This window comes from Sinohyriopsis cumingii, unplaced genomic scaffold (genome assembly GCF_028554795.1).
Source record: "Sinohyriopsis cumingii isolate HCF-2022 unplaced genomic scaffold, ASM2855479v2 utg000069l, whole genome shotgun sequence".
Lineage (NCBI taxonomy): Eukaryota > Metazoa > Mollusca > Bivalvia > Unionida > Unionidae > Sinohyriopsis > Sinohyriopsis cumingii.
The window spans coordinates 3504513-3787955 of NW_028315867.1; the positions used below are offsets into that span (position 1 = coordinate 3504513).

General features: G+C 37.7%; 1 protein-coding gene and 1 long non-coding RNA gene across 2 annotated transcripts; one reads left to right on the forward strand and one right to left on the reverse strand.

Annotated features, from left to right (window-relative positions):
* The first annotated feature begins 48442 nt into the window (after positions 1-48442).
* LOC149774894 (uncharacterized) lies at positions 48443-242578 on the forward strand. The gene is made up of 8 exons (XM_089944630.1): positions 48443-48569; positions 61179-61457; positions 103176-103454; positions 156125-156442; positions 164670-164798; positions 194803-194943; positions 215616-215755; positions 242366-242578. Exons 1-8 carry the CDS (start codon positions 48443-48445, stop codon positions 242576-242578), a joined length of 1626 nt encoding a protein of 541 aa, XP_089800756.1.
* Positions 203824-205306, reverse strand: LOC149774895 (uncharacterized). Its single transcript, XR_016416686.1, has 2 exons — positions 205097-205306; positions 203824-204294 (listed from the first exon to the last, which is right to left on the reverse strand). It is a non-coding gene; the product is annotated as an uncharacterized LOC149774895 (long non-coding RNA).
* Positions 242579-283443: the final 40865 nt, after the last annotated feature.

Consider the following 283443-nt stretch of genomic DNA (forward strand, 5'->3'; position numbering starts at 1 on the left):
ATTATTCTGCTGCTGCTTCAGTGTTATGATAAATTCGGCATCAATATCAAAATCTCGATTATTTTTTTTTGTCACTTTGTTTTTAACTGGCTAATTTTTTTCTTATTATATCGTTGTAACCTCGACGTTTATCGAGGTCATCATTGATCACTGACTTGTCCAAGACAATTCTTCGCAGCTGAGATATTCTTCTGACTCTGGACACTGCGAGTAAAACCAGGTTTGGCCATTCAATACTATCATCAATGATCCAAACAACCGTATCGGTAATAGTTAATCCTTGAGATGAGTGAATCGTTATCACGTATCCTAGCGTCCACGGGATTTATCAGCAAGTAGCGCATCCTCAACAACACTGACATCAACTGCAGTAATATCATTTAATGCGAGATTTTGTTTCTCTGTCTGTCCTGGTATATCAACATCAGTATTTTGCCATTGCGTATCAGCTGGTCTATAACACAGCGGCACTGGCAACGTTGGAAATTTTTCTTTATGTAACTGAAACAACTGTTGTTGAAGTGTGTCTCTGACTATTTTCTTACTTGCCACTATCAATTCATTTGGTCACCATGTATCCCAAAAGTCGTTCAAGTGAGTTTCTGGAATTATTTTACACGCTTTTTCACACTGAATTTTGTTTGGTTGTAACATAGTCTACAAAATTCTTCAACCAATCGTGTGGAGATGGTCCAACAAATGGTGGTGGTTGACCATGATCGCCGCACATTATCACAGCTGTATTTTTCAATAACAACCAATCAAGAAATGTTTTTAATATTAACAACGACACTGTGCACACTACATCCCAAATGATGATCTTTGGAATATATTTCTCTCCCATTCGGTCGGGAGTCCATGTGCTGATCTTGGTGGTTGTACGTGTGCTGAATATTCTAACATTGTTTCGCTGGGGCGCCCCCTAAATAAACAGTAGCATGGATGCATAACTAATTGAGGTGTTTCAGTTACAAATTCCAGACACCACCAGTAAGATGTTGCGGTTATTTTCTTATCAGCTGCTTCCAGTATAAATGTTTCTTCGGTTCCGCTTTTTAATATGATAGTCACAACCCCGGAAAACCATGGATATGTTGTAAATATCTCTAATTTTGCAGCACTGAACACAGACAGCCTATAAACACCAGTAACTGTTGCAGTATGTTTGATAATATTATTTTGTTAGACCATGTTGCGAATCCAGATGATACTGTGTATACGATGTTAGTAATATGCCCAGGAGTAACTCCGGGTGGGATATTAATCAGACTAATTTTGTTAACGATCTCAGGAATTCCACTTACGACATCTTTGAGTGTTGTCTTGATCAGTTAATGTTAGTTTTGATATCAGAGAGTTTTGCGTCAGCAGTGAGTGGAGTACCAAAGAATTCCTCTGTGGTTTCATTAATTTTTCTAAAGTTTCTATGGAGATTTGTAAACATACTGACATGAACGTCATACTCATTGCGGCTTCTTCATCAGATGTTGGATCTCTTAACACCACTATTTTAGTTCTGTTCATGCTGAGTTCACCTGTCATTATGTCACCGGTAATTTTTGAATGATCCGCTACAACTTTTTTCATCTTGTAACAGATTTGTAATTGATATACTTGAATCTTTGATTCTACCTTCATCGATAAACACAGGGATGTTATCCGAGGTAGTTCCAAGAACCCTGCGAACTATGTCATTGTATTTAATGTTACTGGCTATTAGCTTGCCATGTTGGTCCTGAAAAATAACAACCTCATCTGGGTCTATCCCGGACAACGTTAAAAGATTGTTGACGTCATCTTTGGTCGCATATTTTGATAAATCAACATCGTCGTTTTTTTACTTTTACTCTTGCTGAGAGATCTTCCATAAATATCAACCATTGTTCTTTAGGGATTGTTTAAAATGTTCAGAGACGCCAAGTTTGTCAAATACCATCGGATTTCTTTCTTGATTGTTTAATCATGTAGCATCTTGGAAAGCAACAAAGATATGTCTTGACGCAGAAACTTCTTGCTGTGACGATATATGCCAAGTAAATGAACCGTCTACAGGATTTTTATTACTATCGGTAGTTGTTGTTAACCACGATAATATTGATTTACTGCCTTAATCCATAAAAGAAAGTAGCTGCTGTTCTTCAGCGAGTGATGGAGTCATTACCGGCATCCACAATGAGAGTTTAAATAATATTACTTTACCATCAGCAGCGCCATTTTCTCGCCAGATTGCATCATTATCTTCTTTTCAATGAAGAACAATTGTATGTTTGGCTCCAAAAGTGACCTTTCTGACTTTTCTGCAAAATCCAAAGATGTGGGACAGTGGAATTGCACATGAAAATCGTCTACGATCTTCTACGATCACATTTTAACATTAATTGACGTGTTCTAAATCCTAAGTTGTAATTTGGATTGCTATGAACCACAGGTCATACATCAGCATCAGTGTTGTCGGCAAAGTTTCTTGGTCATCTTAAAATATCAGGTCACCCATCGGGATGTTCAGAATTATCTTTGGCGAATATCATAGTCGGACCAGCTGATCTAGTATAACCATCTGAATATCTTGCTAGACCCATAATCGTTGTAGCAACGTCAACATTATCTTGGATTGTCTCAATTTCTTTTCCATCAATCATATATATAGCACTTGAATAACGCCATGATGCCATTATTAACAAAGCCAGCTCTGACATTAGCTCTGTATGGTGTATTAGCGACAACATTTGTTACAAGTTCACCTGTGACTTCAGTAAATGCTTCAGCGGGCAAGAAATACCTACTTTTGTATCCTGAACTCGTATTTCAATTCATCCACGTTGATTTGGCGATACTGCTTCATAAGAATAATATTGATAATACTCATCCTTGAGTACTGGTGCATCCATTGCAAATGCTGGGTTAGATATATGTTTAAGCATTTTGTTATAATTTGTTATCTTCTAAAACGAAGACCACTTCCTGATATTAGACTTGTATTTATTTGTTCAGCTCCTTGCTTTATCAACGCTGCTAGTTTTTGATTTGCAGCTTGATTTATTACTTTACTGACATTTGCAGGCATCACTTCAGTGCTTGGCAATTTCACTGGTTGGACCACTTTTGGTGAACCCCATTAAGGTTTACGTATTAATCGTTCTAGTCCTTGATTGCCAAGAACGCTTTACTGGCAACGTTATCAATAACACCCTGAGCTTTATCACGAACAACGTCAATAGCTTTCATTGATAATTGTTTTGCAATTGGTATTGCTTTGGGAGCTATCCTTCTGAATAAACCCTGAACAACATCACTGAGTCCATCTCCGTAAGTTGCTTTATAAGTTGGTAATCACGAGTTTATCACCCTAACCGCTACGGGCCCATGATGAGCATTATATATAATCATCTTATTTATTATTTATTTATCTAATCGCGATAACAACTAGTCACTGTGATAGTCATCAACAATTTCATCAATGAGCCCCTGATAAACATTAATGTCCATGATACCGCCTTGAAATAATCGTGACAGATATCAGCTGCTTCATTAATTATTTCCAGAGAATTATTTCCAGCTTGTTTACCCCCTATGAGAACTTCTAACCATTGCACTTCATCGAGAATATTATTAGGACAGGCAATAAGACCACTTCCCAAACCACTACCAGTTGGTGCATCGTAAAACTCTTCTTCTGGAGACTGTAGTTGCTTCGCTTTGTTTACATCTCATTTAAATTTTATGTACTGGGGATCTTTTGTATTGATCTGTGATTTTTGGGAGGCAAAATATAATACAGGAAGCCAAAGTTTAGGTTCTACTTCTTCAACATATCCAGATTTCAGATAATTTTCTCTTGAATTATAATGATGCGCATTATAATGATAATAAAGCCCTATTCAACTTCATATTTCCAAAAAACAATTTAAGAAACTAAATAGCCACCAAGTGAGTGCATCAATTATTTCTTGAATAAACTGAAAGTTATTTCATAAAAGGTATGTGGTCATACAATGTGAATATCAACAAACTATAAAATACTTGAACAAAACAAATTTAATTACATATATTTAAAATACAAAATTCACAAATTGTGAAATCTGGTGTGGCACCCATCCCTGCACAGATGCACACCACATATTGAGCATCCATACAGTTTCTTGCCTTACTTGTAAGTGCTTCAAGTGATAGCGAAAGCGTCTTTTAGGTCCAGAGATGCGTACATTAATGTGACCCATGATGTTTTCAACTTCTACCAGCCCGGGACGATCAGTTTCCAACCCAGACCTTTTACGCTTGCTGTACCCACCTATCAAATCCCTCACTAGCTCTAATCTGAAGTCAAGATTGGAGTAGCGCTTTTTGGTTTGGCGGTTGGAGGCACAGCAATACAAGATGAAGACATTTACAATGGCACTATTCAGTAAAAACCAAAAGAGGTATTTCCACCATCTCTTTGAGTTTCTACCCACATCATACTTCATCTGGAGCTGATCATGAAGGTCTACCCCTCCCATGTATTTGTTATAGTTGTAAACTGCGTGTGGTTGAGAGACATCCAAAATGTTGGGGCCAACACACCTTTGAGCCTGCATTTGTAATGTTGGGTCACTCAGGGTGGAGAGATGGTAAACAATTTTCTTGTCTCTCCAGACTGATGCAGTTAAATTTGTCCTGTCCTTCTGCAAGATTTTACCATCCCCCCTTTTCTTAATTGCCTCTGATTTCTTAAAAGATTTAGGAAAACCTTTACAGTTTAACCTGACTGTCCCACATGCATACAAGCCATTTGCTTGTAGATCTTCCAACAAATTGATGCTTGTAAAAAATTATCAAAATATACATGATGGTTATGGCCATGCAGTTTGTCTGTCAGCTTAGTTACTACATTGTAAGCAAGGCCATGTTCAGGGTTGTTCTTGTTACCTTGCTTACCAAGATAAACATCAAAGCGTGACATATAGGCAGTATTAGCATCACAGAGCATAAAAATTTTGATTCCCCTATTTATGGGTTTTGCAGGCATGTATTGGTGAAAAGAGAGATGTCCAGAGAACTTTACCATAGCTTTAGCCACAGATACCTCTCATTATAAATTGTAATACTGACAGAATTTTTCGCTAACTTGTTGTATGATTGGCCGTACTTTGTATATCCGGTCAAAGTTTGGGTCATCTCTAGCGGGATCATTTTCTCTAGCAGACACATGAAAATACTGGCTCAACTTTTGAAACCGGTTGCATGTTAAAACATTCTGAATTCCTACATTGCCAATTAAATTGTCTGAGGACCAATACATAGATGTATCCGGCAAGTAATTAATTCCATTAAGACACACCTCATAACAAAATCTTTATTAAAGTAACAATGAAACTTATTTGCCATAGCCTACAACAAATAAATGATAGTATTTGCACACTTTACAATTTGTTTGTAGTCCCTTATCAATTTTAAAAATTAAAAGCTTCACGAAAAGAAGTCATAAATAAGTGCAGTACATCATTTTCAATCGGCAATGAGAGGGCAGTCGACCATTCAGTGTACTGCAGTTGCATATTAAGCAAGTTTGATCATGGCCATACAAGTTGTGCAAAAAGGGAGAGGTGTCTTCTTTTGTAAACTGATTAGTTAATTGTAAGCAACTAGGTTAGCCCCTGTGCCCTTTCCTGGTTTCCAGGATGAATGATGCATGGCTGTCAGAATTGTGTCATCTGCATCCAGTACTTACAATGTACAGTTTTAATATTTTAAGAAATAATGGACAAATAAAAATATAACTCCAAAATATATGGAATTAGTGAAATTATCAAACACAGTGAATGATCAAATCTGTTGCCTGAAAACAGGGACTTGATCATGCAGATATGGAGACCATGTTACTAAAGAAACTCCTATTTGATTCAAAATGCAAATAAATTGACTTTGTTTGAAGGGGGTACTAAGCAAATGCATATGTTTGCACTGGGGAGGGGATAGAAAAGTACACCCTACAACTGGGGTGATACAAAAAATTACTTTTCATATGTTCTAAATGGACATCCCCTTATCCTCACCTGGAATAATAACTCTTATTAGGCCAGCAGTGATGATGAGACAAAATTGTTATAGTCATTTTTGTATTTTTATTAATGTTAAGATTGGAATGGCTTTGTGAAATTTTAATCTTTTTTTTACAAAATTATTATACTGTTGATTTTATTTTAGATATTACAGAATGTTACTGTCAGAAACTGAATAGGTATTTTGCACCATTTTCAACCATAGAAATTTGGTAAGGGGTAATCCCTTGCAGTATTTATTTAATCAATGGACATGTCCTTGCACCAAGCTGTTATATCTCCGGCATACACACACACACACTCACACAGACATACACATACTTGAGCTTAAAAGTACTTTACCCCCTCCCCCAATCAATGCCAACATTGACAAGGCACTTTATTACAATGCCCTGGTGCTAAATCATTAAATAACCAAATCAATGCCAACATGGGCAAGACACTTTATTCCAGTTCCCTGGTGCTAAATCACTAAATAACCAAATCGGTGCCAACATTGACAAGGCACTTTATTCCAATGCCCTGGTGCTAAATCACTAAATAACCAAATCAATGCCAACATGGGCAAGGCACTTTATTCCAGTGCCCTGGTGTTAAATCACTAAATAACCAAATCAATGTCAACATGGGCAAGGCACTTTATTCCAGTGCCCTGTTGCTAAATGAGTAAATAACCAAATAGTTTCAGCACTCATCAGTGAAATAGAAGAAATGGTTTTATCTTAGATTCCTAGAAATTTGTATTGGTCATTAGAGTGTGTTTCCCTTTGAAAGACCTTTTTATAAAGTTTCAAGATATAGCTGTCCCTTCTGTCATAGCCTAGATTATATTTTATTGCTTTTTTCAGACAAATACTAGAAAGTGTCAGTATTGTTATATCAAGCAACATTGTGGTGGACCAATTGGTGACTTTACTCAAACTAACTTCTATTCATGTTGACAAACAAGATACAAAAGCTGAAAAGAGGAAGAAATTGCCATCAATGATGCAAGCACTGCTCTTAAACAGAAGGCCACCAGATAAGAGTTCAGTACTTGATGCAGAATGGAGTAATCCAGAAAGTAGCCAACAGGTACAATGTCAAACAATAGTTGTTTTATTTAGGTGATGTTACTAAATTGTACAAAATATATTAAAAAATCTTTTGAAGGATTTCCTGTTAAAAACCTTACAATAAAAATTGTTATGTGTATGCATCACAACAACAGACTATGGTATTACTCTGATTGCACTACCAGTCCAATTAGTGAGATAATTCATGTTTAAAACGCAAAGGTGTTGATAAAGTTTCTTTCAGCAGCAGGTAGTTTTACAAGCCATTCACATTTTGGTATCACAACATGAAACATAGTTACAACACTGGTAACCATTACAGAGCACCAACCGATTATGTTCAGGATTTAAGAATGTATGTGTTAAGGGTTATCTCATATAGTTCCAATTTTTATTAGTGCTTATCAGTTCTTTTCTTTTTTTACAGGCATCAACCTCTATGAGCCCAAGGCATTAAGATGTATGAAAGGGATTTCCTGAAAAAATTTGCATTTTAAAAAGATATTACCTTTAATTTAGAAATGATGAATCTCTTAAAATTGTCAAGATAAAAAATGTCGAAAGAAAACAGATTTACTGGTTCTGTTATTTCTGTTATCTTTGTTTCATTAGTTAATTTTACCAGAGTACATGTTCAGAGATGAAATTATGCCATTTATAGATGCTGGTTATTGATGTTTATAGAATTTCAGATTGAGAATTTGTCATTGATGTACATATTAATGTCAAACATGTAACTGTAGCACCAACATGTCAACTATCCAGAGAATTCACTTTTTGAAATCACATTTGATACCATGAGCATGCTGCTATGATCTAGGTACATGTACTTGTATTTGTGATCTGTAAGATGGCAATTGTGTTATTTAGATACAAGGATTAGGGTCAACACTGCTTGTGTTAGTTTTGTTTCAGATGGAGTTGTCATGAACAAAATCTTTTGTTCAAAGTTTGTTGTTTGACTTTATAATTTCTCAAATTGCAAGTGGTCATTCATATTCTTGACAAACTTGAATTTCTTAAGTGAAGTTTGAACAATTTATTGTCTTTATCCTGTTGAAGATTGGAACACAACATTTTAACAATGATGTAGGAAATCATTTTGGTAATATATTTTGAAAATGTTAAATCGAATGCTGTTTTAAGTATTGTTTAGACCACTTCCCAGTTATAAAAAATAATAAGGCATACAGAACCATGCATACTTTAGTAGAATAGATCAGTATATGGTGACCTTGTCTATCACATTTTTCATCTCCTACAAACAGGAATACAGAGTGGTTGTTACGAGTCTATGCTTTTAAAATAAGTAACAGAAAAGAGTGAAGCTTTGTAAAATTTAACAAATAATTTATTTCCCTAGACTAAAAAGTGAAAAATGAGAAAAAAGAACATTAGCAATTGCGAATTAAATCCAAAAAGAATCCAAGAATGAAAAAACACAAGTCCTATCCATGAAAGTTCTAAGTGAATCACAGTGCAAATCCCATCGAAAATACAAGATGGAAGGCAGTAATGTCTGTAATAGTCAGCATTATACTGATGTGTCAACAGTCTCTTGTTGAATCACATAAACATTATTCCAGCTTTTTGAATTTCATATAAATTCCAATAAATGTCTTTGTGCAAGAATTATTAGAGCACTTTTATATTTCCAGGGAAAATAATCACATGAAATTCAATAAGTTGAAGAAAATAAAAACTCAACCCAAACTGGACACAACATAAAACAGCTCGATGTCTCAAGTGTTAAGGCACAACTGCTAGAATTCTTATCATACCATTAGTTATAAGACTGACTAAAATGCAAAACAGGTTCCCGGATGGGGGTCAAGAGTTCATCCTTCCAGAAGGAATAAAAGTTGGTTACATGATAATTATCACATCATCCAGGTATGACCCTGGCCCAACTTAACAATTCTTACTCTGAGAAAGAATTAAAAATAAAGTTTACTAAAACTGTCAATACCATAGTAACAAGGTCAGGAACTAGGTACAGTGTTTATATTATTATGTCAAAAATAAACAAAATGAGTCAGAACTGAACTCTATTCTAAACCATATCAAATGCAGTAAAAAATATTACATTAACAGCATGTAATGGAATAATTTTTTTAAAAAGTAAACAATTATATTAAATATATATAACACTTCCTCCATAAAAGAATTTTTTTATATATACTAAAGCTTTCTTTTTATGATTGGTCAGTTCTGCATGTGGTTTATATTTTAAAAATAACATAAATCTTAAGAATGAAACAAAATATACATGAAATAATAGATTTCTATGCACAGGAATGGCATCTGCTATTAAATTATCTTTTCCCTTGATGTGCCTGATGTCAATATTTTTTTCCTGTTACAACAAACACCATCTTAGTAGCCTTTGATTTTTGTATTTCGTTTTGCTTATGAAAGTAAGGGGGTTGTGATCAGTAAACACAATAATCAGAGAAGGAGCTGAACTAATGTAAACTTCAAATTGTTGTAATGCCAGTATCAAAGCCAAACATTCCTTCTTGATTGTAGAATAATTTCTCAGGTGCTTATTTAATTTCTTATAAAAAAAGGCACACAGGATGATCAGCACCATTTTTATCTTCATGAATCGATATTGCTCCAACCCCAACATCACTTGCAACAACAGACAGTTGAAACAATTGGACTAAATTTGGAGCTGTAAGAACTGGTGCACTCTTAAGTATGGCCTTTAACTTATCATAAGCCACCTGACATTTTTCAGTCGAATGAAACTTGGTTTTTTTGCTCAATAAATTTGTCAGGGGTTCAGTAATTATGGAAAAATTGGAACAAAATTTTCAATAGTATCCAGCCATACCCAACAATGACATCAGCTGCTTTTTACTGATAGGCACAGGGAATTCAGAGATAGCCTTGACCTTAGAAACTATAGGTTTAACTTGTCCATATCCAACGATATGTCCTAGTAATGTTATACGAGCATGACAAAACTCACTTTTGGATAAATTAATTGTCAAACTTGCATCAATGAGTCTGTCAAAGAATTTCTGAATTGTAGCTAAATGTTCTTTTCAGGTGCAGTTGTAGATGATGACATCATCAATGTAAGCATCACAATTATCGAGACCAGAGGTAATCATGTTCATTAACTGTTGAAAAGTACTTGGTGAACCCTTCATCCCAAAAGGCATCACTTTATATTTATAAGATCCATCTGGAGTCATGAATGCCAAAATTTCCTTTGCCCATTCTTTCAGTGGAATTTGCCAAAATCCTTTGAGACTGTCAAATTTGGTGACATACTTTGCATTTCCAGTTTATCAATGCAGTCATCAAGTCTTGGTAATGGAAGTGAATCTGTTTTAGTCATACTGTTCACCTTTCTATAATCAGTACACATGGGGAAAGTTTTGTCTGGTTTTGGAACAAGTATACATGGTCCAGTCACTTTTACTTGGTTCTGTGAAATCATTCTCCAGCAAATACTGAATTTCCTTTTTCAAGTATTCCTGTTTGAGTGGGTTTATCCTGTATGGGTATTGTTTTACAGGTGTGGAATTTACAATTTCAGCGTCATTGTAAATTGTGTTTGCTCTTGTAGGAACATCTGGAAATAAGTGCTCATATTCAATTAATAACTGTTTAAGATCATTCCTTTCTTGCAGTTGCAAATGTGAATGTTTCTGGTCCAGATTATTCATAATTTCTGAATTCCAATGATTTATTACTCCAAAATCAGTAGAGTCAGACGGTATTCCTTCACTTAATTCCTACCAGTGGGACAGGTACAACCAAAATAATTGCATGTTTAACCTGGCTGTCTCTCAACATACTGGTACTCCTTTCATTTATTTACATCCCAGGAGTAATATTGTTATAATGTATTCATTCATTTTTTTTTTCTTAACTTTTTAAGGGCTGTAATACCTAAACTGTAGAAAATTCTGAAGAATGAGCAGGAGAGACAGAATTCTATTACCAGACTCAAAAGTTATCTTTGTTGAAGTTCTCTCAAACCATAGTTTCACTTTTGAATTGCTGAATGCCAAATTCAAGCATAATAGGCTGGAAAGTTCCAGACCTAAAATTTGACCCCTAACCAGATTGGACAGATTTGGGAAGGCCAAATTGAGTAAAAGACTTTATGAAAGCTTTTACTATTGTTTTAGTTTTAATATTCCTCAAAGGAATTGCCTGTGGGAATGTGTTGATGCACACATTATGGTCAACAAATACTGGTTACTTAACTTGGTCTTAGGTAAGGGATCAACACAGTATACCATTATTCTGCTAAATGGTTTGTCAAATGAAGGAATAGGTTGCAGATGAGCCTTAGGTATCTTCTGATTGAGTTTTCCTGCCATTTTACAAGTATGACAAGATCTGCAGTATTTACAAGCATCACTTTTAATTTTGGCCAATAGAAGGAATTCAGGATCTTGTGATAAGTCTTATTAATCCCTAAATGACCAGCCAAAGAGCTTCATGGGCCAGACTAAGAATTTCCTGTCTGTAAGATTTTCCAACTACAATTTAGTTTGTAGTTCACTGATCACTTGTCACCAGCAGGTACCTCGGGAGGTGTCCATTTTCTCATAAGAATCCCATTTTTAATGAAATAATAAACAGGTGCTTCATTGGCTTCATTTTCACTAATGGCCCTTTGAAACAAACAGGAGATCTCGGGATCTTTTTCCTTTTTGACAACAAGTGATTGTTGTTTATCACCCTGTTTGGAATAAAGAGAAAGAGTAGTTAAAAGAGAATCACTGTGATCAATACATTTTGATTGATGCAAACAAGGAGTAAAAGTGACCTCGTCAAGAGCCTGAATAATACAAGTAGCTAATCAGCATAATTCTCAAGAGCTTTCTTTGCCATAGCTCTAGTAATTGCACAAGCTGGGTATAAATCAGGGAATTCTTTTTCAGTAGAATTGACTTTCTGATCCAAACAAGGCTTGTCAGTTACAAGTGGATTAACCACAACCTTGTCTCCAGCTAGGTCATTGCCTAGTAGTAAATAATTGCCCTTAACTGGTAAAGCAGACACTGTTCCAACTGTCACGGGTCCTGAGACTAAGTCTGATGACAAATTTACATAATGGAGAGGAACATTAACAAAGCCGCACTCTGAATAAGAACACTCTCGTTAGACAAAGACTTCTCAGAAAAAGGCAAAGTACCTGATTATAAAACGCTCTGAGAAACTCCAGTGTCCCTTAAAATTTTAATAGGGATTGAATTGGCTAAATCACCCAAGGGTGATATAGAACCCTTCAACATGAATGGTGCTTAAATCTCCATAAGAAAATCAGACTGGGGTTTATTAGACCCAACAAATGTATTGCTTTCAATACATGATCGTGACCTTGGACCTCTTAGAAATAAGAGCATTTGGACTAGGTCTGTCTTGATTCTGATGCTTATTTTTCAGTTTGTAGCAGTCAGAAATAACGTGTCCTTTCTTCTTGCAATAGGTACACGTAGTAAGAGATAAGGCTTTCTGATCAGTCTTATCAGAAACTTGATTTCTGAAAGTTGTGCCAGATTGAAAGTTGGAAGGCTAGTATTAGGCTGAACTACTTTTCTACCAGAAGACTGCTGAGTGGAAGTCTTATTTACAAAAGACATGTATGTGTATAAAAATTATCATATTCATATGAATTTTAACTGGTAGGACTAAGATTACAGTATGACCAAAGGGATTCCAAGTAGTGTACATATGACAACAGGGATTTTGGTGTGGGAGAAAGAAATATATATAGCATTACCAATATCATGTTTCTAACTAGTAATATGTGTGAATATAGGAATTTCAGAGACAGATATGAGGGAAGCAATGATAAATCAGGGTAACTAGGTTGGTATCATAGAAACTAATGTAAGTTGGGTGTGAGAACACATCAATAGCAAGTCAAGTTTTTGGGTTTCAGGAAGGCTTTGACAAATCTGGGTAAACGGGTCAGTATCATAACATATCTGAATAAATGGGTCATATTCCTGCTGTTTCAGCACCATTTAGTTATGGTATGATCTGGGGGAAGGGAGCTGTCATTCATCTAGCAATGGTTAGCCAATCATATTCTGAATGTTGGGAAAGGGTGTGGGATTACAATATGTGTATATAGTGTGGGGTAGAAAGTATAATGCAGAAGGACATGAAGCAGAAAGAAAAGCAGAAAGAGGGCAGATAAAGAAAAATGGACAGTAGAGAAAAGATGTAGATGGAAATAAGAAGCAGACAGAGATATACAAGATTGGGAGTTAAGAGAAACGATACCGAATAGACATAATGGAGCAATAGATATTCTGAGTGGACAAACATAGTGAGAAACAATGCAGATAAACATTAGTGTAGCATTTTGAGAGGTATAATATATGATATAAACAATAGATTACAATGTGACTTAGTGTTTTAACCTGTCATACATAATTTCTCTCCATTTTAAAGTGGAATTCCCACTTTTCTCCTGACTAGAATCCATTTTTTATCATCTCCAATTCATTTTTTTTAAAAATGGTCTGTTTGGTCCCATTCTGCAATGACCCATGTAATGTATTCATTCCTTATATTAGTTAGCCCACAACTCTTGTAAAGAGTATTCTGATTGGTCATAAGTTTTAATTCATCATGTAATGGAAACTGATGGTAATGGAAAGAAGCTTGCAAAAAATGGCATTCCGAGTTGTTGAGAGAGACCATGAAATGAGAAGTTTAGATAAAGGCTTTAAAATGTATGGAAATGGGAATGGTTAGATTGAAATGTCGACGGAAATTTAATTGGTCAATTTATAAGAGAACTGAATGCTAAAGGACTGGCATTTTGTGACCTGTGCTTTATGGTATTCATGGTTGGAAGAGTTTGGAACAGCACCTATTAAAGAGGCTGCATACAGAAAACTTGAAGCTCAGAAGGCATCCGGAAAAAGTGCAATTAATTACTATAAGAAAGGTTTCTTGCACGAGAACAGATGTAGCTCTCTGTTAGAATATGCATACTGCCTGTCGCCAATACCAGCACCAGCTTGAAAGGAAAAAGGCTCTCATTGAGAAGGAAAAAAAAGATTGCACATTGAGCCAGAAATGTCAGTCAAAAAAGAAGGCTAAAAACATCTTTGCCAAAGCCGCAAAAAGAGCTTGACTCTCATATCAACAGGTTGTATCCATTGGAGTAAAAGACAAGTAAATGTATGGGATTATTTGCTTATAGTTGATGTACTTGGGTGTTTATTTTACAGAATAGTTATGAAAAGAGAGAAGTATAATATATTTGCTACAAAAATTGAGAAATTATTGTGACTTAATTGCGATGAGAACACTAACATGCAAACAAAATAACTTATGCACCAATAGTATTGGAGAACAAATTCATGTGACAATGAATATTGTGAAATTATTCAAGTCAAGTTGAACATTTTCGGTAAGCTTATTAGTTTTTCAAATGATTATTTTGGTATATATTATGATCGTAAGTTGCACCAGGAGCAGTTTGTTATGATTGTAAAATGCAATTTTGGCTGGACCCCCAGATCGGGGGCACTGCCTCTCGAGACCCCATTGGAGGAGGACCCCCAAACCCTACTTTCAAATTAACAGCTTTATTTTGTGGAATAACAAAATCATATCTGAAATAGTATACCCCTGGTCCCCGCCTCACCCTGAAGTCAACAGAAAGACCCAATAGGTCAGACAGACCGCATCTAATGGGTCAGACATTGCTACATTAACATCTCCTTGAATGTGTCTTTAATAGCTGTGTTTTGTAATTTGAGAGGAAGTTATTCATTGGAATTATAAAGTGCTAATTTACTTTAGGACTAAATTATTGTATTATTACTGTGAATTTAAAGATATTGTGGATTGCCAGACAGTATGTTTATGAAACAAAGGCATCTTAAAGCAAGAAAGGAAAAATATTTTGCTTCAGTACATATTGGTAAAGATGTTTTTGGATAAAAGTGCTTTGGGTTTAATTACTAAGTTTGTATCTGGCTGGGAAAGGAGAATACAAGAATTGTAGTTTAAAACAAATTGATCGAAGTAGAGTTAATATAGCTTCAACTTAAGAAAGAAATGATGGAAATCCAGAACAGAATCAAAAAGTAGAGAGAGAGAGAGGAGAGAGAAAGAGTAGATGCAAAAAGAAAAAGAAAAGAGAAATATGAAGGCAGTGAAAAAGAAAAGAGAAATGCAAATACAAAGAGAAGAGAGGAGACAAGAAACAAATGTAAATGCAAAATGTAAATGAATAAAATAAAATGTTATTCAGATTAAGTGAATTGGTAAGCAGAAAACATTCTACTCTTGTACACACAGGTTCAGGCTTTGATGTTACCAGAAATAGTAGGTTAGTATCCCCTTCTAATGAAAATGAAGTAGATAATTTCCTCATTTTGAGAAAGTTGCTGAACATCTGAAATGACCAAGAGAGCACTGGACATTTTAATACAAAGTGTACTTATCGGCATAGCTCGTGAAATGTAAATATCACGAGCTTTGTTGGTGAGTACATTTTTTATTAACAGGGTGCTGATTGTGATGTGTTTAAGGAATATATCTTGATGGCTGATGAGTTGCTACCTGAGGTATTCAACACAGGTTTAAGAATTGCAGATAAGAAACTTGTGTCCAATTTGTATTTGAGAAACAATAATAATAATGATAATAATAATAATGACTTTATTTAAAGAGGGTAACACAATTAGCTAAAAACTAATCTACCTTGAGGCCCTCGTACAAAGGAATTTATTTATTTAAGCTGCATTTCTGAAGCCACTGGATATATTGGGTTTGGAAGAAGGAAACAGAGTGGGCATTTCTAATCTCAACTGGAATACTATTCCAGAGCAGAGTTCCAGAGTATTGGAAACTTTTCTTAAACAATCACAATTTGATGGGAGTTACTCAGCTGAAATGGTTGATCAAGATTACTATGACCTCAGACACCTCATGTTAGTTGAAGAGTTTATGAATTGCATTCATAATGATGTTGAGACTTGATGAGCAAAAGGTAGAAATTTTGGAAAAGGCTGTTTACACAGGTGATTATTCCATGGCTTGCAAAGTTTTATTTGTTTATAAGTCTTCCTCTCAGCAGTTTTTTAGTAAAATAAATCATCTCAGTCGCGTACAAATGATTCAAAAGCTGACACAACTGTTAGGAATCAAACTTCTGATGAGACTGATCAAAATCATTAACTTTTCCTACATGCACTTACTGTAAGAAGAAAGGGCATGTTAGTGTTGTTTGCCACAGGTTGAAAAATAAGCAACATTATAAAGATAAAGCTATTTCAAATGCTCTTATTTCTAAAAGGTAAAGCTGAATCATGTATTGAAAACAAAACATGTTTGGTCAAACAAACCCCAATCTGATTTTATTATAGAGAATTATGAACCATTCATGTTGAAACGTTCTATTTCACCTATTGGTGATTCTGTCAAGCCTATCAATATTGAAATATTAAGGGACACGGGAGTTTCGCAGAATCTTTTATTACCAGTACTTTGCCTTTGTCTGATAAATCTTCTGGTGAAAGTGTTTTTATTCCAACAGTAGGTTTTAGATTGGTTAATGGTCCTCTGCATTGTGTAAACTTGTCATCAGACTTTGTTTTAGGACCCATATATATATATAAGTGATGGTTTCTGACCATGATGATGAGGTTGCAGAATATGCTGGGTCTTGTAGGCAGAGTTGATCAGATAATTTCATTATGTGAACATTAACAAATTTGTATCTCTTCATAACTTCAGATTGTGACACAATCTCAATGCAATCTGTATTTGATGGTTATAACAATACTAATAATAATACTAATAATAAAAATAACAATAATAATGCTTTATTTATAGAGGGTGACTCATTAGTCAAGGACTATTATATGAAGATATCAATAATTGCAGTTTATTTTAACATATTTAGTATTAAAATACTAAATTCCACTATCTATTAGAAGCACATACATGCTCATGATATCTCTTCTTAAATACTATAATATTTTCAGCAGATTTTACAATTAGTGGAAGTTTATTCCACAGAACTGTACCAAAGTATTGGAAACTCTTTTTGAATCACTCTTTTCTTGGTTTTGGTGCTAGAAGGTTTCCATGTGATATTGTTGAAAAAGGCCTGAATAAGTCCTGAAGATACTCTGGTGCAGTTCCATGTAGACATTTATATAAAAGAACTGCCTTGTGAAAACCTGTCCTGTCATATATTGTGAACCATTTTAGTTCAGTGAATAATGCTTTTGAGGGATGATCAATAGATGCATCTAAAATTACATGTGCTGCTTGTTTCTGAAGTTTATAAATCCTGTCAAGCTCAGATTTAGTAGTTTCCCCATACCTTTCAATAATAACCCATTGTTGGAAGAATGTATGACTTGTAGTATAGATTGCGAGTTTCCATAGGTAAATATTTCTTGATTCTGCTGAGTAGGGAAATTTTGGATGACAGTGTTTTACAAAGCTTATCATTATGGTCATTCCATAATAAATTATTATCTATGGTCACGCCTAGAAGCTTTTCATTTTTGACATTTTCTGATGGATGATTATTTATTGCAAGAGATAGTTCTGGGTTCCCTGACTTGTGTAGCTTTTATGATGTCCCCCAAATCATACATTTTGTTTTACCTTCATTAATTACCATCCTATTTTGTTGTGCCCAGCGTGGACTCTAATAAGGTCTGAGTTTAATCTTGTTTGGATAACTTCAGTATCAGAACTAGATGTACACAAGGTTGCATCATCTGCAAACAAATCTGTAATTGTGGATTCATTATTTAAAGATAGGTCATTGATCTAGATAAGGAAGAGGAGAGGGCCCAAAACTGAGCCTTGAGGGACCCCTGAATGAATTGTGTGAGTTTGAGAGCTAATATTGCCAATGCTTACTTGATGAAACCTTTGATGTAAACCAGATTAAAGAAGGATTGTCTAACCTGTAACTGTTCAACTTTTGCAGCAGAATTTCATGATCATCAAGATCAAAGGTTTTCTTGAAGTCAAGGAAAACAATCCCAGTGATAATGTCCATTATCCATTTCCTTCAGCCAAAGACCAATTAATTTGGTATGGTCTGTTTGGCACGAGTGGTAGTTTCTAAATCCTGATTCCGCTTTATGAAATAGAGAGTATGCTTCAAAAAATGTATACACCTGAATGGCTATTTATAGCTCTTCATGTCTTTATTCTTGTGGAAAATATTTGTTAGGTGCCTAGCCTCACTGATCACAGGGGTGATCCAGTTGGGCGTTTTTTTGGTGTTTAACCCTTTTTATTATAATTGGGGCATGTTTGTCTAAAGCTGCATTGAATGTCTGATACCATTTGTCTAAGGCAGTGTTGACATCAGTTATATTGCAGACTGATTGGAAGGATTTGCAAACTAAATTATTTAAGAACATTTCCTCATCAAACTGTTTAAAGTCCCTGTATTGTATTTCAGTGTGTTGACCAATTTTAGATGATTTAGGAAAGCTATTGAGGATAAAGCAATTGGTATGGCTGAATTAACACCATATTGTCAGAAATGGAAAATGAAATGTGATTCTGAGACAGATACAAAACTGTAGCATTAATGACCCAGATTTACAGGCAGCAAAACTTTAGTAAATGTTTGCCAGTCAGCTAGCATGCTTGCCATTGCCTAGAAATTGCAGTACAATGGCACTTAATGAGAACTTCACTTGTGGAACTACACTCCTATGGTTTTGGAATTGGAACCATAATCATCATTTATATCGTTTCATGATCAAAGAAGTTTGATTGTTTTGTTACTGATCTGGGTTAAAGTTTTCTACCCAACATGACGATCATCTGGCATCATGACATCTTTGTTTGGCATACTCAAACATGGGCTTGCATGCACTGGTCTGTGTTGTGAGGGCAAAGTCATTGGGTTGGGGTGGGGGTAGAAGGATTTGACCTGCATCAGTAAGAAATTATAAAACTGCTTTAACCATACAACTTCAGTACACACATAGCCAGAACAACTATTTGTTTCAAACTTTTGCTCTTTAAGAAGTTTATTTAACTGAAGCTTAAATTAAAGTTTGCAAGATCGACTTTTCCTGACACACATCACATGTAAGTTGAGTTGAGCTTGTGATCTTGTTACATATACATGATGACTGAATCAGAAACAATGGGACATATCATCAGCCTTCTGTATAATTTATTGTTCATGATCTATATCTTATTTCATTTGAACAAGTTGGCTATAATAAATATGAAGTTACAGCATTCACTATGAATTTATTTTTTCACATTTACAATATTTCAGAATCAAGACATTGCAAATGGTGTCCAGACATCGACATCAGATGGTTGCACATCACAAGAAAAGATCTATACCAGCACCCTGTTTTTTCAAAGAAACAGCACATTGAGTGACAATAGCGATAAGACAGTTATCTTCTCCTGTAGGACTGACTATCCTAATCCCTCTATAAACTTCAGAGCAAATGCAACAAAGACTGTCAGGTTTGCTGGTAAGGATAGAAATTCAGTATATCATAGTTTAGTGCTTTGCATAAACTTGTTTCAAGTCCTCTTTGTTACAGTACATGCATCGTGGATTACATATTGCCAACTCAATCTGGTGGATGTTAACAATCAGGCAAGGGATTAATTGCCCACTATAAATAGTGGCTGTCTGCATAGTTTGATGGATTTCTCTCAAGCCTGGTGGAAATCAACTCAATCTAGTATTGAGTCCATTACAGATTTTATTTACATTTGCTGTGGGTTTCATGGAACCTCTCACTGGTTCTCTTGTGTTTGTTCTGCAAGTCAATCCACTAAGCAAACAGTTTGTAGAAACCCAAATGCCACAAACCCAATCATGTCATTTGTCAGTTTTATACCTTTACCTGTACGATTTGATTTAGTGGTATTATTTCCTTTGGTATTCGTCAGTTGCCTGGTTATGGATACATAAAGATGAATGTGCATAATGTAGAAAATATAGGAGGCTTTTGAATTTCTCGGATATCTTTCCATCTGTATCCTAAAAGAGCATGCTTCAGAAATATTGCCTGGCTACAATATACATCTCCAATAATTGATTCCATAAGTATATATCATTTAGGATATACAGAAACAGAAATTTGTAAACCATTTTGCATCAAGTGGTATTTTGATTTTCTTTCTCAATAAATTATTTTTTGTAAATGTGCTGTTTGTCATAGTAATTAATTTGTAATTTTATTTCCGTTTTGTTTTCATGCTATGTTCAAGACTCACTTTTAAGAAACTTTTGAAAGCAGTTATGGAAATACAGCACCAGTATGTCTGAGCTGGACAGCTTCAGCATGATTAACAGAGTTCCCATTTTGCTGAGAAAGCTGGAAAAAGTCTGGAGAAATTATATATTTTTTCCATGCCATGAAAAGTCCATGAATTTTGAAAATATTGCTGAAAGTTGGGGAAACTCGGGGAATTTTTCACCATTACTTGAAAACAGAAACAGTTACATAATTGAGTGTAAAAGAACTAATTGTGAGTTAAATTTATTAGATTTTGACCTGAATGTTCAGACAGCAGCAGAGGGGGCGAATCGGACATTTTGTCCAATCGTTATTTTGCTTAATTATTACTTTCTGCACTCAACGATCTAGTGTCGTCAGCGCCTGGTAAAAAAAAAACGACGACGTCGTTGGGGGATCGTCGCGTCGTCATTTGGTTTAATTAACACCTTCTGCGCGCCGATCCCCAGCGTCGTCAGCGTCCGGTAAGCACATCGACGACCGCGTCGATGTCATCGCCCCCTCTGCTGCTATGATCTTACAAACAGAGTGATCACTAACTCCTCCTCTTGCAGATCAATTAGGTTATTTGACTGATCGGTAATTTTAAAATTAATTCTCGTTAAAAACCGATCATGGCATCGCATATAGACCGGATTAATCGGACTCTCAACGATTAAAAATCCCGGAGGGGCTGTTGGTGAAAACGAATAAAGGATATACCCCTGTTGAGCTTGATTTGATTGCTTGGTATCCACCTGATAACTCCCTTCGATAACATCACACACTAGATTGATCGCTATCACCGATGCAATATTTACGTTGTATGGAGCAATATGCCTACCACCATCTCCGTTATCGTGTCTGAGGATAGTTGATGGGGGGGTGTCCGCGGGTGGATTCTCAGGCCATCCTAGTATGGTTCTTATTGAACTGTTATAAATATCAACCATATACCCCGGTGTGCTTATTTCAATCGTCGACGATAACGTCGGTTCATGAACCGTAATAGCGATTTTTGATTCCTTTCCTGTGATCGATTTTATCCTGCGTTGAAATTCTTTATTGATTTGCTCTATTTGGTATGACCCAGTTGGTATTGTAACCTCCTCCCAGTCTGGGGTCCCATCGGGTTTATTTGTCCGTGCAAAAACCAGCGAGTTATTAGGTTGTTGTCCGTTAAATGCGTCCGCTCGGATATTAGGCCAACTGTGATATACTCGCAATTTTGCCAGCGCTATTTCCTTTACTGGAACCGGTGATGGAAAGTTTACACTGAATTCGGGTTTCGTTGATGTTATCGATATCATATTTGTTTGTACCGGAGTGGTATTCTCCGCGATCCGCTGAAGTAATTGAGACCCTTCGGGGTTCAGCGACATTATTATTATTCGTTGTTTTTAGTGTCTAATTTTAACAACCAGGTGGTTTCGGCTTCCAGTTGAAAATCCTCGATTTTTGACATCGCGGAGCTATATAACTGGACCATCGTGGAGAATTCAACATCGGATACGAACAAATTATCAATCGATAACGAGATCAACCCGGATAATTTCGAGTATGCGTCGGATACTATTTGATGTTTTACTGTATACTCGTTGAGTTTTTTCTGAAAACACGATGATATCTTCCTAGTGATTGCGTTGGCAACTCCAGCAATTGTTGTCATCGCGGAGACGGCGATTGGAACAGCGATCGGGGCTATCGTGGTCACCGTGGATAAAATAACACCGGCGCCAGCTACTATACCCGACACCGAGTACACGACCGCGTCGATGGCGGTTATTTTTCGGCGGTATTTTTTTATTTTTGCACGGTATTGTTCGGAAAGCGTTTTCAAGTTCGCGGAAAATTCTTTTGCGGTATCGAATCGATATTGATGTGACGTCGGTGATACCTCTGATTCAACTTCCTTGGTGGTCATTTTTATTTTAAAAGAGCTAGTGTTTTTAATTACTTAGATTCGCTGCAAATTCCACATACCATGTAATGTTTGCCCGGGCTAGATTTCTATCAACGGCATAAATTGTAAACTGTTCAGTTGCGTTCTTGTCTATAATTGTTGATATTGTATTGTTAAACCCGGATGAACTCGACGATAATATATTAAACTGCATCATTGAAACCAGTGTCAATCGATAAATGCCCTTAACAGTTGCGGTGATATTTACTGTATTCTGTGTAGGAGTCCAATCGAATGATCCATGCCGAATTGTGTATACTGTGTTGATGATGTTCTCATGAGGGATTTTTATTTTTTCGAATTGCTCTGCTACTCTCGGTAGTCCGTCTTTAATCGCTTCAACATCAGTTTTAATCGTTCCTATTTCCTGTATATGCGTGTCCACATCTTTTTTGTTCGCTGCAACCCTAGTAATGAGTGTATTTATTTCCTGTATATGCGTGTCTATACTTTTTTTGTTCGCTATAACATTAATTTTGAGTACTTCTATTTCCCCTTCATGCACGTCTATACTTTTTTTGCTCGCTATAGCATTAATGTTAATTGTTTCTATTCTCTGTCCATGCGCGTCTACATTATTTATGATCGTTACAACATTAGTTTTGATTGTTTCTATTTCCCGTGTATTCTCGGTTATACTTTTTTTGTTCGCCGCAACATCAAGTTTGATTGTTTCTATTTCATATGTATGCACGTCTATACCTTTTTTGTTCGCTGCAACATCAGTTTTGATTAATCCTATTCCCCGCCAATACGCGTCTACATTTTTTTTGTTCGCTTCAACATCAGTTTTGATTGTTCCTATTTCCTGTGTATGCGCGTCCACACTCTTTTTGCTCGCTTCAATATCAGTTTTGATTGTTCCTATTTCTTGTGTATGCGTGTCCATATTATTTATGATCGTTGTAACATCAGTTTTGATTGTTTCTATTTTCCGTCCATGCGAGTCTACATTATTTATGATCGTTGCAACATTAGCGCCGATTGTTTCTAATTCCCGTTCATGCGAGTCTACACTCTTTTTGTTCGTTGCAACATTAGTTTTGATTGTTTCTATTTCCTGTCTATACGCAGTGATATCATTTATAGTTATTGTGATCTCATCCGGCTTGGTATTTTTTTTACCAAAGAATTTATCAAAGTTGTCATCGATCCTGTTAACATTTTTTCGTAACGAGGTAAATTGGCCCGACAGCGTCATAAGATCCGAAATAGCATTTTTTATCATTACATAATTCGGTTCGGTTGCCGTCGGGGGTCCCCGAAAAAAACTATCGACGATGTGTCGCACATCGTCGAAATGCGTTAGCGTCAACACGATCCGTTCTTCATATAATTTAATTTCACTACGTAAACCCTTTAACGAATTTGACATGGTTATATAATTGTCGCCAAGTGTACTTATTTTTCCATTTATCGTCAAGATGGATTCACCCGGTTTGAGTCGTCCGTCGCTGGTATACAGCGCGATAGTGTCCTCGGCGGCATCACGCTGTCGTATTAAAACGTCATTCAGTGACACATTACCGGATTTCAATTTACCCTGGCGGTCTTGAAATACAACTATTTCGCCCGGGTCAACACTTGTTAGATTCAACATATCAGCGATTTCATCCTCAATTAGTTTTTTTTATGTCGGCGGCGGTCGTTTCCGCGGATTGTTTCAGCGCCGAAACCGGTCGCCCCCAGATATCAATCATTATTATTGTAAATGTTATTCTCTAAAATCCGTTGAGCTTCTACAACCCCACTAGTGTATTCGTTTACAACCACATGAGGTGGTTTTCGCGATGATGAAATCGCCGCAAGTACGTTCAATACCTCACGGCCACATATCGGTGGGTCACTTAATTGCTGTGTTGGCAGCGTGGAATAAAAAACCCGGGCTGAACACGCCCGGGCTGAACACGCCCGGATATACCGCATGAACTCTTTCGGCGGGGCTAACCCGTATGAATCAAAATAGACGATCGCACGCGGATCAATCGCGTATGCAACCCAATGAGTTCCCGCTCCGGAGGACCCATCGAGGTTAATTATGCCGGTTTCAATATTCCTTGGTGCCGCCGGTAATTGATCCCTCATAAAAACACCTCTGAAGTTTTTTATCGCTAACGCGTTTGCGGCGTCTATTAAATCAAAATTAGACATGGGAGTCATTGACTCCCGAGTTAATAAACGGTTCCCGGTAGTCTTAGACCCTTTCCCGAGTACCATGAATACGGGGTTCCCGGTAGTCTTAGACCCTTTCCGGCCACGGGTCGTTTTTTTTTGTAGCCTTTCCCGGTTGCCTTCTTCAATGCCATCCCCGCCGCGGTACCAACGGCCCCCAACGCAGCCGCCTTAGCCACTGCTGGGGCCGCCGCGGCAATCAATGCCGGAATCGCAGCTAACAGAGGAAATATCCCACCGGTCTTTTCCATGTTTTTAATTGCTGCGGCCGAGAAATCTATTTGAACACCCTTTTTATTCTTCATCGCATCATTGAAATGTTTTATTTGACGCGCCGTCAACGATATCTTATGATTACCGCCCGCCATCTGCGACGGCTTCAGCGTTATTGTGGTCCCGCATTGTTTAGCCGACTTTGATCGTAATTTCTTGACTTGACCATCAGTCAACTCTACACTGACGACACTATACGACATTTATTGTAAACGCGTTTTGTGCTTTCAATTACATGTTTTCCACTGGCGCATCAACGATTCTCATTCGTCCACCAACGCCTTCTAGCAGCATTGATTTATCGCTGAGAATGACAGCAACCGCTCTATAATTAACACCACCCGGGGCTATACGAGCTCGGAAGTGTATATCAACGACGGATTGTCTCGTTAAATCAAGATGTTCCAGCGAAAAATAATAAATCGGATACAGGTTTTTAAAATCAAGTTGTGATATTTGCAAACCAGTGTCGACGTTTTGATCACGACCCATATACGACAGCAATCGATGATACACACGTGCGATATGGTTGTCGCCGTAATTAAGCTGTATATCCTCGGATGGTTCCTGTTGTCCGTTTATTCTCAGCGAAACATCCCTGACTCCTAATTGATCAAATATCATATGGCTGCGTTCTTGATTACCCAATCGTTCCCTATTCTGTAGCGCTATGAATATATGACGCGGGGCTGAAACACCCTGTTTTGACGCCAAGTGCCATGTAAACGTATCGGCGACGTTATCCTCTTTAGCATCAGTTGTTACCGCTAGCCAACTCAACAACGATTTCCCTCCCTGTTCCATAAATGCTAACAATCGTGCTTCCGTGGTAACTGATGGAGTCAGCACCGGCATCCACAATGCCATTTTAGTTAAAATGACTTTACCGGCAGCGACGCCAGCAGCACGCCATATTGCATTGTTATCATCGCCCCTTCGCGTCAGGGCAATTGTATGCTTAGCCCCATAGATAACTTTTCTAACATTTCTGCAGAATCCAAATATGTGATGGAGTGGAATCGCGCATGAAAACTTTCGGCGTGGTCCTTGCAACATTCCTACTCGTGTTGCGAATCCTAGATTGAAATCATTGTTGGTGCTTTTTATAATATTGAAATTAGCGCCTGGTCTTGCTCTGCGGTCTGGATTGGCTGCTTCAGCCTGTGGGTCAGTTGCGGTATCTCTTTCCACCAGCACGTTGATGTACTGAAGATGGTCAGCGTTATTAGTGGTGTCCTTTGCAAACATCATAGATGGGCCCGCCGATCTTGTATAATCATCCGAGTATCTCGCCAACCCAATTATCGTTGTTGCAACATCAACCTCGCGTTCTATTGATTCAATTTCTCGCCCGTCAATAAGATATCTGGCGCTCTCAAATAACGCCATGATACCGTTGTTGACGAAACCAACTCGAACACGATGGTCATCTGCGTATGGTGCATTATCGGCGGCATTTGTCACGAGTTCTCCCTCGATTTCGATAAACGCTTCACACGGCAGAAAGTATTTACTGGTATCTTGGACTTGAAGTTCAATTCGCGATCGTAGGTTAGGTTGCGCTGCATAATAAGAATAATATTGATAATCACGGACAGAATCATCCCTGCGCACTGGGGCGTCCATATCAAACGCGGGATCAGCGGTACGCGCAAACATTCTATTATTTATCATGTTGATGTTTTCAATTGCGATTTTTTCGTCGTAAATTCTTTGAATTTAAACCACTCCCCGCTATCGCGTTCATGAGCGCGTTGGTTGCCGCATCGGTGGATGGCTCAGCCATTGATGGCTTCGTCGCCAACGACTGAGTCGTCGCCAACGACTCTAGTTTTTCTTCCACGGCGTTATTTATTACTTTACTGACATTTGCAGGCATCACTGTCGTTGATGGCATTACCGGTGGTTTCTGTTTTTTTCTCCTGGATTTCACCAACGACATTAGTTTGTCTCGTGCGGCAGAAAACACCCTTCCGGCAACATCTCCAATGGCACTAATTCCCTTATCACGAATAACATCAATAGCCTTCATTCCTAATTGTTTGGCTAACGGCGCTACTTTTGGAGCCATTCTTGTAAATAACCCCGCAATGGTGCTACCGAGACCGTCTCCATAGTACGCGCGGTAAACAGGCAATCGCGAGTTTACCACGTAGACGAGTACTGGTTTATCGTGGTTGTAGTGTATGATCATCTTTATTATAAAAACACCAGTTTTCCAATTAATCATCCACGAGCTCGTCTATGAGCGTTCGATATGCATTAATGTCCATAATACCGCCTGCAAATAACCGCTTGCAAATATCAGCGGCTTCATTGATTATTTCCGGAGAGTTATTTCCGGCTCGTTTTCCTCCAATTAGTACCTCTAGCCGTGATATATCACTGAGAACACTACCAGGACAGGTAACGCCGTAGGATTCTTTACCAACAGAGTATCCTTTTCCTTTTTTTGGTGTTATACTCTTAACTTCCTTGTGGAATTCATCGTAATCGGGATCACCACGATGTGGTAATGCTTCTTTATGTTTACTCGCTAAATACACTATTCTTGCCCAGTCCTTTAACGATTTTATATTTTTCTCGTAACCGCTATTGATATGCTTCTTATCTCGTATGCTCTTAGCAAAATTGTTGGCAGCAAAATTAATTAATTCTTCCCTGTTGCTGAAGCCTCTAATTTGATCTATTGTGCTCTTCTTGAGTACAATACGGGGTATATTCCCCTCTTTTTCTTCCGGTATTTCTTCTTCTGGTGTTTCTTCGGGTATTTCTTCTTCTGGTTCTCTTGCGGTGGCGCCTAGTTCTTCTTCATCGGCCATTGTAACATAAGGTTCTTGTGGTTCGGTTATAGCGAGTGGTGGTGGCCTCCGTGTTGTAGCAGCCGCTATTTTTGCAGGAAGTGTTTCTAAAGACCTTTTTGTTTGTTCGGTCTGAGCCGCTATCTTTTCAAGCGCATCGAGGACGGGCACAGTTGCCGCCGTAACATCTTTGGTCGCTTTAGTTACCGGGGCAAAGAGCTGTTCGCTTCCAAGAGCAAAATCAGTTTGCATTTGCTGCCGCGTTTGAAGTTGTTCTCGGACCCTGTCTCGTAACGGTATGAACTTTCTAAGCGCTGCTAGCCGCTCTCTGGCTAGCCGAGTAGTAAGTGATTCACCTACCATTATTGTAAATTGATCCGCAATTTTCTAATTTTCCGCCGAGTGTACCATCGGGGGCTCCACGGAGTTTTCGTCTATAATCCTTCTAATGTTTTTGATCTTGCTAGAAATCTCCCGGCGTCGTTCATAAACACGTCCGAGTTTTTTTCGTATTATTTCAACGGCAGTGAATAGTCCAATGAATGCATTTGCGTCATTGTGGTACAAGTTTTCATTAATCGTATGTTGTAATCGTTTTATAAAAAAATACTCGCGGGCCAGGGTAAAACGCCCCCGTTTCGACTGTTCGTTAATAATCTCATAATCGGATAATATTTTTTCATTGTCGAGACCATCAGATAATTCAATTCCTTGATTTTTTAATTTTGAAATCTCGGCTAATATATTATTGATGTCTTCGATATTCATTATTCTTATAAAACATCTTGTTTTTAAATAAAAAAAAATGAAAACCCCGTGTATCAATTCCGAGGTGTTCATACTTTGTTTTCTTCCGGAGCAGACAATAACGTTTCACACTGTCATGGTGGCCTTGTCACGGTGACTTCGTCACTCGCTAATTTCTGTTATATATGAAAATCGAATTCTATGCCCGGTCTTTTTTGAGATCGCTGTTTGATATACTCGTTCTGCAACAAATTGTATTGAGGCTCTACAAATATCGAAATATTTTCCTGCCTCATTCATCGACTGAAATATTTTTTCCTCGTGAGTTGTTGTATCAAATGATTTTACGCTTTTTGCTTTTTTCGAGCATTTACCAGTTTGGCCTTTTTTACTATTTTCACTCTGAGAGATAGCTTGCAAGTTTATAAGAGAATTATCAGTCTTATTATTATTAATATGATCAATAACAAGCCCATTCTCGATTAATCCGTTAAATGCTTCAAATACCACCCTATGAACATAATACTTCTTCTTTCCGGCACCAAACATCAAGTATCCGTGATTATTTTTCCATCCAACCGGCTTCTTCAGTCTGCGGTTTCTAACAATACCGTCGCGAGATGCCTCGTAATTGACGAGCAAGGGGTGGGGTCTGAACTCTTGGTCCATTTGTATAATAATACTACTTGTCTAATTCATTATTTGGTTTAATTATAAACCTTTCAATGTAGTCTTGGGGGGTTTTGATGACGAAGTCGGCGGTGGGGTCAATGACGGCGTTTTTAATTCGCTTGTCATAATAGCGTTTTAGTTCCCTGTATCGCTTTCCGCCACAATTGATACACAACTGCGATTTTCCTCTTACACCGACGTGACAAACCAAGCACGGGAGGGGGCCAAGAGAACCATTACGAACGCTTTGTAAATGATATCCGCAGAATTCACCTCTACATGATTTATTACACGGGGTTGTCGACCCAATCATCAACCATTTGCAGTGATTCATTATACTATATTCTTTCATTTAAATACTTGTTTTAATTATATGGATGAGTTCGAGAGATTAGCAGCAATTAAGCCCCGGAAAAATATTAAATTCAATCTCGATAGAGTCCTCAAGGACACACCAAAAGCGTTAATAAACGATAAAACCCTGTTGAGTAAAATACGCGATTGTATTAATGAATTCAAGCGTGATGGCGCATCTCACAGTTGGTCAACATTTCGAATTGATGGCATTGTTGATGCTACCATGAACGACAACCGCGCAGCAATGATAATATCACAACTTGACGGTAAAAGATATTTCTTCAGAGTAAAATTTATTGTCCGGGTGGAATCAGGCGATTGGATCATACGTGATAAATTTGAACCAGTTCTCAGCGACATGAAAACAGTCACTGTCAGCCGCGACTCCAAGCCGGGGCTGTTAACCGGAGTTGACAGACCATACTATGAACGAGCGTATCCTGAAACAGCAGTTGTTTATGGAATATACCCGTTAAATAAGAAACCTGATATCGGAAAACTGAAACCGATGAAACAGTCAACTGGGATAAATTGTGTAGCAGAACGAATAATAGAGCATTTTACAAATGCGTGTCGAGGAAACAAATTGACTGATTTACGACGTAGCAAAATCAACCAGTGGGAACTAACCGTAAAAGAGCGTGGAGCAACCATCAGCGACATAGCGAGATTAGAAACGTCGTTGAGATTTCCAATAACCGTTACAACGATAACCGGTGAAGTATTATACGAATCGAAGTATAAATCGAAGGGAGCCCCAATCAAAATTATCGATCATAACGAACACGCATGGACGCCCGTGATCACAATATTTCCACGGGATAGAACAGTAAAGTATATACCCGAAGAATTTTTAGGAGAAGAATTCTCCAAGGACGGTTTTCTCGCGGAGAGGAAACTATTTGATGCTATTGCCTACTTGTGTAAAAACGACCCTGTATCAGTGTGGTTACTTCGCAGCGCTGAAAACGATGCGGATACCTTTGATCAGTTTGTAAGACCAAACGGCGAATTATATCGCACTGAAGCATTTCACAACAGGATGAAAAAAACCGCCATAGAATTTGAGGAGCATGATGAACAACTGCTAACAAATTGTTTTACGATTCCATCGGTTGTAGCTCATGTTGCAGCAAGGAAAAATGCGTGGAGACCAACGCGCAAGGAATTTCTGCCGGATGTACAATCCAGTTGTTTGGAATACTATCACGGTGGACTATGGAACACTGAATACAACCGCGACGCTATGATCTCGGTTGATATAGTTGCCTGTTATCCAGCGAGTTTTCTCGGGTATGGATCCGCCGCTGAGTACTTTAGACGATTTGGACACCCCAGACATGAAATGACTCGTGTTGCTATTAATGGACCACTGCCTGATTTTGATTTAACCGGATTCGCTCGCATAGTATCATTTGAATTCGCGGCAGGACTTCATCGCTGTTGCTATATTTGGATCGGTAGACACATGGCTGAAAAGAAGTGGCTGCCAATAGCGCTGCTACGGTATATGATTGATTGTAAAATGCTAGCTTCGTTGATTGTCAGTGACGCGATTATATCATATCGGGCGCAGACTGAAGTCTGGTTACCAAAACCGGAGCGTCTAGATAGCATAATTGACGAGTCCAGAAAGCACATTGATGCCGACGAGGAATATATCATCGAATGGTCCAGGAGGGTATTCAACCAACGAAACCACGAGGCAAAAGATCTCGGTAGAAGAATAATTGGTAAGTTTACACAAGGTGGAAAAAACTGCGATTACAAACGATATTGCTCACGGCTGATTATAGATGACGCAGAATATGATTTCGTAATCAAGGACGCAGTGGCAAAAAATAGATACGTGAACTGCAAAACAGCTTTCTTGTCCAATGGAACAAGGTTGGGTACAGTTGTTACCTACAGCGATGGAGACAGCCCGGCATACCCGCATTTGAGGGCGTCTATGCTGGGTTATGCCGCTATTAATTTATTCTCGATGATAAATAGATTTCCTGACACCGCGGTTAGAGTAGCCGTTGATTCATTTTATATAGACGTAAAGTACAAGAAAAACATAGCCGAGTTTACTAGTCCGGACGAGAGTTGGGGTACATGGAGAATTAAAAATGAAATACGACGCGATTATTCCCCGTCAGCAGATGTCACCGTTGAGAACGACTACTTACGCGGTGATAAATTATCAGAATGGTCTAATGCACCACCGTGTTCTGATCCAATTTGTAGACACAAGACGGTTTATTTAAGCGGCTGTGGCGGGTCAGGAAAGACGACTCGGGCAATTGAATTATTTCGAACGCGGGCAAGTATAATCGTGCTTACACCGACTCATAGACTAGCGCGAGAGATAAAACAACGAAATGTTGACGCCGTTACTTATCACAGCTTTTTTCGATACAGCGGCGGTGAGTGGACTCCTGATCGAATGGGTGAAAAATTTATTCCCGACATTATCATCTGGGATGAGATATGTACTGTTTCGTTAGATACTTTACAAATGTTTCTTGAGTGGTTGCTGCGCGCGAATACAGCGGTAATCATGTGTGGGGACCATGGCCAACCACCACCATTTGTCGGCGAGGGTCCACATGATTGGTTAAGGGGTTTTGTGGACTATTATGAAGAAACCGATACTGATTACCGAGCACTTGATGAACAACTGCGCGAGGTTAAAAAACTAATCAGATTACAGCCGGATAGAGTTCAGTGTGAAATAATCCGCGAGGTAATTCCGGAAACGCCGTTGAATGAATTCTGGGAAACATGGAGACCAAACGATTTGATTGTAGCGAGTAGAAAGATAGTCAGAGACACACTTCAGCGGAAATTGTTTGCGTTGCATAAGGAAAAGTTTCCAACGCGTCCAGTGCCGTTGTGTTATAGACCCGCGGACACACGGCGGCAGAACATTGAAATTGAAATTCCAGCCCCGACAGCGTCGGGGACAAAAAAACAAATTCTCGTGCTGAATGATATCGTGCTCGTTGATATCGGTGTCGTCGAGGACGCGCTACGTGCTGATAAATCCCCGTGGACGCTAGGATACGCAACAACAATACATTCCTCGCAGGGACTAACCATCACGGACACAATTGTTTGGATAGTTGATAATCGCATCGAATGGTCGAATCTGGTCTATCTTGCAGTGTCCAGAGTACGAAGGATAAATCAGCTTCGAAGAATTGTTATTGACGGAGCCGGTGACGGAGTCACTGACGAAGCCGGCGACAAAGTCACCATCGATGCAAGCGTCATTGATAGAAAACTCTCGGGTTACCGCCAACAGGATAAAAAAAAACAGCGGCGTTTTGATATTGATGCCGAATTAATAATCTCGCTACGACAACAACAGAATAATCACTGCGCGAGTTGCAATTGTATAATGAGTTGGCGTTATTCGGATAAAGACACTCGCCAATTTACCGTGGATAGGATCGATAACAGTCTCGGTCATGTCAAAAACAATGTGAGGTTGACCTGTCTTGAGTGCAATAGACGCAACGGCGCTAGTTAAGACCACGTGGGGGTAATTGAGTATCGTTAGGTATCACTTGTAGTTGCTCGCGTGTAAATCCGCGCTGAGGAGCAGTTGAATCCAGTCTGTAGATCGGTGGTCTACCAGTTGATCGTGTTATCGTTGATATGTTATGTGTGGTAACACTCCAAATAGGATCGGTAGCCCTTTTTTTACCGCCTTCAAGCTCTCCTGGTTCATATAGATATCTAACAGTGACATCGCCGAGAATCGGCTTGGAAACGCTATTTATTTTTGATCTTCCGGGTATATACTCGTATTTAATCGCGTCGCTGGGCTTCATGTTGATTGCTCGGGTAATCTCGTTATTTAACGCTGCAATTACGCCTGGCAACCTTTTAACCCATTCACGAGATCGTTTTTCTTGGATGAATTCCTTCGCGTATTGATATCCAAATAACCGTTCAGCAAGAGTCCGATTGAATCGTTCAACAATTGCCTGATCACGATGTAGCGCAGTATGACCTCGTCGTATCGCGACGCTATGATGTTTCAGCGTTGATAAAACAGCGCCGCGAAATTCACTACCGGGATCAACTTGTAATAGATTTGGCCAGCGCAGAGGGCCTCTTCGATAAATTCTTTCAAACGCAGCGGCTACTTCAGTTGCCGACTTTGTTTTTAACGGCTCCGCTTGTTTGTATCGACTCGCAACATCAACTACGGTTAGCGCGTATTTGTAACCGTTGTCATGCGGCAAAAATAGTATATCAGCCTGATGAACTTCATTAGGTACGCTGACATCAAAGCGCGAGAAGTTGATTTGTTTAGGCGGTGGTAGATAGATTTGCCATATAGCCTGTTTGGATAACCAATTAGCCGCAGTGGTCTTTGTTACCTTTGCAGCGCTTGCAAGCTTACCAATTGCGGCCTTCCCCTTCCAGTATCCTCTCGGAGAATAATAGATGGATTCCATGTTGTTATTATAAACGCTATCGTTTTCAATTACCAGCGCCAGAAGCTCCGCTTCCAATCATTAATTTACCTTTCATAGCCGATTTTACCAACCATGAGGCCAATTTTTCTTTGACGGATTTATCAGGAATAGCATTTAGCGCGTGAATTAATTTTACATCCGCGATATGACGCTGTTGCAGATCGCTACTTTTGTAAGCAACATCATGAGCATGACACGCTTTATCGATAGCGTTTATTGGATACTCACCGGGTTTGGGCTGATTTTGATCATCGAGTCTGATATCTAATCGTGTTCCGGGGCCACAGTAGTTATATCCTGGGAGGTGTTTTTCTCCTGGATACTTTGCCCACGGTGTTCCGGGGAGTTTTGCCAATTTGGCTGCGATGTCACCTCCTCGCTTTTTTTTAAAACATCTCCGGGTCTAATAGAAATAAATCTAAATTTCTTTGTACCGCATTGTACACACTTGCCAGTAAGCGCCGATCTGTTATTTCTTGTCGTAACGGTTGTCATATCATTTGTGCCAGTACGCACTCTACACTTCACACAATATAGATCCATAATTTATGTATAGAGATATGAATATAATTGATTTTTCGGCGACTAAAACAAGAGAACCAGTTAAGCATGTTGCAGCGTTACCAAACTCGATCCGGATGATTATCATCGGACCATCTGGATCCGGCAAGACGCAATTGTTACTCAATTTAATAATGAGATGGATGAAGTGGGATAAGTTGTATTTGGTTGCTCCTAGCGTAGATGATCAACGATGCTACGAGGTGTTGAAAGATTTCAACGAGAATGCATCAGCGATCGCTAAAAAGAATGTTATTGAGTTTATTACGGATATCAATGATGCACCGGGTATTGATGATATTGATGGCGACGTTAACAATCTAATCGTGTACGATGATGTTATGTTAGACAATCAAAAAAACCCAGCTAGGATATTTTCCAGAGGCAGGCATAAAAACACTGACGTGATATATGTCACTCAACGATACACTCAGATTCCAAAAGTAATTAGAGACAACTGTAATATTCTTGCTGTGTTCAACGGCGTTGATACACACACGCTACGAAATATTTGGCAGACATGGTGCGGCGGTGACATGGACTTTAATGTTTTTCGAAACTTTTTTAGTCATGCTCAGTCGACCCCACATGGATTTGTAACGATAAATTTACATGATCCTCGGACACGATATCGTATCGGACTTGACCAAATATTCGGTTAGTTGTAAATAATTTTCATTGTAAATAACCACTTAGCAGCAGAGGGGGCAATGACATCGACGCGGTCGTCGCTGTGCTTACCGGACGCTGACGACGCTGGGGATCGACGCGCAGAAGGTGTTAATTAAACCAAATGACGTTTGGACGATCCCCCAACGACGTCGTCGTTTTTTTTTTACCAGGCGCTGACGACACTAGATCGTTGAGTGCAGAAAGTAATAATTAAGCAAAATAACGATTGGACAAAATGTCCGATTCGCCCCCTCTGCTGCTCAGACTCAGCAGTATAGATCATTTGGGTACTTCCTGTAAACATATTTGTATAGTCGGTCTCATCACTATGTTGAGAATTATATGTCCTTTCATTCTTTGCAAACACTATGTGCATTTCGTTTAATATTTTGCAATTATTGCACAAAAAGATTGGGAAGGTTTTTTTCATTGATATCATGTGACTACTGGAATACTGGTGTCATGAACATATAGGTTTTGAAATTTGTGTAGTCGTGTGACTAGCAATGCAGATGGCGAGTACCAGGTTGAATTTCATCTATGCTGTAATATTGCCTTGTCTGTCAGCAGATTAAATATGTAACAATTATAATACTTGCAATTTCTCAGAAAATAAAGCATTTTTCTATCAATTTCACGCAGGTGTGACTCAGTGTAATGTCACATCAGTTTGCTAGGCCAGCTGGTAAGTGGCTACCCTATGCTGCCACTGTGATGGTGAATTCCAGCTTTTTGATAGGTAATTGACCCTGACCCCACACACCAACATTGATGCCCACATGTAAAAAATGGGGTTGGACGGATCAGAGGAAACTTGGATTAGATAACGGGCTGTCATTCCTTATAGATAGATTAGTAAGTCAAATTCTATTTAGTCTAAAATGTTTAATCTCAGCTCAGAACATTGGTGCTAAATAATTACGGTAACATGTAACTTGAAATATCAGTGTCCATTCTTAAATAAGTTGCAGGAGAAATGAGAGAAGGTTGATCTATTATATTATATATTTGCTGTAGATAAATTTTAAGAAATGATACAAGCCTCTGTGAATATTAATACAATTTTTTGACTGGCTTGTTTAATTAGAAACAGACAGAAGTGGATTTTACTTCTTTGGTAATGTATTATTCTTTTTGTCAAAATTGAAATTGAACCATTTGTAATTAAGTTTTAAAAAGTGGTGGATTTATACCAAATCGTTGTAAGGAGTCAAAGTTGTTTGAAAAATGTTGTTTTTATGGTTTGCATTTGTTGTTTTCTTTATTTTTTAAAACTGTGATACTTTTACTTTGTTTACTTTGTATATGATGAATGTAAATTACAAGTGGTACATTTTACCATATCCTGGTATATGCAGAGATGCCCATCATGTGGCATGAATGTCCAGAGTTGCTGAGCTTGTTCGCGAATCTTATCGTTGTATACAAAAGATCACAGTTTTATATATAAAAAAAAACTGAAAGAAAACTTTGGTGGAATATGAAGCCATATTTGAGTATTTTCAGTCCTTTCAAGTCTTTTCTGGTAATTTGTAACATATCATCAGTTTCCGGCATACAGCTTGAATGTTTTTGGTCCTTTCCTGACTTTATGGTAATTTGTGACACAAAACCAGTTTCCAGCATATAACGTGCCACTATAATTAGAAGCTTGTTTTATTCATTCTCAGTCTTTTCCAGTAATTCTTATCATATGATCAATTTTGCGCCATTATTCAGAATACTTCATTTCGATTGATTGTGTTTTCTTCATGATGTTCTGTGTTGTTTGTTTTTTTGTTTTTTTCAAATTAAATTTCAGCAACATTTGTGTTTACTTGTGAACTACAATCAGCATTGTTTCTATAAACCTTTCGTGTGTGCCTTGATTTTAAAATGCAGACCTGCCAACCCTTATGATTTTGCTGTAAGTCTTATGGAAATTACCCTTAAAATACAGATTTACAGAATAAAAGTAAAACCTGAGGAAAACTGACTGTTGCTGAAAAATCTTGATAATAGGTTCATCTGTGTTTGATTTGCATCCAGGTTCCATATTAAAATTAATAGAGTTAGTCAGAGAACCAGACTAACTTTAAAACAGTACCTCAGATGCTTTACCGCTCCGGTGGCCTAGTGGTTAGAGCATCCGCCTCGGATGTGGGAGGTCGTGGGTTTGATCCCCAGCCGAGTCATAACAAAGGCTTACAAAAATGGTACTAACAGCTGCCTCGCTTGGCGCTCAGCATTAAGAGGTTAGTGTTAGGACTGGTCGGCCCGGTGTCAGGATAATGTGACTGGGTGGGACATCATGCTACATGTCTGCGGCATGATGCCTCAGTGCTAGACATCACTATAAACTGCCACATTGCAGACATCGTAGCGATATGACTGAAACATTGTTAAAGCTACGTTAAAAATCAAAATCATATCACATCACCTCAGATGCTTTGAAGTGCACATATTTATTCATGGAAACTGTCTGCATGATCAAATAGGTGATTGTAGAATGTTTTTGAAAATGGTGTCCAGCAAGTGATGAATGTTGATAGGACTCATGGTACTAATTCTGTTCCCATAGTGAACCTGTGCAAACACCATGACATTACAAATTCAATAACTTTAAATTTCTGACTGCTCATGATCAAACCTATATTTATCAGTATAGATGAAACCTGAATGACATCTTCTTTGTAGAGAAAATGATATAAGCCATTGCATTTTCTGGACCTGCATCTGTTTGAAACAAGTGCTTTCAATTCTGCACCAAAAGTTGGCTGCTAATTTGTGTAATGAGTGATTTAAACTCAAGACTGTTCAAGGAAATTCCATCAAGAAAACAATTTTTTTTTCTTCAGTTACAACTATGATAAGCTCTCTAAAGATTCTTTTTCATACAAAATAACTTTCATTATCAACTGATCCTGGTGACAGAGACACATATATAATCTATTTTATATTCACCCATTTCCAGGCTGGTTCCCATTTTTCCATACAGTTAGTACAGTGTGTCATTGAAGACAAAAGGGAAAATAAGCCATAAAATAGTGTTAATTAGTAATAAGCACAGAATAAAAATATTCAGATTCTTATGAATGAAAGCAGGAATGGGCAGATCTACATTTTTGGACATCACATGTCAATTTGAGTATGTCTCGTGGTGGGTGATATGATTGCTGTCTTTATATGAAATAGAAACAAAAATTCAAGAATTACGATAAGTTGAGAGATAGCAACCAGCCGATGAGCTGCAAAGGGTTTGGAACTGAAATTTGTGCAACTGTACTAGTGGCAAATAAGGTTTATGTGTACTTTACAAACGTTTCAGTTGAGCATAATGTTTACCATCTCTGCATGTTTCTAATACGGAACTTTTAAATAGGTTTTCCAGCTGTACAGTAACAGTTTATGATTTTTTGTTACACCTTACTGAAAAGTAGACAAACTTACCCAAAAAAAATCAACTTCCTTACTGACACAGCTTAGTCAGGGTTGGCGGGTCTGAAAAATGTTGAACAGTTAAAGCCTGACCTGAAGGCTATTTGGAATCAAATTAATTGAATTCATCATTTCAAAGAAACAAAATATGTCCTTTGTATTTTGAAGGTACAATTTTTTTTTTAAAATGGGAGAGCTAAGAATGGAGCCATGTGCATGGTGTGATAAACAGGGATATGACCTTTGCTGTGTGGAAAAGGATCTTTCACAAAGCTGAAAAGAGCCAGTAGAAGTTTGGAGGACAATTAAAAGAATACACAAAGCTGTGTAATGTAAATAGTGTTATATAACTGAACATATACATGTTTTGCAATGTTTGAAAATGACTTTATCAGTCTTCTGGCTTCCAAATGGATTTTTTATTTGCTGTGGCAAGTGTCAATTGTTTTCTCAATGAAGTCAAAAAATTTCACTCTTTTATTCCGTTTTTCCCTGGTTGGCAATGGGCATCTCTGTATATCGTTTTAAATTTGCTGACACTAATAACATTGTTTTCCATAATTAAATACAATGTTAGTCAATAGATATTCTACTTGAGACATTGATTTCCAACTGATTATTCTGATTTCTTTAGATTTAAAAGCTTGAATGGAAAAGAAAATAAACTAATTTCAGCTTTTCTTTCTCGGTTTGTTTCCTTATACCACCATAATACAGTTCAGCAAAATAAATATTTTTATTTGTTAAATTGAAATGACTTAACATGCCAATTTAATATGAATTTTCTTTAGTCAAAATTGTTTTTTATGGTGCATTTTGTGATTTCTTACATAGTCACATGTCTGATTCAATGTTATGGAAGAGTCACAAAATAGATACTTTGATTTGAAAATGCATGTTTTCTAAAGCTAATATGTTCTTTGATTTGATTTTTTTTTTGGTCATATGTGAACCTTGATAATATGAATTTCATAGTATAAAAAGAAACTGGCAAAATTTTGATAAAAATGATTGGGATCTATGAAGTAAAGGGACTAAAGTCTCTTAACAACCCTTCAGCAATTTGTCATTGATGTGAACACAGCTGACTACATCGATGGGAAAAATAATTTATTGCCAGCACTGCCGTTAATTAAGAAAAAAATTGCTCTGTGTTTAAAAATGTCTATTTTTTATTTTATTTTTTACCCCTCCCCCACACCCAACTGACTTAGACCGCTTGCGGTCCACAACGACATTTATTCTGGAACATTATATCTTTCATTTTCGACAAGCTGTTTCATCTCCCCAGCCTGTTGTTTGGTGGTATGATGTTGCTTATGTTGCTTTTCCAGTGCGACCTGGACCTCCTCAGTGAGACATGCCAGTGGTAGTAATTATGTCACATTTATGTTGGACTTATATTTGGGTTATAATATATAAGGCACACTTTCTTGAAGTGCTTTTTTTTGTTAAGTTTTATCCATGACATAATTATATTTCAGCTTGGGGGATAGGAGACAAAAACATTTGTCTTGACTTTTTACCTCATCAAGAATCAAGCATTCATGTTTGGGAGATTTACGTTTTAAATGAAATTAACAGAGGGTTATAGTAAAGCCCAGATAGCTTTTTCCAATGGTACTCCTTGAGATTATAGACATATGGCCATCTTAAGCTGTGCATATAATTATTTTTATTGTCAACCGACATGTACTGATCAATGTTAATTATGTGCTGTGAAGCAGCCCCAATGACCTCCTAGGGTGTCAAATTATATTTTAGAAGGCTTAGAGCTGTCCTCATACCTAAAACCAACTTTCTGAAGGAATTATATGTCTAAGATGGATAATTAACACCAATCAGTATATTCATCAAGTTGCCCTCAGTTTATATATTCAACTTGTCTAAATTTGACTTTCCCGAAGTAATAAGGAAAGTTACTTTTTTCCCCAAGCATGGGTTGAATATGTAATGTCTCTCCGCATAACAGAAACGTAACTGATTAGCCCATGGATGTACATTACATACAGGTAACTTAAAACTAATATTTAACATTAACCACGTTGCAGAAAAATGCATCCTAGTCCACACTCCTACAGTCAATATAAAATTAAACCCATTATTTTGTTGAGCATGCTCACCCCTCTTGATAGATGGGTTTAATTTTATATTTGCAGTGTGCTAGCACACCATGCTGGACTGAGTCTGTCCAAGGACAGTTCAATCTAGTAACATAAATTCCTCCTTGAGATTATAGATACAGAGAATCGATGAGCTGCAAACAACGCATATATACTGAATCTGAGTGAGTGACATAGTTGTCTTGTGCAGTAGGATTGATTTCATTTTGAGGCAGGTACTTACACTCGATGATCATGAAGGTACCTCCGTGATGATATAATCCTCAGACACTAGAATTTCTATGTTGTTTTACTTTGATATTGTATCGCAGCATCTATGTTGTGTTTTACTTTGATATTGTATCACAGCACCACTTTGTCACGCATATCATTGGCCTCAATGGACTCTCCATACCCCATGATTATTTTATGTGTTATGACAGGTTTGTGAGCACCTAAAACATGCTGCTGATGCTTCCCATGAACTTACATGAGCAAGAACTATATAATTAAGTATACTAAGACCATGATAAATATATAGCCCATAGCAATCAATCAAAAAATGCATTGTGCCTATGAAATGGGCTTGTTTTTGACTGAGTCAGTAAACGTATCATACATGGTCTGCATCATTGGCAAGTTTTTCATTCTTTTTGTTTGTATCATCGATAAAAGCAAGAATACATGTGTCAATGTTCATTGATATGTGATAGAGGTATTATATATAGTAGTTGTTACTTCTAATAGGATTTATCCCTGGACACTTGGACAGTTAGATGATTCATGCCAGGAGTTTCTATCATAATTTATGACTATAGCAATTAGTCTTCCCTGTGCATTGACTCTTTCCAATCATTTGTATTAATTTGTATTAATTTCAACGTGATGGAGGGGTTGGTCCTGCCTCAGTGTTTTATTTCACTGTTTGAGTGGGGGAGGGTGTTTCATTAAAAAATATTATTTCAAGGTCATGGTATAATTTATGTATACCTGGATGTATAGTAACCATTAACAGCTTACCTTAGGATAATTTTTTTTTGGAGGATCTGTCCTTTTGTAAATTGGACGGTAAAATATCATTTTTTAGGCAGGCCACCCAGCTGTTGCTGCTTATTTTACTAAAGTTAAAGGACCTGGCTACTGGGCAGTAGCCTGACTTATATTGATATTTGAAATGCGTAGTATACCATTTTTCCGCAGAAATTTTTCCAGCAGTACATATAACGATATTTTTCATTGTACCAGTACTCAGTAGTTGTTTCCATCAATAGGGAATGTATGGAAATTCCCAAATAATCTTGTTATGATTTTAATGCTGTTAACAGCATGTTTTTATTTTACATGACAAAATAAAGAAAACATAAATTATTTTTCAGAAGAGATATATTTGCCATAGATTAATTTTGAATAGTACAGTTACAGTTATATTGAAGATCCATTGATGGCATGTTTGGTTTGACACGTCATGTTTGCCAACTTGGTGGCCAGATGGGATGGTACAAAAGATATTTGGTTCAAATCAAAAGTTTTGGAACAATTTTTGGATAAAAAAATGATATTTTTTATTTATGTTCAAGCATATGTTAAGTAAAGCTGTTCACTGGTGTTAGATGAAATATTTTTCTAAAATCTGAATACGCCTCACCCTTCAACACACCTTTGAAAAGCTTTATGTTCTTCGTTTCTAGAAACACAAGTGAGTAATGTTGCTATGTTGTTTGCATTATTGTTAGGAAAAGGAGGGAGGGAAGTGAATTTAAGTTTCTATGTAGAAAAAGAGAAACTTCCCACATGCTGAACTGTCACAGGTGAGAAAAAAATTATGAACAATTATTTTAAGAATTTTCAGCATACAGTAGAAATATTGAAACATATAATTGCTTCATGTGAAGCTGCTTTTGTTGTTTACAAATTTGCATTGTAAGGTCATTTGATTTACAAACTAAGGAGAAAATAGAAAACAAAAATATTGATGTATTATCACTTTCTTCTTCATTATATAGATACTTTTGTGAATTGTGGTCATTATGCAATGTCTTGAGCATCCAATGTCTGCTTGCCATAAGGATCTATAGTCTTGGTAACTATGACGATTAAGATTTGAAAATCTAGCATATTTCTGAGAAGGCAACTTGGAAAGTATCAAGGCAGGATAGCAGACCTGCATGTCAGTGTTAAAATGTCATTAACATCATAGCTCTCAGGTGTGTTCCAGAGGCCATCTTGGACATGCACAACACAGGATGTTTGAGTGTCAAACATGCTGGCCAAAATGAGCTTCAAACTTTTATTCATTGACTGCTACTGAGGTTACATTATTCTCACTAAAAACCTTTTAAGCCCTTCACATGATTTGTGTTGGATTGTCATTGGCCAGAACAGCCTTTAGTTTTCTATTATAGCTTTTCCTGAGTGCAGAAAGTGCAAACATTCACAAGCACAAACTTAATAGTTAGCTGTTTGTCATGGTTCCCTAGCAACAAAACAACATTTGGAATCCAGTGTGGTGTTTTAAGTGGCTTCTCTGATATCACCCTTGTAGATGCTGATGTGCTTACCAGCCAGAATTTGGAGGTCCTTAGACCAGGCATGACCTGTTTGAACAGTGAACTCAATCATTTTGTTTGTGATCTTGGGGTCCTTGATACTTGCTACTGTTGCAGATATCATTACTCATTTTGTTTATGTTGTGGACAGATTGGTTTAAGTGTTTAGACACTGGGGTGGATATTTATTATGGATATCCATGAGATGTTCTTTTATTCTCACTTGGAATTCCTTTTTATTCTCACCTGCATATTGTTTGCCACAGAGATGGCTGGTGAGTAGGTAAATACCATTTATTGTACAGTACCCTCTTATCTTTGAAATCTATCTGAGGTTGGTAAATGTGCATCTAAATGTCTTAGATTTGTCCGTTTTCATACAAAAGCTGCAGGTAAAAGTCTTGCATTCTAGTACTTTGTTTGTGGGTGTTTACTTGAAAATTTAGCTCTTGTCAATTGATTGCTTGATTTACAACCCATTCTCTCAGTAAAGATCAGTTCAGTTTGAAATATCCCCTTAAGAGTCAAGTTGACATTTGGCCAGAGAGCTCTTATTGCACATTGGAGAAATAATTTATCACATGACAGTAAGGCTAGCTGGCATTTCACCGTGTTTTATGAGTTGCACAATGTTATGGAACTTAACTCTAGTCAAGACAGTTTTACTCAATTCAGCCTGTACCTTGCTAGGTTTGTTGGTTACTCCTGTTGATAATCTCATAATCCCAACAGGACTGGTATTATAGAAACAATATGATACCTGGATGGACATAAAACTAATCCTCATACCTACATAATACCCACATCTTAGCATATTTCTGTTTGTATGATTAAGCTGAATTCCAGCTGCATGACAGTTATGTCATCAGAAACCCAGATACATCATTGTAGGCCAGAAATAAGTATACCAGCAGCAACAATAGGTCTTGACAATATAAATAATTTTCACATGACCAAACATGCAGCTGCACTGGTGGCTAATGGGTATATAAACTTCTAACCATCAAGGCACTCTAATCAGTTGAAAAAGGAATGAACAAGACCAATTTCCTCTGAGGAATTACAAGAATAATGAAATGGGTAAGGGACCAGTGGTGACTAGACAACCCCAGCAGATGGGAGAGAATCCCTCTACATCCTATGAGGCAGTGCCTTCATTGTCAGAGTGCCAAATACATGCTGAGCCACACAGTTTTCAGTTAGTGGGGTTAAATTGGTCTTTGAGATGATACAGGTTGTAGAAAATTGCTGTGACTAGATAGGCATTATTGTAGGAGTGCCAGTCAGTACCAGCAAGCTTGCAAGGATGTAAAGTTACAAAATGGCAATTATTATCCTGCATAGGATCAAACTTGTCCTCTGCAAATATTCAATTTCACTGCACTTGCAGAAAAAGTATCTGAATCAGGTATTCCTTCTTGATGCAGAAGGTGGTGAGGATGCTGGGGAGAATATCAACATTGATGTGACCCAGATAGTCAAGCTTGTCAGCAATTACTGTTCATGTGTTTGATTTTATTCGCCACAAAAAGTTAAACTTGCTGAGTGCTTGAGTCCTCACATTGGGGGGGTCTTTGGTCCATTTTTTTTTAAAAAATTGCTCATGTGCTATACATGCTTATATATATATATATATATATATATATATATATATATATATATATATATAAAAGTTTAAGGTGTTACAAAATTCAGTGATATTTTAGTACTTGGAACTTTTTTGGCTTAAACACATGTGGTCAGTGCAGAATTTGATAATTTGTACTGCAAAACAACTGAATGGCTTGAATATCTCCCCACTGATGTCTTGAACTAAATGTCCAGTCCTTTGATTTATTTTGTAATCAGTATGATTCATTTCTCTTGCCTGAAATTGATTATAGTTATATTACAGTGAAAATGTATTGGGCTTTGAGGAAGATTTATCAAAACCATTCATATCCAAGACGGAATGAACTGATGCGTTGTACTTATTTATAAGTTGCATGCATTAGAACCTGAATTATGAATTTTTTATATGTAATACATTTACATTGGGCCCGATTATTACAGCAATCAGCTAAATTGGGTTTTTTATTATATCATTATGTATGCTACTATAAACACAATTATATGAACAGAGCAACATAGTTTAAGCATCACATTTTGTACACTCCAATTGTATTATTTTCTGAAAGCAATATGAAAGTTGTTGTTAGTAAATTACATCATTTCTGTGTATAGCAGCAAGGTGCATTCATGTCTTGCCCTCTTAATTGAAGCTTCTGCAGTTTCTTAAAATTTGATCTGACTGTTCACCTGTCAGGGCACTTCAAATTTGTATATCATAATCACAAGGGTGCCTAATTTCATGTTTCATTATAAATTACTGTTATTATTATTATCATTGGTTGGCATGCATCTGTCTTCGAGAGATGATGGTGTAGCTTCCAGTTTTGGTGTCCTATCTGCACCTTCATGAGTGGCTGAAGAGTCTGACCCTAGGAACAGTTTATGTTGCACTTGCTGCAGGTGAACATTAATGCTTGTTGAGGCTGTTGTTGTTTTGCCTTCTGCCTGGCTCTCTTTGCAGCGATGTTTGTGTTTCTCGCTTTCTCTGCTTTCTGAACACCATGTCTGACAGCAAGACGCCAGGCGGAGTGGTCATCAGCACATCCATTGTCATTGACATTGATGTTGGCCATCTTCATGTCCTTCTTGCAGACATCTTTGTAATGCAGACATGGCCATCCAGTCAGTCGTGTGCCTTTTGCTAGCTCGCTATATAGCGAGTCCTTGGGAATGTGCCATGGGTCCATTCTCCTGACATGGCCAAGCAGGGAAGGTGCCTCTTGCTGAGAATGGAGAACATGCTGTTCATGTTGGCACATTCTGAAACATCTGTGATGGGTACTTCATCCTGCCACTGGATGCCAGAATGTGCCGCAGGCATCTCAGTTGGAAACTGCTGAGCTTCCTCTTGTGACTCACATAGGTGATCCATGCTTTGCTGCTGTAGAAGAGTGTGCTGAGCTCACAGGTCTGGTAGACATGCAGTTTGGTTTTCTCAAGTGAGGTTGGGGTTATTCCAGATCCACTGGTTCAGTCTGGCCATAACTCCTGCTGCCTTCACAATCCTGCTGTTAACCTCAGCATCAGTGGAGAGCGAGCTGGAGATGGTGGACCCAAACTTGTAAGGTTTAAAATTCCCATGTTTCTTAGATTTGCAGAGAACAACCTTGATATGATCTTTTTCAGTATTGATATTTTTCATCTTTATACATATCTGGCAGTAATAAATTGAAAGGAAATCATATGTATGATTAGTTACATGTTCAAATTTACAACTATCTCACTAATAGTAATAATAATAATTGCTGTGAATATACCGTATTTACCGTATCTTTTCGGACTGCAACAAATAATTACTTTTTTTGTTGTCCAAATACATATAAAATTCTTTAATTAGGTGTCTGAAAACATACAGTTGAAGACAGATTTATTCCCCCCCATGTCTGTAATGAAGTTACCGTTAGCTCACATGACGACGTGCTGCCATGAAGTAAAACAAGTATTTTGTTGAGCACCATGGAAAGGATAATGACTGAAAACAGGCATTACTTGCCTATTTAGTCTATGTGATACATGTCCATCCACCAGAAAACACAGCCATACTTGTATAAGAGCCATGATTGTGTGCATATTTTCCAAAAGAACTTTCATATTACTATATAATTTTGCAATCCACAGTTTAACCCTCTGCTAATCGGTGACCATTAAAATCTACATTACCAACGTGTGCAAGCTTAATTTCTGTGTAATTAAGATATTAATGCAAACTAAATAAAAAGATTTTGACATTAACATTTTAGTATCGAGAGTAAAAATACCGGTACATGCATGATGGCTAATCTTAGAGCACCAAGGGTGAGAGGCTCCATATGGGGTGAGTGTTGTATGCACGCATAGGAAGGGTAAAAATAACAAGCAAGTTGCAATATACGAGTCGGCATGATTAATATGTTGGTATTTTAAAAAAAAATTAAGGTGGTCTATTTGTTGTGGTTCTCTCTTTTTTTTTTCTCTCCACCTAGCTGAGGGTAGCTTCAAAATGAGTAGAGTTTGCTGACTCGAAACAATCGACTGCTCAAAGATTGTTTTGATGTACCAGTATGTCGGAGATTCCAGGGTGACTAGGTGATAATTGTTAATAACAAAACTTGTGGGATTTCTTTGACGTGTGTTTGTAATAAAATGCAGCCATCTGGATTTCATTAAAAGAGTACACGATGTACCAAACATTTAGCACCCACAATCAGTATTTATCATCTACAAAGAGGTTTACTGCCAACAGAACAATAACTGTGTTTAAACCTTGGTATATAATGCATCAGGGATAAGGGGTTTGTTTTGTTGCACAATGCCAATGAATTTTACTAATCCATACTGACTCTCCGATGTATTGTTTAATGATATAAAGCAGGGGTCATGGTTTCTGATCAAAGCCATAACTGTCACACCAGTTTGAAGTGGTTTCATGTGTAACAATGTCTACACTGACAACCAATCATATTTTTGTTATCTAATCAAGCTATTAAAATATAAAGTATAAATAAAATGCCCACCACTATCAAAAGTTTATATATTGGATAGCTGTCGTCGTGAAACATAATATTGTTAGTACTGTAATAATTTTGATGGATAAGTTTATCATACATTATGCAACAAGCGAGGAGGCACTGCCTAGTTCGTGGAGGGACTCTCCCTTGCGAAATCATCTCCAAAGAAGCCAGTAGGCCATCAACAGAAGCGACCTCGAATTAATGATTCTGAGGATGCATCACAGAAAGAACCACCTACGAAGAAAGCTGCTCTAGATGACGAGTCTGATTATCTTGAACCCGAGAGTGCTCCACCTGGTTCTGTACGTGGTCACTATAAACATTATACATTAAATCAAAAGCAGAATATCGTTAACAATGCAGAATGTCTGGGAATTAGACCTACTGCAGAAAAATTCAAGATTCCAAAATCCACGGTGAGTACCTGGATGAAAATTGACTTTTCTGCTGATCTGAACTTGAACGGTCATTTGCCTAAGTGTGGACGACCCATTTCATATGGACAAGCTATGGATGATAAGATAGCTCAACGGGTGCTCACTCAGCATGACTTACAAATTCCAGTCAGTGTTGAGGGAATATGTATATATGCCAAGGAGCTTGTCTCAACAGAATTTCCGGAGAGCAAATTCCATGTCAGTCATTCATGGGGAGAGAGTTTCATGAAAAGACATGACTTTGTGCTCAGAAGCAGGACCTCTCTTGCCTAACGTTTACCAAAGGATTTGGAAGAAAAGATTGCTTGAATGGATAGACGTGAGGAGGATGAGTTTGACAATAAGTTTGTTATTAACATGGACGAGACACCGATGTACTTTGATCTTGTGCCAGGGAAAACGGTGGACAAAGAAGGAACGAAAACCGTTCTGATTCGTACAACTGGCACAGGGAACAGACATGTTACTGTCGTTTTAGCTGTTGCAGGATCTGCGACATATTACCTCCAATGATTATTTTCAAGGGAAAGAGACAGCTAGATCTGAAGGCACCAAAAGGTTGGATTATCGCAGTTCAAGAGAAAGCATGGATGGACAAAATGCTAATGCTGCGATGGATTGAAGAAATTTATTTCCCATTCACCAGAAGAGAGCGATCACTATTAGTTATGGACTCGTTCCGGGTTCACATCACTGAGGACATGAAGAAACAGTTGCAGCGCGGAAACATTGCCAGCAATAATACCTGGAGGCTGCACATCCAAATTTTAACCTCTTGATGTGAGCATCAATTAACCTGTCAAGAGCTACCTCAGCCGTAGCTGGATGGAATACATGCTACGAATGCATTAATATCATCTAATGAAAGCAGCAACAGATGGATCAAGACAGCCAGCAAACAGACTGTATTGGACTGGGATGTAAATGCCATGGACACATTGAAGGAAAAGCGCACAATGAAAACGCGCTGATCAGAAATGACAAACAGTTAAACAAATATGGATGATTATAGTGATACAGAATTTGAGGGCTTTTTGCCCGAGGACCTACAAAAGGCTATGGACAAGCTACTCGATATTGAATAATATATTTAAATATATTACAGCATTAAATCATATTTCTTTTCATTCTTTGATATTGCTACTTATTGTGTATGGCTTAATATAACAATGTTTATCTATCTATCTATCTGCATCCATACATGGGGCCCCGAGTGGCCGAGTGGTCTAAAGCGCTCTCCGTTACGGATCACTGCCATCTCACCTCTGTCTGCGTGGGTTCGAGTCTCGGATTCGGCCAGTGTGGGTATGTGAGAGAGCTTGCCAGTAGCTTCTCGAGGGTCGGTGGTTCTTTCCGGGGATTTTCCGGGTTCTTCCTCCACCATTAATACTGGCCGCCATGTATAGCCTATCGTGTGCTGAAAAATGGTGTTAAACCCTACAACAACAAAAGCATCCATACATACATACATAAATATATACATACGATTAAAAAAATTAGATTATATTAGTTCATATGTCGACGGTGCCGATATTATGGCTTTCTTTTATAAATTGGGGGGCCCAGCAAAGGCCCTTCATGTACATATCCTTCTCCATGTTAAATTGTGGGGTGACGTTTTATCACCCCAGGATTTAATTCCCGGGGGTGGTATGTACATGAAAACACAGACAGCCTTCTGAATACTCTAACATTTCGCCTCGCTTTCGCTTAGAGAATTCGCTGGCAGTATGTTTGTGAATACGCCCCCCCAAAATAAACAGTTGCCTTGGATGCAGAAAGCTCTACTTTCATGGGTCCCACAAAAACAAAACATTCAGAAAGAATGTGGCTAAAAAGAAACAGTCACGAAGAATGCTGAGAATCGACAAGAAACGATCTGTAAGACAAAAGTCTCCGAAGATAAAATCTTGGGACTTAAAGTCTGAAAGAATCTTCGTGGAGACACACAGGCCAGTGCAAGACCCATGATTTGATAACCGCTCATCAAGACAACTGTTTATTTTTTGTTTTAAAGATATAATTATATAAATATGAACTATGAAATATCAACCAAGTAATTGTTGCTATTAAAAAATTACAAGAAAACAAAATTAATATATCTGATGAATTAAATCCTGAAAAAATCATGTCTGATTTTTAAGCACTATATGAGGCTAAATTAGAAGGTCGGTATATTTTACCCGCTCAGTATAAATTTATAAAGAGAATGCAGGCAGAGTTGTATAAATCACTAGCTACAATACAAGAACAGCAACTATATGAATTTGCCCCCCTCTCCCTTGCAATCAAAAAAATCAGGTTAGCGTTGTCGGGAGAATATGAAGCCAGAAATGTAATTAGTACGCGTGAAATATAGCTGAGAAAAATTATATCAGATTGTGAGTTAGGTCCCCTTGATGAAATTACTGGGAAATGAAGTTAAGTACGTGGAAATGAAATCGAAAGTAGAAGTCTTGTACTGACAAAAAAAAAAAAATATTTTACCCACATTTGTTTTTTACCCATATCATTCTGACCTGCATCAGTCTGATAAGTTATTTTCACTTGTATCATCTACATCTGGATCTGCATCTGGATCTGCAGGGTTAAATAATATTTCCTTAAGTTGACTAAGTGTAATGCAAGAGTGCGCGTAATTTTAAATCTGATCTCTGTCACATGTGATCACGCAAATACGTTTTTGCTGCAGTTCATCTAACTGTTCCTGCGTTAATAAAAAGTCTTCATTACCGAATACATCAATAACTAAATCAACTGTGCTGACGGGGGACTGCATAAACACCTCCCTGATATATTTTTCAAGTGCTTGCTTGTCGTGAATAAAAACTTTCACATGCTGGTACATATATGATACTCATTTGATTTAATTAGAAATGAGGGTCTGTCAGGAATAAAATTCTTCACAGGTATATTTTTTTTACTGAATTTGTGCAGAATTAACAAATATGATGATTTTTATGATTCTGAAAGCATATTAACCCTGCAGAATTAAGAAATTTGACAGTTTTTCAGTAAAAAATCCGTCAGATAATCAATATTTTTGTTATTAAGGGGATTTTTATTGCTGGGAAAATGCTGATTTTTCGTTGATTTTTCAGGTATATTACCGTGTTTTTGCAACAAAATCGGACAATTTTCGTTGATTTCAGGAGGGTAAAGTACCCTCTTTTTGCAATAAAATCAGACAATTTTCATGATTCTGTCAGGCATATTACCCTGCGGAATTGAGAAATTTGACAGTTTTTCAATACAAAATAAATTTCTTATAATTCTGAGCACCCCGACTGTTTGAAGATTGGAAATCCTCAGGATGGAAATCTCTAGGATTTCACAAGCAGATTAATATGTAGAGTTTCGTGTCTTAAATCAAGAAGGTGATTAGATTGGTCTGTTAGTTTGAAATATATTCTTGATAACAGTGGATTATAACACTGCAGATAAACCTGATTGATCGGCTCTTGCACAATCAGATATCCAGGTGGGTCTTTTGGGGTGAATGAATAAAGAACAAATCCTTGCTGGGCTTGATTTGATACTGTTGTGTCTGTGCTGTAGCTGCCGTCGACGATATCACACACAAGATTGACCGCGACCACTTTGGTTATATTTACGATGCTCGGGGATGCATGTCTGCCTATCCCTTCCGAGTCATTGTTGTGCCGGAGAATAGTTGCTGGTGGTAGTGTTTTTCTCCATGCAGCGAGTGTGTCAGGAAAATATTCATCAATGACATCATTGACCGATTTTTTTTTGTTCGGCTGCATTATACCTGGGAAATTTAAAATTTGGCAGATCTGCTTCTGTTGTTCCATACATAGCTAAAAATTGTTGTTTGGAATTATTTTTATTGATGTCAACATGATCAATTATCGCCTGAATTAATCGCTGGTTAAAATATTCCACATCGAATATAATCTGATTTAATATCTCAATTTGTTTAATGATTTTGCTGCGTGAACCAGTTATATCAAAAAGATGTTCTTGGAAATACTGCAGTAGTCGCCGCCATTGAGTTTGATGATCCTGATCAGCAACCATAAAGTATCGATCGATCACATTCAGGTTAATATTGGTATGTTTTCTTCCCCCCGATCGTGTTCATAAGCAAAGGACCATTGGAAACCAGAACCGCGAAGTTCAAATATACTACCTAATGTTCCCAGTTGTAAATCATATAAAAACCCCTCATATAATGGTTGAAATCCGTGATATGACTTATTATCCGTGACATAATCAGATTTTTTCGGTTCTGGTGGTATCGGTGGTGCCAGTGGTGGTATTTCAGGCCATCCTAACACTGTTCTGATCGAACTCTGATATACATCCACAGCATAGTCTGGGGTGCTTATTTCAATCGTAGAAGACAGGGTTGGTTCATGAACATTTATTGCTATCTTGGATTCTTTTCCTGTGATATTTTTTATTCGACGTTGTAATTCCTCATTGATTTCTTCAATTTGATAAGACCCAGTTGGCAACCAAATGACATTCCAGTTCGGGAGTACCATCGGGTTTATTTTTATGTGCAAACATGAACGAATTATTACCTGGTAATCCACCAGATGATTTTGATCTGATATTGGGCCAACTGTGATATACTCGTAATTGTGCTAGTGCGATTTCTTTTACGGGAATTGCAGTTGGAAACTTAATACTAAATTCAGGGTTAATCGAACTTACCATTATCATTGAAATTCTTCTTGGGGTTGTATTTTCGATTATGTCGAGCAGATCTCAATAAAGTAATTCTGTCATTATTGTTCTTGGTTGTTTTTAAATGGCGAGTGTAGTCATCGTATATCTTAACCATTAACGTGAATTCGGAATCTGATAACATTGTATCATCAATGCTTGATGATATCAGCGATGATAATTTTGAGTATGCAGCTGTGGCTGTGTTTAGTTGCATGACATAATCGTGGTATTTTGTGCTCGTGCACGAGGATATTTTTTTTGTGATTATTTTAAAAACCCCTGCGATGGCAGTTGATGAAGAGATGATTGTGACTACGATTGTTACTGGTGTTAGTGCTGATAATACTACTCCGGTGGATGCAACTAACGCGGATACCGAGTACACTAGCGCATCCAGGATGACCGCTTGTCGTTTATATTTTTTTACTTTTAGGTTGTATTTGTTGATGAGAGTTTTTAACTCAGATTGCCATTTGGGCACTTGATTGTATCTATACTGTTGCGCATCCAATGTTGTCATTGATGCTGTATAGGATGTCATTTATTATCTTACGCAGTAAACAATTGAGGTGTTTCAGCTACGAATTCCAAACACCACCAGTAAGATGTTGCATTTAATGTCTTATCGACTGCTTCCAGTATAAATTCCTCTTTGGTTCCGCTATTTATTATTACAGTCACAACCCAGGAAAACTTGTCGGTGGAATGTCGCCAGGGATAATTTGTGAAAATCTCAAATCGCGCAGCACTGAACACAGAAAACCTGTACACGCCAGTAACTGTTGCGGTGTGTTTGATAGTATTATTTTGTTTAGACCATGTTGCAAATCCAGATAATAACGTGTATACTATGTTGGTAAAATGCCCAGGTGTAACTCCAGGTGGGAATTTAATCAAACTGGTTTTATTAACGATATCAGGAATCCCACTTACGATATCATCCTGTTTTTGTTTAATCGTGTCAATGTTGGTTTTGATATCCTGCTGTGTTTGTTTGATCGTGTCAATGTTGGTTTTGATATCAGAAAGATTTATGTCAACGGTGAGCGGAATACCGAAGAATCCTTCTGTGATTTCATTAATTTTTTTAAAGTTTCTACGACGTCTTGAAAACGCGCTTATGTGAACATTGTGTTCAGCCCGCAACGTGGATAATTTATTATCTACAGTGCCATAGTTAGCATCAACATACTTTTTTGTTGCAGCATCTTCGTCGAATGTTGGATCTCTTAAAACAACTATTTTGTTTCCATTCATGCTGAGTTAACCTGTCATTGTGTCACCGGTATTTTTTAGGCGATTAGCAATGCTTGCTGCGATTTGATCTCTGATGGTTGTAAACGATATACTTGAGTCTCTGATTTTTCCGCTGTCAGTAACACAGGTATGTTATCCATAACAGCTTCAAGAACCCTGCGAACTATGTCATTCCATTTGATATTGCTGGGTTTTAGTTTTCCGTATCGGTGCTGAAAAATAACAACCTCATCTGGGTCTATCCCTGTCAGGCTTAAAAGATTATTGATTTCATCTTTGGTCGCATATTTTGATAAATCTATATCGGTGCGCTTCACTTTTCTGTTGAGAAGAGATCTTCCGTAAATATCAACCATTATTTGATAGGAAACTGTTTAAATTGACCCGCGGTATGCTCATGCATGACTTTATGAGGCGGTTTGGTTGATTTTGATATCGCGGTGAGAACATTTAATACCTCACGACCACATATCGGAGGATCGGTCAGTGTTTGTTTTGGCAACGTTGAATACCAAACTTTCAATGGGATATCTTTTGTATATTTTGAGAAATTCAACTGGCGGTGCTAACCCATACAAATCGAAATAGATAATTCCACGTGGATCGATCGTGTAAGCAACCCAGTGAGTTCCTAGACCGTTACTGTTATTGAGATTAATAATTCCAGTTTCTGGATTATTCGGTTGTTGTGGTAATTGATCTTGCATAAAAACACCTTTGAAATTTTTTATATTTGATTGTTTAGCAGCATCGAGCAAATCAAAATTTGACATTGGTGAAAACACTTTGTGTTTTATCAGAACCGTTTTGGGTACCATGAAGGCAGAGTTCCTGGAAGCCTGAGACCTCGTCCTTTGTTTTTGTATCCTTTTCCAGTTGCTTTCTTTAATGCCATTCCGGCAGCTGTTCCAACAGCTCCCAACGCGGCTGCTTTAGTGACTGCAGGAGCAGCAGCAGCTATCAGCGCTGGTATTGCTGCGAGAAGTGGAAATATACCACCGGTTTTAACCATATCCTTGATAGCTTTTGGAGCGAAATCAAGTTGAACTCCAGTTTTTGCCTGTTTTGCTTTATTGAAACGTTTCTGTTGGGTTTTAGTCAGCGATAACTTGTTTGGACCACCATTAACAATTTGATCATTTTTTAGTGTCATCGCTGCCCCACATACTTTTGCGTTTTTCGATTGTAACTTCTTTATCTGACCAGAAGTCAAAGTGACATTAATGTGACTATATGACATTTTATAATAAATGCGATTGATCTAATTGTCTACATTTTTTCCACTGGTGCATCAATGATTCTCATTCGGCCACTAATACCTTCAAGTAACATTGCCTTATCACAAAGTATAACAGCAGTTGCTCTGTAAGGACCATAAGCAATTGGCGGACCAGCTGCAATTTCTGGTAGGACACCTACGTGAGCTTGGAAGTGGATATCAACAACAGACTGCTTGGATAAATCAAGATGCTCCAGCGAAAAGTAATAAATCGGATACAAATTTGTAAAATCAAACTGTGATATTTGTGTCCCAGTATCTATATTTATGTTACGTGCCAAGAATGTCTGCCAGCGATGATATGCGCGCGCTACATGATTATTGTTGAAATTTAATAATATATCCTCAGACGGTTCTTGTTGCCCGTTTATTCTCAATAAAACCTTGGTAACATCAAGTTTGTCAAATATCATATAAGACCATTCCTGATTATTCACCCGACGCATATCTTGTAACGCAGTAAAAATATGTCATGGTGCAGAAACACCCTGCTATATGCCAAGTAAATTTATCTCTGACGGAACTTTGGATGGCGTCTGTGGTTACTGTAAACCACGACAGCAATAATTTACCACCTTGATTCATAAAAGAAAGTAATCGTGGTTCTTCTGTGATCGATGGAGTTAATACCGGCATCCACAATGAAAGTTTTGTTATTTCTACTTTGCCGACATGGCCACCTCTTCGCCAAATCGCATCATTGTCATCTTTTTTCTGTGAAGCACAACTGTGTGCATAGCTCCAAAAATGACCTTTCTAACATCCCTGCAAAATCCGAAGATGTGAGAGAGTGGAATCACGCATGAAAAACTTCTATCATCTCCTGACAACATTAATCGACGTGTTGCAGATCCGAAGTTGTAAGTCGGGCTAGCATCTTTTATAATATCAAAATCAGCACCTCGTCTAGCTTCATGTTCAAAATCAACTGGTTGTGGATTGCTTGCAGTATTTTGTGGTGTTCGCAACTTAATATACTGAATATGATCATCGTTGTTGGTAATATCCTTAGCAAACATCATCGATGGACCAGCTGATTTTATAAAGTCGTCAGAGTATCTTGCTAGACCAATTATTGTTGTAGCAACATCGACATCATTCTGAATCGATTAGATATTTTTTCCATCAATCATGTAGGTGGCGCTATTAAACAGTGCCATGATCCCGTTGTTGACAAAACCAACTCGGTCATTGACACCGTAGTTATTATTATCCACTCTTACAAGTTTACCTTCTACTTCAATAAACGCCTCACAAGGCAGAAAATATCTACTTGTATCATGAACTTGAAGTTTGATACACCCTCGTTGATTTGGGGTTTATGCATCATAGTAATAGAATTGATAATCATGCACTGATTTATCTTTAGGGACCGCCTCATCTATATTAAATGCTGTGTCGGATATACGCTTCAACATTTTATACTATTGTGTGTATTTCCAAATGGTGATTATCTTCATCGAACACGAAGTCCACTTCCTGCTATCAAATTCGCTGTTATATTTTTTTGTGCATCAGATTCTAACGCTGCTAGTCTCTGATTTGCAGCTTCATTTATCACCTTGCTGACTTCCACGGGCATAATTTCAGTACTTGGTAATTTCACCGGTGCTGATTTTCGTCTTATTAACCGTGCTAGTCTTTCTTTGATTGCCAAGAGCGCCTTACCAACAGCGCTAACAATTGCACCAGGAGCTTTTTCACTAACAACATTAATGGCTTTCATTGATAATTGTTTTGCAAGAGGACCCAATTTTGGTGCTAACCCTGCAAATAATCATTGAGTTGCATCACCAAGTCCATCTCCGTAAGTTGCTCTGTAGATCGGTAGTCGTGAGTTTACTGCTCTGATCTGCACAGGTGTATGTCTGTTATATATATGACCATGTTATGCTATTTGCTATTGTTTAATCGCTGTAATCATCAACGAGTTCGTCAACAAGTTCTTGGTAAATACCAGCATCCATAACACCACCTTGAAACAATCGCCGACAAATATCAACTGCTTCATTCATTATTTCTGGTGAGTTGTTTCCAGCTCATTTTCCTCCTATGAGAACTTCTAACCACGAAACATCATTAAAGATACTATCAGGGCAGGGAATTAAACCACTTTTCCAAACCACTGCCAGTAGTACTGGTGTTAGACCTACCTTTTTTTTCTTCGACCTTTGCATAAATAATAAGTAATCGGGATCGGTTAGGTCAACAGGTAATTTTTTAGCAGTAAAATACACCTCAGCAGGCCAGTGCTCAGGTGTTACTTTTTCAACATACTGAGACTTCAAATATTTTTTTTTTAAATATTCCGAAGCAGCAATATCGATTAAAACGTCAGGTGATACAGAGGTAACATATCCTTGATGAACTTTCTTAAACATCTCCATAGGATCTAATGGTAATTCGGATTCTGTTTGCTGCGGAGATGAAGAAGATATAAAGGAGGATCATCTTGATCTTCTTCTTCTTCTTCAGGTGGGAAATGCTCACTATCCAGAATATCGGCACAAAACTCTTTTTTCCCCCCTCCTTTTTCTCCTTTGTTCTTGTGCTTCTTGTTTTTCATGTCTTTTTCTCTGTTGTTCTAGTCTTTTCTCTCCCTCTTGTCGTTTGTTTTGTTCCTGTATTATTCTATCATATTTGTCCACTCCTGATAAATATGTCTGATAATACAAATTTTTTGTGTCTAATCGAACATCACCTTGTTTTATTTTATAACCCAATCCCTCCATTTATTATGACCTACATTTTTAACGTATTCGGGTTTTAAAAAATTATTTCTTGAATTATAACCAGCAGCAGCAAACATACTCAATTAGTTCATCATGACTTTCAGCTGCGTATTTTTTGTGCTGCTATACCCGATTCAGTAAATTTATCCCTAAAATCAACTCCCCTTCTTACCCTTTCAGGTTCTCCAACAGCACCTTTAGGTTGAGGCTGGACCGCAGCCATTTTTTCAGCAGTTTCTTTTAATACCTGATTAAGACTTTCTTGTTTCTCACCTGGTTCCTTTTTAGGTCCCCTAATAGCAGTTAAAACATCTCCAGTAACCGCGGTAATAGGTTTAAACAACTGTTCCGTTTCCGCTGCGTACTCAACTTGTGCTTCCTGTTGTGACTGCCCATATTTTTTAAGCGCTTGTTCTCGCTCTCTGGCTAGTCTAGCTGTGTAGGATTCCGAGTGTACCATTATTTGGTATAGCAATTTTTAATTCAGAGCAGCAGGGGAGGGCGACGACAACGAATTGGTTCATTTTTTTTAATCGAAGCGCCATTAATGAGTTTTTCAATCAGAAACCATATTTAGACTAACTCAGGAGGACCTCCTGGGAGGTTTCTCCCTCCAAAGGTTCCTCTTGAAACGTAGTAAACGGTTTATTTCCGGTTGAAACCCTTTTTTTTTTGAGGGTTTATTTCGACATTTGGAACCTTATAGAAGTTGTAGGATTCAACCCCCCTGCTGCTCATGCAGTGTACCTGAATGCAACTTTTATAATGTTTTCAATGGCTACTGTGAAACTTAGGAAATATTATGATGATCATCTGATGAACCAAATCTTGTTCCATAACTGCAGGCTTTCTTAATTTGGAAAAACAAAGTCATCAGCTGCCTGTGCAATGTTGAAGATATATGGAGCAGACTAATGAACATTGTAAGGTGCATGGTTCTAATATGGATGCATGTGCACGTAAAAATTAATATCGGTACATCTATATTGCATACAACATGCAAGATACATACCACTATCCCCACAAAAATTATGTGCTTATTTCAAGACACTAAACCTGGAGCACTGGGTGGTCAAGTGTACTAAAGCGATTGCCTTTACTGATCACTGCCATCTCATCTTTGTGTTAGTTTGAGTCTTGTGTATGGTCAGTGTGGGTATTTGAGAAAACTGCCAGTAACTTAACTTGGGTCAGTTGTTCTTACTGGTGTTTTCCCCAGTTCTTCCTCCATCAGTTATACTAGCCACCAAGTATAGCCTATATGGTGCTAAAAATGGCGTTAAACCACAAAACAACAGTGACAACAACAAGACAGTAACAAAGCTATGCTGAATCTTCACATACATGAGCCAATGGCTGTGATGCTTGAATTGAAATTTGTAAGGTTTTAAGGGACTAATTCTCAGGTAGATTGTAATTCTACCAAGTAAATACTTTCAAAGATAGGAGTTGGGGTATGATTCATAATGAAAAGGAGGCAGACTATAGCAATGTCAAGTTGATGATCAGATTTCTGCCTGTACTATTAATTTTTTAATTTTTTGCATATTTTCATGTTAAAGCTCTCATTTAAATGGATGGTGATATTTCTTAACGAGCACCATATTCATATGTGAAATGGCCATAAAGCGCTTAAAATTCATGTTCGAAAAAACTATTGACATCATCTTTATCCTATTATCATCAAATGAATGGTTTTAAATTAAATCATCTGTAGCTGTTGATGGTGATTTTTTGGCACTTCTTTTGGGGATAAGACTAGAAGCCCTTTAAACTGTGCTTGAAAATTGCAGTTTTCAAATTTATTTTATTTGTGATAAATAAATAATTAGCAATATTATCTCCGTCATGTTCGATGTAAATGCCTCTTCAGTAACCATTTACCTTTCTTACTAAAGCTATATATACATGGCCAGTTGGCTCATAAACTCTTTTGAGACCTGTGAGCTACTTTGGCATATGATACGTCTATATTTTACAATGATAATTATTTGCCATCAGATATGGCTGTCTTCACATGACAAAAATAACAATAGACTTTTGAGACAACCTTTTATACAAAAAATAATAAACATTGGACAGAATTCATGCAAATGAGACAAAACATCAGAGCTGCCATAGACTAAAGGTCTTCAAAATAGAGTAAAACCTGTCTTGAAGGATCACTGTTATTAGAGACCACCTATTTCGAGAGACCATGACTTTTTGCCAGAAAAGTAGTGGTTTTTCATGGCATATGAGGATCATTGGTCCAAGAGTACAGTACTTAGCTGCTTTATTGCATGTGGCTTTTAGGATGGTGCAAAGCTGGGCTTTGATGCAATAGCATTGATTACTAGCATTCTCAAGTTGATGGTCAGCTTGCTACTAGTTGTGCATAATTTCTTAACTTTCCTCACTAAGACTGTCAATTAAAAGTATTATGTGAGGTATACCTTGATGAGCATACTATTGTTCATATGTGACATGCCCATAAAGCTGCAGAAATTAACATTTGATATAAAAAAACACAAATGACATCACTTTCAGCTATTTCCATCACTGTTGGTGTTTACTATGCATAATTTTCATGCACTTCTGTTGGTGTTTGATTAGTTTATTTCTGAGATTTCTGCTACTGCACATCAATAGACAGTATTGCATTCTACTTTGTAATCAGTAAAGGCTGAAAATTTGCAGTATTTCTTAATTTTATTCATTATATTTGAGTTATGGAAAAAGATTTTAATAAAAGAAAGGAATTCATCACATACACAGTCATATAAAATGTTTAATTTTTAGGGCGAAAATGTTCACATAAATGATTAATGAGAGTCATCAACTACAAAATAGTGTGAAATAATGGAACCATTCCCTAAGATTAGTTAAACAGGAAAACATTGATATCATAGTACTAAGAGAAAAGGTTAAACTATTTGAGAGTTACAAAGGAGTTGAGCAAATATGAAAGTTAACACTGAGTCCACTCTCCAATTTTAGAAAGGCCTAATATGATGTGAAGCATGTGCCAGTTGAATTTAATTGTCATGCATCATAATTTTCTTAAAGTGGTTTATTAATGCCAATTTTTACTTTTCAGTGAGAGTTACAGAAGCAGTGTTACAACAGAATAACCGGAACATCACAGAAACAATTATAGTGACTTCAGCAGAACCAGTGACCTTGACCTGTGTGACAGGAACCAGTAGACCTGCTCCCACTATAGACTGGTATATAGGATCTCAAACAAGAGGCAGTGGATCCAGTTTTACAGTTACTCCTAGTAATATGGACCACAATGAGACAATCTACTGCCAGGCATACAACACTGATTCAAATAGTCCAGCTTCTTCAAAAAAACCAAGACTTTATGTAAAGGGTAAAATAAATATCTTTACTTGTTGATGACCAGAAGAGCATATGTGATGATGGTCCTGCATCTTTTGTCCATCCACAATCAGTTAGCAATTGTTTATCATCACTGCTTCTCCAAAACTGTTTAGAGGACAGCATGGTTTCCTTTTAACCTCTAGCTGCTCTTAAATTAAATTGGTGCCACATGGACATTTGCGGGCCCTGAGTGGCCAAGTGGTCTAAAGCACTCACCATTACAGATCACTACCATCAGTTTTGATGATCCAGGCTGGATGCGCTTTTCCGCCTAATTTTGCTCTCACCAAATCATTTCCTTCATATTCTTCATAATTGCTTCTCTGCACTTTTACTTACTTAAAAATAATATATTGAAAATAATCTGTCCATTCCATGGGAGTCCATGTTTTTTTTTCGAGGTTTTTATTTGTTGCAGAACTGTTTGCATGCTTTTCATTTGTGGGGGAAAGGAGGCTCAGATGCTGAAATCTTGTGTCTATATTAACCAATCATATCATGTCTTCTTTCACACTCATCCAGTCAGGGTAATCGTTGTTTACATATTTAAGTTTTTACAGCAAATTAGCAACCAGTGACTTAAGTCGATAGAATATGCAGTTTATGATAGTAATGGACAAAAACATTAGAACAAAGTCATTGAAAGCTTTTTAAAGCAAATACATTTTGTTCATGCTGGCCAGGAAATTGTTTCCCCATATTAATCCAGTACTACTCAGATTAATTACACAAGTATTGAATACAAGACCTGTATGAACATTTATACAGTATCATATATCATATCATTTAAAAAAAGAAAAATATTCACCTTTATTTATATTTCACTAATAGTGTGAGAAGCTTGTATGATGAATTTTCATGAACATTTTATGAATATAATGATAGAGAAATTTCATATACATCGTTAAGGAATATCTTGATGGTGCATCAAAGTACTTGAATTGTTCACGAACCAAGTGTAACAAGGTAACCGGGTGAAAATTCGGATTCACAACAGAACGCTTTTGATGATGATATAAATACAGTGTTTAATAATGGATGACTTGAATGAGCAACTAATTACGAAAATGGGTAAATATATAATCCAAACATTGGATTTGATTAACATAAGAATGCACAGGCTTAATGATGAAAAATACAAATAAATTAATTTAGCAAATATAAAGACACGGGGTGAATGGTTCATGATGATTTGATAATGAAATGATGGATATAGTTTACTCAGGTAGTAAACGATGTAAGATTTTACTCATGTATTAAAATGCATTCATTCAGGTAGCAAAATAATGGTGATAGAAAAGGGACAGATATACAACTTATCTTTACAGTCCCGAAAAATACACTGGGTTTTATGAACCCCAAAATCAGCCCATGGCTAATAAATTACATGTACGGAGATACACCGTCATCAGTACACTGTTTCAGCTCCATGGTTGCTACAATTCAGCTTCACAGCTGCTACAGACTCCAAACACTCTGAACACTTCGAAACACTTGGAACACTCCAGACATTAGACACTCTGGTCACTTCAGACACAGACACTCTGGTCACAGACACCTGAAAATATATCCAATACCGTGTACTATACATGACATGGGCATTATAATGTAATGACATTATACACTGTAAGTTATATAGATAACATTATCAGCACAATAATTACAAAATGACAGGTTTCAAAAAGAAACCTAATCCTGCTCAAAAAGAATCCTACTAAACTAAACAGTTCTTAAAAAAAATGTTGCTTTACATTACTGATATAAATCTCGTGCTAAGTCTAAAACAATAGATATATGTGCATTATACTATGTAAACCAAAGCTACATAGCAAATGTACAAAAATAAACGTGGTAATACAGTAGTTATAACTTATAGACGTAGAAATTAATAAGCTTACATACCTCTACAGCTGAAGATGTGCAAGTCCTTGAAGCAGACTGCCATCTGACAAGACTATTTCGTATTGTAAAAAAATGTACATACAGTGAGGTATTTATACACAGATAGTCTGTGCAATGTTGGCATTCAGTTCGTCCCATCGAGAGCACTTCGCACGTGCGGCATGGGATGAACCGAACTTACTATTTCGAAATCCGACACAATATACATAAATCGCCCTTGGATATCGTTGTATACGAAAAACGAAACCTGAGTACATGTTGTTCTTGTTGTTGTTGGGTTTAATGCCAGTTTTCAGCACACGATAATCTATGCATGGCGGTGAGTATTAATGGCGGAGGAAAACCTCTGGAAGAACCACCAATCCACGAGAAGCTACTGGCAAGCTTTCTCCTCAGTACATATATTCAATAAATAAAATAGTTTAATTCTGTGACACCAAGTCCATGACATTACAGGAACTTCAAAGATTATAATAGTTCATAGGTGTGTTCATGAACTTCAAGAACATGATTCATCAAAATTCTTGAAGTGTTCATGAACAGGGTTGAGGAACTTTCATGAATACTTGTTCATGAACTCAAATGATGAACTGATCTTGAATATTTCAAGAACATTCATGAACAGTTCATGATTGTTCATGAAGTCATGAATTTGTTTTCGTAGTGGTTGGACATCTAGTACGCCTACCACAATGGCCGTCTTGAAAATTGTGTTATAGCTACTGAATGGATGGTCATATCAGTATAGGGTTTTTACATAAAGACTTATTATTGGTCCTAAATAAAAATGGGAGTTATTTGATGCCCAGTATGGCTTCCATAATCGCCATATTTAAAATCGTGTTATTGATACTTCTGAATGAAGAGTAATTACAATGGGATTTAGATCAGAAGACTTTTTTATTATGTCTGGTTGGCCCTAAATGAAAAAGCTGCTGCTTGCACATCCAATATAAAAATCTTTTGTGATACATCTGAATGGATGGCAGTATCAGCATTAGGTTTTTCTAATGACTTCTTATGATGTTTATTTGGTTATAAACAAAGATGCTGCTGGGACATCCAGTATTGCTGCCACAGTGGCCCACTGGAAAATATTGATATCACTACTCCTGAATAAATGGTCATATCAGCAGGGAATTTTCACTGAAAGACATTTTATGATCTTTAGTTGTTCATGAATGAAAATGGTGCTGATATAATTTCTAATATGGCTGTCACAATGGCCATCTTGAAAATCTTGTTGTTCTTACTTCTCTTAGATGGCTGATCATATCAGTACTGTGCATGCATCAAGAGATTTCTTATTACATTTAGTCTATCATAAATGAAAATGGTGCCAATCTGATAATCAGTATGACCAACATGGCAGCTATCTTGACACTTTTTATTATTGTTACTCCTCCAATACAGAAAGTTATAAAAGCATGGGGTTTCCATAAGAAGACTTTGGTGATGTCTTGTTGGTCCAACATGTGAATGTGCTAATTTGAAATATAATGTCAACTACAGTAGCATGGTTGCCAAAACATGGCTACCTGTTCAGAGAGTACTTCTTTCCTTATGTCTGTTCTAGAATTGGAAACAAAATTATTTAAAAAAAGACCTCAACTGGTTACCTTGTTGAGCAGCAGGGAGGGCGAACCCTACAACTTTTTAGAAGGTTCCAAATGCCGAAATAAGCCCTTTATAAAACCGCGATGACGCTTTATGTAAACGCAATTGTCGCCGTCGTTGCTGCCCTTTGTTGTCGTTGCCCTCCCTGCTGCTTTCTGCATCCCTTTTCGAAAATCAAGGCCTTTATCGATGTACAAAAAAAAAACATTTGCGCGTCTGTTGTAAATTAAAAATTTAAGTTAACAGTAATGGCCAACATTGGAGAGGTACATTCCGCTAGATTAGCTCGAGAGCAACTAGAGCAATAAAGAAATATCTTCCCGTGAGAGATTCTGTAAGACAAAAATTACAAGCGCGGCAACAAGCACAAGTTGAATATGCAACAGACGTAGAACAATTATTTAAACCCATTACAACAGCTACTGAAAAAGCTGCAGCGGTCACTGAAAGAGCTTTATTGGGAGATCCTAAGGACGAAACAAAGAAAGGTATTCTTCCAATATTAAAACAGACCACTGAGCAGACTGAAAAAATAGCAGTGAGAACTAAAAAAACAAAAAAAAACTTTTATGAGACCTTCCAACTGACATAGCTACAGCTCAACCTCCCCCCGTCGGTGAAAAAGTACTTGAAGGTATTGAATAAATTTGTACTGAACTCATATCTAAACCAGTAAAGGAAAATATTGGACTGATTGCAAAATTTAGGGAGGATTTTATCGAAGATATTAGAAATATTAAAGTAGAAAAATTGCCTGAAAAAATATTAATTAGTATATTTAATAAATCTAGTATCTTAAAACTCGGTTTTAAAAAAGTAACTGATGATAGTCTTATTAAATGGATATATCGCATATATAAAAACAAAAAACAAGCCAGAGATAATGATTTAGAATACAGAAATCTTGATGAAGAAGTAAAGAGACTTTATAAAGAAATGCTGAAACAGCTAGAACAACAACAACTCTCCCAGCAGGAACCTTCATATCAACCTCCTCCACCTCTGCAACAGATAGAACAACAACAGTCTTCTTCACCACAGCAAAAGTTGATGTTGGAACTTAAAAGGTCCGAAAAAGCAAAAGGAGAAAGATCACCCTTAAGACTATTTAAGTAAACAACAGAAGAAGGAGCAAATGGCAGTGGTTTGGGAAGTGGTCTTACTTGTCCTAACAATATCATCAATGACGTATCACGGTTAGAAGTTCTCATAGGAGGAAAGTGAGCTGGGAATAACTCACCAGAAATAATTAATGAAGCAGCTGATATCTGTCAGTGATTATTTCAAGGTGGTATCATGGATGCTAGTATATACCGAGAACTTATTGATGAACTTGCAGACGGTGTCAGTGGCTACTACAGCGATTAATTAAATAAATAACTAATTAAATAAAATGATTGTACACAATTCTCATCGCAGACCAGTCATGGTCAGAGTTGTAAATTCACGAGTACCCATATAGAGGATGACTTATGGAAATGGATTCGGTGATGTTGTTCGGGGTTTATTCGCGAGGATGGCTCCTAAAGCAATACCAATCGTAAAATAATTATCGATGAAAGCTATTGACGTTATTAAAGATAAAGCTACTGGTACTACTGGTAGTGCTGCCAGTAAAGCATTCTTGGCAATTAAGGATAGACTAGCACGATTAATACGCAAACCTCAAAGAGGTTCTCCTCCACCGGTAAAATTACCAGCCACCGCAGACATGCCTGCAAATGTTAGTAAAGTAATAAATGAAGCCGCAAATCAAAAACTAGCAGCGCTGGTAAATGAAGGGCTGAAAAAATAAACACAAGTCTGGTGGCAAGAAATGGTCTTCGTTTTAGACGATAACTTTTATAATAAAATGTTTAAACGGGAATCCGACCCAGCATTCGACATAGATGAACCAGTTCTTAAAAATGAATCAGTGCGTGATTATCAGTATTATTCTTATGATGCACGAGAACCAAATAAACAAAAACGAATTGAATTACAGGTTCAGGATACAAGTAGATATTTTTTACCCACTGAAGCATTTATTGAAGTAGAAGGTGAAATTATAAAAACAGATGATACAGTATACGGACCTGAGGTTAAAATCGGTTTTGTCAATAACGGAATTATGGCCTTGTTTAGTAGCGCCATATATATGAGTAGTATAAGGGGTGAGATTAGCGACAATGGGAATTAGCATTAAAAACACCCCCTGGGTAAGATTAGCGACAATGGAAATTTAACATTAACCACCCGGGGTAAGATTAGCGACAATGGAATTTAACATTGGAGAAAGGAAAAAAAAGGAAATATTGAGATTAGCGACAAAGGCATTCGAACAATGGAAAAAAAAATATTGATTCTAGGGACAAAGGCAATTGAACATGGGGAATAGAGTTTGGGTCTGTCTAGGGACAAGGGGAATTAGCATTACATGGGAATAAAGTGTGGGTCTGTCTAGGGACAAGGGGAATTGAATATGGGATTTTTCTTTTTTTTAAATTTTTTTAAAATTTAAATTTAAATTTAAAAAAGGGGTAGGCAATTGAAAGGTCATTCTCTTTTCGAGAAATATGGGTGGCCCTGAAAAGGGCCTTTGGTTTTTCTTCTTCTTCTTCTGCTTCTAATTTCTTCTTTTTCTCCACCAACTTCTTATTTTCTCTCCTACACTCTTTTTCTTCTTTTTTTTCTCCTCCTCTTCTTTCTTCTTCTCTTCCTCCTCTTCTTTCTTCCTCTTCTCATTTTCTTCTTCTTTTTCAATTTTTTCATTCCATTTTCGTATTCTTATCCTTTCCTCTTCATCCTCCTTCTCCTCCTTTATCTCTTTCATGACACCACTTATTATGTCCTTTACTTTTCTTAAGTTATTAATTTCCATCTTTAGTCGATGGGGACTATAGGAATAGTGGTCTTCATTGAGTCTCACTAACATCTGCTCCATTATTCCTAAATTGTCTAAAACGTCTTGTAATTTTTGCATTTTGTCAAGGTGGTTCGAAGCCATCTTCTTTGTAGAATGGTTTGAACGACGAATACTGTGGGTTCTTATATGAAAAGCGCAGACGTGAAGGAAAACATCCCCCTAAGACATAAAATTGATCTTACCTAGATCATGACCAAACAATGCGCGAACGTAAAGGAAAACATCCCCTACTTTTCCCATTTCATATAATATACTATCCACATAAGTGAAGCCACAATAAACAAACCCCAAATCTACTATTTACACACGCAAATCATTAAAACAAAATCCGTAATCTACTATCCACACAATCGTACGTGAGCGGTTACAAAACCCAAACTATACTCTCCACATACGCTAAGAAACAATAAACAAAATCCATAATCTACTATCCACACAATCGTACGTGAGCGGTTACAAAACCCAAACTATACTCTCCACATACGCTAAGAAACAATAAACAAAATCCATAATCTACTATCCACACAATCGTACGTGAGCAGTTACAAAACCCAAACTATACTCTCCACATACGCTAAGAAACAATAAACAAAATCCATAATCTACTATCCACACAATCGTACGTGAGCAGTTACAAAACCCAAACTATACTCTCCACATACGCTAAGAAACAATAAACAAAGTCCATAATCTACTACCCACACAATCGTACGTGAGCGGTTACAAAACCCATACTATACTCTTCACATACGCTAAGAAACAATAAAGAAACCCATAATCTACCATTCACACAAACTTACGTGAGCAGTTACAAACACAAACACACAAACACATACACTCGCACTATGAAAAAAGAGTTAGTGTTTATATTCACACTACTCTACCTACACACACACACACACACACATTGGCAAATTGATGGCTATTTCTTTTCTAGAGTATTGGGTAGCCTTGAAAAGGGCTGTTTTTTTTTGAACTTCATGGACACCTGGTTAATGGTGGCACCTTCCAGGCCTGGCGCCACATACACATCTTGTTCCCCAGTTGCTTTTTACTTTTTTGGGGGAGAGAGCAGAGGCAGGATATGTGGCTTTAGAATCCCAATTTTCGGTTTCTGGGATTCTGAAATTTCTTCTTCTTTTCTCCTTTTCCTCCTCCTCTTCTTTGTATCTTCTCTCCTCCTCTTCTTTGTATCTTCTCTCCTCTTCTTTGTATCTTCTCTCCTCCTCCTCTTTATTTCTTCTTTCCTCCTCCTCTCTCATCCTTCCTTCTTCCACAATGGCCTCCGCGGCCAGTTCGTTCAACAGGCGCCTGGCATATTCCAGATGCACATGAAGTTCCAACAGTTTCGCCAGTCTCGTGTTCATTCTGGTGTTGATCAATCAACAAGGGTAGCTGGACTGCCGAACGAGTTTCAATTTATACTAAAACTGCGGACGTGAAGGAAAACATCCCCCTAAAAAAACATAAAATTGATCTTACCTAGATCATGACCAAAAAACAACGCGCGGACCTAAAAGAAACACTCACTCACTTTTTTATACTACCCATTCCTATTCTAAAAAATTTTTTCATTAATCACTCCAATATACTATTCACATACGCAAAGCAATCCAATCAACACCCCCCCCCAATCTACTCTCCCCACACCTCAAACAGCCAAAAAAAACATGATCTTAATCTACTATCCACACCAACGTACGTGAGATGTTACAAACACAAACACACACACAAACACATACCCTCACACTATAAAAAAGAGTTAGTGTTTATATTCACACTACTCTACCTACACACATTGGCAAATTGATTGTTATTTCTTTTCTAGAGTATTGGGGTAGCCCTGAAAAGGGCTGTTTTTTTTTTGTTTTTTTTTTTGTTTGCTATGGCAATCTTTTAGTTTCTAAGAATGCGATGTCCTCTGAGGATAGACTTTCTGGCGATAGGTCTGCTTCTTCGGAAAGAGAAGAAGAACTCTTTGGTGTCGATACGACAATCGACAAAGCCTCTCTCAGGTTCAGGTTCCTGCTGCTGTTGCTGCTGCTGTTGTTGTTGTTGTTGCTGCTGTCTCTGAAGTCTGTACTTCTCTGTCCATTCTTCTTTCTTCCTGTTCACTTCTTCTCTGAAGAGTTCTTCTATCAAGTCTTCAGTGACTTTTAGCATTCTCACATTCTCTATCTCTTCTGGCTTCGGTATCAGACTGTGTCTGACCCTATGCAAATTCACGTAGGCTTCGTTTAGCTTAGCTAGTTTGGAGCACATCTTCGTAGGAGGATGAGTCGACAATGGATGGTTAGACTGGAAACAACCCGGTTCTTAAAGTCAAAGCGCGGACGTGAAGGAAAACATCCCTCCACGGTTTTCGAGCCGCAATGTTCAATGAGTGTCATGAGAGGGATAGTAAGAAGTCAAAGAGCATGAATCAAACGTTCTTATAGCCAAACAAATCACAAAGGCATTTTTTTCAAAACATATCATTTTTTATTCAAAAATCACTTAACACTAACCAACAACTCTAACATTTTTTAACAATAATCGAACAATATAACATCAAACATTTTTTTCAATTTACACTCTACTGTAAACAGGGTTGGCAACGTTGTGAATGAAATTGTGATTTCCACTGTTGCAAGTCATTGAGTCATGGATGGACACTACATTTCCTAGCTGAAGACAACAAAATAAGCATACTAGTCACAAAATCAACGATTTACTTTCTCATCGTTTCTAGAAAAATCACGATCAAAATAAGTCACTAAATGTTCTTTTGCTGATAATAAGTGATCAATTTTGATCTCGACTTTCTCTTTGAATTTGTCAAAGAGGGTTTTGATGTAATGGATGTCTCGAGTCGTTAATGGAGGACAGAAATGTTCACGTAAGTCTTTATACCACCAACGTAACACGTCTTTTTTAAACAGACTCCAAGCTTTGTCCAGATATTCGTTGAATTTTTCTTCTTGACTGATGTTTTGACATCCATAGTAATCATGCTTCATCCATGTCGTAATTGTGTCTGCCAGGTATGTAGCACAGTAGGAGACCAATTGCTGTTCTTGTTCTGGACATCTCGACTTGATCACGATGTCCTTTTCGTCTTTGTGTTGGGATTCTCCTTCCACGGTCTCCTCACATTCCATCTTCAAAGCTTCTCCACTAGGTAAAGAGGGATAACAGTCTTCCATAGCTTCTAGTAATCTAGAATGACTTCTCTCAAACTGTTGATTTCTGTGGTATAATCGAATTCTGCATACAGGATGACGTTCACTGTCTCGTCCAGTGGCTTTGCAAACTGAAGTTCCACACGAATCTGGCCAGATTTTATAGGGTAGAAATGTCCCTCGTCGCTGCCTTGGTCTGGAGTGAAATCGAAAGCCCACAAAGCGTAGCCTCCTGCATAATCCTCGTACGTAATGCCGTGACTGGTGTTGGTTCCTAACTGTCCCGTGGCTTCGTACAGCAACAAGTACGACCTCAAGTAATTCTTCTTGTCAAAGTTAGGTTCGAAAGGTCGGGTACACAAGGTCTTGCCATCGCGACTGACTTCGATCTTGGACACGTCAAAGTGTTGAAAGTAGAAAGGATTTTTAGCGATAGCTCCGTTGAAGGCTGTATTCTCGACCATACCAACAATCAAACGTTTGGGTAACTGTCCTTGGAACAGATGATCTTCAATCATGGATCGCTGTCCCCTAGGAATGGTGAAGGTTTTCACTTCTACGCGTCGGATCGGATACTTGGCGGTCGTTCTGCTCAACGTCTGACTGATGTCGTTTCCCACTTTAGGTAACACTTCCACACGGCGTACGTAGAGTCTGGCTTCTTGGATTTTGGTTTTGTAATTATCGTCACTATCAGCTATTAAATGGAAAGCGGCACTGCTGCGATTCAGTCTCAGGCAGACATCCACCCCGTTCAGCAAATATTTTTCTTGCAACCACATGTCCAAATGCAAACGATCCATCAGTTCTAAACTGTGTCCGTCTTTGATTGTGTCTCTTCGTTCTACAAATCCCGCATTGTGGTCTTTGGCTGTATCAGTTTTGAATGTTTCAAATTCGCCTGCATCGTCAGCTTCCCATACCACACAGGCATTGAGATGAGTGTTCTTGACGTCTATTCCGTACGTCAAGAGATTTTCCAGGTACGCTCGATAAGGGTAAGTATCCATGCTGCTACTGACTAGTTTGTTATTCAAGTACAAGTCCACTCCGCTAAACAAGGAATGCATGAAATTGTTGACGGGAGCTACTGGCTCAGTGTCTATAGCATTTCCATCCTTATCTTGAACTTTGACTTTCAGGTACAAGTAACTGCTATTCAAATCGATGTAATCTTCGGGCTGTCCTTTGATTTCAAACTCGATGGGAGCGGAATCGGTCAATGAGGAGACGGGATGAAATTCCACTCATTGGGATTCTTGCATGGTCATCATGGTGGGTGGCATGGCAAACAGATCCAGTTCTGTCTTGGAACAGGCGCAAGACTCTCAGTGCATCATTTTTTTTTTGTTGCTCTGTCTCAATAATCGAAAACATCTAAGTCTCGAATGGTTCTTCTTTTCTTTGCCTTTCTAGCTTGAAGTCTGGTGAAAGGGTGTTTTCTTTGTCGTCTCTTTCTGCCTTGTCCTTGCTGAATGCCTGACTCAGTAGCGTGCAGGGCATTTATAGGTGTTTCGCGTCGGCCCAAAAGGTCTTTGCCTGTTTGCAGCAAGACATTTTTGCCTGCCCTCATGAAGGCTTCTTTAGGGTTTTGTTTGTCGATGATGACATTTTGGAGAAATTCTTTGCCTTGCGTCAGTGCCGCATCTTTCAAGGCGTGCAATCCGCGTGTCACCATCGGTTTCAACACTGGGGCCATCGAACGAAAGGCCGATTTTAACATATCTCCTAAACCGTGTCCTCGCTGTCGAGCAACCCCTCGATACACTGGATACATGACTTACGAGTCGTGAGAGAACCGTTTTCGAAAATGGAGTTTCACCGTGACTTTTCCTTTGGTGAATGGAATATTTTGTCCCAAATCTCCTTTTATAGCAATGTTGACCGTGTCCAAATACGACTTGCTGACAGGCAAATAATGAGGATGTACAAATTCCCAGTGGACGTGGTAAGTGTTTCCACCTTCCTGGTCACTGGTTGTGGTACTATCCACTTTGAAAGGAATGACATGCAGTAACGGCACAGAGGTGTGTCCCACCACGTTATACTCCACCACATCGGAGTACACGAACATCAAATTCACTCCTTGGTTCAGTTCTACAGGGAATCGAAAAAACTTGTAAAATTCCGTATTGCTGTTGATCTTCGGTTTAAAATTTGGAGCCATTTTTGTGTCTCCACCTAAAATATCAAACAAGTCACGATTAAAACTGATGGACAACGTTTGGGTATCCTGAAATTTCATCAGTAAGCGACAAGCCACTTTATGGTACTCCAGGGTGACACTTTTTTTGACTCTGTTCAGGGCTTTGCCAAAGGCTAACTCGAACCTGGAAGTAATGGTGTCCACCAAATGTTGACCACTAAAATAAAACCCTGCCGGAATTTTCAAGGTGTAGATATTGAAGGGTGAATTGTTGGATGGTCTTGTGTCCCCTGAAAACCCGATGTCATTCATGACTTCTTGTAATTGTTGGTTCAGGATTTCGACCTCAAAAGTGTTTTGCTTTTCGGTGATGTTTTGGATTTGTGTAGGGTGAATCATTTCTACCAAAGCCACTTCCCAATGGGCAGCGTGATCTAACTGGATGGCTTGAGGTAATTTGGCCGTGTAACAGCACAACGTGTTGTTGGGGAACACCTCCATGGAACTGTCACTGGGTAAGGTCAAGTAAAATTGGTTTTGGTGACTCATAATTCCAGAGTTCTGTGGCTGTCCGAAGGGTTACTGGATGTCAGAGGCGTGTCTCCGCCCAAAATGAGGTTCTGGTTGTGATTGTTGTTGGAGTGGTGACTGGCACTGGCACTGGACACAAGGTTCCCGTGGTTCCCGTTCGAGGAGAATTTCAGGGAGGGATTGGGAAGCAGGTAACCGATGCAACTGCTCAATAAAATGGTCCACAATTGTTTGTCTCCTTGGTGCAAACTCAAATTGGCGATGGCTGCCCCGATGACACAATACACCATGAAGATTTGGCAGAAAAAGACGATTTGCGTTTTAGGCACACGTTCTCCACACCACACCCACAAGGGTTGTTTTTGTAAATCTTGCACAGAAGAACTAGGTGAAGGAGGAGTGGTCGACGTAGCTGCGTCTGTGTGAAAGGGCATGATGGTCACTTCTTTTTATAGTCGATGACTTGCGAAGCGTCGATCCAAGAATCAAAACTGGGTGGATATCCTTTCCAACGTACTTTCACTTCTTTGACACGTCGTTTGCTCACTTTACGGGTTCTGCGTTCGAGAATGCTTTCGATGTCGTACACGTCGTCTTCTTTTTTGGTGACACGTTGTAACTCGGGCAAATAAAACGTTCCTTTGAGCACTTCTCCGTTCATGTCTTCCAATTTATAGACGGCAGGATGACGGCCATGCACTCGTCCAGTGACGCGAAACAATTCGGTCATCCAGTTAGGTAAGTAACCTTTGTCGAAAGTGCATTTGGTTTTGCAAATGCGCACCCAATCTCCTATGGCGAACTCTCCACTTTTCTTGGGGACAGCCCTCGTCGGGGACGTACCAAACAGGCGCTCAAACACCAACACTTCGTTGTCGGGAGTCACGTCTTGCGGGGCACGTCTGATGCTTCGATGGTAAGATTGGTTGTACGCTTGCACCAGGTGCGGTAAGATGTCGATGTACTTCAAAGTGTGGCGATGCGTAAAATATTTTCACATGCGTTCTTTCAGAGTGCGTTGAAAACGTTCTACGATGCTGGCTTTGGTTTTGGGATTTTCGGTGGTAAAAAAATGAGTGTCACGTTTCTTTAATTCTTTTTGGAAAGCTTGGTTCAGAAATTCAGTGCCTTTGTCCGTTTGCCATCGAAGAGGGTGACGGCCACTTTGTTTCAACACTCGTTGCAGGGCTCGCACTAACTCGCTGCTCGATTTGGAAGTCAAGGGCACGACCCAGGCAAATTTGGAAAAGACGTCGATGACACAAAACAAATATTTGTAGCCACGATTGTAGCTGGCCAAATGAGAGACATCGGCTAAATCGGCTTGCCATTGATGATCGATGCCTTCCACTCGGGTGCGACTTCTGGCAAACTTGCGTCGAATGGGTTTGTGTAAAGTGTAGGTAGCTTGTTCTTGTAACCATCGTTGCACTTGAGGTAAACGGAGACTTTTCAGTGGCGTTTTGGCAGCACGATACAATTTTTGAACTCCTGCGTAACCTGCAGGATGGGAGGGATTGTAGTAAATGCTGGCTAAGACATTTTCCATTTTTTGTGTTGGTTGGTGTGTTAATAAGACACCCACTCTTGGAGGATGCTACTCTTTTTCTCTTGGGGTATTTTCTTGGATTGCAATGCTTTGCGTGTGCGACCGGCAATAGGTGTTGAAGAGGAGGATGTCTGAGCGGGGGATATCGGTTCTTGTTTCACTTCTGTCTTCACTTCTGTCTTCACTTTCTTTTTCTCTTGTGATGAAGAAGGGGTGGCCATCATCTTTTTAATCCATCCAATTCTGGAGGTAGGTGGTGTTGTTAACTTGCGTACTTTTTCTGGTGGAGTTTGAAACCCTTCTTCCTCTTCTCCTTTTTCTGTCTTGGTCACTGGTAGTGGTGGTACTGGTACTGGTACTGGTACTGGTGATGGTGCTGGACTTTTCATCAAGGTCTTAAAATCTTTCAGAGTGGGTAGAGCTGTTTCGTCTAAAGCTTTCTGGTGAAAGAGTTGCAGTCGTTGCAAGAGTTGACCGTACTTTTGCGATTTTTCTGTTTCGGACAAATCTTGGCGATCCATCAAGGACTGCAATTCGTGTTGTAACTGGGACATCTCGCTCAAATGGGGATTGGGAGGTAAATGCGGGGTGCGTTGTTCTTGCCACCGATGGTATTCCATCCATCGTTTGTAAGGCACTAAAGCTAGTTTTCGTCCTTCCATGGGGTTGTCAGGGGTCGATTCTGAAATCTTGGGACTTCCGAGGGCCTTTTTATCTTGCTCCCACCAGTCCTCCCAACTTGGTTCCCAAGACTCCTTTCAGTAAGGGGCCTAACAAGAGGGGTAAAATGCCTCCACGTTGCACCAACATCTTCTTTTTTTGACGAATCGGAATTTTCTTTTGAACCATTTGGCGAAGAACGTGACGATGTTTGCTTAAGCATTGTTTCTGGTGTTTGGACAAAGGGATTGTGCCTTTCAAGACGTTCAAACAACATTCGCACACGGTATCGATGACCTCTTTGGAGGCCGATTGAATGAGTTTTTTTCGTAGAGGTGGAGAAGCTTTGGACAGGACAGATAACATGTCCCCATGTTTGACTAAACGTGGTGGTAGTCCTTTTCTTTTCTTTCCTTGGGGTTTTCTGGAGGGTGACATCTTTGAGTCTTCAGGAGCACCAAAAAACACTGATACCCTACTTGGTCACACACCTTTTTTTATACTGGAACGCGTTGCCACTGATTGTCTTTACGTCGTATCAATTTGAGGACAGGCATAACACGTCGTGCAGGGGTACGTAACGGACTAAATCGAGCCAGTTCTTGCTTGGACAAATCCAGTAAACTTTGTAACATGCCCGATCTTTCTTGGACTTTGATTTTGGGAGAAGGTACTTTGTGAGCAGCAGCCACTGCCACTAAATTGGAGGGTCCTACCACTGGGGAAGTAATTTTTGGGGTCATCAACGGAGAAGTTCTTGGTGTGATCAACGTCTCCAAGTACTCTTCAGTTCTTGGTGTCATCAATGGAGAAGTGGATGAACGTGAGGCTGCCGGAGATGCGGTCACCGCTGTGGCAGGTCGTGGTTTGCGAGTGTAAAGTTGCGTCCTGGCCGAAGTGCCTCTCTTGCAACTAGTTTTCTTCTGTGGACTTTTCTTTTTCTGGGGACTTTTTCTCTGTTTCTTTTTCTGGGGGCTTCTTTTCTTTTTCTGGGGTGGTGTCTGGTCAGAGGAGGGTCCCGCCACTGGAGAAGTTCTTCTTGGGGACCTGGTCTTTTTCTTCTTCTTGGGGCTTCGTTGGACTTTTTTCTTGGGGAGAAGTTTGGGGGCATTAGGATCCCATCTTAAGAGTGAGCGAATGATGACCCCTCCTAGAGTACCGCTCCCTCCAGGTTTCAAAATGATTTGTTTTTTGGTTTGAGTGTCGATGCGGGGATCGGCCAGGTGGACCAAAGCGACTTTGTTTCGATCGAAAAAGCGTTTGGTTTGATGAGGAATCTGAATGATTCCTTGGAGTAATTGACGTGCCGTCACCGTGAACCATCGTAAGACTTCTTTGAGACTAGCTTCTAAGACACGAGCTCGTATTTGTGGATTTTTTTCTCGACTGATGCCATACAAGGCACGAATCAATTTGACGGGAAGATGTGACTGAAGGGACGTCATGTTGACCCTGTGTGAGACAGACGAAAAGGGTCTGAGGTTTTTATAGATTTTTTTTTGTGGAGTGAAATTAAGTCGAGGACGGAGACGTGTACAGGACAGGCCCTCCCTCTTGGCACCAGTGGTGAAACAAGTGGGTACGAAATCGCAAATCCTCGGGGGTCGTAGGTTTCAAATCGACGAGTAAATAGGCGTGTGGAGTTTGAGTGGCATCGTCGTACGCCTGAGTCAGCCAAGGCGTTCCTAACTGTTTGGCTAAGACTTGCACTTGCGATTTATCTCGAGGGCTTTTAAACAAGACCACATAATGCGCATTGAGACTGATGGTGCGATGGGCTTTACTTTGTTGAAACAAATTTTGGGTGATGTAAACGACACTGGCATTACGGTGATGCCCTTTGCGCGTGAACCACAGTTTAATTTCTTCTTTCGTCTTCTCCTAACATGTCGTCAAAAATGACCAAATGGGTTAGACGGGAGTCAGAGACGATGCCGTCGTCTTCTTTAGGAATGCCTTCCACAAACACGATGGAATCGCCTTGACTTTCTCGCAAGAGGCTGTACGCCGATTGCCACTCTTTGTAACACCACATGATCCATTGAGGTGGCCGATCGATCAAATGATGTTTATGTTCGATCAAACGTTTGACGAATTCGGTTTTGCCTGAACCGCTAGGTCCAGCAATGAGCATGTTAAAGGGATGGCGAAGATACAAAGCCTCCCAACTGGCACGATCTAAGTGTTCGTCGATGACTTTGACAGTAGAGGAAGAGGGAGCAGAGACAGCAGAGGTAGCCATAGTGTGAGAAATGTCACTTGTGACACGAAAACAAACAAGACAAGAGTTTATATACTTTTTTTCAGAACACGTTTATTGAATGTTTCAAACATGAATACGAAAGACAAAAATACATAAAAGCCAAAGGCTTAAGTATAAGGATAAAAGGTACATGATAACCATGAACGTGGAATAAACACAAGTGTCTGTACAACATGTTTTGGGTAATGTTCTAACCAGTTCTATAGTAGGGGGTAAGGTCACACAAGTGTCCTCCCGAAAGGGTCTTTCAGGTCTGTCCATGACAGTCCCGTCCTGGGTGACGGGTTCTTCTGGCACCGTCACTCACACAGGTTGAAAAGTCGCAAGGCTCACAATCGCATTCCACTTCAGAAGCCCCCACACTTGAATTGTGCCTGTCTAAACTTGTTTTGTGTTTCTCTGAAAGTATTCATCTTGTTCGCTTGGTCTTGGTAGTCACAATGAACTATCGATCTTGCCTAGGGTTCCTTTTTATATACAGACCAATACCGACGTGTCCATACGGTAAGGTGAAATGATTGGGAAGTCGCACTCGCTTCTGGTACACGATTTGATAGACTTTTTCCAAGGGTCGACTGACGATGTGGTGAGTGGGTAAACGTACAATTTTGTTCGGTTGATAGGTGATCACTTTAAAGTTTGCATCCTCTCCCGATTGCAAGGCTTCTTTCAATACCCCAAAGTTCACTACACGACTGGTACGATAATTCAGAGTCAGTCCTTTCACTTTACACGTTGTGTGCAATTCTCCTTGTGGGTCCCGGTATTTGTAGCCGTAATTTTTGGGACCACCACTGACGAAACTTAGAATCTTGTTGTCGGGATGTTCGTCTGTCCAGGCTCCTAAACGGTCTCCTTCGATGTCAGGGTGCTGTTGACTCGGGTGATGGATGTAAATGCAACTGTCCATGTCAAAGTACAGGACACGTTCCCCTAACAGTTCTAAAGCTTCGTACAATTTAAGCGAGCATGAGCTGTCACGTAAGCCGCAATGATGACATTTCCAAAGGGGTCGTCTTGTACAAAGTCCAGATCTTCTTCGTAATTGACCAAGATCAAATCCTCGCGAACGACGTCCACGTGTTTCATGTATTTGGTTTTGTCGTGAATCATCTGAAAGTAGCGGGAAGGTTCTGTCAAATATTCCGTCTTGGGTAAACACAGTCATTGTGCCATTTTACCCCACAAGCAATTTAACATCACTTTGGCAAACGACCGCCTGCCTTCGTTTTTCTCAATGTGGTCTAAAGAGATGCCTTCTTGTTCATAGTATTTCTCTTTGAATGTCTTTTCGTCTTCGGAAGTGTGGCACCAGGAAGGATAGCCGCTGGCTTCTTGCTTCAGTTTCAAAAAGGCATCCACGTAGTCGGTGAAAATGCCTTTCTGACTGGGGTCACCCTTGTGGTATTGTTGTGTCGTGGGAAAGTGGCAAATTTCGTACACTTCTAACAGTTGGTATCCCATGTCCAGAGCTTTGAACAATTCTACGCTGATCCAGGTTCCCGTCAAGGCCCGTTCTTCCTGGGTGTGCTGACAAGGTTGGTCTTGGTTGCACGTTTCGGCACAAGTACGGCACAATGGAAACATCAGTTTGCCTTGACAATGGTGAGGTAAGACGGGATGGTATAGGTTCGTGGGAGGCAAAACTTTACACTTGATCAAGCCTTCGTATTGTCGAATGTTTTTCAGGTCGATGTGTTCCGTGAACAATTGTGGGTGCCCTGCAGGAAAGGGACAATATTTGCACACATAAGGATACAGCGAACACACGTCCAAGTATTTGATTTCTTCTCCTTTCTCTTCGTCGGCTTGGTACAGCAAACAGGTGGCATTGGTCCTTCCTCCGTACAAACTATCCCTCGGGTTTAGGGGGTCCATCAGCTTGTAAATTTCCACGGCAAGTTTAAACTCGGGATCGGTTTTCATACCGTGATCATACTCGTGTTCCCACATTTCCACCACTTGGTATCCTTGCTGTTCTAACTTTAGGCGTCGCTGACAAGTGTCCTCGTACAAGTCTTCCATGGTTCATTGTAAAAACTGATTTTTAGTGCTACGATCAGGGTAACAGACGGGACATCCGTGAAATAAGCAACCGTTAAACTCGTACACGATCTTGGGGTTTTCTAAGTCCCAGCCATCGACCGAATAGGTTCCGATGGTCTTTTCGCCTCCTCCGTTGCGGGCATGCTGAATCCATTTGTCTTCCTTGTCGCACAAGTAATGTAACCAACGTAGGGCTTTGACCGAGTATTGACGTTTGACATAGTGGGTCGTTTGAGGACTGATGACAGCCACGGTGTTTTCAGGCATGAATCGTTGTCGATACACTAAGGAACACGCTTTGGCAATGGTGCAAGCTTCTTTCAAAGGATCGACCCCTCCGTGTTCCATGAACAGTTCTCGAAATTTTCCACAGCAACGCCGTAAAATGTCCACGTCAGAACGACAATACTTTAGCATTTCTTCCTGAAAGTCGAAAGGGTCAGAGGCGTGAGTCTGGTACCAAGCGTAGAAAGCTTCTCGTTGTTCGGTATGCATGTTGTCGGGGTCGTAATAGTGAGCCTCAGGCAAATGGGGTAGAACGGCGTGTTGATTGGCTTCCATATTGAAAAAGTGTGGAAAATAACCTTTAGCCATTTCTGTCATTCCAAACGTTTTAGGCATTCGACTCAAAGGCATGGCCAAATAGCTCATTGAATCTTTAAACTGCACTTGTCCCACTTGCATGAAAATGATTTTGGCTCCGTTCAAAGTGACTTTAGGACGTTCGGTGCCATGTTCCGTATAGTATCTGAGAAGAAACTGTCCATCGTATCCGGAAAAATTGTGAGCCATCACCGTGGCATGACGATGACAATCTCCGTAACGTTCGATGTCCTCTTGGCTCCACGTCTTATCGATGGGATCTAAGACCCATTGGGCAAAATCTGCTAACGTGTTCAGTCCTCGAAAGATTTTTTCACGCCCACCGGGAATCTTACTGCAGTGAGGGCAATGACTGAAGATAGGTTCTTGAATGCACTTCTCGCACGCTCGATGAGCCACGCAGAAATTAGGAATGTGAATGCCAGTCTCTTGCATGCATTCGAAATCAAAAAAGATGAAATTGCCTTTCTTCTTGTGACCGTCCTCTTTCTCTGGTGGAGGTTGGTATTTTTGCACGTAGCATTGGTGTTGCAGGTCCACGATGTGGTGACAAATGTGACATTTTTTCTTTCCTGAACATACGTGTGTCTTGGCATTATTGGTACATAGGCCTTGTCGACACGTAGGGCACAATCTCAGCAGTTGACAAGCACATTTCTGCTGTGAACCTTGCGTCTTCAGATGTTGTTGGTAACAGGCAGGGCTGACAAACGTGCGCAGACAAGCAGGACAATCTACTCTTTCTTGTCCTTCGCTCAGACAGGGTGGAGAGTCAAACATCCTGGGCATCTCCATCCGCAATGTTTGTGTTGCTCTATATTGTTATAGCCATAGTCACATTTCTCACAGTAATAACTGTATCCCAGGAATCCAGTGATAGTGGTAATGGTATCGACATGGTCATCGTGATAATAGACATGAATGTATTTTCCGTCCTTAAAGTCTTTCCCTCGAAACAACAGAGGTCCGCGCATTTCTTGAGGGTGCACTTTCAAGGTGTATCGTGGAGCTAGGGCATCTTGCAATTTCTGCATCTCAGGAATGCCACAGGGTGTGTCTTTGGACAGTCCGGCTTGTTGTAACAGGAGTTCTGCTTCGTTTCGTTGTTTGGCTCGGTCGGATCGTTGAATAGTTTTCCAAGCTCTTTTCCATTCTACCGTGTCGTTCTTGTTGGCATAGGTTCATCCCACCACGATGGCTCGGGCTAAACACATCTGGTCTTGAGAATTTTTAATTTGGACGAGACTCTTTTTGGTGTTGCCAATTCGTTCACCAATAACACCTTATTGCGTTGTCCGGTCCCTTGAGGAGGAGAGGCGTGGGCCATTTTCAGTGTGGCTTTACCATCGGTGATGTCAAACTGGTCATTAGATTGTTGTACGTGTTGAATCTTGTCCATGACTTTGGAAGGGGTTAGTTCTGCGGGTCTGCTAAACTCGATCCATACAGGGGATTTCAAGCTGTCGTGATCTATAGATAGTGTCAAGAGATCGTCTTCTTTGGGTTGACATTGTCGCTTGAGTGCGGTGAGCAAAGAATCCCACATCTCAGTGATAAACCCTTCTGCTTTCTCCAATGGTACGTCGGACTTGAAATCTTTAAACTTCACTGTGTAGGTGTAAGCCGTGGTTCTAAATTTCCTAGAGGAGCGCTTTTCCGTCTCTCGAATGGAATAGTATTTTTCAGGGTTAACTAAGGGTGGTGAACTTTGTTTAGAGGGTTCGGATTCTAGTTCACTCATGTCCTCTTCAAAATCACTGGCATGAATTTGTGCCAAGACTTCAGCTCTGGTATGAGGCGATAGATCACGTTTCTGCCTCTTACTTTCTTCTTTCTTCTCGAATGAATAGGATCGTTTCATCTTGAGTGAAAAACGTCAAATGACTCAAGTTTAAACACCATAGACTAATTTATAGTCATGCAAACCAGTGTATATAAAAAGGGTGTGTGTCTTGTCCTTTCACTATTCATTTCACTCCCAAACCGAGCACAATGATGGAAGAGACTACCCAGATGGAACGTTTCATCAGAGCTTTGCGAGGGGTCATTAGAAAATTCTCTTCAGACCAGCCGACGGACTACTCTCCTTCCTTTCGAGATAAAAGTCAAGATACTTGCTATATCTGTCAGAAGAAAGGGCATTGGTCTTCAGAGTGTCCAGACCGTCAAAAAAGAACAAAAACAGGGGCTAGAAAAGACAAAAGTCAAGATACCTGTTATTATTGTCAAGAAAAAGGACATTGGTCTCCAGATTGCCCAAAAAAAGAAACAAGAGGAGTCGGAAGAAAAGAGGGATTCTTCAGAAGAAGAGAGAGATTCTTCAGAGGAAGAAAGCAGCCAGGTGAAGAAAAGAAGAAGGGAAGAAAGTGAGGAGGAAGAGGAGCAAAAGACTGTGACGGTGAAGAAATTGAAAAAAAGAGGGAGTAAAAAAAGAAACAGAAGAAGTGAATGTAATTTATAAAGTGTTCTGTTGTGAATTGTGAATTGGATTGTAACTATGGAGAAAAGAATACATTAATGATATAAGGTAAGTGTCTTTGAGTTTTGATTTTAAAATAAGAAGCTACACTCACGCACTCATACACAGACATGTACTATAAGGGTAAAATGTTTTTTTTTGTTGATTTTTGAGTTATTGGCAAATTGAAAGGCTATCTCTTTTCGAGAGAAGTGGGTGGCCCTGAAAAGGGCCTTTTTTGGTGTAGGGGTGAGTTTAAGCAATCAACTTTAACTGCCTTAAGCCTTTGCCACGGCCGAGGCCTACTTCTGATGATGATGATTGGGTTGAAATCACTAAGGGTGGTATGATAGGTTTAGTCACAGGGTTGGCGTGTTTAGCTCTGGAAGATCGTATTCTCTTCGGTCGTGATAAAGAAGTTTGATACATTTGTTTCAGACTTCTTAACTCTGCTAAAATGTCCAACAGTACCGTAGCCGTTTGATTTTCACCCTCTTGTTTCTTTGCTGCTGCTACTTCTTCTTCTTCTTGTTTTTTTCTTACCTCTTCTTGTTGCTGTTTGCTGTTGCTGTAGGAGAAAAGCTTGTTCCGCTTCCTTTTGTCGTTGCATAAATTTCTCCAATTCTTCTTTCTGTCTCTGTCTAAAATTCTCCACTTGCGGTAATGAAGAATGAGACGAAGGTTCCGGAACAAATTCTTGCGAGGTAAGAAAATCCACAAAATCCCAATGTACCTCTTCTGAAAGTAAGTCCGGGTTCCCTTGGGCGGTCTCCGCTGCTGGTGCACCCCAGTGGATCGTTTTCTGAGTTTCCGTCATGTTGAATCACTGTCGCATAGATTGACAGCACACAGGCGCTAGCGAATCTATATAGACCACATGACATCACAGACTGCTCTCTTCGGATTGGATGCGGACTGACTGAATTTTGTAACGCGTGTTCGGATTGGTGAATGAACTCAATCCATTTCAATCCTTCCTCTACCTATAAATAAGCGCAGTTCACTGCATTGATTCACCTGTTCTCATCGCCTCACGATGTGGACCACAGTTGAATCATCCACCCTTGTGTCTTCCATGATGTTTAGGACGGACATGCTCATGTATGTCCGGTCCAAGTGGACTGTTGTTGATAGGACAGATACTAGTCTATGGATGAGAAGAGTTTACATAGAAAGACAAGGATGCCTCAAGAGGGTACTTGTGTATGGACCTGCAGTTAGAAGGAGTTTAAGAAGAAGAAGAAGATGTGACAGATGCCGTCTATGTTAATATTAATATTAACATAAAACCAAAGGCCCTTTTCAGGGCCACCCACATTTCTCGAAAAGAGAATGACTTTTCAATTGCCTACCCCTTTTTTAAATTTAAATTTAAATTTAAATTTAAAAAAAATTTTTTAAAAATAAATAATCCCATATTCAATTCCCCTTGCACCTAGACAGACCCACACTTTATTCCCATGTAATGCTAATTCCCCTTGTCCCTAGACAGACCCAAACTCTATTCCCCATGTTCATTTGCATTTGTCCCTAGAATCGATATTTTTTTTTCCATTGTTCGAATGCCTTTGTCGCTAATCTCAATATTTCCTTTTTTTTCCTTTCTCCAATGTTAAATTCCATTGTCGCTAATCTTACCCAGGGTTTTTTGCCCATGTTAAATTTCCATTGTCGCTAATCTTACCCCGGGTGGTTAATGTTAAATTTCCATTGTCGCTAATCTTACCCAGGGGGTGTTTTTAATGCTAATTCCCATTGTCGCTAATCTTACCCCTTATACTACTTATATGATTGACGGAAAAAGAATTGAGTCAATTGAAAATAATGTTGATGTTGCTACAACAACAATTGGTCTAGCAAGATATTCTGATGATTATACAAGATCAGCTGGTCTATCAATTATGTTTGCCAAGGACACATCTGATTATCCTAACAGTGATATGTACAATATTAGACAACCAAGAAACTTTGCCAACAACACTGACGCTGATGTGTGGCCGGTGATTCATGGTACTAATGCAGAATTTAATTTAGGTTTCGCTACACGTAGATTAATGTTGAGTGGGGATCGTAGAAATTTTTCTTGTGCAATTCCGCTGTCGCATATCTTTGGATTTTGCAGAGATGTCAGAAAGGTAATTTTCAGAGCAAAACATACGGTCATGCTTGTTAAAAAAAATGATGATAATGATGCTTTATGGCGACCCCTAGTTGATGCTGGTAAAGTAGAAATAAAAAAACTATCACTGGATGCTGGTAATGACTCCGGCAATTCCTGAAAAACAGCGACTGCTTTCTTTTATGGATCAAGGTGGTAAATTGTTGTTATCGTGGCTTACAACAACCACAGATAGTATTCAGAGTAATAATAATGGTTTATTTACATGGCATATAGCATCACAGCAGGGAGTTTCTGCACCGCGACATATTTTCATTGCTCTTCAAGATATTACACGAATAAACTCACAAACATGGAGTCACATGATATTTGACAAACTCGGTGTTTCAGAAATTTCTTTAAGAATAAACGGGCATCAAGAACCATCTGAGAACATACTGTTAGATTTTGATAATAATCATGTTGCACGTGCATATCAACGCTTGACGAAATATCTAGCGCGTTATAAATTATTATCCAATCTATTACTTCTCACTAGAGCATCTTGATTTAACTAGATAGTCTGTCGTTGATGTGCACTTTCGGGCTAATGTGACAAGAGGAGCTATGGCTAATTACAGGGCAATCACTGTTATACTTTCTGATAAAGCAATGTTACTTGAAAGTGCTGGCAGCCGAATGAGATTCGTTGATGCACCAGTAGAAAACATGTAGACATGATTTTAATAATGTGTAGACAATTAGATCAATCTCGTATTAAATAAAATGTCATACAGTCACATTAATGTCACTCTGACTTCTGGTCAGGCGAAAAAATTACAATCGAAAAACACGAGCACATGTGGGGCAACGATAACACTAAAAAATGATCAAATTACTGGCGGTCCAAACAAATTATTGCTGACTAAAACACAACTTAATCATTTCAATAAAGCAAAACAAGCAAAAACTGGGGTTCATCTTAGTTTTGCTCCAAAATCTGTCAAAGACATGATTAAAACCGATGGTATATTTCCTCTTCTCGCTGCGATACCAGCACTGATAGCTGCTGCTGCCCCAGATGTCGCTAAGGCCGCCGTGTTAGGAGCTGTTGGAACAGCTGCTGGAATGGCACTGAAGAAAGCCACAGGAAAAGGATACAAAAAAAAAGGACGGGGTCTAAGACTTCCAGGAACTCCACCCTCATGGTACCCAAAACGGTTCTAGGTTTTACACCAATGTCAAATTTTGATTTACTCGATGCTGTTAAACAATTAAATATAAAAAATTTCAGAGGCGTCTTTATGCGAGATCAGCTACCAGCACAACCAAACAATCCAGAAACCGGAACTATTAATCTTGATAACAGTAATGGTCCACGAACTGGTTTGCTTACGCGATACATCCACATGGAATTATCTATTTCGATTTGTATGGGTTAGCACCGCCAGTTGAATTTCTAAAATATACAAAAGACATCCCATCGAAAGTTTGGTACTCAATGCTGCCAACACAAACACTGACCGATCCTCTGATATGTGGTCGTGAAGCATTAAATGTTCTCACCACAATATCAAAATCAATCAAACCACCTCACAAAGTCGTGCATGAGTATACTGCGGGTCAATTTAAACAGTTTCCTATCAAATAATGGTTGATATTTATGGAAGATCTCTTCTCAACAGAGGGTAGGGTTATTGAAGCTATTCCCGGTAACATCCCTGTGTTCACTGACAGCGGAAAAATCAGATTCGCTGGTATCAATCGCGGCGTTTAGAGATGATACGCAAAAAGCTGCAGGGGAACGCGTAAAAAAGACTGGCAACACAATGACATGTGAACTCAGCATGAACGGTAACAAAATAGTGGTTTTAAGATATCCAACATCCCCGGAAGATGCCTCGATGAAAAAGTATGTTGACGCGTTATTTACAGCCGTCGGAACCATATTTGCTACTTGTTTAAAAAATACCGGCGACACAATGACAGGTGAACTCAACATGAACAAAAATAAAATAGTGGTGTTAGTGGATCCAACATCCCCGGAAGATGCCGCGACGAAAAATTATGTTGACACCGTTGACAGTAAATTATCCACGTTGCAGGCCGAGTATGATGTTCATGTGAACGCGTTTGCAAATCTTCGCAGAAACTTTAGAAAAATTAATGAAACCGCAGAGGAATTCTTTGGTACTCCGCCCACCACTGATATGAAGCTTTCTGATATCAAAACTAACATTGACACGATCAAACAAACACAGCAAGATATCTTAAGTGGGATTCTTGAGATCGTTAACAAAATCAGTTTGATTAAAATACCCGCTGGAGTAACTGCCAGGCATATTACCAACATAGTATACACGGTGTCACTGGAGTGTATAGACTGTCTGTGTTCAGTGCTGCAAAATTTGAGATATTTACAACGTATCCCTGGCAACATTCCACCGACAAGTTTTCCGGGATTGTGACAATCATATTAAACAAGGGAACAGAAGAAACATTTATACTGGAATCTGCCGACAAGAAATTAACCGCAACATCTTACTGGTGGTGTTTGGAATTTGTAGCTGAAACGCCTCAATTGGTTACTGTGTAAAATAATAAAATAGCGTCAGAGTCAATGACTACACTGGATGTGCAGCAATATAGATACGATCAAGTACGCGAATGGCAATCAGAGTTAAAAAATACCATTGACAAATGCACAATAAAAGTAATTTAAAAAAAAGCAGCGTGTAATCATCCTAGACAATAGTGTATTCAGTATCCACGATAGTTGCATCTACGGGAGTATTATTATCAGCGCTGACACCAGTGACAACTGCAATCGCGGTAACAGTTACAGTTTCAACATCAACGACAATTGCAGGCGTTGCTAATATTATCGCAAAAAAAAATACATTCATGCGCGCTAACAAAAATGCACGAATATGAAAAGTTAAACAATGCGACCACGAGTGCCTACTCAAAATTATCATCGCTGATATCATCCAGTGTCAACGATACAGCAATATCAGATTTCGAATTTACACAAATGGCAAAGATATACGAAGACTACACCAGTCATTTGAAAAGACAAAAGATAAATAATGACAGAATTACTTCAACAGATAATCGAAAATACAAGCCCAAAACGAACTTCTTTGATAACAGTAATCTCGACTAAACCAGAATTCAGTATTAATTTTCCAACTACGATTCCAGTAAACGAGATCGCGTTAGCACAATTATGAGTATATCACAGTTGGCCCAATATCAGATCAAAATTGTTTGGTGGCTTGCCAGCGAATAATTCATTCGTGTTTGCAAATAAAAATAAGCAAGATGGTACTCCCGACTGGAACGTCATTGGGTTAAGAACAGGGTCTTATCAAATCGAAGAAATCAGTGAGGAATTACGTCAAATACAAAACATCACAGGAAAAGAATCCAAAATAACAATAACTGTTCACGAGCCAATGCTGTTGTCCGCGATCGAAATAAGCACCCCAGACTACACCATGGATATATATCCGAGTGCGATCAGAACAGTGTTAGGATGGCCTCAAAATCCACCACTGGCACCACCGATACCACCAGAACCTTAAAAGTCTGACTTTGTCACTGACAATAAGTCATACCATGGAATTTTACCAATATATGAGGATAATTTAATTCGACTAAAAAATGCAACGTTGGGCAGTATATTTGAATTTCACAGTGCGGATAATGTTAAATGGTTTTTTAATGAGGGGGAAGGTATCCTAAGAGGAACAGTTAAATACTTTAGTGTACACCTAGATGAGATTAATGATTACTTCAGATTTATTGATCAAGAGCATAAAAGACAGCTACGGCGACTACGGCAACTTTTTCAAGAACATCTTTTTGATACATCGCTACGCAGCAAAATTATTGAACAAATTGAGATATCAAATCAGCTTGCATATGACATGGAATATTTTAACTAGCGATTAATTCGGGCGATAATCAATCATGTTGATGGCGTAAACAAATATAAGCAGCAATTTTTAGACTTCTTTAGAATACCAGAGGCAAATCTACCGAATTTTAAACTTCCTTGGTATAACGTAACTGAGCTAAAAAAAATCAGTCAGCGATGTCATAGACGAGTTCTGTCCTGATATACTTGCACAATGGAGAAAAATGCTACCGGAGCCAACTATCTTCAGACACAACAATAATCCACAAGGAGAAGGCCGACATGTATCCCCGGAAATCGTAAATATAACCGAAGTGGTCGCGGTCAATCTTGTGTGTGATGTAATCAATGGCAGTTACAGCATGAACACGACAGTATCAAATCAAGTCCAGCAAGGATTTGTTCTTTATTCATTCACCCTGAAAGATATACCACCTGGATTTCTAATCGTGCAAGAGCCGATCAATCCAGTCTATCTACGGTGTCATAATCCGTGGCTGACCAGAATAAATTTCAAGCTAACAGACCAGTCTGGTCACCTTCTTGATTTACGGAATGAAACACTACATATTAATTTACTTGTGAAATCCTAGAAGTTGAAGACTTCCAAATCTTATGATTTTCAGAGATTTTGTCTTAAGACTTTCAGTCTTAAAATTTTATCAATAATTTTCACACTGACTTGTTTCGCTTTTTTAGCGGGTACTTTACTAGTAAAAATCGTGCACAATGACTTAGCTAGTAAAAAAATTATATATTTTACAAAAAATTATATATTTTCACAAACAATGATTTAAATCCAGCCAGATTAATACATAATGTATCACTGCGTAAATTGTTTCATACATAACAAAGAACTTCTTGATGAAGCTGTCAAAACCAGAAAAGTTACCCCGGAAAAAATAATTGTTGACGAATACGGCACTGACAATTTTATATTGACTGATACGCAACTGAAAAGACTAAAAAAAGATCACATTGTGATCGCGCATTGCAGTATACCTCAAATTTTAGAATATGTATGTGTATTTAGATCTTAGATCTTTAGATCTTAAATATGTACCACCACATAAATGTTTTCGTATATGACAAACAAGCGCTCGAGCAAGCAGTTAAGACCGCATTTACCCAAGAAGAAATTAACGTTAAATTCATTATTGATGAATACGGAAACGAAGATTTCTTACAAACACAGCAACAATTAGATAGTCTCAGACCCGAGCATATTGTTTCAATTGAATGTGACCGAGATCAAATTCTCAATTATGCGTACTCTTGCATTAAATCCGATCGACTAAGGGAAATATTATCTAACTCGGACTGATACAAGTCACCTTGATGAAATCCTTGACTTTGTCAAGGGGAAGTAAAAAAAATAATTATCTGTATCACTTTTTTTTTACTTTCAATTTCATTTCCAAGTACTTGTCTTCATTTCTAGGTATTTACTTCCTTGACTTCATTACTCTCTGACATACAATTTTTTAGTTGTCTTACGCGAGTATTTATTACTTGTTTCATATTCTTGGGCTAATTCCAACCTAATTTTTTCAATTGCACGAGACAAGAAAACAAATTAATTTGTTTGTGTTTCTTCTACTGTAACCAGCGATTTATATAAATTTGCCTGGATCTTCTTTATAAATTTGTACTGAGCAGGCAAAATATAACGCCCTGCGCATTAAGCTTCATGTAGTGTTTCAAAATCAGATATGATTGTTTCAGGATTTAGTTCATCAGATATATTAAATCCACACTCTTCTAACTTTTTGATAGCAACAATCACATCATTGATATTTTCGTAATTCATATATATATAAATATTATACATTTAAAAGAAAAAAAAATTGTACAATAGCGACGACACATCTCCTTGAGTCTCTAGGGTGTCTTATCACATCATACCAAACTCAGGAGTGGAAACACTACCCCCTAACCTGTCAAACAACAGTCTGGAAGGCCCAGAGGGTGTGTTTGCGAAAGACGAAACATTCCCCATGTTGAACCTCTAGCTTACCAAATGATATGCTAGCAGGTTCATATAAGGACAGATAAATACATAACACTATTTACATCTGTAAACTCCTAAGGTGCCACCGCATCTTAGCAAGTTTACAGAGACAGACAACAACACATAGTATTTACACATAGTATTTACATTATTTACATCTGTAAACTCCTAAGGTGCCACCGCATCTTAGCAAGTTTACAAGTGAGTAAACCTTAATTAAGGGACATAGTATTTACAGTAGGGCATCACAACACATAGTATTTACAGTAGGATATCACAGACAGATACGGGGTAATATTCTACACTCAACAAAGTTGCACACCCTCCCCAAAATCAATCCCGTGAGGTGTAAAATGTCACCGCGTCGAGACGATAATGTGGAAATTGTGCAACTTTGTTGGGTTTTGAAACCCTGTACATAATACAGATGCTATAGTATATAAACTGACTAATACTTGGAAATTCAAAAATAGCTCACTCGGTTTTTGGTACTTCTTTTCTTAAATATAGTGACAGAAAAAATACAGATGAACCAGAAAACCAAACGTATTTAATAAAACAAGGATTTTATGTGTGAAAAAAAAATATTATTTATTGTATGCCCGCCCGCATGATAGTCTTTGATACAATCCTTGACTTTGTCAAGGGGAAGTAATTGGAGATGTTTTACTTCCGTGTTGTGATCGTATAGGTAACACGGAAAATTGTTTACCTGTTGTGCAGGGAGAGAAATCCATAATTGACTTTTACACAATCATTGCAGAGTTATCTCCATCTGCATAACGAAATAAAATCCAGTTATTAAGCTTGTATGAAAACGATGATTTGTTTATATTTTCTGCAACACGTTGGACCAAATGCAAGTTAATACGGAAATACTTGCCAACCGCGGTCATTGACTGAAATATTTTCTCTTCATGGGTACTTATATTGAAAGATCTGACAGCTTTCCTTGTAACGCTCTTAAATTTACTGGTACCTCCTCATGCAGAATTCTCACTCTGTGTGATAGCTTGTAGGTTAAAGAATTTATTATTAAGTTTTTGTCCATCATTTTGATCAATTACAAGATCGTCTTAGATCTTCCCAAAGAAATACTCAAACACGAACCTGTGATTATAATAGTTTTTATTCCCATTGTTGAATCTTAGATAACCAGAATTATTAATAAAACCAACTGGTTTTTTCAACTTGCGATTTCTGACTATTCCCTCACGATTCACTTCGTAATTCTTAATGGTAGGGTGTGGGACAAATTCTTGATTCATTTTATATAATAATGTATTTGTCTAATGTATAATTTGTCTGAAAACTTAGTTATATAATCGCGCTCACATTTTAGTGCATCATTGTTATTTTTTTTGTTATAATATCTTTTAAGTTCATGGTATCTTTTTCCCCCGCAACTTACACATAACTGTGTTTTACCCCTGACCCCAACACCACATTGCAGACACGGTATTGGTCCTAAACTCCCCCTTCTAATGCTTTGGGAATGTTCTCCACAAAATTCTTTCCTGCAGGATTTGTTACAAAAAGTTACAGATCCAACCGTAAGCCACTTGCACTGATTCATTATATATATATATATATATATACACATACATACATACATACATATATATAAATGTTTATCTTAAATATAATATGGAGGAGTTTGAAAGATTATCTGCAATCAAACCCTGGAAAGCTTCTAGATTCGATCTTGACAGACTGACCCCTGACTTGCGGAGACAAGCCCTGACTGATCTGTTTATTATCAGGGATGCCAAAAATGAATTTCGTAATGATAGAGCATCTTACGTATGGTCTACATTCAAAATTATACATGACACTGACTCTGACATTGATGCTGTAATGAATGATGCACGAGTGAAAATGATTATCTATTATTTCCCCCTTGATAATCAGAAATATCTTTTCAGAATAAAATTTATTGTGCAAGCAGATTCCGATACGTGGATTATCCGTGACAAACGTGACCCTGTCCTTGCTAATGGAAAAACCGCTCTGTTAAGTAAAGATTCCAAACTAGGAATGTTGACTGGGATTGATAAACCATATTACGCTTGAGTGTATCCTGTGACCACGGTCATTTATGGAATCTATCCGATAAAAAATCCAAAAATCAACAAACTTGCCCCAATGAGATTCTCAAAGCTGAATTGTGTAGCCGAGTGAGTAATGGAACATTTAAAAAATGCGATACGCGGAAACGGTCTAAGACGTTCCAAGATAGCAGCGTGGGCTGAAAAAGTCAAGGATACAGGAGCATCAGTAAACGATGTTGCCGAGCTAGAAAAAGCACTAAGATTTCCCATAACCATAACCACGATAACAGAGGAGGTATTATACAAATCGAAATAAAATCAGAACGGAGCTCCAATAAATATCATTGATCATAACGCTCACGCTTGCACTAACGCAGTTATGATATTTCCGCGGGATCATGTTGTGAAATATTATTCGTCTTCGGGAAATATGTTTAATTTTATTAAACAGATAAGCAAAAATGAACCTTTGTTGGTGTGGTTGTTTTAAAGTTCCAAAGATGGCGAGTATGATCAATTTGTAAGACCTAACGGCGAATTATATCGTAAAGAATCTCTGCATGAAGAAATGAAAAAACTCTCACAGAGATATTCAGAAAACACTGAGCAGTTATTAACTAATTGTTTTACAGTTCTGAGTGTTGCCGCCCATGCCGCCAGAGAAAGAAATTCATGGAAGCCAACCCGAAGTGAGTTTCTCGAAGATATACAATTGAGTTGTGTCGAGTATGGACATCGCGGTTTGTGGAATACCAAGTATGACAGCAGCAAGATGATATCAGTTGATATGATTGCATGTTATCCGGGAAGCTTTCTTGGGATGGGCGAATTTAGTGGATTTTTTAAAAGATTTGAACATCCCACAAACTCGATGATGCGAGTTGCTATAAATGGTCCTTTACCCGATTTTGACTTGACAGGATTTGCTCGTGTAACGTCGTTTGCGCTAGCTGAAAAACTTCATCCAATTTGTTATGTTTGGTTTGGCAGACATTTCTCAGACAAACGTTGGGCACCAATAGTGTTGTTGCGATACATGCTTGACAGCCGAATACTGGTATCGTTGATGGTCAGTGAAGCGATCATATCGTACTAAAAACAGACTTCGGTTTGGTTACCAACACCTGAGCATATCAGTGTAGATGAGGTCATTGAAGAATGTGCATGAGAGTGTCCGAACCTACCCATGGATGTCATTAACAATGACGCTCCTAATATTCTTAAGATTAAACTCAACAGCAGTGAAAAAACAGCAAAAGATCTTGGTAGAAAAATAATCTGTAAGTTTACTCAAGGTGGTGCGTATGATCATAAACGGCATCACTCATGATTGATTATGGATGATGTTGAATTAGATTTTATAATTGCTGATGCCGCTGCGAGAAATATATTTTGTAATCGGGAGGATGCTTACTTGTCTGACGGAACACGGTTGGGCACAATTGTTAGTTACATTAATGGAGAATCACCTCAGTACACACATGTAAGATCTTCGATGCTGGCTTATGTTTCTATAAATTTGCTATCAATAATAAATAGATTTCCTGACTCTGCAGTTAGAGTTGCAACTGATTCATTTTATATCGATAAAAGATATTCAGAATTACTGGCTCGTTTTACAAGCACTGATGAATCATAGAGTTCATGGAGAATAAAAAAGGAAATGTTACATTGTTATTGTGAATCCGCTGATGTTACGATCAAAGATAGTTATTGCAAATCAGAATTATCAGAAGTGTCGTTGGCACCGTCTGTGTATGATCCAATCACCAGACACAAAACCATTTATTTGAACGGGGTGGGAGGTTCTGGTAAGACAACTCGAGCAATTGAATTATTTCGAAATTCAGATTTAATTGTGCTGATACCTACACACAGACTCGCCAGGGAGATGAAACAACGAGGAGTTAATTCTTGTACTTATCACAGCTTTTTCAAATACAGTGGTGGTGTGTGGACTCCAGATCGAATGGGAGAGAAATATATTCCGAGGATTATTATTTGAGATGAAATAGGCACAGTGTCGTTAGATATATTAAAAATATTTCTTGATTGGCTGCTAACAAAAAATACTGCATTGATAATGTGTGGTGATCACGGTCAGCCACCTCCGTTTGTTGGACCATCTCCACATTTGTGGTTAAAAGATTTTGTTGATTATTATGAAGAAGTGTCTGATGATTATAGATCTCTTGATGCAACATTGAAGGAATTTAAAACATTAATCAGACTACAACCGAATAAAATTCAATGTGAAATTATGCGTAAAATAATTTCAGAGACTTCAATGAGCGACTTTTGGAAAACGTGGAGACCAAACAATTTAATAGTGGCAAGTTGAAAGATAATCAGAGACACACTTCAGATGAAATTGTTTTCACTACAACGGGAGAAGTTTCCATGTTGCCAGTGCCATTGTGTTATAGACCAGCTGTTACATGACTACAAAATATTGACGTTGATATATCAGGACAGACTGAAAAACAGAATTTAGTATTAAATGATATTGTCACAGTTGATGTCAATGTTGTTGAAGATGCACTTCGTGCTGATAAATGCCCGTGGATGCTAGGATACGCAATGACGATTCATTCATCTCAAGGATTGGCTATTTCTGATACATTTGTTTGGATCGTTGATGATCGCATCGAATGGTCAAACTTAGTTTACTTAGCAGTGTCCAAAGTCAGAAGAATATCTAAACTGCTGAGAATTTATCTTGGACGAGTCAGTGGCTGATGACAATGATAAATGTCAAGTTGATATCATAAGGAAAAAATTGGCTGGTTATAAACAAAGTGACAAAAAAAATAATCGCAACTTTGATCTTGATGTTGAATTTATCATGACACTGAAACAACAACAGAATAATCACTGTGCGAGCTGTAATTGTATAATGTTGTGGTGTTACACTAATAAAAATCCAAAACAATTTACCGTAGAGACAGAAAAGATAACAATCTTGGTCATACACGAGAAAATGTAATGTTGACATGCCTTGAGTGTAATCTAAGTCGTGGTGCTAGTTAAGTGATCTGGGCGGTAATTGTGTGTCTTCGGGAATTAATTATAATTGTTTACGTGTAAATCCACATTGAGGAGCAGTTGAATCCAGCCTGTAGATTGCTGGTCTACCAGTGGATCTAGTTATATTAGATATTTTGTATGTGGTGATGCTCCAGATAGGATCGGTCGCTCTTTTTTTACCACCTTCAAGTTCACCTGGTTCATATAAATATCTGACAGTGACATCACCCAGTATTGGTTGTGTTGAAAAATCACGTTGTTGTGGTATATTTTTTGGGGTAATGGCATTAATAGGTTTCATGTTGGTTGTTCGAGTTATTTCATTATTTAATGCAGTTATCACGCTTGGTAATCTTGCAACCCATTCATGTGATCTCTTGTCCTGAATGAATTCCTTTGCGTACTGATATCCAAATAACCGCTGAGCAAGTGTTCAATTAAATCGCTCAACAATTGCCTGATCACAATGAATCTCAGTATGCCCTCATCAGATGGTGACATTATGTTGCTTCATCAGCGATGATACTGCACCCTGAAATTCTTTGCCAGGATCAGCTTGTAATAGATTTGGCCATCGCAGACCACCTCGCTGATAAATTCATTCAAAAGCAGAAGCAACCTCAGATGCTGTTTTAGTCATTAACGGTTCTGCATCTTTGTATTTACTTGCAACATCAACTACAGTTAACGCGTATTTGTATGTTCGACGATGAACAGTATCATGTGGTAGAAGTAATATATCAGCTTGATGAACTTCATTAGGAACACTAACATTAAAATGTGCAAAATTAATTTTTCTAGGACCGGTAGATAAATTTGCAATATTGCCTGTTTGAATAACCAATCTGCTGCAGTATCACGTGTGACTTTTGCTGCACTGGCAAGTTTACTAATTGCTGTGCTACCCCTCCAGTATCCTCTTGGGGAATAATAAATCGACTCCATTATAATTAATTACCAGCGCCTAATACAAGCTTAGATTTCATCGCAGATTTCATTAACCAACTAGCTAACCTCTCCTTGAAAGCTTTATCAGTAATGGAATTTAGCGTGTGAATTAATTTCACATCCGCGAGATGCCTATCTTGTAGATTTTTACTTTTATAAGCTACATCATGGACATGGCATGCTTTATCGATAGCATTTATCGGATACTCACCAGGGTTTGGTTGATCCTGGTCATAAAGTCTGATATCAAGTCTGGTTCCAGGACCACAATAATCATATCCTGGGAGATGTTTTTCTCCTGGGTATTTAGCCCACGGAGTCCCTGGTAATTTTCCTAACTTGGCGGCAATATCACCTTCTCGGTTTTTTTTTTTTTTTACTTGACTTTGGTTTTGGCACTGGCTTTAGTTTTGGCGCTGACTTACCACTGGAGATAAATTTGAACTTTTTTGTACCACATCGCTCACACTTGCCCGTAACCACAGATCTATTATTTTTTGTTGTAATGGTTGTTAGATCACTTGTTGGCATGCCCGTCCTGCATTTCACACAATATAAATCCATATTTATTTTATATTATTCTAATGGAAATCACTGACTTTTCTGCAACAAGGAAACAAGAACCAGTTAAGCATCATGCAGCACTACCAAATTCTGTCCGTATGATTATAATTGGACCATCTGGGAGTGGTAAGACACGGTTGTTGCTTAATTTAATAATGAAGTGGATGAAGTGGGACAAGTTGTATTTGGTAGCACCAAGTGTAGATGATCAACGATGCTACGAAGTGTTAAAAGATTTTAATGAAAGTGCAAAATCGTTAAATGAAAACGGTGATGATGTTGTTGAATTTATAACTGACATTGATGAAGCACCAAGTATTGATGATATTGATGGATTTATTAATAATTTAGTCGTGTATGATGATGTCATGTTGGTTAAACAATTAAATCCTGCCAGGATATTTTCCAGAGGCAGACACAAAAACACTGACGTGATTTATGTAACCCAGCGATATACACAAATTCCTAAAGTGATCAGGGATAACTGTAATATTCTTGCAGTGTTTAACGGAGTTGATACACACACGTAATGAAATATTCATCAGACTTGATGCAGTGGTGATATGGATATAAATAAGTTTAGATATTTATTTAGTCATGCCCAATCAACCCTGCAGGGATTTATAACAATAAATTTACATGATCCTCGAACACGGTATCGAGTCGGGTTAGATACGATTTTTGGATAATTTTTTGTACATGAATAAAGGCCTTGATTTTCGAAAATGGACGCAGAAAGCAGCTGGGAGGGCAACGACAACAAAGGGCAGCAACGATGGCGACAATTGCGTTTACATAAAGCATCATCGCGGTTTTATAAAGGGCTTATTTCGGCATTTGGAACCTTCTAAAAATTTGCAGGGTTCGCCCTCCCTGCTGCTTGGTGACCATCCTTAAACTCTTTGTATGGCTAGATATAATAATAGTAATAATAATAATAATGAGAACTTTCTATAGTGCCTAATCTTTAAAAGCTCTAAGCGCTTTACAACATTAGACAACACCTATAAGATAAGAAAACATATAATGATATGATTACAAAAACAAACACCATGAAATTAGAAAACATAAAATAAAGAAAAACATGCTGAGAATATTTAAGGTAGGAAACATTATTAGGTTTTTAAGTTTGTTCTTGCAGTTGAAATGAGTTTTGAGAGCACTCTTGAATGGGATCACTGTGTCTTTGTGTCTAAGTTCAGTGGGCAATTCATTCCACGTTGCTGGGCCCTGGTATGCAAAAGGATGCTGTCCATATGACTTTGTTTTCAACGTGGGAATGATGAGTATACGATTGTCGAGGAGCGAAAGTATTTTGCTGGTGTGTACACATGGAAGAGGTCGGATAGGTATGTTTGACTAGAGTCCGACAGTGAAATGTAGCACAGAGAACAACTTTTGTGTTTGATTCTGGATCAAATGGATAGCCAGTGTAGGGTACAGAGCAGTGGGGAGGTGTGCTCTGATCGTGGTACTCTAAGTATGATCTCAGCAGCTGTGTTTTAAACTTTTTGAAGTTTCTGGAGGCGTTATTGAGATGAACCAGATAGAATTGAGTTACAATAGTCCAGTCTTGAAAGTACTAATGAACACAAGTGTTTTAGTGGCACCAACTGAAAGATATTTGTGAATGGAGCTGATGCGTCTCAGCTCAAGATATGCTGCCTTGCATATGTTCATGACATATTGGTGCAGTGTGAGAGTACTGTCCAGAGTAACACCTAGGTTTCATACCGATTGTGTGAATTTAATGTTGGTGTTGCTGATATTTGTTGTTTGAGGTAAAGGATGTGAATGAGAAAGTCTTTGTGTTGTGGTCAGATGGCCTCAGTTTTATCATCATTCATCTGCAGCTTGTTACAAGTCATCCATGATTTCACATCAGAAATGCACCTCTCTACACCTTGGATGGTAGCATCAACTTCAGTTGGGTGGCTAGATTTGTATATTTGGGTGTTGTCAGCGTACAATTGGTGAGACACTGGATGACGATCTATGACACTTGAGAGCGGCTGAGTGTACAGAATAAAGAGAACAGGTCCAAGAACAAACTCCTGTGGAACACCACAACATAGATCAACTGGTTTGGAGTGTATTCCATTTGCAGATACAATTTGTGTCCTGTTGACCAAGTAGGACTTGAACCACAGTAAGGCTGTATCATGAATGCCAAATACATGCTGGAGATGGTGAAGTAATATATCTATTTTGTCAAATGCTGCAGACAAATCAAGGAGGAGGATGACTGTACTCTTTCCATTATCCAATGCAGAGAGAATGTTATTAACTACTTTTAGAAGAGTAGTTTCTGTACTGTGGCAAGGGCTATATGCAGATTGTACATTGCTAAAAAGACTGTTTGAATTCAGATGAGATACCAGCTGGGATAGAACAACCTTTTCTAAGATTTTTTACATGAATGGGAGATTAGAAACTGGGTGGTAGTTCTTTAAATCGTTATGGTCTAGTGTTGGTTTCTTCAGCAGACGCTTCACAATGGCAGTTTTGAAAAATGATGGGAATTCCCCGGATGAGAGAGAGGTATTAATAACATCACTTAGTGAAGGCAATACTGGATCTAAGCATTCAAGCAGCAGTGATGTTGGAATTGGATCAAGTTCACTTGACTTTGGTGCACTCTTCATCACGATTGTACGAACGAAATCCATAGAGACAGGTTCAGATGCTGCTAATGGTTGCCGCTCAAATTTTGTATCCCAAATGTATGGTGACGACGAGTCAATTGAAATTGTGGTGTCAAGCTTATCTCTAATGGCTTGTACTTTGTCACGGAAGAAATTTGCAAACATGTCCGGAAGGTCGACTGGAGAGAAGGTAGTTGGAAGTGGTGTAGATTTGTTCCTTGACATTAGCTTGTTAGTAATCTCAAAGAGCTCTTTGCAGCTGGAACTTTCCATGATGTTAGTAATGTAGTGGGCTGATTTTGCTGCTTGGACTATGTTTGTGACATTCTTCTTAGAGGCTTCATAGATTTGCTTATGAATAGTGAGTCTGGTGGAAATCCAAAGCCTCTCAACTTTATGGCGGTCTCTTTTAGCAGTGCGAAGCTGGTCCCTAACACTGCTATACCATGGACAACACTTTTGAATTGATACTCTGCACTTGGTAGCTGGTGCATGTTTGTCAAGCAATGAACGCAGGCAGTTACGAGTTGTTCTGCTGTAGGAGGTAAGCAAGTTGTTAGGTTTGCTTGGATGTCATGCATTAGTTTGGTTCTATTTATCATACAGAGGTTTCTCTTAGTAGTAGATATAGGTGGAGGGTTAGGGACTGATACATCAAGATGGCATATAATGCAGAGGTGATCTGATGCAAGTTCATGGGATACAAGGGAGGACCGTAGAATGTTATAATCAGGTCTATGAAGAATCCAGTCTAAACTGTGACCATGTTTATGGGTGGGTTGTTTAACTGAATGTTTGAGGTTGAAAACATTAATGGAATCTGTGAGTTTTGATGTGTTTGGGTTTCCGGGACAGTCAAAGTGAAAGTTGAAATCTCCAAGAATAATCATGTTGTCACCTATCAGATTTCCATACTCCATGAGATTCGGAAACTGCTCCAAAAAGAGATTCAGTCAGCTACAGATACACCCCGACTTACAGGAGATTCAAAAAGAAATTGGCTTTTTGTAGTCCTTTAAAGCGGGGTGTGTTCACCCTAGTGTTTAGTTGACTTATAAGTATATATGGAATACTTTTGTCATGTGTATTTAATTTGCATTGTTTGTTTGTTTTTCTTTTTATTGATTTCATTATATGCTATTTTAATCTAACACTGTATGTTGGACTCAGCCTTGTCCAAAATCAAGTTTCTTTTCTACTTGACCTGAATTATTAAGTTTAAAAAAATTCTGTGAACAACTAATACATAGCTACAATATTCTCTATGTGTATTGGTTTAATATCAGGATCATTATTAATAGATGTGAATATATGCATTTGGGTCTGGGTCTGGCTTATTGGAATTCCCCTACAATTTACCTGATATACCTGACATAGTCCAGGTTATATATTATATTTTAGTAATTGGCTTACTGATAGGAACTAATATTTTATTTCATAAACAATAAGAACTTTCTACAAAGTTATTTTCTATTAGGTAATTTTTTTTTTAGAAACTGTTAATTGTGACTTGAGGTCAACTGGAAAGATTATTCAGTTGTGCTTTAAGATCTAGCAAAATAAGTTTTGTATTATTGTTGTGTCCAGAAGTTCTTTTGGGCTGGAATTTATTTCTTCAAATCATTTAATTCAGTGATTATTTTCTCTGGAAATGCAGAGTGCTCATAAAAATAATATTCTTGGACGGAGACATTCACTGGTATTTATAGTGAATTCAAACTTGGAAATTATATTGCTGTATTTCAACAAAAGACTTGGCAAATCAGCATTATACAGATTATCACAGGCACATCAACATTTTCAGTGTTGGACTTAATTTTGGATTTCACTTATATTATTAGGACTTGTGTCTGTAATTCTAGGATTATTTTAAGATTTTATTTGCAATACCATAAATTCCTTTTTTTTTCAGGTTCATTTTGCATTCTAGAGAAATAAATTATTTGTTGAATTTTACAAAGCTTGTTGCTTTTCAGTCTTTTCTGTTGCATATTTTAAGAGCATAGACTCATAACACTTTTCAGAATGATTTCTGAAAACCAGACCTAGATGACCTGGAATCACTCAAAGGTTATTGCTAGCATTTTTCTTTTTACTACATTATGTTCATGAACACACTGACTTGTGACAAGTGAATTTTGACCAGACTTTGTCAGGTGCATTCCAGCTGCTCTTGCAATTGGCTGTTAGTGATATAAGGCCCACTTGAGCCTCTTATACAAATCTAATGATGATAAACAAAAATAAAGAAACCTTTAAGTAAATGTGTCCATAAATGCACAGGTTTTGATGGAATATTTACGGTATCCAATAAACCCAGAATTCTTAGACACACACTCTTGCATTTGTTTGCAGGGTCCTTCCCCTCTTTTATCTATTGCTGGTTTATTTTCTGTGGTCATTCTGTTGTAATAAGTATTCATCCAATAGCTGAAAATGCTGGGTTGGAGATTTAATTGTCAAGCTGACATTGGTAGGAAGCAATACATAGCATACACTTGATGACAGCACTATTCTTGTAAACAGTTAAGATTTTGATTAAATGTTTTCGAAGTGACTTCATTGTAGTTACAGTTGTGTTTTTGATATGCCTTTTTCAGTAAGAGTTACAGAAGCAGTGTTGCAACAGAATAACCAGAACATCACAGAAACACTGATAGTGACTGCAGCAGAACCAGTGACCTTGACCTGTGTGACAGGAACCAGTAGACCTGCTCCCACCATAGACTGGTATTTAGGGTCTCAAAAGAGAGGCAGTGGAGCCAGTCTGACCATTAACTTTACTGACATCGACCACAATGAGATGATCTTCTGCCAGGCATACAACACTGACCCTATTACACCAGTTTCTTCTGCTAAACCAAGACTCGTTGTGCAAGGTAAAGCGAACATGCAAATCTTCCAGGTGTTTTGGGGAGGGTTCTGGCTATTTGATCAATGCATTGGAATAAGCACTAAAAAGCTAAACTGAGTACAGATAAGGATTCATTATGGACTAACATTTTAGAAAAAAAAAGAATCTCACATTTTCTTGGTTACACAAAGATACAGTAAAACTTGGTTAACTTAGCATGGTTGGAATTGTTTTGCTGAGTCCTTGGATGGAGCTTTATTTTATTGCTTGTGACCAAATAAACCAGGGTTATTTAAGGGGAAAATCTTCCCATTAAAAATAAGGAGGGGTGTCAGAATATAGGAGAGATTTAATGAAGAAATAAAAGTAGGGTTTAATAATACTGTGCATAATTTTTTGCACTGTTAATTTCTGGATGCATTGTTTTTAGAAATGAATTTGAAAGCCACAAAAACATATCCTAGAATAAACCCTGTAAAATTGAAGCTCTTTATGAGAGCCATAAAGTATCACGCAGAGCTATAAAAGTCGCATACATAAAACATGAAGCCAGATTTTACCAAGGTAGGCTCCATCTAGGTTGTGCTATACCACAGTAGAATGCAGATTAACCAGCCATACAGATGTAGGTAATCCCTACTTGATTTAAAACTAATTATCCAGATGACAGATTTTGAAGAGTTGTCTCCAATTGGTGCGTTGCTTGAAGACTGAAATTTAAGACCGATCAGTTGCAGCATATGAATTATGATTGGTCAAGTTGATGGGACTATGTTATTACTATTGAAGAGTGTGCAAGTGAGGTGTATTATAAGCTTCATGTAAACAAAACTTCAGAAGTCTGTAAGTAGAAGTATAGACTTTAACTAAACAAAACTTCCTTTTAAGTTTTGGAGCAAGTGATTGGAAAATTCACTCAACCACCAGATTTTCAATCCATGGCACTCTATGTCAATTTTTTCTTAAGGTTGTTCTGGTGAAACATATATTCCCCTGGGATGGCCCTTAATAAGAACCTTCAGTTGGAGATTGTGTTTGAAACTGTTTTGATTCTGTCAGTGGAAAGTTGATTTGGAAAATCACTTCTGGTTTGGGCTGAAACAATAAAATTAGAATTCACAGGTGTAATTGTCAGAAAAAAATGAAGATATAGTTAAAATTACATATGACCCCTCTTTGTGGTCTTACTTGTGGGTAATCAACATACAGTGGCCAGAAATGCTACCAGGGCCCAAAAGTCTACAAATTGTGCCAAAATTATTACAAATTCACACACTTGGAAAGCAGTGATCCATAAGAACTCTCATAAATTAGGTAAATGTTATGCATATAAAAATGTTCCCTACACAGTACACAATATGTATTTGACTGTTAACCTTAAAGTGCTTTCCACAACGTCATTTGTCACATAGGCATCTGTTTGCACCTGGATACTTCAACTTGACATAAATGGATGCTAAACTAAATTTCAACGGGACATTAGGGCCAGGAACAAGCATTCTGTAAAAGTTCTAAACTTTTATCAATCAGGGAAGTTTTACAAATGCATGTTTAAGATACTTACTATGCTGAAACCAAAAATTGCTGAGTCCCAAAATAGTTCATCTTCAGATGATGATTTCATTTGGAAAATAGTGGCAGATAATGACAATGATTTTTAAAATTTTGAAGTATATCAGTTTTTTGGAACTTAGGAAAGTGTTACTGGAAATACCAACGTATGATTTTGAAGCCAAAAATGATCTTGAATATTTCTTTTCTCTGGGGGATATTTGTGCTGCAAAGCTGTATAACACTTTAAAGGTTAAGATAAATTGAATAAATAAGAATCTAGAAAGAAATGAACAAGTAAGCATATTTATTTGTTTAAAATACCTATTTCTGAACAAGCAGATTTTGACATTGATGGATTTAAAATTCTGATATGCATTATGGAACAATAAAAAAATCTGGCATAGTAAAAAAAAGCTGATTCAAGAAAGTGTAACTTTGGCAGAGTTCATGTTAGAAAAAAAATCTTATTTTGAAACAGAGATATCAAAGAGACGATATGTATCAGATGTGGAAAATTGGACTTATTAACCATAAGGAACAGTTTTCCAACTTGTTCCAGCTGGGTCTCGGATTCGGCTAATGTGGGTATATGAGAAAGCTTGCCAGTAGCTTCTGGTGGGTCGGTGGTTCTTTCCGGGGTTTTCCCGGGTTCTTCCTCCACCATTAATACTGGTCGCCATGTATAGCCTATTGTGTGCTGGAAAATGGCGTTAAACTCCACAACAACAACAACAACCTGTTCCAGCTGGCTGAGCTAGATATGCATACGTCACTTAAGATAGCAGACTGTGAAAGGTGGTTCTCAGCATAGAAATATATTTATATACTGATAAAGACCATATGATATTTAGAAACCACAGATTCATGCTTATAGGGGTCATCAGAGAATCCCCATACGATGCCACAAGTAAGTGCAGAGCTCTGGTTGGCAGAAACACTATGGCAGTAAAGGAACAAGACATATTCTCATATGCAGATGTATTATCAAATTAAGAGTGTGCTCAGTACATGTAAAAGTTAAATGATGTTAAACATTATATATTATGCAGATATATTGCCAGATGAAGCACTATGTGCATAAATTAAACAGCATTAAACATCATAAGATGCTGGCTGATCTGTATAAACTCAAATCAAGATGGATAATATTTGTCTTGTTTGTGTTTGGTTATTTTATATATATTTCTTGCATGGTGATCTGTGGTCCTTTTGGCATTTAGTTCCAAACCATCATATATTAGATTTCTTTGGATTATACACTGTAATACTACATCCCAAGTCTTCTTTGCTATCTTTTCAAGTTTCCTGGTATCAATATTTTTTATAAAAAGGACCATTCTATTTAATTGCCATCTCAGTTTTTGCAATTATGTATTATTATCAACAGGTAAATTTACTTAGTTTTGTGGTAAAACAGAAAACTTGTAATTAATAAGAAGTAACTAAAGTTAAAAAGTGGGTCAACTTCATGTATGCAGAAATTATTTTCATATTTCAGAGTGTTGCTAGAAACAACTGAATAAACAATAACAGACATATTTCTGAATGTTGTTTGAACCAACATGTGTGTCATTTAATATAATAATATCTACATATGTCTGTCCATATTTTCCTATTGGTATTAATTTCATTATCAAATGCTGATAATTTCTGATGCAATTTGTACATATAGAGAATGTTTTTGATATCATTAAAACAACATTATTGGCACAAAATGAAATTGTTTGAAAAGGAGTTCAACTTTTTAAAACAAAATCACTGATATCACTGATGTTATGAGTTCTGGCTTTAAAATGTCCCATTCAAAACACATTTATTCAAAGTAGCCATGGTATTAATTTAGGATGCAAACAAATTCATTTCATATTTGTTATATACAACCTTGAATATGTTGGAGGAACATACACAACTACAAAATAAATATCATCACGAGTTTTAGAACCAGTTTTTTCAACTTTAAACAAAATATGTAATCTGAATCTGATTGAGTGATGGTTAGAAAAGGAGAGATATAATACGACAACATTGCAATTAGTCATCAAATATGTGGTAAGTCAATGGACTTCCAGCCAGCCAGACCAGGAAACCCCAATGGGACCATGCCCAATGACATCATGGTGATAAGTACACTGCAATATTTGGGGACACCTTTTGAGGATTTTGATTGTAATAGAGCTGTAACAGAATTAAGCAGTTTGAAAGAGAGAAGGATATTTAAGTGTTAGATAAATATTGAGCAATGGATGTTCCTCCCACCCACCAACCCTGATTTATTGTTATCTTTCTTTGTGATGGAGAACCCCTATTAGATAAAATCCTGGCAGGGGAGATAACCTGACTAGGTTATTTGATTTTGTTGGTCTCGAATTATCCCATAGTATTGGTGTTACTTGGACCTTATTGCATCCTGTCAGCATAGCCGAAGAAAGCTTACAAATTGATGAAGTCATGAGTTTTATATGGAAATATAGAATTCAAGCAGAATACATCCAGAAATTTAGAGATGTTAATAATTACTGTAGTAATCAGATAAGCATGTGACAAATTCAGATACGTAACTAAAATAAGACAAAGAGTATTGGTGGATAGAATTGCTGAAACTGATTAGAACTGTTAAGAATGAAGATAATTACCAGAACAGATTTGGAATTTTGCAAATGCTGGCATGTATTTACTATGTAAGGAAGAAGTGAATATTTTGACTTAACTACTGTGTATTGACTCATAACAACAATGTTAAACTCATGGGGCTGTTCTAAGGTATGTAGTAATGATAAGGATGAGCATATATGAGCCTCTTTTTTAAAGTGCATGATATTGTTTTCTCAGCTTGAATACTGCTCCACTAGCATAAGTGGTTAGAGCAGCCAAGGCAGATGCAGGAGATCACAGGTCCGAACCCAAGTCAACTCATAACAAAGACTTATTAAAATGGTACATGCAGCTGCCTTTCTTGGTGCTCAACATTAAGAGGTTAGGGTTACAGCTGGTCTACTTGATGTCAGGATAATGTGACTTGGTGGGACATATTGCTATACATCTGCAGCATGATGCCTGAGTGCTAGATATCACTATAAATTGCCAAACTGTAGACCCCATAGTGATATGACTGCACAATTGCTAAAGATACATAAAAAATCCAAATCACACACGCACACACACACACACACACACACATCTTGAATAAGAAATGACATCAATTGAGGACAATGCATGGTTTGCATTTAACTAAACAAAAGTGAATTAAACTACATAAAAGATGAATTAAATAGATTTAATTGTCTGTTCTAGTGATTACATCAGTTTCAGTCTGTTCCTGTCCCATCCAGTGCATCTTTCCACCAAAACAGTATGGTTGAAAAAAAATCTTGTAAATTTAGAGATCGAACATTTATCAATTTGGCAGATTATTATTATGCTTCAGCCTGAGACAGTGAAAATATTTCATTTCTTGGTTTATTGATTCTTGAATTAATGATTCTAGTAATTCAATTCAAATCTATCAAAAAATAATATTCATATTTTGTTTATTCAAATTGTTTATCAGACTGTGGAAAATGTCATTAACTAGATGACTCCTATGAAACTTTTATATGTCCTATAGATACACCCAACACCTCCCCTCATAAAGAAAAAGATTTGTGCCTTAAAACTTTCTTTAGCATTTTTATGAAACATGTATAATTAATATTAATAAATGATAAATGTATCCGTAATAATGCAGTATGGTAGTTCTATACACATGAAAGTGCATATGCATACTTATATGCATGTAAAAGTGCATCTGCAATCAAATTTTCTTTTCCCTTGTTGTGCCTAACATCATTAGTGTATGACTTTAACATCTTAACAGCCTTTGATTCTTGTTTTTCATTTTACTAATGAAAGAAAGCGGATTATGATCATTGAACACAACAATTGGAGAAGAAGCTGCTCCAACATACACTTCAAAGTATTGTAAGGCCAACATTAAGGTCAACCACTGCTTCTCAATTATGGAATAATTTCTTGGATGCCTATTCTGATTTTCTTGAAAAATAGCATACTGAATGATCTAACCTATTCAAGTAGGCTACATGGACACATTCTTGAATAAAATGTTGTTGTTGTTGTTGTTGTTGTTGTAGGGTTTAACGCCATTTTTCAACACAAGATAGGCTATACATGGTGACCAGTAGAACTGGTGGAGGAAGAACCCTGGAAAACCCCTGGAAGAACCACTGACCCAAGAGAAGCTACTGGCAAGCCTTTTCATGTCCCAATGTTGGCCAAGCCTGAGACTCAAACCAATGCAGACAGCGGTGAGATGGCAGTGATCCAGAACAGTGAGCACCTTAGACTACTCAGCCACTTGGGGCCCCGAATAAAACTATTGTTGGAAAGACACTGTACGATAGGTATAAATGACTGGTATAAATCGTTCTTGATTGTCAAATTCTGACTGTTTCTAAGCCTGAGTGTTTTTATGAACTGCAGCTGCAAATAATTATTAAATATACTGTCAGAATTACTAATAATAATTGATTTTCTTCCAAGCTTTCAAAAGGAAGATGTTCCTATTCTATACATGTGCATTTTGGAATAGCGAACTTTTTAAATGCATGTTTTCCAGCTTGATAATGACAGTACACGATATTTTGTTACACCTTACTGAAACCTGGTCAAACTTAAGGAAAAACAATCTACTGCCTTACTGAGGCGATCTTGATAGAGTTGGCAGTTCTGCATTTGTGGGGTCACACTGAAACTTTCTCCAGCAAATTTAACTGGAAATGTCCCTGTGTGGTTGACCCAAACACAGCTCACTCAGTTTAACATAGGTAAATGTAATAGGACCTCAGTAATATTTAAAATTTCCAAGTCAGATGTAACACAAATGCAAATGACTGGTTTAACCATCTCATTATAAGGTTAAGTAACAACTGCATCTTTCCACTTCCAGATGGTCCTATAATTATCATTCTGATGGAATTCGGTAACGCAGGATGGTGCTTGACAGGTTCTCATTTTTTTGTCGCTGAGAAATCAATTATATCCATGCTGTATAAAATATCCATGGATTTATATTGTGTAAAGTGCAGGACGCGTACCCCGACGGCTACTCTAACAACTATTACCACAAAAAATAACAGATCATCGGTTACGGGTAAGTGTACGCGGTGTGGTACAAAGAAGTTTAAATTTATTCCCGGTGATAATTCAGGGGCAAAGTCAGCGTTAAAAAAAAGCAACGAGGAGGTGATATTGCAGCAAAATTACCAAAATTACCAGGAACTCTGTGGGCTAAATACGCAGGAGAAAAACATCTACCAGGATATAATTATTGCGGTCCTGGTACTCGACTCGATATCAGGCTTGATAATCAAGATCAACCAAAACCAGGTGAGGAACCAATAAATGCTGTTGATAAAGCATGTCATGCTCATGATGTTGCATATAAAAGCAATGATCTACAACATAGGCATATTGCAGATGTGAAATTAATTCATGCGCTAAATTCCATAAAAAATAAAAATATCAAAGAAAAATTAGCTAATTGGTTAGTAAGATCCATGATGAAAGGTAAATTAGCACTAGGGGCTGGTAATATATAAAATGGAATCGATTTATTATTCACCAGTTGGATACTGGAAAGGTAAAGCAGCAGTTAGTAAACTTGCTGATGCAGCAGCGGTTAAACATTCTACTGCTAAAGAGTGGTTATCCAAACAGGCAATATGGCAAATTTATCTACCACCACCTAAGCAAATTCGATTTGCACATTTCAATGTCAGTGTTCCTAATGAAGTTCATCAAGCTGATATATTATTTCTACCACATGATACCATTAAAATTGGTTGACGTCAAATAACATACAAATACGTGTTAACTATCATTGACATTGCAAGTAGATACAAAGATGCAGAACCGCTATCAACGAAAACAGCATCTGAGGTAGCCGATGCTTTTAAACGAATTTATCAATGAGGTGGTTTACGATGGCCACAGCTGCTACAGGTTGATCCTGGCAAGGAATTTCTTGGTCCAGTATCATTGCTGATGAAACAACATAATACCAAAATACGACGAGGACACACTGCGATTCATCGTGATCAGGCAATTGTTGAACGATTTAATCGAACACTCGCTGAGCAGTTATTTGGATATCAATATGCGAAGGAATTTATTCAGGATACGAGATCTTGTGAATGGGTTGCAAGATTACCAAGTGTGATAGCCGCATTAAGTAATGAGATCACTCGAACGACCAACATGAAACCTATTAACGCAGTCACAAAAAAAAGTATAACCACGCAACGACGTGATTTTTCAGTGCAACCAGTATTAGGTAATATCACTGTCAGGTATTTATACGAGCCCGGTGAACTTGAAGGTGGTAAAAAAAGAGCGACTGATCATATTTGGAGTCTTACCACACATAAGATATCTAACATAACAAGATCCTCAGGTAGACCCGCAATCTACAGATTAGATTCAACTGCTCCTCAACGTGTATTTGTACGTGAACAATTACAAGTAATTCCCGAGGACACGCAATTACCACCGCGATCACTTAACTAGCTCCTTTACGTCGATTACACTCAAGACAGGTCAACATGATATTTTCGTGGGTATGACCGCGACTGTTATCTTTTCTATCTAAGGTAAATTGTGTTGGATCATTTTTCAGATACCGCAATAACATCACACAATTACAATTTGCACAATTATTATTCTGTTGTTGTTTCAGTGCAATGACAACGTCAGTGTCTAGATCAAATTCTCTATTATTTTTTTTATCGCACTGTTTATAACCAGCTAATTTTTTTCTTATTATGTCACCGTCAACATCATCACTAGTCACTGACTCGTCCAAGATAATTCGTCTCAATTGAGATATTTTTCTGACTCTAGACACTGCAAGATAAACTAAGTTTGACCACTCCATACGATCGTCTATAATCCAAACAACTATATCGGTAATAGTTAATCCCTGAGATGAATGTATTGTCATTGCATATCCTAGTGTCCATGGAGATTTGTTCAATGATAATGCATCTTCAACAACATCAACATCAACTGTGATATTATCATTTAATACTAAATTCTGTTTCTCGGTCTGTCCTGGTATATCAACGTTATTATTTTGCCGTCGCGTATCTGCTGGTCGATAACACAACGGCACTGGCAACGTTGGAAACTTTTCTCGTTGTAACTGAAATAACTCTCGTTGAAGTGTATCACGAACTATCTTTCTACTTGCAACTATCAGATCATTTGGTTGCCACGTTTGTAGAAAGTTGTTCATGGGTGTTTCTGGAATTATTCCACGCATTACTTCATACTGAATTTTATTTGGTTGTAGTCTGATTAATTTTTTAAACTCCTTCAACGTTGCATCAGGTGCTCTATGATCATCAGTTATTTCTTCATAGTAATCAGCAAAATTTTTCAGCCAATCATGTGGAGATAGTCCAACAAACGGTGGTGGTTGACCATGATCACCTCACATTATCACAGCAGTATTTCTGGTTAACAACCAATCTAGAAATGTTTTTAATGTTTCTAATGGCACCGTGCATATTTCATCCCATATTATAATCCTTGGAATATATTTCTCGCCCATCCTTAAAGATGTCCATGCATCACCCTTCCATCGGAAGAAGCTATGATAAGTGCACGATTGTACTCCTCATTGTTTCATCTCTCGCGCGAGTCTGTGTGTAGGTGTCAGCATGATCATATCCGAGTTCTGAAATAGTTCGATTACTCGAGTAGTTTTACCAGAACCACTAGGTCCATTTAGATAAATCATTTTGTGTCTAGATATTGCATCGTATACCAATGGTGCAGAAGATATCTGATTATTTCTGCCTGATTTTATCAGGTAAATATCTTTAACCGCAACATCAGCAGATTCGGAATAATCGAGTATATATTCCTTTTTTATTCTCCACGAACCCCACGATGCACAAGTGCCTATTGTTAATTTTTCTAACAGTATTGAATATTTTTTACTTATATAAAACGAATCAGTTGCAGTTCTGACAGCGAGTGTAGAAACTTTATTTATCATCGATAATAGGTTTATCGAAACGTACGCAAGCATCGATGATCTTAAATGAGTATACTGCGGTGACTCACCATCCATGTAACTTACAATTGTACCTAATTTAGTTCCATTTGACAAGAAAGCTATTTCTCGACTTATAAACGTATTTCTGTTCGTTGTGTCAGCGATTATAAAATCTAACTCGGCATCGTCCATGATCAATCTTGTACAATGTCGTCTGTGATCATATGTTCCTCCTTGGGTAAACTTGCCAATTATTTTTCTACCAAGATCTTTTGAATCGGTTTCATCCGAATGTGGTAACCAAACTTCGGTTTGTTTCCAGTATGATATAATTGCTTCACTTACAATCAACCATGTTAACATCGCACAATCGAGTATATACCATAACAGTACTATTGGTACCCACATTTTTTCTGAAAAATGTTTTGCAAACCAGGTATAACAAATCGCATGGAGCTCTTTAGACATTTCAAATGACTCGATACAAGCAAATCCAGTTAGGTCAAAATCCGGTAATGGTCCATTTATAGATACTCGTGTCATCTCGTGCGTCGGATGACCGAATCGCTCAAAGTACACAGAACAATCTCTGTATCCAAGAAAACTTCCCGGATAACCTGCAACCATATCAACTGAAATAACATCTTTATGATCGTATTCAGTATTCCATAGTCCGCCGTGTCCGCATTCGACACAACTAGATATTATGTCATTGAGAAAATCAGACCAAGTTGGCTTCCACGAATTTTTCTTTCTAGCAAAATGAGCCGCAACTGATGGAACAGTAAAACAATTGCTCAATAGTTCATCAGTGTCATCAGTATATTGCAGTGCAAGATTTTTAATTTTCTCGTGAAGAAGATTTGTTCAATAAATAACACCATTTGGTCTTACAAACTGATCAAATTTATTCTTTTCCTCTATGCATGATTAGTCGCTAAAACTCTGAAATAACCATACTGACACAGGATCGATTTTACTTATTTCATTAATAAAATCAAACATATCTCCGGGATAACATTTAACGGTTCAATCTCTTGGAAATACTGTTACTGCATTAGTCCATGCGTGTGCGTTACGATCAATAATTTCGATCGAATCTCCTTTTGATTTATATTTCGATTCATACAAAATCTCTCCTATTATCGTCGCTACGGTTATTGGAAATTTTAATCTTTTTCCTAACTCAGCGACATCTTTGATAGACGCCCCAGTATCTTTAACTATTTCTCCCCACGTGTTTATTATTTTACGTCTTTTATCCGTTAGACTGTTTCCATGGGCCGCGTTTGTAAAATGTTCTATTACTCATTCAGCCACACAATTTATTTTTCAAAATTTCATCGGCGCCAGTTTATCAACGTTAGGTTTTTCATTTATCACATAGATTCCATAAATAACCGTGGTCACAGGATATGCTCGTTCATAATACGGTTTGTCAATACTGGTCACGAGACCTGGTTTGGAATCTCTACTTAGTATGACAGTTTTTTTATCACTGTGGACAGGATCATATTTGTCACGGATAATCCAATCATCTGTTTCTGTCAACACGACAAACTTTATTGTGAAAAGATATTTGTGATTATCAAGATAGTTAATGATAATTGCTGCTCGTTTGTCATTCATTGTAGCGTCGATATTTTTGTCGCGTATAATCTTGAACATTGATCAGACATGAGATGCACCATCTGCGTGAAATTCTTTCTTGGCGTCGTGAATTTTATTAATCAAACCTTTGTTTTTCTTATCAACTGGATGTTTTATTGGTAAATCAGGAGATATTCTGTCAAGATTAAATTTATCCACGCTTCAAGGCTTGATTCGGGATAATCCATCAAATTCGTTCATATTATATTTCAAACAAGTATTTAAATTAAAATATTATATTTCAAACAAGTATTTAAATTAAAATATTAGGTATACAATGTCTCGATGCAAATGGCTCATGGTGGGTTCATTCACTCGTTGCAATAAATCCTGTAAAAGGGAATTTTGCAGACAACACATGCAAAACGTTCACCATGGAAGCTTAGGACCAATGCCATGTCTACGATGTGGTGTTGGAGTACGAAGTAAAACAGAGTTGTGTGCATGTTGTGGTGGTAAATGATACAGAGAGCTTAAAAGATATTATGATAAAAAAATGTCAGTGACAGAGCTATAACATTCGTGGAGGATTATCTGACTAAGTTTTCAGACAAATTATGATTTAAACAAATGATATTATTATATAATGGAGCAAAATAAATTTGTCCCGCATCCTATAATAACAGACTACGAATCAAATATTGATGGTATGATTAGAAATTGCAGGTTGAAGAGACCAGTTGGTGTTATTAGTAATACTGGATATCTAAAGTTTACTATTAGGAAGAAAACTTATCTTTGTCATCGTTTCACATACGAGTGTTTCTTTGGGCTGATCAAAGATGGTCTTGTGATTGATCACATCAACGGGGTGAAAATTGACAATAATTTATCTAATCTTCAAGCTGTTACACAGAGCGAGAACTCTGCATGGGGAAATACTGGTAAATTTTACAGAACAATTGTAAGGAGGGCTGTAAAATCCACAAACATAGAAACTGACGAAGAGAAAACGTTTCAATCAATGTATTCAGCTGCAAAATACTTTGATATTAACTCGCGTGTGGTAAAATACGTCACGGAAAATATAACCAAATCCACTTTTTCCAGTAAATATAAGAAAATCATATTCCAATATTGTTAGTGAGATAAACTATCATCACTATGAAGTAATTACGTAGAAATATATTTATTAACCATTTTTTTAATTATTTATTCTTTTAGGCAGCATTTCCCCCTTATGCTACTGATTTTTCGATCATGCGAAAGGGAGATTACTTCAGTAATATATAGTTTTTCTTTGTAGATTTTTTATTTTTATGGTCATAATTGGTTAAGTAATCATCTACTTCGTAATTAATACCAAAGAAAGATATTTATGGTTTCTAACTTACAAAATAGAAAAATAAACATATTTCCCATCATGCAATATAGTGAGCTATTTTTAAACCTGTTATGAGAAATCGAGGCAAAACACGCTGTTTTTAATGCAGATATTTACAATCTGTTATAATACAGAAATATTTAAACCGATCTGCAGGTGGTAAAACGTTTGATGGTGCCGTGGTAGTATTGTAAATATATTTTATCAAGGCAGAACACGCTGTTTTAATGCAGATATTTACAATCTATTACGAAAAATCTTGGCAGAACACGCTGCTCTCATTTACATATTTACAAACTGCTGAAATACAGAAATTTACAATCTATTCAGAAACCGTTGTTTTAATGCAGAAATATTTACAATCTTTTCAGAAACCGCTGTTTCAATGCAGAAATAATTGCAATCTGTTCACAAACTGATCCGTAGCTATATAATAACTTCTGAAATGTATATTGTTAAGAAGGTTAGATAGCTCAGTCGATAACGTATCTGGCCGTGATACTCACGGTATCAGGATCGAATCCCATGACTGACAACCGTCGGTGGTTACGCATATTAGCGATTTTTATAATTAATTGGGGCACCGCCAGCCCCTCTACGCATGACAGAACCCCTCCAACCACATGTCAGTGGTGGTTGATACATGTTTTGTATCACCCACGGGCTGATTATTGGGGGGGGGGGTGTTCTGTTATGTGTAGAAAATGGCATCATATATGTTTGTGCCGTCTTTAATTAAGATTTTCATTCATTGTATATATTTCATTTAATTTATTCATTGCATACTTACTGAACCTGCTAAAACACTCGAATAGATGTTCATTCATTCATTTATATATGTTTGTGCTGTCCTCCCTCTTGGGCCTCTAGACCGTTGTTTGACGGGTTAGGGGCTCTCATAGGGGGTAGTATTTCGTGTGCCCATTGAACTTGGTAGAATGCGGTGGCAAGCTACGAGTTCTTGGGTTGTGCCGTCCTTGATTAAGATTTCATTCATTGTATACTTACTGAACTTGCTAAAACACTCGAATAGAAGTTCAATCATTCATCATATATGTTTGTGCAGTCCTTGAAACATCCTCATGAGCACGCTAAAATACTCGATTTGGGGCTAACACGAGGATATATTTTTTTGATTTAAATAAATATATACTAAATAATGAACTACGAAAATATTAATGATGTAATTGTTGCTATTAAAAAATTGGAAAAAGATGGAATTAATATATCTAATGAACAAAATCCTGAAAAAATAGTTTCTGATTTTGAAATTTTACAAGAACGCAGGAACCAGGGAATACACAGACTATCATCTGAATACAAGTTCATGAAACAGATTCAAGCGGCGATGTTTCAGTCGCTAGCTACCATAGAAGATCAAGTGAAGGAACTCACCCCTCTCTCTCTACCGCAGTAGAAAAAATTAGATTGGAGTTATCCCACGAATACGAGGCAAAAAAAATAATTAGTACTCATATAAAACAATTAAGACAAATTATGTTAGCGAGTAACTTCGTTGGTGAAGTAGTACAAAATAATTCTGGTGAAAATGAAAGTTTCAGTAACTGGGGTCCCTGTCAACGCTGACCACGTGTAGATCTTTGATCTTAATATTTTATTTATTCTGAAATTTTATTTATTCTGAAATATTTTATGTATTCTTAGATCTTTGATCTTAATATTTTATTTTTTCTGAAATATTTTATTTTTTCTGAAATATTATATATTTTATCTTAGATCTTTATCTTTATTTTATTTTTTTCTGAAATTGATGGGCTAGTTGGTACCCAGAATCATATAAAATGATCAATTTAGTAATTTTTGATGGGCTAGTTGGTACTCAGAATCATGCAAACCAATCAATTTCGTAATTTTAATGGGCTAGTTGGTACTCAGAACTATGTAAAATGATCAAATTTTCAGAAACATTTAGATCTTTGATCTTTATTTTATCATAGATCTTTGATCTTAATATTTTATTTTTTCTGAAATATTTTTATTTTATCTTAGATCTTTGATCTTTATTTTATTTTTTCGTAATTTTGATGGGCTAGTTGGTACTCAGAATCATGCAAACCAATCAATTTCGTAATTTTGATGGGTTAGTTGGTACTCAGAACTATGTAAAATGATCAATTTCGTAATTTTGATGGGCTAGTTGGTACTCAGAATCATGCAAACCAGTCAGTTTCGTAATTTTGATGGGTTAGTTGGTACTGAGAGTCATGCAAACCAGTCAATTTCGTAATTTTGATGGGCTAGTTGGTACTCATAACTATGTAAAATGATCAAATTTTCAGAAAAAATAAAATATTTCAGAAAAAATAAAAATATTTCTGATAAAATAAAATACTAAGATCAAAGATCTATATGATAAAATAAAAATGTTTCTGATAAAATAAAATGTTTCTGATCAAAGATCTATGATCAAAAATCATTACGATAAAAGTCTTTAAGACAGAAATCTTACGATAAAAGTTTTTAAGATCTTACATGTAGATTGACAATCAAATCCTCATTACGCAGGTCAATTAATTGTCCTATGTGGTCTGTGAGTTTGAAATTTATTCGTGACAAATACTGATTATGTGTACGTAGATAAACAGGATTGGTTGGTACTTGCACGATCAAATCGCCAGGAGGAACTTGTGGTGTGAACGTGCATAAGATGTATTCTTGTTGAGCCTGATTTGATTTTCTGAGATCTATTTGATAGCTGCCATCGATTACGTTACAAACAAGATTAACCGCGATTGTCGATGTTATATTAACAATTCCGGGGGATACATGCCTGCCGCTTCTATATGGATCTTTATTATATCAAAAAACGGTTGCTGGTCGTGCTATTTTTCTCCACACAGCTAATATTTCAGAAAAGTTTTTCGCGACAAGATTGTTGAGTGATCTTATTAATTTGCCGGTTTCAAATTCTGGTAGTGTAAAATTTAATAAATCTGCTTCAGTTATTTTTTAATGATCAATATATGCTTGTTTGATATTTTTTCTTTCTGTATCTATATAATTATTAGCATTTATTACTTTTGGTTCTGGTGATCCTTCATGCACTGGAGCAATATCAGGCCAACCTACTACGGATCTTATCATGGACTGATAAATATCAACGACGTAATCAGTCGAGTTTATTTCAACCGCAGAAGATAGCGTCGGCTCATGAACATTAATTGATATTTTTGATTCTTTTCCTGTTATTGACTTTATTCTACGAGCAAATTCCTCATTGATTTGTTCGATCTTATAACTGCCAGTTGGTATTCCAACAACGTTCCAGTCGGGTGTTCCATCTGGTTTGTTTTTATTAGCAAATACAAGTAAATTATTTGCTGGTGTACCATCAGATGATTTCGATCTGATGTTTGGCCAGCTGTAATATACTCATAATTGTGCTAACGCGATTTCATTCGCGCGAATCGCAGTTGGAAAATTAACACTAAATTTGGGATTAGTCGAGCTTACCGAGATCATCGTGGTCTTGTGCGGGGTTGTGTTTGTCACGATCTGCTGAAGTAGCTCCGTCATTATTAATACTCGTACCTTTAATACCAGCACAGTTGTATATTTTAATCATTTCTGAAAACTCAAAATCAGATATAATTCCATCACTGAGACTTGCTGATAACAACAAAGATAACTTCGAGTATGCGACCATCGCTGTTTGTAGTTGTATCATGTAATCGTATAATTTTTCATTCATATAGGTGCATATTTTTTTTGCAATGATATTAAGCACACCTGCAATAGTTGTTGCTGCTAAAATGCAAATAGTTATGGCTACTGGTGCCATCATTGTCACCGCTGATAATATCACACCGGTTTCAGCAACAACAGCTGATACTGAATAAACGATCACGTCAACGATAACTAGTCGTCGTCAATATTTCTTTACTTTTATCGTATATTGTTCGACTCGATATTTTAACGATGCCTGCCATTCAGACGCTTGATTATACCTAAATTTCTGAACGTCGATTGAGGTACTCATTATATTTTATGCAGTAACCAATTGAGATGTTTCAGGTACAAATTCCAAACACCACCAGTAAGATGTTGCGGTTAATTTCTTATCAGCTGCTTCCAGAATAAATGTTTCTTCAATTCCGCTATTTAATACAACAGATACAACTCCAGAAAACTTATCAGTTGAATGACGCCATGGATACATTGTAAATATTTCAAATTTTGCAGCACTGAACACAGATAGCCTGTACACGCCAGTGACTATTGCGGTGTATTTAATAGTATTATTCTGCTGAGACCATGTTGCGAATCCAGATGATACTGTGTATGCTATGTTGGTAATATGCCCGGGAGTAACACCACTGGGAATTTTAATCAAACTGGTTTTATTCACGATCTCAGGAATCCCCGCTATGATGTTTTGCTGTGTTTGTTTGATCGTGTCGATGTTCGTCTTGATATCAACGAGTTTTCCATCAACGGTATGCGGAGTGCCGAAAAATTTATCCATGGATTCATTGGTTTTTTGATGGTTTCTTCGAAACGTGGATAATTTACCATCTGCGGTGTTGTAGTTGACGTCAACATACTTTTTTGTTGCTGCGTCTTCGTCGGATGTTGGATCCGCTAAAACTACTATCTTATTCCCGTTCATGTTGAGTTCTCCCATCATTGTGTCACCGGTATTTTTTACGCGATTAGCAACACTTGCTGTAATTTGATCTCTGATGGTTGTAAACGATATACTCAAATCCCTGATTTTTCCGCTGTCAGTAAACACAGGGATATTATCCGTAACTGCGCCAAGTACTCGTCGAATTATATCATTCCATTTGATATTGCTGGTTTTTAGTTTACCATGTCGATCCTGAAAAATAACAACCTCATCTGGGTCAACTCCAGCCAGGTTCATTATATCAGCGAGTTCATCTTTAGTCGCGTTCTTCGACAGGTCAATGTCATCGGACTTTTTCTTAACGCGGGAAGATCTTCTTCCATAAATATCAACCATTATATAAGATCTAAGATCTGTTTAAAACGCTTACGCGCATCGAAGCGGTTGCGCATATAATCATGCACGACTTTATGTGGTGGTTTGGATGATTTCGATATAGCGTTAAGTACATTAATTACCTCACGGCCGCATATTGGTGGATCTGTCATTGTATGTGTGGGTAGCGTTGAATACCAAACTTGCGCGTAAAGTGGTGCAACATGCTTGATAAATTCAACAGGTGAAGCTAACCCGTATGAATCAAAATAAATGATTCCATGTGGATCAACCGCTTATGATACCCAATGAGTACCGGGTCCTGAATTTGAGTCAAGATTAATAATACCTGTTTCGAGTTTGTTTGGTTGTTTCGGTAATTGATCTCGCATAAAAACACCTCTGAGGTTTTTTATTTTTAATCGTTTAGCAGCATCAAGTAAATCAAAATTTGATGCTGGAACGTCTAACATGTTCCTGTAAGCCTCAGACTTCTTACCCAATGAGATCCCAGCAATCTTAGGCCACGCCCTTTTCTTTTGTATCCCTTTCCTGTTGCTTTCTTTAGAGCCATTCCAGCAGCTGTTCCAACAGCACCTAACATGGCTGCTTTTGCTATGGCTGGAGTGGCAGCAGCTATTAACGCTGGAATAGCCGCAAGAAGTGGAAAAATACCACCTGTTTTAACCATGTCCTTGATGGCGCTCGGAGAAAGATGAAATTGAACCCCCGTTTTTGATTCTAGGGCTTTATTAAAATGTTTAATCTGGTTATTTGTCAACGATAATTTGTTTGGACCGCCACTAGAAATTTGATCTCGCTTTAGTGATATTTTTGTTCCGCATTTGTTTGCGTTTTTTGATTGGAATTTTTTTACTTGACCGGGAGTCAGAACAACTTTAACATGACTGTATGACATTTTGTGATAAATACTTACCATGCTCCAAATAATGATTAAAGATTTTCCACTGGTGCATCAACGACTCTCATTCGACCACTACCACCTTCAAGTAACATTGCTTTATCGCTAAGTATAACTGCGATTGCTCTGTAATCAACACCACCACCAACACTGTATTTAATGTCGCTTTAAGATGTATATCAACGACAGATTGTTTTGATAGATCAAGATGATCCAGTGAAAAATAATAAATCGGATACAAAGTTCTGAAATCATATTGTCATATTTGCAACCCAGTATCTACATTTTGATCACGTCCCATGAATGACATCAAACGATGATATACACGTCCTATATGATTTTGTTCATAATTTAGTTGTATATTCTCTGTTGGTTCTTGTTGTCCGTTTATCCGTAAGGAAATATCTGTGATGCCTAGTTTATCAAATATCATATGAGAGTGAACTTGTGAGCCTAAACGATCACAGGTCTGAAATGCAATAAAAATATGCCATGGTGCAGAAACACCTTGTTGTGATGCTATATGCCATGTAAACTGACCGCTAACGTCAGTTTGCATACTATCCGTGCTTGTTGTTAACCATGACAACAAGGATTTACCACCTGTGTCCATGAAAGAAATCAATTTTTGTTCTTCTGCGATCGTTGGAGTCATTACCGGCATCCACAGTGAAAGTTTTTATAATACTACTTTACCAGCATCACCAGCAGGTCTCCACAAAGCATCGCTATCATCACCCTTTCTTACAAGAACAACCATGTGTCTAGCTCCAAAAATAACCCTTTTAACATTCCTACAAAATCAAAAATATGCAATAGTGGAATTATACATGAAAAACTTCTATTGGTTCCTTGCAACATATTTTTACGTGTTGAAAATCCCAAGTTGAAATCTGGATTATCACCATGAACTACTGGCGTCACATCAGCATCAGCATTTCCAGCAAAATTTCTTGGTCGTCTTATATTATACAGATCGCTTTCAGGGTGACCAGAATTATCTTTTACAAACATCATTGTGGGACCTGCTGATCTTGTATAATCATCAGAATATCTCGCTAATCCTATTATCATTGTAGCAACGTCGACATCTTTCTCAATCGATTCGATATTTCTTCCATCAATCATGTATGTGGCGTTACTAAACAATGCCATGATCCCGTTGTTGACAAAACCAACTTTTACTGCATCTGCGAAATTAGCATCATTTGTTCTTACAATTGTACCTTCTACCTCAATAAAAGCCTCAGCGGGGAAAAAGTATCTACTTGTGTCATGAACTTGCAGTTCAATTCTTCCACGTTGATCTGGTGACCGTGTGTCATAAGAATAAAACTGATAATCGCGTACAGACTCATCTTTAAGGACATGTGCTTCCATGTCAGATGCTGTGTCTGATACGCGCTTGAACATTTTATTGTAATTATTTTCATCTAACATGTTGATTACCGCATTCGGGAAATTCCACCTCGGAAAGTTCCACTTCGGGAAGTTCCACTTCCTGATATTAAACTTGAGATATTATTTCCCGATTCACCAAGTCCCCGATCTGCTAAAGCTGCCAGTTTTTGATTTGCAGCTTGATTTATTATTTTGCTGACATCTGAGGGCATAATTTCAGTACTTGGTAATTTTACTGGTTGTCGTTTTTGTCTTATTAATCGTGCTAGTCTATCTTTGATCGCCGAGAATGCCTTACCAGCAACATTGATAATTGCACCAGGAGCTTTCTCACTAACAATATCAATAGCTTTCATCGATAATTGTTTTGCAATAGGCGCTGCTTTTGGGGCTAACCTTGTAAATAATCCCTGAATAACATCACCAAGTCCATCTCCGTAAATTGCTCTATGGATTGGTAATCGTGAGTTTACTGCTCTGACCTGTACGGGTTTACGATGATTATTGTGTATGATCATGTTATCTTATTTATCATTTATCTAAGAACTAGTCACTGTAATCATCAACGAGCTCATCAATAAGTTCTCGATAAACACCGATATCCATGATACCACCCTGAAATAATCGCCGACAAATATCAGCTGCTTCATTGGTTATTTCTGCTGAGTTATTTCTGGCACGTTTTCCTCCTATGAGAACTTCTAACCGCGACATGTCATTGAGAATATTGTCAGGACATAAACCAGAACCTTTTTAGGTTCTTCTTGAGGTGTTTTAAATACTGGTAGTTGCATTACCAGAGAAAATGATTCAGCGGTGACCGGGTATGTGCCAGGTGAATCACTTCGAAATCCATGTGGTGAATCTGTCAGTGTAAATGTCATTACCGGCGCAGAAATTATTCTATGTTGTGAGGATGGAGGAAGCTGATATGAAGGTTCCTGCTACGGTGGAGAAAGTTGATATGAAAATTCCTGCTGCGGTGGAGGAAGTTGATATGAAGGTTCCTGCTGGGAAAGTTGTTCTTGCTCTAGCTGTTTCAGTCTCTCTTTATAAAGTCTTTTTACTTCTTTATCAAGACTTTTGTATTCTGGACCTCTAGCTTGTTTTTTGTTTCTATATACGCGATATATCCATCTAATAAGATTATCATTACTTACTTTTTTATGACGGGATTTTAACATATTAGATTTATTTAATATACCAAATAATATTGCTTCGGGTAAGTCAGCTTTTTCAGTATTTCTAATATCTTCAATAAACCCTTCGTTAAATTTTGCAATTAATTCTAAGTTTTCTTCAACTGGTTTAGGTTCAGATGCAAGTTCTTTTCTCACGTCGGAGACTTCAGTACGAAGTTTTCCAATATCTTCACCAGCGGGTGGAGGCCGAGCCGCAGCTATATCAGTTGGAAGATCTCGTAAAATCTTTTTTGTTTGTTTGGTTCTTCTTGCTATTTTTTCAGTCTGCGCTGCAGTTTGTTCTAATACTGGAAAAATGCCCTTTTTCCTCTTCTCATCATCCTCAATATCTCCCCATATAATTTTTTCAACAGCCACTGTAACTTTCCTAGTAGCTGCAGTGATGGGTTTAAATAACCTTTTAGTGTCTTCTTCGTACTCAACTTGTGATTGTTGTTGCGCTTGTAGGTTTTCTCTAAATGAATCTCTAGCAGGAAGAAATTTTTTGATTGCTTCTAATCGTTCTCGAGCTATCCTTGCAGTATGAGATTCCGGATGTACCATTTTATTATAACATAATGATTTAATTAATATAGCAGCAGGGAGGGCGGGACCTTGTGAAGACATAACTGCATAAAACGCGTGCATAATAAACTAGAAAAAATCATCAACGATAATGGAGTAATATTAAATGAAAATTCCATAGAGATTTTCTCGGTAAAGTATCAACGCTTTTTTTAAAATCTGTCGATGTTTTTTTATATTTCAGTTGTTCGTAGGAAGGCTTATTTTCGACATTTGGAAGTAGTGAAGGGGGATCCTATAGGGTCTATGGGATTTATCATTAAAAACACCCTTGGGAACATATAGGGTCTATGTAAATTTAACATGGAGAAAAATCGTGGGAACATATAGGGTCTATGGGAATTAACATGGCCAAAAATCGTGGGAACATATAGGGTCTATGGGAATTAACATGGCCAAAAATCGTGGGAACATATAGGGTCTATGGGAATTAACATGGCCAAAAACCTTGGGACAATATAGGGTCTATGTAAATTTAACATGGCCAAAAACCCCTGGGACTGTATAGGGTCTATGTAAAATTGAAACATAAAAAAAATAAAAAATAAAATAAAAAAAGGGGTAGGCAATGGAAAGGCTATCTCTTTTTGAGAAATATGGCTGGCCCTGAAAAGGGCCTTTGGGTTTTCTTCTGCTTCTAATTTCTTCTTTTCCTGCACCAACTTCTTATTTTATCTCCAACACTCTTTTCTTTTTTTTCTCCTCCTCTTCTTTCTTCTCTTCCTCCTCTTCTTTCTTCTTCTCATTTTCTTCTTCTTTTTCAATTTTTTCGTTCCATGTTCTTATTCTTATCTTTTCCTCTTCATCCTCCTTCTCCTCCTTTATTTCCTTCATCACGCCACTAATCTTGTCCTTTGCTTTTCTTAAGTTGTTAATTTCCATCTTTACACGATGGGGACTATAGGAATAATGGTCTTCAACGAGTCTTATTAGCATCTGTTCCATTATTCCTAAGTTGTCTAAAACGTCTTGCAAGGTTTGTATTTTGTCCATTTGGTTTGACGCCATCTTCTTTTTATTCTTTGCAGAATGGTTTGAACAACTAACACTATGGGTTCTTATAGTGAAAGCGCGTACGTGAAGGAAAACATCCCCTAAAAACATAAAATTCATCTTACCTAGATCATGACCGAACATCGCGCGTACGTGAAGGAAAACATCCCCCTACTTTCTCATTTCATATAATATAACCACAACTATACTCTCTACATACGCTAAGAATCAATAAATAAACCCATAATCTACTATTCACACAAACTTACTTCACCATTTACAAACACAAACTTACTTCAACATTTACAAACACACACACACACACACACACACAAACACATACACTTTCACTATTAATAAAGAGTTAGTGTTTATATTCACACTACTCTACCTACACACATTGGCAAATTGATCGTTATTTCTTTTCTAGAGTATTGGGTAGCCCTGAAAAGGGCTGTTGGTTTTTTTTCAACTCCAGATGCACCTATCTAATGGTTGCACCTTCCAGGCCTTGCGCCACACACGCATCTTAGACTCCAGTCTCTTTTTACTTTTTGTCTTGAGAGTGCAGAGGCGGGATGATTCGCTTCAGCACCCCAATCCTCTGTCTCGGGAATATTGAACGACATCCTCTCTTCTCTTTTCTTTTCCTCTTCTTCCCTCTCTCTTCTCTCCTCCTCTTCTTTCTTCATTCTTGCTTCTTCTACGATAGCCTCCGTTGATAGTTCGTTTACTATGCGCCTGGCATATTCCAGGTGCATCTGGAGTTCTAGCAGCTTCACAATCCTTGTATTCATTGTCTTGCTGTTAACAGGTCGACGATGGGCCCAACTGACGATTAGTTTTTAATTTATACTGAAAGCGCGGACGTGAAGGAAAACATCCCCCTAAAAACATAAAATTCGTCTTACCTAGATCGTGACCAAAATCAACAACAACGCGCGGACCTAAAAGAAACACTCACTCACTTTTTATGCTACCCATCACTATTTTAAAATTTTTTTATAAATCACTTCAACAGACTATTTACATACACAAAGCAATCCAATTTAACCCTAAATATACACCTCAAACACCAAAAAAGACATCATTTTAATCTACTATCCATACCAACTTACTTAATCACTTACAAACACTAACACACAAACACATACCCTGACATTTTTTTAAAAAAGAGTTAGTGTTTATTTTCACACTTCTCTACCTACATACATTGGCAAATCGATCGTTATTTCTTTTCTAGAGTATTGGGTAGCCCTGAAAAGGGCTGTTTTTTGTTTGCTATGGCATTCTTTTTTAGTTTCTAAGAATGCGATGTCCTCTGAGGATAGACTTTCTGGCGATAGGTCTGCTTCTTCGGAAAGAGAAGAAGAACTCTTTGGTGTCGATACGACAATCGACAAAGCCTCTGTCAGCTTCAGGTTGTTGCTGCTGTTGCTGTTGTTGCTGCTGTTGCTGCTGTCTCTGAAGTCTGTACTTCTCTGTCCATTCTTCTTTTTCCCTGTTCATTTCTTGTCTGAAGAGCTCTTCTATCAGGTCTTCAGTGATTTTTAACATTCTCACATTCTCTATTTCTTCTGGCTTCGGTATCAGACTGTGTCTGACCCTATGCAAATTCACGTAGGCTTCGTTGAGCTTAGCTAGTTTGGAGCACATCTTCGTAGGAGGATGAGTCGACAATGGATGGTTAGACTGGAAATAACCCGGTTCTTAAAGTCAAAGTGCGGACGTGAAGGAAAACATCCCCCACACGGTTTTCGAGTCGCAACGTTCAGTGAGTGTCATGAGAGGGATAGTAAGAAATGAAAGAGCATCAATCCAACATTCTTATAGCTAAACAAAAGACAAAGGCATTTTTTTCAAAAACACAACATTTTTTATTCAAAAATCACTTAACACTAAACAACAACTCTAACATTTTTTTAACAATAATCCAACACTATAACATCAAACAATTTTTTTCAAATCACCAACATTTTTTTCTCAGTGGACAATCTACTTTAAACAGGGCTGACAACGTTGTGAATGAAATTGTGATTTCCACTGTTGGAAATCATTAGGCCATTGATGGACACTACGTTTCCTAGCTTGAGACAAAAGATAAGCATAATGGTCACAAAACCATCGATCTACTTTCACATCGTTTCTAGCAGAAGAACGAGGATCAAAATGAGTCACTAAATGTTCTAAGGAATAGCCCAGGCTGCGATGATGCAGAAAATACACACAGTACTGTCCACACACCAAGGAATCTGTGCCTTGTAATTTCACATTATTGAATCGGGTGGTTTGAGCATTTCTTCTCATAAAGTCGATGATATCGTCTTCCAAAGGGGGCAATCCGTACGAATCGAAATATTCCACACAGCCTTCTTGAGGAAAGTAAACGGCTACCCAGTGGGTTCCTGGGAGATGACTGTCGTCCGTGTTGATCACGTAAGCTTGATGGTCTTTAGGTTTGCGATGAGGGAGTTCATCTTTAGCACAGATGACAGGATTCCAAGAAGCCGTATACGAACTGTGGTTCAAAAGGTAATAAAGTTCCCAGGTATCCATTTGTGTTGTTTTCTTCTTCACAGGTAATAATAAGTCGTCAATTCGATCCTGACTTTTTGCTTGAAAATGTCTGACGAATAAACGGTTATTCGTTCTGTTTCCTCACTCTGATTCAGGAGAGCTTCGATACGATGGATCTCTTGAGTGGTTAATGGTGGACAAGAATGTTCACGCAAGTCTTTATACCACTGGTGCAACAGGTCTTTGTTCGAGATGAGACTCCAAGCTTCGTCCAGATACTTGTCCAATTTTTCTTCTTGACTCAACATCAGGCATTTATCGTGTTGAATTTGACTGGGATGATCGTTTTGACATCCATAGCAATTTTTCTTGATCAATTCCGTCATTTTATCGACCAAGTGTTTGGCAAAACAGGAGACTAAATGGGCTTCTTGTTCTGGCCATCTCGACTTCATCATGATATCTTCTTCGTCTTTATCTTGGGATTCTTCTTTTTCCACGGTCTCCTCACATTCCATCTTTAAAGTTTCTCCACTAGGTAAAGAGGGATAACAGTCTTCCATGGTTTCTAGTAATCTAGGATGACTTTTCTCAAACTGTTGATTTCTATGTATTATCGAATTCTGCATACAGGATGACGTTCACCGTTTCATCAGGGTCTCGGTTTGCAAACTGAATTTCCACACGAATCTGGCCGGATTTTATAGGGTGGAAATGTCCCTCGTCGCTGCCTTGGTCTGGAGTGAAATCGAAAGCCCACAAAGCATAGCCTCCTGCATAATCTTCGTACGTAATGCCGTGACTGGTGTTGGTTCCTAACTGTCCGGTGGCTTCGTACAGGGACAAGTACGATCCCAAGTAATTCTTCTTGGTAAAGTCAGGTTCGAAAGGTCGGGTACACAAGGTCTTGCCATCGCGACTGACTTCGATTTTGGACACGCCAAAGTGTTGAAAGTTGAAAGGATTTTTACCGATAGCTCCGTTGAAGGCATCATTCTCGACGATACCAAGGATTAAACGTTTGGGTAGCTGTCCTTGGAACAGATGATCTTCGATCATGGATCGCTGTCCCTTGGGAATGGTGAACGTTTTCACTTCCACGCGTCGGATCGGATACTTGGCAGTCGTTCTGCTCAACGTCTGATTGATGTCGTTTCCCACTTTAGGTAACACTTCCACACGGCGTACGTAGAGTCTGGCTTCTTGGATTTTGGTTTTGTAATCGTCATCATTAGCCAATAAATGGAAAGCGGTACTGCTCCGATTCAGTCTCAGGCGAACATTCACTCCGTTCAGCAAATGTTTCTCTTGCATCCACATGTCCAAATGCAAACGATCCATCAGTTCTAAACTCTGTCCATTTAATATTTTTTTTCTTCGTTCTACAAATCCCTCATTGACGTTTGTTTTTGATTTGGGGTCATCACCAATATCTTTATCATCAAAGTCGCCCGCTTCGTCAGGTTCCCATAGCACGCAAGCATTGAGATGGGTGTTCTTGGCATCTATTCCGTACGTCAAGAGATTTTCCAGGTAGGCACGGTAAGGGTAAGTATCCATGCTGCTACTGACTAGTTTGTTGTTAAAGTACAAGTCCACTCCACTGAACAAGGAATGCATGAAATTGTTGACGGGAGCTACTGCTTCAGTGTCTATAGCACCTCCAGTCTTATCTAGAACTTGGACTTTCAGGTACAAGTAACTGCTATTCAGATCGATGTAATCTTCGGGCTGTCCTTTGATTTCAAACTCGATGGGAGCGGAATCGGTCAGTGAGGAGACGGGGTGAAATTCCACCCATTGGGATTCTTGCATGGTCATCATCGTGGGGGGCATGGCAAACAGATCCAGTTCCGTCTTGGAACAGGCGCAAGACTCTCGGTGCATCATTTTTTTCTGTGTTTCAATAATCGAAAACGTCTAAGTCTCGAACGGTTCTTCTTTTCTTGGCCTTTCTCGCTTGAAGTCAGGTGAAAGGGTGTTTTCTTCGTCGTCTCTTTCTGCCTTGTCCTTGCTGAATGCCTGACACGGTAGCGTGCAGGGCATTTATAGGTGTGTCTCGTCGGCCCAAAATGTCTTTGCCCGTTTGCAGCAAGACATTTTTGCCAGCCCTCATGAAGGCTTCTTTAGGGTTTTGTTTGTCGATGATGACATTTTGGAGAAATTCTTTGCCTTGCGTCAGTGCCGCATCTTTCAAGGCGTGCAATCCGCGTGTCACCATCGGTTTCAACACCGGGGCCACCGAACGAAAGGCCGATTTTAACATGTCTCCTAAACCGTGTCCTCGTTGTCGAGCCACCCCTTGGTACACTGGATACATGACTTACTTACGAGTCGTGAGAGAACCGTTTTCGAAAATGGAGTTTCACCGTGACTTTTCCTTTGGTGAATGGAATATTTTGTCCCAAATCTCCTTTTATAGCAATGTTGACCGTGTCTAAATACGACTTGCTGACAGGTAAATAGTGAGGATGTACAAATTCGCGGTGGACGTGGTAAGTGTTCCCACCTTCCTCGTCACTGGTCGTGGTACTATCCACTTTGAAAGGAATGACACGCAGTAATGGCACAGAGGTGTGTCCCACTACGTTGTACTCCACCACATCGGAGTACACAAACATTAAATTCAGTCCTTGGTTCAGTTCTACCGGTTTTCCAAAAGCTTTGTAAAAATCCATATTATTGTTGATCTTGGGGCTCCAATTGTTTGCAACCATTCCTGTATGTCCACCCAAAATTTCAAACAAACTACCATTGAACCTGAAGGACAACAGTTGAGGATCCTGAAATTTCATCAGTAAGCGACGAGCCACTTTATGGTACTCCAGGGTGACACGTTTAGTAGGTTTGTTCACGGCTTTGCCAAAGGCGAACTCGAACCTGTCCGCAATAGTGTCCACCAAATGTTGGCCACTAAAATAAAACCCTGCCGGAATTTTAAAGGTGTAGATTTTGAAGGGTGGATTGCTGGCTGGTCTTGTGTCCCCTGAAAACCCGATGTCATTCATGGTCTTTTGTAATTGTTCGTTTAGGATTTCGACCTCAAAAGTGTTTTGCTTTTCGGTGATGTTTTGGATTTGTGTAGGGTGAATCATTTCTACCAAAGCCACTTCCCAATGGGCTTCGTGATCTAAGGGGATGGCTTGAGGTAATTTGGCCGTGTAACAGCACAACGTGTTATTGGGAAACACCTCCATGGAACTGTCACTGGGTAAAGTTAAGTAAAATTGGTTTTGGTGACTCATAATTCCAGAGTTCTGTGGCTGTCCGAGGGGTTAGTGGACGTCAGAGGCGTGTCTCCGCCCAAAATGGGGTTCTGGTTGTGGTTGTTGGAGTGGTGACTGGCACTGGCACTGGACACAACGTTCCCGTTCGAGGAAAATTTCAGGGAGGGATTGGGAAGCAGGTAACCGATGCAACTGCTCAATAAAATGGTCCACAATTGTTTGTCTCCTTGTTGCAAACTCAAATTGGCGATGGCTGCCCCGATGACACAATACACCACGAAGATTTGACAGAAAAAGACGATTTGCGTTTTAGGCACACGTTCTCCACACCACACCCACAAGGGTTGTTTTTGTAAATCTTGCACAGAAGAACTAGGTGAAGAAGGAGTGGTCGACGTAGCTGCATCTGCTGTGTGAAAGGGCATGATGGTCACTTCTTCTTTTTATAGTCGATGACTTGCGAAGCGTCGATCCAAGAATCGAAACTGGGTGGATATCCTTTCCAACGTACTTTGACTTCTTTGACACGTCGTTTGCCCACTTTACGGGTTCTGCGTTCGAGAATGCTTTCGATGTCGTAGACGTCGTCTTCTTTTTTGGTGACACGTTGTAAGTCGGGCAAATAAAACGTTCCTTTGAGCACTTCTCCGTTCATGTCTTCCAATTTATAGACGGCAGGATGACGGCCATGCACTCGTCCAGTGACACGAAACAATTCGGTCGTCCAGTTAGGTAAGTAACCTTTGTCGAAAGTGCGTTTGGTTTTGCCAATGCGCACCCAATCTCCTACGGCCAACATTCCACTTTTCTTGGGGACAGCCCTCGTCGGGGACGTACCAAACAGGCGCTCAAACACCAGCACTTCGTTGTCGGGAGTCACGTCTTGCGGGGGCACGTCCGATGCTTCGATGGTAAGATTGGTTGTACGCTTGCACCAGGTGCGGTAAGATGTCGATGTACTTCAGAGTGTGGTGATGCGTAAAATATTTCCACATGCGTTCTTTCAAAGTGCGTTGAAAACGTTCCACGATGCTGGCTTTGGTTTCGGGATTCTCGGTGGTAAAAAAATGAATGTCACGTTTCTTTAATTCTTTTTGGAAAGCTTGGTTCAGAAATTCGGTGCCTTTGTCCGTTTGCCATCGAAGAGGGTGACGACCGCTTTGTTTCAACACCCGGTGCAGGGCTCGCACTAACTCGCTGCTCGATTTGGAAGTCAAGGGCGCGACCCAGGCAAATTTGGAAAAGACATCGATGACACAAAACAAATATTTGTAGCCGTGATTGTAGCTGGCCAAATGAGAGACATCGGCTAAATCGGCTTGCCATTGATGATCGATGCCTTCCACTCGGGTGCGACTTCTGGCAAACTTGCGTCGAATGGGTTTGTGTAAAGTGTAGGTAGCTTGTTCTTGTAACCATCGTTGCACTTGAGGTAAACGGAGACTTTTCAGTCGCGTTTTGGCAGCACGATACAATTTTTGAACTCCTGCGTAACCTGCAGGATGCGAGGGATCGTAGTAAATGCTGGCTAAGACTTTTTCCATTTTTTGTGTGTTAATAAGTCACCCACTCTTCGGTGATGCTACTTTGGGTGGGACGAAAGGGTGGTTTGGAAACGGATTTACGTGTCCGATGGGCTACGGGAGTAGAAGTCGAAGGTAGTGGTGGTGGAGGTGGAGGTGGCAATGGAATGGCTTTGGTTTTCTTTTCTTTTTTCGGTTCTGGTTTCCCTTCTTTCTTTTTCACTTCTGTCGAAGGAGGAGTGGACATCATCTTTTTAACCCAAGCTTTCATTTCTTCTCGTTGGGGTGTGGGGGACGGGGTCAACAAGGATGCTGCAATCTTACTCGAAATGGGAGCTGCTGACGGTGTTTGAAACACTTCGCGCATCTCTTCTTCCTCAGGTCTTTGTGGGGTAGCATCTCTGGTGACCGTTGGGGATGGTATTGGTGGTGGTGGTAATGATGTTGATGGTGCTGGACTTTTCATCAAGGTCTTAAAATCTTTCAGAGTGGGTAAAGCTGTTTCGTCTAAAGCTTTCTGGTGAAAGAGTTGCAGTCGTTGCAAGAGTTGACCGTACTTTTGCGATTTTTCTGTTTCGGACAAATCTTGGCGATCCATCAAGGATTGCAATTCGTGTTGTAACTGGGATATCTCGCTCAAATTGGGATTGGGAGGTAAATGCGGGGTGCGTTGTTCTTGCCACCGATGGTATTCCATCCATCGTTTGTAAGGCACTAAAGCTAGTTTTCGTCCTTCCATGGGGTTGTCAGGGGTCGATTCTGAGATCTTGGGACTTTCGAAGGCCTTTTTATCTTGCTCCCACCAGTCCTCCCAACATGGTTCCCAAGACTCCTTTCAGTATGGGGCCTAACAAGAGAGGTAAAATGCCTCCACGTTGGACCAACATCTTCTTTTTTTGACGAATGGGAATTTTCTTTTGAACCATTTTCCGAAGAACGTGACGATGTTTGCCTAAGCATTGTTTCTGGTGTTTGGACAAAGGGATCGTGCCTTTCAAAATGTTCAAACAGCATTCGCACACGATATCGATGACCTCTTTGGAGGCCGTTTGAATGAGTTTTTTTCGTAGGGGTGAAGAAGCTTTGGACAGGACAGATAACAGGTCCCCATGTTTGGCTAAACGTGGTGGCAGTCCTTTCCTTTTCTTTCCTTGGGGTTTTCTGGAGGGTGACATCTTTGAGTCTTTAGGAGCACCTAAAAACACTGATACCCTACTCGGTCACAGGCCTTTTTTATACTGGAACGCGTCGCCATTGATTGTCTTTACGGCGTATCAGTTTGAGGACAGGCATGACACGTCGTGCAGGGGTACGTAACGGACTAAATCGAGCCAGTTCTTGCTTGGACAAATCCAGTAAACTTTGTAATATGCCCGATCTTTCATGGACTTTGATTTTGGGAGAAGGTACTTTGTGAGCAGCAGCCACTGCCGCTAAATTGGAGGGTCCTGCCACTGGGGAAGTTCTTTTGGGGGTCATCAACGGAGAAGTTCTTGGTGTGATCAACGTCTCCAAGTACTCTTCAGTTCCTGGTGACATCAACGGAGAAGTGGACAAACGTGAGGCTGCCGGAGACGCAGTCACCGCTGTGGCAGGTCATGGTTTGCGAGTGTAAGATTGCGTCCTGGCCGAAGTGCCTCTCTTGCGACTAGTTTTCTTCTGTGGACTTTTCTTTTTCTTGGGGCTTCTTTTCTTTTTCCGGGGTGGTGTCTGGTAAGAGGAGGGTCCCGCCACTGGAGAAGTTCTTCTCTTTGGGGTCTTTTTCTTTTTCTTCTTGGGGCTTCGTTGGACTTTTGTCTTGGGGATAACTTTGGGGGCATTAGGATCCCATCTTAAGAATGAGCGAATGATGACCCCTCCTAGAGTACCGCTCCCTCCAGATTTCAAAATGATTTGTTTTTTGGTTTGAGTGTCGATGCGGGGATCGGCCAGTTGGACCAAAGCGACTTTGTTTCGATCGAAAAAGCGTTGGGTTTGATGAGGAATCTGAATGATTCCTTGGAGTATTTGACGTGCTGTCACCGTGAACCATCGTAAGACTTCTTTGAGACTAGCTTCTAAGACACGAGCTCGTGTTTGTGGATCTTTTTCTCGACTGATGCCATACAAGGCACGAATCAATTTGACGGGAAGATGCGACTGAAGGGACGTCATGTTCACATTGTGTGAGACAGACGAAAAAGGGTCTGAGGTTTTTATAGATTTTTTTCATGGGGAGTGAAATGAAGTCGAGGACGGAGACGTGTACAGGACAGGCCCTCCCTCTTGGCACCAGTGGTGAAACAAGTGGGTACGAAATCGCAAATCCTCGGGAGTCGTAGGTTTCAAATCGACGAGTAAATAGGCGTGTGGCGTTTGAGTGGCATCGTCGTACGCCTGAGTCAGCCAAGGCGTTCCTAACTGTTTGGCTAAGACTTGCACTTGCGATTTATCTCGAGGGCTTTTAAACAAGACCACGTAATGCACATTGAGACTGATGGTGCGATGGGCTTTACTTTGTTGAAACAAATTTTGGGTGATGTAAACGACACTGGCATTACGGTGATGCCCTTTGCGTGTGAACCACAATTTAATTTCTTCTTCGTCTTCTCCTAACATGTCGTCGAAAATGACCAAATGGGTTTGACGGGAGTCAGAGACGATGCCGTCGTCTTCTTTAGGAATACCTTCCACAAACACGATGGAATCGCCTTGACTTTCTCGCAAGAGGCTGTACGCCGATTGCCACTCTTTGTAACACCACACGATCCGTTGAGGGGGCCGATCGATCAAATGATGTTTATGTTCGATCAAACGTTTGACGAATTCGGTTTTGCCTGAACCGCTAGGTCCAGCAATGAGCATGTTAAAGGGATGGCGAAGATACAAAGCCTCCCAACTGGCACGATCTAAGTGTTCGTCGATGACTTTGACAGTGGAGGAAGAGGGAGCAGAGACAGTAGAGGTAGCCATGGTGTGAGAAATGTCACTTGTGACACGAAAAACAAACAAGACAAGAGTTTATATACTTTTTCAGAACACGTTTATTGAATGTTTTTTTTCAAACATGAATACGAAAGACAAAAATACATAAAAGCCAAAGGCTTAAGTACAAGGATAAAAGGCACATGATAACGATGAACGTGGAATAAACACAAGTGTCTGTACAACAACCACATGTTTTGGGTAATGTTCTAACCAGTTCTATAGTAGGGGGTAAGGTCACACAAGTGTCCTCCCGAAAGGGTCTTTCAGGCCTGTCCACGACAGTCCTGTCCTGGGTGACGGGTTCTTCTGGCACCGTCACTAACACGGGTTGAAAAGTAACTTTTTTCCTTGAACAACTCTCGTGCATACTGGGCCACTTCTTGGGTCCAAGCCTCAAAACCCCATTCTTTCCAGGCACGGACATCTGTCCAATGGGGATGTAAGTCACAAGGTACACACACATCGTCATACACGTCTTGGGTAGCTAAAAGTTGACGAATCTTTTTTTCCTGTTGAGGTCGAGAAGTATCCAGATGAAAACGCAAGGCTTTGAGCAAAAGAAGTTTTTCGTGACCATTTAAGGCCATGGAGGTGGTAAGTACTGATCGTAAAGAGTCCACAAAGAATCGGCTGGTAAACGAAATCCCAGAAAACAAGTCACTAAGACACACACCACTTGTCGTCCCAAATTGAATGGATACAGTTCTTGTAATAATTGATGGTAATGATCCACGGTTTGAATATGGTCATTGAGTTCCTTCCACGGAATCTGTTGGATGACATACGACATAAGTCGTGGCATAGCAGCCTGTTTTTATAGTCTCTTTGTTTCGAAAAGAATACACGTACTTTCTAGCCAGTGATGTTCGTTTTCCAGTTGGGAATGTAAATCTTGCATACTGTAACCTGAACTTCAGATTTCGATTAGAAGTTTCCTCTTCCGCTAAGTAGATTCCACGTAACAAATGTTGGTAATCCTTTACCTCGTCTTCCTCAATGGGTTGCTCTAGGTAAATCTCGAAGTAACCAAAATGATCAACACGTGAATCATCGGGGGCCTGGAAGTATTGAACAAGGTCTGACCACTGAAACAATTTCTGACGAATCAGTTCTCTTATACCATTCAGGTACCAGTGGTTAAAGATCTGGTAACGTAACGGATGCAATTGTTCTTTACGTTTGAATTGTATTTTGACCAGCTCTCGGTAAATGCATTCTCTCAATTCCACAGGCAAGGCACGAATGTTCTCTAGCAAAGTATCCATGAATAGGTCATACTAAATCCTCTTTGGTCTGACACAAGAAATGTACTCTTTGCACAAACATGGTTTCACTTCAGTGTCAAATTTAAATCGTTGAGTCACTAATCTACACATTACAATTCGTTCAGAAGTTTCCTCTTTCACTAAGTTGACATTGTGTTCAAGATGTTGGTAATTCGTTAACTCTTCCTCTGGAATTCGATGCAGTACGTTTACAATGATGTAACTACAATCGTCCATACTAAACTAATCCTTTTTAAAACTAGAGGATCGTTGATCAATGTCTGTCCGATGGAACACTTTCAATTGAATCAATCCTTGTATAGCCTTCAAGTATCAGTGGTTCAAACACCGGTGATGTAACGGATGCAATTGTTCTTTACGTTTCACTTGTATTTTGACCAGCTCTCGGTAAATCCTTTCTCTCAACTCCACAGGCAAAGCACGAATGTTCTCTTGTAAAGTATTCATGAATAGGTCAGTCCGTACAATTCACAAAAGTAATCCACATAGTGAGTAATTTCTGACCACTGCCATTCAGGGTAACGTCCAAAAATGTCACTGAACTCTTTTGATGTAAACGGTCTAAAGCGATACAATAGGAGGAATGCACCCTTGACCCAAAGAAATCTAACACACTGGTTGACTTTTTTCACTTTCCTCTTATGAATTTCTCGACACAAAAGTTCTACAGTGACCCATTGAGATTTCACTCTGGCAAACCCCTGCCAAACTTCCTTGTAAATCTTCTCTTGTAGTTCTTTAGGTAATGATTCAATATAGTTTTTGAAATGAAGTTTAAATACTGGTCTCGGTGATGTCCAACGTTTGACTCCTAACCAATCTGGTTTCTTCTTCGTCAACGACATGGTAAGTTACTTCAATGTCTCGGTCCCACTAAGGGTAAGTAATGACAATTCGGTGACCATCGAGCATGTTCTACGTAGGCTGAATCTTGCGGTTCCCAGTGGTGAAGTGACACACCGCAACTGAAGCACCTGATTTTATCTCCTTCGCCCAAGTAGAAAAATCCAGCTCTGGCTAATTCTTCGGGGGCCGGTCCTCCCAGATACTTTGGCCATTTTCCTTTGAACGATTGAAGACGATTTTCAAAGTCGCAGTATTCCGACAAACGCACAGGAAACGAATATTCGTTTTTCACAGGTTCGTTTCGATGAGGGTTGGGTGACAGGAACAGGAGTTTGCTCAGGGCTGGATGACATCCGTAGGGGGGTAGACGTGAAGGTGAACATTCCCCTTTAAACCCGGTAAAATGTCTAAGAGGACGAGCGGCGTCGCTTTCGCATCCCTCAGGTTTGACACGCACAGCATCACTTTCCATGACAGGGGCAGTGAGAACAAAGTTCCCATGATGCTTTACGGCATCGCTCAGGTCACAACGTACAGCATCGTACCCATCGCAAGGCTCACAATCGCACTCGTCTGCAAACTCCGTTACGCAATTACAATGGTAACCACATGGACAATCGCAGTTTCCTTCTGGACATTTTCCGTCGCAATGTCTGGGTCTTATCCATCCAGTATTAGTCACACTAGAGGAAGATACAACTTTTTTACAATCCCCAAACTGGAACGATGTCTCTTTCAAAGTATTCATCTTGTTCGCTCGGTCTTGGTAGTCACAATGATCGATCTTGCCGAGGGTTCCTTTTTTATATACAGACCAATACCGACGTGACCGTACGGTAAGGTGAAATGATTGGGAAGTCGAACTCGCTTCTGGTATACAATTTGATAGACTTTTTCCAAGGGTCGACTGATGATGTGGTGAGTGGGTAAACGTACAATCTTGTTCGGTTGATAGGTGGTCACTTTAAAGTTTCCATCCTCTCCCGATTGCAAGGCTTCTTTCAATACCCCAAAGTTGACCACACGACTGGTACGATAATTCAGAGTCAGTCCTTTCACTTTGCACGTCATGTGCACTTCTCCTTATTTGTCACAGTATTCGTAGCCGTAATTTTTGGGACCGCCACTGACGAAACTTAGAATCTTGTCGTCGGGATGCTCGTCTGTCCAGGCTCCTAAACGGTCTCCTTCGATGTTAGGGTGATGTTGAATCGGGTGATGGATGTAAATGCAACTGTCCGTGTCAAAGTACAGGACGCGTTCCCCTAACAGTTCTAAAGCTTCGTACAATTTTAAGCGAGCATGGGCTGTCACATAAGCCGCAATGATGACATTTCCAAAAGGGTCGTCTTGTACAAAGTCCAGATCTTCTTCGTAATTGACCAAGATCAAATTCTCTCGAACGACGTCCACGTGTTTCATGTATTTGGTTTTGTCATGAATCATCTGGAAGTAGCGGGAAGGTTCTGTCAAATATTCCGTCTTGGGTAAACACGGTCGTTGTGCCATTTTACCCCACAAGCAATTTAACATCACTTTGGCAAACGATCGCCTGCCTTCGTTTTTCTCGATGTGGTCTAAAGTGATGCCTTCTTGTTCGTAGTATTTCTCTTTGAATTTTATTTGGTCTTCGGGAGTGTGACACCAGGAAGGATAGCCGCTGGCTTCTTGCTTCAGTTTCAAAAAGGCATCCACGTAGTCGGCGAAAATGCCTTTCTGACTGGGGTCACCCTTGTGGTATTGTTGTGTCTTGGGAAAGTGGCAAATTTCGTACACTTCTAACAGTTGGTATCCCATGTCCTAGAGCTTTGAACAATTCTACGCTGACCCAGGTTCCCGTCAAGGCCCGTTCTTCCTGGCTGTGATGGCAAGGCTGGTCTTGGTTGCACGTTTCGGCACAAGTACGGCACAAGGGAAACATCAGTTTGCCTTGACAATGGTGAGGTAAGATGGGATGGTAGAGGTTCGTGGGAGGCAAAACTTTACACTTGATCAAGCCTTCGTAATGTCGAATGTTTTTCAGGTCGATGTGTTCCGTCAGCAATTACGGGTGCCCTACAGGAAAGCGACAATATTTGCACACGTAGGGATACAGCGAACACACGTCCAAGTATTTGATTTCTTCTCCTTTCTCTTCGTCGGCTTGGTACAGCAAACAAGTGGCATTGGTCCTTCCTCCGTACAAACTATCCCTCGGGTTCAGCGGGTCCATGAACTGGTAACTTTCCACGAGGCGTTTAAACTCGGGATCGGTTTTCATACCGTGATCGTACTCGTGTTCCCACATTTCCACCACTTGGTATCCTTCCTGTTCTAACTTTAGGCGCCCCTGACAAGTGTCCTGGTACAAGTCTTCCATGGTTCGTTGCAAAAACTGATTTTTAGTGCCACGGTCAGGGTAACAGACGGGACATCCGTGAAATAAGCAACCGTTAAACTCGTACACGATCTTGGGGTTTTCTAAGTCCCAGCCATCGACCGAATACGTTCCGATGGTCTTTTCGCCCCCTCCGTTGCGGGCATGCTGAATCCACTTGTCTTCCTTGTCGCACAAGTAATGTAACCAACGTAGGGCTTTGACCGAGTATTGACGTTTGACAAAGTGGGTCGTTTGAGGACTGATGACAGCCACGGTGTTTTCAGGCATGAATCGTTGTCGATACACTAAGGAACACGCTTTGGCAATGGTGCAAGCTTCTTTCAAAGGATCGACCCCTCCGTGTTCCATGAACAGTTCTCGAAATTTTCCACAGCAACGTCGTAAAATGTCCACGTCGGAACGACAATACTTTAACATTTCTTCCTGAAAGTCGAAAGGGTCCGAGGCGTGAGCCTGGTACCAAGCGTAGAAAGCTTCTCGTTGTTCGGTACGCATGTTGTCGGGGTCGTAATAGTGAGCCTCGGGCAAATGGGGTAGAACGGCGTGTTGATTGGCTTCCGTATTGAAAAAGTGTGGAAAGTACCCTTTAGCCATTTCTGTCATTCCAAACGTTTTAGGCATTCGACTCAAAGGCATGGCCAAATAGCTCATCGAATCTTTAAACTGTACTTGTCCCACTTGCATGAAAATGATTTTGGCTCCGTTCAAAGTCACTTTAGGACGTTCGGTGCCTTGTTCCGTATAGTACCTCAAAAGAAACTGTCCATCGTATCCGGAGAAATTGTGAGCCATCACCGTGGCATGACGATGACAATCTCCATAAAGTTCGATGTCCTCTTGGCTCCACGTCTTGTCGATGGGGTCTAAGACCCATTGGGCAAAATCGGCTAACGTGTTCGGTCCCCGAAAGATTTTTTCACGCCCTCCAGGAATCTTGCTGCAGTGAGGGCAATGACTGAAGATAGGTTCTTGAATGCACTTCTCGCACGCTCGATGAGCCACACAGAAATTAGGAATGTGAATGCCAGTCTCTTGCATGCATTCGAAATCGAAAAAGATGAAATTGCCGTTCTTCTTGTGACCGTCCTTATTCTCTGGCGGGGGTTGGTATTTTTGCACGTAACATTGGTGTTCCAAGTCCACGATGTGGTGACAAATGTGACATTTTTTCTTTCCTGAACATATGTGTGCCTTGATATTATTGGTACGTATGACTTGTTCACACGTAGGGCACAATCTCAGGAGTTGACAAGCGCATTTCTTCTGTGAACCTTGCGTTTTCAGATGTTGTTGGTAACAGGTGGGGCTGACAAACGTGCGCAGACAAGTGGAACAAGGCACTGGTTCTTCGCTCAGACAGGGTGAAGAGGCCAAACATCCTGAGCATTTCGATCCACAATGCTTGTGTTGCTCTCGATTATTATAACCATGGTCACATTTCTCACAGTAATAACCGTATCCCAGGAATCCAGTGATACTGGTAATGGTATCGAAATGGTCATCGTGATGATAAACGTGAATGTATTTTCCGTCCTTAAAATCTTGCCCTCGAAACAACAGAAACCCGCGCACTTCTTGAGGGTACACTTTCAAGGTGTATCGTGGAGCTAGGGCATCTTGCAATTTTTGCATCTCAGGAATGCCACAGGGTGTGTCTTTGGACATGCCAGCTTGTCGTAACAGGAGTTCTGCTTCACTTCGTTGTTTGGCTCGGTCCGATTGTCGAATGTTCTCCCAGTCTTTTTTCCATTCTACCATGTCGTTCTTGTTGGCATAGGTTCGTCCCACCACGATGGCACGGGCTAAACACATCTGGTCATGAGGATTGTGAATTTGGACAAGGCTACGCTTAATGCTGCGAAGGTCGTTCACCAATAACATCTTTTTGCGTCCGGTCCCTTGAGGAGGAGAGACGTGGGTCATGTCCAATGTGGCTTTTCCATCGGTGATGTCAAACTGGTCATTAGATTGTTGCACGTGTTGAATCTTGTCCATGACTTTGGAAGCGGTCAATTCTGCAGGGGTGCTAAACTCGATCCAAACAGGGGATTTCAAACCGTCGTGTTGTATGGAAAGTCTCAAGCGATCGTCTTCTTTGGGTTGACATTGTCGCTTGAGTGCAGTGAGCAAAGAATCCCACACTCCTGTGATGAACCCTTCTGCTTTCTCTAACGGTGCTTCGGGCTTGAAATCTTTAAACTTCACCGTGTATTTGTAAGCCGTGGTTCTAAATTTTCTAGAGGAGCGCTTTTCCGTCTCTCGAATGGAATAGTATTTTTCAGGGTTGACTAAGGGTGGTGAACTTGGTTTAGAGGTTTCAAATTCTGGTTCACTCATGTCCTCTTCAAAATCACTGGCATGAATTTGTGCCAAGATTTCAGCCCTGGTACGAGGCGATAGATCACGTTTCTGCCTCTTACTTTCTTCTTCTTCTTTCTTCTCGAATGAATGGGATCGTTTCATCTTGAAAGCAAAAAGTCAAATGACTCAAGTTCAAACACCATGAGCTACTTTATAGTCATAGCAGACCAGCGTATATAAAAGGGTGTGTGTCTTATCCTTTCACTATTCATTTCACTCTCAAGCCGAGCACAACGATGGAAGAGACTAACCAGATGGAACGTTTCGTCAGAGCTTTGCGAGGGGTCATTAGAAAATTCTCTTCAGACCAGCCTACGGACTACTCTCCTTCCTTTCGAGATAAAAGTCAAGATACTTGCTATATCTGCCAGAAGAAAGGGCATTGGTCTTCAGAGTGTCCAGACCGTCAAGAAAGAACAAAAACAGGGATTAAAAAGGACAAAAGTCAAGATACCTGTTATTATTGTAAAGAAAAAGGACATTGGTCTCCAGATTGCCCAAAAAAGAAACAAGAGGAGTCAGAAGAAAAGAGGGATTCTTCAGAAGAAGAGAGGGATTCTTCGGAAGAAGAGAGGGATTCTTCAGAGGAAGAAGAGGAAGAAAAAAGACAATTCTATTTACAAGAAGCAAAGAAACAGGAGAAGAAGAAAAGAAGAAGGGAAGAAAATGAGGAAAAGACGGTGAAGAAATTTAAAAAACAGAGAGACTAAACAAGGAGAAAGAAGAAGTCAATGAACTTTTTATTAAAGTGATGTGTTATGAATTGTGAATTGGATTGTAAAAGAAATGGAGAAAAGAATAAATGAATGATATAAGGTAAGTGTCTTTGAGTTGTGATTTTAAAATAAGAAGCTACACTCACGCACTCATACAAACACACGTACTATAAGGGTAAAATGGGTGAGTTATTCTGAGTTATTGGCAAATTGAAATTGTATTTCTTTTCGAGAAATGTGGGTGGCCCTGAAAAGGGCCTTTTTTCTTTATGGTGTAGGGGTGAGTTTAAGCAATCAACTTTAACTGCCTTATGCCTTTGCCACGGCCAAAGCCTACTTCTGGACTGCGTAATGTTGATGATGATAATGATTGGGTTGAAATCACTAAGGGTGGTACGGTAGGCTTAGTCACAGGGTTGACGTGTTTAGCTCGGGAAGGTCGTATTCTCTTCGGTCGTGATAAAGAAGTCTGATACATTTGTTTCAGACTTCTTAACTCCGCTAAAATGTCCAACAGTACCGTGACCGTTTGATTTTCACCCTCTTGTTTCTTTGCTGCTACTTCTTCTTGCTGTTGCTGCTGTTGTTTTTTTCTTACCTCTTCTTCTTGTTGCTGTTGCTGCAGGAGAAAAGCCTGTTCCGCTTCCTTTTGTCGTTGTATAAATTTCTCCAATTCTTCTTTCTGTCTCTGTCTAAAATTCTCCACTTGCGGTAATGAAGAAGGTAACGAAGGTTCCGGAACAAATTCTTGCGAGGAGAGAAAATCCACAAAATCCCAATTCACCTCTTCTGAAAGTAAGTCCGGGTTCCCTTGGGCAGTCTCCCCTGCTGGTGCACCCCAATGGATCGTTTTCTGAGTTTCCGTCATGTTGAATCACTGTCGCATAGATTGACTGCACACAAGCGCTAGCGAATCCATATTGACTAAGTGACGTCACAGACTGCTCTCTTCGGATTGGATGAGGGCTGACTGAATTTTGTAACGCGTGTTCGGATTGGTGAATGAACTCAATCCGTTTCAATCCTTCCTGTACTATAAATAAGCGCCGTTCAATGCATTGATTCACCTGTTCTCGTCGCTTCAAGATGTGGACTACAGTTGAGTCATCCACCCTTGTGTCTTCCATGATGTTTCGGACAGACTTGCTCATGTATGTCCGATCGAAGTGGACCGTTGTCCACAGGACAAACACCAACCTGTGGATACGTAGGATCTACGTCGAAAGACAAGGATGCCTGAAAAGAGTGCTGATGTACGGACCAACAGTGAGACGCAGCCTAAGGACAAGAAGAAGACCAATGCGGTGCCATTTATGTTAATGAATACATTAACATAAACCCAAAGGCCCTTTTCAGGGCCAGCCATATTTCTCGAAAAGAGATAGTCTTTCCATTGCCTACCCCTTTTTTATTTTGTTTTTTTATTTTTTTTAAAAAAATAGAGACCCTCCCTGTTTCAATTTTACATAGACCCTATACAGTCCCACGATTTTTGGCCATGTTAAATATACATAGACCCTATATTGTCCCAGGGTTTTTGGCCATGTTAATTCCCATAGACCCTATATTGTCCCAGGGTTTTTGGCCATGTTAATTCCCATAGACCCTATATGTTCCCACGATTTTTCTCCATGTTAAATTTACATAGACCCTATATGTTCCCAAGGGTGTTTTTAATGATAAATCCCATAGACCCTATAGGATCCCCCTTCACTACTTTTGGACGTTCCTACAAAATGGTCTGTTCGCCCTCCCTGCTGCTCGGAGTTTCTGAATTTACTAGTCATGTTGTTATTTGTATCAATCTAGGTGAACTTAATGATTTTTGAAGATCACACTGGCAAATTGAAAATGAAAACATTCAGGAGATTATTATCAAGTTGAAAGGCAACTTTGTGGTAAAGAATTTAGTTGACAGTGGTGGCATCAGAGACAGTAGTATGTAGGGTGCATTTATAGAAGGCTATGCTACTATTGCTCATACTGCAATAAGTCGATATGTGTAAGAAGAAATCACTCATATGCCAACACCACCATGTGTAGCAAGTTATTCTACAGAATACACTTTGCAAACTAGTGAAAGATAGTAATTGATGTTAGTAAAATAACAAACAGTTGAATTGTTTTTGGTGATGTAGATAGTTTTGATAACTCCAGTACTAAAACCTTAACAGTATGCAAGTCTGGATCGTATTTATTTATTATATCTAGTTATTATAGTGGATGGAGACAAGGAACATCATTAATCAATAATCAGCCCAGTTATTGAATACAAATATGTCATGAACCTGACTTTTATATATACAACAGCAATATCATTGAAAGCTAAAGATAGCATTCAGTTTGAAGCAATTCATGTCTATCCATATGGCTACTTAATGGTCTTTTGTGTTTCTGTTTAAGATTATATTTATCATTTTATGGAAATAATGGATTCTGATAATGGTGATGTAGTTGCACATGAAAATGCTAAAACATTGTCTGCAGCCACCGTTTATGAAAACACTCCTCTATTGTCTTCACAATGGCTAAGTGGTATTCACCGATGTATCCAACCCAGTTATATTTACGATCAAATTTTTAAACCAACACCAACTCAACTGAGGAAAGAAAGATCTTGATTGTTATTCAGCAAGGATGCAATTTTTCAAGTGACAGTTATTGGACAAACACCATCATTAGATTTCAAAAGTTCAGGCATAATTTGTGTGTTTCTGTATGAGAGAGGTGCCAAACCACCAGAAGGCACAATTCAGGAGATTCAAATATACCCGAGGCAGAAGTTTATTTATAATTGTATGACAAGTGTGCTAGTAAAAAAAACATAAGAATTGGCTGGAAGTGCACATATGTATTCATGTGATGGTGAGGCTGGACAAGGTCTGCCTGTTGTGCAATTAAAATAATAATTGTATTATTAATAGAAGAAGCTATGACAGACCATCATCCTTACTTATGTGAAAAGATAATCAAAGTGAAACAAGAGCTGTGAAATGAAATTACCCCAAGAATCAAACTGAGTGTTAAATACAAATGCATGTGTTTTGTCATAGATGTTATTTGTGATCTTGCTGTGGTAGTAACTGTTGGTCTTGGTGTGACTGGAATCATGACCACTTCAACCATTGTAGGTGCACCAATCAATATTATTGTCAATTAACCATCAAATGTGCACCAATCATCAGCATTATTGTCAGAGCTTATTGATAGTAACTGGTGTCTTTGGTGATGCTAGTAAATTAATACTGATGTGACTACATTTTTAAACAAGCACCTATTCTAAATTATATAGTATGTTCATAGAGAAAACCAACATAGACAACTGCTTATATATTGAAAACACATTAGCTAGCAATGTGTGTATATTGATAGCTACCATAGGCTTGCCTAAATAAGTACGCACTTCAGGATTTTCCTTCCTGCAATCACAACAGAGAAGTATGAAAGACTTAGTTGTGCTAAGTCTCGTTTGGGGACAACTCCATCTGGAAGAGACTCCCCTATGACTGGATCACTCAAGTCACAGCACATATGTACATGAGTGTGTGTGTGGGGGGGGGAAAGTTCACATGCAACAGTCACTTAGGAGCTAAGTATGTCATAAGGGTAGAGGTGAGAGAGGGTAAATTTAATGGCAGCAATAGCTTACCCATAACTGTAGTTTATCTTTCTTTTTCATGCCCAAAAATAAGTACAGTCCATTTGATGTGGATGCATCCTCCCTCAGAGTGAAGAATTGTCACCATGATGCAATTCCTCATGCAGCTTATTTGTTTTGGTTATGTTATGTGCAAAACAAGCATGGCTAGCTCATCCTTTTCAATGAAATTGATACAATCAGACATGTGCCAAGCACCAGAGAAAATTTGCTTGTTGTGTTGTCTTCTAACCGCAATTGCGAACTGTACTCTTCAGTAATTATATCAGATGGTGTTACATTATCCGTTCGTTTTTGTTCCCAAATATGTATGTGGTAACCTTTTCTCTCCAGTTTTGGTTCCTTCAGGGACTTAGTGTTATTTTGTATACACTGTTACATGTTTAGGCCTTTTCTAACAGTAACAAGAAAAGAGTGAAGATGACAAGCTTTGTAAAATTTAACAAAGAATTTATTTCCCTAGAAAAACAAGGTAAAAATGAGAAAAAGAACTTACGGTTTTGCAAATCAAATCCCAAAATAATCCAAGAATTAAAAAATAGAAGTACTAGTAATAAAAAAGTCCTAAATGAAACTGAGTTCGAATCCCGATGAAATCCAAAATGGAAGGCAATGACTTATGCTGTGGTCAGCGACATACTGATGTGTCAACAGTTTTTAGTTGAATCACAGAAAATATTCCAGTTAGAATTCTGTATAAATTTTGATAACTGTCTTTGTCCAAGAATTAATTTAGCCCACAATTATTTCCAGGGAAAATATTCTCTTGAAATCCAAATATTTTGAAGAAAAATAAAATAATTAGCCCAAAAAATGGTCACGACATAAAACACTTTGACTTTCCAAATGCTTTGTAAAAAATGACTATTATTTCTCAAAGCATCAATAATAAATCTAGCTTCAACACAAAACAGATGCCTGGATGTGGGTCAGTCCTCTGGGAAAACCTAATTGATACATCTTATTTGACAAGTACTCCAGATATGGCCTCAATTCCACTTATGAATCTTACTCTGAGAAAGAATAAATAAATATTAAAAATATTAAAAAGTTGTTTACTAAAAACATTCTGAATCAAGGTCAGAAACTAGGTCAGCATTAGATACAAAGTTTCTATTATTAGTTGTTTACTTTGAAAATAGAAAATACAGTCAGAACTGAACTCTCTATTCCAGTAAATAAGGTTACATTACAATAGCATGTAATGGAATATTTTTTTTTAAATAAACAATCAAACAAACAATGAAATTAAATCAAATATAAATTGACTCAAATATACATAACAGTACTCACAGGGGTTGGATACACTTACTGTCAAAATCATTGTCACAAGATGAAGATGGGTTGGGACTGGATTAGCGAAGACACCAAAAGCAACTGCATTTGCAAGATGTTTATTTATAAACCCAGTTTAAATATTAACAAATCTGACACCATTATAAACAAAAAGATATGGAGAATTATAAAGTTCCTAACATGGAACTATAAACAACAATTAACTCAATGAGAAAAAAATCAAACATGAATTTAACCAATGGAATTTCAAACAAACATGAATTAAGTCTTATCATCGATCAGCAAAATTAAAGTATATGATCTACACCCCAATATAAACAAAATCTTGAATGTATCATTCCTACACCGATGTTTAAATGCATGTAAATTTGAATTTATCATTCATATAACAATATTGAAATGTATGTGAATTTTAATGTATCATTCAAATAACAATTTAGAAAAGAATGTAAATTTGAATGTATTCATAAAAGATATTGAAAAGCATGTAAATTTGAATGTATTGTTCATACAACTATGTTGAAATGCATGTAAATTTGAATGTATCATTCATATAACGATATTGAAATGCATGTGAATTTGAAGGTATTGTTCAAATAATGATTTAGAAAATAATGTAAATTTGAATGTATCGTTCATAAAATGATATTGAAATGCATGTAATTATGAATGCATCAATCGTTGACATAATGATATTGAAATGCATGAAATTATGAACGTATCGATCGTTCATATAACAATATTGCTATAGGACTGAATGAAATTATGAACCTGTCGATCATTCACATAACGATATTGAAATAAGAATGAATGAAAATATGCTCAGATAGCAATAGTGAAAATAACGTGGAACACAATATATATATCTATCGTGGCACCCATTTGACGTCCAAGATGCAACTCCTGTTCCACTCGCTCTGGTCAGTGGTCAGAGAAGCGCCCACGCATGGTCTGCCCCTCTCAGTCTGTTGAAGGATCCCTTGAGAGCCCTCACATTTAACACAGACCCGATGGTCACGAAGCCTTGGTCCCTCACATCGAGAAAACCAGTACATTCTTCCGATCAAACGTCACCATAACACAGCATATACGTCACACGCAACCACACAGAGTTCTGTGACTCCACATCACACCATGTATAAGGCATGGCAACATATATAAGGCATGGCAGGCAGCTCTACAGCTGGAGATTTGTTCCCGTAAAGGGGTAAGCTTTCTGATAAGACTCATCATAATGTAATTTGGTTATAGAGAATTTGCTCTATATGTATACTAGCTGTGACAGATATGCACAGCTAGGTACTTAGGTTTTCCCGCTGCAGGCAATTCGCACATGCAGTTTGGTCTGAGTTTCGCTCAGTATTTTGAAATAACTAGAGCCAAAAAAATATACCACCCTCGGGTGACACTGTATGTGGTAACGAAACCCGAGTACATTTTTGACAATGTATACATATTGATATAACTCATACACAATTCCGTGACAATCATTTTATATCTAGGTACTGGTAAGTCATTTATGCAAGAAATAATGACAGTGTGCTCACTAAATGCTGCGTGTTCTTCAGTTTTGATTGACATGGCTGGAACCATGTTGTATATGATATCTATACTTGACATTTAATTCAATGTGTTGAATTTCGTTTACATTGTTATTGTATGTATGTATTGTATATATGTATACTTAATTTTTTCAATAAAAATTGTATAAAACACAGAACTTTCTTACACAGAAAAGACTTGTAAATTTATGCTACAGTTTACAACATCTATAGACATCACAGAGGTGTACTACATACCAACAAGGTGAGTTCTACGTGATGTTAAAAATATGTTAATTTTTATAATATATTAAGGAATATAGTCAACACAGTCTTCCTGGGACACTCTTCCAGGCTGTAATTAAATGTTCCAAATGTCACAGAAAAATCATTGTTCATTTTGTAAATCATGATCAGCAGAAAGCTGGAATCATGCAGACTCTACCCGAACTTATCAGAGAAAAAGAAACTTCATTTTCCTTCTTCCGCTGAATTTTCTGGCCTCTCTGTTACTGAAAATAAGGAGTCTTCTGACCGGAATACCCCTCCCAGCACATCGCTACATCCCAGTAAGTTTATGCAATGACCATGTAGCAGCACGTCTCTGCCTCCCATGGAGGAAATGCACTGCTCATCCCATTGCATGTTGCTGCCTCCCATTGAGGAGGAGATGCAGCTCTCACTTCTTAATGCGTCACTGCCTGCGATTGTGGAGGAGATGCACCACTCATCTCATGGCATGTTGCTGCCTCCCATTAAGGAACAGATGCACTGCGCTTCTCATAGCGCATCACTGCCTCCCATCGAGGAGGAGATGAACTGCCACCACTCTGTCAGAGGTAGTGTGTTGCACCCTCCCACTGGGAGGGATCAGCAACACACATTCCTTTTGGTATGGGGATAGGGTTTGGACAGAGCTCCCCCCCACCACCACTTCATTATGAACATTGGGAGTCTAACCAGTGAGCTCGGACTAGGATAAGGGATCAGATCAGTATTTCCCCCTTTCCTATGATTACAATTAATCCCTATGGGATGTGGGGCTCTCCACCTCAGTGTTCTTGTCATGTATGCCCCCTTGGGCTTTTGGATCTTACCTTCATAACAGAAGATATGCTGCGGCTCGTGTCTCGCCATCCCCTAACCCTAACTTGATGCTAGTGTGGCCAAGGTGGGTATTTCAAACAGAAACTCCTGGGTATGCCTCTCCTTTAACTCTTTACCTTCTGCAAGTACTTGCTGCCCTGGCTACTAAGCCTGATAAGCAGCCTGCCTTCTAGCAGCAGTTTGTAGGCTGAACCCCAGAGCATCATAATAGCTGCCTGAGTGAGAACTTCTTGAGTTATTTACATGCTGTCTACATTTTCTGTATCAATGTTGTCCCATACAAACTATGTAATTTAATGTAAAATAAAACTTTAAACACTTACCAATGTTTTGTGCCACTCATTTCCACCAACAAGTACATATAATCCACATGAATCAATGTTTATATTCACATATTTATAATTAAAAAAATATATCTCAGTGTTATGTGTTTAAAATGTATATTAGATTACTTTTCTCACCACTATTTTGCACACCAATGTGTCCACTATTTTATTGCAGATTTGGTAATTTTTTATGATACTGCCTGAAGCATGTAAACGAAATATATTTCCCTTGCATTTTCTTCTAAAATAAATGCTGGCCCTGAAACTACTGTAAAGTCGTCCACATTTACCGGTCTCGTATGTTCCGACCAGATTTGATTGTCTCGCGTTTCAGATAAATCTGAAGTGTCAGGTATCAAAACTGGACTTACACTAATGCCCAATCTTTCATCTTGAATCTGGTTAAAATGAATATCATCACTTTCAAATCCTTCAAAACTTCATCAGAATCGGCGTTGGAATACATGAATGTTGACATTTTGTTTTAGTGTCACCATTGACCTCATTTTCCATAGAATTTCCCACTTATATTGCTGTAAAATTACTAATAGAATACGTTCATCATTTTATGTAAGGACTATTTCCATTGGCTAAATATTATAAAAGAGAACAGATGTTTGTAATTTCATCCAATACAAAGCTTTAATATGAAACGTGTAGGTATATGCGTATCTGGGGTTTCCCAACCCTTGGCCGGAAACGCATGTATGAGCCAGCCGGGACAGAGAGAGTATTATTAACAGCTTGTATATGCATCTCTGGCGTTACAAGGCTATTTTTATGGTCGCATATATGCGTTAGCAGAAGGTAAAAAGTTAAAAGACATTGAAACTTTGGAGCACAAGGTCAGACTGCTTGTCATCATAGCTGCTCATGTTGATCTCATCTCAGCTGCTTTTCTTAGTATGCTGTCCCTCAGCATACTAGCTGGGTTCAAAGTTACTTCCCTAGTAACTGAACCCAGCTGCCCTTCAATGCGTGCTGGAAGCTATGGCCCAGACATCGCAGTATGCACTTTCTGTTTATATGGCTTTATCAGCAGAACTTCTTCACATCTGGTGTGATGTTGCTGAGGCCTCATTCCTTCTCTGGCATCTCAGGACTCATCTTGGATCATCAACATAGATCCTTCACATCCACTCCTGGCCTGTCACACTCGGCCAGGAAGCATGTCAATGTGAATCACCCTCAATGGCCATCTACTAAGTTCCTAAAGTGGACACAGCCTCAGTCCAATATGCAACCTCAAGATGAGCCTCTTCCTTATTGTCAGTCTGATTAATGGAAACTGAAAATCAGACGTGGCCGACGAACCTGGAAAGGATGGAGGCAGTTTCCACAGCCCCCTTCATTTCTTAAAGGTGGGGATGGGGGACAGCCCTAGGGACTTGAAACCTATCCTGCTACACATCCCTCTCCTAGGAATTCACATCAGTACTTGCCAAGGCCTTTTTTCTAAAAGCCTGGTCGAGCATCACAGACGATGGTTGGGTCCTTTCTTTAGTGAACGAAGGGTATCGACTCCAGTTTTGGGAATTACCTCCTGTCTCCAGGACGCCCATCTTTTTTCATCAATCCAATATGGTGAAACTGAGGGAGGAAGTGCACATCCTTTTACAAAATGGGGCAGTCGAGAGGGTTATGAACGATCAGTCCTTCTAATCATATATCATTCTAGTCATCAAGAATGTGGAAAGTTTTGCATAATAATCAACTTCTCCCCTTTAAACCAGTTTCTTCTGGAAGAACCTTTCAAGATGGAGACCACCTTCTCAATCTGGAATGTGCTTCAGCCATCTAATTGAGCAGTCTCCATCGACCTTCAGGATGCCTGTCTACATATCCCCATATTTCCTCACCCTATATATCTCCAGTTTTGCTTAGAGCAGGAAATTTTTCAGTTCTTGGTTCCACCATTCAGAATTTCTTCTGCACCCAGAGTTTCTACCCGAGTTGTGAGAATAGTGGCAGGATATCTCAGGTTACTGTAAATACTAATTCTCCAGTATTTTGATGATTGGCAGATTCACAATGTTCAAATCCATACCGTTCATCAGGATCTGTACGGCTGTTTTTTCATGGTAACTCAGTTGGGCATTTTGCCCAATCTTGAGAAATCAGAACTCACTCCATCACAAGACTTAATTTTGCATGTGGAAAAAAATCCTCACAGTAAGAACTTAGAGTGCCACTGAATTGGATAGATCGAATCTAGCCCAGTTAGACACACTACAAGGAGTAACTTCTTTGTCTGCCTCTTCTCCATATGCGACCTTTGCAGTTCCTCCTTCTTGCAAGTTGGAAACCTCAAAAAGATTCTCTATCAACAGTTATCTTTCTAGGACCAGCATTTCATCGCCATTTACAGTGGTGGATGAATCAGGACAGATTCATGATTGGAGTCATCATGCACCCGAACCAGATTCCAGTTGGGGCACTGATTTAGAACCAGAGGCTATACTTCTACAGGGACATTGGACCCCATCTGAATCATCCCTTTACATAAACAGCCTAGGAATGAAGGCTGTGTACCTAAAGTTGCAAGGGTGCATAAAGAGAGTATGGGGCCAGTGTGTCATTGTCTCCTCTGACAACATCCATCATAGCTTATCTCTGATGTCAAAAAGGCACACATGCCCCTTCTGTTTGTGTGGAAGTCTCAAACCTCCTGCACTGGGCCGCCTCTGAGAACATAACACTCACCAGGCAAAAAAGAACATTTTGGTAGACATTCTCTCCAGAACTGGTAGAGCCATCCTCACAGAATGGACTCTTCACCGCTGTATCAGTGCCCCTGTTCTTGCTGTGTTGAAGGCAGCTAGTGGATCTATTTGCAGCTAGGCTCAACAACAGACTCCCATTGATGCCAGGTGGAGAATCTTCTGTGATTGGCACATTAAGAAACATGTTGATCCTAGCTGCCCCTCTATAACCTCTGTAGCTGATTTTCTTTTGTTTCTTTTTGAGAACAAAAATGCTCTGTGTCCACTATCTAGGCTATAGAGCTGCCTATACTAATGCTTACGTTTTCTCAAGGCATGGTAACTGATTTGGATTCACACCTTGTCGATGTTATTAAGCATTTTGAGCTGCAGAGACTTGTCTCTTGCTCTCGTACACCTAGATGGAATCTTGTGTTTTATGGTCATTAACTGAAACCCACTATGAACCATTGAGTGAGACTTCTTTTCAGGACCTCACTCTCAAGACTGTGTTTCTACTTGCCCTTTCCTCTGTACAGTGACAAAGTGAGATTCATGCCTTATCTATTGACACTGGCTGTGTCCGGTTTAATGGGAATCCTGATTCGGTTTCCCACCTTTGTCAACCAGGATTTTTTAGCCAAAAATCAATTATCTTCCACAGCTACACTACCAAAAAAAACAGTCGAATTTGTGCTGCAGATGATACAAATAGGCTTTTATGTCCCATAAGGGCACTATGTTTCTATCTTAAGGCATCAAAAGGAAAAAGAAAGGGTAGGAATCATCTTTTCCTCTCTCTCAAGGGCTCCATAGACATTTCAGCCACAATCAAATGAGCGTGCCAATCTCTTACTGATTGAGACCTTTCCTTTATGAAACTTATAACCCATGAGGTTCAAGCCATTGCTACCTCATGGGCCTACCATAATTACTCCTACTTAGAGGATATCTTGGCATTACCATACTACTTTTTCTTCCTTTTACCTCCACTTGTTATCACAACAAAGCGCAGGCATCTTTTCTCTGGGTCCTGTCGTTACGGCACAACATGTAGCCCCGAGAAATACCAACCTTCCATAACATGAACCTCTCCACCAATGGTGAATGTTTTCGATTTTCTCTGGGTTTTTTCTTCAGTTTAATGGAGCATCAGCAAACCCTCCTCACTGACAAATTCAGCTAAGCAACAGTCATGGGGAAGCTATTGCTGCTATTAAAATGTGCATAACATGGCAGAAACAGACAAGCTGCACGAGGAATTGCATCATACTGAACATTCTTCACTCTAAGGGAAGATGTGTGCACATCAAATGGACAGTATATTTTTTTTGCACAAAAAAGCAGCTAAGCAATAGCCAATGGTAAGTATTGCATAATTAAAATTAGTTTTACCCCCTCCCCAAAACTACATATTGCCCCAAAGGGGACAAAAAAGGCAAAATAAATAGTTTCACACTACTCAACAACAACAAAAACAGAATTTATTACTAACATATTTTTGATGATATTTTATAATTCCTTATACTATGTGTTGATTGTGTAGATTCCTAGATGCTCTAGCTTAAGTTTTAAGTGAATTTGGAGTTTAATTTTTTCAATATTTCCAGGTCCTCCTCAGACGGTTAGCAAATTTTACTTCACACGATTTATTGAGAACCAGATTGAGCTGCAGTTTGAACCTGGATATAATGGATCTCATGTCCAGACATTTGTCATACAATACATATCCACCACTGACCCTGACATGGCCTGGAAAAATTCAAGTGTTGCTGATCTAAAGGAAACGCAGATTTGGCTTCGTAATGGAATCTGTTTTGTCAATGTTACCCAGCCTTCCCCTGGAAACTACAAGTACAGAATGTACTCCTGGAATGAGAAAGGCAGAAGTCCATTCTCAGCCGAGATTACAGTAATCTTTCCTGGAGGTAATATGTAAATTATTGCTGTATTCATGGCTTATTTTGCAGTCAACATATCCACAGACAAGTCTGCACATTGTCAGTTTACAATATAAACTCACACAATTGACTTATATATATATATATATATATATATATATATATATATATATATATATATATATATATATATATATCTTGAATAATCACAATCAGGCATATAGGTTTGATTTATCCCAGATCTATGCAAGTCATAAACCAAGGAAATATGTTTTACTCTTTCAGTCTACTGCAAATAAACATACTTGTCTGCTGTTTCTTTTAGGTTTTTTCCAGGATTCACACATTCACAAAAATTGATTGGATTTTTGTAGCAACCTTGAAAAGAGATTAAATTTAATGTCAGTTCCAAAAGTAATGGAAAAGTACTTGACAGTGTTAAGTAGTCCTTAAAAGTTTCTTGAATTTGAAACAAATGTATTTCACTGTTATTTTTATGGATATATATATATATATATATATATATATATATATATATATATATATATATATATATATATATATTGCATGGTTGAGATTGGTCAGTAATTTAGGGTAGAGTCCTACCTGACTAATAACATCTTTTGGAGTTTTTTTGGGGAAAGAACTTATTACAAAACTAATATTTGTTTATGATTTTTGTTTATATATTAAGATAATTATTACTTAGAGATAAACATGTTTGCTGAGTTCACTGTCTTTAGTTTTGTAGAAATTATGAATGTTCTAGAAGCAAGTTGTTAATGAATTTGATGTGAAAATGGATCTCTTCATGGTTCTGTTATTGTGCCTTAGCTTTCTTTATAACTGTTGTTTATTTCAGAATTTTAATTCCATACATTAAAATCAGTCTTAATGGAATCAATTTGTGTACAATTGAGAGGATTTTTTGAATTAATTAATCAGTGTAATTACAAAGTACTCTAGACTTTAAGATTAAATTATGATCTTGGAATTATTGTGAATTCATTCAATGACATTTTGGATTATATCATTGTGATACATCAAGACTGATAGCATATCAACAATATTCCAGGCTACTGTTGCATCACCACATACAAGATTGGAATTCAAATCAGAATATAACTTAATTCATTTGGATAACTCTTAAAATCACACAGAAAGAATTAGACAAAATGTATACAATATATAACAATATAGTAATTATATACATCTGAGAGTGCAACTGGAATCACATTATCCTTTTTTCTGTTGATGTCTCCAATGTCAATATTGTATTCCTGTTGCATCAAACTCCAGCTCAACAATCTCTGATTATTGTTTTTCAAATTGTTAATGAAAGTAGGGGGTATGTGGTCACAATATACAGTAATCAGAGAGGGAACATAACTAATATACACTTAAGAATGTTGCAAAGTCGATATCAAAGACAAACTTTTCATTCGTGATTGAAGAATAATTTTTCTGGTGTTTGTTTAATGTTTTAGAAAAATAGTACACTGGATGATTTGCACCATTTCTGCCTTCTTGAATCAATATTCCACCAACCACAGCATAACTTGCATCAACAGACATTTTAAATAATTGACTAAAATCTGGAGCTGAAAGAGCTGATGCACCTTTAAGTATGGCCTTTAATTTGTTAAAATATTCCTGACACTTGTCAGACCAATCATATTGGGATTTCTTACTCAACATATTTATCATAGGGGTTCAGCAGTTACCATATTTTGATGCATATACCCTGAAAAAATTAATTAACTGTGTAAAAATTATTTAGTATACCCCACCCATGTTTATACCCCGCACAAACCCCAACATTATCTCACATGAACTGACCATGGGCAGTAAGAGCCATATCACAATGTACACAAAGATGTACAAATATGTTGTAGCTGCTTGGAGTAAAATTACCCCAGCATGGGATCTATCAAGACTGTTGTTGTTGTTGTTGTTGTTGTTGTAGGGTGGAAAGCCATTTTTTCAGCACACGATAGGCTATACATGGCGGCCAGCGAAGGAGTGTACATCCATACCAGGGCTGATGGCAAGCTGTTCAACATCGCCTGTATCCGTGCTAAGGCTAAAGTCACAGAGGTACTTATCTGTGAATTGCTCTTCGCCGACGATGCAGCCTAGACATCACACACTGAAAATGGACTTCAGCACCTGGTATGCTGCCTCCCCCACGCTTGCAAGGAATTTGGACTGACCATCAGTTTGAAGAAAACGAACGTCATGATGCAGGACGCAGACTCCCCTCCCTCTGTTACCATTGATGGGTACAACTTGGAAGTTGTCAAGAACTTCACATACCTCGGGTCCAACATCTCCAGCTCATTCTCCATTGATTCTGAGGTGAATGGCAGGATTGCCAAAGCAGCAGCAGTGATGGCCAGACTTGACCGGAGGGTCTGGAGCAACCCCAAACTCACAGAGAAGACCAAATTGCATGTCCACCAAGCCTGCATGCTGAGCTCACTCCTCTACAGCAGCAAAACATAGACCAGCTATGCAAGACACGAGAGGAAACTCAACAGTTTCCACCTGAGATGTCTGCGGTGCATTCTGCACATCCAGTGGCAGGACAAAGTACCAAACACAGGTTCTAGAATGCGCCAACATCAACAGCATGTTCTCCATTCTCAGCGAGAGGTGCCTTCGCTGGCTTGGCCATGTCAAGAGAATGGACCCAGGCCACATTCCCAAGGACCTGCTATACAGGGAGTTAGCAGAAGGTGCACGACCGACTGGACGATCATGTCTGCGCTACAAAGATGTTTGCAAGAAGGACATGAAGATGGCCAACATCAATGTCAATGTCTGGGAGAGCTGTGCAAACAACCGTTCCACCTGGTGTCTAGCTGTCAGGCAGGGAGTTCAAAAAGCAGAGGAAGAAAGGAAAAGAAAACAAGCTGAAAAGAGACCTAAAAAGAAGGATAAACAAAAGCTTACTCTGGAGCTACACCATCGTCTCCCATAGATGGACGGATGCCAAGACAAGACAAGAGACAATAATTACACAACAACAGGTTCAGAAGTAAACCTAACCCTGCTCGATAAGAATCCTACTGTACTAAACATTTCTTAAATACATAGCCTTATATTACTAATATAAATCCCTTGCTAAGTCGCAAACAATAAAAATATGTGCCTTATACTGTATAAACCAAAGCTACATAGCAAACATACAAAAATAAACGTGGTAGTACAATAGTTATATCGTATATACAAGAAATTAATAAACTTACATACCTCTACAGCTGAAGATATGCAAGTCCTTTTAGTAGACCGCTGACTGACAAGACTATCCATAATGTAAAGAGTTTTATGTACGGTAAAGTATTCATACACAGATACTGTCTGTGCAATGAAGGCATTTGGTTCTTCCCATCAAAAGTACTTAGCATGTGTGGCATAGGATGAACCGAACTCACTATTTCAAAATACAAAAACAATATACATAAATCACCCTCAGGTATCGTTGTACACAAAAAATGAAAAACGAGTACATGTATTTAATAAATAAAATTTTTTATACCATTCCGTGACAGTCTGATTAGAAGATCTTTTGTTCAGTAAAATAAAATGATAGAAAGGTTCATATAGTGCAGTGCTATCATGACAAAAATAAGTAAAAATTCATGTAATAATGAACTAGCACATTGACAAATGTCGTGCATTTATTTATAGTAATAATAATAATAATAATAATGATAAAGATCTGACAAACGTTTATCATGATATTATTACTCTTATTTTAAACTTCAGAATTTAAGGAGGGACAACATGTAGATCACTGGTGGGAATTATTGCCAGATATTCATGTCTATCAAAGATAGTCATATCTTTGTGGAATTTTCTTGGCTGAAAAGTAAAATCTGCTTTCAATCTCGTGTGGCATTATTGTTTATATTATCAAAATATTCTTGGTGCGTTGGAAGTTAATCAGTTTGGAGTTGTATAAATTCGAAATCATCCTGATTTATGATTAAATTCTTTGTCCTATTTAGCACGTTAGCCGCTACTGTAAAGCTCTTTATGGCACAAAAAGCAAAATGCTTGTCCTGGCATTCAGTTTTCATACAGATTGACCAATTATGTTCCCATCAAATTTGCATTCAGGGTATTCTCATTGCCATACATTTTTCAAATGGTTATTCAATCTCTCATCCCGCTCAAAAATTTGATTCGCCATGTTTAGCAAACATGCTCTTTCCCATCAGTTTCTATTACGCGACGATTCATTAGGCAATTACAAAATTTTGGCCAATCAAAAAGCTTTATACAATGATCCTCTGTTAAACAATAAACAGAACAAATACTTATTTGAAAGCTCAAAGTGGAATGGGACCAGACAGAGCATTATTTAAAAAAAGTTTTGGAGATGATATTAAAAAATGGGTCCATATCGAGGAAATTCAGGTCAGGAGAAAAGCGAAATTATGTTTTAAAATGGAAAACAAGATGAAAACTTGTTTGAGGGCAGTTAAATCCAATTGAAGTTAAACAAAAATACAACAACAACAAATTTGAAAAACAAATTTAACAAGGGAAGCTGTGGAAAGAAGTTATAAATTGTGCCCAAAATAAACAATAAAATTACAGCTATCAGAAACAGGAAATATAAATGCTGCTGAAAATCATTCAAATTGTACAAGAAACTAATTTTATTATATCTTATTAATATTTTTATTGAACTGTTAGTGATATTACAATCACAAAATATCACTATATTTTCAGTCATTTAACTTTACAGACACACAAAAGCCAAGTCCTAATTATGCCTTATTTAACTGATGTAAATGACTAAGTTCTTCATTCTGCTTAGATGTTGGTTAGAAAATAAACTAAATCCAGATTCCTCCTTTCATATAATAGATGCCAGTGACTAAGTTCCTAATTCCACCTAGATGGTGGGTAGAAAATCAACCAAGTCCAAAATTATGCCTAAAGATGTATTTATAGCAGGAATTTGATTGTGCCTGGAGTCTGCTTAAAATAAGTTCCAGGTGGAATCTGCCTAATTATTTCATATGGTGATGCAAAATTACAGAAAAGCAGGCGGTATTTTTTGTACTAGAACTGTTCAGTTTGAACAATGAATTGTAAAATAAAGTAATAACAATGATTCCATACCTATAATGGGTTCAGCTTGATAAACTAATTGCTTGAACAGGCAGCTAAACAAAATCGCAGAAGAACCAAATTTGGCTGACTTGAAACTGTATTTGTTGTGACTAGCAAAATTAAACTAAATGTACAACTTGATCATTGATGAAAACTCAAGTGTTTTCATGTTAACTTTGCAACATTGTCAAACTAAATTTCTCCAAACAAGAGGGAACACAAATTATGTAATGTGACTAGCTGATACAAAGTAATTTATGACTGGAAAACACTGGGGCATGTCAGTTTATCTAGTTTGAAATAAAAGATCAGCAAATGAATGTGCTTCAAGTAAAGTGTTTAAGTGTCCTAGCCCTATTAACTGAATCTGTCAAGTCTAGAGTTCAGAACATTCACAAAGACATTAAGGCATAGTCATGTTTTTCTTGAGAAATAGTAGCATATCAACATTCCTTGCACTGATTGCTGCTTTTTGGCTTAAAACAATGTATTCTGCATTACTAAAGACCCTTTCAGAAGGGACAGATGCTGCTGGTATGCAGATCAGTTCTCTTGCATAACTGAATAGCAGCAGAAACTGATGTTGATGAACTTGCCACCATTGTAATGGATTTTGCACAAGAGGAATGGATTCCTCATCCTTGCAACTATCACTTTCTTCATTTACTTTTTCAAGAACAGTTTTAGTATTTTTCTCCACTTTCACAATATATACAGCTCCAAAAATGGAAGCAAGTCCATCATTAGTTGCCTTTGGTAAAAAAAGAAATGCTTTTGTTGGAGTAATGGAAGCATCAATGTACCCAGACGAAGCAGAAACATAGTCAACGTTTGCTAACTGAGATGAGTCAGAGGCATTCTGGTGACCTTAATTCTTTTTATTTAGTGAGATGTAGCTGTGCTTATATCCTCTGCTGACAACTGTAGTAATGCAGGAAAGGGTGGGGCACCACTAGCAGGATATTGATTGCGTACCTGTTTAACTTTCATGGGTTGATTTTGTTCATATGAAGTGGACATAGACAGCCAGTCGATTGAAGACTTAAAATCAAATATTGTGTCAGGAAAGGGAGGTTTTTGAACTTGGGATCAAGGGCAGTTGCTGTCTGGAGGAAATCTTTGTTTCCTGCATACCTGGTTTAAAGTCTTTCAACATTGTTGAATCATGATTGGACTCTGTCAAAAGTGTGTCCATGAGTTGATTCTGCATTGAAAAAATGATGGACATTGTGTGTGTTTCTTCTGTGCACAAAAATGCTGTGATTGTCTGCAGTGGTTTCAAACAGTCCAGTCATGATGTCACTTTCTGACAAGGTGGATATGTCTTTGTTCACATTTGCGCACCTGTTTGCTGGTTAGGTCAGCATACAAGCCAGTCATGGAATCATTAAAAAGTTTTGGTATTTAAAAAATAACGCCCTTACTTTCATCAGCAAGATGAAAAATAAAAATCAAAGACTGTTAAGGTGGAGTTTACTTTTATAGGAAAATAACATTGACATCAGGCACTTCATGGGAGAAGATAGTTTAATAGCAGACGCACTTCCTTGTGAATGGATATGTATTATTTCATGTACACTGTTTATAATACATAAGAGTTCTTATGTTTGTTTTTTTAACCTCCTGTATAATTAATCATTGGTAAAAAGAAAACTTCATCCTATAAATCTTTCTTTTTCTTTATTGGGGGAAGTGTTATATATATTTGATTTAATTTATATTTGATTTAATATAATTGTTTGTAGGTTTTAAATTTTGTATTCCAATACATGTTATAGTAATGTAATTTTGTTTACTGGAATTAGACATTTTCCAGAAATTAGTTTGACCTGACTGTTTTTCGTAAACACCTAATAATAGAACTTTGTATCTTTCTGCTGACCTAGTTCCTGACCTTGATTCAAAATTAGTAACAGATGAAGTAAACATCTTTTTTCATTTTTTGATTCATTCCTAGTGTGGGATTTTAGGGTGGAATCGAGACATTTTACACGTAATAACCTCTATTTTGAAATTCTGGTTTTACCAGAATTGTGCAATAGTCAGGATTAATTCTGATGTTTGAGAAATAATCTCATTTGGGCTTTTAAACATTTTGACTTCAAGGTTGTTTTTTTCTGTTGTGACCAGTTAAAGTTAGATTTTAATTTTTCTTCAGATTATTTGGATTCTAAAAGATGAATTCTTTTCCCAAGGGATACATGCTCATGCAGAATTCTTGGACAAAGACATTTATTGAATTATTCGGAATTCAAAAACTGGAATATTTTTTCTTGTAGTACAACAAAGAACTGTTGACATGTCAATACTATACTGGCTACAGTATACGTCATCGCCTTCCATTTTGGATTTTTGTCGGGACTCAAACTAAAATTCATTAGAACATTTTATTACTAGGACTTTTAATTTTTAATTCTTAGACTATTCTTGGATCATTTTTGGATTTGATTCTTTAAACCGTAAGTTTTTTCCATTTTTTCCTTGCTTTTCTAGGCAATTATTTGTTAAATTTTACAAAGCTTGTTGTCTTCAATTTTTTCTTGTTACTGTTTGTGAGAGCCTAAACATGTAACAATATAAACAATAATTGTATAAATGTAGTTGCAAAAGTATTTTTTGACTCATTACTATTTCAAACTACTTTTGCGCGTGCCACTATGCTTTAAAAAATCCATTCTGGAAACAATCAGCAATTTTTAGGCAGGTAGTTATATATGGATGCAAAAGAAGGTCAGTAGAGGCATATTGAGAAAGGGGCATTATAATCATCCTTATGAAAAGTCATATGAAAAAAATGGACAGACTGATAGATACACATATATGTATGTATATATATATATATATGTGTGTGTGTGTGTGTGTGTGTGTGTGCACTTAGAAAACATCGATGGGTATTCATGGGATGAAGTTAGTAATATCATTTCCAAAAAGGACCTCATATGGTGACAAACTTCTAACATAACTTTTTTCTTTCAAACAATACGATATTTTTTAATATGAGGAGCAGAAATAGTAATAGCTAATCACAATAACCTTATGTAATGCAAAACGTTAAAATTTATATTGTGATATTAGCTTATTTGAAAAGGAAATACATGTAAAACCCTATCTGTTGTATATGCAGTTGAACAGCAACAAGGGCAAGCTGGTCCCAATATAGCAGGAATTGCTGGAGGAATAGGAGCAGCTGTGGTGGTCATAGCAGTCATTATAGTGGTCTTTGTTGTCATAAAAAGAAGAAATAAATCAAATGGTAAGTATGAATTTCCCTTAATGCTGGGAAAATGTAACTAACTACTCAATATCTGTTATTGGTGATTAGTTTGAGACTTTTTAGGAGAGAAGGTACAACAATAATATCAACCTACTTTGAAATTACTGTCAGCAATCATTGGTCATTATTGACCTGTTTTATTATGGCAGGATGATCATGTCTTGGGAAAAAATATAAAGCAAAAAGGGCAAATCCATTATTGTATTTATTTTTCATTTTATTTTCAGAAGACAAAGTCAACAATTCATTTAAAGTTTGAAAAACTAAATTAAGCTTGGAACATCTTGTTTGATCTCCGAACTTTAAATTTAATTATTGATTATTCACCACAATCAGTCACATGGAGTAAGGATGAACCTCTGGATTTGAACTGTCAAAATTTGTTAACTACAGGAATCCAAGACAAAAACATTTCTTTATAACGAATTATGTCATGATTTGGTCCTGGGAGAGACACTAACAGAATTGTGCAAGAACCATGCAAAGTGGACAAATGAAATTTGATTAGAATATTTGTAACCTGATCAAATTTTTTAATACACATCTTTAAAATAATTCCCGAGTTTAACAAATTAAATTTTATAGGCATATTTGGCTTTATATGCAGATGACCTCATTATATTGTTATGATATGAAATGGATTTTTCTGGGGGTTTTTTACAAAATGTTTTTAATTGGATTTTATTTTCACTGAGACCTGTTAATAAGATTAAGGAAAAGTTACTGGAGTTACACAAATGAAATCTGGCACAGCTAGTAAACACAACTATACAGGTTGGAAGAAACAAAAATCATCACTATGAAAATGGAGGAGCTGTCTGCTGGCTTGTCAGCTAATGACAATACACATATATTTGAGAATCGTAATACTTACAGGGGTCATACTAGGGAGTGATTTATGCAAAATAATCACTTTAGAGTTGGTCATTTCACCTAAAAAGAGTGCCAACAGTACTTAATGTCTTAATATTACTTTCCACAAGCCCACTTACAAAATAAACTATATCAAGTTTAATGTTTCATCAGAAATATGCACAGACTATGAAGCAGCAGAGAGGGCGAACAGACCATAGAATTCCGACAAACAAATAAACAAAAAAAATAAACACGTAGAAAGGTCCAGATTTTCACAAATAAATGTTTCCTTGAGATGATTTTATTTTTTGTTGAAACCAACCCCATCAATAAAACCCTATCGAAAAGATAGCTGAAAAATAAAGTACTCTACATGTTTATTTATTTTTTTGTTTAATTACTGGACGACCAACATTGGTAGGTGCCTTCTCTGCTGCTATTAATTAAAAGATTTTATCAAGACCCACACGATATCTTGTTCTTGGATCATGTAAATTTATTGTTATAAATCCATGCGGAGTAGCTTGCGCTCGTGAGAAGAAATTTCTGAATTTAATTATATCCATGTCACCACCACACCAAGTTTGATGAATATTTCGCAGCGTGTGTGTGTCTACACCATTAAACACAACTAAAATGTTGCAGTTGTCCCTGATTACTTTCGGAATTTGTGTATATCGTTGAGTAACATAGATCACATCTGTATTTTTCTGTCTACCTCGGGAAAATATTCTAGCTGGATTTGATTGTTTATCTAGCATCACATCGTCGTATACAACTAAATTATTGATAAATCCGTCTAAAACATCTGCGGACGGTGCTTCATCAATATCGGTTATAAACTCTATAACATCATTACCCTCGTCCAGTAATCGCGCGTTTTCACTGAAATCTTTAAGTACATCATAACATCGTTGATCATCAGTGGATGGTGCTACTAAATACAATTTATCCCATTTCAACCATCTCATTATCAAATTAAGTAATAATTGCGTCTTACCCGATCCAGATGGTCCTATGATAATCATTCTGATGGAGTTCGGTAGCGCAGGATGATGTTTAACTGGCTCTCGTCGCCGAGTTGCTGAGAAATCAATTATATCCATATATATTATATCATGAGTTTATATTGTTTACGCTGTAGAGTTAAAACTCCAACTATTGATTTAGCTACAGTTATAACAAAAAATAAAAAAATAGCATATGGTGGAAAATGTTCTGTATGCGGTAGGAAGAAATTTTCGTTTTTACCTAATAAGCACGGTGGTGATATTGCTAATTTGATGTCAAAGTTTCCAGGTGCTCCATGGGCTAAATACATCGGAGAAAAACATCTACCAGGATATAATTATTGCGGTCCTGGTACTAGACTTGATATCAGGCTCGATAATCAAGATCAACCAAAACCAGGCGAGGAACCAATAAACGCTATTGATCGAGCTTGTCACGCTCATGATGTTGCGTATAAAAGTAAAAATCTACAAGATAGACATATTGCGGATGTGAAATTAATTCACGCGCTAGATTCTATAAAAAATAAAAATATCAAAGAAAAATTAGCTAATTGGTTAGTAAGATCCGCGATGAAAAGTAAATTAGCACTTGGGGCTGGTAATATATAAATGGAATCGATTTATTATTCACCGAGAGGATACTGGAGAGGCAAAGCAGCAATTGGTAAACTTGCTGATGCAGCAGCGGTTAAACATTCTACTGCTAAAACGTGGTTATCTAAGCAAGCAATATGGCAAATTTATCTACCACGTCCTAAACAAATTAAGGACGCGTATTTCGATGTCAGTGTTCCTAATGAAGTTCATCAAGCTGATATTCTGTTTTTACCGCATGATACTGTGCGTAGAAAAACATACAAATACGCGTTAACCGTAGTTGATGTTGCAAGTAGATATAAAGAAGCAGAACCGTTATCAACGAAAACATCATCTGAAGTAGCCGATACATTTGAACGAATTTATCAACGAGGTGGTGGACCACGAGGTGGTCTACGATGGCCACAGCTACTACAGGTTGATCCTGGTAAGGAATGTCTTGGTCCAGTATCATCGTTGATGAAACAACATAATACCAAAATACGACGAGGACATACTGCAATTCACCGTGATCAGGCGATTGTTGAGCGATTTAATCGAACACTTGCTGAGCGGTTATTTGGATATCAATACGCGAAGGAATTTATTCAGGATAAAAGATCTCGCGAATGGGTGGCAAGATTACCAAACGTGATAGCTGCATTAAATAATGAGATTACACGAACAACCAACATGAAACCCATTAATTCAATTACGAAAAAAAATATACCAACACAACGAAAAGATGTTGAAAAACAGAAAATATTGGGTGATGTCACAGTCAGATATTTATATGAGCCTGGTGAACTTGAAGGTGGTAGCGCGAGAGCGACTGATCCTATTTGGAGTGTTACCACACACAAAATATCCATCGTGACAAGATCACCAGGTAGACCTGCAATATACAGATTAGATTCGGCTGCTCCTCAACATGGATTTGTACGTGAACAACTACAAATAATCCCCACGGATACACAACTACCACCACGATCACTTAACTAGCACTAGCGCCAAGGGTGCCTGCACCGCGACGTTGATTACACTCGAGACAGGTCAACATGATATTTTCTCGTGTATGACCGCGACTATTATCTTTTCTATCTACGGTAAATTGTCTTGAATCATTACTGGAATACCTCCACAGCATTATACAATTGCAACTTGTGCAATGATTATTCTGCTGCTGTTTTAACTCAATAATAAATTCAACATCAAGATCAAAGTCGCATTTATTTTTTTTATCAGATTGTTTATATCCGATTAATTTTTTTTTTATTATATCATCATCGATGATGTTAAATTTATCAACGATTTCAGGAATTATAATTCTACGTAATTGAGATATTTTTCTGACCCTCGATACCGCTAAATAAACTAAATTTGACCACGCGATGTGATCGTCTACAATCCAGACTCGTGTGTCAGAAATAGTTAATCCCTGAGATGAGTGGATCGTCATGGCGTATCCCAACACCCATGGAGATTTGTCAGCGCATAATGCATCTTCGACCACACTGATATCGACGGCGACAATATCATTTAATACGAGATTCTGTTTTCTTGACTCTATCAATGGTCCTGGAATATCAACATTAATATTCTGTTTTCGTGTATCTGATGGTCTATAACACAACGGTACGGGTAATTCTGAATATTTTTCTTTATGTAGTTCAAATAACTGCTGTTGTAAATCGTCTCTGATTATTTTTCTGCTTGCTACGATCAAATCGTTGGGTCTCCATAAATTTAAAAAATCGCTCATTGAGGTCTCTGAGATCACTCCACGTAATATTTCACACTGAATTTTGTTTGATTGTAATCTGATTAATTTTTTTAATTCCTTCAAATTTGCATCAAGAGCTCTATGATCATCATCCATTTCTTCGTAATAATCAACGAAATTTTTTAGCCAATCATGTGGAGATGGTCCAACAAAAGGCGGCGGTTGACCATGATCGCCACACATTATTATAGCGGTATTTTTCGTCAACAACCAATCAAGAAACGTTTTTAATGTATCTAATGACACCGTACATATCTCATCCCAAATAATTGTTTTAGGTATATATTTTTCTCCCATTCGTTCAGGAGTCCATGTATCCCCGCGCCACCGAAATAAACTATGATACGTGCAAGATTGTACTTGCCGTTGTTTCATCTCGCGTGCAAGTCTATGTGTGGGTGTCAGCACGATCATATCTGAATTTCTAAAAACATTAATTGCTCGAGTCGTTTTGCCGCATCCACCAGGTCCATTGAGATATACTGTCTTATATCTGGTTATTGGATCACTCAATGATGGCGCTTTCGACATTTCTGATATTTTATTACCCTTACGATAAAAATCTCTCACTGGAGCATCTGCTGATTCTGTATAATTGTGTAATAGTTCTTTTTTTATTCTCCACGAACCCCATCGTTCATCATTACTTGTAAATTTCATAACAGATTCTAAATATTTACTCGAAATGTAAAACGAATCTGTTGCGACTCTGACTGCGGTCTTGGGAAATCTATTAATCATCGATAATAAATTTATAGAAACATAAGCCAACATGGAAGATCTTAGATGAGTATACTGTGGGGAGACGTCATTTATGTAACTAACGATCATACCCAATTTTGTTCCGTTGGATAAATAAACACTTTCTCGATTTACAAATATATTTCTCGCTGTTGTATCAGCAATTATAAAATCGTACTCGGCATCATCTAAAATTAATCGTGTGTGATGTCTTTTATGATCATATGCACCACCTTGAGTAAATTTACCTATAATTTTTCTACCGAGATCTTTTGCGGTTTTGAGTTTAATCTCGAGAATTTTAGGAGCTTCTTTGATGATATCATCTTCGGAAACATCAGGACATTTTTCCTTAAACTCGCTAATAACTTCATCGAGATTGATATAATCTGGCATGGGCAACCAAACTTCGGTCTGCGCGTGATATGATATAATTGCCTCACTGACCACCAACGATGTCAATATCGCACAATCTAGCATATATCGTAACAAAACTATAGGTGCCCAACGTTTTTCACAAAAATGTCTGCCAAACCAAACATAACAAATCTTGTGAAGATTTTTGTTAAACTCGAATGATTCAACACAAGCAAATCCAGTCAGATCAAAATCAGGTAATGGTCCATTAATTGCTACTCGCGTCATCTCGTTTGTGGGGTGACCGAATCTTTTAAAGTACACAGAACAATCTCCGTATTCTAGAAAACTTCCCGGATAACATGCAACCATATCAACCGAAATAACGTCATCGTAATTATATTTGGTATTCCACAATCCACCGTGTCCGTATTCGACGCAACTTGCGCGTACGTCCTCGAGTAAATCAAATCGTGTTGGTTTCCATGAATTTCGTTCTCTGGCGAAATGCGCCGCAACAGATGGAACGGTAAAACAATTAGTAATTTGTCAGTATTTTCTGCGTGTTTGCACTCTAAAAACTTCTCCGCGAGATTTTTCATCTCGTCATGGAGAGATTCTGTTCGATATATTTCACCATTTGGTCTAACAAACTGATCAAATTCACCTTCCTCATTACTTTTAAATAACCATACCGATACAGGATCGTTTTTACTTATTTCGTTGATAAAATCAAACATTCTATCTATCCCAGAATTATCTGGGGAGTAAAATCTAACAGTTCGATCTTGTGGAAATATTGTTACTGCGCTGGTCCATGCATGCGCGTTGTGATCAATAATATTTATTGGAGCTCCTTTCGATTTATATTTTGGTACAGTACTTCTCCCGTTATTGTCGCTACGGTTATTGGAAATTTTAATATTTTTCCCAACTCAGCAACATCTTTTATTGTAGCACCTTTATCCTTGACTGAATCAGCCCACGAGTTTATTTTTTTACGTCTTAAATCAGTTAATCCGTTTCCACGCATCGCGTTTGTAAAGTGTTCTATTACTCGTTCGGCTACACAATTTAACCTTGAAAATTTCATGGGTGCCAGTTTATCAACATTGGGTTTTTTATTTATCTCATAAATTCCATAAATAACCGCTGTTACAGGATATGCTCGCTCATAATACGGTTTGTCAACACCCGTCAGTAGACCCGGTCTGGAATTTTTACTTAATATGACAGTTTTATTATTGCCAAGAACAGGATCATATTTGTCACGGATAATCCAACTACCTGTTTCTGTTAATACAATAAATTTTACTCTGAAGAAATATTTTTGATTGCCCTCGTATTCAGTGATGTAGTTAATGATAGTTGCCGCTCGCTTGTCATTCATTGTGGCGTCCTTGACAGTATTGCCTATAATCTTGAACGTTGACCATGTATGAGATGCACCATCCGTGTAAAATTCTTTCTTGGCGTCGTGAATTTTCGAGATCAGACTTTTATTTTTCGGATCAACCAGATCTCGTACTGGCAAGTCAGAAGATAATCTGTCGAGGTTGAATTTATATTTAGAAGGCCTAGTTTGGGATAATCTCTCAAACTCGTTCATATAATTAAAACAAATATTTAAATAAAAAATGTTATATATACAATGTCTCAATGCAGATGGTTGATGATCGGTTCAGTAAATCGATGTAATAAATCCTGTAGAGGTGAATTTTGCTGGATGCACTTACAAAGTATACGACAAGGAAGTCTAGGACCAATACCGTGTCTGCGGTGTGGTGTTGGAGTGCGAGGAAAAACAAAATTATGCGGAAATTGCGGTGCAAAACGGTTCAGAGAGCTTAAAAGATATTATGACAAAAAAAATAATAATGGTGAAAATGCTATAAAATCCGTGGAGGATTATATATCAAGATTTCAGACAAACAATGATTTAAACAAATAATATTATTATAATGGAGCAAAATAAATTTGTCCCACATCCCACAATAACAAATTACGAATCAGATCGTAATGGTGTCATCAGACACTGTATGCTTAAAAGACCTGTTGGTAATGTTTCTAATACTGGTTATCTAATGTTTACTGCTGGAGGGAAACATTATCTATGTCATAGATTTACGTACGAATGTTTCTTCGGAGTGATCAAAGACGGTCTTGTGATCGATCACATTGACGGGAACACTCAAAACAATAATTTATCCAATTTACAAGCTATCTCACACAGCGAGAATAATACACGTGGTAATACTGGAAGATGTAAGACAGTTTCCAGAAGGGCGGTAAATTCCACAAACATAGAAACTGGTGAAGAAATTACATTTCAATCTATGAACGCAGCTGCGAAATACTTTAATATTAATCCGCTTTTGGTACAATTTATCGCAGAAAATATAACCAGATCTGCTTTCTCAAAAAATTATAAACAGAGAATCATCTTTCAGTATCAATAATTATCATCACCACATTATTAACTATCATCACCACATTAATTTAATTTTTTTAATTTATGTCACAGTATGTCCTCCATACACTACTGAATTTTTGATTATATAAGGGGGAGATTATTTTGTAATATATAGTTTTCTTCGTAGATTTTTGATTTTTTATGATCGTAATTGGTCAGTTTAACTAATTACGTCGTAATTAATTACTCGTAGAAGCATATTTATGATTTTTAAATATTTCCCATCATACAACATTACGAGAAATCAGGGCAATTTTACAACCGCTGTTATTGATCCGCAGGTAGTTATATACAATCAGCTTAGAAACCGTTGTTAGTGTACAGGTGCATTTCACAATCCGTTATTGATTTCTCAGGTATTTGCAGTCTGCATAATACAGATATATTCAGAAACCGTTATTTTAATGCAGGTAGTTATTTAAATGTAGAAATTATTATTATTATTCAGAAACCACTATTTCAGTGTAAATATATTTGAAATTAGTTCTTTAGTTATATATTAACTTCCGAAATATATGTTTCTAACAAGATTTGATAGGTCATTCAGTATCGTATTGGACTGTGACGCTCGCGGTCCAGGATCGAATCCCATGACTGACAATTGGTCGGGTGGTTACGCATATTAGCGATTTTTATAATTAATTGGGGCACCGCCAGCCCCCCTCCGCGAGAACACCATCCTATCATGTCAAACGTGGTAGATACATGTTTTTGTATTTACCACGGGTTGATTATTGTGGGTGGGTGTTCTCGCGGAGAAAATGGCCTCATTGCATTACATCTCATTTCATTCATTCATTCATCACATCTCATTACATATATTTCATCTTATTACATCTCATTACATACTTAATGAACCTGCTAAAAGACTCGAATAGAGGTTCCATTTCATAATATATGTTTGTGTCGTCATTCATTGCATAATGAACCTGCTAAAAGACTCGAATAGAGGTTTCATTTCATAATATATGTTTGTGTCGTCATTCATTGCATAATGAACCTGCTAAAAGACTCGAATAGAGGTTCTTCATTCATTAAATGTTCTGTGTGCCTGGTGAACTTGGTAGAATGCGATGGCAATCTGCGAGTTCTTGGCTGTGCCGTCCATGCATAATCTGAACTCGCTAAAGACTCGATAGGGGTTCTTCATTCATTAAATGTTCTGTGTGCCTGGTGAACTTGGTAGAATGCGATGGCAATCTGCGAGTTCTTGGCTGTGCCGTCCATGCATAATCTGAACCTGCTAAAAGACTCAAATAGAGGTTCCATTTCATAATATATGTGCCGTCCATGCATAATCTGAACCTGCTAAAAGACTCGAATAGAGGTTCCATTTCATAATATATGTGCCGTCCATGCATAATCTGAACATGCTAAAAGACTCGAATAGAGGTTCTTCATTCATTAAATGTTTTGTGTGCCTGGTGAACTTGGTAGAATGCGATGGCAATCTGCGAGTTCTTGGCTGTACTGTCCTTGAAACATCCCGACAAACTCGCTAAAGACTCGATAGGGGTTCTAGGGATAATTTTTCTTTATTTTAAAGATTTATATATTATACAATGAACCACAAAAATATCGAAGACATTATTTCTGCTATCAAAAAACTAGAAGAAAACGGAATTAATATATCTGACGAACTAAATCCTGAAAAAATAATATCTGATTTTGAAACGTTGGAAGAGCTTAAGGACGAAAATAAGTACGTTCTATCATCTCAATATAAGTTCATAAAGCGGATTCAGTCAGCTATGTTTCAGTCACTGGCTATGGTGAGCGATGATCAAGTAAATAAATTTGTTCCTCTTTCTGCCACAGTAGAAAAGGTCAGATCGCTGTTATCACACGAGTACGAAACGAATAAAACAATCAGTAAACGCATAAGATACTTAAGAAAAATTATATCAGCGGGAAACGACCAAAGCACCCCTGTCTGAATTAATTATTTATTTATTCTGACATTATATTTATTCTGAAATATTATATTTATTCTTAGATTATATTTATTCTGAGATTGATGGGCTGGTTGGTACTCAGGATCATGCAAACCAATCAATTTCGTAATTTTGATGGGTTAGTTGATACTCGGATTTATGTAAAATGATCAAATTTGCAATTTTGATGGGTCAGTTGGTACTCAGATTTATTATATTTATTCTGAGATTATATTTATTCTGAAATATTATATATTTATTCTGAGATTGATGGGTTAGTTGGTACTCAGATTTATTATTTATTTTATTTTCTGAATTATCCATCAGATCGTAGGGGTAAGTTGCTTGATTCTCTAATTGATTTCAATTGAATAAAATACCAAAACCAACAAAAATTAGAAAAAATCAGTAAAAGTAGCTCAAATATCAGTAAAATTAGCTCAAATATCAGTAAAATTAGCTCAAAAAATATGTAATTTTTTAATGATTTATTGGTTTTTACTGTTTTTGATATTTTATTCAATTGAAATCAAATAGAGAATCAAGCAACTTACCCCTATGATCTAATGGACAAAATCACCCAAAATGGGTAAAATACCCATCAAAAACACAAAATTTGTTGATTTTTCACTGAAATTCAGAAAAAAATAAAATATTTCTGATAAAATAAAATATTTCTGATAAAATAAAAGTAAAATAAAATAAAATATTTCTGATAAAATAAAATAAAATAAAATATTTCTTAATCCGCTCCTTATTTTATTCATTCTGGAATATTATTTTTTTAAGTTGATCGACTTTAATGCAGGAATGTGCATAATTTAGAATCTGATCTCTGCTACAAATGATCTCGATAATATGTTTTTGACGGAGCTCATCTAACTGTTCTTGTGTTAATAAGAAATCCTCACCTCCGTATTCATCAATAACTAAATTAACGTTAAATTGCTCCATGTTTTGTGAAAACGCTGTTCTGATGGCGTTTTCAAGTACTTCTTTGTCATGTATAAAAACCCTCACGTGCTGGTACATTATATAATATTTACTTGATTAATTTAGAATCGAAGATTCTTGATCAAAGATCTACGATTTCACATACAGATTTATCACAAGCTCTTCTCCACGTACGTCAATTAAGTGATTAAGGTGGTCTGTGAGCTTAAAATTTATTCGTGTTAACATATTATTGTGACACCGCAGATAAACAGGATTAGTTGGTTCTTGCACGATTAAACTTCCGGGGGAAACTTATGATGTAAATGTATATAAAATATATCCTTGTTGAGCCTGATTTGATCTTCCGAGATCTATTTGATAGCTGCCATCGACTACGTCACAAACCAGATTGACCACGATCGTGCTGGTTATATTAACGATTCCCGGAGAAACGTGTCTGCCGCCACCATGTGGATCATTTTTATGTCTTAAAACAGTTGGAGGTGGTGCTAGTTTTTTCCACGCATCGAGTATTTTAGGGAAGTTTTCGTTGATAATTCTGTCTATTTTATCCTTTTTATATTTTGGTACTATAAATTCAAGATTACCCGGTCCTTCATACTCTTTTTCTGATATTGTATAATGACAAAGAAATGGTCTTCTAGGACGGGGGAAGGAAATAGCATGTTTAAGTACTGCTTCAACAAAAATATTATTAATATAATTAAGATCTGATCCTACTTGATTTAGATGCTGTATTGACTCAATAATTTGTTGTTTTATATCCTCAGAATAATGTTGCGATAACGATGAAAACAGATTTTGTATTTTGTCGATTGATTGCTGGATCTCAAAATTAATGGGATTAGAATACAATCTAAAAACATTCATGTAGGTTATATCATCACTGAAATTATAAACCCGATACGCATCACCGGCTCTATTCCATGGAAATTTTTCTCTATATTCTGGAGTTGTTATAAATTTTGCTTCGTCCGTGAGAAAATCATTTAATTTCGGTTCTGGTGGTCCTTCGTACACCGGGGGAATTTCAGGCCAACCTAGTACGGATCTTATCGTGGATTGATAAATATCAACGACGTAATCGGGATAATGTATCTCAACCGTCGAGGATAGCGTCGGTTCATGAACATTAATTGATATTTTTGCTTCTTTTCCGGTTATTGATTTTATTCTACGTTGAAATTCCTCATTGATATCTTCAATCTCATAACTACCTGTGGGTATTCCAACATCTATCCAGTCAGGAGTACCATCTGGTTTGTTCTTGTTAGCAAATACGAGCGAATTATTTGCTGGTGTACCATGAAATGATTTTGATCTGATATTTGGCCAGCTGTAATATACCCGTAATTGAGCAAACGCTATTTCTTTTACTGGAATTGCAGTAGGAAAATTAATACTAAATTCAGGATTAGATGAACTTAACGAGATCATCGTTATCTTTGGCGGAGTTGTGTTAGTCACGATCTGCTGGAGTAATTCTGTCATTATTAATATTTGCATCTTTAATACCGATACCTTCGTCGTATATTTTAGTCATCATTGAAAACTCGAAATCAGATATAATTCCATCACCGAGGCTCGCTGATAACAACGAGGATAATTTCGAGTATGCTACCGTCGCTGTGTGTAATTTTATCATGCAATCGGATAATTTTTCGTTCGTGCAAGTACATATTTTTTTTGCGATGATATTGAGCACACCTGCAATCGTTGTTGCCGCTGAAATACAAATAGTTACAGCTACTGGTGCCATCATTGTCATCGCTGATAATATAACACCCGTTCCAGCAACAACAGCGGATACTGAATAAACAATTACATCAACGATAACTAATCGTCGTCGATATTTTTTTACTTTTACTGTATATTGTTTGACTTGATCTTTCAGCGCCGCCTGCCATTTACGCGCTTGATTGTACCTGTATTGTGCACCGTCCATATATTTTTATGCAGTAACCAATTGAGGTGTTTCAGCTACAAATTCCAAACACCACCAGTAAGATGTTGCGGTTAATTTCTTATCAGCTGCTTCCAGAATAAATATTTCTTCGGCTCCGCTATTTAATATAATAGATACAACCCCGGAAAACCTGTCGGTGGAATGATGCCATGGAAACATTGTGAAGATCTCAAATCGCGCAGCACTGAACACGGACAGCCTGTACACACCAGTGACTGTTGCGGTATATTTGATTGTATTATTTTGCTGCGACCATGTTGCAAATCCCGATGATACTGTGTACACGATGTTTGTGATATGTCCAGGAGTTATTCCAGCTGGAATTTTAATCAGACCGGTTTTGTTAACGATCTCAGGAATCCCCGCTACGATGTTTTGCTGTGTTTGTTTGATCGTGTCAATGTTGGTCTTGATATCTTGCTATGTTTGTTTGATCGTGTCAATGTTGGTTTTGATATCAACGAGTTTTATGTCAACGACAAGCGGAGTGCCGAAGAATTCTTCTGTGGTTCTTTGATGGTTTCTGCGAAATCTTCCAAAAGCGCCCACGTGAACGTCATACTCAGCCCGTAACATGGATAATTTATTATCTACTGTACCATAGCTAACGTCAACATACTTTTTCTTTGCAGCATCTTCGTCGGATGTTGGATCTCTTAAAACTACTATTTTGTTTCCGTTCATGCTGAGTTCACCCGTCATTGTGTCGCCGGTATTTTTCACACGATTAGCAACGCTTCTTCCAATTTCATCTCTGATAGTTGTAAATGATACACTCGAATCTCTGATTCTGCCGCCGTCAGTAAACACAGGAATATTATCTGTAGCTGCACCGAGTACTCGTCGAACTATATCATTCCATTTAATATTGCTCGTTTTTAGTTTACCATATCGATCTTGAAAAATAACAACTTCATCTGGGTCAACTCCAGCCAGGTTCATAATATCAGCGAGGTTGTCCTTAGTCGCATACTTCGACAGATCAACATCGCCGGTTTTGTTCTTAACGCGTGAAGATCTTCTTCCGTAAATATCAACCATTATAATAAGATATGTTGTTTAAAATGCTTTACGTGAAACGAATCTATTACTTGTATAATCATGCACGACTTTATGTGGCGGCGTGGATGATTTTGATATAGCGTCGAGTACATTAATTACTTCACGACCGCATATTGGCGGATCTGTCATTGTTTGTGTGGGTAGCGTTGAATACCAAACTTTGGAACCTCTGGTTGTTGCGTGGAGTGGTGTGACATACTTGATAAATTCAGCAGGTGGAGCTAACCCATACGAATCAAAATAAACAATTCCACGTGGATCAACCGCGTATGATACCCAATGAGTACCGGGTCCAGAACGTTCATCAAGATTAATAATACCTGTTTCGAGTTTGTTTGGTTGTTTTGGTAATTGATCTCGCATGAAAACACCTCTGAAGTTTTTTATTTTTAATTTTTTAGCAGCATCAAGTAAATCAAAATTTGATGCTGGAGTATCTAACGTGGAAGCCTCAGACCTCTCCCCCAACGAGATCCGGGTAATCTTAGACCGCGTCCTTTTTTTTTGTTTCCACTTCCAGTTGCTTTGTTTACTGCGGCCTTACCTAACGCTCCAGCAGCGCCCATTGCAGCAGCTCCTGCTAATGCTGGTGCAGCAGCGGCGGCTAATGCAGGTAGCGAGGCTATCTTTGCCGCAAGTAATGCAGGTATAGCCGCAAGAAGTGGAAATATACCAACCGTTTTAACCATGTCTTTGATGGCGTTCGGGGAAAGATGAAATTCAACTCCAGTTTTTGATTCCAGGGTTTTATTGAAATGTTTAATCTGATTATTTGTCAACGATAATTTGTTTGGACCACCACCAATTTGATCTCGTTTTAGTGATATTTTAGTTCCGCATTTGTTGGGTTTTTGATTGAAGCTTTTTTACCTGACCAGGAGTCAGAATAACATTAACATGACCATACAACATTTTTATATAAAATATATTTTTCTAAATAACACGATTAAAGATTTTCCACCGGTGCATCAACGACCCTCATTCGATCACTACCGCCTTCAAGTAACATGGCCTTATCGCTAAGTATGACCGCGATTGCTCTATAATCAACACCACCTGTATTCAGCGTTGCTTTAAGATGTATATCAACGACAGATTGTTTTGATAGATCAAGATGCTCCAATGAAAAATAATAAATCGGATATAAAGTTCTGAAATCTAATTGTGATATTTGCAACCCAGTATCTATATTTTGATCACGTCCCATGAATGACATTAAATGATGATATGCACGCGCTATGTGATTTTGTTCATAATTTAGTTGTATATTCTCTGTTGGTTCTTGTTGTCCATTTATCCGTAAAGAAATATCTGTGACACCTAATTTATCAAATGTCATGTGAGAGTGAGTTTGTGAGTTTAATCGATTAGTTTCCTGAAACGCAATAAAAATATGTCGCGGTGCAGAAACACCCTGTTGTGATGCTATGTGCCATGTAAACTGACTGTTAACGTTAGTTTGCATACTGTCTGTGCTTGTTGTTAACCATGACAACAAGGATTTACCACCAGCGTCCATGAAAGAAATTAATTTTTGTTCTACTGCGATCGTTGGAGTCATTACCGGCATCCATAGTGAAAGTTTAGACAATATTACTTTACCAGCATCACCAACAGGTCTCCACAGAGCGTCGTTATCATCACCTTTTAGCACAAGAACAACCATGTGTCTAGCTCCAAAAATAACCTTCCTTTCAGGGTTATTGGAGTTATCTTTCACAAACATCATTGCAGGGCCTGCTGATCTTGTATAATCATCAGAATATCTTGCTAATCCTATTATTGTTGTAGCAACGTCGACATCTTTCTGGATCGATTCGATATTTTTTCCATCGATCATATAAGTGGCGCTATCAAACAGTGCCATGATCCCGTTGTTGACAAAACCAATTTTTACTGCATCTGCATAATTAGTGTCATCCGTTTTTATAATTGTACCTTCTACCTCAAGAAAAGTCTCAGCAGGTAAAAAGTATCTACTTGTATCATGAACTTGTAGTTCAATTCTTCCACGTTGATTTGGTATTCGTGCTTCATAAGAATAAAACTGATAATCACGTACTGATTCATCTTTAAGGACAGGTGCTTCCATGTCAAATGCTGTGTCTGATTCACGCTTAAACATTTTATTATAATTATTTTCGTCTAACACGAAAACCGGGTTTAGAAATTCCACTTTCTGATATCATGCTTGAAATATTATTCCCTGGTTCACTGAGTCAAATTTCTTTCTGCTTCTTCAGATATCGCCGCTAGTTTTTGATTTGCAGCCTGATTTATTATTTTACTTACGTCTGCTGGCATCACCTCAGTACTTGCCAGTTTCACCGGTTGTTGTTTTCGTCGCAATAATCGTGCTAGTCTTTCTTTGATCGCTGAGAATGCCTTACCAGCAACATTGACAATTGCTCCAGGAGCTTTATCACGAACAATATCAATAGCTTTCATCGATAATTGTTTTGCAATAGGTGCTACTTTTGGGGCTATCCTTGTTAATAATCCCTGAATAACATCACCAAATCCATCTCCATAGGTAGCTCTGTAGATTGGTAATCGTGAGTTTACTGCTCTGACCTGTACAGGTTTGCGATGATTATTATGTATGATCATCTTATTTTTATTTACCATTTATCTAACAACTAGTCATCAGCAAGTTCATCGATAAGTTCTCGGTAAACGCAGATATCCATAATACCACCTTGAAATAATCGCCGACAAATATCAGATGCTTCATTAATTATTTCTGGTGAATTATTTCCGGCACGTTTTCCTCCTATGAGAACCTCTAACCGTGACACATCATTAATGATATTATCAGGACAAATAAAATTATTTCCCAGACCACTGCCAGTAGCTCCTTCGTCTGATTTCTTAGATGGTGAGTATAATCCTTTCATTCATCTAATTTCACCCAATTCCAGATCTTCCCGTTCCTTTTGTTTTCTTGCTTGCTCAATTATTTTAAATTTTGACGCCAACCTCTGCTGCGGCGAAGAATATTGTTGTTGTTCTATATGTTGCAGAGGTGGAGGAAGTTGATACTGGGAAAATTCTTCTTGTTCTAGTTGTTTTATTTGCTCTCCATAAAGTCTTCTTATTTCTTGATGAAGACTTATATATTCAAAATCATCCTTTCTAACTTGTTTTTTATTTCTATATACACGATATATCCATTTAATAAGGTCATCATTACTTACTTTTTCATAACCAGGTTTTAAAATTATAGATTTATTTAATATACTAATTAATATTTTTTCAGGTAGTTTTTCTCTTTTAGTAGTTCTAATATCTTTGATAAAACCTTCATTAAATCTTGCAATCAATTCTACGTTTTCTTTTTTTGGTTTTGGTTCAGGTGTATGTTCTTTTTGCATTTCGGAGACTTCAGCACGAAGTTTTCCAGTTTCTTCAAGTATTTCTTCACCAACAGGTGGAGGTTGAGCCGCAGCTATTTCCCTGGCTATGCCAGGTGGAAGATCTCGTAAAATCTTCTTTGTCTGTTTAGTTCTTCTTGCTATTTTTTCAGCTTGTTCTGCTGTTTGTTTTGATACCGGAAGAAGATCCTCTTTGATGACTGTTGTAACTTGTTCAGTAGCTGCAGTGACGGGCTTAAACAGTTTTTTAGTGTCTTCTTCGTACTCAACTTGTGCTTCTTGTTGCGCTTGTAGATTTTTTCTAAATGAATCTCGCACGGGAAGAAATTTTTTAATTGCTTCTAATCGTTCTCGTGCTGTTCTTGCAGTATGAGATTCTGGATGTACCATTATTTTTAATATAACAACCTTTTAATTAATAGCAGCAGAGAGGGCACCTACCAATGTTGGTCGTCCAGTAATTAAACAAAAAAATAAATAAACACGTAGAGTGCTTTATTTTTCAGCTATCTTTTCGATAGGGTTTTATTGATGGGGTTGGTTTCAACAAAAAATAAAATCATCTCAAGGAAACGTTTATTTGTGAAAATCTGGACCTTTCTACGTGTTTATTTTTTTTGTTTGTTTTATTTGTTTGTCGGAATTCTATGGTCTGTTCACCCTCTCTGCTGCTTATGATGAAACTGAATGTAAATGCACAACACCATCCAAATTTGTATTTGTCAAGAACCACACTGTGATCCTGAAAGAAACACAGAGTGTAACAATTCAAGTACTAAAGTTTGTTGCACAAATACCCAGCTGTGCATATTTTTCTGAAATGTTTGACAAGTCACTGATACAGTCTAACCAGATTTCATGGGAACATATGCATATATGTTATTTCATTGTAGTATTAGACAAGACATTGGTACAGTCTAACCAAATTTCATGTGAAGATGTACATATACAATATTCCGCTGAGCCCCCTCCCTCTTCCCAGCCTTATAATTGCACAATTTAGTTTACAGATCTTGTGCAAATGTAAATAGTGAAGTCAGTGTTAATTCTTATACTAGCACTGTTTTCAATACAAATTAAACATTTCTATAAATGATAATAGAGAATCCTCAAAATCTAGACCCACTTACAATTCACTAGGTCTGGTAAAGAAAGGTAAAATACAGAATCAGAATAGAATATTTCATGTGTTAAGCCCAGTGCAAAACTTTTCTTGGTATAGCTATACAAAATAATGAGCTTGACATATAGGGATATGAAACTGAATGAAAAGACAAAACAAAAACTATTTATAAAGAATGAGGAAGGTTAATTGTATACATAAACAGTCAGGTTTCTCACAAATGAAGAAAAGGCATTGAAATCTGTCAGCTGGAGACAATATGGATACAAATCTGTCTTGCCTATTCAAGTTCAGTACTAGTATGTTATGTCTACTGGTCACCTGATTAATCTGTCTCATGAATATAAAAATTGAAACTGAACATGAGGTCAGAGTTATTGTGATGGGATAATTCAACACAGACTATTCAGGTTGTAAGAATGCATGATGGCTAAGCTTGATTCAGTCTTGTGGGTTGTCTCAACTTATTACCTCATCTACAAGAGACACTGAAACATCAACTACATACATGCCATCCATTACGATTTTGGTGTCATCATTATGCTTTTTATCACCAAATTTTGGATTATGCTTAGCTGTATATGGATTACACCTTTTTGGTACATCAAAAAATAAAATTAAAAATAAAACTATAAGAAGTTGTTTTTGTCATTTTTATTACCATCTCTTTAATTCCACTCATATAAATCTGAGAACATTCTAACTGACTGCTACAAAAGAATTGCATTAAATTACTTTCCTTATTTGCTATTTATAGCAATTCTATAACCCATTCCAAGAAAACACATGGGTTTCTTCAAAATGTGAACTTTGCCTAACAGATTTGTTTTCTTGATTTGCTAGCTAAGTTGTGAATCACTCTGTACCTTTAAAGAAAATGACACCAGCTATTAAGTGAAACATACACTTGACAGTGTGAGTTGTGGATGCTATGTGATGGAAAATGTTAGAGAAAATGGATCTTTTCAAACTTCAAAACATGTCAGATTTGTTTATCAATATGTGTAGCTTTCATTGTGACATCACAGGGCACAACATTTAATCCGGATTGTTCTGGATTAAACCTTGAGGACTGGTTCATTTCATAAAAAATTCTCTACGTACTTTAAAATTGATTTTGTGTATGCATCTCTTGGGACATTTAAATAATGACCTTCCAAAGGAATATTGATGTATACAAAATCCAAATGAAGTGAATACTTGCCACTTAAAGGTATTTTGAATCAAATTCTAAAAATTCACACCCATTTCTGAAATAGTCTGTGTTTAATGCCTCCATGTCCTGTGTGACTTGTATTATAATCAAAGCATTGCTAAGAGAATCTTCCCATCTCAGCTGAAGGCTGCCATGAAGAGGGTTCAAAATCTAGATATTTATATAGACCAATATTCAGTGAACCATTCCAAACTTTTTGAAAGACATGTTTCCAAACATATATGGTTACTAAAGTACCATTTAATTTGCACATCCACATTTGGGTTTAGATGAAACCACCCCTGGTTGACTGTGCTAACAAAACTCATTTATGAATCTAGAATTGGTTAGAACTGTATACCTTGAATTTAACAAGTTGACCATAATATTATACATAAACGGAAACTTTAAAAATATAAAAATGTTCTCATGGTTCTGATCATACCTATCTGACAGAAGCCAACAAGTTCTTATTGATAGCATTAAATCAGAGCAAAGAAGATCCCAGGGATCTATTTTAGGGCTTGTATTATTCATATTGTTTTAAAATGACTTACCCCTGTATGGACAAGTTGAATATTAGTGCTCACTGAATAACATGTTTTTCAATCCCCTAAAAACTAAGGCAGTGTTAATTGGAACAAAGTAAAGATTATCAGGTAACAGAAATCCAAATCTTGAGCTGTATATCTTCAATAATCAACTTGAAAATGTTGACACAGAAAAACTTGTGGGAGTTCATGTTGACAGGAATGTAGACTGGTGTAAGCAAATGAAACATTTGTCAATCTTTTAAACTCAAAAGTTTACCTTTTATACAGGATTAAAAAAATTCTACTACTCAACTATCGGAAATCATTGTTCTATGCATTCATTCTTCCTTTTTTGGACTACTGCTGCACAATTTGGAGAAATACAATTTAAATATTGAAATGATCCATAAACTTCAATAAAGACAGCAAGAATTATCTGAAATTTGATACACCATCCAGAAATCCATTCTCAAAATTGAAATGGCTGAAATTTGAATGCAGTGTATTAAACTACCACAAGTCCATATTACCACTAATGCTCAAATTGAAGAATGAACTTTGTCCACAACATTACAATGATATGTTTAAGTCAGAAGGACCTTACCAAGGACATAAATTGAGATCAATTACAAATGATCATTGCAATACACCTTTTCAAAAACAAATAATTTTTAAAACTTTCTGGTTAGTCTAGCGCTATTCTGTGGAATGAATTACTCAGAACAGTTGGATCAAAATAAATCTCTTGATTTGTTCAAAACAACAACTTCCTTCTACAGTAAAACCTGTTATGAGTGACCTCTGCTGTGAGTGACCACCTGTCATTTATGACCACAGTTGTAATGCATGGATTGATTTTATTATATATATATACACTCTTGTGAGCGACCACCTGCTGAACATGTCAACTGACCATCATGTCTTGGCAAAATATGTAGTTAAATACTGCTATGAATGACCGCATCACAGAAATGTTGATAAACACCAATAATCTTTTATTTAATCCCTTGTAATAATGACCACTTACACTGTTCTAAAAGAAAATAGGCTGGCTATTGATTTCTGAAATTCTGTGGGTTATGCATGTAGTGTCGCATGTTATAGATTGTACACCAGACTAAATTACACGCAGATTTTCAGCACTTTGCCTGCTTCCCGATCCCTATGTAGTTACCGCCCATAATTATTACTAGGACAGCTAGGACCAGTCTATCCAGCACTATGAATGAATGTATCGTGAGAACAGAGGCAGAGACCACCAGCCTTTATCTAAAAATTTTTAACAATGACAACTTGAATAGTAAAGACTGTTCTGATAAAAAACAAACAAAAAAAGAACAAATAAAAAATGCAGTCTGACTACTGGTTTGTAAATTTGGCTAGTCTAGCATACATTGACTTTGTTACAGATTGTAAACTAGACTAATATGTTGTGAATTGCCAGTGTCATGCCAAAATCAAGTTAATGGTCGCAAACATTGTCTTTGGAGTTAATCCATATTGTCTGGGAGTGAATGAGGTCATATCTATTAAATCAGCAAGTGGAAATTGTGTCCTGGATTTAATTGACTGTCTTAAAGACTTTGCTGCATTTTTTTCTGATGTTACAGTGATTATATCCCACACACCAAGCCAGCATCTTTTCAGGAGGGTCCAACTGGTTTCACCCTTTGTTAATCCCTTTATGTCATATGTGAATTAAGCCATTGATAATTGTTTCTTTTTATTTCATTCATTGGTAGATATACAATGTACATGTATAGATTTTTAATTTCCCAAAGCTATCGTTACAGTCAATATTACACCTGTTACTGAGAACTGATATGATAACACCTAGCAACTTAATAACAATTGCTGAACCTCCAACCAAAATGAGACAAATTTTAACAGTGGGAAAACATTATTTTAATTGAAAGATGGGAAAAAGATGAGACCACTAACAAATTAGCAGTTTAAACATTTGTAAAATAAAGTTAGGATGCTATAAAAGAACAGAAGTGTCTCTTTTTTGCCATGTAATATTGTTTTCAAATGAATGCATACAATTTTATAGCAAGAACAATTAATAAAGAATAGATTACAGTGATTGTGGTTATTTTCTTTAAATAATGCTGAAATATAACCTTTGAAACTGGTCTTTTTCTGCAAATCTGTTATGAGAGACCACCTGTCTTGAGAGACTTTTTTGTTGGCAGAAGGGGTAGTCTTACAAGATGGGTTTTACTGTATAATAATAATAATAATAATAATGAGGACTTTGTATAGCGCCTAATCTTTAGAAGCTCTAAGCGCTTTACAACATTAGACAACATTAGACAACACCTATAACGTCAAAAACATATATAATGATATGATTACAAAAACAAACACCATAAAATTAGAAAATATACAACACTTGCTGAAAATATTTAAGGTAGGAAGTATTATTAGGTCTTTAAGTTTGTTCTTGCAGTCGAAATAAGTGAGTTTTGAGAGCACTCTTGAATGGGATCACTGTGTCTTTGTGTCTAAGTTCAGTGGGCAATTCATTCCATGTTGCTGGGCCCGGGCATGCAAAAGAACGCTGCCCATATGACTTTCTTTTCATAGTGGGAATAATGAGTATATGATTGTCAGAAGAGGAGCGTAAGTATCTTGCTGGTGTGTACACATGGGTGAGGTTGGATAGGTATGTTGGACTGGAGTCTGTCTGTGAAACGTAGCACAGAGAACAAATTTTGTGTTTGATTCTAGATTGAATGGATAGCCAGTGTAGGTACAGAGCAGCGGGGAGGTGTGCTCTGATTGTGGTACTCTTAGTATGATCCAAGCAGCTGTGTTTTGCACTTTTTGAAGTTTCTGAAGTAGATATTGAGATGAACCAGACAGAATTGAGTTGTAATAGTCCAGTCGTGAAAGTACTAATGAACACACGGGTGTTTTAGTGGCATCAGCTGAAAGATATTTGTGAATGGAGCTGATGCATCTCAGCTCAAGATATGCAGCCTTGCATATGTTCATGACATGTTGGTGCAGTGTGAGAGTATTGTCCAGAGTAACACCTAGGTTTCATACTGATTGTGTGAATTTCATGTTGGTGTTGCTGATATTTATTATTTGAGGTAAAGGATGTGAATGAGAAAGTCTTTGTGTTGTGATCAGAATGGCCTCAGTTTTATCATCATTCATCTGCAGCTTGTTACATGTCATCCATGATTTCACATCAGAAATGCACCTCTCTACACCTTGGATGGTAGCATCGACTTCAGTTGGGTAGCTAGATTGTATATTTGGGTGTCATCAGCATACAGTTGGTGAGACACTGGATGATGATCTATGACACTTGAGAGTGGCTGATTGTACGGAATGAAGAGAACAGGTTCAAGAACAAACCCATCCTGTTGACCAAGTAGGACTTGAACCACAGTAAGGCTGTATCATGAATGGCAAATACATGCTGGAGACAGTGAAGTAATATATCATGGTCTGTTGTGACAAATGCTGCAGACAAATCAAGGAGGGCGGGGACTGTAATCTTTCCACTATCCAAAGCAGAGAGAATGTCATTAACTACTTTTAGAAGAGTGGTTTAGCTAGGATAGAACAACCTTTTCTAAGATTTTTTATATGAATGGGAGATTAGAAACTGGGTGGTAGTTCTTTAAATCGTTATGGTCTAGTGTTGGTTTCTTCAGCAGAGGCTTTACAGTGGCATTTTTGAATAATGATGGGAATTCCCCGGATGAGAGAGAGGTATTAATAACATCACTTAGTGAAGGCAATACTGGATCTAAGTATTTAAGCAGCAATGATGTTGGAATTGGATCAAGTTCACATGACTTGGGTGCACTCTTCATCAGGATTGTATGTACGAAATCCATTGAGACAGGTTCAAATGCTGCTAATGGTTGCCGCTCAAATTCTGTATGCCAACTGTATGATGATGACGAGTCAGTTGAAATTGTGGTGTCAAACTTATCTCTAATGGTTTGTACTTTGTCATGGAAGAAATTTGCAAACATGTCCGGAAGGTCGACTGGAGAAAAGGTAGTTGGAAATGGTGTAGATTTGTTCCTTGTCATTAGCTTGTTAGTAATCTCAAAGAGCTCTTTGCAGCTGGAACTTTCCATGATCTTAGTACTTTAGTGGGCTGATTTCGTGCTTGGACTATATTTGTGACATTCTTCTTAGAGGCTTCATAGATATGCTTATGAATAGTGAGTCTGGTGGAAAGCCAATGCCTCTCAGCTTTACAGCGGTCTCTTTTAGCAGTACGAAGCTGGTCCCTAACACTGCTCTACCATGGAGGACACTCTGCACTTGGTAGCTGGTGCATGTTTGTCAAGCAATGAACACTGGCAGTTATCGAGTTGTTCTGTGGTAGGAGGTAAGCAAGTTGTCAAGTTAGCTTGGATGTCATGCATTAGTTTGGTTCTATTTATCATATGGAGGTTTCTCTTAGTAGCAGATAAAGGTGGAGGGTTAGGGACTGATACGTCAAGATGGCATATAATGCAGAGTTGATCTGATGCAAGGTCATGGGATACCAGGGAGGACCGTAGAATGTTATCATCAGGTCTGTAAAGAATCCAGTCTAAAATGTGCCCATGTTTATGGATGGGTTGGTTAACTGACTGTTTCAAGTTGAAAACATTAATGGAGTTTTTATGTATTTGGGTTTCCGGGACAGTCAAAGTGAAAGTTGAAAAATCCAAGAATAACCAGGTTGCCACCTATCGAATTTCTATAGTCCAAGAGATTCGGAAACTGCTTCAAAAAGAGAGAGTCAGCCAGCTTTTTTCTACTAGGAGGGCGGTATAGGCGGAAAACATGGACTGACCTTTTCTCCAGTGTGAGTCTGGTTTGGACTAGTTCAAATGATGTGTGGTCGAAATTGAATGTTGTGGTGTGGTTAAGACGTTTTATCATGGTGTTCTTTGTGATGACAGCAATTCCACCTCCACGAGAATTATGGGGGAACGACTTGATGGAGTACCAGTGGGTGTTAGATCCGCACACTTGGGCTCATCGCCTGTGTTTTAGCCATGTTTCTGTCAGGAAAAGTAGGTCAATATTCTGGTCATTGATAAAATTAACTATTTCTGTGCGCTTTTCTGGTGCTCCTACTGACTGGGCATTGAATAATGCAATACGCAGAGGTATAGTTGACACAAAGGTTGACGAATTAATAGGGATTTGAATTAGGTTATCTAAATTAACAGTCAATTTTTTTTTAAATTGTTGAGCCAAAGTAAGGGAGATAACTGAAATACTTCTTCCTGTTCTACGCCGGCCAGCTTTGAAATGTTTCTTTTTTCGCTTCTGACATACACAATAATGGACAAATGTTAAGCACACAATATAAATATACATAATATACAATGAAAAAATGCAGTAAATGAGAAAGTTCAACAGAAAGCATCATATTAACTAGAAGATTTACTGTTAGAAGAGTAATCTATGATAGGGACTATTTAGAATCACAGATTTCAGGTTATAAATAGTTCTTCCCATTGCAGAGAAAAATTTTAAACAGCCACAAATTTAATATTAGAATTCAAGATGAATTATTTTCAATAGAACAGATGACAAACAAGTAATAAAAAGCAACAGTAACACGAAAGTAATAAAAAGTAAAAGATAAAATCATTGTCATAAATCATTTGTAATTTAAAGTGAAGAAACATCTGAAATGACAGCAAGGAAGACTCAAAATAGTTAATAATTTGATGAATGTAGTCATACATATGACTAGTTTTTAAAATACAATGAATGATGAGGTTATTACTAAAGAGAGGAGTCATGGTATTACAGTCATCAGATTTGGTGCACAACATTTGTATCAGAATTTATTTGCATACTGAACTGTAAGATAAAGATTTTATGTAAAGAAGAATATATTTGTTGTAAAAGTCATGTTCAGGTTTATGAATTTATTGAGATAGAATTATTACTAAAAATTAACCACATTTAAACTTCAGTATTTTCAGGCAAGTTTTATATGTTTTGTTAAGTGGAATTTGACTGTTACTATACTAATACTGCCATATTAAAGTCCCTGAAACATTTGTTGTTTGTATTTATCACATATATTGTGCCTTGTTTTAGTATTATTTCTTATAGTCCTTGCTAATATTCACATGGTATGTCACTGTAAATTTTTGTACAATTTAGTTTTAATAAAATCAAATGAAGACCCAGTGTCCAGAAACATTTCCAGATTTAATTATGAAGAGCAAAAGAACCCATGATCCAAGAAGACAAATTCTAAGGAATCTGGTAATCAATCCAAGCTGATCCAGTCAGTTGGTAGGACGCAAACCTGCAACCTCCTGATCACATGTACAGTGCTTTAACCATTGAGTGCAACTTCCTTTGGAGGCTATCTCAGTGATTTCCAAGTTATGACTGTTGTGTGTTTGGCAGCAGTGTGTGTTTGGTGGTGGGGGTGGGGCAAGCCCCAAGTATATAAGGACTGGCTGAGGTATCTATTCTTACTCCAGGACAGATTAACTTTCCTTCTGGTCTTAAATTATCATGTACATCTTATGATTGTGGCTATGAAAGTACTGTTGTTGAAATGACTCAGTTATGCTAACACAAGAAAAAATCATGCCAGTATTAATAGGCAATGTAGCAACTGTGCACTCCAGGTTTTTCTTTCCCTAAATGTACAGTTTGAATATGTGCATAAATCTGCATTCATGCACTGACTCATTTCTACTCCCCAGATAAGCAATATCAGACCCACTTTTGCCTCTAGTTATGTTGCAATGTTCAATAGTTGCAGCACCTTTTTGTTAAAATTAACTTTGCTAATTTACATATTACTTAATTAGGTAAATTAAATAAGGTATCAAGGTGGTTCATTAATTTTTTTGAGCATTGACAAATTTTATTACATGAGTAAGCCTACTAGTTTAACAAGCATCAGTGGGCTGTTGTTTGCCCAGGATTCAACAACTGTTGTACATAAACAGTTGTTGTTGTTGTTGTTCTAGGATTTAACGCTGTTTTTCAGCACAAGATAGGCTATACATGGCAGCCAGTATGACTGGTGGAGGAAGAACCCTGGAAAACCCAGGAAAGAACCACCGACCCACGAGAAGCTACTGGCAGGCTTTCACATGTACCCATGCTAGCCGAACCTTGGACTCGAACCCACGCAGACAGAGGTGAGATGGCAGTGATCCAGAATGGTGAGCACTTTAGACCACTCGGGTACATAAACAGAAGAAGAATTAAAAATTTTGCAGTGCTTATGAATTCTGCTGGAAGAAATTGAGTAAAAAGTTGTACATCAATGCATGATCGTGTTACATCTGAATTTATGTTGCAATAAAATTTGTTATAGCCGAGTTTCATAGTATGTTCAGCCATAGTCAGCGTAACAGAATTGAAAATGAATGGATTTTGGACTGAGTGATAACACAACACAATGTTGAGTAAATGGAAGTTTATGAAATGAAAAATATTCGTGACAATACATACGCAAGTAGACTCACAAACCCACCCACTACATTTGATATAAAACTACCATACCATACATGTTGTAAAAAGAAAACATATTCATTTATTTAAAAAATATGAATATGGTTCATACATCCACTATATATATATATATAATGAAAAATAGTTGGGTTCACAGAATCATATGATACAAAAAATATAAGTATGGTTCACACAGCCATATGATACAAAGAAAAATAAGTATGGTTGATACAAACAAAAATAAGTATGGTTCACACAACCATATGATGCAAAGAAAAATAAGTATGGTTCACACAACCGTATGTCCTTGTAATCAACAATGTATAATGCCCTTATTCAGAGTTTGGAATTCACATCACTATTCCTTGGCCTTTTCTAGAATCCAGAATTCCTGTCCAACAATTCCATTCATGTAACAGATACACTTTTGGTTGAATTTAATTCAGTGGCTTCACTGCAGCACTGCAGGTGATACAGTCACCATTCTAGTTCTTCCAGCCAATCCATCCATCTATCTATAAATATACCAAGCTGGCCATTGTAAATAAATTAAATGCAGGAAATCCATAAATACATGCTACCATATTGTTTTATGTCAAATAAAGCCATTTGTAATAAATTAGAACAGACCAACAATTTATTAGTGTTTTAAATCCAAAGAATGACAAATAAAGACAGTATATTAAAGGAAGACATTTAAAATATACACATATATATATATATGGTTACAAAATTGACTTGTATGTTATTTAACACTTACCCCAATAGCTGTAGAAGGATGTAAGTGGATTGACTGTCACAGAATAAGGCAAGAAAATAATTCGGTTTTGCATTAAACGATGACAATGTATATTTGATTTTTGCCGACATGTACGCTGTTAACTAGAGTAGCTTGTTTTTATTACCTTGACGTGTAGTTACTAAATGAGTACATCTCGCTGTAAGTCGCTTGTAGCATGATGCCCATGTTTCTCGACATGCACAGGAATTTCACCCCTGGTTCTTGAACGTCTTGTTTCTTTATAGTATAAATAGTAAGGTTTTATTCCAAGTGGTACATTATTGCTTGGATCTTGTCACGGAGTGTCGATTTGGAACCGTAAAACTACAGCCACATGGGTAAGTGACAACTGTTAAATAATTCTGATTCCCTTGTATATTTATGCTTTTGAGTGCATTTGTGACATACTTATTTTACTATTAGCATAAATTTGATAAAGCTTCGATAGATAATATAACCATGTTTAACAGACAATTCACTGTTAGAATTTATTCCTTTTCACGTGTAGGACTCTGAGTAGAAAGTCACACGCAGAGTGGGGGTTTAATGTATTTTTTCCGTTTGTATAAACCATTATGGACATTAATATAATGTAATGGACTGTAGGCATTTGTAGAGTGGATATGTATCCATTTGATGTACATGTATTTGAGTATTTTGTGTGATAGTGTATTTCGTATTATACGCTACCAGTTTCATGTATTTGTAGCTGAAACTGGTGGAAGGGAAGGTGTGGTTTGAGCCAGATTGAAACTGGTGGAGGGTGAAGTGTTTTTGAACCAGAATGAAACTGGTGGAAGGCATTATTGCACCAGATGGAAATTGGTATGAGGTATTGTTGCGCCAGACTGAAACTGGTGGAAGGCTTTGCACCAGATGGAAATAGGTGGGAGGTGTTGTTGCGCCAAACTGAGACTGGAAGGATAGTAGTTGAGCCAAACGAAACTAGTGGAGGGTGGAAAGTGGAGCTGTGATATTTTGTGTTGGGAAGTTGAACCAGATTGCACCCGGCATGGGTTGGAACTGACATTTTGTTTTATCATATTTGTATAGTATATCGTTATATGAACCAACGTCATCATTGTCATTGGAATTCCAGCATTGTGTCATCATCATCACAATCCTCAATATACATATATACAGATATTTATTTCTTTTGTGAATGTGTGTGTAGGGTGCGTGTGAGAGTAGGATATTACATAGATTATGTTATTTTTTGTTTTGTGTCATCATCAATACAATACACAAGTCTCATCGTTCACACACATTGTGTTTATGTTATTCATTTAGTCCAAAGCCCACTTGGTTTCGATTCTGTTACACTGACACTACTTGACAAGATCCAAGTCATCAGCATGTCACATGACAATATGTCTTCTATAAATACAGAGAGAGAAAAATGTACACAACCAGGAGTAAAGTACCTGTGCACATCATGCTATATGGGTATCTCACTGCAAGTGACCTACGTCACAGAAAAACGAAGAAAAATATTAACTACCCTTGGTAACGCTGTACGCATCTAAAAAACCTATTAACCCAATTGCTATAAGGCATTGCCAAATTATTTTCTTGCCTTATTCTGCAACAGTCAGTTGATGTAGATTGTGATCTGGTTATATAGAAAACAATGGCAGATGGATGTACTGTCACTGATTAGCACATGGATATGACCGTTCACAATCAATCTACAATATTGAGGATATTATGACACCAATTCAGCCAGTATGATGAAAACCAATAAGTGCATCTAAATCATTAGAAATTTATTCCTTTTGTTCCTTTATTAGGGTTATCTGACAACCCAGTGTGTGACAAACCTGACAAACATCACAATCCATCGACTAGAATAGGTGCTGTAGGAACAGAGTATGCTGTAGTGGTCAGACATAAGCACCATCCAAAGGCTGCGATGGAAGAGGACCCAGAGGGTATGTATGCCCAAGTTGACAAGAAAAAATGAAACACAAAAATGTTGTGTTGAGATTTTTGCACCACTTGGACTTTCAACATGTGTATATTGTCTAATGTCTACTCTGTTAAGTATTTACAAAGCAAGACAATGTTAAAAATTTGTTTTCAGTTTCATCCATAAACATTCATACATGTATGCATGTATATACTTTCACATTATATGTGTATTTATACCCATACCCATGAGCACATACACACACATACATGCACATGCATACATACACATAAACACACACACACACAAATACAGTATATACATATGTAATATACATGCAAATAAACTTGCATGCCTGCATGCACATATACATTGAGTATGATATGCATGGTGTATTATGCAACATAAGTATGCAAAACATTATTGTTTGACCAATATAATGCAGCAAAATATAATTGTTGAAGCAAATACATGCTCTTTCAAAAACTGCAAAACATTTCATTACATATAAGCAGTATTCAAAATGTTTTTTCAATAGTATCCTAAGAACATTGTAGATTAGATATATAGTAATGCATGTAATAAAAATTGAAATGGAGACAAGATGAAAGCAACAGCAACTGTAAGAACTAAATAATGTAATAATAATAATTATAACAATTTAACTGAATCATGTATTTATGTATTTTAAGTAGAATTCAACACATAATTCTCTTCAGCAAGTACTATTTGAATATAATTTGCCAGATTTCAAACCACAGCAGATTTCATGGGCATTTAGTATCAAGTATCTTTCCACATACTCAGGTACTATTTTCTTAGGGACATAATTGTGTCACTATGGCCATCTTGAAAATCTGGACATCATTCCTCCTCCTGAATGGATGGTCATATAACCAAAAAGGCTTATTATGATGTATACTTGGTCCTAACTGAAAACGTGCTGATTTACCTTTCATTATGCATATCACAGCAGCCAGCTTGAAAACCTTGTTATTGTTTCTTTTCCATTAACAGAAAGTCATGGCAACTTGGAGTTTTCACCAGAAGACTAATTATGATGTCTATTCGATTCTAAATGGTTCTGCATAGACATACAATATGCCACCACTGTGGAATGTATTGTCATATCAACTCAGGGTTTTCAATAAACTGCTTCTTATGATGTCTGCTTCTTCATTTTTTAAAACAGTGCTGATCTGACATCCAGTATGACTGCAATGGAAGCCAGTTTGAAAACTTTGTTATTAATGCTCATGAATAGAAAGTCATATCAATATGGGGTTTTCAACAGAAGACCTTTTTGAATGGTAGTTGGTCTTCATTGAAAATGCTTATGCTTCAGACATCCAGTATGGCCATCAGAGTATCTTGCAAATTATTGTATAATTACTCAGAACAATTATATTCATGTGGCATTTCACTAAAAGACTTTGTAGTGACGTGACTGAAACATTGTTAAAGCTACGTAAAAAATCCAAATGACACACAAACACTTACAATAAAAGACTTCCTGTGATGTCTGCTTTATTCCAGATTAAAATATTACTAACCTAGCAGCCTAAATGACCACCACAGCTTTCATTTTGAGCATCTTGTTATTGCCACTTTTGATGAAAGGAGTTTTCACCAGAAGGCTTCTTGCAATATCTAGTTGGTATTGATGCTGCCCCAAAATGTAATATGTCCAATATAGAGGCCATCTTGAAAATCCTACTGTTGCAACTGTATTGGAATGGACAGTCACATCAACATGAGGTTTTCACATAAAATACTTTGTTGATGGCTTATTGAGTCTGAATGAAAATGGTGCCAGTCTGACATTCGGTATGTCCACCACAGCAGTTAGCTTGAAATTCTTGTTATTGATACTCATCCTGAATGGAAAGTCATATTAAAACGTGGTTTTCACCAAAGACTTCTTATGGTGTCTAGTTAGTCTTATATAAAAATCTAACTGATCTCATGTCCAGTTTGACCTAGATTGATTGATATATTGACAATTAGTTTTCACCAGAAAATCTATTTTCTAGTGTTTAGTTGGTGATAAAATGGACTGATCTAACCCTAACCCTAACCTTGTTAACACTACTCCTAAATGGAGGGTCAACTTGATATTTGGTTTTTACCAGAATGCTAACATCATTCACACAGTCTTGAAAAGTGCTTGAATTTTGAGGTCAGTTCCAAAACATACTGGATAAGCACTTGAAAATGCTCAGCAGTGCTTGAAAACTGTATTTCAGTACACACGCATTTCATAGTGATTTGTGGAGCTAAAGTAACCTGAACTAGAATGAATGAATAAAAGTGCTTTGAAGATGCATGGCAAGAGAGAATAAAAAGCATAAAAAGAATAATTTATTTGTAATGGTAATAAATTTAGTGTTTGCTTAAACAAGAAAACTCCAGAAGGAGTTAAAATCTTGAGGAAAATAAGACTGCTAACTCACAACCTGATGTAGATGAGATGACTTCACCTCTCTACCAGAATGCCCCCAAATATGGTAGATATGTCAGCCATCTTCCAAATCTTGTCATTATTCCTGCTAAATTGAAGAATATTGACACTGAGTTTCCACCAGAACAAACAAATTAAACTGTTCCTGCTCACATCTTGAAATTCATGTCATAGCTACTTCAGTATGGATGGTTATATTGATATTATAATTTCACCAAAAGACTTACCTGGTTGGTAGTAGATGAAAATGGTGTTAGTCTATGATTGCAGCCATTTTGAACATGTTGTTATACTACTGCTTCAAAATAGAAAGGCATATCAACATGTGGTTTTTACCATAAGACTTTGTACGGTGTCTAGTGGTCATGAATGAAAACTATGCCATTATTACATCCAATATGGTGACCAGAGTGGCCATGTTGAAAATCTTGCTGTCACTCTTCCAAGAGAAATGATCATCATAATAACATAATTGATCCTAAGTGAGTGCCCTGCAGATATCGAGTATGGCTGCTACAATACATATATTTACAATCATGTTAATATTTCTCCTGAATCAATGGACATATTGACACAAGGTTCTCACCAAAAGTTTTAAAATGGTGACTAGTTTGTCCTAAATGAAAACGGTGCCATTCTTACATTCAGTATGTGGCCAAAGTAGCCAGTTTGAAAATATTGGTCAAAATATCTTAGATGAACACTTACATGAACACCAAATGACTTCCTATGATGTTTACTTAGTCTTGTATGAAAAATGGTGCCAATCTGATATCCAATAGGGCAGCCATCTTGAAAATCTTGTATCACTAATGTTTCTAAATGGAAAGGCATGTAACTATGGGGTTTCACCAGAATACTCCTTAGATGTTTAATTGTCCTAAATCAAAATGATGATGTGAAATCCAATATGGCTGTCAAAGCAGCCGTCTTGAAATCTTATTACTGTTACTAAATGAAGTAATTTTTCATGTTGTTTGCCAGAAGACCTCTTATGGTCTTTAATTAATCCTAAATGACAACAAATGATGCAGTATAACCTCATTATGACCATCATGGCATCCAGCTCAATAATCTTTAATGATGGTCATATTGAAGATAATAATAATAATAATAATAATGCTTTTTTTATAGAAGGTGACTCATTAGTCAAGGACAATTCTCCCTTGAGGCCCTCTTAAGAGAGTATAACAATGCACATTATATGAAGATAGTAATAATTAGTGTTTATTTTAACATGTTTAGTATTAAAATACTAAATTCCATTATCTATTAGAAACACATACATGCTCATGATATCTTTTCTTAAATACTCTAATATTTTCAGCAGATTTTATATGTAGTGAAAGCTTATTCCACAGAACTGTACCAGAGTATTGAAAACGCTTTTTAAATTGCTCTGTTCTTGGTTTTGGTATTAGAAGGTTTCCATGTGATATTGATCTCAACTGGTATTGTGTTGAAAAAGGCCTGAATAAGTCTTGAAGATACTCAGGTGCAGTTCCATATAGACATTTATATAAAAGAACTGCCTTGTGAAAATCTATCCTGTCATATATTGTGAACCATTCGAGTTCTGTAAATAATGCTTTTGAGGGATGATCAACAGATGCATGTAAAATTACACGTGCTACTCATTTCTGAAGTTTATAAATCCTGTCAAGCTCAGATTTAGCACAGTTTCCCCATACATTAGAACAATAATCCATTGTTGGAAAAATATATGACTTGTAGTATAGATTGCGAGTTTTCATAGATAAATATTTCTTGATTCTGCTGAGAAGGGCAATTTTGGATGACAGTGTTTTACAGAGCTTATCAATATGGTCATTCCATAATAAATTATTATCTACAGACACACCTACAAGCCTTTCATGTTTGACAATTTCTAATGGATGATTATTTATTGCAAGAGATAGTTTTGGGTTCCCTGACTTGTGTAGCTTTTGTGATGTCCCCAAAATCATACATTTTGTTTTACCTTCATTAATTACCATCCTATTTTGTTGTGCCCAGTTTTGGACTCTAATATGGTCTGAGTTTAATCTAGTTTTGATAACTTCAGTATCAGAACTAGATGAATACAAGGTTGCATCATCTGGAAACAAATCTGTATTTGTGGATTCATTATTTAATGGTAGATCATTGATATTGGGTTAGATGAACCGTGTTGGGGTCAGATCATAATGATGACATGACAAAACTATGTTTATTTATAGATTATTTAAGAGGTAGAAAAACCATATATCTAACTCGTGCAGAAATCAAAATATTGGATGTTTAGCACAAAGATGCGCAGCGAGTCAAATAACTGATATAAATAATACAGTTCCTAGCTGGAGCAAATAGAAATTTAAATGAAAATGAACTGACTAATGACTGTTCAAAACAAAGTGATTTCACTCAAGTAATGATAAGTGATTCACATAAATGATGATGAAATTCTGACTCACATAATGATTCACAAAAATGAAACCTGATTACATTCTATTCCAAATAATATGTAAACAATAAATGTACACACTTCCATGAAATATGGGTTTTACACCAAGAGACTTCTAATGATGTTCACTTGCTCGCTTGTTGTAACTATTCCCAAAAGGATACCCATATCAGCATTGTTTGGTGGTTTTTTTTGTTGTCCTAAATGAAAATGTTAACAATCTTACCCTTAGTATTCCACCATAGTGTCCATCTTCAAAATCTTCTTGTTGCTACTCTTCCTAAGTGGATGGGCATATTGATAAGTGGTTTACACCAAAAGACATCTAATGCAGCATCCAGTACGTCTACCATTACAGCTGATTTTAACATTTTGTCACCTCGAATGAAAATGAAGGATGGTTTCAAAACTCAGCAGTTAAAAGGAAGAAATAGTCTTTTCTTGAGTTCCAGAAAGTTCTTTTCATCCAGTAGAGCATCAGACACATTGAGGGTTTCTTTTCTTTGAATATGTTGCTACTGAAAGACATCCCTCCCTCTTACTGTGGATATTTTACAGATTTTGTTTTATTTATTGCAGACTGATAATATTTTCTGTTTTTGTTGTTATGTTTTTATTGTGTGTGCAGGAATCAATTATATATTTGTTTAAAAGGTTTATTTTTCTAATCAGGACAGATATCTTTGATTGTAATTCTTCTATGTGTGTGACAACAAATCACATTAAGCAGGGGGTAATGTGAGCATTTAGCATGTTGTTATGTATATTTAATTTACATAGTTTGTTAGTCCGTTTTATTTTAATTCTTTTATTTTCATTTTGTTGTTGTTGTCGTTGTTGTTGTAGGGTTTAATGCCATTTTTCAGCACACGATAGGCTACACATGGCAGCCAGTATTAATGGTGGAGGAAGAACCCGGAAAAAAACACCGACCGTCAAGAAGCTACTGGCAAGCTTTCTCACATACCCGCATTGGCCGATTCCGAGACTCGAACCCATGCAGACAGAGGTGAGATGGCAGTGATCCGTAATGGAGAGCACTTTAGACCACTCAGCCACTCGGGGCCCCAAATATCCTGCTGAGAATCTTTTCATTAGATGCTGTTGTAATGTAGCATTGTATGTTGGATTTGACCTTGTCCAAAATTGAGTTCATTTCTGCTTGATCTGATTGATTGACTTTTTCTTAAATTTTATTATGTGTAAACAAATAATACATAGCTAAATTATTCTCTCTGTATATGAGTTTAATATCAGAATCATTATTAATAGAAGAATTAAATACAGTTATTTGGGTCTAGGTTTAGGAATGTTCTAAGTGAATTTTACCTAATCTAGTTTATTGTGTTGTAAACATTATGATCATTCTAGAAGGTTATTTTCCATTAGGTAATAATAATAATAACAATAATGAGGACTTTTAATAGTGCCTAATATTTAGAAGCTCTGAGTGCTTAACAACATTAGACAACACGTATAAGATTAAAAAAAACATATAATGATATGATTACAAAAACAAACACCATGAAATTAGAAAACAATAAAAAACATGCTGAGAATATTTAAGGTAGGAAACATTATTAGGTCTTTAAATTTGTTCTTGCAGTCGAAATAAGTGAGTTTTGAGAGCACTCTTGAATGTGATCACTGTGTCTTTGTGTCTAAGTTCAGTGGGCAATTCATTCCACGTTGCTGGGCCCTGGTATGCAAAAGAACACTGTCCATATGACTTTGTTTTCATAGTGGGAATAATGAGTATACGATTGTCAGAAGAGGAGTGTAAGTATCTTGCTGGTGTGTACACATGGGTGAGGTCAGATAGGTATGTTGGACTAGAGTCTGACAGTGAAATGTAGAACAGAGAACAAATTTTGTGTTTGATTCTGGATCGAATGGATAGCCAGTGTAGGGTACAGAGCAGCGGGGAGGTGTGCTCTGATCGTGGTACTCTATGATCCAAACAGCTGTATTTTGAACTTTTTGAAGTATCTGGAGCAGATAATGAAATGAACCAGACAGAATTGAGTTACAATATTCCAGTCTAGAAAGTACTAATGAACCCAGAAGTGTTTTAGTGGCATCAGCTAAAAGATATTTGCGAATTGAGCTGATGCGTCTCAGCTCAAGATATGCAACCTTGTGTATGTTTATGACATGTTAGTGTAATGTGAGAGTACTGTCCAGAGTAACACCTAGGTTTCATACTGATTGTGTGAATTTCATGTTGGTGTTGCTGATATATATTGTTTGAGGTAAAGGATGCGAATGAGAAAGTCTTTTTGTTGAGATCAGAGTGGCCTCAGTTTTATCATCATTCATCTGCAGCTTGTTACATGTCATCCATGATTTCACATCAGAAATGCACCTCTCTACACCTTGAATGGGAGCATCAACTTCAGTTGGGTGGCTGGATTTGTATATTTGGTATCATCAGCGTACAATTGGTGAGACACTGGATGATGATCTATGATTCTTGAGAGCGACTGAGTGTACAGAATGAAGAGAATGGGTTTAAGAACAGACCCGTATGGAACACCACAACTTAGATCAACTGGGCTGGAGTGTATTCCATTTGCAATGCCATTTGTGTCCTGTTGACCAAGTAGGATTTGAACCACAGTAAGGCTGTATCATGAATGCCAAATACATGCTGGAGACAGTGAGGTAATGGGTGTTTTTTTAGAAGATGCTAATTGTGACCTGAGGTCAAGTAGAGAACTATATAATCTTGCAACTGTGAGGATTTGATCATTCATGGTTCAGGTCTTAGCAGAATCAAGTTGTATGTTGTGTCCAATATTTTATTTTGTGCTGGAATCTTTTCTTTAAAATTATTGAATTCAAGTGATTATGATCTCTGGAAATACAAAAGTGCTCACAGACTGATAAAATTTTTGGATAAAGACAGCCCAAACCAAAATTGCAAGCTTGTTTTAAAGCTTGCAGCAAGCTTGCCACAAGCTTATTTATAAAGCTTGCGGCAAGCTTGTATTTGGAACATTGCAGCAAGCTTATTTATAAAGCTTGCGGCAAGCTTGTATTTGGAACATTGCAGCAAGCTTGTGGCAAGCTTGTATTTGGAACATTGCAGCAAGCTTGCGCAAGCTTATTTAACAAAAGTGTCATAAGCATGCACAAGCTTAAGCTTGCACAAGCTTGCGCAAGCTTAAGCTTGCACAAGCATGTGCAAGCTTGTTATTTATTTACCTAGTACAATAAGTATACACAAGCTTGTGCAAGCTTGTTACTAGCTTGCGCAAGCTTGTTACTAGCTTGTTGCAAGCTTGCAGAGATTTCTTGCTACAAGCATCTGGGCTTTCAAAAATCAGACATGATTGTGTTTTCCCCCCTTCCAAAACACCCCCTGAAAATGTGAAGGGGGGAGGGTCTGGGAGTCCGAAGGCCCCTGTCCAAAAATGCATTTTAGACTCAACTGCTCCTGGTGGACCAAATTATCATAATATATTGCAAAGTTTTACTTCATTCCAATGAAGTAATCTGCATATTTAATGATTAAATAATGCAATCTTATAGTTGCAATGCAGTGGAAAACAAATCTGTTCTGCCCAAACATTAAGTTTAATTCCATTGTTCAAGTTTATTCATTCACTGCAAGCTTACCCAAGGCTGCAGAAGCTTTATGTGTTCCCCTAGCTGCAAGTGTCACACCCCTGTGAAATGATCATGAATAATGAATGAACTGTTCATGAACTTGGTTCAAGAACCATTCATGAAAGTTCATCAAAAGGTTCAAGAATTATTCTAGAATGTGCATGAATTGAAAACAGTCCACAAATTGGATCATCATCATTCATGAACAAGTGCATGAACATATTCATGAACTATGATGAACAAAGTTTCTCAATGATTCATGACTTCACAAACAGTGCCTATAAAACAAAATATGATAACCTGACAAGTCACAAATACCTATTCATCCTGAATCATACAATAACCTTAGATGGGGATGGGGTTAATACAGTATAAAATGCAACATATTATCTTAAAAACTGTATTTGATTTCAGATAAATTTAAACTGACAAGTGATATTCTTTTTTTTTACCCTTAGCAACACTTTTTGTATGTTCTGTAATTTTTCTTTGAAAAATGTTCAAGAGATATTGGGGCAGTTGCCTGCAATCAACTGTTGAAGCATATTTCATCGTCATGGGGCTGTCTTTCAGCTGGGGTTTCTCCTGACCAATCTTCTTCCAGAGACTGACCTGTCTGATAACTCTTTTGTGAAGATGTTCAGGGTCTATAATTTAATCAAATCCTGTCCATTGTCACTACTGAATGACTACTTCTCTAACTTAAGCTGTTCCATCTGATTACTGTTTGGATCTTTAACATTGTTGCAGCAGTCACAATTTAATGTCTCTTCCATCTTGAATCCTCCAGTTTTCAAATATCCATCCTTAACCTACAAACTTCATCCTCTAACAATTTTACTTTTCTGCTGTCTGGTCTGAAAAAAAGGTAAAGTTAGTTAATTACAGATAATCTCTGATCAACATTGTTTTTAGCTTTCAGCACATTATCATTGTACCCCACTTTACTTACTGGAATAATATGATCCAACTCAAAAATGATATAATCCCTTACACATAATACTGAGCATTTATATTATTGCAGAATTTTGTCACTGTTTTATATTAACTGAATCTGTCTAGCCATAGGTATAGTCACAGGAGACGGATGTTTTATTCAGTAAAATATGACATTTTTTTTGACAACACCGTTACACTAAATAACCATATATATTACAGATAATGGTTATTTCATGCTTTCAAATATTTTTGCCATTTTTTATTGATAAAACGCCAGACTTGTGTGGTATAGGCCCTTAGTATGTCACTAATGCATCCTCTCCGACTCTGCATGTTGCGTATAGCTGCTTCCGGTTTCATCACGTTGTTATTTGCACTTTTATTGTGAACAGTTTCACGCATTAACTATTTTCTTAAGGTTTTTTTTTAAATTACGAAATTACATCAGATTATAGAAATAGTGATGTCATGTAAAAGAAAACGATCTCGAACATCACAACTCCTATCGATATCGAACCACGTCTGGTATCGAGAACTGGGGGGGTGGGGGTGATAATGTTTAGTGATTTTCAAAACTTCGGTGAGCAAGTTTAAATTAGGTCTGAACAAAATCGTGTCATTAGCTTGGTTATAAATAATATGATGACATATATAAACCAATAAAATATCCATATAACTTCTACTGAAATAATCACGAATGACCAAGAAAAAGATACTCACCGTAATTCTGGTCATCCGGGCTTGGTACGCTTTTCCGCCTAATTTTGCTCTCACCAAATCATTTCCTTCACATTCTTCAAAGTCGCTTCTCTGCACTTCTACTTACTTAAAAAAAATGATATTGAAAATATTCTCATCTGTCCATTCCATGGAGTCCACGGTTTTTGTTCGAGGTTTTTGCCTAACCATCTGCATGATCTTTGGTTTCTGAGGAAGCTTAACTGTTGAAATCGCGTGCGTATATTAACCAATCATATCACGTCTTTTTTCAAAGTCATCCAATCAGAATAATTGTTGTTAATATATTTCGGTTTTTACTGCAAATTGGCAACCAGTGACTAAGTCAATAGAATATGCAGTTTATAACAGTAATGGAGAGAAGAAAAAAAATGTTAGGACAAAGTCATTGAAAGCTTTTTAAAGCAAATACATTTTGTTGATGCTGGCCAGAAAATATTTTCCCATATTAATCCAGAAATACTCAGGTTAAGTAAACAAGTATTGAATTAAAGATCTGTATGAACATTTATACAGTATATCATTTTAAAAAAAGAAGAAAAAAATCACCTTTATTTAAATTTCACTAATACTGTGAGAAATTTGTATGATCAATTTTAATGAACATTTTATGAATATAATGATATAGATATTTAATATACATTTTTTAAAGAAATACCATGGTATTGCATCAAAGTACTTGAATTGTTCATGAACCATTAGTTCATGACATTTCAGGAACTTCAAAGATATTATAATAGTTCATAAAAATTCATCAGTGTGTTCATGAACTTCAAGTACATGATTCATCAAAATTCTTGAAGTTCATGAACTTACTTGAGGAACTTTCATGAACACTTCATGATTGTTCATCAAGTCATGACTTTGTTTTCGTAGGGGCGTGACAGTGATGGTGCCTGCTACTTGGATACATGGTCTCAAACTTTCACAAGCAATGGATATATATATATATATATATATATATATATATATATATAAAGAAACTTGTTGCAAGCTAGTTTAAATTTACTTTCTGAAACATACAAGAAAGCTTGCGCAAGCTAGTTTTACTTTCTGAAGAAAACAAGCTTGCGCAACCTAATTTTACTTTCTGAAGAAAACAAGTAAGCTTGCACAAGCTAGTTTTACTTTATGAAACAAACAAGAAAGCTTGTGCAAGCTAGTTTTAATTTCTGAAGCAAACAAGAAAGCTTGTACAAGCTTGTGCAAGCTTGTACAAGCTTGCGCAAGCTTGTGCAAGCGTGCGGTTATATCCAGCTATCTTGCCTAAGCCTGCACTTGCTTGTACAAGCTTGCGCAAGCATCCATGTTAGCTTATAAACATCAAACTAGCTTATCGCAAGCTTACCGCAAGCTTGCCACAAGCTTTCAGCAAGGATGCATTTTGGTTTGGGAGTCACCTTCAGTTTTTTGGACTTATTCTGTACTTGCACTGAGTTTTATTCAGGACTTTAAAGTATTAGGACTTGGGTCTTTAATTCTTGGATTATTTTGGGATTTAATTTGCAATACTATAAATTTTTTTTCCCTCATTTTTAATTTGTATTCCTGGGAAAATAGTTTATTTGTTAAAATTTACAAAGCTTGTTGTCTTTCACTATTTTCTGTTACTAATTTTAAGAGCATAGACTCATAAGGATGTTTAAAGCAGTGTTACATCTATAGGCAAGTCACTCCCTGTTGATATGTGATGAGCATGTTTCTAAAAACAATCAATAAAATCAGCTGACAGTGAATGCAATTAACTCTGATATTATAAAAACCTGTATTTGTTGCATAATTTTCCAACTGTTTATTGTTTTGAGCCTGTTGTTTGCAGTTGTTTTCCTCGCTGTTACTTCTCAGTCTAATGTAGTGTTTGAGCTCATTGTGGTGACCTTGCCAGGGTACACTTCAGGGTCATAGCTAGTATTGATTCCCTCTTAAAAATTTCAGAAGTTTTGTGGAAGACTTTGTTTTGTATTTTTCTCCACAAAGAAATTGTGTTCGTCATGAGGTAATTATTATTTAATGAATATTTATTAAGTTACTGTAAAAATGATACTTGTTTTCTTGAATATATTCTGTATTGGGGGTTAGAACTTCTGTGATGGTTTTCCACAGAAATCTATAGGAATCCATAGAATTTTGCAAGCCTTATGAGATTTCATAGGGTGTATAAACCAGAAGCTTGGCAGAATCAGGAGGAATGGTCAAAAGTTTATCTTATGAACCATTCCCATTTTAGGTCAAAAATCAAAATGATAGGTATATATATTAAATTTTACTAGTATTTCAACTTATCCTAAATAAAACTGATTTGATTATAGTCTATTTCAGATAAGGGAGGGGATGTAATAAGTAAAATGATTGCATATAAATTTTTTATCTGAAATTTTCATTATAATTCTATTGTAATATTCATCTCAACTGGTGTAATAAAACTTTTAGTCATTAACCCAGGTTTTATTTTGTTTATTTTACTGCAATATTCACCACTGTGCCAGTATTATTAAATATTTTAATTCTTAAGCTTCTTGTTTAGTTAGATATTTACATTTGTTATTGATCCATTCAATTAAATTACATCTGTTATTGTTGCGTTCGATTAAGTTATTTTTGCAATAAACTGAGGAACCTAAAATCAGAGTTTGATTATTCAGTTAATTTTAAAATACATAGGTACACATGCATTCATTTATTTGCAGTACAGATAACTACATACATCCACAATATTGATAGCCACTTAACACACACTACCAAAGGACTTCCCAATGTTGCTACTGAAATACATCCCTCCAAGAACTGTTTTTGATGACTACCAATTTTTCCAAATTTCCTTCCCCATCTCCAAATTCTACATTTTAGGTTTATTTTTAAATATTGCTGAACTTGTCTTTTTCATTTTCCAGAAACCTTTCACACTGTTTATCCTAATGTATCTAATAAATGAAAAATTAGTCATATTTAGTTCTATCTCATTATCAGAAGCTACTAGGATGTCACATTTGAATCTTTTTCCTTTACAACTTCAAAAAAAAATGAGAATCATATTCAGGAGCCTCTAAGATGTCACCTCTAGTTCTAACTGATTTAATGCTCCATAGAAATTAAGTACCTTTTCTACTTTTGCAGTTTGATTTGGAAGTGCTGAAAACAGACATGAAAATCAGCAAGCCAAGAGTTTGTACAACAATTACCTTACCAAATAATTAGAGATTTTCTTGATTTATGCTGGCTGATGTTCTATTTGCAGTCATTAAGTTCTTCCTAAATAATTTCTGCCATTGTGTTATAAATCTGTAGAGAAATTACATGACATAGAGTCTGAAGTTACAAGAAGTATCAATATTGGTCCATATTGAGACATATTCCATCATCTGAAAATTGTTTGCTGCCTATCCAAATTTTATTTGCTCATGTTACATTTAATTCCTGATAATAGAAAAAACAATTATTCAAAATGTTGAGAGAATGTTCAATAAGAAAAATAAAAGCATCAGTACAATGGCACAATTTATATTAAATTATGTCAAAGATCAGTCACTGTAGATCCACATTTTGCTTTACCTTTAAATGTCAACAACAATGATAAATAAGGCTTAATTATATCTCCTTCATGACTGAAAAAAAAAATGGTTTTATCAGTAATACTTATGTGTAGCCTTTCTTTTCCAGGATAGAAATTACCCTCCTCCTATGACCCAATGTATGCCCACTAGCCTTCTTCCTTTTTCCAGATTTTTCCATGTTTAGTGGATGAAAATTGCTTTTGTTTCAAGTCTTACAGCATGAACTGGGCATTTTTTTGTGTATGCATTATATTTATTGAGGGGGTCCCGAGTGGCAGAATGGTCTAAAGCGCTCTCCGTTACGGATCACTGCCATCTCACCCCTGTCTGTGTGGGTTCGAGTCTCGGATTTGGCTAATGTGGGTATGTGAGAAAGCTTGCCAGTAGCTTCTCATGGGTCAGTGGCTCTTTCAGGGGATTTACCAGGTTCTTCCTCCACCATTAATAATGGCCGCCATGTATAGCCTATTGTGTGCTGAAAAATGGCGTTAAACCCTACAACAACAACAACAACAACAATATTTATTGAGTATATTTACACTCAGTCCAAGTGATTTTCCTTAATCTGAATTAGATCTCTTTAGGGTTTTTGACATTTTTAGGTTACATTTATTAAGCTATTCTTCATGTCTGATAATCAGTGTGGCTTTCACCAGAATCACTCCTGTGAAACTGCACTTGTATCTTTGATTGATATATGGCTGAAAGCATTAGATCAAGGTAGGCACTATTATGGTTGATTTTTGTAAAGCTTTTGATTTTGTAGACCATGAAATTTTGCTTGAAAAACTAAAAATCTCTCAATGCAGTGAAAACTCCCTAAACTGCTTTACTTCTTACTTGAACGATAGAGTGCAAAAAATATCTTTAAATGGTCAACTTTCTGAAAGTGAAAATATTAATTGTGGAGTACCACAAGGCTCTATCCTTGGACCTCTGTTGTTCATTCTGTTTATCAACGATTTACCTCTTAAGATTGGAACTTCAATTTCTTCCTCTGACCTCTATGCAGATGATACTACACTGTCTGAGATTGGTAAAACCAAAACGGTACTTGAAAATAACTTACAAGATGCTCTCAACAGACTTCAAGTATGGTTCAAAGAAAACAGTATGAGCATAAATACAGAAAAAATGAAAGCCCTACTAGTTGCAAAACAACAAAAATGAGAAAGCTAGATAGCGACAACTCCAGGTTCTATTTGACAACGTGAGCCTCCATATGACCTTTCAAGATAGAATTCTTGGTGTATTCGTGGACAACAATCTTACTTGGTCTATTCACATTAAACATATTTCAAAAAAGTTAATTCTTATCTCTGGCTGCTGACAAAAATCAAAACATACATTCCTCTTCAGTATTGGGTCATCTTTTATAAAGTTATATTCAGCCATATCTGGACTACTGTAATGTAATTTGGGGTAATACCTCTAATTCAAACATAACAACACTTTTAAGACTCCAAAAGAGGACTTGCCATTTAATTCCAGATCAATCTATAGACAATTTTATTATTATTATTATTATTATTATTATTATTTCTAGTACTAAGAATTAAGTATTGCTATTGTCATTGATTGAAATAACAGTTTTACAATTGTTTTAATTCATGTAAAATACAGACTCACTGGGCAAATAAAGTATTGCAGTTTTAATTTGCATGCAAATTCTCTTATATTCATTATACAAGAGTATTGTTTTCATAGTTTTTGTTTTACAGCAATGTCTAAGAGACAATGTGTGCACATAGAGACACGATAAAGGGATACTCATCCGACCTGACTGGCATATACTAGTTGTCAAAGTCGTGATGGTTGTCCTCCTTGTTCTTATTGGTTAGACAAGGTCAGGGTCCTCTCTGAAAACTGAAACATACAAAGGGAGCATGCATTAGCTTTTCTCTTTTCTATCAGAATTTTAAGGGTTTCCCATCACAGCATCCCTTAGGTCTCAGGAGGATTGGATCAGTCTCGTTAAAGACACTTAACACATTAACCCCTGGAGCTTTTTGTCATTTTTGCCTGAAAATCGAGTAGGAAACACATTTTGAAAGCTATTTTTGAATAGACTCGAAAATGCCAAATCCCCGGTCATCTTTCTTTCAATAACATACTGCCTAGTTGTGTTACAAACATTGTTTTTCATTGGCTATTTGACTCATGCATGAGCAGAAGAGTAAGAGTTCTTTGTTGTTGTTTTTTTTTGCTGTTGGCTAAACGGAGCCATTATTTATGTATGGAGACACCTACTTTTTGCAAAGGCTCATCTGTCTATTTGCAGTTCATACAGGTTTGACTTAGATCTGAGACCAAAAAGTCTAAAATCCAAACACAAAATCAGATTCTGACCATGGGCAAATTTTGGGTTAAAAAAAAGTCGGGTCCAAAAAATGAGGTTTTTTAATCTGTATTCTGTAGTGCAACTAGATATTACAGATTATTTGGTATCATTGTTGAGCTACATCTGTCCACCTTTCTATAATACCACCCACTTTAGTGTTTCATGCATGACCATGACACTACAGAGCTCGGCAGTAGGCTACTACCTCCTGCACCGTTAAGTTGTCACTAGGGGTTAATGTGTTAAGCTGACATCATTTTTCCCCATTTAATGTGGAGTTCTGCTTTCTTCTTCATGAGAAGGGGCCCTGAGTGGCCAAGTGGTCTGAAGCGCTCACTGTTACTGATCACTATCATTTCACCTCTGTTGGCATGGGTTCAAGTCTCGTATTCGGCCAATGTGGGTATGTGAGAAAGCTTGCCAGTAGTTTCTCGTGGGTTGGTGGTTCATTATGGGGTTTTCCCAGGTTCTTCCTCCACCATTTATACTAGTCGCCATGTATAGCCTATCTTGAGCTGAAAAATGGTGTTAAACCCTACAACAACAACAACAACAACAAATCTTCATGAGAAAAAAATCAGATTTTTGATGTAGTCCATTCTTTTATATCATCTCCAATCCAAGTTTTTTGAAAAACAGTCTGTCCAGTCCCATTCTTCAATGATCTTCGTAAAGTATTCATTCCATATATTATTTAACACATGGTTATTGTAAAGTGTATTCTTACTGGTCCAGAGTTTCTACTCATCCTATGCATCTTCATGTAACAAACTGATGGAAATGGAAAGAAAGAAGCATGCTTGCAAAACATTATATTATTGCAGGGATAAGAGTGAGTAACACACTCCTCTCAACAGTGATAAGCAGTACCATTTCAGAACCTAAACCCATCAGTGGCAACAGGATTGAGTTACTCTGTACAGGGAGAGTTAGAGTCTTAAGTCTGTGAGGAAGAGTCTTCCTATGGATCAAAATAACCTGACTGGTCAAGAACCACTGGTCAGTAGTCACTGGGTGCTAGGCACCAGTTTCTGAGTAAGAGTCACCAGTTATTGCAGGCCCCTCACTATGGGGTTAGTGATTGGGTCAAGCCCCCCCCCCCCCCCCCCCCACCGCCTCACCACACTATAATCATTGAATCTTGCTAGGGACTGGGTGTTGGTATTCAGGTGCCCGACTTGAGAAGTGGATTTGATTTGCAGTTCCCCCTTTCTTATTATCCTACTCAATCATATATCCACCCTTGGGTCATTCAATGCAGGAAAGTGATTGGTCCTTCTCTTTTATATAGACATCAACTTCAGGCATTTGGCCTCAATATAGAGAAGTTGATGCTGCAGTCCAGTGACCAATGTCATCCTCTTGCAAAGTGGAGATTAAAAGGGGGAAAGGGGCAGGCCTCTTCTTCCAAATGATGAAAGGTCAAGAGGCACACTTGTACTCCTGCAAAGTCTAATGCTAGGGACAGTCCCCTCATTCTTTATGAAGAGTTTTGGGATTGGTGTCCCCATCACAGCAACAGACTGAACTTTGCTAAAGGTCCTGCCTCCCAGGAGTGAGAGCAGGATGAAGGCATCCTTTTAGTACTTGTGAACTCACTGGAGTTCATTGCAGAACAGGTTGGTTTGGTACCCCTCCCTCTGGGTCCCCTACCCACTACCAACTATTATCCCAGGTCATGAAGGAAGAAATGTGGTCTTTTAACTTGACAGTTTACCATCTTCTACCCCTAAGTTTATGTCCCATGCCCTCAGGCTCAGAGGACATACACATTTTCTCCAAGTTAAAGATATTCTCTGGGGCTGCTTCCACACAGATCTCCTCTTTCTCCCCCCTCATTCAGCCTCAGCTATGGTCAAGGAACTTTCTTAAATGTTTTGTAAGGAACAGGAGTACACTATGAAGCACAAGGGGTGATCTGTCCCTATTCCCTCTACATTGAGACCTCTGGTCTCTGCTTCCAGATATAGTTTTCACACTCTTTCAGGAACCCTTAAATCTCTTTGGAGTATTTCAAGTGGTTATTTCCTTGGGGATATGTGCCTGCTTTCCAGTGAAGACAATGGAAGCCTTAGATTTGCAGTCTGTGTTACTGGTCACCATAGCCTCACATGCCAAGCTTTTTTCTGATACACTAGGAAACTTCTGTGGGCTGCTTCACTGGAGGCAGAGACCCTCAATGGAGTTTTCATTCCCTCCATGTCATCCCAGGACCAAATGGGTCTGATGAAACTAGATATATTAAGAAGAGTTCTTCAAAGTCATGCAGCCACAGTCCAAAAACCATCCCAAATTTAGACCATGTCTTCAGCAGTTGTGCTCTATCAGGAGTCACTAGAGAGGCCACTAGAGGATGTTTGTGGTCCCCTCTCCCTTTCCTAAAAAAAGGTTTGGCAGCCCAAGGGACTTGCCTTACAATATTAGATAACACATAAAAACATGTACAGCATCTTGATTACAAAACAAAACGTGATGAAATGACAAAAACATGCTGACAGTAATTAAGGAAATAAACATTAAGTCTTTAAGTCTGTTCTTGTTGTCATAAGTATTGTATGGTTTTATGTTTTAGGAGATCAGGACACTTATTTTCAATTTCAACTCTAATTTACAATTATCTGATTCTGCAATTAGCCAATAATTTTTTTCCATCATATTTTCCATATCTGCATTTATGCTTTTATTTTCATTTTGGGCATTCATCTCCTTTCCCATCTCAAATTCATCTTTCAGATTAAAGGTTTAAATTGTACAAAAACTTACAAAATTTAGAAAGAAACAAGCTACTTTTGATTATCATTTGTCAAATATGTTGGTTCAGATGAGTTATGGACCCATTTCCATTCCTCCTATTGAATGCCATCATCATATGCTATGGAAGACTCTCTGTTACACTTCTTTAGCACCCACTGGTGCCTTTGCTGAAATTTCCTTGTTTTTCATGAGTTGTATAAACAAATATATGTCATCAACAACGATAAGGGACCATGCTTGGAAGAGAAATGTTAATTGGCTCATTTAGTCAGCCTGAGAGGTCAGGTAATGTCATAGTGGTGAGAAACACTGATTTGCACTTGCACTGATTGGTTAAGCAGGTTTTTGTATATTTTCACATCTGAAAATGTCATAATGTCCATTAACTTAGATTTCACTTAATACTCAGCTGATTAATATGTATACCACCTATAAATGACTTGTATGTTACTCATCTAAGCAATGTTGTTGATGCAGGGAAATGCATTGTTCTTATTATATCATATTTATTCTTGCATATACTAACTTTTCACATACTTTATTACACATGTGAATCATAAGTAAATTACAAGTGACCTTTAGGTACCCTACAAGTTGAGCATGTATCACTTATATACTGGAATAAGTTCTTTTTTTCATAAGGGTGTTTATCTCTCTGCTTGTTACTACTGTATAGTATTGTTTGGAAAGTTGCAACCAAAAATTTCAAAGGTAACCTTTTCCATGATAAGGATCAAAGAGAACACTTGCAGTAATGTAGTTGGAGTTGATAATTAGTCTGAGGTTAAATGCAAATGTTGGGCAGTGAAAGTGTAATGTGTAATATACTTGTATGAATAAGTAAATCAGTGAATATTTAATAGATGGATATTTCATGTTTGAGAATAATTCATAAATTGGTGAATTGATGGAATTAATATTTTTAAACCATTATAACTTATTAACCATTTGACTTATTTTCATTCAATGATTTAGTTTGCAAGTGTTAGCTTTGCTGTATCTATTCCTTGTGATTCCTCTGTCATGAATTATGCCTCAACAGTCTTCTTTTAAAAAAATAGAAAATAGTATCACAAGTTATTATAGCAACTAATCTATCATATTTAACAGCAAGTTAAGGAGCAGTCTTTTCAGAGATTTCTTTATATTACTGGGCCCTTATAGTGACTTTGTCATTCTGTACCATTATTAAAATTATGTGTACTTAAAATAGTCTATTTTGTTCTTTGATCACTCTATCCAGTCCACATAAAATCAAGAGTAGAACCATGCCATGCACCTATATGAGACTTCTGATGTTGATTCAGCAACACAGAAATGCTGTTGTCTCCTATGGGTAATGGACTGGGTTAGCCATGCAGCAACATTAATATCTATTGTATTAATGCACGAGCTGAACTTCCCTCAGGTTTTCAAAAGTGTATGTAAAGATGTCCACATGAAGGCTTGAACAGGACAGTTCCACCCCTTGAATACTTATCTTGAAAATAAAATGAATGCAAGAAAGAAAGAAAGAAATAAAGCTTGAATTCTAAAGGTATTTCTTTGTGCCAGGTATCTCCAGTCTCAAGAATGATTCCTCAATGTGTCCTTGTGAAGGTCACTTAATTCCCATTTCCTTGGCATGATACAGCCAATAATGCATTAGAGGTGCCATTAAAACCAGCAAAAAGAGAAACAAACTCCTGAAAAACTTGGTTTAAGAAGTTGAAGTTCTTGCTTATGACAGTTGAATTTAATAAATATTGTTCTAACTACTTGGCTTCAGACATTAGATCCAAAGTAAAACAATACAAATAAATAGATAGGTTCCATGGTGTGAAGTCAAAACATAACAAATTTTCTTAATTTTCAGTGGAGATCTGTGAAAGTGCAACCATTCTTAAAAGAAGCACAAGTCAAGAAAATGTGTATGAGAATTCCAATGCAAAAGTGAATTCTTCTGGTAACAATAAGTATGAAAATCCAGGGGACTTGGCTACGAAAGGTCCAGGGGTAGGTAAATTTCCATTTTTTTAAACAGTTATTTAATGGCCATTGGATAGCCCAGTGTTGGTCATCTTTTGTCTGCCATTTGTGATATATCCATCAACAGTTGCTTCATTCAGCTTCTTCATAATTTCTTGCCTAGTTTCAACTAAGCAATAAAGATACACAATTTCGAGGGGCCCCAGTTGACTGAATACACAATTTAAACCATTCAAGCTTAAGAGATTAAACATTGTTTGCCTATACATCATCACTAGAAGGTGGTTTGTGTGTGGATGGGGATCTTATCAAGGTCAAGATCACAGTTCATTATTTTACATATTCTCTTTCACTCTTTACCTGAGGTCATTTGAGATTAAGGAATGAAACTTGGTATACTTGTATATCATTACTAGAATATGTGTCACATACTTCAGTAGGGTTCCTATCTTAAGAGCCAAGGTCACAGCTCAATATTTTAATTTCCTTCTGTTTTCTTTTGGCTCTCAACCTTTAGAGCTATTCAAGATTAAGGCATATAATTGTTACAACTCGAAGTCTTAAACTACATAACAGAAAGAAGGGAAGCCAACAAGTTTAGTAAAATCAACAAATTGTATTGTGAATTAAATCCCAAATAATCCCAAATGTTCTATCACAAGTCCAGATATATAGAATGTTCTGAATGAATTTCAATAGTCTTCATTGTCCTGATTTACCAGTACTCTTCAATGTTGTATCACAATGATACAATCAGTAATGTCTTTGAATGAGTTCTCAATAATCCCAAAGTAGAGTTTTAGTCCAACGAGTCAATGAGCACTTTCTACTCTGGTAGGGTAGGGTGTGCTCTGGGTGGATGTCTCGCTTAATTTGGTTTTCGTTATCTAGAGGTTGACCACCCTCGATGGTATTGCCCAGTTCGAGTAAATATAAATATAAGTGGTGAAAACTTATAGGTGAAATAGATAGAGATCTGAACAGATATATAGAACAAACCAACACGAGCCCCGTACATGTAAACAAACAATTTAATCAATTACATAAAACAACTGTGAGAATTCATTACATCAGGAATATACTCTGCTTTTAGAAATAAAATTTCCACCGAATTACAATAAAGAAAATAAAACAAATATATTTAAATTAGGTAGCTGATCTGTTTACTGATATATTTAGTTCATCATAGGATCAAGTGAACAATCAAAGTAATGCCTTGTGCGATTGCAACCTGTTCGTCCATTTCACTCTACTTCTGCTGTTGCTGTTCAGACCCCTGGATCTCAGGATGATACTTTTCACAATACTTCTCAGGATACTCTCAGAATGCGTCTCAGATTTGATACATCATAGGATTACTTCACAGGATTGTACGTCCCACTGCATCTCTCTATACTTCTCAGTATACGTCTCAGAATTGATACGTCACAGGATTACGTCACAGGGTTATACGTTTCAGGAGCTATTTTCTCCCTTTTAAATAAATATAAATAGAGACAACCTAAATTTCATGTTATGTATTTATGATACAGGGGATTTTGCATTATCCCTCCCTCATTATCAGATATTCCTATCGGTGTTAAACAGATGCTAGGACTATCTGTCGACTCCACATGTCCTATAATGACCCTAGTTAGTTGAATGGCTAATTCATCACACAATAACACACCACATGAGGCCTTGTGGTTCTGAGCCAGCCTCAATTTACACAAGCGAATAAATGAGATACATTACATGAATTACTACGCCATTTCAGTCAATACACACTTTTAATCATACATGAAATCTTCTAAATTCTGTGAATTCACATGGTTTCTCATAATCATATTAAGTAATGTAATGCATTAAATTCTTAGAACCTAATTCTTATGCAAACAAGACGACAAATTCAAACAATTCGTCAAACTTATCTAAAGATTAATGCACGACGTCCTATGTATAAACTCAACACAGTTATACTCCCTTAAACAAATTATTATACGAATGTAGAAAAAAGATTCATGCAAATAAAAGTAAATAAATTAAGCAAAACATATATAGCATCAACAAATTACATGGAATTGTCACTGTTCCTCCCTCTAATTGCCAAATTAGTTCATCGGTTTCTTTCAACAACAGTCCCCTTTGGACAACAGTTCTTTTACGAGGGAATTTCTTGCAAATTCCTTGGAGTCCTGGTGTTTCCTCTTACAGGAAGAGCTTAAACTGATTAAAATTTTTGATGTGGCGATATTAAAACCTAGGAAATTTTGGGTGGAAAACACGCTCTTATTTAGCATAATCAATCAGAATCAAATATCTCTGCTGCCTTTTTCAGAGGTGCCAAAGTCGGGGTCAGCTTGACCTGGTAGTTTCAGTAACTAGAGTTTCTGTGATTTTTCAATTGTGAAAGTTTTACCCTGAAGTCAAAGTTGACTGTGTCCCTATTTGTCCGTCTCACTGCTGTTTAAACAAATGCTTAATTAGGAACAAAATTCTCCCTCAAAAAGACATTACCGATCATGGCTGTCACAGGATGAAGCCGGGTTGGGACTGGATTAGGGAAGACACCAAAAGCAACTGCATTTACAAGATGTTTATTTATAAACGCAATTTAAATATAAACAAATCTGACACCATTATAAACAAAAAGATAAGGAAAATTGTAAAGTTCCTAACATGGAACTATCAACAATTAACTCAAAGAGGAAAAACTCTAAACATTAATTTAACAAATGGAATTTCAAAACAAAACGTGAATTTCTATCACCGATCAACAAATTAAAGTGACCTACACCCCAATATAAAGAGTCTTGAATGTATCGTTCAAATAACGATTTAGAAAAAAATGTCATTATGAATGTATTGTCCAAATAACAATTTAGAAAAGCAGGTAAATTTTAATGTATCATTCATAAAACAATATTGAAAAGCAGTGTAAATTACAAACCTATCGATCGTTCATATAACGATAGGAATGAATGAAATTACGATTCTATCGATCGTTCATATAACAATAGGAATGAATGAAATTACGAACCTATCGATCATTCACATAACGATATAGCAATAGGGATGAATGAAATTATGAACCTATCGATCGTTCACATAACGTATAGCAATACTTGTAATTATGAACCTATCGATCGTAAACTGATATTGAAATAGGAATAGGAATGAATGACATGATGAACCTATCGATCGTTCATATAACGACATAACAATAGGAATGAATGACATTATGAACCTATCGATCGTTCATATGATGACATAATAGGATTGAATGACATTATGAAATGTAATTGTGGAAATAACATGGAACGCTATAACTATCGTGGCATCCATTTGACGACCAAGATGTTAACTCCGGTTCCACGTGCTCTAGTAAATGGCCAGAGAAGCACCCACGCATGGTCCGCTCCTCTCAGTCCGCTGAAGGATCCCTCACATCACAGACCCGATGGTCGCGAAGACCTGGTCCCTTGCATCGAGAAAACCAGTCCACTCTTCTGATCCAATGTCACCAAAACACAGCGTATACGTCACACGAAACCCCACAGAGTTCTGTGACTCCACATCAAACGATGTACAAGGCAAGGCAGGCATGTATAAAGCAGCTCTACAGCTGGTGACTCCACATCAAACCATATACAAGGCATGGCATTTAGGCAGCTAAAATGATAACAACTAAACCGTGTAGTACATATGACACGGTTTTAAGTACTTCTGCATTGATATATGTAGCGCATGCACACACATGAATTCGTTACCCATTACATTAATCGTTTAATGCATGCAGCGTATAATTAAATATCAGTTTGTCTGCTCAGTTACAACAAATACCTAACATGAACCAGACTATAAAGTATTTCTAATATGGCGTTGTATAACCTAGATATTGACTCTCCGTAGAATTTAGAATAAATATATGTTTCCTGCTCGTTAGCTACTGCATCCAATGAATATGTTTGCAGATATAAGACTTTTTGAAACATTAATTAAGGTTCTAAAACATCTAAAGTATGAAAACAATTCTGTCATATAAATGAATAGTAATAAAGAAAATTTCATTACCTCTACAGCTGGAGATTTGCTTCCGTAAAGGGGTAAGCTTCCTGACAAGACTCTGCATAATGTGATTTGGTTATAGAGAATTTGCTCTATATGTACACTAGCTGTGACAGATATGTGCAGCTAGGTACTTAGGTTTCCCTGCTGCAGGCAATTTGTTCATGCAGCATGGTCTGAGTTTCGCTTAGGATTTCGAAATAACTAAGCCAAAAAAAATATACCACCCTCGGGTGATGCTGTATGCAGCAACGAAACCAGAGTACATTTTTGACAACATATACATATTGATATAACTCCTACACAATTTTGTGACCCCTTAAAAAGAAGTGTAAACACTTTTAGAAAAACACGGAATTGTGTCAAAAATAACTGAAACGTTACTTACATTTGTAGAAAAAAAAAATGCAAATGTCACTCTGCTTAAATAATCAGTCCCTATGTTTTCCGACCCTCTGATTGCTTCGATCCGGAAACAATATGGCTGCAGATTCAATGCCCAACGCATCAATCTTGCATTGGCAAGTTTTGCCCTGTTCAAATATATGAGAGGCTGATGGTCCGTTTCAAGGACAAATTCCTTTCCGAAAAGGTGCGTATGGAATTTCCATATACCCCACACCAGTGCCAAACACTCCTTTTCGATCACGGAGCAATTTTGCTCCCTAGGCAGCAATTTCCTACTAGCATAAGATATGGGTAATGTTACTCCCTCTTGCTCTTGTATCAGAATGGCTCCTAATCCTGTATCGGAAGCGTCAGTTCTCAATATGAATTATTTATTTAATTCTGGCAACTTTAGAATCGGTGCACTGATCAATCTTCCCTTAAGAGTGTTAAAAGCTCTTTCCTGACATGAACCCCAAGAAACTTTATTGGGCTGCCCCTTCCTAGTTAAATCCGTCAATGGACTAGCTAGAGCGGCGAAATTTGGAATGAACTTCCTATAAAATCCTATCAACCGAAGAAATGATCGTATGTTTCTTGCTTTCTGGCCTAGGAGCGTCTTTGATTGCTTAAATTTTGCCAGGGTGTGGCTTTACTTTCCCTGACCCACTTACTACATGGCCCAAGCATTCCAAGTTAGAATATGCTATACTTCACTTGGAGGGTCTCGCTATGAGATTTGCCTTGCGGAGTCTGTCGAACAGATCAACTAACTAACATGCTCTTCACAGGTATGCGTATATACAAAAGTATCATCGATGAAACTATCAACGTTATTCATGCCTTTTAACAGTTTTCACACATAGGTAACATACTTTCACTCAAACATCGATAATGACATTAACAATAACAAAGAAAAAACTTTCTCTCAAATCATGATAATGACGTTTAACAATAACAAAGAACGTTCGCTCAAATAGCGATAATGATGTGAACTTAGATGGCTCTAAGCTATAATGATGGTATTTCTGGTTTTACAGCAATGATGGTGGGTATTTTATGCTCGAGTAGTGATCATGATATGTAACCCAAATGGTGGGAGATAACCTGATGTCCAAAATGACACTCACAGGGTACCTTTAGTCCCACCACTGTTGAATGGTGAAGGAGCCACCATGCATGACCCGCCACTCCCAGCCTACCCATCGATCCCTTGGACCTTGCAAGCCCGTTGGTTCTGGAGCCCTGGTTCCTCTACACAAGATAACCCCAATCTCCCTATGAACCTAACGTCACCACCGACAGCAGCACACTAGGTACATATCAAGTCACAAAGAACCACCATATGACGCCCGAACCAGCACCATGGCTAAAACCTCCCCTCTAACAGTTTCACAGCTGACAACACAAACACCATCAGCTCTATAGACAGTGGCCCAACAAATACGGACAGTCACTGGCTTTCTGATCAGCTCCATCCCATCACATCACAGACAGTAAAGTTCAGACACTAAAAAAGACAGACAGCATCGACTGCTCCTCATGAACGAATAATCTAAGGGCCTCGCCCTCATACCCAAACTGTTTGCCCAACTCCACTAGATCTTTGGGTGACGACATAATAAATACTGTTGATAAGAACACCAATCTTAAGTGTACCATCATAACACCTACAATTTTAGTATTACACGAACCGACCGTATATTCCTTCAAATATGTGCAATATGTATATATAATAAACAAATGGTAATAATAATAAAAAAAACGGAACACTAGTGCGGTATTCACTCACCCGCCTGAATTATCTCTTGTCAGGAAGGTCACTATCTGAAACATAACTGAAAAATCTTACCGGAGTCAAGACCTATGCAAATTAACGACCTACTCCTCCTAATCTAATAATGCTCCTCCTAATCCAATGATGCTCCTCCTAATCCAATAATCCCAGTTCTGACACCATTTGTCACAGGATAAAGCCAGGTTGGGACTGGATTAGGGAAGACACCAAAAGTGACTGCATTTACAAGATGTTTATTTATAAACGCAATTTAAATATAAACAAATCTGACACCATTATAAACAAAAAGATAAGGAAAATTATAAAGTTCCTAACATGGAACTATCAACAATTAACTCAACGAGGAAAAACTCTAAACATTAATTTAACAAATGGAATTTCAAAACAAAACGTGAATTCTATCACCGATCAACAAATTAAAGTGACCTACACCCCACTATAAAGAGTCTTGAATATATCGTTCAAATAATGATTTAAAAAGAATGTAATTATGAATGTATTGTTCAAATAATGATTTAGAAAAGCAGGTAAATTTTAACGTATCATTCATAAAATGATATTGAAAAGCAGTGTATATCACAAACCTATCAATCGTTCATATAATGATAGGAATGAATGAAATTACGAACCTATCGATCGTTCATATAACAACAGGAATGAATGAAATTATGAACCTATCGATCATTCACATAACAATATAGCAATAAGGATGAATAAAATTATGAACCTATCAATCGTTCACATAACGATATAGCAATACGTGTAATTATGAACCTATCATTCGCAAACCGATATTGAAATAGGAAAGAATGAAATGATGAACCTATCGATCATAAACTGATATTGAAATAGGAATAGGAATGAATGACATTGTGAACCTATCGATCATTCATATAACGATAGGAATGAATGAAATGAACCTATCGATCATTCATATAACGACATAACAATAGGAATGAATGAAATTATGAACCTATCGATCGTTCATATGATGACATAATAGGAATGAATGACATTATGAAATGCAATTGTGGAAATAACATGGAACACTATAACTATCGTGGCACCCATTTGACGACCAAGATGTTAACTCCGGTGTCACGTGCTCTAGTAAATGGCCAGAGAAGTACCCACGCATGGTCGGCTCCTCTCAGTCTGTTGAAGGATCCCTCACATCACAGTCCCGGTGGTCGCGAAGACCTGGTCCCTCGCATCGAGAAAACCAGTCCACTCTTCTGATCCAATGTCACCAAAACACAGCGTATACGTCACACGAAACCCCACAGAGTTCTGTGACTCCACATCAAACAATGTACAAGGCATGGCAGGCTTGTATAAAGCAGCTCTACAGCTGGTGACTCCACATCAAACCATATACAAGGCATGGCATTTAGGCAGCTAAAACGATAACAACTAAACCGTGTAGTACATATGACACGGTTTTAAGTACTTCTGCATTGATATATGTAGCGCATGCGCGCACATGAATTCATTACCCATTACATTAATCGTTTAATGCATGCAGCGTATAATTAAATATCAGTTTGTCTGTTCAGTTACAACAAATAACTAACTCGAACCAGACTGTAAAGTATTTCTAATATGACATTGTATAACCTTGGTATTGACTCTCCGTAGAATTTAGAATAAATATATGTTTCCTGCTCATTAGCTACTGCATTCAGTGAATATGTTTGCAGATATAAGTCTTTTTGAAGCATTAATTAAAGTCCTAAAACATCTAAAGTATGAAAACAATTCTGTCATATAAACGAATAGTAATAAAGAAAATTTCATTACCTCTACAGCTGGAGATTTGCTTCCGTAAAGGGGTAAGCTTCCTGACAAGACTCTGCGTAATGTTATTTGGTTGTAGAGAATTTGCTCTATATGTACACTAGCTGTGACAGATATGCGCAGCTAGGTACTTAGGTTTCCCCGCTGCAGGCAATATGTTCGTGCAGTATGGTCTGAGTTTTGCTCAGGATTTCAAAATAACATAGCCGAAAAAATATACCACCCTCGGGTGATGCTGTACGTGGCAACGAAGCCAGAGTATATTTTTGACAACATATACATATTGATATAACTCCAATAAAATTTCGTGACAATGGCAGTATGGCGATTTGATACGTGCCTGTCTCCATAAATATAATTAATTGTTCTCTGGTCTCAACTAATGTATTCTTCTTAGATCGCCAGAAATTTGCCCATTCACATACTCCCAGTGAATAATTATATCTGAACACAACTATAAACTCTGGTCATTGATTTCCAAAGATTGATATGAAATAGGAATGAATAAATTAGTGTTTACCAAACACCTATATTTACAGATACCCACTTGACATATGATACAAAAGATTTCCAGTGAAAAATTTCATACTAACTCATAAACAAGGTCAGGTCTTAGACTCAGATTCAAGTAAACATCTTCTTTACTTCATACAATCATGACAAAAGTCAGGTAGGCAAAAGACCACCCTCAGTTACTGACAACAATTAATCAAACAATATAAATATACATAATATTAACTAATATGCTTATGCATTATCATTAGATGGTATGTCAAGTGTCATATTTTTTCAGTCTTGGTTATAGCACAATATTTTCATTTTTTCCATCTTTCTTTCCCTTCTACTCTCATTTGAGATTCAGAGATGACAGTTGGTACACATATATAGTCTGTTGAATATGTGTTGGAATCACTTTGGGGTTTGCATCTTCAAGGTCAGGGACAATGGACAGTTTCTTTGCCTTCAGTCACCTTTTTCATCCTGTTTTCTAACTTTTTAGCTGTTAAGATAAACAGATGAAACTTAATGTACATAACTTAATGTATCACTACAAGATGTACTGCATTGCATAATTGGGGATTTATTTTTGAGGCCAAGATCATTGACAAAGTTTCGTTTTGCCACTTTTCAGCATGTCTCAATATATTTACAGATCGGTGTTAAAGCTCAGTTCTGCTTACTGGTTGATGGTAAACAAAGATTCACGTGATTTGCTTGTCACACCATAAAAGGAAATTTCTTCACTTGTGCAATAAATCATATACTTGTAATTTTGGATTTTTGGAATAATAGGGAAAAACAAAAATATGATCCAATTCTGGTTCCATATTAAGTTTTTGGAGCTGGGCAACTTTAAAAGGGTACATAATTCTAAAATTACTCAGAGTTGCATTGTCTTAATAAAAGTTAGCCAAACTGTTATGTCAGACTTCAGGATCAAGTGGCAGTTATTATAATAAATACTTGATTTTATGGAGGTAGCTCAGTTAGTTATCCAGTAAGTATGCTAGTAAAGCATTATTTTAAAAGTTGTTTGACAATCAAATACTCTTTTGCATAGTTCATATTCTAGTTAAATGGTATGGCAAGCAGTTGTACTATGTGCTTTTGGGAAGTGCAGTGCCCTAGTCCATCCCAGTAACCAATGGATGAGGAGGGCCAGTGAGCAGACTTATTGTGTATGCCCATTGGGGGTTGTACACACATGTGGTTATATGCAGTTGTTGGTGTGCCAGGCTAACAATTTTCAAATGTGCATGTTGGTACATCTGCAGGTTTGCAGGAATATTTTGTATGTGCATGCAGATATCTCCGGGCTGCAAAAGCCCCATGCCACTGTGAATAAAATATGAATAACATGCAGGTGGCCCACATTTTCTCCCCCACCCCACCCCCAGTCAGGGATTGTTACACTGCATGTGGTTGTTTGTAGTCATTGGTAAGCTGCACTTAAGATTTTCAAACACGTGCATGTGGAAACATCTGCATGTCTCTAACTGATCATGGGAATATTTACATGTGTGCACAAAGAGCAATTCTGAAGAGAAAAATTGTTACCCTCATGTGAGCAGTGGGTGTCCTTATGGGTGTGAGTGTGGTAAAAAAAAAATGAAACTCATTAGACAAAATAATCAAAAGTAAACTGACATCACAGAATATGGTGAACATGAAAGAATTTGAGAGAAAATATCAAACTTTGTTAAATCAAACAGCTCATTACTGAGATGCTAAAAAGAATTTTAGTGAATTACATTTCAGGCCAAATCACTGACATCGTTAAGCACATGTTCATTGATGATGTCAAGGGTTTTCATGCCTAGTTGTCATGCGAATGGCAACACTTTGGGGACCATTTTTTGAACAGATGTTCAGCTACATCACCAAGGCAATTGCCTTATGTCACAAGATGAAGCCGGGTTGGGATTGGATTAGTGAAGACACCCAAAGCAACTGTGTTAATAAGATGTTTATTTATAAACGCAAATTAAATAACAAATCTGATACCATTATAAACAAAAAAATAAGGAAAATTATAAAGTTTCTAACATGGAACTATCAACAACAAGTAACTCAACGAGAAAACTCAAACATGAATTTAACGAATGGAATTTCAGACAAACGTGAATGAAGTCCTATCACTTGTCAACAAAATAAAAGTATATGATCTACACCCCAATATAAACAAGGTCTTCTTAAGCACCAAGGGATATAGGGATATGTATAAATTGATGAATCTATCGCTCATATAGCGATATTGAAATGGGAATGCATGTAATTATGAACTTATCATCATATAACGATATTTAAATGGGAATGCATGTAAATTTTGCTCAGATAGCAATAGTGGAAATAACAATGACATGTAACATGTAATATATATATATATAACTATCGAAGTGCCCATTTGACATCCAAGATTTATCTCTGGTTCCACTCGCTCTAGTCAAAGGTCAGAGAAGTGCCCATGCATGGTCCGTCCCTCTCATTTTGTTGAAGGATCCCTCGAGAGCCCTCACATTTAATACAGACTCGATGGTCGTGAAGCCATGGTTCCTCACATCAAGAACAGCAGTACACTGTTCCGAACCAATGTCACCAGACACAGCGTACACGTCACAAGAAACCACACAAAGCTCTGTGATTCCACATCACCAGACCATACATAAATAAGCTAAACTTATAACAACTAAACCATGTAGTTCGTATGACATGGTTAAGTACTTCTACATTGATATATGTTGCGCATGCGCGCACATGAATTCGTTACCCATTACATTAATCGTTCAATGTATGCAGCGTATTTTTAAATTCAATTCATCTGTTCAGTTACAACAATTAGCTAACTCGAACCAGCCTATAGTATTTCTAATATCATGGCATTGTATAACCTAGGTATTGACTCTCAGTAGAATTTAGAATGAATTCTAAAACAGCTAATATATGAGACAATTCAGTCATATAAACGAATAGTAATAAAGAATGCTTAAATTTCAATACCTCTACAGCTGGAGATTTGCTCCCGTAAAGAGGTAAGCTTCCTGACAATACTCGTCGTAATGTAATTTGTTTATAGAGAATTTTCTCTATATGTATACTAGCTGTGATAGATATGCACAGCTAGGTACTTAGGTTTTTGCTGCAGGCAATTTGCACATGCAGCATGGGTTGAGTTTCGCTCGGTATTTCGAATAACTAAAGCCAAAAAAATATACCACCCTCGGGTGATGCTGTGCACGACAATGAAACCTGAGTACATTTTTGATTACATATATATATATATATTGATATAACTCATACACAATTCTGTGACACCATAATAGGTGCAGTATACGAGCACTTGCGAATTTATTACTCACACAGATATTGCTTCATAGTGACGCACAATCTTCATTGTTGTTTTCTTGTTATACCAATGATTAATTGTGGCAACATAAGTAATAATAATAATAATAATAATAATGACCTTATTTAAAGAGGGTAACACAATTAGCTAGAAACTAATCTACCTTGAGGCCCTTATACAAAGGAATTTATTTATTTTAGCTGCATCTCTGAAGCCACTGGATATATTGGGTTCAGAAGAAGGAAATAGAGTGGGCATAAGTCGCTGGGTCACAGATGTTCACATTCAGTCATTATCTTGCTGCACAAATCAAGCAGATGCCCATGCTGTCCAGCAGTGAGCAATGAGAACTTCAATTGCAACAACTTGTTGTTACACTGTAGATAACTTGGTTAGTTGGCACAACCAAAATCAGATCACCTAGAGATACATTGGAGGAGAAACTGTATAAGCATGGCTTGACACCCGTATGAAGATTCACAACTTCCTGCAAAGGCATTGAACATTAGATTGACTGTAATTGTCAGCATGATATTGACATTTCCAGGTGCAACATGATGTCCATCATCATCAGCATAGTTATTGTGGGTTAATATCTGCGTATCTGGGTCACTTGTGACCTGCTTGGGTCATCTGAGCATGATTTTGAACAACAAGTTGCCAATTACAACCTGGGATTTTTTGTTGGATATTTTGATGGCCAGGCTACATGTCAGTTTGTGGACAGTAAGGGCAATTTTTGTTGTTGATATTCTTGATATGTCACTGACATTCCTCACTGATGGCTTCAATTTTGTATGTGCCCACAAGGTACTGATGGTGTTGTACTTATGCACATGGTCACCCCAGTCGTCAGTTTTCATTTTCCACACAAGTGAGTTATTTGCTGGTAAATCCCTGCATGGTTTAGATGTTGTTTCAATTGTGAGGTATCAACAAATGTGCATGGATGTGCTCCAACTGTTCTACTGCCTTTTATGCTTCACAAAAACATACTAATGATAAAGTCTTACTATGTCAGAAGCAATCGTACAAACCACAAAAACCAGATTTGGCTTCCTGAGCTGACCACAGATTAAAATGTAAACCCTAGCACCGCTGAGGTCACACAAGTAGTATGACCAAACCCAAATTTGAAATTGTATTTCTGAACATGATGATAGGGGGTGCGTGGTCTGGGCCTGACGTCCCGCTTGCCAAAGGAAAGTGAAGCGTCTCTCATAGCCTCTCCTTCCCAGGTGTAGTGATCGCCGCAGGACCACTGTCTCGCTCTGCGGGGCAGGAGGTTACTTGCATATGGCCTCTTCTACACTATTGTGTCCACAGCAGCACCTTCACGCGGTGCCCCCTGTCTTAACAGAGCCTGCTGTGTGGCGCGACCGAGTACCCGGCGGTATAACTGGGTGGGCAGACTGGGCTCATTAGCCTTGGCAGGCAACCAGTCTAAGAGAAGGGAAACTCTGACCCCAAACCCGGGCAGATGAAGCTCGTTAGCCTTGTCAGGCAGTTCATCTAGGAGAAGGAAACTCTGATTCAAATGCAACCAAGTCCGATCCATTGGATTATGGCTCCACTGCCTTGTGGATATCTTCGGGAGAAGGAAAGGCTACGGGAGTAAACCCAGACAGAAAATCAGGAGTGGAGCCCCTAAGGCGGCTGGGGGTCGACTACGACTTCCTTCCGGCAGCTCCTGCATCCAAACTGGTGCCAAATGTCATGCTCAGCATTCCTTTGGACCCCACCAGCAAGGATGAGAGGGGGATCCTGACGTCTGGGCAGCCCAGGATCTCCATACTCCACGCCCAGGCTTGCGCCCTGGAGAGGACACTCCAGTCTCGCTACTGAGTGAGGAAACAACACGGAAGCTGACAGTTTACGGGTTATAAGTCCCACCCGATTGGCGTAGGGAAGGGGCGCCACGGGTCAGCTTTGACGGTGGGAGGGATCATCGTGTCCCACTGGCCAACTATTGCCCGCCTCAAGCCGGGCAGCCCCCGGTCAATAAGGTGTTGACCCGCCATTGTCTGCCTGCTCCAGTGGGTGTCTGGAGCTCAGTGTGTTGTTCAGCATGACAAGCAGACGGTAATTCCACACCAGACAAAAGAAACAAGAAACCAATAAAGAAGACTCCAGCTCTTCGATTTGCAAGCTGGAATGTGTGCACCATATGTACAGGCATCTCCGACGACCTCAGAAAAGTGGACGACACCAGAAAGACGGCCATCATCGATAGAGAACTCAGAGAGGAAAACTACACCTTCTTCTGGAAGGGTCGAGAACCTGAGGAGCCCCGTCAGCACGGAGTGGGTTTTGCCATCAAAAACAATCTCCTGGCCTCGGTTGAACCTCCCACAGGGGGCACTGAGCGTCTCTTGTCCATCCGCCTCACCACCACTTCAGGTCCTGTCAACATCATCAGTGTCTACGCCTCAACCCTCACGTCATCAGAAGACGTGAAGGATCAGTTCTATGGGCAGCTGGACGAACAGATCAAAGGATGCCCCAAAAATGAACCACTATTCCTCCTCGGCAACTTTAATGCCAGAGTAGGTGCGGACCACGAGTCATGGCCTACCTGCCTTGGATATCATGGCACTGGAAAGACCAACGAAAACGGCCAGAGACTGCTGGAGCTATGCACCTACCATGGCCTGTGCATCACAAACACCTTCTTCAAGTGTAAGCCACAACACAAAGTGTCATGGAAACACCCCAGATCTCATCACTGGCACCAACTCGACTTGGTCATCACCAGGCGCTCTGCCCTTAACAGCGTCCTCTCCACCAGAACCTACCACAGTGCAGACTGTGACTCCGACCATGCCCTTGTGAGCAGCAGAGTGCGACTACAGCCACATGCGCTACACTGCTCAAAACCAAAAGGACGTCCTCGCATAAACACTGCACAGATGTCAGTCCCTGCCAAGGTGGAGGAGTATGTGTCTGCCCTGAACAAGGCTCTCCAGGATCTGCCTGAGTATGACACTACAGCCAAGTGGAATGCCATGAAGGGTGCCATCTACAGTACGGCTATGTCAACGTTTGGCAAGAAGGAACGACCCAGCCAGGACTGGTTCAATGCACACCTATCAAGGATGGAACCACAAATCAAGGAGAAACGAAAAGCCTTCATAGCTTACAAAAGATGCCCTAATGAACGGACGCTTGCTGCTCTCAGAAGTGCCCGAAGTAACACCCAACGCATTGCTAGACAGTGTGCGAACGAGTACTGGCAACAACTGTGTGAAGGGATCCAGCACAGTGCCGAGCTCTAGGCCCCACAGTGAAAGGGGTCGCTCCCCTGAAATCCCTGACGGAAGAGAAGATCACAGACCGTGGGCAACAGATGGCCAGATGGGTGGAGCACTACTCAGAACTATACTCCCGAGAAACATCAGTCATTGATGCATCCCTCAGCAGCATAAAGAATCTGCCCACCATGGAAGAGCTTGACAAAGTGCCAACCTTAGAGGAGCCCAGCAAAGCAATCAACTGCCTTCCAAACGACAAAGCACCAGGTAGTGACAGCATCCCGCCCGAAGCTATCAAACGTGGAAAACCAGCATTGATTAAACCACTGCACGAGCTACTTTGCCGCTGCTGGGAGGAAGGAGTAGTCCCCCAAGACATGCGTGATGACACAATTGTGACAATCTACAAAAACAAGGGCGACCGCAGTGACTGTAATAATTACAGAGGGATCTCGCTCTTAAGTATTGTTGGTAAAGTGTACGCCCGCATCATACTCAACAGGCTGCAGTTGCTGGCAGACCGTGTGTACCCGGAATCACAGTGCGGCTTCAGAGCAGGCAGGTCGACGACAGACATGATCTTCTCCCTACGACAACTCCAAGAGAAGAGCAGAGAGCAAGGTCAACCACTCTACATGATGTTCATCGACCTCACCAAGGCCTTTGACTTGGTCAGCAGGAAGGGCCTTTTTGAACTTCTGATTAAGATCAGTTGCCCCCCAAAACTCCTCAGCATGATAATCTCTTTCCATGCAGATATGAAGGGAACAGTCCTGTATGATGGATCATCCTCAACTTCCTTCCCAATTAACAGTGGTGTGAAGCAGGGCTGCGTGCTGGCACCAACACTTTTTGGGATCTTCTTCTCCCTGCTCCTGTCCTACGCCTTCGACACGTCCACGGATGGCATATATCTACACACCAGGTCTGATGGGAGGCTGTTCAACCTGGCACGACTGCGCTCAAAGACCAAAGTGAGAGCTGTGCTCATCAGGGAGATGCTTTTTGCAGATGACGCAGCTTTTGTGGCCCACACCGAGGAAGCCCTCCAGAGACTGGGAGACCATTTTGCTGTTGCCTGCACGCAGTTTGGTCTCACAATCAGCTTGGAAAAAACAAATGTCAGCGTGCAAGATACCACCATTGCCCCTTCAATCAAAATCAACGGGGTCACCCTGGAAGCAGTCAACAACTTTACCTACCTAGGGTCAACCATCAGCAACACTCTCTCGATTGATATGGAGCTGGACAGAAGGCTTGGAAAGGCAAACACCATCATGGCTCGATTAACAAAGAGGGTTTGGGAAAACAACGCGCTGACAGAGCACACCAAGGTCCGAGTCTACCAGGCCTGCGTTCTCAGCACCCTTCTATATGGAAGTGAGACGTGGAGTACCTACATGAGGCAAGAACGCAGGCTCAACTCCTTCCATATACGGTGCCTAAAACGCATCCTGAAAATCAGCTGGCAAGACCGTGTTCCACACAGCGAGATCCTGCAGCGTGCAAGTACCCCCAGCTTGTACTCCCTGCTAATTAAACGCTGCCTTCGATGGCTGGGTCACGTCCGACGCATGGAGGATGGAAGGCTGCCAAAGGACATCTTATATGGACAGCTGGCCACTGGCATAAGAAGAGTCGGACGCCCCTCACTCCGTTTCAAAGATGTGTGCAAGAGGGACATGAAGGCATGCAACATTTCACCCGATGGCTGGGAAGAGCTGGCTGAGGACCGAGGCATCTGGAGACTGATGGTAAACAATGGCATATCAGTCGCTGATGTGAGGAGAGGCCAGTTGGCGGCAGAGAAACGTAAGAGAAAGAAGAATGCAACAGCAACCACAGTAACGCAGACTTCCCAGTATGTCTGCACCAACTGCAGTAGGGACTGTCACTCACGTATAGGCCTGCACAGCCACAGCAGATGATGCCAACAGAGACAGACAACACCCCAAGGGCGCTATTCGCATGGTCTTTCGAGACCGAGTCGCCAATGATGATGATGATGATGAACATGATAATGGCACCAGTGGGACAGTCAATCAAACTTCCATTGGTGCAGCTGTGCGATTATTACAGTTTGCCAAATTTTATTTAGAACCATTGGGGGCAACCAGATGGACATTTGGATAGAACTCAAAGTTAGTGATCTCAGCAAATCAAGTCAATATCAGACAGAGGTCCATTGATGGCCATGCATGTGAGTTCATATGTGTGACATAAAAATCATTCCAAATATGGTGGAGTAGCAAGCAACCATGTCAATGCTGACATCAGCATTGTACAGGGTGTTCGATAGACCATAATTAACACATGATCACTCAGTATCTTCAAGAAGACTCCTTGACATTGGTCTTCAGTTGTGTTGTGCCATGTACATGACTGTGAATGAATTATTGATGATATCATCAATGTCATTTGGGTGCTTCACTACACATTTGCTTGTGTAGTTGCTGATTTTGATTGTAGAACAGGGTGGTAGTCAGTATTTGAAAGAGAATTATGAACAGATAGTCAAACCGACAATTGATTATTTTCAGTGACATCAGTGATCGCTTGGTAACATTGCTTGAGAGAATCCAAAAGTGCTTTGTACTGGAAATGACGTTTTTGTGTCTCAGTTTTTGTGCTTTATGTTCAGTAAGTTTGCTGATACCCTTTTTATTTTGATGTTTACCAGAATTGTGCATGATATTCCAAATTCTTGTCTTTATGACTCTAAGAAGTTTTATTGAACCTTCAAACACAGCAACATCTGCAAGTTGAGCATCATCAGTACAAACATGAATTTCCAAAGCAGAAAACTTTGCATGTTAATCCAGTGCATGTTAGTGTAATGCTGAGTCACATGCTGAGTTATACAGTTTGTTGTGCATTGGCAGCAATGAAACAAGATTTGGATTGCTCATCACATAAATGCCTTATACCACTGCAACACCATTATGGTGAAGTTACTGTCTGTCTACTGCTCCAGCAGTTACCCATAATGACTGTAAGTCTTTATGTGCATTTAAAAATTGTAGCAGTTACATTGTCAAGACAAAATTTGCAAGATTGCCATATTTCACACAGCAGTGACCAGGTCTTCTTTATTTACTACATGAAGAAACTGTTATAAACTTCAATGACTGTATTTATGTTATTATTTTGCATGTGCATATTTTCTGATTTTTATGAAATAAAATAAAAGTAAATAAGAACTTCAGTTATTCACTGGGCACTTCAGTGTTTACCAGGCGATCATTACCATAATATTCAAATGATAAAAACATAGCATAGCTGGCACATCTTCAAAAAAGAGCATTTGGGTTATTATCAATCCAGAAAGAAAGCAAGGAAAATTTAGCTGGTAGGTTAAAAATATTACCTATTAAACACCGAATCTGTTTGAGAAAAGCCAAATTAATGTACAGGATATCTCATAATAGTGCTCCTGAATATTTATAATCACTATTCCAGTATAGGCTACCTGGTAATACTCCCCACCTGTGATCTATGTCTACCAAACAGTATAAAATTCCCAAACCAAATAAGGAGTTATTTAAAAAAAGTTTCCGATACTCTGGAAGTCTGTTCTGGAATAGTATTCCAGTTGAGATTAGAAATGCCCACTCTATTTCTTTCTTCCAAACCAAATATATCCAGTGGCTATAGAGATGCAGCTAAAATAAATAAATTTCTTTGTATGAGGGCCTTAAGGTAGATTAGTTTTTAGCTAATTGTGTTACCTTCTTTAAATAAGGTAATTATTATTATTATTATTATTATTATTGCTAGACAGTGTGCGAATGAGTACTGGCAACAACTGTGTGAAGGGATCCAGCGCAATGCCGAGTCAGGAAACATCCAAGGTATGTACAGTGGCTCTAGGCCCTACAGTGAAAGGGGTCGCTACCCTGAAATCACTGACGGGAGAGAAGATCACAGACCATGGGCAACAGATGGCCAGATGGGTAGAGCACTACTCAGAGCTATACTGCCGAGAAACATTAGTCACCGATGCAGCCCTCAGCAGCATGAAGAATCTGTCCACTGTGGAAGAGCTTGACAAAGTGCCAACCTTAGAGGAGCACAGCAAAGCAATCGACTCCCAAACGACAAAGCACCAGGTAGTGACAGCATCCCGCCCGAAGCCATCAAACGTGGAAAACCAACATTGATTAAACCACTGCATGAGCTACTTTGCCTCTGCTGGGAGGAAGGAGTAGTCCCCCAAGACATGCGCGATGCCACCATTGTGACCCTTTAAAAAAACAAGGGCAACCGCAGTGACTGTAATAATTACAGAGGGATCTTGCTCTTGAGTATCGTTGGTACAGTGCCTAAAACACATCCTGAGAATCAGCTGGCAAGACCGTGTTCCACACAGAGAGATCCTGCTGCGTGCAAGTACCCCCAGCATGTACTCCCTGCTGAGCAAACACCGCCTTCGATGGCATTTTTTTTTGTTAATAATTGGCAGATTTGTCTTTTGCTTTCTGAGAGGTGTCCAAGGTAATTGTTTGATCCATGAAACTGGCATGTGATTTTTGTCTGGCAGCAATGCCAGTATTCATTTGTTCTACAACATTACTACACACAAATTAACTATTGGAAAATCTAAAGTGGGTTGAGCAGGATGAGATGCCCTGCATAATAGTGGTACTAATTTATTGGGCCCCCAATATTATAATGAACAGACAAACCATTGACGTCAATATCACTGTCAATCAGTTAAGGTATGAACAGTTGATTACCTGAGCCGAGTAAACGGGTACTTATGTATGGTCACTTACATCAAAGCAAACTAGCAAACTACATCTGAGCGTTTACGGTATTACATTTCTTTTCTTATCAAAAACTTGATTTTTAAAAGTTGTGCCAGATTAAGATTTGGAAGGGCTCATATTAGGATGAAATATTTTTTTACCAGAAGACTGCTGAGTGGAAGACTTATGACTTACTAACAAGAGAAATTTTTTGAGCTAAGGAATACTTGTCACCAATACGAGCAGAATTTTCTAAAGTTTTGACCTTTTGCTCATCAAGATAAGTCTTAACGTCACAATGGGATGCAATTCTTGAACTCTTCAACTAATGAATTAATGAGATTTTTCGTAATCTTCATAAACTTTCTTGCCTAAGCACCACCTATCAAATAACTGCTCTTTTTCTCTTGCAAATTTAACATGAGGTTGTGAAGCTTCTTTTTTATAGTTCCTGAACTTTTACCAATAAGCCTCAAGGACTAACTCAACCCACAAAGATGCATTCCTTAACCAGACCATAGTCAGCACTTTGCTGTACTGCTAACAGGGAAACATAGATTTCTTGGGCTTTGCCAATAAAGTGTACTTTGTAATAATAGAATCCAATCTCTCTTGGTCATTTCTAATTTTCAGAAATTTTTTTAAAATGTCGAAAATATTGTTCTACTTCTTTTGTTACATGTTTAGGCTCTTTTAAACAGTAACAATAAAAGAGTGAAGACAACAAGCTTTTGTAAAATTTAACAAATAATTTATTTCTCTAGAAAAACAAGGTAAAATGAGAAAAAGAATTTACGGGTTTTATGAATCAAATCAAAAAATAATCCAGGAATTAAAAAATAGAGGTCCTTGTAATAAAAAGTTCTAATGAAACTGAGTTCAAATCTCGATGAAATCCAAAATGGAAGGTGGTGACATATGATGTAGTCAGTGTCATACTGATGTGTCAACAGTTCTTAGTTGAATCACAGAAATAATATTCCCGTGTTTGAATTCCATGCAAATTTTGATAACTGTTCCAAGAATTCTGAATGAGCACAAGTATATTTCCAGGAAAAAGAATCGCTTGTATTCCAAAAAACAGAATTTCAGCTTGAACTGGTCACAAAAAAAACACATTTAAGTGTCAGTGGTTTACAGCCAGAATTCCCAAATTCTCTATAGAAAACAGTTATACACTAATTTAAGATGCAAAACAGATTCCCGTATGAGGATCACATGATCACCTTTCTAGAACAACATAGAAGCTTTTTATATGCCTAACATCACAAACTTCTATCATGGCCTTGACTAAAACCAATGAATTTTACACTGGGAGAGAATTGTTTACTTCAACACTTACCAGTTCTGAAACAAGGTCAGGAACTAGGTCAGCATTAGATACAAAGTTTCTATTATTAGTTGTTTTCGAAAACAGTCAATTCAAACAGAACTGAACTAAATTTCTGGATAATGTCAAATCCAGTAAATAAAGTTACTTTACAATAGCATGTAATGGAATAAAAAAAATTAAAACTAACAGACAATTAAATTAAATTAAATATATATTAAATCAAATATACATAACACTTTTTCTCTAAAACTGGGCACTGACCTAATGGTCTTAGTAACATCAAAACATGAATTTGTATGTAAAGTGGGGATGTGCTTTTCACTTGCCAGCTCAGCTTCATTTGTTCAGAATTGATATTCCCTTTCTTCCTTTTCTATTTCTCTCTGCAATTCTCTTTCTTCCTTTTCTTTTCATTTTGCATTTGCATTTGAATTTGTTTCTCACTTTCCACTTTCTCCAATAGCATTTGTTTTTCTTCTTTCTGTAACTGTATGTCTCTCTCTCCTCTTTCTCAGATAGCATTTTCCTCTCTCTCTTTCCTCTAATTGCATTTGTTTCTCTCTTTATCTTACTGAAGCTCAAGCTTTCTTAACTCTAATTCTATCTTGTATTTTAATTTTAATTCCTTTATTTTTATGTTAGAGTATGAAACAGACTTACTAATCAAATCAAAAGCACTTTTATCCAAAACATTCTTTATCACCAAATATTGGATCAAAATATTATTTATTTCTTGCTTCATAAAAGATACTTTTGTCTCAGAAAGATTATATTTTCTGGAATGCTGAAGCATTTCACCTTTTCTCAATGATTTTAAGTGTTTCAGGTAGGTTTTGAAATAACAATCTCCACTTTAGATGACATTGTAAAAAGCTTCACTAAAGATTTCTAAAATGTGAAATAATACCTGGGATTTAGAAAATTCCAAAACAAAGTCAATCATAATTTCAAAAACAAAGTTTTCTGAAATATTTTAGTAAAATTTGTATACTAAGGACAAACACACAATTTTCTGTCACATGTCTATGCTCTTGAAATAAATGAAAGAAAAGAGTGAAAGACAACAAGCTTTGCAAAATTTAACAAATAATTTATTTCCCTAGAATACAAATAGAAAATGAGAAAACAGAACTTAAGATTTTGCAAATTAAATCCCCAAATAATCCAAGAATTATAGATACATGTCCTAATAATTTAAAGTCCTGAATAAAACTCAGAATATGTCCAAAAGAAATCCAAAAACTAAAGGTGATGCCATGTCTGTTATTTCTTATAGAGTGCTGATGTGTCAGCAGTCTTTTGTTGAATCACATTAATATAATTCCAGGTTTTAATTCAGTATATATTCCTGACAATGTCTTTTTCCAAGAATTTTATCAGAGCAGTTTTCTCTTTCCAGAAAAAATAATCACTTGAATTCAATAATTTGAAGAAATAAAATTCATCCCATCTGGACACAACATAATACAACTTGAAAGTTCTTGATGTTAAGGCAACAATGACCAAGTCCTCACAATTACAAGATTATATAGTTCTCTACTTAACCTCAGGTCACAATTAGCATTTCTAAGAAGAAAAACATTACCTAATGGAAAACAACCTTGTTAAATGATCCTGATGTTTACAAAATCAAAACCATAACCTGGATTAAACTCACAAAATTCCAAAACTTAGACACAAATAAACATTTTTATTTCTTCATAATTAATGATCCTGATATTAAACCCATCCACAGAGAGAATAATTCAGCTATATATTAGTTGTTTACACAAAATTAAATAAAAAAGTCAATGATGTCAAGCAGAAATGAAATTCAGTTTTGGACAAGGTCAAGTCCAGCATACAATGTTACATTACAATGCCATGTAATGAAATATATAAAAACAAATTTAACTAACAAACAAACAATTAAATTAAATATATATAACACCAAGCTGTAATTAACATCTTCTGATGCTAACATTTTATAACAATGTTTGCAATAGTCACTACCTTGATTTCTGCTGAGTATCCGCTAAAGCCAGGTCTTTATTAGGGAGAGGTCATTCCAGTTTCCAATTGGTGGGGGTGGTGGTAAATGCTTGAAAACTATTGTCTTGTTTTGATTTGTGGTATATAAAGGACATTATGCAATTCCTTACTTTGCTTATTTAAAAAAAATAAACTTGTGAAGAATGATATAAAGAAAATACCACAGTTGGAAATAATAATTTAGCCCCATAAAATTAAATGGCCACTCCCTTACATGTGCATTCAGAATTGAACTAGTTCATAGTTGTGAGTTACATGTATATTCAGTCTTGTAACTAGGTCATTACTGCTTAAGGACTAAACATGTGGCTTGCATTTAAGTGTAAATTCAGTGTTTTTATTTTTGTTTTTGATTTTAAACAGATGCTGCTCCCACTCTTTAAGGTTTTTGGTTATGGTTATCTTTCTATTGTTTGATCAAGTAATTAATAACATAAAATATGAAATTAAGCAATGGAATAACATAAGACTGAGCAGAGATATAAAAGAGAATAACATGAGCCCTTGTGTATAAAATACAACAATTTAATCAATTCCATAAAACAAGAACATAAATATGATATGTGAATGATTTGCTTTCTCTTAGAAACAGAGTTAAAGAATGATGCGAAATTCATTTGGCCATTCCATTACTGACAGAACAAATTTCATGATTGAGTGACTTGATCGAAACTCAGATTGCCAGGTCTTTTCCAAATCACTGTTAGTGATTGGTTGGTATTCCCACATTTCTTTTCCTCCTCGCTCTCTAGACTACTCTCTCTCCTCTTGTCCTGCTGCAGTTGTTAATTTACCAGCTGACCTATCAGTTGACATGTTCTTAATGTTACACCATCATTTCAGTTGGAATGTGTGTATGTATGTGTGTGTGATTTGGTTTTTTAACGTAGCTTTAACAATTTTTCAGTCATATTGCTATGATGTTTGCATTGTGGCAGTTTAAAGTGATGTCTAGCACTGTGGCATCATGCTGCGGACATATAGCATGATGTCTCCCACACAGTTACATTATCCTGACACCAGGCAGACCAGTCCTAACACTAACCTTTTAATACTAAGCTCCAAGCGAGGCAGCTGTTAGTACCATTTTATAAGTTTTTGGTATGACTTGGCATGGGATCGAACCCATTACCTTCTTCATTCGAGGCAGATGCTATATCCACTAGGCCACCAGAGCGGTCAGTTGGAAAGAATTCACAATTTAATTACACACAAATTAATAGACCTCACTCTAAGTCCTAAATTACCTTGCTGATTGACCTATTACCAGACATAGGAAAAAAAACAATCCTCAGCATAAATGATACAAATCATTTAAGACCGATGATTGACCTATCACCAAAGGTGCATCAGAAGGAATTTATGAAATCTTACTACATTATTTCATTTGCATACAAACGACTAAATCAGAACTCACTCTTATCACAAAATATTTTATTATATCCTTGCAACATTAGTAATAAAACATGCACTTTTATTTTTGAACTCAAGGAATATTGAATTATGAAGTTAAAAATGACTAAATTCAACAATAATTACAGACTTGCCTCGTTTAATAAATATTTCATGTAATCAAGACTAACTTTGTGCTTTATCCGAGATTTGCACCTTCCTATGCAGCTGAATCTCTTTTCTCGTGTTCTCAGCTTTCAACATTCGTCCTTTAGAACAATCTGATGAGAAATATTTATTATTTCCTGGAGTCAGCTTCTTTCCTCTCTGCAGAACTTTGATAAGTTCTATGAGGAGAACTATTCTAAAACTCTAAATTCCATTTGGGAATACACCCCTCGTTTAACTTAGCCCATCATGGTTACTACTTTACCCACCAAAATCTTTATCACTCCCAACCATGTCAGAATAATTCCCTATAGTCTGCTGTTTTAGTAGATATTTTTGGAAATATCATTTTATGACATCTGTTCTAAATTGACCACAAATTCCTAAAAATTCTCTGGTTTGTTTCCATTTTTTTCACTTTATCGCTATGACCTCTGGTTACCATTACACTCCTCTCCTGTTTGAACCATTAATCAGCAGGCCCCTAATTAAAACTCAGTTCATGCCCCAACCAGAAAAGATTATTATAAGTTCCCAAGCTATAGTGATCCTATCCAATACATCAATGACTGATTTTCGAGAGAAGAAAAGGAAAACATGGAAATCTTTGTGTTGGTTGAACTCTTGCTTCTTTGTAAATTAGTATCAAATATGGTATGCAAAAATCATTGGCAACATAAAAGCATGTTTACCAAACACTTAAGAAATCTGGTAAATGGTCATGGTTGTTCCAGACATCTCCAGTGCATTGGGTTAAACATTTTTGATAAACTTGCAAGACAAATTATTCTGAAAACTGAAAGGAAATGTTCATACAAATTTGAAACCTCCTTATGCTGAAGATTACAATAAATATGTCACTGTCTCAGAGCTAGAATTTCACTTGATCATGACACTTCCACAGGATCAGATGATATCCACTGACCTGATGCAACACTCAAAACACTGTTCCACATTTTCAGTAAAAATTTGAAAACTTCTCACCATAAAACTTTACTGACTCTTTCAGTTATTGTCCAGCATAACTGGCCAGCTGTAGTTTGCAAAACCATGTAACTGATGATAAACAATAGAATCTTAGGGTATCTTCAGTCCAATAATTTGCTATCAGATATTCAATGCAGATCAAAAAGCACTATAGATAGCTTGTGAGACGCAGAGAGAACATGTAGTTGCCATCTTGTTTGACAAGGAGAAAGCTTACAATATTGTATGGTAGTATGGCATAATAAATTGCCTGTTTCACTTGATGTAATATTTAACAATGACAGCTTTGGGCATTTCAGAAGAAAAAAAAACATTTAGGAGTCAAAATATCCTTTTTCTTTAATTCTAATTAAGGCGTAAGTTACAATATTATGAATGTTGTAAAAGTTGTGGATTTGCTGAGATGCTGTCATGTATCTTATGGAGTGTAAGACTCATCTGTCATGACAGAACCCAGAAATATAATTCTTTGGCAAGATTTGCATAGGGATATAATTTTTTAATACATTCTTTGTCTTATTTTTAGTGGTTAGTTGTGACATTTTATATTTACAGAGGCTATAGAGTATCTAATAGAAAGCATGATAATATCATGATCAAATACAACTGCTTGGAGAGAAGGAGAAAGATAGACATTGAGAATTTTTAGCTATAATTTTTATTTCAACTTACAGTGTCCACCACAAGTCTCATTTCTCCTAATCCTATCTCCTTCTCTTTATCAATCCATCTCTTGTATTATTTTTCCTCATAGAATAATGGGCAAAGTTTCCGTTTATTCCCATCATTGGCTCAAACTACTTTTGTAGCAAGCATATCTGCTCCATAATGTAAATAAATTTCAATAATTTCAGGTTAACAGGGATGGTTTACTGTATGCTGACCTGAAACTTGGTCCTCCAACAACTAAAGATAGGAAGCCTATCGTCCACGGCTCGGAGACCCAGACAGAATATGCAGAGATAGATTATGGCAAGAGGGGTGAACCTCTTCCTGAGAGTGATAAGGAGAAGAAGAATGGTGGGGCAAGGAAGAAGAGTGGTACACAGATGAATATAGATGAGTGACAAAACCATTTAAGTTCTGCCTAGGATGATATGATTTTTTTTTTATGTCTACACATTTACCAGGAAGGACACATCACATATTTTGTCTGCATTGCAAATTTGATATAGTTCATATTTTCTTCTTACATCATCATAAAAATTTCCACAAATTCTTTACAATTGATTCGAAACGTGTTTGTTGATGTATACTTGTTCTCTGCTGGGGGTTTTTAAAAAACTTTTAATCAAAAGTCTATTGTGTACTTAAAAAATAAATAAATTCCATAATTTGGTGGAATATAATATTTTTAATCACTAACCTGTAACATCCTTATAGATAAGAATGACATGCTATTTATTGTTTCCTTAACAATTTCAATATAAACTGCTCCAAGTAAAAACTAAACAGGTCTGGGCATTGATACAAGTGCTCTTCAGGAATTTATTGTTTTATTATAATTTTAGCTGTGAGTTGTAACAAAGAAATATTCAAGGATTTTGAAACCAAAGAAACTGATATGTCTACCTCTTCTCTGCTGTGTATTCATGTGAAATGAAAAGGTTTGAAATACAAATGTGATGAAAGATAGCAACGCGACCAAGAGAAAGGAGTACTTGATGAATAAAAGCTTTGTTTGAGAGAGACAGTTAATTATGAAGAAGCAATTTTCAAAATTTGTAGTGAACTTAAAATTCCTGAATTTGCACTGAGAGATTTCTTAAAGGATCAGAAGAGGTTTCACTATTACTTGCAGTGAAATCATGGCATCAGTATTTTGCTAATAGGACAATAAAAAGTTGAGGTTTGACATTGACAGCTGTTTAATGAAATAAATGTTCAAGAATCTTGTTTTATTGTGAATAAACAAGAAGAAGCAGTGACATAATACACAATCTTTTCATGTGCACATGATGTTTGTTTCAACCAGTTGGAGTATTGTTGTTAATGATCTTTCATACATTGGGTATCTTGAAAAAAAGGTAATTTATACACAAAAAAAGGGAAACTAATTTATAAGAAGAAAAAAGATCTTTATTGACACTTATCCCCAAAGCAATTATAAAATGAATATTCTGCCATTAAATGGCCCGATTATTGCCCACCTCTCCCTGTTTCTTCCTTCCTGGTTTACTTGATGTCAGGGGGGTGAGGAGTGGTCCCTCTTTAACTCTCAACTTTGCTTATTGTATGGTCTATGTTTCTGGACACCATTGTGTTCAAGTTATTGAGGGAGAGGTGTAGTTTCATAACCTTTATTTTTTGTCAGTGAAATTGAAGTAGTTTCAAAGTCTATATTATTTAATCAAAAACTGGTAATAGTGTCAAATCCTGTATTTTGTATCTGTGAATTTTTAATAGTTTAAAATCTATATTTTGTATATGACAATTTAATTATTATTTTTTGCTGTATATATACTGTCTCTGGCTAAACATTTTATATCTTCTGTTGTTTACATCATCCTCAGCCTAATCCCTTATTCCAGTATTCTTTATGAAGCATTAATTTTAATCATATCATGGACTAATTATTATAAACTTGTTCCATCTATCGGTAGGGTTATGGTATAAAAAAGTAAAATTATTTTTTTTTGTCTCAGAGCAAAAAGATATAATTTCTTAGTCTCATCTGCAGTTCAGAATCCTTAATCCTTAATAACTTTTTTGAAGTGAAAGTTGTGGATTATTAAAGATGACAGACATACATGAGGGCAGGCAGATATCTGTTTGTGTGTCTGAGTGAAAAATTATATTCTAGTAAATAGATTTCAACTTATTACATGCCTCTCTAATTAGCCAAGTAAAATATTTTATTGATTTTGTGATCAGTAGTTTCAATCAAGGTTAATGTTACTACAAATGATTTTTTCCTTTACATTTAATTTTCAGATGATGTGCAGGTACATATGAAGAATCATTTTTTTACAAGTTTGCTACTATACTCTTGCATGTGGGCAACATTAGTAAATCACAATAAAGATGGCCACTCCATCAAAGTCAGAACATAGTTTTACAGGAAGATTGTTACAATTTAGCACTTTGGGTAAATTAATTTGTTTGATGTGTATCAGGAGTTACTAGCACCAATAAATCAGGCAGCTATGGAGCAGAAACGTTATCACCAAGGTGGAGTGGGGTTAATAACAATGAAGTTTTGGGGGAGAGGAGCTGATCAACTAAGGCAAACTATGTAGGATGGGAGTTACATGTACATTTAACATAGCATGTAACTACAAGGCATGAAGAAAGCATTCATCCTCTCATCATGGATGGGGCAAATTTATAGATATGTGATGGTCCATATGTACTTGTAAAAGGCAATGAGTAAACTTTTCTTCCAAACATTTTTAAAATTTAGATGTTATTCTTTTTGATTGCAGTTCATTTCCAGAACAATGTCATCTCTTAAATAGCTTTGCAAACAAGGACTTGCTCTTTGTTATCCTGAATATCAGCAACAGAACATTAAGCATGTGGGTAAAATTAATGGAAATAATTATTATACTAAAATACAGCAACAGTTCATAGTACTAAGTGGCAAACCATAGCACTGCAATTTTTGTATGCCTGCCAAAGGCAGAGCATATTATGTTGTAATATTTTCCATCCATTGTTCTGTCAGTTTCAAATTTAGTTTCCTCATAATAACTTTCATTATGCACCCAACCTTGGGGATGGCTTATACTTGTGGTAAGGAAAAATCCCAGTGATTAAAGGCTGAAAAGCTTAAAGGTTTATTTCACTGTGATTAAGAGATGACAAATTATTTCTCCACCATAATTCAAGTTCTTCATCTACAGTTATCAAACTTAGTAGATGGCTTGCACATAGTGTAAGAAAAACATATTGGTTTTGGGGTTAAAAAAATGGATAGATCGAGGTCACTGAGACTACAAGAGGAAAAATGATTTCTGTGCAAGAAATGTTATATATATAGCAGACTATTAAACATGGGGCATGCGTATAATATACCATTCATAGTGCTCTTTTTTCCTCCAATAAAAAATGTCATAGTAGTTTGATCAAACTATGTACTTGTGAGGAGAAAAAAATGCAGTTTTGTTTTGATTATTTCAAAGTCACTTTAACCATTTTATAACCATTACATTAGAAATTTCACCTCATACTGCATGGTATTAGAATGCATATGGATTATGTATAACATGTACCTACCATAACTCACCTTATCACACAAAAAACATGATTTTGGACTCTCCCTTCTGTATTGGTCATGTTTTGAAACCACGAATTTCAGGAATCTTATCCATAATGTTTTTTCAGTAACAAAAAAAATGCCAAAAAAAGTATGTCTTGACCACCATGATATAATTATGCTTGTACTCAGTATGTAGTCATGCTCAAACCTCAGGTATATGTATCCTTAGGACACAGCTGAAAATAGAAGCAATTTAAAAGTATAATGGATTGAGATTAGCAGCTACCTTTCTGAGATTACTTAATTGTCTACAATAACTAGGCCTGCTAGGGTGATATGTGGATTCAAAGTTTGCTATGGGAGAGTCCATTTCTCTAATTTGCATAGATAATATTACAAAGTAGAACAAACCAGATTATCAAAGTATATAAAAAAGAAATGTGCTCAAATATATCAATGAAACATGCTCAAGTACATCAGTGAGACATACTGCATTAAATGACAATGTTGAAGCTAACTTCAATAAATTTTGTGATCAGCTGCAACATTCTTTGGAGTCAGATTTTTACTCCAGATATAAAATGCAAAACATCATTATTTCAGTTGGAATAGGTCACATTCATTTTTGAAGAATGCGATTTAGGAAGCAATACACTATCAACAAAACCAGCAAAGCCAATCAAAAATGAATTTCAAAACTCCAGGTTGGTTGAGTTTTACTTTGTCAAGCACAGCTGCAGTGTGGGGCTTTTAATTCACTGAACATATAGACTCACCACAAACATATCAACATTATTCATTCAGAAGTATGCAACACCTATCAAAATAGGAGCACCATCTGCATATAGCATACTTAGTTCTCTGTTCATTATCTTAATATTGTTAAAATTATAACTAACTATTAATTGACCCATGCTTTTTAGGATGATTTGAGCTACAAAATAGATTGATTGAAAGATGTTATTTGCTTATGTTGACATGGTTGATTTGTGTTGATAAAGCCTTAACACCTGAACTGGACAGAGGTGTTTATTGCTGTTGCTTTACCTGTAAAGACACCATTAAACTTGAAAATTATGTTCTCCCCCTCTCCCCAATGAAATGGTCAGTCCCAGATCTGATATATATTCATTTTTCTACAGAGACCAACATATTTCATGACAAAACTGCATCAGGTACAGTTCTAACAATGCTAAGGGTATGTTCGTCATGAACAACTTGGTTCGGACTAGAAAATCAAACAGGAAGTTTAGACAATAGTGCCATCCATTGTCTAATGAGTGCATAGATGAACACTAATGACATTTGGTTTACCTTCAAAACCCCTATTGAACTGTTGAAAGGAGCATAGAATGCACCAAATTAATCATATATTTTGCCATCCAATGGATTTTAAAGACCGAAAATTGATGTGTTTTTATTTTATACCAGTGTGATTGATTGTGTGAGTGTTTGCACATATATGTATGTGTATGGCATTGAAATTTGATGATACTAGGTCTTCCTAATATTATTTTTCTTAGTAAGTGTATTAAATATGTTCAAAAAACAAGTTAATTTTTTTAATTATTATTCAGTTTTGAATTTTAAAACATTTTCTATAGGCTTGTATGAAAAAAGAGCCTATTCTCCATTAGACATTGCTTTTTTGGTAAAGTGCACTGACCCCCTTTATAACCTTAAAACTCACTTTTGAGTCTCTAAGAAAACACTGTCTGGGAATATGGCAGGTATGGATAAAGAGAAAGGTTATATTGTAAAGACAATACTTATTGTAAAGTTTGTTCAGAATATCCCATGGGTGCTGATTGTGAAAGCCTGCTTTTTCAAACGTGCTGGCAGAGATGATAATTTCTGGAAAGATGCTCTGAGACAAACAAAATAAGCATTTTACTTATAACACGACTAGTATGTTCTCTAGGTTTATAAACTAAACACATTACAAGTGTATAATAATACATCATGAACTTTTTACTTGTTTGCTGATAGTGCTTGTTGATAATCAGTAATTGGTATTTTAATGTATTTTCTGTTATAATAATCACTTTTCATATAAAGAAAAATATTTTATATAATAATAATAATATGGTTTTATGTAAAATCATTTGTATCCTGTTACTTTTTTAAGTATAATTTGTATCATTATCGTGTATTTTACAACAAAAATTGATACTATTTTTAAAATGATCATGCAGATACTCAGGCTTTCCAATTAAAATTTAATATAGTACAGTTGTTTTTATCTTTTTTGGGCAACTCTATAGTATGATCAATTTCAGTATCTACTAACTATTGATTGATCCATCCCTGCATCCATCCATCATGTGATAAACTCCGAACCTAAAGTTGGGAATTTTTTTGTCGAAAAGTTGAATTTTCATGGAAAACATTTGTGTCTACATATTCTCCATCCAAACTGACCTCTGAAAAATGGCACTTTTTAATGTTTATATGTTATCTTTTTGAAAGGAGAGCATATGGTATGATCCCACCAGCAACAAGTCGGTGTAGACAACATGTTAATGTTAGTACTGAAGATTGTTTATTATATCACAAATGAAGCAACTGCATTTAAATTTCACTTCTTGACGTTTATTAGCATGTGCTTGACCTTATTTAATATTTTCATCAGCTTTTACTGATTTATCTCTACTGACCTACTGCTCCGATAGTTAAAGAGCAGCAGAGAGGGTGAACAGCCTCTAATTGATTCACTCACCATTTTGCAAAATAGGCCTTCCTCGAAAATTGCAAAAACAAAAAAAAAATCACGATTGACTCAGTACCTGGTATGAGACAACCCTGTCAACGAACTTAATAAACTCTAATTGACTTACCCAGCCTATTGCTCATAGGTTTTTCTGATCATGAAAAATCACAGCGATCGCGTCGGTGCCAAGTTGGAGGCGGTACCCTCTCTGCTGCTGTAAATTAAATCATTATTATATCAAATAATGGCAAACCTCGGAGAAGCTTACACAACTAGATTAGCTCGAGACCGAGAGGAAGCAATAAAAAAATATATACCATTGAGAGATGCTATCAAAGAAAAACTGCAAGCAAAACAAGAACCACAAGTTGAATACGCAGAAGGTACAGAACAGTTATTTAAAGCTGTTACTAAAGTTACTGAAAGAGTTGCAACAGCTACTGAAAAAATAGCAGCGAGAACTAAGAAAACAAAAAAGATTTTATGAGATCTTCCGACTAACATAGCTGCAGCTCAACCTCCACACGCTGGTGAGGAAGATACTGGCAAAGTTCATACTGAAGGCGCCGACATGAAAAAAGAACTTGCACATAAACCAATAAGAGAAAATATTGACTTGGTTGCAAAATTTAATGAAGGTGTTATTAAGCAGTTTAAAGAAATTGGAGAAAACTGTTTACCTGTTATGACATTGGCAGGTATGGCTCAAAAACAAAACATTTTAAAACCAAAGTATGCTACCTTGAACGATGATACTTTCATCAAATAGATATATCGTGTATATTTCAACAAAAAACAAGCTAGAAATGATGATTCAAAATTTAATAGTTTTGTAAAGGAAATACAAAGACTTTATGATGAAGAAGTAAAAGAATCTCAACAGCCACCACCGCCACAACCTCCTGTGCGAGAGCCTTCATATAGGTTGGGTCAGCATGACATCACAAGCATTGCGACCTACTTTCTGCCATATTGCGGAGGTGAAAACAATTGCTTAGTAACAGTACAGTAGCATTAGTTATGTTCGATATGCAAATCATTTTACTTTACCTGTATTTTGTTTATTATTTCTGTTTTCTGTTCAGAAGTGCTGCACAGTCTTCTGTAAAAGCAGGATATAAAACCACAAATGTGTCTGTTGAATATTGTTATAGACGTAATAATTTTAGGATGATAAGGGTGATAGTGGTGTGTACATGCACAGGAGTCTGACTTTTTATCAACAAAGTACGGCGAAATCTCTGACAACATGAAATCATCTTGTTGGTAATATAAATGAACACGAGAAGTGCAAGCGTGACCAACACAACCCTTCGCTCGATTCGACTTTTCTCATGCGTCTTTTATCGCTTCAGAAACGCAAGAAAACTGAAAAACTACACATATACATTCAAAAGATAGTGACGTACGCATAACTCTTGGACGATCATGTCATGAATCCAATCCACCGAATGAACCTTTATTTTGACCATTACGGTCACAAACTCTTTCTGTTAGAATCCATTGTGTTTGAATGATTTTCTAGAGGTTGCCACCTGGTAAAATTATCTGTTGTTTGCACTGATATTTTTTTCATAACAGAAAATAATAGTGGAGAAGAAAATATGATACTTATATGAGAGATGTATTATTTATGATGATGATGATGATGAAAATGATTGAGAGAAGAAGGGGGAACAAAAACAATAGGAAAGGAGAATATATTACCGATAAGATAAGCTGATTTCATGTCAGAGATTTACCGTACTTTATTGATAAAACGTCAGACTCCTGTGGTACGTGTCACGTACATGTGTAAATGACAATATACGCCAATTAGTGTCAAAGCAGTTTGAAGGCTGTTTGTTATATAGTTTGTGTATTGTACACTTTTCATTTATAAAATGAATATAAATGCAAGGTTCATAAGATCAGTTGGCCATTCTTGCAATGTCTTACGTTTACAAAGAGACGCTGGATAGCGATGCTAATGCACGGTATTTACATCAACTTAAAAGTTGTGGAAATTAATGATTTTAAATTTTCAGCAAATATTTGGGTAAATTACCCAACAAAATGGCCTGAAGTGACTTGGCCTGATATTTGCAACTATCTTACAGATACAGCTGGTGAGTTTGTTTTCTAACAAAATATTTTGTTGAAGTAAATTGAACACCTTTTTCTCAAACCTATTTTTCTTTAATTAAACTATATTAAAATCTGAAATTTTCAGTCGGTATTACTTGTGATCCTTATTATTTTTGAAAGTTCTCATTAATTTATATTTTTCCATAATTATTATTCTTTATTTTTCTTAGTAAATCTTAGGCATATTTTAAAATGTACAAATGTCACCCACACGTTCCTAAAGTCCCTATAACAATGGCGGTCGTTTTCACCTCGGCGGTAGTAACTATGCACTGAAAATGCCCGGATGTGAAAAAGTGCCCGGATTCCCGACCCAACCTATCAACGTCCGCCACCTCTGCAACAGATGGAACAACAACAATATTCTTCACCGCAGCAAAAGTTGATGTCAGAACTTAAAAGGTCTGAAGAGCTACTTAAAAAAGCAAAAGAAAAAGATCACCCTTAAGACTATTTAAGAAAAGCGCGGAAACAGAAGAAGGAGCAACCTGAAGTGGTTTTGGAAGTGGTCTTGTTGCTTGTCCTAACAATATCCTCGAGGACGTGCAACGGTTGGAAGTTCTCATAGGAGGAGTGCGGGCTGGAAATAATTCTCCGGAAATAATTAATGAAGCAGCTGATATTTGTCGACGATTGTTCACAGGTGGTATCATGGATAGTAATGTCTATCAGGAACTTATAGATGAGCTCGTTGACGATTACAGTGATTAGATAAATGGTAAATAAATAAGATGATCATACACAGTAACCGTCACCACAGACCTATGATGGTCAGAGCAGTAAGCTCGCGATTACCCGTTTACAGAATGCATTATGGAAATGGATTCGGCGATGTTGTTCAGGAATTATTTAGAAGAATAGCTCCCAAAGCAGGACCAATTGCAGAACAATTAGGACCAATTGCAAAACAATTATCTATGAAAGCTATCGATGTTTTTCGTGTAAAAGCTCCTGGTGCACTTGTTAACGCAGCTAGTAAAGCTTTCACGGCGATCAAAGACAGAATAGCTCAACTATTACGCAGAGGTCAAACTGCTAAAGAACAAGTAAAACTACCTCGGATGGTTTTACGGTCTACAGAGGTTATGCCTGTGGATGTTAGTAAAATAATAAACCAAGCCGCAAATAAAAAACTAGCAGCCTTGGTAAATCAGCATGAATATGAAATAAATACAAGTTTTATTTCAGGAAGTGGTGTTTCTCGAAGGTTTAGGTGATCACTATTTAAAAATGAGCAGTATAATAAAAGATGTTCAAACGCACGTCCGATACAGCATTCGACATGGACGAACCGGTCCAAAAAGACGAATCTGTACGCTATTATCAATTTTATTCTTATGAAGCACGTTTATCCAATCAACAAGAAAAGATTGACTTGCAGGTCCATGATACAAGTAGATACTTTCTAGATATGGCAACTATCGCCTGCCAGCACGTTCCAGCGTAAATACTACTACGGCTATCGAGACGTCACCAAATGATGATGTTCTTTAATGGTTTTGGTTAGGGTTAGGGGTTAGGTTATAATTATTAAGAGAGTAATATATAATTACTCTAAGCATGGGCCTAAGGAGAATTACTCAAGACATTATATTACGAGGTTTATTTTATCTTGATTTTATTTAATTAAATCAATATTTGTTCCATGTCGGGATTCGAACATTGGTCCTCTGTTGTGAGATATGGCAACTATCGCCTGCATGCACATTCCAGCGTAAATACTGCTAGGGTTAGGGTTAGGCAAAACGGAATATAAGGTAGGAATTACTAAGATTCCTATGAGCATTGGCCTAGGGAGAATTACTTGCGTTCCTTATTTTATTCCTAATTAGTATATCACATAGGTTTTATTTCTCCGGTATCCTATCACAAGTTTGTAGCGAAAGACTTGAGGATACCTGTCTTGAATAGAAGAGTAACCCTTTCTAATCCATTTAGCCACCTGGGCTGCTTTTGAGTTATCACAAATGGTACGACTTCCTCAGTTTGCTGATTGAGACCCCAAGGGTTTAGAGTTTTTAATTTTTGGATCCAATAGTTTTCTTGTCTTATTAAAAATTCCTTTTTTCCAACCGCTTCAATTGGAACGATGGCGCAATCTTTCAGGGAATGGTCAGTACTGTTAAAATGATTTGCCACCGCTTTATTTTCTTTGTGATTAATGAGTAGTGAATGGGGTCACCCTATGCACAATGGGAATTACCATTACAGGGGGAAAAATCATGGGTCACTCTAGGGACAAGGGGAATTTAACATGGGGAATAGAGTTTGGGTCTATCTAGGGACAAGGGGAATTTAACATGGGGAATAGAGTGTGGGTCTATCTAGGGACATAGGGAATTGAACATGGGATTTTTTTGTTTGTTTGTTTTTTTTTTTTTAAAATAAAAATTAAAAAATGGGGTAGGCAATTGAAAGGCAAGATCTTTTCGAGACCTATGAGTGGCCCTGAAAAGGGCCTTTGGGTTTCTTCTTCTTCTTCTTCTTCTTCTTCTATTTCCTCCACTTCTTCATCCATTCCCTTATCTTTCTAATAATCCTTTCTTCTTCTTCTTCTTTATATCTGACTCTGGTAACCAGTCAGGATGGCCCAACTCTCTAAACTTGGTTTGTATCTTCATCCAATTGTTGTTAAGCCGCTCAAACTCTTCCTTTTTCTTTTTGTTTTCCTCATCTTTTCTTTCTTCCCTCCATGTCTCTTTAATCTTCTTTACTTCTTCCTCCATTACTTTTCTCATCAGATCTTCCCCTTTCTTCATCTTGTCCAACCCCCATTTTACATTCCTCCACTCTGTCCAGTACAATATCTTTTCTAGGAAGCACCGGACTTGGATGACATGATCCAGTGCTTCCTTCAACTTCAAACTTCCCACTCTGAAGTAAGGTGGGTTAATGAAGCCTCTTGACTTATTGACTTCTTCTTCTATTATCCCTGCTATGATATATCTTGCTGTCTTTAGGCCTTGAACTTAACTGGTTACCAAAACTGGTTACCAAGTCTTTCATATCTCCATGCCTCCATTCCTCTTCTATTCTTCCTACAACATATTCTACATCCATTATCCAAAAATAGATGTTTCTCAATAGATTAAATAAAACTGATACTTGAGTAATTTTGTCTCAGTTATTCCTTACAAGGTTTCGAACATCAAACCTTATGGGTTCTTATAGTTAAGGCGGGGACGTGAAGGAAAACATCCCCCTAAAACCCAAAATTGATACTACCTAGATCATAACCAAACAACGCGCGGACGTGAAGGAAAACATCCCCTACTTTTCTCATTTCATATAATATACTATCCGCATAAGTGAAGCAGCAATTAACAAACCCCAAATTTACTATTCACACACGCAAAGCATTATAATTAAACCCAATAATCTACTAACCACACAAACGTACTTGAACGCTTACAAACACACACACACACACACACACACACACAATGAAAAAAAGTCAGTGTTTATATTCACACTACTCTACATACACACATTGGCAAATCGATTACTATTTCTTTTCTAAATGTTTGGGTAGCCCTGAAAAGGGCTGTTTGTTTTTGAACTCCAGTGACACCTGGTTAATGATGGCACCTTCCAGGCCTGGCACCACACACACATCTTCCCCAGTCTCCTTTTACTTTTTTTCTTGGGAGTGCAGAGGCGGGATGATTGGCTTCAGCACCCCAATCCTCTGTCTCTGGTATCTTGTAAGTCATCCTCTCTCCTATTTTCTTTTCCACCTCTTCCCTCTCTCTTCTCTCCTCCTCTTCCTTCTTTATTCTTGCCTCTTCTACTATGGCCTCCGCGGACAGTTCATTTGCTATGCGCCTGGCATATTCCAGGTGCATCTGGAGTTCTAGCAGTTTCACAATTCTTGTATTCATTGTCTTGCTGTTAACAGGTCGACGATGGTTAGCCCAACTGACGAATAGTTTTTAATTTATACTACAAGCGCGGACGTGAAGGAAAACATCCCCCTAAAACAAAATTTATATTACCTAGATCATGACCAAACAACGCGCGGACTTAAAAGAAACACTCACTGACTTTTTTGTACTACCCATCACTATTCTAAAAAATTTCATTAAATCAATAATATACTATCCACAAACACAAAGCAGTCAAATCAAACCCAAATATCTACTATCCACGCACGTCATACAGCAAAAAAAAAAACATCATCATTATCTACTATTCACACAAACTTACTTGAACCCTTACAGTCACTCACACATATAAACCTATACAATCACACCAGAAATGAGTGAGTGTTTATATTCACACTACTCTACATACACACATTGGCAAATCGATTGTTATTTCTTTTCTAGAGATTGGGGTAGCCCTGAAAAGGGCTGTTTTTTTTTTTTTTTTTGCTGCTTGCGTCAAGTTGAAGCTAGGGCCATCTTTTAGTTTCTAAGAATGCGACGTCCTCTGATGATAGACTTTCTGACGATAGGTCTGCTTCTTCGGAAAGAGAAGAAGAACTCTTTGGTGTCGATACGACAATCGACAAAGCCTCTGTCAGGTTCAGGTTGCTGCTGCTGCTGCTGTACTTCTTTGTCCATTCTTCTTTCTCCCTGTTCACTTCTTCTCTGAAGAGCTCTTCTATCAGGTCTTCAGTGACTTTTAACATTCTCACATTCTCTATCTCTTCAGGCTTCGGAATCAGACTGTGTCTGACCCTATGCAAATTCACGTAGGCTTCGTTTAGCTTAGCTAGTCTGGAGCGCATCTTTGTAGGAGGATGAGTCGACAATGGATGGTTAGACTGGAAACTATCCCGGTTCTTAAAGTCAAAGCGCGGACGTGAAGGAAAACATCCCTATACGGTTTTCGAGCCGGAACGTTCAATGAGTGTCATGAGAGAGATAGAGAGAAGTCAAAGCGCATGAACCAAAATTCTTATAGCCAAACAAAAGACAAAGGCATTTTTTCAAAAACACATTTTTATTCAAAATTACTTAACACTAACAAACAACTCTAACATTTTTAACAATAATCCAACAATATAAAATCAAACATTTTTTCAATTTACACATTATTTTGGACAGGGTTGGCAACGTTGTGAATGAAATTGTGATTTCCACTGTTGGAAGTCATTAGGCCATTGACGGACACTACGTTTCCTAGCCAGAGACAAAAGATAAGCATACTGGTCACAAAACCATCGATCTACTTTCACATCATTTCTAGAAGAAGAACGATGATCAAAATGAGTCACTAAATGTTCTAAGGAATATCCCAGGCTGCGATGATGCAGAAAATACACACAATATTGTCCACATACCAAGGAATCTGTGCCTTGTAATTTCACATTATTGAATCGGGTGGTCTGAGCATTTCTTCTCATAAAGTCGATGATATCGTCTTCCAGAGGAGGCAATCCATAGGAATCGAAATATTCCACACATCCTTCTTGAGGAAAGTAGACGGCTACCCAGTGGGTTCCTGGGAGATGACTGTCGTCCGTGTTGATCACATAAGCTTGATGGTCTTGAGGTTTGCGATGAGGGAGTTCATCTTTAGCACAGACGACAGGATTCCAAGAAGCCGTATACGAGCTGTGGTTCAAAAGGTAATAAAGTTCCCGGGTATCCATTGATTTGTGTGGGGTTGTTTTTCTTCTTCTTCACAGGTAATGATAAGTGATCAATTCGATCCTGACTTTTTGCTTGAAAATGTCTGACAAGTAAAAGGCATTTGGCTCCGACTTCTTATTCTGGTCCAAGAGAAATTCGATGCGACGGCGCTCCAGAGACCTTAATGGAGGAGAAGAATGTTTATCCAAGCCTTTATACCACTCGTTCAACACGAATTCTATCTCGATGACACCCCAAGCTTTGTCCAGATATTCATCCAGTTTTTCTTCTTGGCTCAACATCAGACATTTGTCGTGTTGAATTTGACTGGGATGATCGTTGTGACATCCATAGCACTCTTCCTTGATCAATTCTTTCATTATATCTGTCAGGAATGTAGGAAAACAGGAGACTAAATGGGCTTCTTGTTCTGGCCATATCGACTTCATCATGATAACTTCTTCGTCTTTGTCTTGGGATTCTTCTTCTTCCACGGTCTCCTCACATTCCATCTCCAAAGTTTCTCCACTAGGTAAAGAGGGATAACAGTCTTCCATGGCTTCTAATAATCTAGAATGACTGCTCTCAAACTGTTGATTTCTATCGTATTATCGAATTCTGCATACAGGATGACATTCACCGTTACATCAGGGGCTGGGTCTGCAAATTGAAGTTCTACACGAATCTGGCCGGATTTTATAGGGTGGAAATGTCCCTCGTCACTGCCCTGGTCAGGGGTGAAATCGAAAGCCCACAAAGCATAGCCTCCTGCATAATCTTCGTACGTAATGCCGTGACTGGTGTTGGTTCCTAACTGTCCGGTGGCTTCGTACAGGGACAAGTACGATCTCAAGTAATTCATCTTGTCAAAGTTAGGTTCGAAAGGTCGGGTACACAAGGTCTTGCCATCGCGACTGATTTCGATTTTCTACACGTTGAAGTGTTGAAAGTTGAAAGGATTTTCATTGAATTCTCCGTTGAAGGCTGAATTCAGGACCATGCCAAGGATTAAACGCTTGGGTAACTATCCTTGAAACAGATGATCTTCGATTATGGATTGATGGTTACAGGGAATGGTGAACGTTTTCACTTCCACACGTCGTATGGGATACTTGGCGGTCGTTCTGCTCAAAGTGTTACTGATGTCATTTCCCACTTTAGGTAACACTTCCACGCGTCGTACGTAGAGTTTGGCCTCCTCGATTTTGCTTTTGGGATTGCCACCAGTAGTAGCATCAGAATCAGCCAACAAATGGAAAGTGGTACTGCTGCGATTCAGTCTCAAGCGGACATTTACACCGTTCAGCAAATATTTCTCTTGCAACCACATGTCCAAATGCAAACTATCCATCAGTTCTAAACTCTTTCCATCTAATATTTTATTTCTTCGTTCTACAAATCTGCTTTGGTGTCTGCTTTTTTTTCGGAGGGGGGGGGTATCACCAAGACCTGTTTTCTCAAATTCACCCGCTTCGTCAGGTTCCCATAGCACACAGGCATTGAGATCAGTATTCTTGGCATCTATTCCGTACGTCAAGAGATTTTCCAGGTAGGCACGGTAAGGATAAGTATCCGTGCTGCTACTGACCAGTTTGTTATTCAAGTACAAATCCACTGAACTGAACAAGGAATGCATGAAATTGTTGACGGGAGCTACTTTCTCTTCGCCGCTTATAGAATCTCCTCCCTTATCTAGAACTTTGGCTTTCAAGTACAAGTAACTGCGCTGTTCAGATCGATGTAATCGTCGGGCTGTCCTTTGATTTTAAACTCGATGGGAGCGGAATCGGTCAATGAGGAGACGGGGTGTAATTCCACCCATTGGGATTCTTCCATGGTCATCATGGTGGGGGGCATGACAAAGGTTAGGGTTAGGGTTAGGGTTAGGGTTTAGGGTTAGGGTTAGGGTTAGGGTTAGGGTTTAGGGTTTAGGGTTAGGGTTAGGGTTAGGCTTAGGGTTAGGGTTAGGGTTAGGGTTAGGGTTAGGGTTAGGGTTAGGGTTAGGTTTTAAAGGTAGGATGGGAGTTTATAAACTCCCACGTGCACTGGCCTAGGGAGAATTAATCGCGTTACCTCTTTATTTTGTTTCTTATTAAAATGTCGCATAGGTTTTTGTTCTTCCGATATGCTGTAACGAGCTTTTGATGATAAATCAGAGGGAAATTTATCTGAATTTTGCCGTACGCTTCTCTAATAAATTTGGCGGCAAGAGTTGCTTTAGTGTTAGGGTTAGGGTTAGGGTTAGGGTTAGGGTTAGGGTTAGGGTTAGGGTTAGAGTTAGGGTTAGGGTTAGGGTTAGGGTTTAGGGTTAGGGTTAGGGTTAGGGTTAGGGTTAGGGTTTAGGGTTAGGGTTAGGGTTAGGGTTAGGGTTAGGGTTAGGGTTTAGGGTTTAGGGTTAGGGTTAGGGTTAGGGTTAGGGTTAGGGTTGGGTTAGGGTTAGGGTTAGGGTTAGGGTTAGGGTTTAGGGTTAGGGTTAGGGTTAGGGTTAGGGTTAGGGTTAGGGGTTAGGGTTAGGGTTAGGGTTTAGGGTTAGGTTTTAAAGGTAGGATGGGAGTTTATAAACTCCCACGTGCACTGGCCTAGGGAGAATTAATCGCGTTACCTCTTTATTTTGTTTCTTATTAAAATGTCGCATAGGTTTTTGTTCTTCCGATATGCTGTAACGAGCTTTTGATGATAAATCAGAGGGAAATTTATCTGAATTTTGCCGTACGCTTCTCTAATCAATTTGGCGGCAAGAGTTGCTTTAGTGTTATATGTGATGACAAACGGCAAAATGTCTCCCATTTCTTCGTGCAAATTAAGACCGAATGGGCTAGCGGTTCCAAGTTTTTTGATCCAATAAGCCTCTCTTTTTGTGAGATTTTCCTTATTTGCCACCATTTCAATGGGAAGGATTGAACAGTCATCCAAAGAGTGTCCATCGCTATTAAAATGATTGGAAATGGATTTATTTTCTTTATGAATTATATCAAAGCGGTGTCTCGTGAAACGATCTCTAAGTGTAAGAGTGGTTTGTCCTACATATTGTTTACCACATGCATCGCATGAAATTAGATAAATGATATTCCTGGAGTCACACGATACGTTTTGTTTGATTAAAAAAGTTTGATTATTCGTATGACTGGTGAAACTGTTTGTTTCTTTGAAAAATGGACATGTAGCGCATCTTCGGCCTTTACATGGCATAGCTTTCCCTATAGTATGCATGTCTCCCCTTATTTCATTTAAAGTAGTGTTTTTGATTTGTCTTAAGAATCGTTTGGAGTAGCCCCTGTCCCTCAGAGTTCTGAATAGTGTGTTACTGGCCCTCTGAAAGTCCTCATTTCTTGTACACAGCCTGTGGAATCTAATTATTTGCGATTTAAGAATCCCCATAAATGTATGTCTAGGATGGAACGAGGATTTATGGAGCAACTGGTGTGTGTCGGTGGGTTTAAAATAGACTTTAGAGTCAAGTTTTCCAGCCTTTTCGAAATCTGGCCCTTTAAAAATGGTCGTATCTAAAAAATCTACCGAATTCTCCATTACATTTGCCTTTAATTTGACCGATGGGTGGAAATTGTTTAAAATCGAGAAGAACTGATCAAATTTTTTTCGTGAAAGTGTCCAAATCAAAAAGATGTCATCCAAAAATCTAAGGTAAACAAGTGGGAGATAATTACACTTTTTGAAAACTTCTTTCTCCCATTCGGCCATAAAAATATTTGCATAATTTGGGGCAAATTTCTTCCCCATGGCGGTCCCTGAAACTTGTAAATACCATTTTCCATTGAATTCAAAGTCATTGTTAACCAAACCCAGATTCAACAGTTCTAAAATTTCCAGGTCTGGTCTTTTCGGGTCGGGGTTACTCCTGAAACAATTCCTTACTGCTCCTAAGCCTGCCATGTTGTCGATATTAGTATACATGCTTTCTACATCTAAAGTAACGAGAAGGCTGTTTTGTGGAATTTTGATATGCCTAATTTTATCTAAAAAATCGTTCGTATCTCTGAGATATGCTGGATGTTTCGTGGCTAAAGGTGCTAAAAAGGAATCTATGTATTCAGATATTCGATAAGATTCGCTCCCCACATCCGATACGATCGGTCTACCCTGAGGAATTTTGAACGGAATATACCAAGTTTCTGGTTCTTTATGAATTTTTGGCAAAGTGTACACGTGTCTCGGTCTGGGATTCTCGGGTGGGGTTAAGTAAGCTGCTTGTTTCTTATTTATGCATCTATTTTTCAATAATCTGTGTACAATCAGTGTAATCTTTTACCCCGTTTCGGGATAAATCGGGTTTTGTATTTGTCTGTAATGTTTCTTATTACTTAGTTGTTGTTGTATTTCCTGTATATAATCCTCTGTGTCTAAAATGACTGTGGCCGAACCTTTATCGGCTTTTCTTATCACAATATTTGTATCTTGTTTTAGAGAATTTATGGACGCTAATTCTTCTTGAGTTAGATTTGGTTTTTCTTTATCAAATTTCCATCGTGAAATTTGTTTAAAAACTTCATCAGTAATGTTTCTAATGGTTGAAGGAAATGTAGAAAGTGGAGGGCACCATTCGCTTTTTCCCACAAACGGGACACTCACCGATTTGTTCTTTAAATGAAAGAAATGAGTTATCATCAATTTTCTAGTAAATTCTTTCACCGGTTGAGTGATTGTCGCTACATCCACATATCTCGGAGTCGGAACGAATTTTAGTCCTTTATTCAAGAGTGAAAATTCTATTTCTGTGATTTCCCTAGAGCTCAGGTTTACAACTGTTTTCCCTAGTTGTTTTACTATCTTTTCCCTACAGTTTTCTGTACTTGTTGAAAAACCTGCTGAGAAGCGTGCATCTGTTCGTACCATCTGTCCAGAATCCACTGTGCCGATTTCGGGCTCCAGTGAATTCCATCCAGACTGAACGACATTTCGTCCCTTTTCCCGGTGTATAAAGCTTTCACTCCCTCGATTTGAATTTTGGATATAGTTTCGTTTAATTTCGATAGATTGTATGCCTCTGTAGGTTTCCTAGATTGAAGATTTTGCGAAATTGGAATTTTCGCTATAAAAATCTCCGAGTTAGGAAATCTACCCCTAGTCGTTCTGAGCAGGTCTTTCATTGATTGACTTACTTTATCTGTGTTTGTGTTTTCTCTATCATTAGTTCCTACGTTAATAATTATTCTTCTGGGTTTTTCTTGATATCGATAATTCTTGACTAATTCTAGCACATGTTTTATTTTAGCCCCGGGGTACGCCTCTACTTGTACATTTTTGTCCGTCACATTGGTGAATCGAGAAAGATTTGAGTCCCCGATTATCAGATCCGCACTAGTAATCTTCGGTATGTCCCAATCCGATTTTGGACCAGCGTGTCTCGTTACTCTGCCCGGTTTCCTCGGTGAACTAACGATGGTAGCGTACGTCTGCTTCGGGATAGTCGGTGATGTACCCTGTGGTCCTGCTGGGGATAACGACTGGCGCCCTGGTGAAAGACTACGTCTTGGTGATGGTGACCTAGATCTTACCATTTTATCCAATAAATTCAGGGCAGGGACAGACAGACACCTGGACAGTCGATGTATAGAACTCAATGCCGCCGTTGCTCCGTTTACCAGGGGGCTTGATGTATTGTTGTCCATTCTCTTCTCCAAAGATTGTCTTACCTTTTTGGGGGGCGATTCCTGTTTCTTGTACCTTTTGGGGGTGTAAATTCGATTATCCCTATCACTAGTGTCTGAAATGCGTCTTTTTGATGGTGTCCGGATCAGTTGTGAGTCCAAAATTTGCAATGGCTGAAACCGATTACTCAGCGTAATTGTGGGTTCCAGGGGATGCTTTTTAGGGGTCGTTTTGCGTGGGCTAATATAGGGCGACTTATCCGTTGTAAGAGTTGTTATATGGGGACGAAGGTTGGTGTTTGCTGTATTTCTATTGTGCTTATTAGGCGCTATCGGTAAAAGTGATCCTATAATCGCTTTGTATTCCTGGATTGTTTGGAACCGCAATTTCTTCTTTAAATTATTTTTCCCCCAGTCAAGCGCCTGGTTGGAAAAGGACCTAATGGTAAACTCGGAAAAATTTAAACCAACAATCATTCCCATAAGTTCTGAAATTCTGTCTTTGTAGTGTGTGCATAGAGTCTGAGCGACCTTAGTGGCCCACATTCTATTTAATCCCTGTAAATTACTCCTAAGTGTGGAATTAGACTGAGCTGGTTTCAAAAAGTTGTCCAAATGTTTCACCTGTTGTTCAAATCCGTTTGTACGAGTTGTACCTAAAGTTTGCGGTGTCAGAATTTTCAGATGATGCAACGCCTGTAAAATTTGATAAAAGAGCTTGATGAAATGGCCATTTGGATTATGGCCTTCCTGCCTTTTATCCATGAACCCTCGGCGCCCACCTCTATTCATTTTCAAACCGTGATTTCGATACATTAAAAAATGAATGAAATTATCAAAAAATGGCGAAACTCATAAAATAAAACCTGAAACGAAATTATAGGAAGCAACAAATGAATGAATATACAATGTACGATAAATATAGCTAAAAAAAATGTCCTCAGGATCCCAGGACTTTGTGACTGAAAATATTATCTAATCATTCGGATGAAAAAACGTGTACTTATCTTTTTTTCGGCAGTTGTAAAGGCGCTCGATCCTCTGTCCTTTCTTTCCTCCTAAGAATTAATCCATTGGAATAAAACACAGAAATGTTTGGCACAAGGCTCTTGCTACGCCAAAAAGGGCGATATTAAACTCGTCTTTAACCTTTTTAGCGATTTGTCCACTTGGCTCCAGTATTCACTTATGAAGGGTCCAAAATCCCTACAGAGCGATGATGAATTTATGCACGTCTCTGTGTGAATCGAATCAATCTGAAAATCAATTAATTATGTTAAACTTTCTCCAATTGACCTAAAATGCCAATTAAAGATTTTTAAGAAGAAAGTTGGCAATTAATAAAAAATTTTTTTTGTTTTTTGTTTTTTATATTTTTTTTGGTTTTTTGTATTTTTTTAGATTAATTAAGTACAACAATGTCAATAAAACATGAAATAGTGAAATAAATTCCTGTCAAATAATAAGAACATCAAGCTACTACCCGTCTCGTCACTAGGCCTTTCGGCGTATTGCCTTCGTCAGGTGACTCGAACAATCTGAAGGGCTGTGTGTGATGCTCGGGTATAAATGCTCGGACCTTATCTCCGCCCCCCTCCCCTTTACCTTGGTCGGCTGCTTTCATCTTTCAATGCGCTTTGAGAGCAAGTTTTTTTGCGCGTGCCGCTAGAGTCTATTCCAATTAATTTAATTAGTGCGCACCTGTCGGGTCGGCGTAAACAAAAGGATTAGTGCACACCTGGCAGCAGCAATGAGTAGTACCTGAGCGGTCACTTGCCAAAAAACATGTGTACACCTTATTATTGTCCCATTGAAGCCCAACTAAGAGTCGGTTTGAGTACTTATATAATTAAAATCAATCCGATCATGCCGACTGCTACCAAAGTTTAGAAGTTATCCCTTTTAAATTTATAATTTTAAATTATGGTCCAGAAAAAATTAATCGGAGTTAAATAATGCTCTATTTTATATGTAATAAGTCGACCTCCAGTAGTCTTACCGTTAAAAGGACTTGCAATAATGAAAATAAAATTAAAATCCAAAATCCCCTAACGATTATACACATTGATAATCAGAACAGTGGTATCAACAATCATTATCCTAATAAGGAAGTATGCATATATAAACCCTATCTGTTTTACATCACACAGCCCCTGGGTAGTAGCAAATATTAATATATTACGGGTTATGTGTTTTACTAGGGAGTGCTGTTTACTACCTTTCACCGAGCCCTAGGAGACTGTTACGATGACAAACCAATCTAACACTTAGTATCTGTGATTATCAAATTTGATATGATCAATCTATATACTTTCCGATCAAAGTTAGTCAATCAAACGGAAAATACAGGATTGTACGGAGGATGCGAAACCCTGGCACTGGCTGAGTTAGGTTTTAAAGGTAGGATGGGAGTTTATAAACTCCCACGTGCACTGGCCTAGGGAGAATTAATCGCGTTACCTCTTTATTTTGTTTCTTATTAAAATGTCGCATAGGTTTTTGTTCTTCCGATATGCTGTAACGAGCTTTTGATGATAAATCAGAGGGAAATTTATCTGAATTTTGCCGTACGCTTCTCTAATCAATTTGGCGGCAAGAGTTGCTTTAGTGTTATATGTGATGACAAACGGCAAAATGTCTCCCATTTCTTCGTGCAAATTAAGACCGAATGGGCTAGCGGTTCCAAGTTTTTTGATCCAATAAGCCTCTCTTTTTGTGAGATTTTCCTTATTTGCCACCATTTCAATGGGAAGGATTGAACAGTCATCCAAAGAGTGTCCATCGCTATTAAAATGATTGGAAATGGATTTATTTTCTTTATGAATTATATCAAAGCGGTGTCTCGTGAAACGATCTCTAAGTGTAAGAGTGGTTTGTCCTACATATTGTTTACCACATGCATCGCATGAAATTAGATAAATGATATTCCTGGAGTCACACGATACGTTTTGTTTGATTAAAAAAGTTTGATTATTCGTATGACTGGTGAAACTGTTTGTTTCTTTGAAAAATGGACATGTAGCGCATCTTCGGCCTTTACATGGCATAGCTTTCCCTATAGTATGCATGTCTCCCCTTATTTCATTTAAAGTAGTGTTTTTGATTTGTCTTAAGAATCGTTTGGAGTAGCCCCTGTCCCTCAGAGTTCTGAATAGTGTGTTACTGGCCCTCTGAAAGTCCTCATTTCTTGTACACAGCCTGTGGAATCTAATTATTTGCGATTTAAGAATCCCCATAAATGTATGTCTAGGATGGAACGAGGATTTATGGAGCAACTGGTGTGTGTCGGTGGGTTTAAAATAGACTTTAGAGTCAAGTTTTCCAGCCTTTTCGAAATCTGGCCCTTTAAAAATGGTCGTATCTAAAAAATCTACCGAATTCTCCATTACATTTGCCTTTAATTTGACCGATGGGTGGAAATTGTTTAAAATCGAGAAGAACTGATCAAATTTTTTTCGTGAAAGTGTCCAAATCAAAAAGATGTCATCCAAAAATCTAAGGTAAACAAGTGGGAGATAATTACACTTTTTGAAAACTTCTTTCTCCCATTCGGCCATAAAAATATTTGCATAATTTGGGGCAAATTTCTTCCCCATGGCGGTCCCTGAAACTTGTAAATACCATTTTCCATTGAATTCAAAGTCATTGTTAACCAAACCCAGATTCAACAGTTCTAAAATTTCCAGGTCTGGTCTTTTCGGGTCGGGGTTACTCCTGAAACAATTCCTTACTGCTCCTAAGCCTGCCATGTTGTCGATATTAGTATACATGCTTTCTACATCTAAAGTAACGAGAAGGCTGTTTTGTGGAATTTTGATATGCCTAATTTTATCTAAAAAATCGTTCGTATCTCTGAGATATGCTGGATGTTTCGTGGCTAAAGGTGCTAAAAAGGAATCTATGTATTCAGATATTCGATAAGATTCGCTCCCCACATCCGATACGATCGGTCTACCCTGAGGAATTTTGAACGGAATATACCAAGTTTCTGGTTCTTTATGAATTTTTGGCAAAGTGTACACGTGTCTCGGTCTGGGATTCTCGGGTGGGGTTAAGTAAGCTGCTTGTTTCTTATTTATGCATCTATTTTTCAATAATCTGTGTACAATCAGTGTAATCTTTTTACCCGTTTCGGGATAAATCGGGTTTTGTATTTGTCTGTAATGTTTCTTATTACTTAGTTGTTGTTGTATTTCCTGTATATAATCCTCTGTGTCTAAAATGACTGTGGCCGAACCTTTATCGGCTTTTCTTATCACAATATTTGTATCTTGTTTTAGAGAATTTATGGACGCTAATTCTTCTTGAGTTAGATTTGGTTTTTCTTTATCAAATTTCCATCGTGAAATTTGTTTAAAAACTTCATCAGTAATGTTTCTAATGGTTGAAGGAAATGTAGAAAGTGGAGGGCACCATTCGCTTTTTCCCACAAACGGGACACTCACCGATTTGTTCTTTAAATGAAAGAAATGAGTTATCATCAATTTTCTAGTAAATTCTTTCACCGGTTGAGTGATTGTCGCTACATCCACATATCTCGGAGTCGGAACGAATTTTAGTCCTTTATTCAAGAGTGAAAATTCTATTTCTGTGATTTCCCTAGAGCTCAGGTTTACAACTGTTTTCCCTAGTTGTTTTACTATCTTTTCCCTACAGTTTTCTGTACTTGTTGAAAAACCTGCTGAGAAGCGTGCATCTGTTCGTACCATCTGTCCAGAATCCACTGTGCCGATTTCGGGCTCCAGTGAATTCCATCCAGACTGAACGACATTTCGTCCCTTTTCCCGGTGTATAAAGCTTTCACTCCCTCGATTTGAATTTTGGATATAGTTTCGTTTAATTTCGATAGATTGTATGCCTCTGTAGGTTTCCTAGATTGAAGATTTTGCGAAATTGGAATTTTCGCTATAAAAATCTCCGAGTTAGGAAATCTACCCCTAGTCGTTCTGAGCAGGTCTTTCATTGATTGACTTACTTTATCTGTGTTTGTGTTTTCTCTATCATTAGTTCCTACGTTAATAATTATTCTTCTGGGTTTTTCTTGATATCGATAATTCTTGACTAATTCTAGCACATGTTTTATTTTAGCCCCGGGGTACGCCTCTACTTGTACATTTTTGTCCGTCACATTGGTGAATCGAGAAAGATTTGAGTCCCCGATTATCAGATCCGCACTAGTAATCTTCGGTATGTCCCAATCCGATTTTGGACCAGCGTGTCTCGTTACTCTGCCCGGTTTCCTCGGTGAACTAACGATGGTAGCGTACGTCTGCTTCGGGATAGTCGGTGATGTACCCTGTGGTCCTGCTGGGGATAACGACTGGCGCCCTGGTGAAAGACTACGTCTTGGTGATGGTGACCTAGATCTTACCATTTTATCCAATAAATTCAGGGCAGGGACAGACAGACACCTGGACAGTCGATGTATAGAACTCAATGCCGCCGTTGCTCCGTTTACCAGGGGGCTTGATGTATTGTTGTCCATTCTCTTCTCCAAAGATTGTCTTACCTTTTTGGGGGGCGATTCCTGTTTCTTGTACCTTTTGGGGGTGTAAATTCGATTATCCCTATCACTAGTGTCTGAAATGCGTCTTTTTGATGGTGTCCGGATCAGTTGTGAGTCCAAAATTTGCAATGGCTGAAACCGATTACTCAGCGTAATTGTGGGTTCCAGGGGATGCTTTTTAGGGGTCGTTTTGCGTGGGCTAATATAGGGCGACTTATCCGTTGTAAGAGTTGTTATATGGGGACGAAGGTTGGTGTTTGCTGTATTTCTATTGTGCTTATTAGGCGCTATCGGTAAAAGTGATCCTATAATCGCTTTGTATTCCTGGATTGTTTGGAACCGCAATTTCTTCTTTAAATTATTTTTCCCCCAGTCAAGCGCCTGGTTGGAAAAGGACCTAATGGTAAACTCGGAAAAATTTAAACCAACAATCATTCCCATAAGTTCTGAAATTCTGTCTTTGTAGTGTGTGCATAGAGTCTGAGCGACCTTAGTGGCCCACATTCTATTTAATCCCTGTAAATTACTCCTAAGTGTGGAATTAGACTGAGCTGGTTTCAAAAAGTTGTCCAAATGTTTCACCTGTTGTTCAAATCCGTTTGTACGAGTTGTACCTAAAGTTTGCGGTGTCAGAATTTTCAGATGATGCAACGCCTGTAAAATTTGATAAAAGAGCTTGATGAAATGGCCATTTGGATTATGGCCTTCCTGCCTTTTATCCATGAACCCTCGGCGCCCACCTCTATTCATTTTCAAACCGTGATTTCGATACATTAAAAAATGAATGAAATTATCAAAAAATGGCGAAACTCATAAAATAAAACCTGAAACGAAATTATAGGAAGCAACAAATGAATGAATATACAATGTACGATAAATATAGCTAAAAAAAATGTCCTCAGGATCCCAGGACTTTGTGACTGAAAATATTATCTAATCATTCGGATGAAAAAACGTGTACTTATCTTTTTTTCGGCAGTTGTAAAGGCGCTCGATCCTCTGTCCTTTCTTTCCTCCTAAGAATTAATCCATTGGAATAAAACACAGAAATGTTTGGCACAAGGCTCTTGCTACGCCAAAAAGGGCGATATTAAACTCGTCTTTAACCTTTTTAGCGATTTGTCCACTTGGCTCCAGTATTCACTTATGAAGGGTCCAAAATCCCTACAGAGCGATGATGAATTTATGCACGTCTCTGTGTGAATCGAATCAATCTGAAAATCAATTAATTATGTTAAACTTTCTCCAATTGACCTAAAATGCCAATTAAAGATTTTTAAGAAGAAAGTTGGCAATTAATAAAAAATTTTTTTTGTTTTTTGTTTTTTATATTTTTTTTGGTTTTTTGTATTTTTTTAGATTAATTAAGTACAACAATGTCAATAAAACATGAAATAGTGAAATAAATTCCTGTCAAATAATAAGAACATCAAGCTACTACCCGTCTCGTCACTAGGCCTTTCGGCGTATTGCCTTCGTCAGGTGACTCGAACAATCTGAAGGGCTGTGTGTGATGCTCGGGTATAAATGCTCGGACCTTATCTCCGCCCCCCTCCCCTTTACCTTGGTCGGCTGCTTTCATCTTTCAATGCGCTTTGAGAGCAAGTTTTTTTGCGCGTGCCGCTAGAGTCTATTCCAATTAATTTAATTAGTGCGCACCTGTCGGGTCGGCGTAAACAAAAGGATTAGTGCACACCTGGCAGCAGCAATGAGTAGTACCTGAGCGGTCACTTGCCAAAAAACATGTGTACACCTTATTATTGTCCCATTGAAGCCCAACTAAGAGTCGGTTTGAGTACTTATATAATTAAAATCAATCCGATCATGCCGACTGCTACCAAAGTTTAGAAGTTATCCCTTTTAAATTTATAATTTTAAATTATGGTCCAGAAAAAATTAATCGGAGTTAAATAATGCTCTATTTTATATGTAATAAGTCGACCTCCAGTAGTCTTACCGTTAAAAGGACTTGCAATAATGAAAATAAAATTAAAATCCAAAATCCCCTAACGATTATACACATTGATAATCAGAACAGTGGTATCAACAATCATTATCCTAATAAGGAAGTATGCATATATAAACCCTATCTGTTTTACATCACACAGCCCCTGGGTAGTAGCAAATATTAATATATTACGGGTTATGTGTTTTACTAGGGAGTGCTGTTTACTACCTTTCACCGAGCCCTAGGAGACTGTTACGATGACAAACCAATCTAACACTTAGTATCTGTGATTATCAAATTTGATATGATCAATCTATATACTTTCCGATCAAAGTTAGTCAATCAAACGGAAAATACAGGATTGTACGGAGGATGCGAAACCCTGGCACTGGCTGAGTTAGGTTTTAAAGGTAGGATGGGAGTTTATAAACTCCCACGTGCACTGGCCTAGGGAGAATTAATCGCGTTACCTCTTTATTTTGTTTCTTATTAAAATGTCGCATAGGTTTTTGTTCTTCCGATATGCTGTAACGAGCTTTTGATGATAAATCAGAGGGAAATTTATCTGAATTTTGCCGTACGCTTCTCTAATCAATTTGGCGGCAAGAGTTGCTTTAGTGTTATATGTGATGACAAACGGCAAAATGTCTCCCATTTCTTCGTGCAAATTAAGACCGAATGGGCTAGCGGTTCCAAGTTTTTTGATCCAATAAGCCTCTCTTTTTGTGAGATTTTCCTTATTTGCCACCATTTCAATGGGAAGGATTGAACAGTCATCCAAAGAGTGTCCATCGCTATTAAAATGATTGGAAATGGATTTATTTTCTTTATGAATTATATCAAAGCGGTGTCTCGTGAAACGATCTCTAAGTGTAAGAGTGGTTTGTCCTACATATTGTTTACCACATGCATCGCATGAAATTAGATAAATGATATTCCTGGAGTCACACGATACGTTTTGTTTGATTAAAAAAGTTTGATTATTCGTATGACTGGTGAAACTGTTTGTTTCTTTGAAAAATGGACATGTAGCGCATCTTCGGCCTTTACATGGCATAGCTTTCCCTATAGTATGCATGTCTCCCCTTATTTCATTTAAAGTAGTGTTTTTGATTTGTCTTAAGAATCGTTTGGAGTAGCCCCTGTCCCTCAGAGTTCTGAATAGTGTGTTACTGGCCCTCTGAAAGTCCTCATTTCTTGTACACAGCCTGTGGAATCTAATTATTTGCGATTTAAGAATCCCCATAAATGTATGTCTAGGATGGAACGAGGATTTATGGAGCAACTGGTGTGTGTCGGTGGGTTTAAAATAGACTTTAGAGTCAAGTTTTCCAGCCTTTTCGAAATCTGGCCCTTTAAAAATGGTCGTATCTAAAAAATCTACCGAATTCTCCATTACATTTGCCTTTAATTTGACCGATGGGTGGAAATTGTTTAAAATCGAGAAGAACTGATCAAATTTTTTTCGTGAAAGTGTCCAAATCAAAAAGATGTCATCCAAAAATCTAAGGTAAACAAGTGGGAGATAATTACACTTTTTGAAAACTTCTTTCTCCCATTCGGCCATAAAAATATTTGCATAATTTGGGGCAAATTTCTTCCCCATGGCGGTCCCTGAAACTTGTAAATACCATTTTCCATTGAATTCAAAGTCATTGTTAACCAAACCCAGATTCAACAGTTCTAAAATTTCCAGGTCTGGTCTTTTCGGGTCGGGGTTACTCCTGAAACAATTCCTTACTGCTCCTAAGCCTGCCATGTTGTCGATATTAGTATACATGCTTTCTACATCTAAAGTAACGAGAAGGCTGTTTTGTGGAATTTTGATATGCCTAATTTTATCTAAAAAATCGTTCGTATCTCTGAGATATGCTGGATGTTTCGTGGCTAAAGGTGCTAAAAAGGAATCTATGTATTCAGATATTCGATAAGATTCGCTCCCCACATCCGATACGATCGGTCTACCCTGAGGAATTTTGAACGGAATATACCAAGTTTCTGGTTCTTTATGAATTTTTGGCAAAGTGTACACGTGTCTCGGTCTGGGATTCTCGGGTGGGGTTAAGTAAGCTGCTTGTTTCTTATTTATGCATCTATTTTTCAATAATCTGTGTACAATCAGTGTAATCTTTTTACCCGTTTCGGGATAAATCGGGTTTTGTATTTGTCTGTAATGTTTCTTATTACTTAGTTGTTGTTGTATTTCCTGTATATAATCCTCTGTGTCTAAAATGACTGTGGCCGAACCTTTATCGGCTTTTCTTATCACAATATTTGTATCTTGTTTTAGAGAATTTATGGACGCTAATTCTTCTTGAGTTAGATTTGGTTTTTCTTTATCAAATTTCCATCGTGAAATTTGTTTAAAAACTTCATCAGTAATGTTTCTAATGGTTGAAGGAAATGTAGAAAGTGGAGGGCACCATTCGCTTTTTCCCACAAACGGGACACTCACCGATTTGTTCTTTAAATGAAAGAAATGAGTTATCATCAATTTTCTAGTAAATTCTTTCACCGGTTGAGTGATTGTCGCTACATCCACATATCTCGGAGTCGGAACGAATTTTAGTCCTTTATTCAAGAGTGAAAATTCTATTTCTGTGATTTCCCTAGAGCTCAGGTTTACAACTGTTTTCCCTAGTTGTTTTACTATCTTTTCCCTACAGTTTTCTGTACTTGTTGAAAAACCTGCTGAGAAGCGTGCATCTGTTCGTACCATCTGTCCAGAATCCACTGTGCCGATTTCGGGCTCCAGTGAATTCCATCCAGACTGAACGACATTTCGTCCCTTTTCCCGGTGTATAAAGCTTTCACTCCCTCGATTTGAATTTTGGATATAGTTTCGTTTAATTTCGATAGATTGTATGCCTCTGTAGGTTTCCTAGATTGAAGATTTTGCGAAATTGGAATTTTCGCTATAAAAATCTCCGAGTTAGGAAATCTACCCCTAGTCGTTCTGAGCAGGTCTTTCATTGATTGACTTACTTTATCTGTGTTTGTGTTTTCTCTATCATTAGTTCCTACGTTAATAATTATTCTTCTGGGTTTTTCTTGATATCGATAATTCTTGACTAATTCTAGCACATGTTTTATTTTAGCCCCGGGGTACGCCTCTACTTGTACATTTTTGTCCGTCACATTGGTGAATCGAGAAAGATTTGAGTCCCCGATTATCAGATCCGCACTAGTAATCTTCGGTATGTCCCAATCCGATTTTGGACCAGCGTGTCTCGTTACTCTGCCCGGTTTCCTCGGTGAACTAACGATGGTAGCGTACGTCTGCTTCGGGATAGTCGGTGATGTACCCTGTGGTCCTGCTGGGGATAACGACTGGCGCCCTGGTGAAAGACTACGTCTTGGTGATGGTGACCTAGATCTTACCATTTTATCCAATAAATTCAGGGCAGGGACAGACAGACACCTGGACAGTCGATGTATAGAACTCAATGCCGCCGTTGCTCCGTTTACCAGGGGGCTTGATGTATTGTTGTCCATTCTCTTCTCCAAAGATTGTCTTACCTTTTTGGGGGGCGATTCCTGTTTCTTGTACCTTTTGGGGGTGTAAATTCGATTATCCCTATCACTAGTGTCTGAAATGCGTCTTTTTGATGGTGTCCGGATCAGTTGTGAGTCCAAAATTTGCAATGGCTGAAACCGATTACTCAGCGTAATTGTGGGTTCCAGGGGATGCTTTTTAGGGGTCGTTTTGCGTGGGCTAATATAGGGCGACTTATCCGTTGTAAGAGTTGTTATATGGGGACGAAGGTTGGTGTTTGCTGTATTTCTATTGTGCTTATTAGGCGCTATCGGTAAAAGTGATCCTATAATCGCTTTGTATTCCTGGATTGTTTGGAACCGCAATTTCTTCTTTAAATTATTTTTCCCCCAGTCAAGCGCCTGGTTGGAAAAGGACCTAATGGTAAACTCGGAAAAATTTAAACCAACAATCATTCCCATAAGTTCTGAAATTCTGTCTTTGTAGTGTGTGCATAGAGTCTGAGCGACCTTAGTGGCCCACATTCTATTTAATCCCTGTAAATTACTCCTAAGTGTGGAATTAGACTGAGCTGGTTTCAAAAAGTTGTCCAAATGTTTCACCTGTTGTTCAAATCCGTTTGTACGAGTTGTACCTAAAGTTTGCGGTGTCAGAATTTTCAGATGATGCAACGCCTGTAAAATTTGATAAAAGAGCTTGATGAAATGGCCATTTGGATTATGGCCTTCCTGCCTTTTATCCATGAACCCTCGGCGCCCACCTCTATTCATTTTCAAACCGTGATTTCGATACATTAAAAAATGAATGAAATTATCAAAAAATGGCGAAACTCATAAAATAAAACCTGAAACGAAATTATAGGAAGCAACAAATGAATGAATATACAATGTACGATAAATATAGCTAAAAAAAATGTCCTCAGGATCCCAGGACTTTGTGACTGAAAATATTATCTAATCATTCGGATGAAAAAACGTGTACTTATCTTTTTTTCGGCAGTTGTAAAGGCGCTCGATCCTCTGTCCTTTCTTTCCTCCTAAGAATTAATCCATTGGAATAAAACACAGAAATGTTTGGCACAAGGCTCTTGCTACGCCAAAAAGGGCGATATTAAACTCGTCTTTAACCTTTTTAGCGATTTGTCCACTTGGCTCCAGTATTCACTTATGAAGGGTCCAAAATCCCTACAGAGCGATGATGAATTTATGCACGTCTCTGTGTGAATCGAATCAATCTGAAAATCAATTAATTATGTTAAACTTTCTCCAATTGACCTAAAATGCCAATTAAAGATTTTTAAGAAGAAAGTTGGCAATTAATAAAAAATTTTTTTTGTTTTTTGTTTTTTATATTTTTTTTGGTTTTTTGTATTTTTTTAGATTAATTAAGTACAACAATGTCAATAAAACATGAAATAGTGAAATAAATTCCTGTCAAATAATAAGAACATCAAGCTACTACCCGTCTCGTCACTAGGCCTTTCGGCGTATTGCCTTCGTCAGGTGACTCGAACAATCTGAAGGGCTGTGTGTGATGCTCGGGTATAAATGCTCGGACCTTATCTCCGCCCCCCTCCCCTTTACCTTGGTCGGCTGCTTTCATCTTTCAATGCGCTTTGAGAGCAAGTTTTTTTGCGCGTGCCGCTAGAGTCTATTCCAATTAATTTAATTAGTGCGCACCTGTCGGGTCGGCGTAAACAAAAGGATTAGTGCACACCTGGCAGCAGCAATGAGTAGTACCTGAGCGGTCACTTGCCAAAAAACATGTGTACACCTTATTATTGTCCCATTGAAGCCCAACTAAGAGTCGGTTTGAGTACTTATATAATTAAAATCAATCCGATCATGCCGACTGCTACCAAAGTTTAGAAGTTATCCCTTTTAAATTTATAATTTTAAATTATGGTCCAGAAAAAATTAATCGGAGTTAAATAATGCTCTATTTTATATGTAATAAGTCGACCTCCAGTAGTCTTACCGTTAAAAGGACTTGCAATAATGAAAATAAAATTAAAATCCAAAATCCCCTAACGATTATACACATTGATAATCAGAACAGTGGTATCAACAATCATTATCCTAATAAGGAAGTATGCATATATAAACCCTATCTGTTTTACATCACACAGCCCCTGGGTAGTAGCAAATATTAATATATTACGGGTTATGTGTTTTACTAGGGAGTGCTGTTTACTACCTTTCACCGAGCCCTAGGAGACTGTTACGATGACAAACCAATCTAACACTTAGTATCTGTGATTATCAAATTTGATATGATCAATCTATATACTTTCCGATCAAAGTTAGTCAATCAAACGGAAAATACAGGATTGTACGGAGGATGCGAAACCCTGGCACTGGCTGAGTTAGGTTTTAAAGGTAGGATGGGAGTTTATAAACTCCCACGTGCACTGGCCTAGGGAGAATTAATCGCGTTACCTCTTTATTTTGTTTCTTATTAAAATGTCGCATAGGTTTTTGTTCTTCCGATATGCTGTAACGAGCTTTTGATGATAAATCAGAGGGAAATTTATCTGAATTTTGCCGTACGCTTCTCTAATCAATTTGGCGGCAAGAGTTGCTTTAGTGTTATATGTGATGACAAACGGCAAAATGTCTCCCATTTCTTCGTGCAAATTAAGACCGAATGGGCTAGCGGTTCCAAGTTTTTTGATCCAATAAGCCTCTCTTTTTGTGAGATTTTCCTTATTTGCCACCATTTCAATGGGAAGGATTGAACAGTCATCCAAAGAGTGTCCATCGCTATTAAAATGATTGGAAATGGATTTATTTTCTTTATGAATTATATCAAAGCGGTGTCTCGTGAAACGATCTCTAAGTGTAAGAGTGGTTTGTCCTACATATTGTTTACCACATGCATCGCATGAAATTAGATAAATGATATTCCTGGAGTCACACGATACGTTTTGTTTGATTAAAAAAGTTTGATTATTCGTATGACTGGTGAAACTGTTTGTTTCTTTGAAAAATGGACATGTAGCGCATCTTCGGCCTTTACATGGCATAGCTTTCCCTATAGTATGCATGTCTCCCCTTATTTCATTTAAAGTAGTGTTTTTGATTTGTCTTAAGAATCGTTTGGAGTAGCCCCTGTCCCTCAGAGTTCTGAATAGTGTGTTACTGGCCCTCTGAAAGTCCTCATTTCTTGTACACAGCCTGTGGAATCTAATTATTTGCGATTTAAGAATCCCCATAAATGTATGTCTAGGATGGAACGAGGATTTATGGAGCAACTGGTGTGTGTCGGTGGGTTTAAAATAGACTTTAGAGTCAAGTTTTCCAGCCTTTTCGAAATCTGGCCCTTTAAAAATGGTCGTATCTAAAAAATCTACCGAATTCTCCATTACATTTGCCTTTAATTTGACCGATGGGTGGAAATTGTTTAAAATCGAGAAGAACTGATCAAATTTTTTTCGTGAAAGTGTCCAAATCAAAAAGATGTCATCCAAAAATCTAAGGTAAACAAGTGGGAGATAATTACACTTTTTGAAAACTTCTTTCTCCCATTCGGCCATAAAAATATTTGCATAATTTGGGGCAAATTTCTTCCCCATGGCGGTCCCTGAAACTTGTAAATACCATTTTCCATTGAATTCAAAGTCATTGTTAACCAAACCCAGATTCAACAGTTCTAAAATTTCCAGGTCTGGTCTTTTCGGGTCGGGGTTACTCCTGAAACAATTCCTTACTGCTCCTAAGCCTGCCATGTTGTCGATATTAGTATACATGCTTTCTACATCTAAAGTAACGAGAAGGCTGTTTTGTGGAATTTTGATATGCCTAATTTTATCTAAAAAATCGTTCGTATCTCTGAGATATGCTGGATGTTTCGTGGCTAAAGGTGCTAAAAAGGAATCTATGTATTCAGATATTCGATAAGATTCGCTCCCCACATCCGATACGATCGGTCTACCCTGAGGAATTTTGAACGGAATATACCAAGTTTCTGGTTCTTTATGAATTTTTGGCAAAGTGTACACGTGTCTCGGTCTGGGATTCTCGGGTGGGGTTAAGTAAGCTGCTTGTTTCTTATTTATGCATCTATTTTTCAATAATCTGTGTACAATCAGTGTAATCTTTTTACCCGTTTCGGGATAAATCGGGTTTTGTATTTGTCTGTAATGTTTCTTATTACTTAGTTGTTGTTGTATTTCCTGTATATAATCCTCTGTGTCTAAAATGACTGTGGCCGAACCTTTATCGGCTTTTCTTATCACAATATTTGTATCTTGTTTTAGAGAATTTATGGACGCTAATTCTTCTTGAGTTAGATTTGGTTTTTCTTTATCAAATTTCCATCGTGAAATTTGTTTAAAAACTTCATCAGTAATGTTTCTAATGGTTGAAGGAAATGTAGAAAGTGGAGGGCACCATTCGCTTTTTCCCACAAACGGGACACTCACCGATTTGTTCTTTAAATGAAAGAAATGAGTTATCATCAATTTTCTAGTAAATTCTTTCACCGGTTGAGTGATTGTCGCTACATCCACATATCTCGGAGTCGGAACGAATTTTAGTCCTTTATTCAAGAGTGAAAATTCTATTTCTGTGATTTCCCTAGAGCTCAGGTTTACAACTGTTTTCCCTAGTTGTTTTACTATCTTTTCCCTACAGTTTTCTGTACTTGTTGAAAAACCTGCTGAGAAGCGTGCATCTGTTCGTACCATCTGTCCAGAATCCACTGTGCCGATTTCGGGCTCCAGTGAATTCCATCCAGACTGAACGACATTTCGTCCCTTTTCCCGGTGTATAAAGCTTTCACTCCCTCGATTTGAATTTTGGATATAGTTTCGTTTAATTTCGATAGATTGTATGCCTCTGTAGGTTTCCTAGATTGAAGATTTTGCGAAATTGGAATTTTCGCTATAAAAATCTCCGAGTTAGGAAATCTACCCCTAGTCGTTCTGAGCAGGTCTTTCATTGATTGACTTACTTTATCTGTGTTTGTGTTTTCTCTATCATTAGTTCCTACGTTAATAATTATTCTTCTGGGTTTTTCTTGATATCGATAATTCTTGACTAATTCTAGCACATGTTTTATTTTAGCCCCGGGGTACGCCTCTACTTGTACATTTTTGTCCGTCACATTGGTGAATCGAGAAAGATTTGAGTCCCCGATTATCAGATCCGCACTAGTAATCTTCGGTATGTCCCAATCCGATTTTGGACCAGCGTGTCTCGTTACTCTGCCCGGTTTCCTCGGTGAACTAACGATGGTAGCGTACGTCTGCTTCGGGATAGTCGGTGATGTACCCTGTGGTCCTGCTGGGGATAACGACTGGCGCCCTGGTGAAAGACTACGTCTTGGTGATGGTGACCTAGATCTTACCATTTTATCCAATAAATTCAGGGCAGGGACAGACAGACACCTGGACAGTCGATGTATAGAACTCAATGCCGCCGTTGCTCCGTTTACCAGGGGGCTTGATGTATTGTTGTCCATTCTCTTCTCCAAAGATTGTCTTACCTTTTTGGGGGGCGATTCCTGTTTCTTGTACCTTTTGGGGGTGTAAATTCGATTATCCCTATCACTAGTGTCTGAAATGCGTCTTTTTGATGGTGTCCGGATCAGTTGTGAGTCCAAAATTTGCAATGGCTGAAACCGATTACTCAGCGTAATTGTGGGTTCCAGGGGATGCTTTTTAGGGGTCGTTTTGCGTGGGCTAATATAGGGCGACTTATCCGTTGTAAGAGTTGTTATATGGGGACGAAGGTTGGTGTTTGCTGTATTTCTATTGTGCTTATTAGGCGCTATCGGTAAAAGTGATCCTATAATCGCTTTGTATTCCTGGATTGTTTGGAACCGCAATTTCTTCTTTAAATTATTTTTCCCCCAGTCAAGCGCCTGGTTGGAAAAGGACCTAATGGTAAACTCGGAAAAATTTAAACCAACAATCATTCCCATAAGTTCTGAAATTCTGTCTTTGTAGTGTGTGCATAGAGTCTGAGCGACCTTAGTGGCCCACATTCTATTTAATCCCTGTAAATTACTCCTAAGTGTGGAATTAGACTGAGCTGGTTTCAAAAAGTTGTCCAAATGTTTCACCTGTTGTTCAAATCCGTTTGTACGAGTTGTACCTAAAGTTTGCGGTGTCAGAATTTTCAGATGATGCAACGCCTGTAAAATTTGATAAAAGAGCTTGATGAAATGGCCATTTGGATTATGGCCTTCCTGCCTTTTATCCATGAACCCTCGGCGCCCACCTCTATTCATTTTCAAACCGTGATTTCGATACATTAAAAAATGAATGAAATTATCAAAAAATGGCGAAACTCATAAAATAAAACCTGAAACGAAATTATAGGAAGCAACAAATGAATGAATATACAATGTACGATAAATATAGCTAAAAAAAATGTCCTCAGGATCCCAGGACTTTGTGACTGAAAATATTATCTAATCATTCGGATGAAAAAACGTGTACTTATCTTTTTTTCGGCAGTTGTAAAGGCGCTCGATCCTCTGTCCTTTCTTTCCTCCTAAGAATTAATCCATTGGAATAAAACACAGAAATGTTTGGCACAAGGCTCTTGCTACGCCAAAAAGGGCGATATTAAACTCGTCTTTAACCTTTTTAGCGATTTGTCCACTTGGCTCCAGTATTCACTTATGAAGGGTCCAAAATCCCTACAGAGCGATGATGAATTTATGCACGTCTCTGTGTGAATCGAATCAATCTGAAAATCAATTAATTATGTTAAACTTTCTCCAATTGACCTAAAATGCCAATTAAAGATTTTTAAGAAGAAAGTTGGCAATTAATAAAAAATTTTTTTTGTTTTTTGTTTTTTATATTTTTTTTGGTTTTTTGTATTTTTTTAGATTAATTAAGTACAACAATGTCAATAAAACATGAAATAGTGAAATAAATTCCTGTCAAATAATAAGAACATCAAGCTACTACCCGTCTCGTCACTAGGCCTTTCGGCGTATTGCCTTCGTCAGGTGACTCGAACAATCTGAAGGGCTGTGTGTGATGCTCGGGTATAAATGCTCGGACCTTATCTCCGCCCCCCTCCCCTTTACCTTGGTCGGCTGCTTTCATCTTTCAATGCGCTTTGAGAGCAAGTTTTTTTGCGCGTGCCGCTAGAGTCTATTCCAATTAATTTAATTAGTGCGCACCTGTCGGGTCGGCGTAAACAAAAGGATTAGTGCACACCTGGCAGCAGCAATGAGTAGTACCTGAGCGGTCACTTGCCAAAAAACATGTGTACACCTTATTATTGTCCCATTGAAGCCCAACTAAGAGTCGGTTTGAGTACTTATATAATTAAAATCAATCCGATCATGCCGACTGCTACCAAAGTTTAGAAGTTATCCCTTTTAAATTTATAATTTTAAATTATGGTCCAGAAAAAATTAATCGGAGTTAAATAATGCTCTATTTTATATGTAATAAGTCGACCTCCAGTAGTCTTACCGTTAAAAGGACTTGCAATAATGAAAATAAAATTAAAATCCAAAATCCCCTAACGATTATACACATTGATAATCAGAACAGTGGTATCAACAATCATTATCCTAATAAGGAAGTATGCATATATAAACCCTATCTGTTTTACATCACACAGCCCCTGGGTAGTAGCAAATATTAATATATTACGGGTTATGTGTTTTACTAGGGAGTGCTGTTTACTACCTTTCACCGAGCCCTAGGAGACTGTTACGATGACAAACCAATCTAACACTTAGTATCTGTGATTATCAAATTTGATATGATCAATCTATATACTTTCCGATCAAAGTTAGTCAATCAAACGGAAAATACAGGATTGTACGGAGGATGCGAAACCCTGGCACTGGCTGAGTTAGGTTTTAAAGGTAGGATGGGAGTTTATAAACTCCCACGTGCACTGGCCTAGGGAGAATTAATCGCGTTACCTCTTTATTTTGTTTCTTATTAAAATGTCGCATAGGTTTTTGTTCTTCCGATATGCTGTAACGAGCTTTTGATGATAAATCAGAGGGAAATTTATCTGAATTTTGCCGTACGCTTCTCTAATCAATTTGGCGGCAAGAGTTGCTTTAGTGTTATATGTGATGACAAACGGCAAAATGTCTCCCATTTCTTCGTGCAAATTAAGACCGAATGGGCTAGCGGTTCCAAGTTTTTTGATCCAATAAGCCTCTCTTTTTGTGAGATTTTCCTTATTTGCCACCATTTCAATGGGAAGGATTGAACAGTCATCCAAAGAGTGTCCATCGCTATTAAAATGATTGGAAATGGATTTATTTTCTTTATGAATTATATCAAAGCGGTGTCTCGTGAAACGATCTCTAAGTGTAAGAGTGGTTTGTCCTACATATTGTTTACCACATGCATCGCATGAAATTAGATAAATGATATTCCTGGAGTCACACGATACGTTTTGTTTGATTAAAAAAGTTTGATTATTCGTATGACTGGTGAAACTGTTTGTTTCTTTGAAAAATGGACATGTAGCGCATCTTCGGCCTTTACATGGCATAGCTTTCCCTATAGTATGCATGTCTCCCCTTATTTCATTTAAAGTAGTGTTTTTGATTTGTCTTAAGAATCGTTTGGAGTAGCCCCTGTCCCTCAGAGTTCTGAATAGTGTGTTACTGGCCCTCTGAAAGTCCTCATTTCTTGTACACAGCCTGTGGAATCTAATTATTTGCGATTTAAGAATCCCCATAAATGTATGTCTAGGATGGAACGAGGATTTATGGAGCAACTGGTGTGTGTCGGTGGGTTTAAAATAGACTTTAGAGTCAAGTTTTCCAGCCTTTTCGAAATCTGGCCCTTTAAAAATGGTCGTATCTAAAAAATCTACCGAATTCTCCATTACATTTGCCTTTAATTTGACCGATGGGTGGAAATTGTTTAAAATCGAGAAGAACTGATCAAATTTTTTTCGTGAAAGTGTCCAAATCAAAAAGATGTCATCCAAAAATCTAAGGTAAACAAGTGGGAGATAATTACACTTTTTGAAAACTTCTTTCTCCCATTCGGCCATAAAAATATTTGCATAATTTGGGGCAAATTTCTTCCCCATGGCGGTCCCTGAAACTTGTAAATACCATTTTCCATTGAATTCAAAGTCATTGTTAACCAAACCCAGATTCAACAGTTCTAAAATTTCCAGGTCTGGTCTTTTCGGGTCGGGGTTACTCCTGAAACAATTCCTTACTGCTCCTAAGCCTGCCATGTTGTCGATATTAGTATACATGCTTTCTACATCTAAAGTAACGAGAAGGCTGTTTTGTGGAATTTTGATATGCCTAATTTTATCTAAAAAATCGTTCGTATCTCTGAGATATGCTGGATGTTTCGTGGCTAAAGGTGCTAAAAAGGAATCTATGTATTCAGATATTCGATAAGATTCGCTCCCCACATCCGATACGATCGGTCTACCCTGAGGAATTTTGAACGGAATATACCAAGTTTCTGGTTCTTTATGAATTTTTGGCAAAGTGTACATGTGTCTCGGTCTGGGATTCTCGGGTGGGGTTAAGTAAGCTGCTTGTTTCTTATTTATGCATCTATTTTTCAATAATCTGTGTACAATCAGTGTAATCTTTTTACCCGTTTCGGGATAAATCGGGTTTTGTATTTGTCTGTAATGTTTCTTATTACTTAGTTGTTGTTGTATTTCCTGTATATAATCCTCTGTGTCTAAAATGACTGTGGCCGAACCTTTATCGGCTTTTCTTATCACAATATTTGTATCTTGTTTTAGAGAATTTATGGACGCTAATTCTTCTTGAGTTAGATTTGGTTTTTCTTTATCAAATTTCCATCGTGAAATTTGTTTAAAAACTTCATCAGTAATGTTTCTAATGGTTGAAGGAAATGTAGAAAGTGGAGGGCACCATTCGCTTTTTCCCACAAACGGGACACTCACCGATTTGTTCTTTAAATGAAAGAAATGAGTTATCATCAATTTTCTAGTAAATTCTTTCACCGGTTGAGTGATTGTCGCTACATCCACATATCTCGGAGTCGGAACGAATTTTAGTCCTTTATTCAAGAGTGAAAATTCTATTTCTGTGAGTTCCCTAGAGCTCAGGTTTACAACTGTTTTCCCTAGTTGTTTTACTATCTTTTCCCTACAGTTTTCTGTACTTGTTGAAAAACCTGCTGAGAAGCGTGCATCTGTTCGTACCATCTGTCCAGAATCCACTGTGCCGATTTCGGGCTCCAGTGAATTCCATCCAGACTGAACGACATTTCGTCCCTTTTCCCGGTGTATAAAGCTTTCACTCCCTCGATTTGAATTTTGGATATAGTTTCGTTTAATTTCGATAGATTGTATGCCTCTGTAGGTTTCCTAGATTGAAGATTTTGCGAAATTGGAATTTTCGCTATAAAAATCTCCGAGTTAGGAAATCTACCCCTAGTCGTTCTGAGCAGGTCTTTCATTGATTGACTTACTTTATCTGTGTTTGTGTTTTCTCTATCATTAGTTCCTACGTTAATAATTATTCTTCTGGGTTTTTCTTGATATCGATAATTCTTGACTAATTCTAGCACATGTTTTATTTTAGCCCCGGGGTACGCCTCTACTTGTACATTTTTGTCCGTCACATTGGTGAATCGAGAAAGATTTGAGTCCCCGATTATCAGATCCGCACTAGTAATCTTCGGTATGTCCCAATCCGATTTTGGACCAGCGTGTCTCGTTACTCTGCCCGGTTTCCTCGGTGAACTAACGATGGTAGCGTACGTCTGCTTCGGGATAGTCGGTGATGTACCCTGTGGTCCTGCTGGGGATAA

Excerpts from the sequence above, each read along its gene's own strand:
- LOC149774894 (XM_089944630.1), top strand. The coding sequence starts at position 48,443 with ATGGATAGACGTGAGGAGGATGAGTTTGACAATAAGTTTGTTATTAAC. Across the intron at positions 61,458-103,175 it reads ACCAAGACTTTATGTAAAGG|TAAGAGTTACAGAAGCAGTG; the intron begins GTAAAATAAATA and ends TGCCTTTTTCAG. Across the intron at positions 164,799-194,802 it reads AAGAAGAAATAAATCAAATG|GGTTATCTGACAACCCAGTG; the intron begins GTAAGTATGAAT and ends TTCCTTTATTAG.